At 42.4% G+C, this 288358-nt stretch overlaps 2 protein-coding genes across 5 annotated transcripts; one reads left to right on the top strand and one right to left on the bottom strand.

Annotated features, from left to right (window-relative positions):
- Window positions 1–7783: 7783 nt before the first annotated feature.
- Window positions 7784–57750, top strand: SMYD2 (SET and MYND domain containing 2). 2 transcript variants are annotated; one of them, XM_057551380.1, is made up of 12 exons: window positions 7786–8293; window positions 28178–28241; window positions 37347–37457; window positions 39868–39928; window positions 40618–40742; window positions 46098–46165; window positions 48743–48845; window positions 51126–51236; window positions 51912–52032; window positions 52967–53141; window positions 55225–55333; window positions 57316–57750. In XM_057551380.1, exons 1-12 carry the CDS (start codon window positions 8121–8123, stop codon window positions 57394–57396), a joined length of 1302 nt encoding a protein of 433 aa, XP_057407363.1. In that variant the 5' UTR covers window positions 7786–8120; the 3' UTR covers window positions 57397–57750. The 2 variants fall into 2 exon arrangements, with proteins under 2 accessions (XP_057407366.1, XP_057407363.1); XM_057551383.1 differs by lacking the exons at window positions 39868–39928; window positions 40618–40742 and having other exon boundaries at window positions 7784–8293.
- A 17536-nt stretch (window positions 57751–75286) lies between these two features.
- PTPN14 (protein tyrosine phosphatase non-receptor type 14) lies at window positions 75287–251086 on the bottom strand. 3 transcript variants are annotated; one of them, XM_057546071.1, is made up of 20 exons: window positions 250946–250996; window positions 250084–250172; window positions 177639–177966; window positions 163640–163809; window positions 125562–125659; window positions 123180–123247; window positions 116459–116529; window positions 115428–115515; window positions 111391–111479; window positions 108322–108409; window positions 107379–107461; window positions 105039–105096; window positions 101288–101366; window positions 97835–99312; window positions 93401–93544; window positions 92023–92241; window positions 88732–88860; window positions 86077–86311; window positions 82217–82380; window positions 75287–77502 (listed from the first exon to the last, which is right to left on the bottom strand). In XM_057546071.1, the coding sequence occupies exons 3-20, from the start codon at window positions 177810–177812 to the stop codon at window positions 77374–77376; spliced, it is 3564 nt and encodes a 1187-aa protein (XP_057402054.1). In that variant the 5' UTR covers window positions 177813–177966; window positions 250084–250172; window positions 250946–250996; the 3' UTR covers window positions 75287–77373. The 3 variants fall into 3 exon arrangements, with proteins under 3 accessions (XP_057402054.1, XP_028020671.1, XP_057402063.1); XM_028164870.2 differs by lacking the exon at window positions 250084–250172 and having other exon boundaries at window positions 250946–251086; XM_057546080.1 differs by lacking the exons at window positions 250084–250172; window positions 250946–250996 and adding an exon at window positions 190272–190288.
- Between the last annotated feature and the right edge of the window lie 37272 nt (window positions 251087–288358).

Below are 288358 nucleotides of genomic sequence, written 5' to 3'. Positions count from 1 at the left end.
TAGTGAGGTGGATGGACCTAGAGACTGTCATACAGAGTGAAGTAAGTCAGAAAGAGGAAAACAAATACCATATGCTAACACATATATATGGAATCTTAAAAAAAAATTGTCATGAAGAACCTAGGGGTAAGATGGGAATAAAGATGCAGACCTACTAGAGAATGGACATGAGGATACGGGGAGGGGGAAGGGTAAGCTGGGACAAAGTGAGAGAGTGGCATGGACACATATACACGACCAAACATAAAATAGATAGCTAGTTGGAAGCAGCCGCATAGCACAGGGAGATCAGTTTGGTGCTTTGTGACCACCTAGAGGGGTGGGATAGGGAGGGTGGGAGGGAGGGAGACTCAAGAGGGAAGAGATATGGGGACATATGTATATGTATAACTGATTCACTTTGTTATAAAGCAGAAACTAACACACCATTGTAAAGCAATTATACTCCAATAAAGATGTTAAAAAAAAAAAATATCACTTACAGCCTCCATCATTTAAAAAGAAAAGATATTCTAAACTTAAAAAGATCCTAATCTCAGATTTTTTTTTAAGTCGTTTAGGAAAAGTCACTTTAGCTTTATAAATATAAGCAGTACATTGTTCGTGTTTGTCTCATTTTACTATAGACTGGTGAAAGTTGAGCAGGCACTAGCACTGCTTTTTTTTTTTTTTTTTTTTTCCTTTTTTTTTAATTTTTTTTTTATAGCTACTTTATTTATTTATTTATTTATTTTTGGCTGTGTTGGGTCTTCGGTTCGTGCGAGGGCTTTCTCTAGTTGCGGCAAGTGGGGGCCACTCTTCATCGCGGTGTGGGGACCGCTCTTCATCGCGGTGCGCGGGCCTTTCACTATTACGGCCCCTCCCGTTGCGGGGCACAGGCTCCAGACGCGCAGGCTCAGTAGTTGTGGCTCACGGGCCCAGCTGCTCCGTGGCATGTGGGATCTTCCCAGACCAGGGCTCGAACCCGTGTCCCCTGCATTAGCAGGCAGATTCTCAACCACTGCGCCACCAGGGAAGCCCTAGCACTGCTTTTTGAGTCAGTTATCTAGTAAAGAGGTTCCTGTTTAAAAAAAAAAAAAAAAAAACCCAGGACAAACAAACACTATGTGCATTTAGTCAACTATTCAGAAAGTTGTTGAGAAACGATTCAGAGGATTTAAGAAAGTGAACTAAGTTTAGTATTATTTAGATTAGATAAGGACAATTTTTTTTCCACTTGAAGTTCATTTAAATAACAATACAGTAAAACTAAAATGAACTTAATCATCTTTCTTCCCATTTCCCAAACATGTCATTTATGTGTTGTATTTACAAGGTTTGTCATATTTGCATAACACCTCTACTATAGTTTATTAATTATTTTTCCTTTCAGCCTCTCTCCTAGGCAATAATACCTATGAAACCAGAGATCTGATGGGCAAGTGTACACATTTAACCGTTCTGCCATCTAAAGGATCTTGCATATTTGTCTCCACAAACACTCACCTAGTCTAACTTCCTCATTTCACTGAGGAGCAGCATGTTAAATAGTGTGCTTTTTACTTATGTGTTCATGATCTTACTTGAAGAGGATGGCAGAGCAGTTGATGGACTTGAAAAACGATAGCAACGCACAGAATCTCTTCATGGCCTGTCAGCTTAATTGTCTGTAAGATATGTGTATAATTTTAAAGATACTGCAAGTTGACCTAACTCTCCTATTATCAATTTCAATTTTTTTATGGTTCTTAAATGGCTCAGCACTCTCTACCTGGTATTATCCATTCATCCAACAAATATTTCTTGGGTGCCCAACTTGTATCTGGCACTGCCTGGGTAAAGCAGTGGGCAGAACAGACAACATTCCTTGCCCTCATGAGGCTTACACTGTAGTAGATTTTTGTTGCTTTCTAAGTATATGTCATGTTTCCTCTTCTAGATTCTAAGTCCCTAGAGAACAAGATCTGGGTCTAATTTAACTTTGACTCCTCCATAGCACCCAAGGGAGAGCTTTGCACTGTTATATCAGTAAATAATTGACTAGGGAAAGGATGCATAGCTCTTTGGTCTGTTTGACACTTTGACCCTGAGAACCACACTTATTAATCATTTTCCCTTTTTTCCACTTAATCTATTCTTTTTTCAGTTTTCAATTTTTCTGATTTCAATTTACAAAATGCTGAAGATGAGAAAAAACAGAGAGAAGGCTTGTGGTGGAGGAAAGCTAGCAAATGATGGAGCAAAAATGCACATTTCATCTGTTGCATTCAAAGTGCTATAATTCAGAAATGTGTCAGTGAAATAAATGCCTGAATGTTTAAATTTTCATAAAAAGTAGCCTTTAAAATATATTCAGATAAGAAAATGTTTTGACCTGTGTATACTTTCCAAAGTCATTCAAAAAATTATTGGGGTCTTAACTTTGCTGTATTTAAAAACACTGTTGCATACATTCATTTTGTATCAAGTAAAGTCACAAATCCTCTTTTTCCAGCTTAAGAAAATATATTGTATTTACCTTAAATTTTCATGATTTAATAAACATTTAACCTTACTAATTTTTAATGCTTAATAGGAAAGAAAACTAAACCAAAGATTTTTTTTTCAAAGTGTTGCCATAGCTCGCATTTGAGATGATGACAGTCATTTTTGCACGGATTCTTCTTCAAGAATTCAATTCACAGCTATCGACTTTTTCCTCCTGTATTTTTCTCCCCTCTTATAAAAGAAATAAACTATACTGATATATTCAAATTCTGTGTAAAGATTAAACCTATAAGAGGGGTAGACTCAGGCTTTAAGGCTTTAAATATCATATCTCATCTCTTTTTTTGGTGAAACTCTTCTGCCCTCACATAAATCGGTGGGGATTTTACACGTAGCGCAAAACCCTGAAAATCTGGCTCCAGGGGAGTTGCTCAAGGTCATGGGCCTTTGGTAACAAGTCAATTCTGTACCCAGCACCCCTCCTCCAGCCAGAGACACTGCTTCCCCCAAAATAAGGAAGTTGTTAACAGTTCTCAGTAAGACGGAAGTATGCAAAACCTCTAAACTTTGTTACAGTCAGTACTTTTTTTAAATGGGGAAAAAAAGGTAGCAAGAGATAAAGAAAAAAGTTTACTAGTCTAGATCAGGACCAACTATGTCAGTAATGGGCCTTTTCTTGGGTCTTTGCTGCCTTTTTTTTTTTTCTAATTTATTTTATTGAAGTATACTTGATTCTTAACCACTGCGCCACCAGGGAAGTCCCTTGTGAAGACTCTCGTGATTGCATTGAGGGCCCACCTGGATGATCCAAGACAATCACGCCACTCAAGATCCTCAATTTAACACATCTGCGAGACCCTATTAAACCATAGAAGGTAACATTTACAGGTTCCAGGGATTTGGGCCTAATATCTTTGGATGCCATTATTCAGCTACTACAGAACTGCTTGCATGTGTGTTGGGTCTTTTCACCTTTGTATAATAAGGGTCTCTCACAGTGTAAGCACATCATGTGTAGTCAATAAATGAAATACACACAGAGGTATAGTGGTATAGGCTAGGGGTCCACTATCAGTGGTCATTGGTATTCCTGCTTTGCTAAGGCTTTATTTCCCCAGGCCGGAGTTATTTCTTTTATGTGCTAATCTGTGGTTGGAAGGATATTTTACTCATGAATCAGATCAACTTATAGGTTAGAGAAATTAAGTGAAGGGGGCCTTCATGCTCTCATGGCTTCTTCTGAGCTATGGTGAGGCAAAGTAACCAAAAAACTCCATTCAAACTCCATTCCTTCCAAGCCGTGGGGTGGGAGGTAGTGGAAAATGTGGAGGGGCCCTGGCAGCTGAATGGCGACTTTCCCAGAATGTGAGAATGCGGCGTAGCTGTCTGACAAGCATGAGCTGCATTAAGAGTTCTGTCATCGGTCTACGGGGCTGGTGAGTTACCATTCCTTGGCAGTTTATTTTAAACACAGTATTCTTCATAAGCTAAGCTCCTAAATTCATGGCTATTACTTAACTGACCATTTCTCCATCTCGAGTCATTTGAGTTCAGTACAGGCATTTTTCTGAAATGAGGCTGTTTCTTTTCCAGTGTTCTTAAAATCAGAGCCCCCTTCACCATAAGAATAAGTCTGTTCCAGCCACCACTCACTTGGAAAGACAACTCGGGGGTTACACGATTGTTTTGCTCAGCTGTTGGAAATCTTTCTCAGTGAAAGAGGGAAAAAATGACTTGCAATAAAGTAAACAAGCAGATTACTTTGCACGTGTAATCCTTGAAACACTCAATTGTTTACTGCATTATAATTGTTTGTTTACTTCTATGTCGGTCTTTTCATCTTTGTGCTGGTTAGAGCTTCCAGAAATCAGAAAGTTAAAAAAACCAGAGTCCCCAAATTTATCCAAGATTTGCCCAGGGAGGTGTGTATTTGGAAATTTCTGAGGCTTGAGAAAATTCTTTCATTAACATACAACATCCATCTGTAATAAAACACAATTGTCAAAATCGATTTAGGTGAAGGCGACTGGCATAAAGCTCATCTAACGTAGTCTGGCATCTGCCAGAGGCTTTTTTCATCAGAGTGGACTCCCTGTAGGTTGTCCAACAGGACCTACTTACCTCCTAAAATCATCTAGAACAACACTCTCCCTCTAGCCCTGCTCTAGTCACCCTTTCATGGAGGTCATACTTCTTGCAATCAATGAAACTTCGGACATGTGTTTCTAAACCAAACTTGGATCTGCTCGTCCATGCACTATAAAGCCAATCTACTGATACTGGGTTGTGGTGGAGGAAAGTGCAGCATTTATTGCAGGGTGCCAAGCAAGGAGTCTGGGTAGCTAGTGCTCAAGAGGCCTGAACTCCCCAGTGGCTTTCAGGGAAAGGTTTTTAAAGGTGGGGGCATTGGGGTTGTGGGGATGCATGCTAGTGGACATTCTTCTGATTGGTTGGTGGTGAGGTAATCAGGAGTCAACATCATCAACTTCCTGGTTCCAACCAGTCTGGAGTCCACGTGCTTGTGGTGAGCATGAAGTTAATTAACTTCTTCTACCTGGTAGGGATTTCTGTATCTGCAAAGCAGCCCAGAGGATATGGCTCAGAATATTATCTATGTTCCTTGAGAAAGAACTAAAGATCCTTGACTTTGTTTAATGGCTAAACTATTATTATTTTGTCTTGCTTGACTGTTTTCCTTTCTTTCTGCATTTTCTCGCTTCTCTGATTAAATTTACTGGGGGAAGGCCTAGGAGGCTAAAGTTTTTCTACAGACAGGAGGCAGGCAGGGGACCCTGTGGGGGTGGGGTCTGTTCTGAGAAGGCCCCATAGGGTCCTGCTCGATTACACACGCTGTTCTCTCTGCTTACATTGCTTGTCCCTCCTCCTCTTCTCTTGATTAAGTTCTATTCATCCTTCAGATCTTAGTTCAGTCATTACTCTCTCTGAAAAGCATTCCTAGATTAGGTCATATCCTCTAAGCACTGCCCTAGCACTTGAGACTGTTGACAGTTTGTATTTGTTTATGTGATTGTCTGATTAATGTCTGCTTCCTCTGCCAGTCTGTACAAAGCTCCGTGAGGACAGGGAATAAGTCAGTTTTTTTTCATTGTTGTTGTTACCATTATATCGCCAGCCTTTATCACTGTTGCCGGAACACCGTGAGCATATCATAAATATTTAAATGTTGAACGAATGTGTCATGGAATCTCACACTAGCTCTGCCACTGGGTTATTAGGCAACTTATTTAACTTCACAGGGCCTCACTTTCCTCATTAGTAAGAAAATGCCTCTTACATTCCCCAAACTCTAGGATATTTATGGTTCCTGTTTTGAGCCTACAAGATTTACTAGGCTAGAAAGCCAGCACTGTTATCTGCCTGCCGTGGAGAAGCCATACGCCAAGCTAGAAATTAAAATTACCCTCGACACCTTTGCCTTTTCCCCTAATGCCACCGCCCTGATTCCAGCTTTCTTCCACTCTCATTTAAAATACTGCAACTGCTCTCTTTACTGGTGGTCCTGTGTTTGGTCCTCTCCTCTTCCAGTCTATCTGCAAAGCTGCCAGCAGAACTGTCTGTAACACTGGACTGATCGTGGCGCCCCTCTGCTTAAACACTTTCAGTGACTTCAACACCACCTGGGACAAAACTCACCCCTTGAGAAGATGCCCTTCCACTGCTCTTGCTTCACCTCCTGCCCTCTCCTTGAGAACTCATGCTCCACTCAGAACTCCTCAGGGGGCTGCAACTAGACACCTGTTTCCCATGCAATTCTCTCAGCCCAGAAAACTCTCTTCCTCTCCTGCACTTACAAAGTCCCATCTATCTTTTAGATTGAGCTCAAACGTTACTGGAATGTGGCCGCCGCCTTGACCAAACCCTCATTCTCCAGGCAGAGTTTGTCACTCCCTGCCTGTATTCCCACAGAACACTTTGTACAATCCACCATAATAACACTTAGAGAGCTGTCTTTGTTTGCAGAGGGGCATTTGGGTTAAGTGCATGGGCCTCAAATTCAGACTGCCTGGAGGTTGAAACCAAATTCTGCAACCTAGTTGTGTGGCCTTGGAAATTATTCTGAGTTTTAGTTTCCTAGTTTTGGAAATGGGAGATATATAACACCTAACTCATTGGGCAGCTGGAATTACAGATTAAATGGGATAATGTGTTTAAGGCACTTAGCACAATGCCTGGCCCATAGTGTTCAATAACTAAGGGTAATTGTCGTTGGATTGCGAACATGTCAAATGCAAAGAACCAGGCCTACATTTTGCCCATCTTTGTATCCCAGCGACTGGCCATAGTGGATGCTCAGTGAATGCTTCTTGAAGTGCCTAAATGGGAAAGTATCCATGATTTTTTTTTTTTTTCAGGTAGGCCAGAGGCTTATTCATTTTAGGAATTTTATTGACGTGTCAAAAATTCTACTAACCTTATGACATACTCCAAATCACATTTATCTTTCCCTTTGCTAAACCAGTCCTTAACTTACACATGCAACATAATGAGATCAAACTTGAGTTTTCAGTATTAGTGTTTTTTGCTAAATTCTCTCTTCATACATTGAGTCCTTACTGCATGCACATCAATTTCAGCCTTTACACACTCCTCGGTGAAACAGATTATATCCTTCTTTCTCATATCGCATGCAAGTGTATAGGACTTACGTGCTCAGCCCTGTTCTATGAGCTTTGCGTGTCTTAAATCCTCTATGAGACTTATAACCTAATTGACTTTTCTAAGATGACAGTGCGTGGTCAAACCGATTAGAATCACCGCAAATTCTAGCCGTGTGTTCTGGCCACAGCATGGCATCGCCCCAACAAGTCTAAGTTCCTTGACTGCAAGGTTATCTCCTTCCTTCTCCGCATCGCTGCCTGTATGCAGAGACTGAGTGAGCAAGCCTGACCAGTGCATTTCCTTTTCCGTCTACGTAAGTAACTTCCACCAGCGGGGCAGAGGCAGAGTAGGTTCACAATGAATACTTGAGAGACTCTCTGGAAGGTTTGAAGTCTCACAGGGTTTAAACACCTTTAACCTTGGGGAAGCACCCTTTAACCCTCAGCACATCAAACTTTGCTACTGCGGTTTCTCTTCGGTGTCCCCCGAGGACTCCTTCTAGGGTCCTTGACAAGGACAGAGGAACTGAACTTAAGGTTGAGAAACATCTTGGGCCGTCCCCTTCAATTAACCAAGCGCGGGTCACGCTACGGGATTCTCCGGGAGGCGTTGGATACCTGACCCCCGGGCGACCCCATCCCGCCCACCGGAAAGCCGGCAGCGTCCAGCGCTCTCCGTGGAGACGCCGCGGAGGCGCAGACGCCTCCCGCCCTCCTTCCAGGAGCCGCCTGGGATGCAGCTCCCCGCGGCTGCCACACCGGAAGCGGCCCCTGGCGTGTGCGGGGCGGCAGCCGAGGGTCCCGCACGCGGGGCGGGGCCGCCGGGCAGGTCCCCCGCCTCCCGGGGGCGCGCGAGGACCGGGCGGGGCCGCCGTCCCTTCCGGGGAGCGGTGGCCGCCGCCGCGTCCGCCGGGCAGCTTCCCACCCCGCCCCCCCGCGGCTCTGTGTGACGCTTCTCCAATAACAGCTCGCGGGGAGCCGTAGCTGGGGGCTCCGCCGGCGCCAGGGCCCCTCCGCGCCAGCCCGGCCGCCGGCATGAGGGCCGAGGGCGACGGCGGTCTGGAGCGCTTCTGCAGCCCCGGCAAGGGCCGGGGGCTGCGGGCCCTGCAGTCCTTCCAGGTGGGGGACTTGCTCTTCTCCTGCCCGGCCTACGCCTACGTGCTCACGGTCAACGAGCGGGGCAACCACTGCGAGTTTTGCTTCGCCAGGTAGGGCGGTGCGCGCGGGCGGCGGCGGCGGCGGCGGCGGCGGCGGGCGGGAGCCGGGGGTGCCGCACGGACGGGCGGGCGGACCGCGGCGGGAGGAAGTGCGTGCGGCCCGTGGGGTCCTAGCGCCGGCGGCTCGCGGGGGAGGGGGCGGGCTGCTCCCTTGAACCCCGGGCTGGCTGTGCCACGTGCGTTAGGAAGGACCAGCCAAGTTCCCGCCGCACGTCCTGCACGGCATGTTTTCCGACTCGCTCCCGCGGGATGCGCAAACTGGCGAGGGGCAGGGTCCTGCCCTCACACGTGGGCTTGGAGCCAGGCTTACTCCCAGCGCTGGCACGCACTGCCCACTCGGTGCGTTGCCAGCGGGGCCCCAGGTTCGCGCAGCCACAGCCTGTCACCTTTAACTTGTGCTTCCTGCGGTGTGTTCTGTGCCCCACAGTCTCTTCTGCCGCAGACTTGACGTGTTTCCTCCAAGGAACTTAATGACACTTAATATTTCATGTAAAGTACACGGCCCCTCTTCTTTCTTGTCACCCTTTGCACTTGGTATTTGGAGGGAAGCCAGAGGAGTACTGACCACACACCCGTGGTTCAGAGGGGCTGCACTGGTGGGACGTATCTAGCCCTGGTTTGGGATTGGGAAAACATGGCTGCTGGGGGGGGGGATGAGGCAAAACGTATGGCTAGAATTGGTATTTAATTTTAGCATATCATGTATGTGTGTGTATGTGTATATTTTCACATACACCAACACATAATTGTATCTTCAAGCCTTATGATAGTTTCAGACCTTGAAAGTCACGTTAGAAATCATGAATGCAACACTCTTTCCATTTCACAGGGGAGAAAACTAATGCCCAGAGAGGAAGTGTCACTGTGCATGTATAGTCACACCTATAGTTAAGACAAATGAAGTCTGGTGTCTTCAGTTCTGCCCATTTCCTACCTAGTTAAGTGCTCGATAAAATTACTGAGGCAGCAAGCATGGCATTGGAGTTACGTTTGTACAGGGCCTTCCAGGACCCTGCTTTACTTTCTTTGAACCTCAGTTTCTTCATCTTTGAAGTGGAGAGTCCCGGGCTAGCTTAAGCCCACCTGAGGTCCTGCGGGTACCTTTGGAATACAGGTCTCAAGTCCAACACACGCGGAAGTACTCAGTCTCCGAGACGTGCTCCTCTCATTCCACGGTAAGACAGAGCAAAAGAAGGGACAAAAGCTAAATACTATAGTAGTCTTGTCCAGACTCCCTGCCAGAGCTGTCTTCCGCTTGGGGGGACCTGGAAAGGAACTAGACACAGAATCATGCCGTGGGCAGCTTAAGGGCTGTATGTGATGTGGCTCTTTGAATTGGTGAGCCAAGAGCTAAAGGGTCGTGGCACCACTTTGCGACGTTTGAGTGAAGTGAGCATTGGGTTTTCCCAAAGTTAAAAAGGCTGCTGTGTCTGGTCCCTTGATCTTCTGAGCCTTGCTGTGGCTCAGAGTCTGAAGCAGTGTGGGTGTCTGGAGCGGCAGGAGCAAAGCAAGGTCACCCAGCCCAGAAGGGGCCTCCCTCCGTCAGGGATCCTGGTGATTCCTGGGGTCCATCGTGGGAGAGAAAGACGGCGGTACCAGGCACATAGTAGGTGCTCAGATGGTAGTTACCTGACCACTCCTCTAGTGAATTAAAGATCAAATCCAGCTGGGTTCTCAGTGGAGCAGCAGAGCTGAGAGATTCTTCTCTTTTGCTCTGAGCCTCCAAACTCTATCTACTACACACACACCCCCGACCTTAGAACAGGAAGGTAGAGTCAGGTGCAACTTGGCAAATCACCCTGCCGCATGGGACGGTGTTTGCCTTTGTTTTCCCTTTTTCTGAATGACATTCATCAGTGTCACTGTTGCCTTAGATCCCTCACCAGGGCTACCCCCTGCATTGGGGTGGGACTGCTGCACCTCCCCCCGCTTTTCTCTGGCTTAGGTGAACTTCTGTCAACATCCACAGCTCCTTTCCTCTCTCTCCCCAAGGACTCATTTGAAATCAACTAAAATAACACACAAGAAATGATGACATCATGATACCTGTGAAATTAGAAATATATTTGTACTTCACTCTGTGGTTTCCATTAAATGCGATTAGTTTGGAATTAGTGGCTAGATCATTCTCAGATTTAGCACCATTTCCTCTGTCAACTGTCTGTATAGACCGAGGACAAATTATTCTGTCCAGCTGTACTAGAGGAACGCATATATGTCCCCACGGTTCCCCCAGGGGGTAGGAGCAGAATTCTCACATACTGAAGCATACAGGGCAAAATCCACGACTTCCCCTTCCCTCCCATAAAAAGAAAACTGCACCTTATCGTTTCTTGTGCCAGAAGCTGAAGGTAAATAATGTTGCTTAAGACAAATGAGCCACTACAGATCTCCCCTATCATATTAATTGTATCAGGGTTTGACTTATTTTGAAGGAAAGTAAGTGATTTTTTTCAGGAATAAGTATGTTCTATAAGTTGAAAAATAATGGGAATTCTCTTAAGTCACAGTGGAGTGGGATTCTTACTGTCAGGGCAATGCAGACAAAAGTTTGTATCACATTTTCTCAGGGTGACACTTGGGAAGATGTGTATCTTGCCTCAGCTGCTAGAAGGCTCCTCATCAGACCTCTCAGAGGCGTTTTATGTACACACACACACACACACACACACACACACACACACACACACGTTGGCCTGGCCAACATTTTGTGGCACATTTTTTACATTATATTTCACTTGGTATTTGACATATTTTAACACTTGCTAGTATTTGTCTCAGGGAAAAATCTGTAACCCTGGGTTCCATCTGAACATTCATTGTGTTTGCAGTTCCTCAGGAGGGCAGATGTATCCCTCTTGATCTTTCATTCTCTTGGCTCATGGGTCATTTAAAGGCAGGAATATTGTCTTTTTTGTCTGTTTGTTCAGAGTATCGGGGCAAAGTAGGAAGGCCCATTTCACCTCCTTGGACTAGAGCTGTTCGAACCTGGTTTCAGGAAATTTATATTCTGTCTGGCTCAGTCAGAGCGGTTGACTTAAATATTAAAATGTTTGCGCGATCAAAATACTGTGATTGAGATGGCCTATTTCAGCAGTTATACAGGTGTAATGTCCCCCCGATTTTTTTTCTGTAGCAGCATTCATCTCTTCCCCACTGTTTTACCAAACTGAAGTCATCTTTAGTTGATCTTAATCAGTATTAAGAGATGTGAACCCTTGATCCTGTTCTTAAGGTTCTCTGAGAGAGCCCTGGGCCTGAAGCTGCTGTCAGAAGGGGGTGTCATCCCCAGGGCTGCTGTGGTGCTGCTTATTCCGAGAACATTCTCTGAGACTTGGAGAGTCTCTGAGGAGAGAAATGGCTTCAGATTGTTCTCAAATTATCTTGTTCTGTGAATGAAAAATTGGACACACGTGCTCCAATAAAGGATTCCCTCCATCTTTTTACATGTATTTTTAAGAAATGGGTAGGAAGATTAAAATACACAGACAACAGATTTCCTCTAAAAAGTTACATTAAAGAATATAAAGTTAAGCCATCTGTACAGTAGATAATGAGGTATCGGGTTGCCATTTTCAACATTTCAGTATTTCAAGTTTTTCGTTTATTTAGAGACTACAAAGGAGGGACTTTGGGGCCAGATTGACTGGGTTTGAATTCTGGCTTCATCCCTTCCCGATGGTTTGTCTTGAGGCAAATTATTTAAGCTCTCTGAACTCCCGGGTTCCTTTATCTATAGACTGTGCACATTAACACCCACCTACTGAGCTGGCCCTGAGACAGTGAAGTCAAGTGCCTAGCACGGCCCGGACACTTCGGGAGCTGTCAGAATTGGCCCCGTGTCTCGCTTGTATGGACGTGTTTGATAAGCTCTCTTGGCTAAATGTTAAATAGTGTGATAACATAGTCTCACTTCAGGGGCATTTTTTTGTGGTGGTGGCATTGGGGTGGGGAAAACTGGGAAGGAGATACTGTACCTTGTTGGCCAGTGGAGTCATCATTCAGATGGCATGTTGACCCAGAGTTAAAAAGTGGCAGTTCTCAACCTCGGGTCCCCCATCATAATAATGGGTGTCTGGGATCAATTTTCAGTATTTTTCGAAACCTGACAGAACTGATATGATTAGCCTACACAGATAAAGCTTTTTGAAGAAAATGAGCCTCGCGTAGCTCCAAAGTGCTTAGATACTTTAATACTCTTTTACCGTGGGATTAAACAAATGTTTGAAAAGAGAAATGGAGGAAAACAGAATTTTCCACCTAGCAAGGATACCATGGCTCCTCTCTGCTCTTTGCTTCCAGCATGATTCTTTCAGCTGTGGCAAGGAGCTGTCCTGCAAGACTTCAGATGTGCCGAGTGCCAGAACACGCACATTTTTCATACGCGGGAGCATAATTTCTGTTATAGCTTATCAGGGCTCAGTGACCAAGCTGCACATTTGGAAACGATTTGAGATGAAAGAGAACGGCAGCAGGATATCCTGAAGTGAAATTCAAACCCTGGTGAGTTAAAACCACCATCTAACACCTTTCCCTCCCAAAAGCAATTGCACAAAATCCTCTTACAAAAATTTGAAGATCCCATATAAAATGACGTTCCTTTAAATCGTGTTGCTCTTAGCAGCTCATAAAGCATTTCCAGATACATTCTTATTTTGATCCTCCCAAGGATGGTTTGTGTAGAGAAGACCTTATCCCATTTTATGTAGGAAGTAGCTGAGTGCTGGAAAGGTTGTTTCCTTGAATTTCACATTTTTGGGGTCAGATATTTATTGAGCGCGTCCTAGGGCCAGCGTCTGTGTCCTTCATGGAGGGAACCATGTCTTCCTATTCTGAGTGTTGTTTTCCTTCCCTGCCCCTTTTGACCTGAATCTACCGTGTGGTTCACACCTGGACACCAGGACTTAATTCACTTCGGATTTCTCCTCAAGTGAATGCAATTTTTAATCACCTCTTTTCTTTTGCTTCCCCTTCCCCCAAGAGATAATTCAACAGATTAATGCATTGTTTCTAAAGGTTCAACAAATAAATTGATCCAGCTGTCTTGTATCTTGCGCTGCTTTGGGTTCAGAGGTTTTTTATTCCAATGCTTTGGAATTTGCATAAGAGCTACATATATTCTTCTGTATTATCCACTATTGCCTGATAAAATGTAAAAAGAAATACAAGGCTTTGGTCCTTTTGTGGGTTTGGGACATTTTTCAATATGCTTGAGTTATTTAAGACGAGTTGAGCATCTTAGTCTTTTTTTTTTTTTTTTAAATATTTTATTTATTTATTTATTTATTTATTTGTGGCTGTGTTGGGTCTTCGTTTCTGTGCGAGGGCTCTCTCTAGTTGCGGCAAGCGGGGGCCACTCTTCATCGCGGCGCGCGCGTCCCTCACCGTCGCGGCCTCTCTTGTTGCGGAGCATAGGCTCCAGACGCGCAGGCTCAGCAATTGTGGCCCACGGGCCCAGTCGCTCCGCGGCATGTGGGATCCTCCCAGACCAGGGCTCGAACCCGCGTCCCCTGCATTGGCAGGCAGACTCTCAACCACTGCGCCACCAGGGAAGCCCAGCATCTTAGTCTTTATAGCTACGTATAAAGAGTTTGTTTCTGTGCCCTCTGGTAGGGCAGCATGAGAGTATAAACCCCCTGTCCTTTTTTTTCCTTAAACATACCCAGTCTTCAGAACTCTACTCTGTGCAAGGTTAAATGGGCACGGTTTGGAAACAGAATTCATGGTGCAGCCGTGCTAAGAGGCCCCAGGATGGTATTCCTGTAGGACAAGCATATAGCACACTATCTGTCAGAAGATTCTTTAAAAGATGCTCAGAAATGTCTTAAATTTCTTTGGGAAGATCCAGGGCTCAGGGCTGTAGTTTGGCAGCAGCTGGTCTTCAGGAGAACTCAGAACGGGTGAGAACCTGGGACAGTGAAGTCGTCTGTTATAGAACTTGAAATAGAAAAATGCAAAGAAAGTTTCTACTTGATTTTGGTGTTTGAGACGTACCTCTTTTGCCTGAGGTTATCATCCCCTTTCTTTTTCTTGCCAATATAAAGAAAATATGAAATAATTACAATTTTAAGCCACTTTATTTCTGCTTCCCAAGGAGGCAATCAATAATTACAAATATCCCGTATGTAATTGGAGTCATCAATAATAACTAAGGTCACTCCCACCATACACCCACCTTGTTTTCTGAACGTCAGATGTGGAGTAATCACATTTCTCAGTTCAAGGCATGCTTTCAACTGATCCGCATAAGGACAATTTGACTGAAACGAATTTCTCCTCTGTTATTGATTCTGCATTCCCATTTCCTGTTCTCTCACAGACAGCCCCTCTCTGGGTTTGCCTACTTGTCTTTGCACCTGTGAGTATATATGTCCTGATCACCTCCAGGGAGCTAGACAGACCTGGAACAGGCCACCCTGATTGTACTTGACCAGATGCAGACTTTGCGCCGTCCTTTGGTTAGCCTGGCAGCTAGGTGGTTTCTGGAGCGATCCTCTTGCCCTGGAGAGGGGCCAGCTCTGGCACTAGAGGTCTCTCTGTCCCCTCTCAAGGGATTCACAATATCAGACTCTGTACACCACCATCACTCTCCTGCTCACATCCCCAACCCTTGCATCTCTGGATTTCTAGCAAATCTGTGGTAGTTTAGGGGTGCAGCCCTCCAGCGGGGAATTGACTGAAGTAACTGCCTTTTCAGGGGCTGAACCCATGACCTTGGCCTCATTAGCACAGGCGCTCTAACCAGCCACAAAGCCACACACCTCACTTTGTGTAACTTCTGCTGACTCTGTTCCTACCACCCTCGGAGGCCTCCTTTTCAATTGCAAAGGCGTTCACACCAACACAATAGAACAGAAGGAAACCAGATCTCTTCTAGACTTCTCTGAAGGCCAGAAATATGCAATTTAGCAGGAAAATAATACCAAAACGTCTTGAGGGTTCAGGAAAAAACAACTTATCTTTCTAGTCCATGCACTTGCTGAGAATCCAGCTGTGTGTCTCAGATTTTTCTTCAATCAAAAATTTAAAAATACTATGGAACTCCCTGTGCCAATTTATTAACGTAAAATCTAGGGACAAAGTGGAAGGTTTCAGATGACTGAGTGGAAATATGGCATGTACATGATTAACATGGATTGGGTTTGCTTTTTAAAGAAGGAGAATCCATAAGTGCTTATCTTTGGCAAGTTTATAGTCCCTAGAAACCAAAATAAATGCTCGCTGTGCTCGCTGTGATAGCTGAGACACCGGCGTGTATCAGCAAGTGCACTATGACGAACTAGGCGTCTCAGAGCCCCAGGAATCTGCAGTCACCGTTGGGGAGAGGAAAAACAAGGGCGACTCGCTTACCAAGAAGCGAATTTCACACTGAGGCCTGAAGACATAGGCACGTATCCTGGGGGGAGAGGTGGAAAGAAACTGGCTGACCAACAAGATGCAGTTTTTCCTCTGAGTCAAGTAAAACCTCAAGGATTTTATATCCAGGCACTTGAAAGGAGTTATGTTGCCATCTGTGGCAGAATGAAAAGATCTTGGATAGGAGGAGCTTTTTCTCTTCAGTCTGTGAGGACCAGGAAACGCTCTTCAAGGGATGTGGGCCCTGGGCTCACACCTTGTTGATTTTCCTCACCACAGCAATGTTTGTATAGGAAGCACCCTTGTGCAATCCGAAAAATCTCTTATCTGTCAGTTGCACAAATCTGTAGCAGAGCGATGATTGCTGTTCACAGTGATAGCGTCACATGTTCTTAAAACCTCAACAGTAAGAGACATTTAATTATGAACAGATGGTAAACTCCCTGAGAGCAGGGATTCTGTTTTTAATGTATTCAGCAAATATTTATATTTACGGAGCCCTCGCTGAGTTCTGAATCCCTAGGAAACAACCGTGAAGAAAAGCAACACCCTCCCCTCCACAGAACTTATATTCCAGTAGGTTTTATTCATCTTTATAAACCCGTTGTCGACTAAAAAAAAGCACAACATGAGAGTTAAGTTTTATTTGGGGCAAAATGAGGACTGTAGCCCGGGAGACAGCCTCTCAGAGAGCTCTGAGGAACTGCTCTTGGGAGGTGGGGTGTGAGGAGGTCAGTGTATATGCGATTTTGGTGAAGGGGCGGACATGCAGTCAAGCACACATTTTGGCAGAAGGTTCCTGCCAGCCTCAGGAAGGTTGCTGCGAGTCACGGCGAGCACATGTCTCTGTTAATCGTTTCAGTGCTTTTCTGGATGTGAGACGGTGTCAGAAATTGGGCTCATAAATCTTCTGAACATTTCTGACTATCCGAAGGCCTGTTCTGCCGGTTCTTTCCAGAGCACAGAGTGCCTCGTTCCTGATCTCCAGCCTGAACTCCTTTCGGGGGTGTCGAAGGTCAACGACTGCAGTGGCTAGTGACTTCATCCTTTTAGAGGCAGATGGCAAGTGACAGTTTTTAGTTGACACTGTAGTGCATTGAACTTTGTCATTTTAGCAGATTTTTTGTTAAAGGCAGTAAGGTTTTGGGTTGAGTGTTTTATTTTTCTTTTATGGAACACTGATAATGTATGTCATCAAGAAAACTCTTAACACAGAAGTTTAACCACACATGCCGGTTCATGACTTATGCAAACTAAGGGAGGGCTTTGATCAGATAATAGTTTGGTCTAATAAAATTGTGGCATCCCTGCATTGTGTTAAAATAGCAGCACTTTGGGTAGACATTTTTCAGAAGTTGATGAAATTTAGTCTACTCATACACCTGAATAAATATTTCTAAATACTACTTAAAAAAAAAACCTTTAGGGTTTTTGACCTTAAAAACTTTCAGGCTCACAAAGTAGTAGAGATTCAGAAACAGTCTACTTATTTCACTCAATATTTAATTGATTTCGGCACGTGTTCGGGCCTTTCAAGACACCTAGCTGCTAAATATTTTCTAGGCACAGAGGGGGAGAGCAGCCCACTGCCACCTTCTCTTTCTGTGCGTCTTCAGAGAGCGGCCCTGGTAGAACTCCACTGTAGGGTCAACGCTGCCTGCTGGCATGCTCCCAGGGCTGGGCATCTGGGGTGATGTTTGGGTCCAGCTTGCTCTGCAGTGTTAGTTTCACTCCAGCAGCTCCAAACTGCTTATAATGGTACATAGACACACACACACACACACACACACTCAACGTGTCTTTGCACCCATAGCACCTTGTGCATACTTCCTTCATCACACTCACTCCTTGACCGCAGGAACCAGGTCTTACTCAACTTTGTTGCCTAGCATTTAGCCTGAGGCCTGGCACCCCATAACCTCAGTAAATATTTATTAAATGAATAGTCGCATTTCTGCAACTTATTTTACTAGCGGTTCTTTGGACAGGCCTCCTCACCTATCTATATATGTACATCACGTACCAATATATATACAGCTCTGCTTGTTCTTGGAAATGAATCCTTATAAATAACCGCAGAACCCTTCGTTGATCCCTGTTTTCTTCAGGACAAAATCTTGACTGCTCAGGTCCTCCGTATTCAGTGCTCTTCCCACGCTGTTTAGCGTTATCCCTTGCTACTTTTTCATTTAAACCCTAAACAAAGTCTGAGTGGTCTTTCCAGTACCCATAAAGGTGCTGTGTCATTCCTCACTCTTCCCAATGTCCACTTGAACCAGGAGTGCTCCTCTGTGCATTATTCCCCTACTTACCCTCTGCCTTCTTCCCTGGTAAGGCCTCCTACTCTAAGTCTGTTCATCCTGAACAGAGACCCAGCTCAAATCGCATCTCTTTTTTTTTCTCTTTCTGGCCACACCATGAGGCTTGCAGGGACGGGGGGGTCTTAGTTCTCTGACCAGGGATTGAACCTGGGCCACAGCAGTGAAAACGCCAAGTCGTAACCACTGGACCACAGGGAACTCCCCACATTGCATCTCTTTTTATGAAGCTTCCTCTTCAATACTTCAGCCCACAATCTCTTCGTTTTATTTAGTTAGTACTTTATATTTATTTGACAGGAGTTTACTATTTACTATTTAGAGTTTATTTATATCTGTTCAAATGATATATAAGTTTGAGTTATCAGAGTCCAGTCCAAAATTGGGGTAATTCACCTAAGTAAATTGACAATTCGATTTTTTATTGTTTGTGGGAAAATGAAGAGGATGGAAGTGTCACCTCTTAAAATTCTTCTGTAACCACTTAAGGTGCACTTTCTTGCAAGATTTAGAGCAGGTCACATGTTTCTTGGGCCAGGAGTTAATACGCATGTTTGGCTGCAGAGGGCCTGACCATATTCTGGAACTTAGGTTTATCATTAGGTTATAAAGGTATTTTTACATGGTCTATTTCTACTCTGTGGCCAGAATGTTGAAGTCAGAGGTATTGTTAGGAGCATTTTAAGCTTTTAAATAGTTACATTTGTATGACTTTGATTTTGTCCTTTTCCTTGACACTTAATCACCTAGGTGTTGTAGAACTTAGGGCAACAGCAGTCATAGGAGAATCCAGTATTGTGTTCGTTACAAAGTACTGTTGCTAACATCTGTCATTTATTGTACCATTGGAAGAAATGGTGGCTGTTACTTATTGTCAGTTCCTATATGAGAGAACTCATTCGTTGTTTCTTTCCTTTTTTTTTTCTTGTTTAAATTGCATATTTATTTTTTCAGCTTTAAAAAAAGCGTTAAAATATACATAAAACTTAAGCATTTTTAATGCTTTACCATCAGTGGTATTAAGTCAATTTGTGTAACCATCACCACTATCCATGTCCAGAATGTGTTTCCATCACCCCAGACAGAAATTTTCTATCCTCTAAACATAACTTCCCATCACCCCAACCTGAGGGGCCGCTCTGAGAAGGGTCGCTCTGGAGGGAAGCCCCTCCTCAGGGCCCTGCCTTTCCCCAGGACCCGGTGCCCCACTCGGCTGGCACCCGCCAGACGCAACACCAAAACGCAGCCCCCAGCAGAGCCTCCACCCTAGCATTTTCTCAGACGTAAAGCCGAGAACAAGTTAAGCAATTATGTGCTTCTTTAACCTCCTCTCTCAATACTGCACCTTCAGAATGAAAAAGTGAGGTGGACAGTTACCTGTGATGCAGTATCCTTGATGGGATCCTGACACAGAAGAAACACATGGGGGAAAAACTAAGAAACTCTGAACAAACTATGGACTCTAGTTAATAATGTATCAATATCATTTCCTCAATTGTAACAAATGTACAACTAATGTAAGATGTTAACAGTAAAGGAAATTGTGTGTGTGCGCGGATGTATGTGTGTATGTGGGGGGCTGTAATGAGGGCACTCCGTACTCTTAACTTTTCAGTAAATCTGAAACTGATTGCCACGTTGCAGGGCATGTGGGATCTTCGTTCCCCACCAGGGATGGAACCCATGCCTCCTGCAGTGGAAGCTCGGAGTCTTAATCACTGGACTGCCAGGGAAGTCCCTAAAACTGTGTTTTTGTTTTTGTTTTTGTTTTCTTAATATAGTCTATTAACAAAGAAAGTGAGGCAGGTCTGTTGTGATGATCTCGTGTGTCAGAGAGCCGCTCCTCTTGAGGGCCAGACATCCTAACGGGCGGTGGGTGGCTTAGGTTCTGGGGAAAAGGATCCCGACGTGGCCATGCCTAGACTGCCCAGGGGCAGGCCCCGCCCTGTACGGTGAAACTCACAACTCTGGGCCCGTAGTTCCAGCATCCTAAGTATGCTCCCAGAACACCACGGGCCTGTTAAGCTTTTCCAGACTCTGGGGCTGATGGTGGAAACAGAGGGGACACGAGTGACGGGTGGGTCTCATGGACGAGGGCCGAGTCCCTTCTGGAGGTGCGGCGCAGGCCCCCTTGAGGTGCAGGAGCCCCCTGCTGGAAGGCCTGCGGGTTGAGCAGATTGACGCCTGGGTCCAACCCCGGCTCCTTCACTCCAGGCTGTGCGGCCTCAGCAAAGTCTCCCCGTCTACGACACTGACCCCACACGGCTGTTGGAAAGATCTAGTAAGACAGCAAAAGTCAAGTGGTTCGCACCCAGAGGGTGCAGGCCCGCCGCATACCCACTCTCTAGGGCTGGTCCCTGAAGTCAGCCGAGGAGAGGGGCGCTGCTCTGCTCGGCACGTGATCCACGGCCAGCTCTCTGGGCAGATGAACGGGGTGCCCGCTTCCCCGGGCCGCTGCGTCCCGCCAGGCCTTCGCCCCGCTTCTTACTTGGCAGGGCATTCCATGCACCCTGCCTCACCTAGGCCTGAGGCAACCCTGTTCCCCCGGCAACACTATACCCATGTCACAGGCGAGGAAACTGAGGGCCAGATCACGTTTTAGGCGGGCTCTTTATTCAACACGTGTTCGAACTCAACTTGCCCACGGCCGTGTGCGGAGGCCGAGACAGGCGGCAGCCCGCGAGCTTCTGAGTTTAGGTCTCTCCGGCCCTTCGCACCTGTTCAAAGACGCGGCCGTCACCTCGGTCAAGTACCCGGGAGTTGGCTCGGTCACGTGCCCCGTGGCCCCTGTTTCTTTCCTTTTGACTTCCCAATCGGTAGGCATCAGAGAAGTCAAAGGCAAATTGCAAGGAAGTGTCATTCTCATCTCCCACAAAAGTTGCTATAAAGAGTTTCAGAGGAGAATGTTAAATTCAAAAGCGCAGACGTCTGTTCTTCTGGCAGGCTTCAACTGTTAGGGATTTTACAGGGCCTGCAAGATGAGGCTTGGTTGTAGGTATTGTCCAGTGGCTGAAAAGAGTAATATAATGTTCATTGTTCTGTAGGGTCAGTAGTTCTCTGCTCTGTCCATAAGCCTCATGAATTTTGTTCTTTCTAAGGCAAAGGTAAATTTCATCTCAACTAGAGCCTGCAGTAAAACAAATCCTAAATCAGCATCCTCACCGATTTTTCATTGCTGAGCCCGACTTTTCATGAACCAGTGATGTGGAGAGTCATGTCTACACTATTTCTTTAGCTTTATTGAGGAATAATTGACAAATATGATTGTATTTAAAGTGTACAGTGTGATGATCTGATATACATAGCGGTTGTAGAATGATTACTAAGATCAAGATAATCAACACATCCATCACCTCACCTAGGTAACTTCCTTTTGTGTGGCAAGAATGCTTAAGCTCAACTCTTAGCAACTTTCAAGCATACAATACTGTATTATTATTTTTTTAAATTGATTAATTAATTAATTAATTTTTTTATGGCTGTGTTGGGTCTTCGTTTCTGTGCGAGGGCTTTCTCTAGCTGCGGCAAGCGGGGGCCACTCTTCATCGCGGTGCGCGGGCCTCTCACTATCGTGGCCTCTCTTGTTGCGGAGCACAGGCTCCAGACGCGCAGGCTCAGTAGTTGTGGCTCACTGGCCTAGTTGCTGTATTATTAACTGTAGTGACTGTGCCGTACCGTAGATCCTCAGACCTTATTCTTCCTACAACTGAAACTATACCCTTTGACCTGCGTCACCCCATTTCCCCCAGGGTCATCGTTTTATAACAAGGTCAACCATTCAGTGCTGACCACCAAGCCCAGCTTTCTCCTTGTAAATCACAGCTCCTATTCCAATATTGGGGAAAACCTATTAGTTGCTGCCTTACTGCCCTAAATATTTCCCGCCTCCCCGGGCGGCCCTGGGCTCTAACTTTTAACAAGCCTCAGAACAAAGCCCGATGCCCAGGGGAAGGTTCAGCCCTGCTCTGGGAAGACGCTCCCACAGCAAGTGGTCCCATTTTCACTGTTACATTGTGGATTAAAGTGCTATGTGGAGCATCTTTCACTGTTACACAAAAACCAGTACCCTTAATATTATGCTTGTCCCCTGACCGGGGTTATAACAGGGTTCTGCCACAATTTCTCCAATTTTTATTTCTCTCAAATAGAAATTTGCTAGTGTAACCACTCTCTCTGGGTGGGAGGCTAACTTTGTTTCTGATTGTCTTATTTCAACCCGTGGAGAAGTTACATTGCGCCACTGGGGCTTTTTTCCTTTTCTCTTTTTCATTTGGTCGGGACTGCCTCTGTTCAACAGAGCCAACTTGTCATTTCTTCTGTCACCATTAGTTAAAAGTAATTGTTATTGCAAACCCACGCCATGCCAGTATCATTCTCTTTCATGGGGAAAACCCACGAAGCATTCATTTCAGTAGCAGAAAGGAGGGAGCTTGCAGGATCAAATCCTTTTGATCTCCACCAACAGCGCCTGTGGCAACACATTAACTAGCAGGAGTTGTTAATTACAACCCTAACTTGTTGATCTTCCTGGCTTCCGAATTTTAAAAGCAAGAAAATTAATCACTGCGTGTGTCTCCTCCAGTAGAAAATGACAGGAGCAGTGTCTTCTAAGTTCCGTCCCAGTCACTAAGAATCAGATAGTTGCATTTTCCTGTAACATTTCTTTCCTTCCTTTGTGGATAGAACCATTTCTTAAGTTCAAAGAGCCCTTCCATTCACAGCAGGGTAGATGTTTGCCTGTAAAACAAAGGCTTTAGAAGCATAAATCCTCTGACTATGAGTCTGAGTGACATTGTACTGAAGATATTTCAGGAGTTGACATCACTTAAAAAAAAAAAAACAAAAGAATGAAGGCTAATTAAAAGTCTAGTAGTTGCAGGCGTCACGGGTTATTTTCTCATTTAATTTGCATAACAAACCTATGAGGTAGAAACTGTATCTTTACAGTGGAGGAAACAGGTTCAGAAAGGATTAATAATTTGCCCAAGATCACACAGCACCTCAAGCACCAGAAAGAAAAAAGGACTTGAGATAGGGAAGAAGGAAAAGTAACTCATCATTTTCATCCAACATTGTGAAGCGGGAATCAGGAGGAGGCGGAAAGAAAGCTGAGCCTTTCTTTTTTAAAATTTGCACCTGGCTTCTAGACTATTTGCTTGTCATAGTTAGAAAATACGGTGTCTGCCACTTTATTCTGACCATCATCAAGGTAGCTAAACAACGTAATACATCCTGTGTGTGCCAGTCATTCTTAAGAAGAGTTACATTGTAAAGTCTGCACTGCAGAGAAGAATGCTTCAGCACTCTTCTTTGGCAAATTCAGCACTCAGAAACACTTAACCCAAATGGATGACCATAGGCCTAGGCCAGTGGGTCTGCATTCTGGAAGCACGTTAGATCCGGGTAGTTCTCTAAAACTCCCAACACACGTCAGTCTGATGAGAATTGCTAGACACAACCCCACCCAGAGACGGGCACATGCAGCCGAGGTTGAGAGCCACTCCAAGAGGTTATGAGTGATTCACCTGTAACTTTCCTTTAGTTCCCTTCCTTTTCAGTTATTTCACTTCATTCCTCCAAATGACCTTTATTAATCTTTTCTTTGAGGGCAGTTTTCTTTTCTTGGTTTTTGCAGTCTTTCTCCAAACCTCCTGGACAATTCAGATCAGGTTACATTGCAAATGAAAGATTTACAGCTATGTCTTCTGCAGGAACAAGAGTGTATTCTAAAAGCCTGTATATTCCTACAGTGAAAATGGATCTCCCATATGAAGTTTCCCTCTGGCTAAACTTTGCAGTCAGCAATAGTCACACTCTCACAGGAGCTCTCTCTTTCTCTCTCAAACACATACACAGTGCACGTGCCGGCTCAGCAAATTTTAGTTTGGGTTTCAACCATTAGACTTATGAAACGTGCGCATCTCTCCCTATGAAAAGCTATGGGAAAAACTGAAGCACGTATCAGGATAATTGAAACAGAGCTCCCATCCCTACCCCATTTCATCGCAAACTGCTATTACCAAATAGATCAGAGTAGACTCTTATGCTATTCACTCTCCGTAACTGGCTTAGCTTCTCTCCTTTTCTATTGTGAAGGCAGTTTGGCTCAGGAGAATCTTTGCTAAGAAAATTCACATGTATCCACGTAGATGACTCCATAAGCATATATACAGTAAAATCTGCCTCTGAGTCAGGCAAGACTTTTCTGTTGTTTGTGAGAGCTGCAGTGTTCTATCACCCAGTTCCCAGAGGACACAGGCCTGCTTGGACTGGCCCGGTGTCTGAGAAACACCTGGATTTAGCGCACTGAATGAGACAGAGGGACCTTCTTTGCACAGACTGAATACAAAATGAATCCTTATTTTATTCCAGTCTGCTTCAGGTGATATTGATTCCTCTGGAGTAGCTGATTGAGAGACCCCTCTGTGGGGATGCTTCCTCCCCAGATCTCATTTTCAGAAATGATCCTGGATTCTCCCCATTGCACAAGTGGATTCTCAGATATGCTTCTGAATTCAGTCTGGAGAATTATGTAGTTTTGGTTGAAGTATACAAAGGAAATCTGGCCTCAAATAAATATGTAATTGGAAGGGAAGGAGTATTTTAATAGCCTTTTCAGTTAATTGCGGATATTCTTTGATTCAACACTAGATAGAACTCAGTAAGTGATTTTGTCTTAAAGACTAGTTGTAATGTGCAATCTGAAGCCATCTGTGAATTTTATGTACTCTGATACGTAAAATCCCTTAGTCTGTCTTGTACTTTGAATGACTTTTTTACCCATGTGTAATTTTTAAAACATCATACACTGGTCATTTGGAAAACATTGGTTCACTAAATTATGTAGACCTTCTAAAACTTTATTTCATCGAACCATATCAAAAAATCATAATTATGAAAACCACCACCAGTCTCATCAGACAAGAGACTGTCAAGCCTAGGGCTGCAGATGTATGTTCCGAAATTTTAATTTTTGCTCAAAAGCCCAAATTTTATCATTGCAACAAATACTGCTAGTTATTTTCCTTGATGTGATGGGCTCACTTCATTCATTTCCATAATATAGCTGCCAGATACACAAGTCTGAATAACCAGTTTGTCTAAAGTTGTTCTTTCAGGTAAAAATGGTATTTCAAGAAAACAGTGGCTAGTTCAGCTTACGGCTCCAGGATTAGCCAAGAGCTCTTCCTTGAGACAGCCCTCATCCTTCAGTAGGAGCAGAAATGCTTCCTGCCTTCTTCCCATTTCATCTCAGGATGTCAAAAAAAACACATACCAAAGAGTTGAGGTTTAGTGACGTCAATATTTGTTACTGCTTCATTAGGGACATTCTTTTTTTTAAAAATTTATTCAAGTATAGTTGATTTACAGTGTTGTGTTAATTTCTGCTGTATAACAGTAATTCTGAGATGTATATATATATATATATATATATATATATATATATATATACACATTCTTTTTCATATTCTTTTCCGTTATGGTTTATCACAGGATATTGAATATAGTTCTCTGTACTATACAGTAGGACCTTGTTGTTTATCCATTCTATATATAATAATTTGCATCTATTCATCCCAAACTCCCAATCCATTTCTCTCCCACCCCTCCGCCCCTGTTGGCAACCACAAGTCTGTTTTCTATGTCTGTGAGTCTGTTTCATAAGTAAGTTCATTTGTGTCATATTTTCGATTTCATTAGGGACATTCTTAAGTGATACTGGCTTTCCCCCCCTTGCTATAGTGTGTGGAAGTGAGGAATACAATGACCACTCGGACAGTTTGGTGCCGCTGCTTTGACTTGAACTAAAGCATCGCAGGTTTCACCCTCTAGGCACCTTACACCTTCTAGAGCACAGATGTCAAGACAGAAAAGGCAGTAGTAGTATTCTGGAAATAGTTTTCACCTCACGGACTCCTTGAAAGGGTCTCCGGGCCCCCAGTAGTCTACAGACCGCATCTTGGGAACCACTGGGGTGGACAGTGGGAATTATGTAACCTCTCGCCAATCCTGACAAGTTAACTCTTTCTCCCTGATCTTCATTGTTTGTGGCCATGGACTTGGTGACTGGCTGGGCTGAACGAAAACCGGCCTTTGGGAGATTTATCATGTTGATGTAATCCCACTAGAGTTCTTCCCGAGCTCACTAGAGCCCAATTGCTTTTTTTCTCTCTGGGATGTTACCTTGAAACTGAAAATAAACCTTGGTTTCATGTTAGCTTTACTGCTGGCATCTGTGCAGGAAGATCTCTATATATAATCCTTGTTTTTTGGTATGGTGTAGAGCTAATAAAGACATTATTGTTATAATTCCCTAATCTTTTATATCAAGGGGTCTTAACTCGAGTTTCAGAGACTCTTCACTAGTCCATGTATAGACTTTAGGTGACTCGTGAGCCCTTGAAATGTCATAAAATTTTCTGTTGGTTTTTGGGGGTTGGGGAGAAGGTGGGTTGTTGGGGAGAGTTAATAGCTTCAGATTCTCAGAGAGGTTTTTTGTGACCTCCCCCCCTGCAAAACCAAACCTTAACTTATGGTTGTTTCAGGTGGACATTGTTACGGGTGGCACCTACCCATCCATTGTCCATTTCCAAACGCACTTCTTTTTGGAAAGAATTTTCAAACTTCCCTCCTTGGCTTTGCCCGTCTGTACTTGCCATCCCTTTGGCATTCCTTCACGGTCCATGTCACTTAGCACTTGCTCACGACTCATTTCACGGCTGTCTTCACGCGCATCATCTGTCCTTTTCCTCTTGGCATAAAATGCAGGAGAGCAGGGACTGTGCATCTCGTCCAGATGCATCTCCTCGGAGGGTATTTCAGGCCGGAGAATACACTCAGCCAAATCAGTGGGTTCCTTTTTGAACCACTGAGATGTGCAAACTTGGAACATTTATTTATACCTCAACCGCAAGATGCGTTTTTCTCCCACACATTCTTCAGTCTGCTTCTTGGAACCCAAGCGCTGTCATGAAAACTGCAAGGCAGTCTGTTTCGTTCCAACAGTAGCATTTTTGGAACACTTTCCCGATTCCGTGGGAGTAGTGTGGTGACTACCACTTGCTGACGAGACGCAGAGGAGGACTCTGCAGCGCGATTATATGTATATCATGAAATATCAGCTCTCCCGGGAAGCTGCAGAAGGGGTGGGGGTGAGGGGGCTTCGCTGCAGGGCAGGGGGCACCCCTGACGGTAGCAAGAGTGCTCTTCGCGACATCAGCATTTCTATAAGTCAGGAAGCTGGCTTCAGTGTGGTGGGTGAGAATCAGACAGCGGGCTTTACAGATAGTGCTCTGATTTTACCATGTGGTGGTTCCCCACCTCAAAAAAATTTCTAAGAGTTCTATCGTATGTGGTTTAACTTAGTGGCTTCACAGTTTTTGAAAAAACTGGGGCTTGTCTAACGCAGCAAACACACCAGCACCTAACAGTTGGGAAACAACAAATATCCCCGTCCTGTGTGGGAAGCAGGAAGATAAATAATATGGCAGTGAACAGGGAGGACTGACCTAATTATGATGAGGCAGAAGAATCGCTCAGTAGGATACCGACAAGGTGGATGTGTGTACCAATCAGATCTGGGACTATTTTATTCAGGAATATGTTCCCACTTGCTGGGTTGCACTGTGTTTAAACTTAGCTTCCCGGACAACATTTGAGTTACTGACATCCTCCATCCTATCTTCTGCATCACTTGCGTCTCTAAATACTAGAAGTTGCCACTCACAGTGCATTTTCCCCAGTGTGGGTGGACCCCAATCCTCCATCTGTACAGACTCAAACTTCCAAGATGGCTTTGTTTATTTCCGTCCCTGTCTAGCAGGTGAGAAAATCAGGACATAAGAGCCTTTGACTTGCCCCAAACTATTGAATGATAGTGCAGGTGATGGTAACAGCTGTGGTGTCCCAGGCCAGGCTCATGAGTCAAAGAGTGTGTCATTCGCCTCTTTGGAAAGTGCCTTTCATGCTGTCGGGGTCGGTAAATGTCGGTGCGTGTCCTCTTTGACTAACTCACTCCTACTCAAGGGCTGAATCTGGTCAAACTCTCCTTTGGGAAATTGCCACCTATCAGTGGGAGAGCAAGGTAAGGTGACTCTTGGCTCTGCTTTCGGACCAGATGGCTGTTGCTACTGCATGACAAAATGTGCAGCTTCACGTTTCCCTGCCTCTCGATACTACAGTGCCCTTTCTGTTTTTTAAGGAAAGAAGGATTGTCCAAATGTGGAAGATGCAAGCAGGCATTTTACTGCAATGTGGAGTGTCAGGTAGGTGTTGGGCCAGCTGGCAGGGAGGGCCTTGTTTCCTCGGAAGATCGGGACCCAACAGCCTTCTCGTCCTTGTCACGGCTTCCCAGAGCCCTCCTGCAGCCAGAGCTACAAAGCCTGCTTGTGGCATAGGAAGTGGCTGGGTCCCCCTGTGTGCTGGCCCGGGGCTGATGGGCAGCCAGTGATGGGCAGTAGCGTTTTGGGGCCACACAGAAGATCAAAAATAGGGGAGCCGTGTCGGATACAGGCATGTGTATCACTAGGGTCGACAGTCTGCCCCCCAAGACTACCAGCAACAGACGGAACATGCAAAGATGACCAATGAAAACTGTTAAAATGCTATCTTTATAATTGTTTAATCTTTACTATCACAGGTCTGTATTTGTATATGTCCCTCTAGCAGGCCACACGTTGCCCTTGGGCTGGTCTAACCCAGCCTGATTCCAGCTAGACTTAGGTGAGCCCCTGGCACAGCCTTCGTACAGCCAGAGGCGAGCTGCTCTGAACTTGGACCTGGAGACTTGGGGATGGTGCCTCGGCAGCAGTCAGGGCTGAGTGGGTTCAGGAGGCGGGTTGCATGTAGACCATGGGCCATCTGGCTTGATGGGTACGTCTCAAGGGAGTCTCGTAACACGGAACTGGAAAGCTCAAGGGGGAGTTTGGAGGAGCTCTTGGTAGATTCTTTGAGGCACGAGGAGTGGTGTTTTCCAGACTTTTCTACTTGATACTATATAGTTACACAAAATGTTCATAGATATTTTACAGAAAAAGTGTTCCATGTTCCAGCAATTTGAATTTGGGGAGAATATGATCTTCGACTTCAGTACACCCTCCCCAATCTGTTTTTTTAATGGAAACCTGCTGATACTCCTTGGGAAATGCTGATGCCGTTAAACAATGGCTCTATATGACAGGGAGGATTTTCAACATATCTGTACCTCTTTTTGTTGTTGTTCTTCCCATACTTGGTGTCATTCCCCTCTGTCCCCTCCCCCCTCCCTGGTCTGCCTTATTACCCACGATTTCATTTTTTTCTCTCTCTCTTCTCCCTATGCAGCTGGTCTCTGAAAGTCTCCAAAGGGCATTATTTGGCAGTGGGAGAGGTTGCTAAGCTCTGGTGTCTAGCATGTCAGTGTCATCTAACCGTAGCGCTCCTGTCACAGGGGCCCTGGCGAGAATGAAACACAGGCTGAGCCACTGGCTTGGGAAGGTCAGCCTTGGTTCTGAAGGCCACGTACATGGTCCCTCTCCCTGTGGGCTTCCAGAGACTGTCAGTCTGTGGGGCAGTGAGAATATAGATGGGTTTGTCGTTGAGTTTTTAGGGAGTGTGGCTCCTTTTGAAGAGGAGATATCATACTTTGCTCCTACAGATCATAGACAGGGAACTCTGTGGTTGGATTGCTGCGACATTGGAGAGATCAGTGAGCCCTGGAATGACATGATTTGGTTCCAGGCCTGATAAGTTAGCTGTTTCTATATTTAAGTTAAACACTCCTAGAAGAAATAACTCATGACGTTCTGGTTCTTTAAAGAAGCAAGCTAGTAACTCACAGACAGTTCAGACTATTGAAACACAGAAGAGTAGGAGGACATAGTCCCAGCTCTGCAAATGACTAGCTCTAGGAACTTCATAGGACATAGGCAATTCAAAGGACATCTCAGAGTCTCCGTTTCTTTAAATGTAAATGAGGACAGTGGCCCCTATCTTGATGAATTATAAGGACCAAATGATTTGACAGATATGAAAGTTCTATGTAAACTGTAATGCTGTGTACAGGCGTGAGGGCTTATAAATAGTAATATTACAGTAATTCAGGCTGGACTGAAGCTTAGCTCTATGCAGAGAATAAAGTATACAGCATATGTTAGATTTAAGGGGCTTGTTGTTTTCTTTTTTAACTTTTTATTTTATCTTGGAATATAGCCGGTTAACAATGTTGTGATAGTTTCATGTGCACAGCAGAGCGCCTCAGCCATATATATACATGTATCCAATCTTCCCCAAACTGTCCTCCCATCCAGGCTGCCACATAACATTGAGCAGAGTTCTCTGTGCTATACAGCAGGTCCTTGTTGGTTATCCGTCTTAAATATAGCAGTGTGTACATGTCGATCCCAAACACCCTGACTGTCCCTTCCCCCCACCCGAGGGGCTTGTTTTTTTTCACCTGAGAGAATGGATGGTTTCTAAGAACTTGAGATCCGTAATGGTGTACATTGTATGAGTAATGCTTGTTACAAAATGCTTGTTAACTTCCCTGAGGAACTGTAAACTCCGCATTAATATAAAATATGAGAGTCTGTGAGATGCTGAGCTACCTCTGGGTCTCCTGAGAGTGCCGCTGAGCTGTCTTCCATTAGGCCTCACCAGGTGGTATTATTTTGATGAGTCATCGTGGTCCAGGTTGGGGTCTTGAGGTGGCCATTGTGGTCCCCCTGCCTTTAGGACCTAGTCTCCCGGATTTGCACACTCACAGTAATAGGTGCCCTGCCTCGGGAGGTTCACAATGAACGAGTTCATCAACCCATGTTAACCAGAATACCTCTTTTTTCTTTTCTTCTTCTTTTTTTTTTTTTAAAGAAGGTTTTCTTTTCTTTTTTTAATTTTTTGGCCGTGCAGCGCAGCATGCGTGATCTTGGTTCCCACAGCAGGGATCGAACCCATGACCCCTGCAGTGGAAGTGAGGGGTCTTAACCACTGGACCGCTAGGGAAGCCCCCCAGAATGCCTCTTTATTACTTTACAGCAAGCAGCTTGAAGTCTGTACATTCTCCTCTTATAGACAAATTGTACAGGTTAAAGCATAATGTGATTGCTTGTATCAGGGAATCCCAGGATGGGGGATACAGTGCTGTGACTGTAAGTCATGTTGAAGGTCTGGGCCAAGACAGCTTGCTGTGTCCAGCCTCGTGATGTGTAGTCTTCCCTGCGTCTCGCCCAGTTTCTGTGCTAGGACACCCTCAGTCCTGGAGAGCACTTCTGCAATTCAGTTTTCCTATGCTCTGTGAAGTATCTCTCGTGACAGAAGTAGCCTCCTAGAGGACAAGTGATAACACAGCTCCCAGAGCCACTCGTTTTCTAGAGGTGAGGCTGGATTTGACCTGTAAGTCTCATTTTTGTTTCATCTCTCTCCTGTTGTGGAAGGAAGAGGCTAATAGTCATTAAGGTGTTCTATCCTACGGTACTGAAGAACTGAATAAGTGCAGGACACTGTATTACAATGAGATAGAATGGTCATAAAGTTTTAATCAAAGTAAGTGCCTAGAAATAAATGGCTGTATAAGGGCTTCATCCATAAAATCATTAGGGAGGAATCTGGGGCATTTGCTCCAGATAAAAATGTATTCAGGGTTCTGCCCAAGGGACTGCTTGGATAGGATCAAAGTGGAGACTCTGCTGCAAGTGGCACAGAACAAGAGCAGCAATGAAGAAGGTAAATGAGTGATTCTCCGCCTAAGAAAGCATGGCCCTCAGCTGCTAGTCATTTTCTTCAAAGGCAGACCCCACCCACCTGGAGTCACCAGGGGGTCGGTACCACACATCAGATGATGGGGTTGGAAAGGAGGTTATCAGTAGATAAGAAAACAGTGTCCACATTGATTGGGTGACCCACCCAAGGGGACACAACAGCAGCACCGAGACCAGACTGTGCAGACCGCCTGGGGAGGGCTTTCACTGCTTTCCAACACCGTGCTTGGGGGTGCTGAGGACGCTCCAGGAGAAGAGGCACTGTGGAAATGTGTCAAAGACTGAGAAGTGGCCTTTCATTGAGGTGAAAGGGAAGACCCCTTCCAGTGGTGTTGTCTTTCCAGAAACCTCTCCAAGAGTGTAAGGCACACATCCTTCCACAAACGCAGCATCTCAGGAGACCCTCAGCACTGTGTTTACTCTCCCCGGGCCCTCCTCTCTAATTGCAGGGCTTTAGGACTGTGCTTTGTTGTATACAGTTTGGCTCTGTCTTGTCCCATTTCCTTTCCTCTTCATTCACTTGGCTCAGTGTGATCCTGCCAGAGGAAAGATTTTAATTGACGATGCATGAAAGGGTAATGGGAGGAAATATAAAAGAAATAGGAATTCCTTTTTAGTTAGGCTTGGTTTGTAACCTGTGTGTTTTAATGAACTATATTTATTTTTATAAATACGCCTGGAAAGCTAAGTGTATTATTCACTCACTTAAGACGTTTTCATTAAATCGTACTATGACACGTTGAAGAGAACAGCTTTAGAAAGGTATTACATAGAGGAATTGCGGAGTAGAACTTTCTAGGGTATTATTTCTTAACATTAACAAATAGAAGAAAATGATTTGTGTTTTGTAAATAGAGGTGATAGGATTATGAGTGTGCTTTTGAAAGCAGGAAGGGGCATATCCCAATGGAGATTTTAAAAAGCATGTGTGAGGAGCTTGTGATCAAAGATTCGAGAACATTCTTGACTTTTATCATCGATTAGAAAGTAACTGAAGTGTAGAAAGTGTCCAAGAAATGCTCCCATGACCCTGTCGTTGTTTGGGTGATTAGTGAATGGGGCCAGAGTCATAGGTTTAGTCCTGGTTACATTCGCTTTGTCCTCTTAACCCAGACACAGGAACCGTCTTCAATAGAGCCACTCTTTTTTCTAAATGGTTAATATCACCAGTAGGAAAAAACGTGTAGGAATGAATGAGTGCATCCCAATCACTCTTTCATGGGACGAGAAAACAAAGCAGATGTCCTTGTGACGGGGGCTCAGCAGTGTCTGTCATCTTGGTTTGAGATGGTCTCTAAGCCCCTGATTCCCTCTTCATTCTTCCTCTCGCAGAGGATGGCAGTAGAGAGCAGCAAGCCTGACATTTTCTTAACTATTCCACATTTTAAGAAATCACCTCCGCATGCTGCTCCACATTTCAGGAAATCACCTATGTGTGTGTACAAGTAGACATGGTCTAGATTGAAAGCCCCATTAGAACAAGAGAAACACCAAATGCGAGAGTTAGAAAAGGGGATGTCCCAATAAAAATCCGGTCTCCTTATGCAGGGAGGCAATATATCGTTTGCTCAGCAGAAAACTGGATGACATAGCAATCACTCTTTTCTTCCAGTGTTGGAAGTGCCGATGTACCATGAAACAATTTTGCAACTCTCTTTATGCATCTTTAAGCATTTTTGTCCGTGCACAAAAAGGAAAGTCATGCAGAGCTGTTATTACATTGGCTGAAAATGAACTAGAAGTTTAAAAAGTGTACCAAAAAATTCCCTATCTTACTTTTACAGTAGATTTAAGTGTTCAAATGTATTGCACGAATAATCTGTGCTCAATATAGAAAAATCAGAAAGTAAAGACTGAAAGAAGAACAGAAAGAGTAGCTAGCCATACTTCATAATTTTATCCTTCCAGAGAAAATCACTAGTAACACTTTGGCATGTGTCTTTCTGAATCCTTCCTGTGCATTTATTTGTATATTACTTTCCTGGGAAATGGGATCCATTCGAGTTTACATAAAATTTTATAAAGGTTGCAATCAGGCAAGGAGTAACAGCTTGAATTTTGAAGAAAACTAGTAGAGAAAGTTTTGGAAAAACGGGCGAAAATATTTTTAAAAGCATAAAGGGTTGCAAAATCATTCTGTGTACAATGAAACGGCCAGTGCTAAAAAACAAAACAAAACACAAATAAAGCACTATTAATTGATAAGACTTATTCCTATCCATCAGGTTAGCTTAATTTTTTGTTTCAATTTTGTCCAATCTGATTGTTTATAATTTCTTACGGGCAAAATTGGGGCAGATTATATCAGGGTATGCTCAGAACCTATCTGACATTTCTACCAGATGTTCTTTTCTCCCCCCGCCGTTTTTTTTTTTTTTTTTTTTTTAAGAATTAAAACCACGTAGTACCATTGTGGCATGTCTCTGTCATTTCCACCTTCTGACAGAAAGTGAAAACTTCTTATTACCTGGTAAATTTCCCTTGATGAAACGTATATGATTCTGCACGTCCTTGAATTTACCCCGCTCTCTGATTTAACTGCTCTGTGTGGGGCTGTATCCCATTCTAGGCGCTCTTACTTTTACCTTGTGTTCCGACATAGTCATAAGCTTCTTGAAGTCAAAGACTGCATCTCCCACCTCTGCCTCTACGGTCAGTCGAGGGCTTACTGGATGAATGAAAGAACCGGTAAATGAACAGTTACCAGCATTTGCTGAGAGCGCAGTGTGTGCCAGGCGCTGGTCTGAATGCTTCTTGTGGGTTAGCTTATTTGCTGGATACCCACAATGACCCTTTGTGGTTGGTTGCATGAATGCCTAATTATCCCATTTGAAGGTCCTGTATTTGTTGGTAGTCTTCAAGCTTTTGTGTCTGATTATCACTGTTGGAAGGCATAAAATCATAGACTCAAGAATTCTGGACCTGCTAAATAACTTAGGGATCATGTTATTCACAGCCAAGGATATGGATGCAGAGGGATTAAGAGGCCTGCCTGGTATCACATAGCTGCTTCGCTGCAGAGCCGGGGTGAGAATGCAGGTCTCCCCGAGCCCCAAACCAGTGTCCTCTTACTTCACAACACTCTGCTCGCCCCCAGACCGTGCCCTGTAGTTCGGTTCCCTTCCCTTTGAGGACATTAACGTCAATAAATGTCTACATTGTATGTTACTTTTTATTCACATTAATTCTATTAATAATATGTAAGTCATATTAAGAAATGTTAGCATTAAACTTATTTCTCCCAGGAGCTCATTGTTAAACACCAAAAGACACCACCTACAATTCAGAAAACTAGCATCTTCAAGGCCCTGCAGAGACCTTGTATTAGCGTTCCTGGGGTCATAGTGGACACGTGTGTGTTCCTAGTTGTCAGTTAGCCATCTGTCCCCAGCTGGTGGTCCTCACTTCCCTCGGATATCCCAAGGCCAGGCTTGAAGCCCTCTTTGACTTTCCCTTTCTGCCTTGCATCTGGGGAGGGAGCTGGTTTGTCGGCTGGGAGCTAGACCCACCTGCCCCTACCACGTTGCCTCATCACCGTGCTCTCCTTTTAGGCTTTGGCTAAAAACAGATCCTCTTCTTCCTCGTGCATATCTTGTCATTTCTTTCTCCCCCTGTTCTTAGTTATATTTGGCATGGTGTTATTTAACACTGCAGAACATCTTGGCACAGAACTTGAGCCAAGGGTCTGTGCCACGGGCTGCCTTAAATCACTGTGACATCGTGTCTTTCCTTCTTGGCACGGGGGAGGGCAGAGAGACATCTTCATTCATTCAACAGCTTTATTGAGTGCCCAGTAAATACCAGGCACTGTTCTAGGTTCTGGGGTAACAGGCGTACACAAAACAGACTAATAAGGTCCTTTATTTTAGTGGGAGCAGGAGGGAGACATAGTAAACCAAACAACTAATCAATGTGTAATATGTCAGGTGGTGAGAAGTCCTAAGAAGAAACATAAAAGCAAGGAAAGGGAGAGTGTTGGGGAGAGTGCTGGTTTTGATAGGGTATTCATGGCAGGTACCTTGAAAAGGGGCATCCGAGCAGAGACGTGGAGGAGGGAGGGTGCGAGGTGGATGTCTAGGGGAAGAGGCGTCTAGCCAGGAAATACCGCAAGTGCCAAAGATCTCCTGGCAGGAGCAAGCATGGTCTGTTCAGGGAGCAGCAAGGAGACGTGGTGGCCAGCGTGGAGTGAGGTGAGGGAGCATGGTGGCGGTGATGAGCTCAGAGCAGTGGAAGCGGGGGGGCTCCTACCACGTGTAGCCTCACGGGTCATCTTTAAGTCTTGGCCTTTCGCTCTGAGGTGAGAAGTCATTAGAAGGTGCTGAGCTGAGAAATGGCAGGATCTGAGTTGTGTTTTGCAGAATCAATTACTCTGGCTGCTCTCTGGAGCAGAGTCGGGTGGGGGAAGAAGCAGGTGTCCAGGTAGAAGACGAGCAGACACGGGGCGAGGTGTAGGGTCTGCACACCCCGTAGAAAGTTTGGGGGGGGCGGTGAGGCAAGAAGTAATGAGAGGCTAGGTGTATTCTGCAGGCAGACAGGATGGATCTGCCAGGGAGATGAATGCGGAGTGGGAGGGAGAGAAGAGAGGCAGCCAGGAGGACTCCAGGGTTCTGGCCTGAGCACCTAAACCATCACACTTGCCATTTTCTGAGGCAGGAAAGGCGGAGGGGAGAGCACAACGGTATCCAGTTCCATTGCTGCAAAGAGTCTCTGCAGACTCCCACGGAGTCCTCTTCCACAGCCTCTCAGCCCCATCACGCCACCGCGGTGGGCTTTTATTGGAGCCCGTGTGGTCCAGGCAGTTCCCAGTCACCCCACACTAACCCTGTCGCTGGCGCCGGCATCATGCTTTATGCCCGGTGCTCAGTGCCTTCCTCCACGGCACCCGCGTCCTCCTACTTCCTCAGCCTTCCCGTCTCGAAGTGGGGCATCTCTACCCTTCCAGGAGTGAGCACACGCCCTTTACCCCCCAACCTGGGGCAGAAAGCTTCAAGACAAGTGATAGAAAGGAGTACAGTTTTCCTCTTCTATCAAATGACTCTTCAGGAAGTCTGTGTTCCTAAATATTCCCAAGAGTTGCCCTGGCCAGACTCTTAGAGGGCCCTTGACAAGGCCCTCATTTGTGTTTTGTTTCTATCACCTGTAAAAGGGCGCTGTGCCGTGTCTGTGTAGACACACACAGACTAGGTGCTGTGTATATGTCACTTCTCGGTTATTTGCCCTGAAGTGAGAACAGAGCCAGGACAGAGCCGTAGGGAGCAGAGCCAAACCAATGGCTAATGCCCAAGTCACTCACCCCTGTGACTTGACAGCGACCACAGATAGTGGAAAGGTGTGTGTGTTGTTTGGAATGATGAGGGGCACGAGATGCTTGATGAAACAACACAAAGCAGATTTTCTCTTGCCAACGACCTTGGCCAGGCCTGAGTCAAGGTTATACAGCCACAACTATCTTAAAGGATGTTTTCGTCTCTAGCTTTTGTGAGCATCGTCGTGTTTTCCAAAAGGAAACATATTTCACTTGACCTTAGTAGGACTTACTGCATCCTCTCTTCTCGAACTTTATTGCAGTATGTGTGTGTGTGTGTGTGTGTGTGTGTGTGTGTGTGTGTGTAATAATTGTTTTTTTAACTTTCCCAGAGAGAAGATTGGCCCATGCACAAGCTGGAATGTTCTCCCATGGTTGTTTTGGGGGAAAACTGGAATCCCTCAGAGACGGTAAGGCTGACTGCAAGGATTCTGGCCAAACAGGTGAGGAATTGGGATCATGTTCAAGTGTGTTTTATTTTTATTTTTCTTAAAGGTCAGAAAGATGAGTGAGTGGCCCATGGTGATCATCTCTCGTTAAGTGTCCTGGGACCCCATTTCCGGTCCCATCCATATGGATGGGGTTGGGAACAATGCTGCAGGTGTGAGCTGGTTGGTTTGACCTGTGCAGCTAGGATGTCACTTACCCAGGCCAGGAACGTAGCCACAGTTACTAAATTCTGAGCTTTTTATGAGACAGGTTTACATAGAAAAATACGGCCTTTCAGGGCCTGAAAACCTGACTGACAATAATTGGAGCGTCCTAGGGAACCAGACTGGCCTTCGAAGCTTTGCATTGTTCCCGTCTTTCCCCAGACACAGAGTGCACACTGCTCCCCCCTCCCTCCGCCTCTGTCCTGGGCTGGGTCCTGCTCCTCCCCGTCTTGTTATTCACCCTGCCTTGGCAGGCGAGGAATGGGGTAGAACAACCAGCATGGCATGTGCAAGGAGAGGAGAACGAGAAGGAGCGGAAAAGTAGGAATCGAGGCAAGGGGAGAGGGGATGGGGATGACGACAGCCATCAACAGTTTCCTCCAAAGAGGAAGCCGGGGCTGGCTGTCCTGACCCCTTGTTTGCTCAGGCCTTATTGATTGCATGATAATAAGACGCCTGATCTTGACAGGACCAAACTGAAAGGAGGGGCGGAAAATGCCATAGGACTTGTCCTTGTGACACGATGAAATAGGCCGCACGGAGCTTAGAAGGTGTATGTCCACGGAGCTGCTTGCTAGTGATAAGCTGCGGGCAGGGCCTCTGTACTGTAACTCTTTTAAAGCTGAAATTTCATCTGCCTCTTCTTTCTGTCTTCCCCCACCCCACCTCCCTCCGTTTAAAACTTTGTTTTTTCCTTCATCGAAACCAGATGTGATCATGAGCAGCTCATATCTGTCCCCAGACCAAGTTAGGCTCCTCGGCATCGTAAACAGAAGAAGAACATTTCTCACCTCTGAGGTCATGCTTCTGTTATGTTCAGCCTGGGTCAGGTGCTTGCAGACATGCCCCTTCGCCGGCTCAGCATAACCGCAGGCATCAGGGCTGGCCTGTAGAGTGCGACCGAAAAATCAGAATGCTTTTTTGCTGGAGGCGGTTAACTTTTGGGTCCTTACTAAGTGTCATCTTTAAATATATGCCAAGTACCTGGTCGGAAGGAAAGGGTAGGAGAAAATGGTGTGACTGGGTGAGGTGTCAGGGTAAGTAAGCCATCAGATTTGATCCATAAGCATCTTGGGAGGATTGGGTGACCAGTCTGCTGGTTCCCCCCCAGCCCCACCTCCCGATGTTATTGAAAATGTGGTGTTTAAGAATTCAGAAGGAGCAGGTGCCCTTTCTGAATGAAAAGTTTTCCCAGGCAAAATGACTTACTAATCTTATAGAAATGGATCCTGTGAATGGGAAGATTTCGGCTCTAAAAAAGAACTATTGAAATGTTTTGGCACCAGGAGAGTAGTCTGAAAGCTGTGATGAGTTTATACCAGTTTCATTCAACTTTTATTATAATTACTACTGTGACTAATAGTCTATTAAATGAAAAGTTACCTGGCCACCTTTTCATCCCTATAGGACTTGATGATTAAAAAACCAGACCATTTGTATTCTAGTCACTTGCAAAGGATTCGGGGAGACAGGCTACCCAACTACCAGGGGGAAGCGTAGCATGTTAACTAGGGAGGTGAGAGCGCCCGGCTGGACCACCTGTATACCCAAGTTGAATAGCCCGATTACAAAGACACGGCCTTGGGCCAGCTCTTGAGCTCCGCGTTTGAACTCTTGTCAACACCAAGTTTATTCATGTTCTCAAAGCCTGGCGGGTTTACTATTGTCAGCTCCTCTTGGGGTGTCTAGAACAAAGCCGGCAACACGTTTCAAGTGAATCTGGGCTCACGGATACAACCGAAAGTGTTCTTTTTAAAACATGGAATTTGAGATCATTTTAGCCTATGCTTAAAGAAAGTGTAAAATGGCTGGGGGGTTTGATTTTGTTCCTTTTTAGAAGGAGAAATAATAAATGGGATGGTTCATCTGTAGACTAGGTCCTTTTAAGTCAGGGACCTAAAAAGTTGTTTTCCAGCCACCGTTCTTTCCCATAACAAGCATTTTTGAGCCTACTGTGTGCATAGCATTATCAGGGTGTTAGGAACGTGGCAGATGCTTTTAAAAGCTTTTCAAAAGAGTCCTTTGGATTTGGATGTTAGGCAAACGCTCTCAGAGCCCAAATGGCAGACTCCTTGGCTAGCTCTCTTTACTTCATTCAGAACTATTGCCTTTTTCTTCATGTTGATGTACAAGTGAAAGCACTGTTTTTTGCACTAGGTGTTGAAATCTGTGTCTGTGTGATTTCTTCCCCAATTACTAGAAAATCCACCTAGAGAGAACACCTTCAGAGAAATTGTTAGCCGTGAAGGAGTTTGAATCACGTAAGTCTCCCTGTGACTGGCTGAGGAGTTGTCTTACCCACACATTATCTGTGAATTAGACAGGATTGAGGAAAGGAAGAGATAGCTGGATTCTTAGTGGTGGTGGGGATTTTACAATTACCAGTTTTTATTTTGACTTGTGTGCTGTTTTGAAAAATGAATATAACTTTTCTGAGTTGCTAGGACTGCTAGGAAATAATTAAGGGGAAGTAGGAACTTAAGGATGAATTATTACATCCCACGCTATCTCCTGCTGGCCCTCCTGGCATGCTGAGTATTTTTTGGATCTTTGCTGAATTGCAGTCCTGTAAACAGCTGACGTCCTTACTGAAAGGCGTTAAATCAGGGGCTGTCCACTTTCTCGATCATGACATAGACTCCAGGGCCAATTGGGGGGCCCTTGACTTGACCAAGCTAGTTATCAGTCATCGCCACTCATTCCTGACCTTGTTGCTAATGGTCAGTTGAAATTCCCTGTCCTGAGTGACTTCCAGTTGTCAGAGGAAGAGAAGAAAGAAATGGCATGCTTTTCTTGCCCTAGGGTTTATCAATTAGACCAAATGAGGAGGAGGAATATTTCCTGGGGGCTCCACGTATTTTTTTCTGCCGCTTCATGCCATTTACAGTACCAAAAGGATATAGCTAGAAATCCAGAGTTTTCTACCAGCTGAATAATGGTTTATCCACAGATCTGGATAAATTAGACAATGAGAAGAAGGATTTGATTCAGAGTGACATTGCTGCTCTCCATCACTTTTACTCCAAGCACCTCGAGTTCCCTGACAACCATAGCCTGGTAGTCCTCTTCGCACAGGTAAGAATGGGAGCATCAGGTGACACTTAGTCTAACCTTTCGCTGCCTGAGTCCCTCTCCCCAGCACGTGGTCGGTGAAGATGAACGAAAGTAGAATGATGGCATCTACTTGGCAACATGGTTCTTGACCTGTTGGGCCCTGTTTTGCATAACCTTGCTAGGTGGCCTTGAGCAGATCAGGGTCCTGTCTGTGCTGGCCCTCACTGATGGTGGCACATAGGAAATTCGCCCTACCTCTACCTCTTGCTGCAGGAAGGGTTTATGAAAACAGAGGCGTTGCCAGTGCCCCAGTACCACGGCATACTGGGAACTCTTTGGATAGAAAAGACCATTTGAGGTTCCTACATTAAATTTTACTCTTCTCTTAAACCTTCCCTTCTGACAGTAGTGGGCTGTTTTTGGTTGTTTGTTTTTGTTTTGTTTTGTTTTTATACTCCTACCAACACTGTATAGATAAATAGAGGCAAACACAGACGGCCCCAGGAAGGATAGTCACCACGGAGAGGAGCCCAAGTGGGTCTACGTACAGGAAGTCTTTCCTGATGGCTGCTAAGAAATCCTATTTAGAGGAGCCTAGGTTTACCAAAATCAGATATGATAAAAAAAAAAAAAAAAAAAATTAAAGAGGCTTCTAGACAAGAGCAACTTAAAGGCGCTAAGGAACTGGCAACCAGCCATTTGGAAAGGCCGAGGCTCCGTTGGGCACGGCTAGGACATGAGAAGACAGTGCGGCCGGCACCCTTTGGCTGGACACAGTCTGGCTGCATCAGTCTTCCTGTTACCGTGAGGGTGGCTCTTCTGGCATGACTTACCAGATCGGATTTCTCTCCCTAACGTACCCTTGCGTTTTCCCCTCCAAGCTGAACGTGTAGTTGAAGGTGACCTTCCCGGAAAGTGAGATACTGGGATACTGCTCTGTGGGCACAAGTAGTTAACATTCCCCTGCCAGAGCCTTCAGTGCCTCGATGGATAAAAGATCTTGGGTAGATAACTTACATATTTTCATCTCAGAACAGAGTAAGCGTCGCCTATATACCCCTTGACCCACTAATTCCATTTTTAGGGATCTAGCCTAAGGAAGTAGTCAGAGATTATGGACAGAAATTGACATGCAAATTGTTTATTGCGTGGTTCTTTTAAAACCAAAAAGAAAAAAGAAAAGTAAAAAAAAGAGAAAAAGAAAAGGAAGTACATATTATAAATGGTCAGCAGTAGGAGTCTGGTAAATAAATTTTGGCTTAGCCTTACGATGGAAGGTTATGTAACCTTTATAAATTACATTTCAAAGAATATCTGAAGATGTGAAAAGCGATGACGATATAACATTAAGTGTAAGAGCAGGGGTATGTGTAATATGAAAATTTACTTACGTAAAACAAAAAGTTGAAATGGAAGTTCACTGTTGGTTATCTCCTGAGATGTGGAAAATTTTTGCTTTTTTGTTGGATGATTTTTCTGGATTTTCTACAATGAGCATGGATAACTTAAGAAAATACTAAAAAGAAGAAAAGATGAAAAGCACCCATAGTTCTCCCACTTTAAAAATTGCACATATCAAGAAAGAAGTGAGTCATCACCACTTCATTCACCTACTTCAACCCCTCCGTGAGAAACACTGTGAACAGTTTGATGAGTTCCTTGATAGACTTTATGTTTATATGGATATATTTCTACTGTGTGACTGTCATAATCAGAAAAAAATGCTGTTCTCGGTAAAAGAAAAAATGGGTTCAAGTTATGAGTGTTAACAGACATAATGAAAAACCTTCCTGATTTCATTATATGATCCTGGGATTATTACAGCATATTTCCTCAAGCATCCTAAGACAGTGGATTTGGGTGACAGTACAAAGTTGAGGAATTGACTTCTCTTCCATTTTTTTTTTTTTAAATTAATTAATTAATTTATTTATTTTTGGCTGTGTTGGGTCTTCGCTTCTGTGTGAGGGCTTTCTCCAGTTGTGGCAAGCGGGGGCCACTCTTCATCGCGGTGCGCGGGCCTCTCACTATCGCGGCCTCTCTTGTTGCGGAGCACAGGCTCCAGACGCACAGGCTCAGCAGTTGTGGCTCACGGGCCCAGTCGCTCCGCGGCATGTGGGATCTTCCCGGACCAGGGCTCGAACCCGTGTCCCCTGCATTGGCAGGCGGACTCTCAACCACTGCGCCACCAGGGAAGCCCCTTCTCTTCCATTTTTTAAAAAGCTAGATACATGACTTCTTTTCTGGATTAGATGAGGCATGGTTCTGTGAGAAAGCAAGAGAGATGAAATAAATATAGGTACCTTTTCACTGCTAGCTGTGGAAAAAATAACTTTTTTCCAACACAGTAATGCATGCTGATGGGACTTCTCAATGTTGACATAGTAGATATGGGACCATAGTTACCAAAACTCAAGGCACTTGGTGTCACAAGCAGAAATATATTTGTGCTGAAAATGACTCAGAGTCCTTGAAGTTTGGACTGACTCAGAAAATCCAGGAGATAGATACAGATATATATATATACACACACATATATAACTATAGGTAATTAATTCCTTGAAAGACTTTATACTTACCAAATCATAATATCCACTCTGAGATTGTGTGTGTACACATAGGTGCACATATACGCACGCATACATATCTTTTTTCCATATATAAATTTGAAAAGGGACATTCAGTACCCTCAAAGACAACTCTGAAGCAAAACTGAAAAGTGCTGTTCCAGCCCCATGCCACCTTCTGGTCCTGCCTTCCAGCCCTCAGCTGCCTGTCTGCTGTTCCAGCCTCTGAGCCCTTTCCTCTCTCTGGTTCGTGGGAGGGTGTTGTGGGTTAACTCGTGGCCCAGCAGCAGCTGGCCGCAGAAGGTGACTGCACTCCTTCGGCAGCGCTGAGGTGCATTTTAATCACCGGGAACATATGCATGGTTGGGAAATGTATTTTTGGTGTGCAGCCTACATCTAGTCTAAATGCTGATTGTGAGAATAGCTTCAGTAAGGCACTTAGGCCTGATTTGACTTGGAAAAAAAGCACGATGGCCCATGCATCTCTCTTAACAGGCAAGTTCACTTTTCTTCCCTAGGGATATTTCAGAAGGGAGGGAAAGCTAGCAGGCAAATTGCTATGCAAGTTGGCTTAAACACCATTACCACCCACCTCCAGGAAAGGAACAGTGATGAGACTTTTGCTCACAGGAGCCGTTCTTTGCAATGAAGAAACACACTCTCTCCTCCACAGTGAGAGGAGGGCGGCAGAGGGAATAAAGCCGACCAGTGGTCGTGCAGCATTGAAGCCTGAAGGCATTTGGAGTCATAGACAGTCCAGCTGAGAACCTCGAAGAGGAAGAGATTACGAAGCAAAGGGGCAAGTCTCCTACCCTGACCCCCCAAAGCTAGTCAGGAGCTGTCGGTCCCTAGATCAGTTGTAAAATTGCTAAATTCTCTCATTTGTTCTTCCACTTTGCAGACGTTTGTTGTCATCCTGTGGGTACCAGCCACTGCTGAGGCATGTTAGTATCCAGTCTGAGACTGGGTATAGATTATTCAGTTCCTAGTATGGTGCAGGACGCATACTTCATGCTCCAGTAAATTTTGTTGAATAAATGAAGGTGCTGATTTCTTCTTAACATAATGTTGGTTGATGGTCACTGATTAATGATAGTTGGTTAATGTCCTGATGACAGAATAGGTTAGAGTACCTGAAGCTGGCACAAAAAATAGTATGCTAAGTCTTCTACATAAAAATACCCAACACCTCAGGATTTCAAAAACTGTATATTGTTCTACTAACCTACGGTCATCTCTTTTTACGTTGAAAATTGTAAATACTGATTGTAAATGTGTTGAATTGTAAAAACTGCAAGTCAAACCCATCAGAGCCTTTACTTCTCTATGTACCAAGATTTCCAAGCCTTTGACACTGGCCCTTCAATTTTAAGTAAAATTGCAACATTAAGAATTCAGAGATCAGACCAATTTTAGAAGAAGCATGGTACAGTGAAAACAAATACTTGTGTTTCTGACGGCTTTGCTATCAGAATGTCTAGTTTGAATTTTGACTCCTCTTCTGCCCCTTGGTACTTATATGGCCTTGAACAAGTCACTTAGTCATTGACTTCCCTGAACCTCAGTTTCCCCATCTGTAAAATGGGTTATGCCAGAGTAGTATTATGGATTTATGAGAGGGTGAATATGCAGCACCCAGCCCAGTGCCTAGCCCAGAGTAAGTGCTCGGTGAGTGCTAGTTTTACAAAGCCCATCCGTTGGCCTGAAATGCGCCAGTGTGGTGTGTCTGGTAGGAAGGAGCCTGACTGCAGCTCACGGGGTGAAATCATACAGCGTACGGGCTTCACAGACAACCTCATAGCAGTTGGGGAGAGCAGGGCTCTCAGCCTTTGCCACTGGCTTTGGGTGAGTCACTGCCCCTCTCTGACCTTATTTTCGTCATCTGAAAAGTAAAGCGACCGAGTCCCCTTCCAGCTGTGACGTTTTAGATCCAAATGAAAAACACCCACCGAATTAACTGTCTCCCAGGAGCCTGGGTGTTCCTGGAGAGCACAGATTTTGGCCCGTTCTTCCTTCTCTGCACAGTGCCCAGCATATAAGGGTTCCTCGGTGGATGTCTGTGGAAAGAGTGAGTTTATGAAACAGCCGGAAATTGGGGAAGTATAGTCCTTATTTTCAGCCTATGAGCTCTAAATTAGACTTCCAGGATGTTGAGAGCTGCCCTTGGTGATTTTCAATGTAATATTTCTTTTCAAAGATGAACAAGTGGCCAGTAGTTGATGTGGCTTGAGGCATGAAGGAACATTCTCAGTCCCAAGTAGCTTCAGGGCCTTGGTCCCCCTGCCTCTCAAGGGGATGGACAGCAGTTGGATTAGCTATGTAAAGGCTTCATATTTGCCGCCGCACCTTATGAGCTAGGTACCAGGTTAAGTGACTCCTTTTTTTAATGGTGGAAAACCGAGGGCAGAGGGACACGGTGATGGGCTTAAGATCCCACACCAGGTCTGTGGCATAATTAGGATTAGAGTGCAGATGTCCTGACTCCCATGCAGATCTGCAGACTTCAGTCCTTGGAGCCTTAGTGGTTTGTTGTGCTCTTGGGCTACCATGGGCAGGTGGGCAGGTGGGCTAGATTAAGGGTGCTTCAGCCCTGACAGTTCTGCTTATATTTGTTTACACATGAGACTGATCTGTAAGCTGTGTTTGAACATAAGATACCTTGGCCAAAAGAAAGGTTTTCAAATCACTAAACCAAACATCTTCCTAGTTAATTTGTTAAAGGTCAAAATTAAAGAAATGATTTCTATCCAGAGAGAAGCTTTAGCTCATTTTGTTTTTCTTTCTCTCTCCCCCTCCTTTCTCACTGCAGGTTAACTGTAACGGCTTCACAATTGAAGATGAAGAACTTTCTCATTTGGGATCAGCAATATTTCCTGAGTAGGCTGAGTGTGACTTCATTTCTTTTCTTTTTACTTATTTAGCACTAATTTGATTTTTTTTTTGATTTTTAAATAACCTCCCTAACTACATGTGGCAGACATGAAACTCCAAGTGAATTAAGTCCTCTTTTTAATTATGCCAGATTTCAAAATATTTCCCCTGCGTTTAAGGATCTGAAGGTAGTAGTTAAGACAACAGTTGCTTGTTAAGTCCTGCTAGGTAGAGGGTTGTTATTAAAGAATATTTTAGAGTGTGCATAGAAGGAACAGCCCAGGCCCTGCTGAGAAATTTGCTTTTTGCATATCTGTGGTTCTGGGAATCTTTGGGTTTCTTCCACTCAAAGGAAAACATTAATTGCCAAGAATTGGCTGTAGACTTACGTAGAGACTATGTAAGCTTCTTGCCCATCTGTCCTTTTTGAAAAATACCAGTATAGAAACAGCACATTTTGGAGGGAGAATATGCTAAAGTAGTGAACTAGGGAAAAATTTCAAAGAACTATAGGATTTTTCTTTATGTTAGGTATACTCAAGAAATTCAAGAAAGGCCAGCCAGTTGAGCAACGGAGATCATTATAGTTGTGATTGTAACGGACTGCCAAGCATGGCTTTGCCGTTATCTATTTGATGGACAGGATAGTCTCCAAATGCATCAGTCCCCTGACATCAAGCCCTGGCTTCACAGATGAAGCAAAGGAGCCCTTCCTGCATCCCCTGTCTTGAGTTCCTCCACATTGTAGATTAGTTTCATCTAAAGGGATGTTGCTTAATATAAACTACAGGAGCCTCTGCCTCTAGGTTGAAGCGATTGCAGGAAACCCTTAACACCCATGCTTTGGCCGTGGATGGAACGTGAGCCCTACATGTCTGTCTGTTGCTGCCCAGCTCTGTGCATCATACGGGTCTGAAAGAGAAGAATCTGTTCAGGTCCATGTCCCCTGATCAGCTGTCACAGGCTTTCTTGAACCAGAGAAACAAAATGTTTATTCCCATAGTAGTATTACTGTTTCTGTGGCCAAAATGGTGTCATCCGCAGTTTGAATTCTGATGGTGAGGGAAGAAGTGGTTTGGGGATAGGTTCTTTGGGACCTTTGCCCTTGGGAAAAGGAAGGAGAAAAAGAGAAAGGTGATTAGACCCTCTTTAGAAGGCTCATCTTGACATCTTCAGCCCTGAAATGAGCTCTGGAATGTCTGCTCTTGGTACGTGAAAGGTCGAAAGCAAGGCTAAGAGTGGTGGTGCTTGAGGTTTCACCCTGTCCAGCAGTTGCCAAGAGAACGGCGGTACCAAGAGCGTGGGTTGTGATAAATGTCCTGCCTTCGGGCAGCTCCCCCGCCTTCATGAGAAAGATCGCCAGGAGTCTGTCTTGAAATGAGTTACTTAATACTTTTGCAAAATGGTTCTAGAAACCTGCTCTTCCACTAAGAACAACCTCTGGTGCCTTTCTTTATCAGATTTCCTAGGGCCTGATTCCCTGTGCATGACTTGCCGGGAAGCAGGGTGGAGGTGACCCTCCCCACGGACAAGACAGGGAAGCCGCCGCATGGCCCTGCCCATGGCAGCAACCCCCTTCACCCAGACCTCTAGCAGCCGCGCCCCTGGTACACGACAATCCGGGGGCAGCTCCTCTGCATCAGGCTCTCCAACCCCCTTGCTTTTTTGTGATCATGGAGCAAACAGGAGAAGGGGTTTTGGTCATTGAGGGTCAGGCAAGTCACACCGGCCACCAGAGCCATGATGCACAGGGATGTGAGTGCCCATCTGAGCCCCAGTTTGGATCCAGGCGGTTTTAATTGGAGGGAAAAAAATCCCTTTGGCAGAAATCATATCAGCATTGTGATTTCCAAGGCAGCATTTTCAGAGATCAAGCACTTTTCCCCTGTAGTTGAGAAATTTCTGTTCTCAGAACTTTGACCTTGATATAATCAGAAAGCTCAAAGCCCTCGCATAGGCGACTCTCTCTGTCCTCGCCGTCCCTGTAAAGCAGACCGCAAGCAGCAGGAGCAGCAATGTCCCAATTTTCCAGATGAGGAAATTGAGGTGCAGAGACTCAGACGGGCTCCTCCAGGTCTCTCAGGGGATCACACACCCTCACTCAGGAAGCCAGCATCTCCCGCGGTGGCGATTTCTCAGCATCTGAAGACAGCATGTTAGAAATCATCCTCTGATATAAAAAGCTGCCTGGCAGTGACATCCCATTTGCCTTGTACGGTGTCCAGTGGAGAGGCAGTTCACTGTAGGTGTTGAGTTTTGAGTCCTGCATCTAACAGGAAGGAATTTGTTGTTGTTGCTGTTTTTATCGTTGTGGGGGGGGGTTTGTTTTGTTTTTGGCTTAGATATCACCATTTTGGATTGCAGATTTCACTTTTCAGTATCGTTCAAATTTAAGATGTTAGATATTGTCATAATTGCATGCACAACAACCTCTTAGACTCTGATGGCCACCTGTTAGATTTTTTTTTTTTTAATGTCCTACAAAGACCCAGTTTCTGTAACTTAGCAAGTAAGTGGCCAAGGAGTTACCTAACAGTCCGCCTGCCTTCCTGAGAACATTGGGTTTTCTCTTCTGATTGACAGTGTTGCACTGATGAATCATAGTTGTTGCCCCAATGTCATTGTGACCTACAAGGGGACCCTGGCAGAAGTCAGAGCTGTACAGGAAATCCACCCAGGAGAGGAGGTGAGTGCGTGGCCGAGGGCAGCCGTGGCGGTGGGTACCATCCTCAGTCCCTCCAGGGTTCAGGATCAGACCTGTGGCATGATCCAAACTTTCGGCTTCCATTTGGCGCTCGCCATGTCCATCTGTGGCCAAGAAAAAGAAACCAGGGAAGAATAAATTCGAGTAAGTTTCCTCACAAAGATTTATAGAAAAATGAGACTGCCAAAATGACCAAAATGCAATCTTAGAGTCTGTATATTCCCATTTCCAAATAATTGGGTTTGAGTTTGTTTCTGATTCATGAATTTTGGCCTGTTCCCCCCCCTGGCCCGCAAAGAGAAAAGCAACCCGGCAGTAGCTAACGAGTTACAACTCCAAATGACATCAACGGTTCACGTCGTATCAGTTCCACATCTGAACTTGGGAGGGTTCACTTTCTAGGAATGGAATGCTGATGGCCAGGTGTGCACACTGATGGGACAGAGAGGCAGTCTGTGGCCAAAGGGCCACCATTCGCTTCCCTCCCTAACTTAGGGATATGGAGCGAATCTGGTCAGCGATTCCCTTCTCCTTTCCTGTGCTGTGGGTCCATGACTACCATGTCAGGTGCCTTGAGAACTCTGGCCAGGCCTTGCCAGACGTATGCTATACTTTCTTAAAGTAAATCCTAATATCCCTAGTAAGACACATGAATTTTTAGGGAATTGTATCACCCACTTTAGGTACATTTCAGTTTAAATAATCTCTAATGCTATTTTTTAAGTTGCATGTCTGGATATTTAGAATTGTTTAAATATCATGATTAGTGTGTGAAATGATATGGGCCTCGGTTTCTCTGGATGTTGTTAACTAACCCACAGCTAAACTGGGAGCCCCACGCCCCAGGTACAGATCAGACTTTCCACCCTTTGTGGAATTCATCCTGAGGAAGGCATCTTGTTTTGAGTCAGGGTATCTTGGTTTCCGAATGTCTTGTGGAGGCTGCCCAGTGCCTCTTTTGTTAAAACAGCCGGTTGCAGTCAGTAGGAACCTAAGTCACCAGGATCCATGCTTGGGGCTGCCTGGAGCAGTTTGTCACCTGGACTGTCTGTGTCTGGGCCACGAGCGGCCTTTGTCGCCATCTTCTGGGCCCTTCTGTCTGTTGCACCGTGTGCCCATCAGTCATTTCAAAGAGATGAGGCAGGCTCTGGCCACTGGGGCAGGGCAAGGCTTGCTCCTGTCGTTTTGCCCTCCTGCTGCAACAAATCAGAAATGCAGTCTCCTCCTTTTGGGAAAGTCACTGTTTTGGGGGTTACCTGCCCTACAAAGGGGAAAAAGCCACTACCTGGGGTGTCAGATGAGCCACGGGGTTTCTGTTACTGCCTGTTGCACTGGGGAGAGCTCAGGGCACCTGCAAGCACCTAGCCTGTGTGGGTCCCCCACCCTCGCCTGCCTGCCAGCGCCCGAGGTTACTGGCACAGTGACGGCTTTGGGACATCCATCTGTTCAGTCAGACGTTTGCCTGATGGTGTGGGATGAGCCAGCGAGTGCCATCCCAGTGAGTAGATAATGGACAGTTAAACGCCGGCCTCCTCCATATGCTCCAAGTCTCAGTTATAGAGCCCGTTAGAAAAAAAGCAAGGACGGGAGAACTTGATGAGCCCAAAGGTATGACTTTTCCAAGTTCTCTGGCCCGACTGGGTAAGGCAGCAGCTTGCTGGTAGCCCAGGAGCTGCATCCTCCCTGTGCTGGCCTGTCCCGGCCTGCTGAGCCGAGCTTCCTGCTTCATTGCCGGCTGATGGCAGGATAAAGGGAAACATGCCGTGTGTGTGTTCATGTTCCCCCTGCACCCACCCAGCAGCGCATCTAGGCCGTCCCAGGTTGTGAGATCAAAGAGGCTAAACAAAGACCAGGAAGAGATAGTGCAGGGCCAATCCCAAGGATGAGTAAGCTCTTTGCCCATCGTGGCCTTTGTTTCTATACACAAGACAAGGGCATCTACTGCTGGGCCAGAGTCACAGCTTGCTCTCTGGGGAGGAAGGAAGCGGGATGCTTTCAACCTTCCAATTTACCATTTTAGGGATTCCTTGATTCTGTAGGAGATGGGTAGAGAAGCCCTTTCTCTCCACCACAAGGAGGTGAACAACACTAGCGGACGCTCAGTTTAAGGAATTCGGTGTGTTAAGGTAAAGACTGTATCCTGCGCTCTGGCCCTCCTGTCCCTGCACGGTCACCATCAGGAATGTTTGCAGAGCGACAGGCAGGATAAGGCGTGAGTTGGCCTGTAGCAATCTGCAGCATCAACTTTTTGGACCCCCTTAGGTTTTTACCAGCTACATTGACCTCCTGTACCCGACAGAAGACAGGAATGACCGGTTAAGAGATTCTTATTTCTTCACCTGTGAGTGCCAGGAATGCACCACCAAAGACAAGGTAAACTCCCCAACCCAGCACAAGTGCCGACTGTGCTCTCTCTCTCAGGGCCTCCATGCCAAGCGAGCGCCCCTGTCTGACTTGGGGCGTCTCCTCCTGTCGTATTTTTGAGGCTTTAAACCCGCCTTACTAGCATAGCCCCGGGGGAATCCAGTTAGACCAGATCTTTGTTCAAACCTGATTCTCACAGCTGATTAAAACATTTCCATCACATTGTTCAAGTAAGAGAAGGATTTGCCAAATTGCTATGTCTTGAAAAGAAATGGCTGCTCAAAAGAGAGGGAAGGGAAAAAGCACATGAGAAACATGTTCAAGCTTTCCTACCTATTCACCAGAATCTGAAGAATTTTCTCTGGCATTGTGCAAATTATTTTGTCAGTGCCACCCCTCCTTATTCTATTCTCTTGATTTCACTGATGTCTGAACACACATATCTGCCCACAGCAAACATATTCTCGGTGTCTTGCCTAGATAAGGAGGGTCTAGAAAATTAATTTTTTTGTAAAAAAGTAATGAGTATTGAACTTCTCTTAGATCCCCTGCCTGATTCCCTTTCATTCTTTTGTAACTTTAGAATGGGTAAGCCTCTACCTGTGCATGGGAAAACGTGCTATTTGAGAGGTCTCCCCATCAGTATGGTTTCCATGGGAAGTAACCTGTGGACATTTCCCTCAGGATAAGGCCAAGGTGGAAATCCGGAAGCTCAGTGACCCCCCAAAGGCAGAAGCCATCCGTGACATGGTCAGATACGCACGCAATGTCATTGAGGAGTTCCGGCGGGCCAAGCACTACAAATATATCCTTTACAACCATCCCTCCCTTACAGGGGGTGTTGGGGAGTTGGGCACGGGGAACAGGAGAAGAATGGGTTTCAGATTCTGAATATGGGAGGAAGGATGTGTCCTGGTAAATGTTTAAAGACTTACTCGCCATCCATCACTTGGAGTCAACTACATCAGCATTTCATGATGTTGACCGTATCTATTTCTCCTCGTTTGACTAGTTTGCTCAGGAGCGCATCCTTGTGGAAGACTTTTATTGTCTAAAACTGCAGAACAGTTCCTTGAAGACCCTCACTGACTGGGTATCTTCCTTTGGGCAAGGCACCTCACCAAGGGTTTTGCTGTGTAACAGATGGAAACAGGCTCATAGATAGCAAGTAACTTGCCCAAGGGACACCGTTCACCAGGGCAGAGCCAGGTTTTGCCCCAGGTCTGCTAGCCTAATCCATATTCTTAACCGCTACGGTATAGCATTTTCTTGGGTGTTGAAAAGGCATTAGATTCGTACTGAAGAAAGAAAGAAAACCAGTGACAGGAAATGGGAGAAAGGCACATTTTTTTCTGAGTGTAAAAAAGAACGTTCCCATGGTGGGGACTTTTTCCTTAAGAACTTTAGCAAAAGTTCTCAGCTTGGGTGAGGATTTAAATTTAACTAGAAAATTGAAAATTTCTTATTCTAATCAACATTGTTTACAGCTGAAAGGAGGCTCTGTTCCCTGTGGCTAAAATTCTTTGTGTTTAACAGCTGAGGTCTCCAGTTTTTCCTAGTTTTTTTCCTCCAGAAAAATATGACTCCTTTCACTTTTGCCCGGCTTTCTGTAATTTACTTTTTCGGAGGGTGAAGGTAGGGGTGGAGTGAACAAAATAGTTTTAACTCCTTGCCCCTGGGGCCTTGGGAAGCCTCCTAGCTGATCTGCCAGGCCTGTCCTTTCCTTGACTCCAGAGCACCCCCTAGTGAGCTGCTGGAGATCTGCGAGCTCAGCCAGGAGAAGATGAGCTGCGTGTTTGAGGACAGTAACGTGTACATGCTGCACATGATGTACCAGGCCATGGGCGTCTGCTTGTACATGCAGGACTGGGAGGGAGCCCTGCGGTACGGACGGAAAATCATCCAGCCCTACAGGTGATCGCAGTGGCTCTTCCCATCATCTTAGCACAGAATGGAAGTGGGTGATTCAGAATGGTCCCTTGGCTGTTCTGTCTTGACGCTGTCATGTTGGAGCATGCCAGGAGCAGCTTTCTCTCCTCCGTACACATCTGGAGGTGCAGGCGCAGGGTGCTTCCACTGGGCCCGGCCTGTGCCCTCCACCACCCAGAAGAGGCACCCGGGGAGGCAGGTTAAGGTGCCGCAGGGGGTGCCGGGGCAGGATCCCTCCCAGGACCCATCCAGGGTGCTCCGTCCACAGTAGTTAATTCAGACCGGTATTAAAAAGCCACCTGTTTGTTTCGTTTCCCTCCCATGCCTTGCAAGTTAAATGGCACTTAGTAATCCATTAGTGGTGGATCAGAAACCCTGCTTTTCTATCCATCAGAAATCCATCAGAAACCCTGCTTTTCTATCCCCTTCTTTTGCTTTTTTCAGGGTGCAGCATCAGTTTTGCAAATGGGGAAACTCTGGGACTGGTGTGTTGTCTGTGGTTATTTAATATCCTCCCCTAGATTTGAATAAAATAAGTGGGATTTTAACTTGTAGTAATAATGAATGTTAACCATGGGGAAGTTTCCATGTTGAGAGGGTTAGTAAACCTTAAAGTGGGTGACAGAAGGAGGCTCTGAGTAGCCACTTCAGGGCCTGGCTGGCCTAGATCAGATCACTGGGGCGTCTGTTAAACACATTGACATTATGCATTTACGGGGTCCTCTCCAGGACCAAGTGGATCAGAATCTCTGGGTATTGGACTTGAAATCTCTGTGTTCCAGAAGCACCCTGAGGGCTTTTGAGAAGCCCTCAGTACTTCTTCAAGTTCTAAGATTGGGGACTGTAAAGTTTACGTCCAGTCTGACTTTCCACTGCCCAGTCGGCCCTCCACTTACCGCACAGTGCCCTGATTAGCCAGCAGGGGGGGCCCATGCGGGAAAAAAGCCAGCTCCTAAAATCTGCTCCTGGAAACAGAATTTGATACTTTAGGGATAATCTCAAAGCCTATCCTTCTTCCTGAGGTGGGTGAGGAAGTCCTCTGGGTCATGTACACTTCCCTCTGTAGATCGGGCCATGTACACTTCCCTCTGTAGATCTGTAGGGAGAGAGACAGAGAATGAGAGTGAATGTTGGCCTTGTGGTTGCTCTCCCAGCAGGGCTTGCTGTGCTGGACCCTCTGTTAGCTTAGGGAGCTCTTCCGGGGGGCCCAGCCCTGGCCTTCTCTTGGTTGCTGGCTCTAGGGATCCCTCTGGGCAGCGAGCTGCCCGCTGCCTAGGAATACAGCTAGAATGTGTCTGTTTTGGATGGACTTTGAGGATAGAGCAGGTAGAACAGATCAGCCTGTAAATAAACACCTCAAACACACACACGTGTGTGTACACACACACACACACACACACACACACACACACGCACACACACCAGCTGCCTCCTGGTCTCTGTTCCTAGGGAGATGGCTCCTTCCTAGGCAGGCCCCATCAGTCAGCCTTCAGTTAAAACCAGAGAGAACACCTGCTGTCTACAAAGTCTTCTCCTGGGCAATAGAGAAGGAATATCTAGAAGAAGTAGGAGGTGTGTACCTGACTTCAGAGAGCTTATAATTTTGCCAAACCAACTGATATCATAGAGTGTGACAGAAAGCCGAGGTCTTGAGACATTGGTATGTTTGTATCTCTAAGTATACTATCTTTTTAATATGAGGGGATAGGTCTGTTGTCCTCATAAACAGGGAATTTTCCCAATGCTCTGCAAAGCGTGCACCTAAAAGACAAAAATCTGGGGCTGGAACCGAATGCTGTGTTTATACATGTTTCTCCATAGGATCTCCCCTGTAGATTTTATGTGGTTTTTCAGAAACACACGAACTGCATAAAATGAAGTGCATCCACGATGGGTGGACAGGGTGGAACCATCCATGCCCTCCACCCAGCACCTGCCGGGGCCTGGAGGAGCCTGCCTGCTGTGGAGAGTGTGGCCGTCTGCTGGGCGACCACAGCTCACCGCACCCGGCCTGTGGGCTCCCGGCAGCCGTTGACAAGGTGGCCTGTTGTCTCTTCTCTTCTCCCAGTAAGCACTATCCTCTGTACTCCCTCAACGTGGCCTCCATGTGGCTGAAGCTGGGAAGATTGTACATGGGCCTGGAGAACAAAGCTGCTGGCGAGAGAGCTCTGAAGAAGGTATGTGTGTGATGGGAGGTTAGGACGCCCAGTGCCTGATGGACTCCTCACACCTCCCTTCCTGCAGGACTCTGGTGACTGACCGGGTCGTCGAGAAAGACTAGCCCTTGGCCGCCCTCCGGCCATAGGAGTGGGAGGGGGTGGATTCGGCAGGCGGCAGGGTAGTAAGTAACTGAGCCTTTGGCAAGTTTGCATCCTGACCCTTCTGTCGGGAAAGGGGTGTCCACATTGTGGTTACAGGTTCACGGCTGTGGGGAAAGGGGTACTGCCCTTTGTCCCCTGGGAATCCATGGAAGTGCTATAAGTATGTGATCATGATACGAGGCTGGCATTATTAAAATGTCTTTTCTGGTCCACTATTACCGATAAAAAGAAAGAAAAAATAAAAAAGAGGCCATAGATAGGTCAGGAGACCGTAGTGAGGGAATTCTCCAAATTTCTGCCCTTTAGGATTTACAGATTCGTGTTGCCTGATTGTGGTGAAATCAAGGCAGTTGGGTCTGGAGAGGCCCTCAGCCTGAGGATTATCCATTTGCAGTTTCTAAAATAGGCTTAGTAATCATTGTCAGCGTTCATTGAGTATGGTTATGTGCCAGGACCTGCCAGTGGGCCAGGGGCCAGGGGCCAGGCCCTGCCGCTCACAGAAGCACAGCCACTATGCCAAGTATTGGTTCTCATTGCTGTTTATATAGGAATCAACAGTTAATAAAATACAATCTTTGGGACAATTATTATTTATGTAGAAGACAAAAGTTGTTAAAATATAACCTTTGGGACAGTCTGTTTATACCTGTTAAGAGAATCTTTCTGAAAGTTGGGGCCGTGGACTAGGCCTGGATGCCTAATTCTCCAGATTCCCCAAATCTTCCCAATGCAGTATACGGAAAGATGGAGTAAGGTCCGACATCCCAAATGGAAGGGCCAGGGCTGAGCCAGACTAGAAGTGGGAGTTAAGAATAAAATTTTCTGTTTATAAACTGTGGAATTTGTCTTCTAAGATGACATTTATTGCCTTGGTGAGGTTGGAAAAAAATTAACCAGTTAGGTCTCAACGGCAGAGTGTTGTTAAGTAACTAATTGCTGATCACTGAAGGATAGAGTAGATCTGAGGAAGGAACACGAGTCCTGACGTGAATGCAGAGGGCAAGGAGAGACATTTAAACCAGGCGATTCCTGAAGGCTTGCACTCCTGTTGGTTTGAGATCTAGGAAGAGAATGGTAGAATAGAAAGGAAGGCCCATCAGAGTCACAGGCCATCAAAAATTCCCTGTTTAGGGGATGTGGGAATAATTTAAGTTTTTCGATCTGTGAAGAATACAGTTGAATACAAAAGAGCAAAATAAATTATTATGGATTACATTAGGTATGTAATTCCTATATGCCAGGCACTATTCTAAACACTTGATGTGTATCAGCAACTCTGAGAGGTATGTATTATTCCTATTTTACAGATGAGGAAAGTGAGGCACAGAGTAGTTAAGTGAATTGCCCAAGGTCACACAGCTAGAAAGTAATGGAGCCACTGGAAACCCTTGCACTTAAAGAAACCTTATTAAATATGTGCTCCCTGGATTCCTCACATGAAACTTGTGCCTATTTTTAAGATTTTAAAGAATATGTATAAAGATGTAAGCATGCACTTTTTGAAAGGGAAAAACAGTTTAGTCACGTCTTACACATCAGTAATATGAACTAAAATCAAAAAGGTTTGTCCCTAAATCAGTTTCTCTATCATTTCTTCAGCTGCTGAAGAATGTTTTCCTCAGCAGTCGAGACTGGGTGACTAGTTGGATGTGAGAGAATCTTGTCCTTCTTTCTTTTAAAAAAAAAAAACCAGACTCTGGAGGCTAACACAGGCTCTGAAAGCCAGTTTGCATCCTGTGCCTTCAAGCAGAGAGGTCCAGCCTGAATTAAAGCTAACCCCGGGGGGAGGGGCAACGGGACTGGCTTCAGGCTCTCAGCCCCTGTCCTCTCTCTCCTAGGCCATTGCCATCATGGAAGTAGCTCATGGCAAAGACCATCCGTACATTTCCGAGATCAAACAGGAAATTGAAAGCCACTGAAACTACGCTGACACTTTAGTTTTTACTTAAATCCAAGTGCAGAAACCTTCGAGGATTTGACTGTTTCAAATCATACACGTCATGCCAGCATCTCTGTAAACTCATTGGAATGAAAACACGACTTGCACTTAACCTCACAAATGGCTTACTTGGATGTTGGTCTTCATCTTTAACCTTAATATCAAATTAATTTTTGAATGCTTTTTTTCCCTAAAAGATAACGGCATGGTTTCATATATTATAATATACTTTGGACAGATTGCATTTAAAAATGCAGTTATTTTTCCCTTCGTGCCTACTGTAATGTTCTAAACATACATGAATTACGAAAGAGAATTAAAAAAGGTAATAGTATATGAAGTTTGTGTTTTCCTCTGTCGGTCGTGGGGGAGGGGGGTGTCGAAGTGGTGATGGAGCCGGGTCTTGGCACGGATGTTGCACCTGTTCTGCATCAGGCAGGGAGCCCCGGCACGCCCACCCCCAGGAGTGGGCTCTGCGGCCTCCTTAGCCTGCAGCTGCTTTCCCTGTACAGTGCCCATGGAGGACGGCAAGACCCAGGACTGAGAAGGTGCAAGAGGGAAGAAAGGTATCAGTAGCTGGGAGCAGCTGAGTGATATGGGTGCCCCTCCCTGGCAGGAGAATGCATCAGTTTCAGTTTTTCTGTCCAGTGTCTGGTATCCCTTCAGTGCATAATGATTCTGTGCAGTACTCTCCTTGTTTGGAAATACTCCAGGGTAAGCCTGAGCAGGAAAAACATTTTTTCCTTACCGACTCCATGTTGTTCAGCAAACGCTGATCTCTCCCTGCACGGCAGGGAATCCACCTTCGCCACAGCCTGGACCACAGCAACCTGCGAATTTCTCAGCAGCTGCTTCAGAGAGGGGCACAGCCCTGAGCACCACAGCGCAGGGATGTTTCTTGGATGAAGTTTCTTCTGATCCAAAGAGAGGAACCTCCCCATTAGGTAATAATTAAAGCCTGATGGAGTTTACACTCAGCTTTCTTTCAGATTCATGATCTGCAGACAGCTTGGAAGCAGCTGTGAATCTGGTCTGTTATCCTTCCTTCCTCATCTACAGACACCCACACACATCTCTCACTCGCAGTTAACTGCACACGGTGGATTCAGCAGGTAGAATGCCTTCTCTTGTTCAGTGAAGTGCGTTAAGATGTTTACTGAACACCTACTATATGCAAAACATGCTCCAAGTGCATAGAGATGAAGAAGGCATAGTCCTGGCTCTGGGGAGCTTAGTGTTTTAAGAATGCAAATTTACTCTGTAGCTAGGCCTAAAATAAGCTTAGCCCAACATCTGTCTAGGTTTTATAAGATTTGTAAGGTAATAATACTTTCTCAATAAATTTAAATTATATGAAAAAGTGAGCTGTTCCTTCTTTCTCAGCAGTCCTACCACCCAGAGGTAACCACTGTGATAGTTTGCTTATGTGGCCCTAAGTGTTTTCCACACCCGTATAGCATATCTGTATAAATAGATTTAGAAAAACAAAGGCAGAATGGTACTGACGTATTTTGTAGTCTGCTTCTCTGACCTAACAATAGGGACCCTTTTCATTTCAGCATTACAGATTTGCTTCATTCTTTTTAGAGGCAGAACATTGCATGGAATGTGTATGTCATAATCTACTCAGCCGTTCTCTTATTTATGGGCATGTGGGTTTTCCACTTTGCTGCTATTATAAACGACACCACAGTGAACAGTCTTAGACGTATAACTTTGCTGACATGGGGTACCATTTTTGGAGACAGATTCCTAGAAGTGGAATTTCAGGATCAAATAATGGAAACTTTTTTTTTTTTTTAATACTTTAGAAACTGTAGTCCTTAATTTTCCAGTCTGTGTGTGTGTGAGGGAACAATGTGGGTTTACTATAGTGTTCAGAAATGTTGTTCTTTTTTTTTTTTTTTTTTTTTTTATTTTTAGCTGTGGTGGGTCTTCGTTTCTGTGCGAGGGCTTTCTCTACTTGCGGCAAGAGGGGGCCACACTTCATCGCGGTGCGCGGGCCTCTCACTATCGCGGCCTCTCTTGTTGCGGAGCACAGGCTCCAGATGCGCAGGCTCAGTAGTTGTAGCTCACAGGCCTAGTTGCTCCGCGGCACGTGGGATCTTCCCAGACCAGGGCTCGAACCCGTGTCCCCTGCATTGGCAGGCAGATCCTCAATCACTGCGCCACCAGGGAAGCCCCCGAAACTTTTTTTTTTATTTGAATAAGTATGGCCACATTTCCTTTTTAAAAAGCTGCATCAGGTACCAATAGAATATAATATTTATAGTATTTGTTTTCCTCTACCCTCATAACACTGTATTGTTTAAAATTTTTTTGCCAATATAATGTGTGAACTATTTTGTTTATATGCATTTATTAATGAAGTTGGGCACTTTTTCATATACTTAGGAATCATTGTGTTTCTTCTGTGAGTTGATATTCACAGCCATTGCCTATTTTGCTATTTATGCCGTTCATAATAATTTCTAAGATCTCAATGTATATTGGGATATTAGCTCTTTGTCATGTGTTGAAAATATTTTCCCCTGGCTGTCCATTAACTTTATTTTTCATGACACTTGTACTAAGGCAGATTTTTTTTCCATTTTTAAATGAAGAAAAGAAATACAACTTTGATCTGTCTGGAATCGTTTTATTTAATACATTGTTTAATGGTTAAGGGATCTAATAGTACTCTAAACTTTTTAATGTTCAAAATTGCTAGCCACTTATGCCAGCATTGTTATGGAATGATTTCTTTTCCCCTGCTGATTTGAAATGATACCATTATCATTTCCCTAAGACTTAGGTTTATTTCTGCAGTGTTTCATTCCATTGATCCGTCTACTATAGAAGTAAAGTACTTTTAATTATTGTTGCACTGCAGAACTTTTAGTATCTACTACAGCTAATCCTTTTGCGTTCTCTGGAGTTTTTCTGACCATTCTCCCATGTTTAACCCTACAAAGTACTTTAGAATCACTTGGCCAAGTCCTCTCATGGCCTTTCCCTACTCCCCCAGCAAAAGTACTCCTGGAATATTTATTAGAATTGCATTGAACTCATTGGTACTCAGAGAACTGACCTCTTCATGAGTCTTTCTATCCAAGAATGTTATGAGTTTATCGATTTGTCTACATTTTGCCTCTAAAGTAGTTTAGTTATATTTATACAGGTCCTGCACATTCTTCTTAATTCCTAGATTTTATGTTTTCTATAGCTATTAGGAAAGAGCTCTTTTCTTCTATATATTTCTTAACTGTTAAGTCTGACAAGTTTTCCCTATTTGTTGTTAAAGATAGTAAAAAGTAAAATCACATGAAATTGATGTGTTTGATCCTGTTTTTGTCATTTTATTGCATATTTGTGTTTTTCTTATATTTATCTTTTGCTCTTTTGAGTTTTCTTTTCTCTCTTTTTTAATTTGCTTCCTGCTGATAGAGTATTTGGAAATAAACAGGGCTGTCTACTCATGGTTAGTTTTATGTCTAAACTATAGGGTAAGACTACTTTTTCTGTTCATCAACCAAAGAAACTGAGTCCATTTACTCATTCCATGAATGACAAAACAAATTAGTGTGTGTACCTATTCTCTTGCCATTCTACTTGACTTCTCTCCATGTTCATTGGTATTTTGTCTAGTATCAACTTTTTTTTTCTATTAAAGTAGATGCTGTACAATATAAGTTATAGATATACAATACAGTGATTCACAGTTTTTAAAGGTTTTACTCAATTTATAGTTATTATATAATGTTGGCTATATTTCCCATTTTATAATATATGCTTGTAGCTTATTTTATACCTAATAGTTTGTACCTCTTAATCCCCTACCCCTATATTGCCCTCCCCATTCCCTCTCCACACTGGTAACCACTAGTTGGTTCTCTATATCTCTGAGTCTGCTTTTTGTTGTTGTTGTTGTTATATTCATTAGTTTGTTGTATTTTTTTTTAATTTTTTATTTATTATTTTTATTTTTGGCTGTGTTGGGTCTTCGTTTCTGTGTGAGGGCTTTCTCCAGTTGCGGCGAGTGGGGGCCACTCTTCATCGCGGTGCACGGGCCTCTCACTATCGCGGCCTCTCTTGTTGCGGAGCACAGGCTCCAGACGCTCAGGCTCAGTAGTTGTGGCTCATGGGCCCAGTTGCTCCGCGGCATGTGGGATCTTCCCAGACCAGGGCTCGAACCCGTGTCCCCTGCATTGGCAGGCAGATTCTCAACCACTGCGCCACCAGGGAAGCCCTGTTGTATTTTTTAAATTCCACATATAAGTGATTTCACACAGTATTTGTTTTTGTCTGACTTATTTCACCAAGCTTAATGCCCTCCAAGTCCATCCATGTTGCTGAAAATGGCAAAATTTTGTTCTTTTTTATGGCTGAGTAGTATTCCATTATATATATGTACCACATATTCTTTATCCATTCATCTGTTGGTGGACACTTAGGTTGCTTCCACATCTTGGCAATTGTAAATAATGCTGCTATGAACGTTGGGGTGCATGTATCTTTTCAAATTAGAGTTTTTGTTTTCTTCAAATATATACCCAGGAGTGGAATGTAGTTCTATTTTTAGTTTTTTAAGAAACCTCCATGCTGTTTTCCACAGTGGATGCAGCAATTTACATTCCTACCAACAGTGCACAAGGGTTCCTTTTTCTCCACATCCTCGCCAGCATTTGTTATTTGTGTTATTTTTGATAATAGCCATTCTGACAGGTGTGAGGCGATATCTCAGTGTAGTTTTGATTTGCATTTCCCTGATGATTAGCAATGTTGAGCATCTTTTCATGTGCCTGTTGGCCGTCTGCATTTCCTTTGGGAAAAAAGCCAGCTCTTCTGCCCATTTTTTAATAGGGTTGTTTTTTTGACATTGAATTGTATGAGCTGTTTATATATGTTGGATATTAATCCCTTATTGGTCATTAACATTTGCAAATGTTTTCTTCCATTCAGTAGGTTGTCATTTCGTTTTATCAGTGGTTGCCTTTACTGTATAAAAAGCTTCTAAGTTTAATTAGGTCCCATTTGTTTATTTTTGCTTTTATTTCCTTTAGGAGATGATCCAAAAAAATATTGCTGTGATTTATGTAAAAGAGTGTTCTGCCTATGTTTTCCTCTAGGATTTTTATAGTATCTGGCCTTACATTTAGGTCTTTAATCCATTTTGAGTTTATTTTTGTAAATGGTGTTAAAGAATGTCCTAGTTTCATCTCTTACATGTAGCTGTCCAGTTTTCCAAGCACCGCTTATTGAAGAGATTGTCTTTCTCCATTTCATATTCTTGCCTCTTAATCGACCAAAAGTGTGTGGGTTTATTTCTGGGCTTTCTATCATGTACCATTGATCTCTGTATGTTTTTGTGCCAGTACCATACTGTTTTGATTACTGTAGCTTTCTAGTATAGTCTAAAGTCAGGGAACATGATTCCTCCAGTTCTGTTCTTCTTAAGATTGTTTTGGCAATCTGGGGTCTTTTTTGTTTCTATACAAATTTTAAAATTATTTGTTCTAGTTCTGTGAAAAATGCCATTGGTAATTTGATAGGGATTGCATTGAATCTGTAGATTGCCTTGGGTAGTATGGTCATTTTAACAATATTGATTTTTCCAATCCAAGAACATGGTATATCTTTCCATCTGTTTCTGTTGTCTTCAATTTCATTCATCTGCATCTCATACTTTTCAGGGTACAGGTCTTTTGCCTCCTTAAGTAGGTTTATTCCTAGGTATTTTATTATTTTTGATGTGATGGTAAATGGGATTGTTTCCTTAATTCTGTTTTTGCTAGTTCATTGTTAGTGTATAGAAATGCAACAGATTTCTGTATATTAATTTTGTATCCTGCTACTTTCCCAAATTCATTGATGAGCTCTAGTAATTTTCTGGTGGTGTCTTTAGGAATTTCTATGTATAGTATCATGTCATCTGCAGACAGTGACAGTTTTACTTCTTCTTTTCCAATTTGGATTCCTTTTATTTGTTTTCCTTCTCTGCTGTGGCTAGGACTTCAAAACTATGTTGAATAGAAGTGGCAAGAGTGGGCACCTTTGTCTTGTTCTTGATGTTGGAGGAAATGCTTTCAGTTTTTCACCATTGAGTATGATATTAGCTATGGGTTTGTCATTTATAGCCTTTATTACGTTGAGGTAGGTTCCCTCTGTGCCCACTTTCTGGAGAGTTTTTATCATAAATGGATGTTGAATTTTATCAAAAGCTTTTTCTGCATCTATTGAGATGATCAGTGCTCGCTTCGGCAGCACATATACTAAAATATTGAGATGATCATATGGTTTTTATTCACTTTGTTAATGTGGTGTATCACAATGATTGACTTATGGATATTCAAAAATCCTTGCATCCCTGAGATATCAATAAATACCACTTGATCATGGTGTATGATCTTTTAAATGTACTGTTGGATTCAGTGTGCTAATATATTGTTGAGGATTTTTGCATCTATGTTCATCAGTGATATTGGCCTGTAATTTTCTTTTTTGTGATATCTTTGGTTTTGGTATCTGGGTGATGCTGGCCTCATAGAATGAGTTTGGAAGTGTTCCTTCCTCTGCAGTTTTTTGGAATAGTTTCAGAAGGATAGGTGTTAATTCTTCTCTAAATGTTTGGTATAATTCACCTGTGAAGTCATCTGGTCCTGGACTTCTGTTTGTTGGGAGTTTTAAAACTACTGATTCAATTTCATTACTGGTAATTGGTCTGTTCATATTTTCTATTTCTTCCTAGTTCAGTCTTGTGGTGTTGTACCTTTCTAAGAATTTGTCCATTTCTTCTAGGTTGTCCATCTTATTGCCATGTAGTTGCTCATAGTAGTCTCTTATGATCGTTTGTATTTCTGTGGTGTTGATTATAACTTCTCCTTTTTCATTTCTGATTTCATTGATTTGGGCCTTCTCTTTTTTCTTGATGAGTCTGGCTAAAGGTTTATCACTTTCATTTATCTTTTTAAAGACCCAGCTTTTTGTTTCATTGATTTTTTTCTATTTTTTTTACATCTGTATTTAATTTATTTCTGCTTTGATATTTATGATTTTTTTTTCTTTTACTAATTTTGGGTTTTGTTTGTTCTTCTATCTCTAGTTGCTTTAGGTATCAAGTTAGCTTGTTTGAGATTTTTCTTGTTTCCTGAGGTAAACTTGTATCACTATAAACTTCCCTTTTGCTTTTTGCTTTTGCTGTGTCCCATAGGTTTTGGATCATCGTGTTTTCATTCTCATTTGTCTCTAGGTATTTTTTGTTATCCTTTTTTATTTCTTCAGTGATCCAATAGTTCTTAAGTAGCATATTGTTCAGCCTCCATGTGTTTGTGTTTTTTCAATTTTTTTCTTGTAGTTGATTTCTAGTCTCATAGCATTGGGGTCAGAAAAGATGCTTGATATGATTTCAGTTTTCTTAAATATACCGAGGCTTGTTTTGTGGCCTAGCATGTGATCTGTCCTGGGGAGTGTTCCACGTGCACTTGAAAAGAATGTGTATTCTACTGCTTTTGAATGGAGTGCTCTATACACACCAGTTAATCCATTTGGTCTAATGTGTTATTTAAGGTCTGTGTTTCCTTGTTGATTTTCTGTCTGGATGATCTGTCCATTGATATAAGTGGGGTGTTAAAAATCCCTTACTATTATTGTGTTACTGTCGATTTCTCGTTTTATGTCCATTCATATTTGCCTTCTATATTTTAGGTGCTCCTATGTTGCGTGCATATATTGGGTTGGCCAAAATGTTCATTTGGGTTTCTCCCTAAGATGTTACAGAAAAACCCAATGGAACATTTTGGCCAACCCAATATAGTTACAATTGTTATATCTACTTCTTGGATTGATCCCTTGATCATTATGTAGTGTCCTTCTTTGTGTCTTTAACAGTCTTTATTTTAAAGTCTATTGTGTCTGATAGTAAGTTTGCTACTCAGGTTCTCTTTTGATTTCTTTTGCATGGAATACCTTTTTCTGTCCCCTCACTTTTAGTCTGTGTGTGTCTCTAGATTTGAAGTGAGTCTCTTGTAGGCAGTGTATACTAATATATGGATCTTGTTTTTGTATCCATTCAGCCACTCTGTGTCTTTTGGTTGGAGCATTTAGTCTGTTTACATTTAAGGTAATTATCAATATGTATGTTCTTATTGGCCATTTTGTTAATTGTTTTGAATTTGTTTTTGCAGGTCTTTTTTTTTTCTTCTTTTGTTCTCATGATTTGATGACTGTCTTTAGTGTTATGTTTGTATTCATTTTTGTGTGTATCTATTATAGAATTTTGGTTTGTGGTTACAATGAGGTTTTTAATCTAGCAGTCCATATATATATATATATATATATATATATATATATATATATATATATATATATACTCTCCTCCCCTCATGATTACTGTTTTTGATATCATATTTTTTATCTAATTGTGTATCCCTTAACTGCTTATTGTGGATCTAGGTGATTTTACTACTTTTGCCTTTTAACTTCCCTACTAGCTTTCTGTGTGGGTGATTTCCTACTTTTACTGTATGTTTGCCTTTACTGGTGAGCGTTTTCATTTCATAATTTTCTTGTTTGTAGTTGTGGCCTTTCCTTTTTAACCTAGAGAAGTTCCTTTAACATTTGTTGTAAAAGTGATTTGGTGGTGCTGAACTCTCTTAGCTTTTTCTTGTCTATAAAGCTTTTGATCTCTCCGTCAGATCTGAAGGAGAGCCTTGCTGCATAGAGTATTCTTGGTTGAAGGTTTTCCCCTTTCATCATTTAAAATATCTTGTGCCACTTCCTTCTGGCCTGCAGAGTTTCTGCTGAAAAATCAGCTGATAGCCTTCTGGAGATTCCCTTCTGTGTTATTTGTTATTTCCCTTGCTGCTTTTAATATTCTGTCTTTATCTTTAATTTTTGCCATTTTGATTATAGTGTGTCTTGGTGTGTGTGTTCCTCTCTGGGTTAATCCTGTATGGGACTCGCTGCACTTCCTGGACTTGGGTGACTGTTTCCTTTACCAGGTTAGGGAAGTTTCCAGCTGTTATCTCTTCAAATATTTTCTTGGGCCCTTTCTCTCTTCTTCTGGGACCCCCCTATAATGTGAACATTAGTGTGCTTGATGTTGTCCCAGAGGTCTCTTAAAATGTCATTTCTCTTCATTATTTTTTTTTCTGTTCAGCGGCAGTGATGTCCACTACTCTGTCTTCCAACTCACTGATTTGTTCCTCTGTATCATGTAGTCTACTGTTGATTTCTTCTAGTGTATTTTTCATTTCAGTTATTGTATTCTCCATCTCTGTTTGGTTATTCTTCATATTTTCTAATTCTTTGTTAAAAACTTGGAACTACTTGCTCTGTGCGTCCATTCTTCTCCTGAGTTCTTTGATCATCTTTATGATCATTACTCTGACCTCTTTCTCTGGTAGATTGCCTATCTCCACTTCACTTAGTTCTTCTTCTGGTGTTTTTGTCTTGTTCTTTTGTCTAGAACATGTTCCTGTCCCAACTCATTTTGTCTAAGTTGCTATGTGTATTTTTACATATGTGGTAGATTAGTTATGTTTCTCGACCTTGGAGAAGTGGTCCTCTGTAGCAGATGTCCTATGTGTCCCAGCAGCACACTCCCCTCTTGTCACCCAAGCTATATACTCTAGGGGTTCCCCCTAAGAGGGCTGTGTGGGTCCTTCTGTTGGGGCGGGCTGGCTATGTGGGTGGTCTGGTAGGCTTGGTTGGTCCCTAGCCCGGTTGGTTGCCAAGCCCTGCCTTGTGTGGATGCTGCTGGCTGCTGGTTAGCGGGGCTTGGTTGCGAGGCAGCTGGCTGCAGAACCTTAGGCAGCCCAGGCTAGTGCTGGTACACTGGTGGGCAGAGTCAGGGTCCAGAAGACTCCAGGGCTGTTGCTTGCCCACTGGTGGGTGAAGCCATGTCCTGGATTTAGTGCTGGACTACTGGCAGGCAGGGCTGGGTCCTGGAGTTTGGCTGCAGGGCCCAGGGATCCTAGAGCTGGTGTCAGATTGCTGTTTGGGGTGGGTGGGGCAGAGGTGGAGACCAGTTACTGACATAGTTAGGTATGGGGTCTGGGGTGTCCCAAAGCTTGTGTTGCCCTGCTAGTGGGCAGTGCCAGGGCCCAGCTGGTCCCAGGGTAGGGTCTGGCCTCTTTTGGGCAGGCTTGGTCTGCAGGCTGCAGGATTGTGGTTTTCTTATGTCTGGTGCCTGTCCACTACTGGATGGAGCTGGGTCCTTCCCCTCTGGTGGGCAGGGCCCTGTCTAAAGGCATGTCTAGAGGTAGCTGTGGCCTCAGGAAGCTTTTAGGCAGCCTCTCTACTGATGGATGGGGCTGTGTCCCTGCCCAGTTAGTTGTTTGGCCTGAGGCATCCCAGCACTGGCACCTACAGGCTGTTGGCTGAGGCCAGGTTTTGGCACTAATGAGCTGGATGTAGGATACCATGATGGTATGAGCCCCAGTGTCCACACAGCAGAATACACCTCGCTATGGCTGCCACCAGTGTCTATGTCCCAAGGGTGAGCCACAGCCACCCCTGCCTCTCCAGGAGACTCTCCAAGACCAGCAGGTAGGTTTGGCCCAGGGTCCTATCAAATTACTGCTTTTGCCCTGGGTCCCAATGTGCAAGAGATTTTGTGTGTGCCCTTTAAAAGTGAAGTCTGTTTCCCCCAGTCCTGTGGGCCTCCAGAAATTAAGCCCCACTGCCCTTCAAAGCCAAATGCTCTGGGGGGCTCATCTTCCCCATGCAGGGCCCCTGGGCTGGGGAGCCTGATGTGGGGCTCAGACCCCTCACTCCTGTGGGAGAACCTCTGCAGTATAATTATTCTCCAATTTGTGGGTCACCCCACCTGGGGCGGGTATCAGACTCGATTGTATCACGAGTCTGCCCCTCCTACCCTTCACATCGTGGTTCCTTATTTATGTCTTTAGTTGTAGAAGATCTTTTCTGGTATGTTCTGATCTTGTTCATCAATGGTTGTTCTGCAGATATTTGTGATTCTGGTGTGCTCGTGAGAGGACGGAAGCTCAGAGTCTTTCTACTCTGCCATCTTGCTGGGCTCTCCTATCATCTTTTTTTTCCAAACTTGATGTAGTTTTTCTTTTAAAAAACTATCATCGTTTTGTTGCCACAGTCAACTTATGTACAGCACAATCTATGTGTTTAGTGAAATCTGCTTGCCATCTCCTTTCACCCCAGTGTGGTTTACAGTATCCTCATTTTCATGATGTGAAACAAGCCGGGACCCCTGTAGGTGAATGACTCCTTGCACAGTGATTGATAGGGCTGAAAGTGGGCTCCTCTCTGAAGTGGTTATAGTGCCCCGCTGCTCATCAAAGGGACATAAAGTATCCACCCTCATCACCCGGGGTTCACCATGTGTGTCTGTGGCAGTTGTTGAGTGGCTGAAAATATGGGGCTGGGCAGCCACCTTTAAACCTAGAGATGAATTGTGCTGTTGATAAAGTTGAAAGACAAAAGCAACGATTTGGGTCTTCTATAGCAGCCTGCTGCTTGGCTTTTCTAGGCCAGCAGTTTGGGCTCTGAATAAATGACAGCTGCGGGGGGCGGGGGGGACTTGGCATTTAATAAGGGTTGTCACTGCAGCTGTGAGTAAGCTCCACTTCTAGGTTCTTCGCTCCATTTACCTAACAATCACCCCTTTCAGCGTTTTCCTAACAAACAATGATGACTTCTGGAAATTTCAAACTGATTCTTCAGTGTGATCCAGTTATACAGGAATGAAAAGTGGGTAGAAATAAATGGGCTTTAAAGAAGTGAAAAGGCAGATTTTCCCAGATACGTTTGCCTATGAAAATAATCCTAAGAGAGAAGATGTTTTCAATTAATGCAAACATACATAGGACAGAAAAGATTCAGCTGTTTTCTCTGGAAAAAAAAAAAAGTTTATTGCATTTGGAAGTCAATAGATATCTTTTACAAAAAAGGTTAGAATAAAGATCTCACATTTGTAAAGGCACATATGAAACATTTTACAGCAATAACAAGGGCAGTGAGAACATAAACAATACATAACTAGGACCAATAGCTAAAGACTTTATAAAAACAGATAGGAAACAGTGCAAAAATACTGTCAAAAGTCAGTTTCATACACCTCTCAACTGTGTATAAAACTGGCAAGCATAAGCTTATTTACTGATATAAAAAAGCACATAGAATAGCATGCATAATTTTATTTAAGGCTTTTAATATTATTAAATTGAGAGGGAGTCTATACCAAAGTAAAGTTGACATGTGACTATTAATCACTCCCCAACTTAGGGAACGTCCTATAAATGTCTCACTCCCTCTCTCCCCTTACAATTAGTTTGTAGTGAAGAGACTGGACCTCCATCTTGCAAGGTAGCAAGTGCCCACCACGGGGAGAAGAATGTGTTCTCAGGATCCCAAGCCCCTATCTGGAATGCATTTCTCACAGCAACAATATGATAGGTGGTTAGATGTCCAGGTCAGCCCATGCCAGCCAGATCTGGCGGACACCGCCCTGCTATTCAGCCGTGTTGGACATCAGAAGGCTTCTGTGGGCTGACCTAAGACCCTTAAGAACAAACTGCTTTCTACATTAGGGACTTGTCTGTACGTTCGAAATGAGACCTATTAAATGTCAGTTGGTTTGAATGATAAAACAGTTCACAACATTTTATAAAACACAGACCAAGGAAAGCATCAAAATACTGAATTAAGTCTCACAACAATAGTCCAGTGAAACAAAATAGATCAGCATGTTACTTGATGTAACACAAATTACCTAAGGTTATCTAATAGTCATCTGCATATGTAAACCTTTCTTTCCGCATTTACATATCCTCAAGCAAGTTAGCTGACTATTGAAGGAACAAAGGACATACACAGGAAAGCATCTCTGATGAAGAGCAACCTTACTTTTGAAAGGATAAGGTTAATAGATTTTTAAGATTTCAAACTGGCAAGAAAGTTCAGTCAAAGGAAGTTGCAATAACATTTTACGGTACTCCAAGTTGGGGGGAAAAATGGCTCTGAATGACAGCTCTCAGCTCTAAGCTGAAGGTATTTATTAGCTAACACTACATACAGTTCAGGGAGGTGGGAGGCCCCTGAGAAATGCTGAGAACGCCAAGCACCTCTGCTCTGAGAGCCAGCTGAGCTCAATGCAGAGCAGGGTTCCTGAGATGTTAGCAAACTAGTTCCACCCTAAGGCACAAAAAGACCCCAATCTAACGTTTTCAGCTTTTTCCCAAAACCTCTGTCAGATGAGGCAGCCTCTGTGTGTGTTTCCCTGAAGGAGGAGGTTAGGAAGAAAAAATAGGACACATTGCAGACTGGATGAATAGCGTGTCCTGCCCCTCCCTAGACAGCGGAGAACGGATTGCAAGGCAACGTATAAATGTCCCTGCGGGGCCCAGAGCTTCACCCATTTCACCAGATTGGCCAGGCTGCGTAGACGTGACGGTGACGGGAACAGAGTCAGCAGGAGGAGGCTAGAAACAAATTAATCTGACTACACGTGTCATGATGCCAAACGCAGCCTCTGTGGCTCCAAGTCAGTTCGCCTCAAAAGAAGCCTGAGGGAGGGGTGCAACCTTTGTCCTAAACGGGGCTGACCATCGATCCAGCTTGTCTTCCACTCCTAGTGCCGAGTGACAGTGCCCGTCGCCAAGGGGAGAAAGGGCGTAAAGACAGCTTCCTGGTTGCCGACAGCACCTAGCTATTTTCATTATGGTTCTTTCCCTTTGCCAGATTTCATTCCTTGAAACTACATAAATGCCAAATTTTATTTTTTGAAACTATATAGGCTTTTCTGGATTCAAATTAGATTTCCGAACTACATAATTTGGAGAGATTTAAGAGAGTGAGATTCCCTGTGACTAGATTCAGCTGCTCTGTAGGGGTTGCTGAAAGGGTAGGGAAAGGAAAGAAAAGGTGTGCTGTTGAGAGCCGATCCATAAAGCAAATGAAAAACAAGGAAAGGCCAGCGTAGCCCTAAGTGAATGGGGTGCTCTTGGAAGACGGTGACCCCACAAAGGAGTTCCACCTGTGCCCTCAAGTGAGACAACGAACTGCCGTTACTGCTGATATACTGACGTCTTCCTGGGTTTTGTGCCCTGATTAGAAACACGATGTGCTGGGAAAGGGGATCCGCTCTGCAGCCCCACCGGGCCGGAGGAGAGGCGCAATCAAGATGCACAGGAGCTGTGATGATAGCTAACTCCAGAGCCGTGTGGTTGAGCAAATCTTCTGCTAATAAGGTTGCAAGGAAAGGGAGGGCCACCAGCAAGCGAGGGGAGGTGGTCTTTCTGAGCAGCGAATCTAGGCAGGCATCAGAATCCAGAACATACGTCAAGCTCCACTGCAACAGTGAGGACACGGTTTAAAACTACGAGCAAGGGTGCGGACTTCCCTGGTGGTGCAGTGGTTGAGAATCCGCCTGCCAATGCAGGGGACACGGGTTCGAGCCCTGGTCCGGGAAGATCCCACATGCCGTGGAGCAACTAAGCCCATGTGCCACTACTACTGAGCCTGCGCTCTAGAGCCCGTGAGCCACAACTACTGAGACCACATGCCACAACTACTGAAGCCTGTGTGCCTAGAGTCCGTGCTCCGCAGCAAGAGAAGCCACTGCAATGAGAAACCTGTGCACGCAACGAACAGTAGCCCCAGCTCGCCGCAACTACAGAAAGCCCGCACGCAGCAACGAAGACCCAACGCAGCCAAAAATAAAATTAAAAAAAAAAAAACTATGTGTGAGGGTGAAACAGATCTCCCCACTGCAGCGCGGTCTTTCCCAGGAGCACCACCTCATCTCCATCCCTCTGGCCTTATAGAAAGGGAGGGAGTAGGAGAGACATCCCCAAGTTCAGAAAATTGTTTGTGAATCAAGAACTGTTCGATAGAAACTTCAAGGCTGGTCTGAAAAGCCTTCCTCTTTCTCTTCCCATTTATAGCTCTTCTCTGGGCAAGCTTATGGCATTTTTTGGAAAGAATGATCTTGATGGCCCAAAGCGTGGCAGAAGGAACAGTGACTTTCTAGATAGATGCGTTCTCATGTTCAGGCTGCCCATCAGCTTTTGCCCTCCTGTCTTAAAATGAAATGCTCTTGAATTTATTTTTAAAATGAGAGGGCTGATCTAAGTTCTAAACAGTAGGAACTGATGCACGTCCTCCTTTTTACTGCACCAAGCAACAATAAATTATGCAGTCCTGTGAAATCGATTGATGCCAGATATTCAATGCCAGGCTCATGGACATTTTAATAGAGAACCTTTTAGTTTGGCCTTGAGGAAGAAGACACAGCTATTTTAAGCTGGAAAAAAATAAGTAAGGTAGTAAGCTGGATAAAAACACTCATGCAAAAAAAAAAAAAAAAAACACTCATGCATCTGAGTTTCTAACGGAAATGCAAAAGCTGAGAGCAGGCAGGATAAAGGTTGAGTGTTGGGCAAGCAGGCCATCGAGTTCCTCAGGACCCCATGAAGAACAGCGATTTTCGGGGCAACACATATGAGTTGGCAGAATTTGATTGGATATACCTGCCCATTTCTCCCAGGCATGTTGCTGTTACTTTCAATAGATGATGCATCAGTAAGGTCTTTTGCCCCAAATGTCTTAGAAGCTGAGGCAAAGACAAGAACCATTGTGCTTGCTTGCTCAGCGTTCACGGGAAATGTCGTGTTCAATTATGTTGAACATAATTCAGCATCCTAGAGATTTCCACCCTATAGGGCCGAGTAGGATTATTTCAACCCTACAGGGCCAACTAATTTGTCACCCGTAAAGCTCTAGACCAATGGAAAATTTTTGCAGTCTCCATGAAAACCCCAAATTTCTCCATTTGGAATCAGTGCTAGCTGAGTTGTTACTTTGCTCACAAAAAGAAATCACTAAGTCAGAGCATGATGAGTGTCTGATAAAATCCATAGGCAATAAAATAAAATAAAACACAGTTGCAGAAGTATCTTTGGTAAAACAAGAGGAAACTGTTCCCACAAAGAGCCACCTTAAGAGCCCAACGGTAATTACTTGGTGCTTCTGGAAATTTCTTACTCTGGGATCCTGACAGTTACTCCCAACACGAAGGAGGAATGAAGGGTAGATTCACACTAATATGGCTCTGACTCAATCCCCAACCCTGGCACACCTCTTAGAAGGTCCCTGCATTTGCCCACCCCCTGACCTCAAGTGATTGACAGATCTACCCCCCAAAGAAAATCAATAACTATACCCACTTTCTCCATCCCACGCACCACTGGAAGTGGGGAAGAGAGATTCAAAAGCACATTCTGCTTTGTGACTCTGGACACCTCGGGCCCATATACTGTGTTCCATAACCACTGGGCTGAGGTCAGCTAATACAGACTGTACATCAAGAAAGGATGGCAGCTGAAAACCCCCTAGTCATGTGCCTGATGGCCAACCCTGCCTATGAGAATCCAAAGTGCACTAACATCTCTGCAAAGAGTGACTCCAAGTCCCAGGAGATGGCCCACTCAAGTGAGGCAAGGGTTGCCGTAGCAAGGCAGTGAGTTCACAAAAAGAGCCAAGCCGCCCATGCTTTCGTGTTCATTAGCACTTGAGAAATGACATATGGTGCGTTGGGATCCATACTAATCGGGGAGGAGAAACAAACTGTACGTGTTAGGTTGATCCATGTGAATTTTCTGTTATCGTAAGTAAAATATGGTCCAAATATTGGAAATTTCATATGGGTCAACCTGTATTAAGCTGGAAAAGATAAGAAAGGTAGGCAGTTGGATAAAAGTGCTGACTTACTGTACCCACTGGTGTTTATTACAGAACCACAAAAGCTGAGTGTAGGCAGGATAAAGGTTAAGTGAGTCCTGGGCAAGCCAGTGGGCAAGTCCCACAGGATGTCACCCAGCGGAGCCCACAAAGACCCTCTCTCCACGCCGATGGGGGAAGGGGCCAGAGATGGCCACAGGACTTGGAGGCAAACAATCACTGACTAATTACAGTCCAAAAATAGTTCCTCTTCTCAATCTAGGACCACAAAGGTTGTAGAAGTAAAATTCTCTCTATTTAGGGTTCTCGGAAGTTTATTACTCAGAGTATTCCACGTTTGACATCCCTGCCTAAAGCTGCCAAATCCTCCTTTACTTCCTATCCAGGGAAAGTGGTGTCTAAATGTAAATGAGACCAAAAGGTGGTGTCCCCTTAAAGCCCAAGGAATCCAGTAAAGCACAACAGGACACGGTTCGGCTTTGCAAGCAGGCTCAGCTCAGCTCAAGGATGAAGACGTCAAACTCAGCCCCCCTGGTTCAGGGACCACAGTAAACAAGGAGGAACACTGGGTCAATATATCCAAATGGGAGTGGATGAAAGAAACAAAACATTTCAACTGTAAAAACTTCAAAACCAGAGGCCTGAAAGTGTTGGATGGCTTTGTTGTAAGATGGTATCTTTTTTTTTTTCCCCTCCATTTTTGATTTTCTCCCTTCAAGTCGAAACTGCAGCAACAGACCCCGATAGCTCCAGCTTCAGACTTGATACATCGTCAGGAACTCACTCCAAAAGCTCTAACTAGATAACTAATTTAATACACTTTGCCTCAAGGTTTATTCCTTGGCTTGCTTCCCAGATATAAAGCATCTCTGGGCAATTATTATGCAGATGCCACTGAAAGGACTTTAAATGGTGGCTGCTAATTTAACAGGAGATAGGTTGGCATTTACTGGAGATGTGAAAAGGAAGGCAAAATGGGCTTAAGGGCCAAAAGCACTTGTTTTTAAAAACAAAATATGGGGAATCACTTTTAAATGTTTTCCTTTGAGTTTCAATACAAACTTTGGCTAAGAAATTGGATACTGAACCTACTTCTTTGCATTTTGTGCATTCATGAATATTCCCGGAGCACCAAGTGGCAACAGTGGATGAGTTGAAAGGAGGGCCGTGAGTGATAAGCTCAAAGAGTCAGCAGGTCTACACGCTGCCCACACGAGACATTTTAACACTGCCCACACTGGGGCCTGGGAGACGAAAGAGAAATACCGAAGTGGTTCCTCAAACAATAAACCAGTAACGGCAGACCAACCGTTAAAACATCCCTAACAGCAGAATATCCCAAGGATGGAAAGTCCCTAAGGAAAAGGAAACAATACCTCTTTGCTTGCTGATGATCCAATTTCTGAGCGTCTCCTAGTGAGGGTTACGAGCTCTGATCCACTGAAAATACACGTCATACTAGTGGTTTTCTTTTTCAGATCACACAGCAAAATTCCAGAATCTATGGCGCTCAGCTGAAGTTCCACTCCTTGACTGATTCTTTAGACCTTGGAAGAGAAGGTAGGAGGCCCTCCATCGCCAGATACTGAGTCCAAATACAGAGAACCACCACCATAACACCTGGCCAGATGTGAAACCAAGTTGATTCATACTCCAAAGTAGTTCATCAGGAATCTGCTTCCACACCCACCTGTTGTGGTGACCGGAAGCCACAAAGGCGCACTCTTTCTGGTCGATTGGATGCCATTCTTTCTTTGCATTTGCAGCTCAGGAGGAAAAAAAAAAAAGGTAGCAGTGGAAGAAGGCATCATGGAACACCCGCAAAAGTCAACTTTAAGAACAAAGCCACAATTAAAAGTTGCATCAAGAAAAACTAGACAGTAGAGGGAAGAATTCCCCAGAAGTCAGCAAGAGGGAAAATGTGCAGAACATTTATTTATTGTGTACTAACCTACAAAATTCAGAAGGACGGTGGCCAATGAAGGCACAGAAGGAGACGAACTAAGGACTGAGCTTCAAACTGAGGGCAGGGTTAATACCACAACTGACCAGAGTGGGCTGTATGGAGAAAAGGAAAGCAGCACACATCTCACCATCTTTCAGCACGTGGGCCAAGATTTCAGCAGGTGCAAGGTCCTGGGTGGGCTTAGTTCTGCTCCTGCAGGCCAAAGGCTGGAGGTGCTAGCAGCACAGCGGGGATAACACTTGGGGTGGCTCCTGGCAGGGGCCCTGCCACCTGAGTGCCAAAGAGCCCCCATGCATCAGCTTTCCCAACCGTTTCCTTTATAACCTTTCCATGGCACGCAGCACCTTGACCTTCAGATCCCCATGAGCACACACTTCATATTTAAATAAGAAACAATATCAAGGGCTTGCCTGTCTCCTCTCTCTTCCACACTGGTCTATTATCTTCTCTCAATCAGGCAAGAAGCCTAGCTGCACAGACAGCCTGGCCCAGGGCCTCGAAGGCCACCAGACTAGGGTCCACTGAGCCAACAGGGAGAAGCAGCAAATATCAAGGGTGCAGTCTCCAGCAGGGGAACAGGTTCCGGAGCCCAGAATAAGGAGTGGTTGAGAAAGATACAACACAGAGTCCTCATTCATCCCGGGCAATGGCAATCACTGCATTGGAAAGGGAGCATTTCCTCTAGCTGTTCCTGTCTTTAACTCAAGCCTGGGAGGAAAAAAAGAGACTACTGAGGGAGAGGCCAAAAAGGGGAAAGGGAAGGAACTGCCCGTCAAGCCACAGGAGCCCCCAAATACAAGAAAAGAGTGTTGTTCTTCTCCTTCAGGAAAGGGTCTTAGCCCTTATCTTTATATTTTAGGATGAACTCATTTTCTTGCCATCTTTGATTTGGACGTGAGCAATCAGGCTGACAAATTTCAGGGCTGGTTACAAATCTGGCTGCAACTTCACTAGAGATGTGTTCCCTTATGCCTCTGTCCCCCAAATAATCCACCAGGCAACCCTCCCTACTGACCTATTACAATGCAGATCGGTCAAAATGGGGTTCAGATGAAAAGTACTACATTATTGTGAAAACTGCATTACGATGATTCACAAAGGTTATTCCAAAGAGGGGAAAAAAAATAAATTATCTCATATAAAATAATACGTGATGTTTGTGAATGATCGTGGCTCCTGTCTTCAGGGAGCCCGTGGCCTGCCTGCTCCGGCCATCCGCGCCCTGCTGGGGGAGCAGATGTTGTCTGGAGGTGCTTCCCCATCTGTAAGATGGAGCTGGGTGCCTCTTCCGGGGGGTTAAATGAGTCTGGAGTTTTGGAGGAACTGGATGAGGACCTGGTAGACAAACTTGTACTGAGCGATGGTCTGGATCATGAACATCCTTTGCTCCCTGAGGAGCCTCAGCATCACGGGCACTTCCACCTTCTGCAAGAAAAGAGAAGAAGATCCTGAGATGGGGGGGGCTTCCCTTGCCTCCTTCCTCATTCCCTCACCCAGGAAGCACTCACTCGCTGCCCCTGTGCAGGTACAGGAGAAAGCCAAAGACAGCCCCCTCTGGGTTATCCCAAATCAAAGACCCTAACAGCAACTGGAGAAGCTGGTCGTCGTGTTCCACTGGTGTGATATTTTAACTACAGACCAGTCCACTAGAGAAAACAGAGAGGCTGGACTTAAACCCGATTGGTACTCTTAACCCTACTATGGCCCAATGGTAGGATTTAAGCCCTTTCTGGGTCTTCGTTTCTTCATCTGTAAAATAAGGATAATGATGCTTTCCTCCAATGGCAGTGTGGCCTTGGCCAAGTTAGTGACATTTCCTCAGCAATAACACGGGGTGATAAACAGTACCCTCCTCAGAGGATCAAATGAAGAAATGCATGTAAAGCATTTAACCCAGTGTCTGGCACCTAGTAGGCTCTTAATAAAGACTACTCACTGTCTCATTAATATTAATGAAATAAGAATACTCATGCCCATCCTGCTACCCCGAAGGATCGCAGGCATAACCAAGTGAGATAAATTACGTGGAAACCTTTAAAACATCAAAGCACGATCTCTGGACACCAGTCATGCATGTTTGGAGTCAAAGTCTTTAACTAACGATATCTTGAGTATTAAATGAGATTGCCAATGTGTAAATTCTTTGAAGATCTCCAATGGAAAGGAATTAATACAACGGATCATTGGTGCCATGGTGTCCCCTCACTCGTGTCACGTTCATCCTCCTGGACCAGCCAAGGCAGAAGCACCACGGAGTCAATGCGCCATCATGGCCTTGCTATACTTCCCCCTGCTCTGGGAGCCCTTAATCCAGGCAAACGACCACACCCACGAAGTCACCAAGGACTGAGCAAGCATCAGAAATAAAATAATAAAAACTCAGCTGTATGTCTTTTCTAACTTTACTTTCAAAAGTCATTTCAGCTATTTCCAAACTTTGTGTAGCTACAATACCATACATGCCATCCTGTTTAGTCGCTCTTCTCCAAAACCAGTTAAGTAATACCACAGATTTAAAAGGGACAAGTCCCTGGTAATAAGCAAAGAGAAAAAGGCATGTGAATCCTTAAACTATTCGTCAAAATACAGAGCCTGGACCATAAGCTTCTGATGGTAACTAGTGGGTCTGTGCCTAAACTCTACTCCAAAGTGACTGACATCATGATACACAACACAGAGCACCTAATAATGAACTGAACATAATGCATGATAAGCATTACTCTGTGTTGGGCACTGAATATAAGGATAGAATAAGGCTGCTCCTATCTCATACCCATCAAAGGCTTTGACAAGAGAGGCAGGGTCACGCAGAAGCTAAGAGCTCATCTCCCTGGGCCTCAGTTTCTCTTTGTTAGATGACGGTACTAACAGAACCTCTCTCGTAGGGTCATTGTGAAGGCTATGAGCTGTAAGGCTCTTGAAATAGTGTTGCCACATGGTGAACACTACATACACGTTAGCTGTGGTTATTATAATATTTTCATTCTCGTCATCATCACAACCACCACCACCTCCTCTCCCACCACCATCTCCTTTACCTCTACCATCTCCTCCACTTCCATCTCTGCCACCACCACTATCATCATGGTCATTACCATCTCAATAGCCTGTAAGACTCAGCCCCCTCAGGCTGACTCAAGGACAGTATACTAGCTGATATAGGGCAGTTTGGAGACAAGACAAAGTTCCCCCTGGTCCTCAATGAAAGAATCCTTCAGCTTGCCTTGAAGATGCACTTCCACAGGCCCTGCTGCCCACTGTCCCTAACCCAAGGAATCCGGAGGCAGCTGATGCTTGCTCCATCTTGCTTAGAAGACTTCGCCCCCACCCCCCTTCTCTATGACGGAGGGATAACCAATTCAGAAAAGCACCAAGATCAAGACATCTTGCTCTCTGGCTAGTGAGAACCTGACCTTTTGTAATTTAGCTAATCTGGGACAGGTGGCCAAGAAAGAGTATCACAAACCATGAAACTGGTGCGTTCTGAAAACAAATGTATGGGCATTAAAATGTTATAGCTAACATTCAGTGACCAAAAACAACAGGGCACAAAGAAGCTTCTCAGGGCAGCCCAGGAGAATCCCCTCGCAGCTCCCAGACTTCACGGTCAAGCATCTTTGCTCCAGGAAAAAGAAAAGGCATTTCACTGACAAAACTAAAACTCTATGGATTATAGACCAGAACATAAAGTATCCTAAATCCAGAAGCCATGGAAAGGAGATGGGAAAGTTTAGACAGGAGAAAAATGGGACAACCAATTTTATATTGATTTAGCAAAATCTTTTGTTTAAAAAACAAAGAAACATGGTTCCACGCCTCTTCTAAAATAAGGGTTTGAATTTTACTAGCCAGGTCTGAAGCAGAACGAGTAGAGACCTTTTTTCTCCCTCGCCGTCTACCAACAGCAATTATGGGAAATGGGACAGATAAGTCTGGCTACATGTGCTAGGGGAAGGGAAGTGAAAAATATGAGTCATCTTGCTATCTTTGAATATCAATGGGAACAAAAGTCCTTTTTGGACTGACCACATTCCAGTAAATGTTCTGGCATACAAGTGGGCATTGAGGAAATCTGCTATGTCTGGATACACCCTAGAGAATTTAATCACCCTGAGCCCTCACCGAGTCCACTCAAGGCCCTAGTGGCTGAACCCCTTACTCTGTACCACGCTGGCTCTGACATCTGTTGTGTTCCACTGGGCCAGTGACATCTGGTGATCGATAAGCCTTCATGTCATCGTATTACTGAGGTTCAGCCTTTGATGGGTCTCCAAAGAGCTCTCAGAACACAGCGATCCTTCATGTCAGACCAGACTGACAAAACAGCTTCTCAAGTTGAAAAGGAGGAAGGGGGAACAGAGGAAGAGCGCACGGGGAATGCAGCAAAGAAGGGGAATTTGGCAAAGAAAGTGACATGAGGAAAAGATCTCTAAGTGGGGAGGGGATGATGAGGCCCTTCTTCCTCCCCAGGAACCCACGGGTGCTGCCAGCGGAGCTCGGATATGCTTGAGCCACGTGTACCCAGATTCCACTGCATCTTAGTCCATCTTCCCAGCAGTGAGCGGATCTGGGACTTACTGCCGAGCTATTCACTCTACTAGAAACTCCTAGAGACTTCTAGTAGTGACAGAGAAGCAATCAAGAAATCTCATGTGAGACAAAACGATAAAAACTCATAGAAGATGACGAGATTTCTGTTATGTAGACTCAAGTGATTCCATGATGGGCATTTTGTTCCCCAATAGAATGTTTGTTTGTTTGTTTGAACAATAGGCCACATGTGATATAACTCCTCTTCTACTTTTTAGCAGCACAAACATTCATATGTACAGACTGAAAGTTTCCAAAATTAACTTTTTATAGGCAGGGAACTTAAAAATCCTTTGAACATATTTAAACTGGGCATTTATTGTTTTCTGAGAAGTTTGAATATAACAAGCTCCATGGGGCAATATTTAATCTGATCTTCAAACCATTGAGTAAATACATACATTGTTATATAAATTCCTTCACAGAACATGCATTATAACATTTCCTGATTTTAAAACTATCAAACCGCTTCAAAAGTTTCCTTTGATTCTCCAAGCTGTACAATTTGGAAATTGAACAAGAATCAAATGACACTTGGCATTTGGAGGCAGAGTGAAGACAGGAAACAATTCAGGGCCAGGAGGTGAAAGACCTCACTTCAAACCTTGGCACCACTGCTTAAGAGCCACCTGGCACTGGACAAGCCACTAGATTGTTTCTGGACCTCAGCATCCTCATCTGTAAAACCGGAACGGGACGTGTGCTGCTAGTGGTGATTAAAGAGCCTAAGAAAAAGAAAGTGAAAGCCATCTAAAACCCCTAAAGCCCCCTGTGAGAATAGAAGGCAGAAGAATTGTTCTTTAGCCTTTGATTGCTATTTGTCTCATCTCTACAAAATCAAAAGCCCCTCGGTGTAACTCCCTGACCTACAGCAAGAAGGGAATGCCACACACCGTGTGGGCACAAATTCAGCCGCAGCCCGCGTCTATGGGAGAAAAGCTGGGCCTCCAGCCTCAGCAAAGGCAGGCCACGTCTGTGCCCTCGGATTATCTACCCGGCTCTGCTACACACCACTGCCAGTCTAGACAAGAGCAAAGAGCCCCCTCAGTAAAACTCCCCACTAAAGAATGAAAAATGTTTTTAAAGTACACACATTTTCACGTAGGAGTTAGGCCAAAACACATCCCAGAAATGCAAGACGCATCTATACTATATGCGACCCAATAACCCGCTGTGGAAGATTACCCACAATAAAACCAGACCTTCTACGAAACACTGCAGACTTCTGGAAGTTGATGCCAGCGAAGATCAGATTTTCTAAATGTTGCCTTTCTCACAGTTTCAACTCTTTTACTATATTATCTGGGTCTCTACACAGAGCAGTGAAAGGCAAAAGATCAGGAAGGTTGTAAATGTCAGAGTCCAACTAGGAATCATGGGTCTGGAAAACTCTCGTCAGGAGAGAGGAAGTTAAACAGTGGAAATAGAAGGGCACAGGTGAAGGTTTGGCCATGGTGTAGCTTGGTCCACAAGGTGGAGGATTCAGAAGCCCAGAATGGGTGTAGCTTGGTCCCCAAGGTGGAGGATTCAGAAGCCCAGAATGACTTACTTCATTATGCTCCAGGCAGTAGATCATCAGCTCAGAAAGGATGACCACGCCGGTCCTTCCCACCCCAGCACTGCAGTGGACCACGATCGGGGGGTGCTGGTTCTTGGTGCTTTCCAGCATGCTGTTGGTATGGCGACGGACCGACTGGATCTCCTCCAAGTAGGCTGCAAGACAAAATGCAGATCTTGTCACTGATGTCCTGCATTGCTTTGCATACAAGTGAGGGGGAAAAAAAACTGACTGTGAATTTTTTTTTTTAAGCGACAATAATTTACAGTACTTACAAGACACTAATTATTTGGCTGGTACCCACGCTACAGTCCTGGATCCAGAAAGGACCAGCTGGGAGTCAATTAGTCCATGGGAGAATTTGTTCTTTAAATTAAATAGTTCTTTTTTAAAAATTAAATTCTGTCTTCCCCTCCGCAAATCCCAAAGTCCCCCAAGCAGATGATTCTCGACATTACTTACAGCAATTCCTACTATTAACAGACTGGGATCAGACACCAGCTAGGTCCCCTTGAAATGCCCGCCTGTCAGAGCCAATTTCTGGTGGGAAGAGCGTCCATCTGCCCTTTCTTCCTTCCCCTCACTGAATGAGTGAATGTCAGCTGAGGCTTGACTCCATTTTTAGATTATAAAATAGACTTTGGGGAGCCTGGTTTTCAGCTTGGATCCCACGTGGTTATGTGAGTAGCTCCAGATAACCCCCCTTTCCTGGAGGCAACATGTGGGTGGGGTGTGTGCCACGTGCCCCGTCAACATCTGCTTAGCCCCGCAGGGCTGTGCAGGAGACTGTTCGCTACTCCAGCTGGACACAAATGGAAAATTGCTCAACCCGAGCCTTAAAGACTATTTTTTTTAATGGTCATGAAAAAAAAGGAAAAGCATATAAATGTAATCCTCAAACAATCCAAGAACCGGAAAAAGTCAATTAGTAACTGAGATTTTATAGTAGCTAGTTCAGGGGAGAAGCAGATTTGAAGGTTCCTGATACTCAGAAAATCTCATCCCAGTGCAGCAGTGTAAAACCAAATGAGGAGAAAAACTCAAACTGCTGAAGAGAAAACAGCATTCAAACCATTCTCGTAATTTTTTAAAATTAATTAATTAATTTATTTATTTATTTATTTATGTTTGGCTGTGTTGGCTCTTCGTTGCTGTATGCGGGCTTTCTCTAGTTTCCGCGAGAGGGGGCTACTCTTTGTTGTGGTGCGCGGGCTCTAGGCGTGCGGGCTCAGTAGTTGCGGCTCGCGGGCTCTAGAGCACAAGCTCAGTAGTTGTGGCTCGTGGGCTTAGTTGCTCTGAGGCATGTGGGATCTTCCCGGACCAGGGCTCGAACCAAGGTCCCCTGCATTGGCAGGCGGATTCTTAACCACTGCACCACCAGGGAAGTCCCCATTCTCATAATTTAAAAGCACCTGTTTACACACAATGACTAAGAACTCCAATTTCCATTATAACCTCATTTAATTAGTAATCTGAAATAGTTTACCCAAATAAACGTTTACTACCACCACCACTAATAATGTAAAATGAGATAGAACAAAACAAAAGAGGGAAGGCAATCTGAGGTGACTAGATAAGGTAGCTGCTATTGGTACCAACATGAGCTAAATACTGAGCATGGAATTCCCTTCACAATTTTTTTTCCCAAAGGGGAAAAGATACTAGGCAATAACATTTTCTGACGGCAGGCAATGTTCACATACAAGAGACAAGGTTTTTCTTGTGCTAAATTTAAGGAGAGAAGTAAAAGGAATATTGATCAATAAAGCAGATGCCACCATCAAGGGGAATTTCATGAAACACAGAGAAATTAGATTTAAGCAGATTCTTTCTCTAGCAATCATATTAATAAAGTTCCTTAAGGTGTAACTCAGTGAAGACCTCTGGAAGACAGTTTGACCCAGTTCCTCTGCATCCAAGTAATCTCATTTAAACACAAACAAAAATCTCCTAAAATTCTTAAAAACCTAAAGAGCCAACATTTCTAAGACCCTGCTCAGCACACCTGTCCTGAGTTTCTTAGAAAGGTAAATTAATAAATACTGTTTAAAAATATTCTCTATATTTTTCAGTAATTTAGATTGGCTTTCCTTAAATTGGTTCTGATTTAAAAGATTTGATTATAATTTTAACCATCTTATAAATTCAACCTTTTATCAGATCTGTTAGCCAGTCATCAAACAGATCTACTTTTATTGTTTCCATTTTCTGAGTCTTGCTTCTAATAAAGCAATTAGCAAAACAGTACCAGAAAGGAATAAAAAGAACACTGTTATGAGGAAAGAAAGTTCTGCAAAGGTCACTGTGCTCATTAATATTTTGAGCTGCAGGTAACTGTTTGACCTCAGGCCAACCACCAACCTGCTCTAGATCTCGTTCTAGATCCTTTGATACCAATCATCTTTCTTACTCTCAGTGTCCGACTCCTTAAGAACCATCATCACTTTAATGAAAAATGAAATAGCTGCATTGATAAATAAGTGTGTATCAGAATCTTTCTGTTGGAACTTGTGACATGGTACTTTTAGGTACTTGAAAACCTATTCTCTCTTCTCTCCCCCACCCCTCCTACTCTAAATGAATATCAAAATAAAAATCAAGGTTTTGACATTCTCCAACCTCCCTTTGTTGTGGCCACAGGTCTTCTGCCAGCTGGTGAGTCAACAACATAGCAGGTGTAGTAAATGTGCAGGGCACCCTCAGGCCTCCTTCCTAGCTGGGTAAGGAAGGAGTGGGGTTTCCTGCAAGTGCAGGATGTTTAGGCAAGTCTGTGGAAGGGAAGGAGGCTGCTGCAGCCATCCCCAAAAGCATCAGATCTCACCTCTGAACTATGATCACCGGCCTGTCTTCGTCATGAGACCGCAAGAGCCTTTAAAACAAAGACTGCTTCATTTCTGCGTTCTAAGAGCCCGATTCAGTGCCTGGCACGTGGTGCACACACACCCAGTTTTTGGCCTTACAAATAAAGTACTGCGTACAATCTGGATGAATTAGTTTCTAAGATAACCATAGCTTGAAAAATACACATAAATTAATGAATCCAAAAATGATAGTTTCAAATACTACAAGTTGATTTCAATAATTCTTAGTATCTTTAATCGTAGGTATGATAAACTACTAATTGGGATTTACTGCTGTAGGAAATACAGGGCTTCCAAGATATAAATTTTCATGAGAAATTTTTAAAGTTGTTTTTTCTTTATTTTATTGCTTTGTGTGTGTGTGTGTGTGTGTGTGTGTGTGTGTGTTTTTGGTTGTGGTAAAATATACATAACATAAAATTTACCATTTTAATCATTTTAGTGTACATTACATTAAGTGTACAGTGGCATTAAGTATATTCACAGTGTTGTGCAAGCATCACCACTATCCACTTCTAGAAATTTTTCATGGTCCCAAACAGAAACTTTCTATCCATCAAACAGTATCTTCCTATTCCCCTTCCCCCTTGCCCCTGGTAACCTCTATTATACTTTCTATCTCTATGAAGTTGCCTATTTTGGATAACTCATGTAAGTGGAATCACACAACATTTGTCCTTTTGTGTCTGGCTTATTTTATTTAGCATAATGTTTTCAAGGTTCAGACACGTGACATGTATCAGAATACTAAAGGTCTAAATCAAGGTAGAACCAATTAGTTTACCATATTAGCTCATCTGCATAAATGGTAAAGAGAATATGATAAATGCCATGTATTAGTCTTCTCTGTTCTACACATACCACTGAAGTATTATATACTGAATGTTGTAATACTTTTGCCACTTAAGTAGACTCTCTTTCCATTTCTCCTCCAACTGATAAGACCATTATTACTGTTGGTAAAACCCCGACAGGGAAGAAAAGACTTACACAAAAATCCTTGGACATCCTCTGGGCAGCCGTGATCTGGCCAATCAGTATATTGCAAATGCCACACTGTCCTTTCCTGCCCGGACAAAAGGTGCTTGACCTTCAAGCCTGTGGTTGCATAGCAACCGGAATCTGTTCGGAACTTTGTGGTGACCTTGAACTTGCCATAGGTGGCTGAGCTGTGCTTGGAACCCAGTTTGGGCCAGTATCGGTGGCTCTTGGTTCGTCCGCCTTCCTGAATCAGACACAGAAGCAAAATTGGACATGAGTCAGGGGAAGCTCTTATCCTCTTAATCTTAAAATCTAAGGACAGCGGAAAACTTGAATGACTTCTAAGTCACTGACTCAGTAGCATCATGCAGTGTCTATCCCAGAGTAGATACCCATACATCTTAGCTAACACCAATAATAAGATTTACCATGCAGTTACAGCAATGGAAAAATTTAAAGATTCACAACTGGGCTGCAGTTGAATGTTAGAGAGAAGAGCCAGGGTGAAGACCAGAGGCAGGAACAAGCTATGTGTGTTCAAGAAACAGAAAGGTCTTCAGTGTGGATGGCAGAGAAGAGGTTAGAGGGCCTCCTGGTCCATGGTAGGGAGTTTGGATTTCACTCCACGGTCAGTGGGAAGCCATCCAAAGGTGATGAAGTGACCTTAAGCAGAGGAGTGACAGATCCCAGTAATCGTTCTAGGTCATGCTTCTCATGTCGGATGCTCGGCCCTGGGCTCTCTCTGTTACACCCCACCAGCCACTGACGCTGTCTTTATCATCTAGTGTCAATCTCACGTATTTTTCAGGCTGACCCATTTGTTTTAGTTCCATTGACAACTGAAGCAGAGGAAAACTGGCTTTACCCCTCTTCTCTCTCCCTTAATTTTATAATCTTTTCTGGGGGTATGCATTCTCAACCATTTACAAAATGGGGTCTATTTTAAAGTTTTGCACAGTTTTGATATCATAGGAGTGGGAGCAGGGGTGGATGAGATGGCAGCTTAGAACGGGACCCAGCGGAAGTGGGTGGAGCGAGAGGAGAAATGTCCAGCGTACGGAGCTGGGGGAATGAGTGGCAAGTGAAGGCTGGCCTGCTCTCAAAGCAATACATCTCTGGGTGACACAAGTAATCTTGCCCTGATTCTTTTGGTTGAATTGAGTCTTCTTAAATTTGAAGCACACCTGCCTCTTTTATTTAACCATCCTGTGAAAGCAGGTTTATCTGAGGCCTTTAATTTATATAACTGCTGAGTACCTACATCAATTACAGATTTCAAAAGACTGTAAGTCTCTGGCTGCCTCACAGACCACTGGATTTTGTTCCTAAGACTGGTCCCTTCTTGTCACTCAGGTTTCAGCTCAAATGCAACCTCCTCAGAGGGCCCTGGGCTGCAGTCTAGTCTAAAGTAGCCCCACGGCCACCCTCCATCCCATTACTGGTTTCATTTTTTTCCATGGCACTTAGCACTATCCGAGCTGACTCTGTTCACTTTTTACTGTAAATCCCACTGGGATGTAAGCTCCCTGGGGACAAGGATCATGTCTGTTGTGTCTACCCTGGGGTCAGCACAGATGGTAAGTACACACTGTTTTAAGTTGAATGAATCCCTTCCAAGTATGTAATTCGATAAAGTGATAAAACTAGAGATTTTCAGGAACATTTACTCTTTGTGGGAAGGTGGGACAGAAGGTCAGCCTAGAGAAGTACAACTGGCCTGAAAGAGCCCAAAGTCTTTCATCACTACCTTCTAATGGGCTGTTCTGGAAAGCATCTGCTCAGAAGAGTTAATGAAGGGAACATGACTTTTTTTTGTTTTCAGTTCTTTCTGTTCCCCATCCTTTTAAAGTTGTTAGGAAAGGGATATGCAATACCATACATATGGTAAAAAACAAACAAACAAACAAAAAACTCTTTTTCCTTAAATGACTTCAAAACATAAGTTAAAATTTAATGAAAGGAACAAAAGGAAGTGGTTAAAATAAAATTTAAAAAAAATCGAGACTGTGACAAGAGAAGAAACCCAAAATATCTTCCCCCAAAGACAGCTAGCTCCAAGCGAACTGCTAGACAGAATGGGGGTATATGCCAGTTTTTGGAACACCATGTAGACTTCTCTAGTTACAAGGGAAAAACTATGTTTGACTTGGCAAAGGAAGAAAAAGATTTTTTTTTTCTCTCCCCAAAGAAAGAGGCCTCCACAGGAACAACAGCTCTGGTCTCTTTTCAGCTGATAAGCAGGAGGGCATGTGAGCTGGCCACGCCCGGGCTTGGGAATATATGCCGATTTACCCAGAGCAGCCCCAAAGTTCTCAAACTCCAGTGGAAAGATCATTGCTTTGTTTGGCACACACAACTGAGCTGGCTGAACTGAAGTTTGGTTCTTTTTTGTTTGTTTGTTTGTTTAATTTTAGTTCATGGTGATCCAAGGAAAAGAGTTAAGAGCTGGATAAAAACGGGACATAACAATAAATTATCTTTGGAAAACAAAACAAACCTATATGGAAGTAAGGAGAGAAAAGAGATGCACGTCAGAGAGAAAAGGATTTGCAGAGAAATGGTGCTGCCGGAAGGAGGATGAGGCAGCAAAGTCATAGACACAAAGCCCATCTTCTGCCCACCCGCCCCGCCGGGACAGATGGCTGTACGGCCATTCCCCCTTACCTCCTCTGCGGTGACCATGGCGATCACATTCGCTCCCTGCTCCCACACCATCTGCCAGAAGTCATGGCATGTGTGTGGCAGAGGCCCCTGAGTGGCGATGTAGTGCCATTCTGCCCCACCAACCACCACCTGGAAACCAAGGCAAGCATTAGTGAATAAACCCCAAATCCAGGACAGAATTACATGCTGACCACGGGTCCTTTTGTAGCCACCTGAAAACCCTGAATAATATTTTTAGGCCAAATGTGTTAGTGCTATCATCAAAAGCCCTGACACCACGGATGGCTAGTGACACATGCTCACATGAAAATACTTTTTGCCACTCAAGCTTATTAAAATATACCTCATCAATTTTGGTCTACAACCCACAGTAACTATGCACAAACCAGTGCATATTAAAAACATATATATACATATATATACCCACATATACAATATTACATGAATATATGTATATAACCTAACGATTTGTTACAGAAATAATAGTTATGTTTCCAATGTGCAATGTACTGATAATTGCCATTCTTTTCTCCTTTTTCTAGTCTATTCCATTAAAAAACAAAAGAAAACAAAACAAAAAAACCCCAAAGTGCTCCCGACTACTAAACTGATTTCATATACCACTACCCTATTGTGGTCCACAGTCTGAGAAACAGTACTCCATGGCGTCCTTTTAAATAATAGAAAAGTCTACCATGGAATAACACGCCTTTGGGAGCAATGTCTTTCTACCACTGCCCTGGTATGAAGTGTGTCCTAAACCTCTGTTGTACCCGCTACTCTGTACCACATACAGTAGAGGTATCATGAATGTACTTAAGCCAACAGCACACGATATTTTATCATCACCTTCCCCTCGTACAATACCACAGCATCCAACTGAACTTTGGAGTCATGAGATGATTTTGGATAATAAAATCATTACCCCACACAGCTCAGGGTGATCTTGGGAGGATAATTCTGCAGCTGTAAATATTAGCAGCAGAGACGCATCAATAAAAAGTCATGCCTCAAGTGTGGAAGCTCATACTATCAGGGTGAAACGGTGGCCTTTGGAGGGATTCTTTCTGGGTTTGCCTCCATTCCTGTGCCTTGATACTGCCAAGTCAGGCTCCCTTACACGTTCACCAGTGGGGATCTCAAGATGGTGCTAGGGGCAATGCAGTGATCACTTTTTGAAACTTTTTCTCTCATTTATTTTATGAAGCTATATACTAACTTGATTCAAACAAAAACAATGTCAGTTATTGTCTCGTTACACAAGGCATGTTTAGGTCAAAGCTGGCAAGCAAAATCCATTTTCCGCGTACTGGTGGGAGATAACACTCATACATTTGCTGGCTGGCTGGCTAGGAGTTTGGCTTATCTGTGGAATTGTGAATTTAACATTAGCCTCTCTGGCACCCAACATATAGGAGCTATAAATACTTCCAGAGTATGCTGCTGCCTGGGGCCTTTCAGCATATTCCCAAGTATTGACAGGAGGGTATTAAAAACTGCATTAAAAACACAACCACCAAAGCTACTGAGGTAGATTTCACAGATGTGATTCCACGTCTGGAGCAAATAAATCTCTGTTCTGTGTTAACGGCTGCTTGGAACCCAGGGAGAAAACATTGGCAGGACATACAACTCTATTCCAAAAACACAAGGACAAGTTCTTGCAAGCTCTCTGGGTCTATTAAACACACCCATGTCTAACCCGGATCCACAAGATGAAATGTGGGCCTCAGAGAATATGGAGGAAGGGGTGGAAGAGATGTTGACGCCACCCACTGGTCACAGCGCATGCAGACTGACAGCTTTATCCAGAGAGCAGATGGAAAATGGGGGAGACGATCTGGCCAAAAGAAGAACATAGTATATTACAGCTCTGGAAGCTTTTCTCAGACAGTCTAGCAAGATGCAGCTGTGTGATCTGCATCTTTGCATGCATTATTTTGGTCATTGTTTCGTTATCTAAACTAAGCCCATGAAATTCACCACCGTCAGTTTCCTTCAGAGTTTCCTGGGGCTCAGCTTTTACTGTTTCATTGTTTTCAGAGTTCTCACTCTGAAAAATAAGAGTAGAATACACAATATGATCCATGAGAGTTACGCCATCCTATTTCTTTGGACAGGACTTTCTGACACTTAAAAAATATATGTGGTTATCTATGCTCGGTGAACAAAAACACTACACCCAACCATGGTACACTTCCCATATTCTGTATCAAAACCGTTAGAACTGATACATGGGCCAGACATCTGGCTGTATTTTAAAGGCTCAAAGGAACCTACCTATAATTTGGCTACAGTTGAAAAGTCCAATGAAGAAAGGAAATAATGCCAGATACAGGTTTTCTAAGGTTATTGATCACAGCAGACTACGAATCTGAACCTTGTATTGTTGAAAAGCATCCTGTAACAACTGTAACACTTATACTAATACAATTCACATTAGTACACAGATAATTCCCCTACTTCAGAGGTCAGAGCAAATGGTGACATTCTAAACAAATATGTTCTGTCATTAGGAGCCCTGAGGAAGGTAAGCTATTTAGGAAACACTTCACTGCATGCACACGTGTATCCATAACTCTAAATTCTAACTGAAGTAAAGCTAAGCTGACCAATTTTAAAGTCTATGAAATACTGAGATATGAAGATTTGGAGTACTTGAAATAGTAACAAAAATTTAATGACCCAAATGCATTGAATAATGTGGCACATTTTGCAAGGTTCATTATCAACCACACCGTTACGGCTTATGTTTAAATTAGCCCACTCTTCTAAATATCATGCAAATTCGGGACTTCAGCTCTGCGACTTCAGCTCTAAAGTGCCTAACCAGTAGTATTACAAGGGAGAAACAGTAAGTTTCTGTTGTCTTGAACATCATAACTCCAGTGACAGAAATATAATGCCTGTGATTTCCAAATTCTCCATCACCTGCAAATGACAAACTGAAAGGGCTAATCCTCAGCTTTACCTGTGAGTTTTCGGGAGAGTTACAACGCACAGAGAGAAGAAAAAGTTAAATCCTCTGTAATGAGCAAGCTTCAGAAATAGCTGACCTGAGGTTTTTTCCCTGAGGCCGCTGGGCTTCCTTCTCTCTGTGCAGTGATAGGCATGGCCTTCCAGTTGACTAAGTAAAGCACAGGAGTTCAAAAACACTCCCTTGCGGTTTGGGGACAAGCCAAGATGCACAGTGGCAGCCCGTATGTTTTCTCCTCCCTGCCCTTTTGCCGTTAACCCAGCAATCTTCAACCAGCCTTCCCAACACACCCCTCTCCACCCCCCACTTCTTACCTTGATGTGGGAGGCGTTGATGTAGCCTGTGTTATTTTCTTTGGTCGGTATGAGCTCTACGCGGTTCTCCTCATAGGGGACAACCTCGCGGATACGGCTGCGCTCAGCATTCTCTGGCAGAGCCGCTGTGCTGAAAACGCCATTTGCCTTTTTCTTTGGAATCTGCTCATATTCTGTGAACACCATTCCCTCTTCGAGCTTCTTCTTCAGGGTTCTGAACTGCAACAGAAATTGATCTCCAGCTCTCTGAATTATCTTAACCAAACACTCCAACCAAACCACCAGATTTCTTAAAATATTTACAGTGACGGTGTTAATAAGTAGTTTCAAGATGGACAAACTAATGTTTGATTATTTGGTCTCATTACTGACCATACTGCTAGTGTCTCTTTTCCAATAACCAATTTCCTTCTCACTCATACCTTAAACAGAACAAATCTGCCAGACCAGGCAAGAGCTGAAATTCAAAATTAGTATTTTTGTTATTATCACCTCTGTTTAAAGTTCTAGTGATAAGGAGATTGTTAATCTTAATTACCCAAACGTCCTTCCCTCCACTTACACAGCTGTTCTTAGCTAAATTTTAAGATGATACTGGTCCACAGTCCTCTAGTTGTGAGGATTAGACGCCCCATCTTTTATTTTTCCCACGGTCAAGCTACTAATAACAAAATATGGTATTAATTAGATTAAATGATCCCTCTAAAGACCCTTCTGGCTCTAAGAGCATGCTAATACTTCATACATGCTGGCAAAAACCTAAAACCCTAATCTTATTGTAATGCACTCTATTGCATTTACATGACCTGTTTCTTAACCTGACAGCAATTTCAGGAACTAAAAGAACGTGCTTCTTCACTTCTGAAACACTACCACGCAACTTCTGGTTACTTTTCAAAACCAAAGTTCCCACAATGCATTACCCTAACAATTATAAATCAGCCATATGTTATAGCCAAACAAGGGGCCAGCGTATTAAAGGATTCTATAAATGCGTGGGTAAAAGAATCACTCCCTAATAAAGGGTATTTGTTCACAAAAATCACAGAAATTGAGAGCTACAGCAACTGCTTAACTTCTTCATTTTGCAAAAAAAATAAAGACACAGGCCCAGAGAAATTGAATGACTTGACCAAGGTCACACAGCTAGGTAGGGGCTGGTGTCTTTAGGGGTCGTCATGGGACCAACCTGACAGAGAAACATGAGATGCTGAAAAGGATCAATTTAATACAGCACAGACCAGGTCTTGCTAAGCTTCAAATTGAAGAATGAATTCGTCAAACACGCCTTCATGCTGGCATGTCTGGGCGAGGAGAGAGTGTTGGAATCCTAAGACCACAGAGAATGAGTCACATGTTTGACAAGCCCAGCGCTTACCCTCTCGTCCATGGGAACTCGGGTGGCATCAACGCGACTTTCTTCCCGCCCCGAGCCCCGAGCAACCGAGAGTCCGTTCAAGGCTGCCAACATCAGTGGTCTCTTCTGTGCCTCCAGGCCTGCCATCTTCTGCTTCTCTAGATTCTTGCGGCAAGAAAAGGCATGTTCTCATTGTTTGTAATACCAGGAGAATGCTGGAATGTGTTTTAATCTCCCCAAATCTGTAACTCCCCAGCCAAGGAATGCAGACAATCACCATTAGCAGGGCAAATTCAAACACAGTCTTCCCATTATTCCCACTGTGCCGGAGGAAGCCGGCTCGTCCAGGCCTCCTGAGCTTTTATTTAAAATAGAGGAATGAACGAACAAACAAACAAACAAGAGCAAAGACTCCATACAAATACACCCTGCCACGGGGCTCACAAGAAAACAGCGTACACAGGCACTTCAGGAAGATAAGGGCTGAAGGAAGACAGGACAAGGAAAAGAGACACAGAGATTCATGAATAATCAAACTTAATCACAATGATGGACCTTTTATACAGATTAAACAGTAAAAACCTTATAAAAACTGTTGGTTGCATTCTTAAGAGGTTGGATACATGCATAAATAGACAAAAACCTTCCCAAGTTTCCATTCAGAGGGGCTAAGACTGAGGGTGTTAATCCTGTATTGACTCTCTCTGGTCCCCGGGATATCATCCCCAAAATGAGAGCTGCTGTGGTTTAGCAAAGTCACTAATACCACAGCCTGGGGCCACCGGAGATGACCTACCCAGCAGCACCCTTCATGCTTCATCCAGAAGACCCACAGGAATGCACACCATGGCTCCCAGCGACCATGGTGAAGAACCACTGGATGTGACTAAGCCATGGGAGAATATGGATCTAGGGGCCGAGCAGAGCATTTAGGGGAAGGTTTGGTTGTTAACACCTGGCCCTTGTTTGTGGCTTTTCAACTCCTCTCTATCCTCAGCTGCACAGACTCTCTGAAGCTGGATCAGTCGGGGCTCCTGTTACTTGGTCTATGGCTGTGCTTCCTCACGCCCTCTAAACTGATTGAGGTACCAACAAACCTCCATTTACTCATTTCAGGCAAGACAATGGGAGCATTTTCCACCAAATAATTTTGTCTTAGAAGACAAAAGAACAGAGAGACTTCATAAAGCATAGAAACAGACGAGTTTTACAGAGTTTATGATTTTGATCCACACGAAAGTGAAACCAATTTGCAGGTTCCTTTGGTTGCCACAGATGAAGGCCACAGTACAGATTATTCTAATTGTGGGTATAGGGGATGGCATTACACCCCTACATGCATCCCGTCAATGCCACCTACAGTCAGAATGGAGCCTTGGGAACTATATCCAATATCCTGGGATAAACCATAATGGGAAAGAATATGAAAAAGAATATATATGTATATAAATATATCCGAGTCACTTTGCTGTACAGCAGAAATTAAGCACAACATTGTAAATCAACTATACTTCAATAAAGTTAAAAAAAAAAGAATGGAGCCCTGGCCTTTATGAGTGATTCTGTCAATAAAATGGTTGGTCCAGTGACAGGGCTGACCCATCAGACAAACAAAAGGAGCATCTCAGAGGAAGATTAGCTGTGAGAAAGTGAGAAAGGTCCCAAAGGTATAATATTCTTAAGAACGGCCCTGGTTTCTCAACCCCAGACAGATTTTGAAATTTTTGGATTTAAATATGGTGGTGTGTGTGTGCGGTGGGGGAGGTGTTAGTTTACTTGCTTATTAGTTTACTTGCTTATTAGTTTGTTTTTGTGCGGGAGAATTATCCCCCCATTATCTCTTTTAGTTGAGAATGTTTTACTCCTCTGCAAAGTCTTAAGAGCGCAAAATTTTTTTTTGTAAGTGGTCCTGAGGTCCTCCCGACAGCCCTTCTGCTTCCTTCCCACCTGCACCATAAGGTAACCCCAACTGGGCCCAAAGCCAAAAGAAACCTATTTGTCTTTCTTGGGAAAGGATTACTACTTACCTAATGAAAACTGAAACCCCAGTGATAACCTGTTTCTCTTAGCTCCTCCTCACTTATCCTATCAGCTTATTACCACAGATCAAAAATAATTAATTCAAAGATCTGATTTGGCCTTTTCTATTCCCAGTACCTGATTTTGGATTAGGTGACTACAGACAGTGAAATGCCTTCCAGGCAGCAGGAGGAGCCAGGAGAAGCTATCAAGACAACAGGCCTGAACTATCCATCAAATGGACCCGCAGCTCCAGAATTGGAGGGAGAGAGTTGCCTGCAGGGCAAATTCTCACCATAGCTGTCTCCCTCCAGCTCCTATTTGGTTCCATTTTCTCATTTTCTTATCCTAGGGAGGCCCTGACAGCCTTCTCTTCTTAGCCATGCCTAACAAGCCAGGCAAAAGCTACCCATGGTGGGGGGCGGGGAATAGACAGCCATCTGAGATGCGGGGAGGTCATTGGGGTGAGTTTCTTCATAAAGACAATAGAGACCCATCCCAAGCATCAGTGCCAGTGGCGTGGTCACCATCTTGCCTGGCTCACTGAAGACCCTCCAAGTCCTACTCTGAGGTTGGGACACCAGCCAAGGGCGGCAGCCCTTGAGCTCACAAGTGTGTAGGATTTGGGAAAAAATCAGGGAAGGGGCTTCCCTGGCGGTCCAGTGGTTAAGACTCCGTGCTTCCAATGCATGGGACCAGGATCTTAGCTGCTGGTCGAGGAACTAAGATCCCACATGCTACGAGGCATAGCCAAGAAATAAATATTTTTTTAAATTAAAAAAAAGAAAGAAGAAGAAGGTACACATTTAAAAAAAAAAAAAAATCAGGGAAAATGACATAGGGCTGGGGTAATGATGTTCCTGAACTAGTTAAGGGGTAAAATTGGCTATTCGCTCTTACCCAATGGATGGGATGGGAAGACACGTGGAAACAGTGGAAAAGGCCCTTGCTCCTTTGTGATAATGCCTGAAGCACTATGTAGGGAACCAGCGCCATGAATTTGGCTACAGGCTTTTGTGTAATACAGGTAACAAGAGAAGAGAATGAATACGGCCTAAGTGAGGCTAGGGGATCGTGCAGGCAGCAGCTGAATGCTTAGACTGATGGGTTCTTGATACCGAGTTGTGTTAAAGGGGTGTGAGGCCAAGAAGTGCTGAAAATCCCTTTCTACCAGTGATTACTTTTCCCAAACTCAGAAAGCTCTCCCCCCAGGCACCCAGCCCCGCATCTCATTCCAGCATCTCATTCCATCCCCCGGAAAAAGCTCCCCCGCAAGGCACCTAGCCTCACATCTCAGCCCAACGGTCTTATTTCCCACAGGCACAGCACAACTTTCACAATTTCCCTCTAGGTGGAAAAAGTTACGCCTGTACCAAATTCTTAGCAATACTCCACGGATGGCCAAAACCGTGAGGCTAAGAATGTTCTTAAGGTTTGTCTAAAGTAGGAACGTTGCTATGGACTAGACTCCTAAACCGAGGGACTTGGCTTCCTTAAAACTTTGCCTCTTTACTCTTCTTTACGGGTTGATTCCCTCTGGAGAATTGGGAGACTCATAAATGAAGAAAGTCTAATGAACTCCATCAAAGCCCATTTTAAGTTACAACTGCTCTGGAGTTCCTAAAATAAGCCCTGGCTACCTTATAGTTCAGCTGTGGTACATGCAGAGGAGAAGTCAATCTAGGTTTGAATGGTTATAATGAGAGGATTTTTTAATTTTTTAAGGGAGTGAATACGTCCAGGACAAGTGTGGTGTGTGTATAAATATGCATGTGTGAATTCTCGATAGAATAAGAATGGTTAATGGAAGCTCAACGGTAAGCTTCTGGGTTTATTGTAATTTTCTTGGATTTGTGTAAAACATCTCTCGAAAGAAGATTTGAAAATAAAGCTGGATACATCATGGACGATATTGATGAACGATCCTGACATCTAGATCTACACGGAAAGCTGTGCTCTGAAGGGATGTTGCTCTTTTAATATCTAATTGGGGGGGAGAAAAAAAAGGCTTTCCCCTGGAAAAACCAAAGTACCAGGAGATGGAGGAAGGTGAGCTCCTGGCAGCACATGCAATGGGAAGCCTGACCCTGAATAAACAGCAAATGCTGGCCCAGACACCAATCTCGACACCACCAACCTGTAAGATCCTGACTCTATCACAGCACTTTGCACCAAGCACACCTATGAGAAGCCATGAATGAGAATGGAAGGTTTATGTGAAAAACAAAGTTTTGTGAAATGAAACACTACCTGTTTATATGCCAAGTGATCTTTAAATCCCTACCACATTCCCTGAATAAACCTTGCGCTTTCTTCAGTGCCCAGAGGATGTATGTCTAAATCATGGAAAAGGAGCAGAGGGGGCTGCGGGCGAGGGTGGAAATCAGCCCGTTTAACTGTCCCTCGAAAGATGCCCTGGGAGAGGAAGCCACTTACCCGGATCATCATCTCTCTTTCTATAATGCTGTCCTCCAGGGAGAACATTTCAGACACAGGTCTCTCCTTCACAGGCTCTTTCTTGACCCGCTCCTTCACACTTGTCAGGTCGGGCTCTGAGATGGATGGACCAAGAGAGGACCCGTTGATGGCCGTCTGGTCAGCCCGGGAGACACTGATGGCCTTGGCTGGCCCCTGCCTCAGGACCCTGGCCCTGGCGACGGCGGGAGGAAGGCACACCTGGTCTTGCCCCAGCGCCCCATTGCTCACACTCTTCCTGGGTCCGGGGTACTCGGGCGGGGGCTTGTTTGGAATCCGGGCTAAGGCGGCCTGTAGCTGGGCGCTGTACTCCATCTCCTCCCGGAGCGCGGGGATCTGGGGCACCGGTTCCGGAGCTTCCTCCTCCTCCTCCTCGCTCTCGCTGCTGTGGATCAGCATTGTGGCATCTGAGAAAGTCTTCTTGTGGTGATACTCGGGAAGCTGGGGCACCTCGTGGCTCCCCGGCACCTCCTCGGGCGGCCCCGGCTCTCGCAGGGTGTTGCGGCGGGCCATGGGGATGTTGAGCGACTTCAAGGTCATGGCTTCCATGCCCCGCACCATGCTGCTCATCACCTCCAGGCTGTGGCGCTTGTGCACCGCGCCGTGGTGCTTGGTGGCCGTGAGGGGCTCACTCACCTCCTGGAGAGACTGATGCACCACCGGGGAGCTGTCCTCCTGGAAGGTCTTCACGGACAGCTGCACTTTGCGAGTCACCAAGTCGGGGCTACTGCCGCTGACGTACTTGTGGCGGTGGCTGGCGAGGTCCGGCGTGCTGGTGGCGGGGCGGGGCCGTGGGTAGGGGGGTGGTGGCCGGAAGAGATAGTTTTTGAGCATGTGGGCCGTGTTGTACTTATAGGTGCCCTGGAGCTGCATGTTGGCCAACTCCGGGGTGCTCACCGTGTGTGAGATGGCGCTTGCCCCGGGCTTGCTTGGCACCGTGGTATTCTTTGGGTTGATCTGGTCCGATGGACTGACCAGTTTGTTACCGTAGCCCCCCTGGGGCCCGTAAGGGACAGTGTAGGGGTGCCTCTCCCGCATCTCGGGCTGGCTGTACACCAGATCCTCTGGCTGGTTGTAGGCGTGGGTGTTGATGATATTGAGGTTTCGCAGGGACTGGCTCTGGCTGTCCGTGTGCACGACCCCCCTCTTCATCTGCCGCATGACCGTCTCATAATCGGGGGTCGGCCGGTAGGACGGCACGATGATGGCGCTGTGCCGGTGGCTCGGGATGTAGTCAGCCCGCATGATGTCACTCCCAGGGATGCTGAGGTTGGAGGACACGGGAGAAGCCTGGATGAAGCTTTGGGAGCAACTGAGGGAGTTGACGCTGTGAATGCTACACACACTGCCGTTGGTGACGGTGCCGTTTATATAACTTAAGTCCAGGCTGTTGTGCGAGTTGCAATACAAGGCTTCTTCATTCCCATGGAAGATGCTGTCTGCAAGGAGACACACAGAGGCACATGAACGTCCACACCGTCCTGCTTCAATCAAGTTCATCCTCACACTTACAGAAGTCGTAAAAAGGGAAATCCCACGGTCTCCACCCACATATTCCATGGAAACACTGGTAATTTCTTGGGCAAGATGCCAACATATGGAAGGAACATTTTAAAGCACACTAAAGAGGAAAAGTGAATCTAAACCAAGAAAGCTATACACATACGGAAGCGTTATCACCTGGGTTAAGTTCTCGATTTGGCCATGAGCTTTTAAATCAGGCACCGACAATGGCCCTCACATTGGGAGACCTGTCCTCCTGTTCAGGGCTCAGCGACAGAACTGGATGTTTGGGCCAGGAAGTCAAGAACTTTAATAGGACAATAGATTGGAAGTTATTGAGTACCGGGAGCTGACCTTCCTGACTGCAATGGGAAAACTCCCTGTATCCGAGGGACTGCTGAGCGTCCGTCAAGGCACAAGGCAAATAACACAGTCAGGATGTCAGCACGCGTGGCTGCTTCTTTCTGATCAACAGCCAACGGAGGGCAAAATAAGAATCAGGAGGTTTTTCTAGCCACTGTCTAAAACCCTCCTCTAGAGTTGGTTTCATCACTGAGGTCAGGTTCACATTAAAATTCATAATACTTTAAAGAGGTACCTAAAGAGATAAAAAGCAGATTTCTAAAGTAAGGCCCATTCTGGGTGTCCAGTGTTCCTTTAACACACACATACACAGACACCCCTAGGCAGGCAACCTCTTGCCAACACACTTTTCTGTGGGCAAAGTATATTCATTTTTTACACTATAGATTCAAGCATGAGCAGAGTAGAAGAAAGCAAAGGCAGAAAAGATTAAAAAACAGAAAAGGTGACTGAAAACACTTGGCTGCCTGAAGAGGAGGGGCGGGAACATAGACCAGATGAGATGATATAGGCAAGAAAAACTAGGAGAACATGTTGCCTTTATCCACCTTAATGGGGTTTGGTGCCCTCCCATAGAAGCAGGGTAACTTTGCTAGTCTGCTTATAAAAGTAGTGTTTTATTAAATTACGTCATCTTGATTATCTTAGTCTCCATGCTCACATTTAGACAGTGCAGAGAGATTCAAAACAGCTAGCAAATGATAACCCAGAAACAAATTATCCATTTACCATACTGTCAACATCCAATGTTTAATCCCATTCCTTTTTTGAGATACAGTTAGTGTAATGATTACAAAGCCTGGCTCAAGAGTCAAGACACCAATTTTCGTATCCAAGCTCCCCAGTACCCTTTCTGTACCCCAGTTTCTGTATCTGTCAAATGGAAATAATAACTGTACGTATCTCCTAGGTTTATTTTGAGGATTAAATGAGACAATACAGTGCAAGTGCTCTAAACAAGTGCTTAAGGAGAGGAATTGCTCTATAAATGCTCATTCTTAGAATAATTATTATTGGAATGGGTTTTTTTTACACACTTTGCATGGGAGTGTTTAGGGAGAAAAAGAGGAATAAAGGAGTTTAACAAGTGCACTGAGAAAGGGGCCAGTGGGAGAGATGGGAAAGGAGAGTTACAATGAGGGGCTGAGATTTTGTGTGTATTTCTTTCAATTACTCTGGATGCCAGTGTTCTCTGTCACCTTGAAAACCTGCTTGACTGTTACAAGCTCTCTGACACTGACAAGGAGGGTGAAGAGTATTCTATGGGGCTTAGCTGTCACTCTCCTCTCTACCCCACTTACAAGAAGGAGGAGGAGAAAGGAACTTGCTCACTGCCTTCCCCCAAGTCCCTCTGCAGTCAATTCTGGGGAAATTTTCCTCTCAGGGGTAAATGATATTCTATGCCTTTCACAAATCCCAGCTGTTGCCTGCTGCCATTCAGACAAAGTTAAAATGAAAGTATCACGGTCACCCCAAAAAAAAAGTCTCAGTACCGATCACCAGTTCTCAACTTTGCGTCTTAAGAAGGGACAGCGGCAAGCCAGTTACCTTGAGAAGTGTGTGTTTCCGAGTAGTGTTCGCCACACTGGACATGCATGGGAGGCAAGATGTACGGTTGTTGCCGGGGCTGAAACAGAGAACACAGAGCAGGTGGGAGGCCTTGGCACAAACGGCCGTAACACTCACGAGCGCCAGCGCGAGCACACGATGGTCCCCATCGCTCACCCCGCCTGCAGGGAGGCACGCTGCAGACGCTCTGCCCTCCACACTCAACCCAACCCTTCTCTAAGCGTCTGCACCCCCATCTCATCACCAAGCTTAGGACTGGAGAAACAAGAAGGGGGGAATGGGGAGGCTGGTTCAAGGTGAGAAAGAGGCTGTAATCAGCATGAAGGCACCTATTTAGAACGTATTTTCTAACACACCTGGAAAGCTCCCAATGCCTTTTTTTTTTTTAAAGGGAAGGCCACAGTGCATGAAAAGTGCTTAGTTAATTAATTAATTTATTTATTTATTTTTGGCTGTGTTGGGTCTTTGTTTCTGTGCGAGGGCTTTCTCTAGTTGCGGCGAGCGGGGACCACTCTTCATCGTGGTGCGCGGGCCTCTCACTGTCACGGCCTCTCTTGTTGCGGAGCACAGGCTCCAGACGCACAGGCTCAGTAGTTGTGGCTCACGGGCGCAGTTGCTCCGCGGCATGTGGGATCTTCCCAGACCAGGGCTCAAACCCGTGTCCCCTGCATTGGCCGGCAGATTCTCAACCACTGCGCCACCAGGGAAGCCCTCCCAATGCCTTTTTTAAAGGAATAACTCAGAAGATGTATTTTATTATGTTCCACCTAAAACATAATGAGAGTAAGGGGGAAGCCTGTTTCCTTCTATTCAAAATTGGGTCCCTCCTGAAGTTCGTACCCATCAGCATAGTTGTACCTATGACCCTAGTTCACAGTGCCACATCGCCTCAAATAGGGACGGGGAGTGTTAAGATGGGCCCACTTGCAAATTTATATAAAATCTGAAATGTGATCCCTAACAATGAGCGTGCAGTTCCCAGGACCACTTATTGACCCTCCCATTGCAGAGGATCCAGTTCAACCATCTAGCCCTTCAGTGAGGACTCTTCGCCATAAGACTCTTAAAGATGGACATTTAGACTCAACCTGAATAACTCCATGCTGCAGAGGAAGGTAAAACTTTTAGAGAAAACACCAAAATGCTTACAGAGCTTCACTAACTGGGGAGCCGAAAAAGGATATATGATTAATGGCTAATACAGTCTAGAGCAAGTCATTTAACCTCAGTAGGTCTCAGCTTCCTGTCACTCAAATCAGTTTCCTCCCTCCAACATTATCCATTTTATTCATGTATTAGGGTTCCAGGTAAAAATGTGTTTGAAGGAAGAGTTTTGATACTAAAAAATAAAGTTTAAGCTTGTAACCCATCAAACAGGATGATCTCTTATATTTCTATTTGATTATTTTAAAATTAATCTTATAGATATTAGTTTAAATGTTACTGCTTTGGGACAGAAGCTGAGATCAAGTCAAAAAAAAAAAACCCCACAAAGCCAGCAGGGGTCACACTTTCTCAGTATTCCTCAACAGAAGAAGAATACTACGCAGAGTCCAAGGCTGGGCAAATAACTCATCTACTCTTTCCTTTGCTACAAATAATGTTTAAGCATCAAAAGGGCAAATAAAGAAGGTAATGAAGACAAGAAATCCAAAAATTAAAGAGAATCAGGGTAGAAGAAATAAAGAATTGAAATTAATCTAAGAAAGTAGTTCAGAGTATCAGCTCTTCTAAATATTCCCAAATCTCTCTTGGCTGGTTTTTGAGTAGCAATTTAAAAATATTTTTCCTCTTTTTGGTAATACCTAATTCAACTCAATTTTTCCATGATTGGACAGCCAGTTTTTAGGTTTCAAAAAACAAAACAGAACAAAACAGAACAGTAGGGAGGGATTCATACAAGGGAACAGAAATCTACAGCAAGGCAAAGTTGGCTCACCTCTGCCTTCTCTTGCTCTTATTTAAAAAAAAAAAAAAAGAAAAATCCTATAAGTAGGTGACTGTTTATGAACTGCCATAAGTGTGTAAGCAATACAAGTGAGAAATAGTAATAGCTAATCCTCCAAATGCCATTTCAGGATTATTTATTCTGTCTCTTTATATATTCCAATATACTATTCTGTTTCTCTCCAGATCTGCCAACACAAAAACAAATTAGATGCCATAATACAGGAGCCAGAAGGGCAAGAGAAAAACAACAATCAGGAGCCCTTGTTATCAGCCAGGAAGCCCAAAGGAGACAATGTTCTCTGGTTTTACTCTCACTCATCCCAAGGAACTCTTGCTGAAATGGTTTAATCCTAAGGGGCAGAGGAAAGGGAGAAGCCAGGAATCTGGCTTCCTGTAGATTATCTTCATCCAAACAGAACAGGAAAGCCTCTGTATCTTCTCTAGATAATTAGGATGAGATCAAATCACAAGATAGCCCTAAAACACTTTGCTTCCCCTGGTGTTTCATGGACACAAGTGAACATTTATCTCACTAGTAAAGACATGTGGACTCTAAGGAAGGGAAAAGGAAAATAATATCAACAAAGGAAAAGAATAAGGAAACCAGTGCCATGAACAAATCTATTGGTACTTCAGGGGAGAAGCCCAAAGCAGCCCTCTACATCTCCAAGGCAAAGACCTCTCGTGAGATGTTGCACATTAACACAGAGATTAATAATATTCACATGGGTTTGCAGGAATTATCAATAGTATGTGATATGATGACCAAACTCTAGAATTCTAAGAGTTCATGTCAATGCATTTTCCAGAAGAAAAAAAAAAAAATCCTCAAACAGTTCCTTTTAAAAGACAAGTTAAAGATGTGTTATAGGATATATATTGTGTATAAAGAAAAATTCAATTTTATTCTCCCATCAACTCAAAGGAACTGTTCAACCTACAAACATTTAAAGGTCACATGTTTATTTTGATTTTGTGTAAAATAAATCATAATCTAAAATAAAAGAATTATGACGTAAAACAAGTAGACAGTTTAAAGGAAACTAACTCTCCCACGTCTTGCTATGATATCATCCTTAAGTAATTCTCAAAATAAAACACAGTCTAAGACAGAACACATGCATTGAAATGAGTTGTGTTTCCTTATTCACATGATTAGTAGAGCAGTTTTTAAAGAAAGGCTAATGGTAGGTAGAAAAGTGGATCAACTCAAATTCTGTTGGCCTTAAAATTAGGAAATTAATTAATTTTAATTTTCTTCCCCGCTGAATACTCTACCTAAGACCATCAACTAGACTCCTTCCATTTTTGCTCATTTAAAGTAGACATTCTCTGACTAGTTTATTAAACTCTGTCTATGGCAGTGAATATAAAAGAATTTGTGGAGATTATAACTGAAGACACATTTATATGCAAAAATCAGAAATAGTGGATAAAGATAGATAGATAAAGATAGATAAAGCAAGTGGAAAAAAACACACAGTAGGTTGCGTGCTCAAGGAACATGGTTTCATCGGCCCAGACTAAAATTCATGGGGGTGAACCCTGAGTCACACTTAGAAAAGTGACGGACATGGGCGGGCACAAGAGGGACAAAATGGGTGTGCATCACACCTGCATAGCAGACTGATGCCCTTCTGTGTTCTCACCATATCTCGCCTGGTCAGGAGGTCATGACCTAGTCATGATGCCCTAGTCATCCCTCTCCTCAAGTTAACAACAAAAGGACACTCATACCCCGACAGTCAGAGGACTTGATAACTGAAGATTTCATACATACCAGGGAGGACCGGCTCCAGGTGGGCTGGCGTCTGATAGGGGGTGGAGAATTTGATTGTCTACATGAAAAGTTGAGAAAAATGAGGTTGGTTATTATTATTTACCATGTACAAGAAGACCAGATAGACAAGAGAGGGAGAAGAGGAGAAAGGAGAAAAGATGAGTTAAGAATTACAGCAAAACATAAACATTTTCTATTTCTGGGTGCTGAAGCTAAGAACAATTTCGATTTCTTTTTTGTTCTTTTTTTATTTTCAAAATGTTTGGAACATATGATACTTTTATAATATGTTTTACAAAGTAATATTAGAAGAACGAGGCTTATTTCTAAAGACAAATTATAAGGGAAATAAAAATGAACAACAGTCTTTTAGAGGTTAGAGAGTGGAGACCTCTGGAGAAGAATGCTGTTCAGATGATGTTGATTTCATAAAACTCCAGAGGGCTAATCCAAGCCTTCATGCAGCCCATGCCGAGGCTCTGAAACTATCAATATATACAGAATTTACTGTCTATGTGGGGTAGGGGGTATGCTTTTTAGAGAGTCCCAGTTTTTATCAGATAAGAGGTTAGGAACCTCCCATACATGGTTATGAAGAAGAAAGGAATGATTATTACAGAAGTAGAAAGGAAAACAGAATTTCCTTAATTTTCAGTCTAATATGTGATGCTCACTCATACATGTGATGGTCACTCATGTAAGAAGAAAAGGCCACCAAAGAAATACAAATACTCAGAACATTTTATGTTAAAGCCACTTGCTAAGAAATGATCAAACCAGAAGACTACAGTGAGGACTACACTTCTCAAAATAGTTTTGTTTTTAAATTCACCCTACAGAAGTCAACTACAGAATTCTTGTTAATGTCAAAGACACCCCAACAAATCAAAGGCAACAGCAGAGAACTGCAAAGATGTGACCTATAGGGAGTCTGTTCAAAAGAATGGTGTATGTGTCTATGCGCGCATGCGCGTGTATGCACGTGTGTACCCATAACAGATATGGTGGCTTAAATTGCTGCTCTCTAATTAGTGCTCTTCTGATTTACATTTGCAAACTTTGCTGGCAGACCTAATTCTATATAGTCATCTCTTGGTATCCAAGGAGGATTGGTTCCAGGACCCTCCTCGGATACCAAAATCCATGTATGCTCAAGTGCTTTATATCATCTGGCATAGCATTTGCATATAACCCATGCACATCCTCCCACATACTTCAAATCATCTCTAGATTACTTACAATACCTAACACAATGTAGAGAGCTGCCGGTTCATAGTGAATTCAAGTTTTGCTTTTTTGGAACTTTCTGGAATTTTTTTTAATATATTTTGATCCATGGCTGGTTGAATTCGCGGATATGAAACCCACAGATACAGAGGGCCGACTGTACTATCAAATATACTTTCAGACTCTGACAGTGACCAATGGCAACGACTGGTTTGAAAGAGCCTCCATCACGTAGAGAAAAAAGTCTGCCAGGACCTGATGATCCAGTTCTAAAGCAGCACCTTCTTCAGCAGGAACCGCTCTAGGACAGCATTTTCACACTCTTGCATGTGTCCACTGGGGACATGGGAAAGCAGTTCTTCTCCTGCATTTACATCCCAAAGTTCTTTGAAACACAATTAAGCACCTTGGGCTCCCCAACTGCTGATGTACTCTGCTGAGGAACGTCTTTTGAAGGCAACCAAAGGAAAGGCTATGATAGTGTAAGCCCGGCACGCTATATCCAAGGTCAGGTCACAGTTTAGTTCCCTCATCAGACTCCCTTTATCATCTTTACTTCCAAATTAAATTGAAAAACACACACATGGATTTGTGACATCTATTAGCGTCTTCCAAGTCTTCCTCTAATTACCCTGGCCTCTCATTTACAGGCGGGTGACATGACCCAGAGGCACATGCAGCGTTAGCCAACTGTGTGAGCAACACAGGGCTGAGGATGACAGCAGCTTCTTCTCTTTCAAGTTGGCTCGTCACTCTGCTACCTGCTTCTGAACACACTCTACATCTGACGCGAAGGGCCGCCCCGGCAAACTGGGAACCGCTCGGTTCCTCCAAACTCACGGCAGAGGTTGGAAAGGCACTGATGTCGGCCAATCCGTTCGGGAAGTCAAGCATTCACAGTCAATTTGCAAATCATTTTCTCCCTAGGCATAGAGACTACACAAGACAGTCTTCATCATTAAAGCCCCTTCCCTCCCGCCCGGCTTTAACTTGCCCCTTTAGCTTCTACAAGGAATGAGGAAAAAGAGTCAGTATAAAAAGCGATCTACACCATCCCTAAAGCACAAGAATTTAAGCTGATCCAGGGAGAGGGTGGACGAAATGTTTACTTACTCAGTGCAGATTTTGTTTTGTTTGTAAAACTTGTGCCGTGTAGCAAACAATCGAGATATATACTTGGCATTTTCGATATCATCCTTGGAGAAGAAGAAACAGGGGAAAAATAAACATCTGTTTGATCGTATCGGGCTGGCCAAAAAGTTCGTTCGGGTTTGGCCATACAAACCCGAAGGAACTTTTTGGCCAACCCAAATATATGCATTTCACTAGGATTCCCCTGAGCGGGGACACGTCCCTTCCTCCCTTCACGTCAAGCACAAAATAACCCCCTGAGTCAGAAACCAGTGTGCTGAAATTCAGTGGCGGTCATGTCTATGAAGCCCACCCAAGGATGGCAGACAATACTGTCCGCTAAAGAATCCTTGATGCCCAACGCACTGGGGTTAACACTGATGATCTGGCGTGTCTTTACATAATGCTAAACCAAGTGCTTTAAAAATCAGTAAATGAATCAAGGCAGAGCGTGGCACGAACGCCAAGCATCATTAAATGTGAGGCAGGGAGGTGCAGGGAGTGCCTTGGCTCTCAAATAGGCACTCAACAGAAAGGCAATCACCCAGTTTGCTTCAGATCAGGCTTGGACTATGATGGCAAAGAAAATCCAAACCAGCCAGTAAAAGAAACTACCATGCAATATCATCAGGGGTGACTAGTCAAGGGCATGCCAGGCAATGTGATCCACCGCAAATAAGGCTGGTGGAGGAACCCAAACCCTAGAGTCAAAACTCAGCTTGAAACCCTAGCATTGTGAGCATGAAGTCCCCACCACCTTCCAGAAATGAGCGATGACAGCACTGGGCAAGTATTGGAAAGTTATGGGTTCAACAGAATATTTATTCTCTCATGACATGGAGAGCGAGGAAAAGATATTACAAGTTGAGAAGACAAACAGCAAGCTGCCTGTGGGACCCTGCCTTCATCTGTCCGTCTTGCTTACCGTGTGAAAGAGGGCAGTCTCCTCTTTGCTGATGAGCTCCACCAGGATAGTTGACTTGTTGTGAGTGATATTTCCCATGTCATTCCACCTGCACAGAAGAAAGCCAACGGCATTTGCCCAAAGATGTTCTAGGCATTTATGACAGCATAGGAGTGTCATCTGCTACTACTGAGTCTCATTTTACAAATTATGATTTAACCATATTTTTAAAAGCTAAACGTCCCTCCTCTCAAAGCAGAAAAGGAGATAAAATGCAACACGCATCTATTTAAATAGCTAAAAATCCTATGTAAACGACGTCCAGATATTGCTGTTAATAAAGTACACTTTCCTTTACGACCTAGGAGGAAAATATGCCAGAGACTTCCACTGCCTTGGTTTTCACACTTCCAAATGGACAGAGCATTTCCCGTGATCCCCGTTTTCAATGCTGGAGGGGGATGTCATTTAAAAGTCATGTGTGGAATTCCCTGGCTGTCCAGTGGTTGGGACTCCGCAGTTTCACTGCCGAGGGCCTGGGTTCAATCCCTGGTCGGGGAACTAAGATGCCACAAGCTACGCAGCACGGGCAAAAAAAAAAAAAAAAAAAAAAAAATCACGTGTTTCCAGGAATCTAGGCTGAAGAATCCACAGAGGTTCTGTGTTGCGATGTACACTACAGATTTGATTATGCCACTTGGAAAAAATGCCTAGGGAGTGTTTAATGTGCCTACATTTTTGTGATCTAAACACACACACACATTTCCTTCCCTTTCCTCATGGAGATCTTATCTAAAATGAGATACACAGAAAGAACCACCAGACAAGGGAAGGTAAGCTCCTGCTTCCCATTCTACTTGGAGCCAGTTTCTAATCATCTCTTACACTACCTACCCTTCACTCTGTTCCCCGACCTATAATTCCCTGCCCACCACCTTTTCCCACCATCTTGCTTTTGCTCATTACACTTCTACCTCTGCCTGCATGATTCCTTTAAGACTCAGAAGAAGTCACCTTCTCCAGGAAGCCTTTCCTCACCCCCAAGCACCCACATTGCCAGGAAAGACCCTAGTGTTGTCCTCTATCAGTCACCACATTGTATCACAATTGTTCATGTCTGTGACCAGATCCCTAACTAAACCAAACTCAATCATAGGCCCTCATGCCCCAGGCAGAGATTCTGCTTTCTTCATCTCTGTATTCCAAGCACCAAGTACACCTGGCACACAGCATACAATAGATGTTTGCTGAAATAATGAAAAGTAATGATGGTGTCTCGCATCTGTATAGAGTACAGTTCTTTTATCAACTCTCTTAGGTAGACAAGGTGGCTATTTACGTTCCACTTTGGAGATGAGGCAATTCAGGCCAAAGGGGATGACTTAGCCTCACTCACTCTCCTCATCAGGGACAGATGAGTTCTATACCTTCCAGGTTTTCCTCTGATCAGCTTTCCATTACACCAGTACCACCTGTTTTTACATGTATCTACATGTGTTCTGCACAGCTGTCTGCTGACTTACAATTCCATTAGATCACATTTATGTGGACTCACAGCTATGTGCTCCTTAGTGAAGGTCTCAAGAGATAAGAGATACGTGGTCTCCTCTAGCTCCATTCCCTCAAATCCACTGCCAAAATTCTGGGTCCACTCCTCACTCCACCATATGACTTCACCTTAGTGGCACAATTAACATGACACTGTAGTAGAAGTAAATTCCCATCTTGGAAGGGTTTCAAGGCAAGGGCTAAAGGAAGCAGTTCCTAAGGAAACTGAACAAAACCTGTGAGGCACTTATGATCAGCAAACTTTCAAATTGCTATTTTCTATTTCATCTAGATAGCCAGAATCCAAGATGTGTCTGCTTCTCTTCTCCAGACTCAAGCACTGATTTAGCTACAGAGAACTGTGTGGGACAAAATGGCTGGATAGCTTTACATGGGCATAAAAGCGTATAGTTACAACTCTGCACGTATTTATATATTTTATTTAATTTGTTGTAGGTATATGAGTTGATTGAATACGTCCAAGAGTCAAAAAGTTTATTCTGTAGCTCCAAAGAGCTCTCTCCCCACTCCTGTTTCAATAATGTCTCTATTCAAAGAGCAAGAGAAAATAAATGGACAAAAATAATGGCAGGGTGGGGACCTAGGAAAATAAAAGCCAAATAGGAAGCTTTTAGTGGGAAAACTTTCTCAAAATGACCTGCAGCTAAGTGCTGATCCAGAGAATACACGGCTGGCCAAGAATTCACTTCCAGAAAGTGGACCGTGCTTTGCCTCTAAGATCTGTCTTTGATCATCTGCCCTGGACGTGCAGCTCTGCCTATCAGATGCACACACAGGAAAGCTGCCTTTCCGGTAAATAACAGGCCATACTGCCCTCATAAGTGAAAGCAAGCATGCAGTTTTTCGGCTTGTTGATACTACGATGGGATCTGTGGGCACCCATACAAAGCAAGCTCATTGACATGTAATGCAGGGGACACCCTGCCACTTCCCTATGCTGTTTCTACTCATGTTAAATGGAAAAGAAGGTTGAAGGGTCAAAATAATAAAAAGTACCCAAGTCCTTTCAGTTATGCTAACAAATTGATTGCTTTTTCAAAACACACTTTCACAAATAGACCTCTTTCGTTAACAGAAAAATTAGTTTGCACTTTTCTAGCACATGTGGTTAGGTAGAGGGTGCAGGGCAGTGGAAAGAAGCCAGTGTGGATTTAATGACTGGTCATGGGTAATCCAGACAAAGGTAATCCCATGGGGGCCTGACTCATGGAAGAGCCCATCTCCAACCAGATTCATAGAGTTTTGTTCCACTCTTTGGCTCAGTGGAGGTTCAACTACGCATTTCTTGGGGTCAGGCGGAAAGAAAGAACATCCCCCATCCCCAAACAAACCCCCGGGGAAAGTGAGATGCATTTCTCCATAACCAGTGAAATCCTGCAGAGGGGGCGGATCTTATCAGAGTTGAGAAAAGCTCAGCTCTGATCCTTGGTCTGCCCCGTAACTCATCTGTATAACTTTCATACTCCATGGGGTTTGCTAGAGCGCCTCGAGGGGAAAAAGGAGAAAGACAAATCAGACTACCTGTATATTACTGCTTGTCTTCCAATTCTGTTTCTCACGAAAATCCCCATAAAGAAAATGCCCAGGTGCACACTGTTTCCATGATTGTCCTGCATAAGATCAACAAAAGATCGTTGTGATGAAACAGATCCCCAGCGGTCTGGCAACCTACCCATGGGAACCACACCCCATTTCTCACCCATACGTGGAATGAATCATAGAACGGAATAGGGGCAGAAAAGCCACTAGGTCCAAAGGGACGTATCCCACTGCACATCCTAATAGACTACACAGATACCTTTTTTTCTTTTATCTCAGTTTGTCACAATACATTTCCTGTTTAAGAAAGAATTTTAGGATTTTCTCAGATTTGTTGGCAGTTAAGATTTTCTCTTTCATGAATATCTATTAGTATCTTTTCTAACCCTAGCTTTCGGTTTTTTAAATCAAAATTATACATGCACATAGTTTGATTATATCTGCATACTGCATATGTGCAATTATTTACGCACACAGTTTGAAGAACTGAATCCTCTTCAGATCTTATTTAAAAGCAGCCTTGGACCCACCATTTCCTCTCCCTTAAAGGCATCCACTTCCACCACTTAAAGCCCTAGAGTGTGTCTATTTGCATCCACCATGCTTGGCCTTCCAATTTAGAAGCTCATGTTCCTCAGTTCTGGGATATTTTCTCAAATTACTACCTTCTGTTTCCCCTTTTCACTCCTTTTAGAACTCCCACTGTTTAGATGTTGCACATCTGGGCTGGCCCTCCAATTTTATCTCCTGCCTTCCACATTCCATTACTTTGGGTTTTTTGGGGTGAGATTTCTCTTAATTTAATCTTCTAACCTATCTATTAAGTTTTCCATTTCTGATATCATATTTTCAATCTCTGAGGGTTCTTTTTTATTTGCCGAACGTTCCCTTTTAAGAGCACTCTATTCCTTCAAGGAGGTAACGTATTTGTATTTTTTATCCTTGAGACTCATAGGATGGTATTTTGGGCAGGGGGCCCTTCACCCTGCAGACTCGCTGCCTCTTTCACACTGCTTCATTCTCATTGGGTTGACGTCTGTTGTTCCTATTAGGGCATCGTGGGGGGTGGTGATGTTCGGCTGTCTATTCACGTTCCAGGGCGGGATGCTAAATGCTGGTTGGGACCTTTGTGAGCACAGGAAGGGCACGTGGACGACAGGCTTCACTGTCGGGCAACCTGCTGGGCCCTGTCTGGAGGAACTCAGAGGGCTTCGGTCTGGTCTCTTGGTCCAGTCAGGTGCCTCCAGCCTCCCGCCTGGAAGAGTGTAACCCAGCGGCCAGCGTTCTTGAGAGCAGAGTGGGAGCAAGGCTCAGCGTCCAGTGAGTAAACTGTCACCCAGCCTCCTGCTTTCTCTTGGGGGACATCCTCTTTGTGGAGTAAGTGGAGGGCCAAGCCCAACTAGACCTAAGATGGAAAAGATAAACCCCTACCTCCCTCAGAATACTTGATCCCACTTAAGACACAAAGATGACAGTGTCCCTTCTCAGGGACCTCTTCTCAACCCACCTCCCAAAGCTTCCATTCAAGTAGGCGTCTTCTAACAGAGAGAGAGAAAGGGAAAGACAGCTGCTGATGGCAAAAGCCGAGACAGAAAGAACTGGGGAGGAAAAAAGGGCCTCGGGGACTTCCCTGGTGGCGCAGTGGTTAAGAATCCACCTGCCAATGCAGCGGACATGGGTTCGAGCCCTGGTCTGGGAAGATCCCACATGCCGCGGAGCAACTAAGCCCGTGTACCTCAACTACTGAGCCTACGCTCTAGAGCCCGCGAGCCACAACTACTGAGACTGCGCTCTAGAACCCGTGAGCCACAATTACTAAATCCTGCGCGACTAGAGCCCGTGCTCCGCAACAAGAGAATCCCCCGCTCATCGCAACTAGAGAAAAGCCCACGCATAGCAACGAGGACCCAACACAGCAAAATAAATAAATAAATAAACAAACAAATAAATAAAATTTTAAAAAAGAGGGCCTCGGTAATTACGAGAAGTTCAAAGGTAAGCTGTATTACAGAAAAATCTGTGAGAGAAAAGAAGATAGGTGAAGTAGAGACGGGAAGAAACAGGAAAATTCTGCAGAAAGACTTTTCTGGGCACGTTGCCAGTAGGTGGGTGCAGAGGTCTGGTGGGAGTGGATGGGGACGTGGGAGGGGCAGGCCACCAGGGTGAGACAACAGAAAAAACACATAACGGATACCCGTTAGAACAACTTAGCCAAGGACTGACGCTCCAGACTCTGTATGACCCATTCCAGAAGCCCCGTCCCTCCACGCCCACGTGCTCCAACAACACAGGAGGATGGAGGCTGCGGCCACCCCTGTGTTTGTGGAGGGGGAAGGGCAGACCTGTCAGGAAATGGAAGGGACTCCCGCCCTGAACCTTGAAAATTTTTAAGAAACCACTCATGGAAAAACCCACACTAGACATAAATGTTCTTCCCTGGGACATATCCGTAACACACTTTTTAAACCTTCCTTGGTCAAGAAGGACCTGTACTAACCCAAAGGGACCCCATCCCCACATGCAGGTTGCCCTGCATACTTCCCTGGTGGCTCTTTCACTTAGAGCTGATCCCCTCACTGCCCACACGGCTACTGCGGCCCCACCCATCGTCCTTGGGTCGCCAGGAATCATGTGGTCTGTAGGTGGTCACCTGAGTCATGAACAGCTATGTGGTGGAGGAAGAAAAAAAAGCAGCAGCCCAGCTGAGTTACACCCACTGGCAGTGAGTCAGCCGTGCCTATCTGCCCACTCGGACTAAGCTCTGGTATCTCCCTTGTACTTTTCCCACTGAAGGACAGACTAGAAAACACATCAGAACCAAGCACGGTGGATTTCAACACTGTCTCCACTGCCTCTATTTCCCACAGTTCAGAATTACTAAAGACAACACAAGCAAATGACCACCATGACAAGACCTCCAACTTCCAGGGCCTGAGAAGTCAGTTTTCTAGAAGTGGAGAAAAGTTTACTGTGATTTTCCAAAATGGCATGACTATATATGGGCGGGTGAAATGGAAGTGGGACGCAGATGGTTTCATAAGGTATTATTGCGAGGAAAATGGATTACAACCCTATGAAGGGCAGCCATTAGAGAAGCAAAAGAAAATTAAACAAATCTAAAAAAGAGCCATTTAGCCTTTTTTTGGAAGCTGCGGCCACCCTGCTCGCTTCTACTTGATACACATGGGCAGTTCTCATTAAGGCAAATTGCAAGCGTGCAACAGAGGGGGAACAGAACACTTATACAACAGCCAGCGGAGCCAGTCTGGAGTGAAATGTTTTTGCTGAAACTGCAGGCGTCTCCCAAATTGCCGAGGTGTGCCAGGTGCTTTAGGTTTCTGATCAAACTCCATCTTTTGCAAAGTGGGTCAGCAGAGAGAGGAAAATGAGTTTGGATGATGGGCTCAGCTCTGTAAATGACCCTGCACCATGACCCCCCAACCACACCCACTTCAGGAGGTGGATTTGTTGCAAAGGATGGGATGTGCTGTAACCACTTCCTAGGCATAGTTTCCAGACAACACCAAAGGGGCTGGGAACCCACAACAGAGGCTCTGTAGAGCTGGAGAAATAAAGTATGACTGCATACAGGAAATGTTTCATCCTTCCTCACAAACAATTATCACCGCATCAGCCCAAAGAAGAGAAAAGAAAAGAAGCACGGGCAAGAAAACTGCTGGGGAGGGTCTGTATTAAGGCACGCATGATGTTTGCTCCTTGTCCCACTGGAAGGCTGGATGTGGCCTCGATAAATTCTTGGCACCAAATGGGCTGGTGTTTGGTACTCACTCAGAAGGTTGTCTTACAAATGAGATATTCTGCTGAAGACCATGGAAAGCTTCAAACCCTCTCCGTTACGAAAAAGGGTTTGCTTTTACCTAAAGTAAATTGGACTTGCCAGCTAATGCCACGTAGCAGTAAGAAAGCCAAGCCTTCTGGCTCTCTGCTCTCAGTCAACACTGGTTTTCCAAATGCCTGTGCTGTTCTGAGACGGCTGAAGCAAGGAGAGGGTATGCTACCTTCACAGGGAAGATTTCCTGTCCAAAGCCATCCAAACGTTCCACCTCATTGATGTACATAAGCTCAGCTTCTGCTGGCAGGATGCCACTAAAATCAAAAGAGCATCAAAGGAGGAAATGGTTAAGAGCAATAAAGTCAGTGGAAGATCCTACCCTCCTGGTGGCAAATTCCAGAACTGTGGTTTTAGTTCTGGGAAAAGCCATTGTCACCCAACCAACTGTGCAGGCATGGTGCATTACTAAGTAATGCATTAATATATTCCTCAGTAGCCTTTTACTCAACAGGGAATAATAAGAGGAAGGTAAAGTATATAATTAAGAGCCACAGCCCTATAAACACTAAATAATTATTCCAGACATCCTGGTGAATAATGCTGCCTGCTTTTAAAAAAAAAAAAATGTATTTTTCTCCCACCTGGGAAAAAAATCTCCATTGCTTAAAAAGAAAGAAGGAAAAAGGAAGAAAGGCAAAAGTTTATGAGGATGACATTTTGGGAGCCAAGTAACCAAGATAAGAGAAGAGTCTAGGACCACTGCACATGTCCCAGAGAGCTCCACGTGGCCCTGATCAAGCTCTCAGGGATGCCTTCAATCTCACTCTTTTCCCTCCTGACCTTGACTTTCCCACCCAAAGCAGCTCTTGAGGTCTGCACTCAGCACAAGCAGTCCCAGGCTTCCCAGGTCTGGCAACAGTTTTAGGAAGGTCACAGAGAGGAATTCCTCTGGCCAACAACTCCACATCTGTGTGGGCCAACTGGTGTGAAAGAAAAAAAGGAAAAAAGAAAAAAAAAAAAAAAAAGGAAAGGGAGGGAGGGAGGAAAAAACAAAAGGGAGAGAGAGAAAAAAAGAAAGGGGAGTGGTAGCACAGTTTTCAAATCTACATGCACTCTCAGAACAGAGCTGAATCACTTGCTACAAGAAACAGAACTGTGTTGACTCAAGCCGGGGCTTGCGGGGAGGGGCCGAACGTCTCCTGCCTCAGACAGGACAGGACAGTGGCCACGTGCTGGGTCAGGCAGCCCCCGCCTTACCTGTGGGCTTTGTGTTCTTGGGCCACCTTCTGTGTCAGCTCCTCCAGAACAGCTTCTTCCAGGGCCAAATCCTACCAAAATGGAAAGCAGTTCAGGTCACTTGCTATTTTGCTTGCAAACCTTAAAAACTCTCTTTTTTCTCGAACTTGTTCCGGATTAGCTTCACTTCCTCAGTCTCCCTTTACTCCTTTGAATTAAAGGTTGTCATTTTTAGGACAGAGGTTCATTTTTACTTTTGTAACAGGGCTCTCCACTATAACAGGCTATTTCAAGGCACATTTGGGGTTGCCATCTAAATTCTGGAGGATCTGGGAATAGCTCTTTTTTCATTTACCTTCTTCTTCCCTATCTGCCTGCCTCTTGGATTTTTATTAAAAATGCTTTGTAAGAAACAGAAACAGACTCACAGACTTAGAGAACCAACTTATGGTTACCAGGGGGTAGGGTGGGGGGGAAGGGATAGTTAGGGAGTTTGAGATTGACGTGTACACACTGCTATATTTAAAATGGATAACCAACAAGGACCTACTGTATAGCACAGGGAAACTCTGGTCAATATTATATAACAGCCTAAATGGGAAAAGAACTTGAAAAAGAATAAATACACGTACATGTATTGAATCACTTTGTGGTACACCTGAAACTAACACAACATTGGTAATCGACTATACTCCAATATAAAATTAAAAGTTTAAAAAAATGCTTTGTAAGCACTTACACGTTTTTAACAATGAGGATATACAGGCAAATGAGTTTCCAGGTCGCCATCCCTTCCAAAGCTGAGCCCAAGAAGGGACTGTGCCTGGCCTTTTTATCCACCAGCACAATCCCAGCAAACTAATTCAGAGCCACCTGAAGTCAGAGCTGGCTCATTCAGAGGCTAGTTGATGGGGCCTTGGGAGCAAAAGAGGCCATGACCACTCAACCACCTCAGCGGAGCTCCAGAAGGTAACAGGTGGGGAGCTGACCAGCTGGTGTCTCGATCAACTGAATCCCAGGCCCCTGGACCAGTGCTGTGCTGGCTGCCATGGGATTAGAGTCAACTGGATACATTGCTTCCCAACTCCCCTTCAATGACGGCGGGAGTATTTAAAGGGTTTGTTAAACATTTAGCAGGAAAGTGAGATGGAGTCTGGAGGAATACATCCAAGATGGGGAGACCAATCAGTTCCTGAGACATTGATGGGCATGGAGATTCTATAGCTCATCGCACCCCTTTCAGTGGCTCCAGCCCAGAGGCCTCTGCCCTTCCCAGGTGCAACTTCCACGCCCCCCAGGCTGGTGAGCACCAAGGAGGGCACAGATGTGCTCTGTCTTCCTCTGAGCTCCAGAGGCGGCGTTAGAAGGGGCTCCGAGCTGTGTGTCGCGGTGAGCCTTCCAAGGCTCATCAAAGACACTTGACGGGTGGACTGATGTTTTCACAGAAAACATCCAGAATGCCTCATTCCCTTGGTTCTAAACTATCATTTATATAAAGATTACGTCCAATTTAACAGCTTTTCATGAAACACTACCCCCAAAAAAGTACACCTCAAAACTGCAAGAAACATCCCATCTCAAATGATGCAACTGGAGAAAATCAATATTTCTTAAAGCTGGAACAGGCGAACATAACTATATATTGGAAATTCTATAGCTCTGCAGATGGTCCTGAGAAACCTTAGAGAAGACGGAGGGAATTGCTGGCAGCTCTCATTTTTCATGTGTTACTGATTAATTTGCTGTTTTCTGTTTAGCCATCCACTGAAACAACTCAAGTCCATGATAGGAAACAAGCTCGATGTTTTCAGTTTTATGCTGTGGAATCACAAAGATGCCACGTGGCTTAGGAAGCCAGCTATGTCTGTGCATCTAGGTACCGAGTATTAGGAATAACTCAATATTAATTTTGAAAAGCTAATAAAAGGCATGTGGCAATAGAATAAAATAAAGATAACTGAAGATCAAAAAGTGCTCCAATAAACTGCTGTCTCCTACTCTGAAAGAAGAAAAAGTCCGAAGGGACCCCTCTGCTATTGTACTCAACCCCACCGCCTCCATCTGTGTCTGGGGCCTCCCTGAGGTATGTGGTCCCACCACAGGGCCAGGCGAGAGTGGCTGCGCTCGGATGAAAGATGGCAGAGAGCAAGCCTGCACACAGCTGCACACCTGGGGAGCGCCCTGTGTACTTAACTTTGTTCTTTGCTCGGCTGCAGAAATGCCATTTGACAAATTCGGTTACTTTATAAGATCAAACACAGCCATTCATCCCATCTTTCCTCCCCCACCAAAGGAATGCATTCTTCCCTTTGAAAGCTCTAGTGGAACCAAGCAGAAAGTTTGCAACCTTCCATGGCTCCCCACTGCCTACTCAATTAGGTCAACACCTGGGCCTGGCATTCAGACCATTCTTCGGTGTGACTCAGCCGTCCCTTCAGACCTCTTCTCTCAAGGGTTCAAGACCTCAGGCCGACTCTTCCTAACACAAACTGCTTTCACGTCTCACTCCATCTTTCAGGTCTTGACACACCTACCACTCCCTGGACAGGGCTTCCATATCCTGTCGCGTGGGACAGAAGCCTTTCCCCCTCTGGACCTACCTCTTCCGCCCTGTGTGTCTCTCTTAGAGTTCTTACCATAGTCTACCTATTGTCTTTCTTACATAGTTATTTGGATACTCATCTTACCCTTTATCCTTGTCTCTCTCCCTCTACTAGATGACAGGCACCTAAGGTCAGCAAGCAGCAAGCCTCCACATTGCCTCCAGGGCCCATCTCAGGGCTTTGAATAATGCCAGCTTATAAACTCTCGACATACAGTAGACGATCAATAAACATTGATTGAGCTGAGCTGAGCTCAATATGCAACGTGTCAGTTTCATATTGTCAAGCGAGGGTTTTTTTGTTTTTGTTTTGTTTTAATTTTTATTGGTGTATAGTTGATTTACAATGTTGGGTTAGTTTCTGCTGTACAGCAAAGTGAATCAGTTATACAGATACACATATCGACTCTTTTTTAGACTCTTTCCCCATATAGGCCATTACAGGGTATTGAGTAGAGTTCAAGTTACGCGAAGCCGCTGAATGATAATCTATGCACTCTGCTTGTCCTCTGTCTGCTCACATTTCAAAGTGCATAGAGTATTGTTGCCTGGAAAGCACTCTTCAGCATCCTATGCTTGCCTAACAGAGACAGAAAAATAATGCTGATGATAATAATAATATGAGGACAACGATGATTATGATGACAACTAAATAAACACTTACTGAGAATTTACCATGTGCCCGATTAAGTCCTTCACGTGCATTCTCTCCTTTTAGCCTCACAGTCAGATTAGGCTTGTTATCCTCAGTTTTAGATGAGAAAATGGAGGCTTTGGTTAAATAACTTGCCCAAGTTTGTACAGCCAGTAAGTGGCACAGCCAGGATATGGGCACAGAACACTTGACCCCTATACTCTAAACCTCCTGACCACAGGCCACAGGGTATCGAGGATACAACAGGGGTCAGGGTCGTGGGGCGGAGGAGAGGATACATGACTGATGGCAGAAGCCTAGGAATATTCACGATTCAGATATGCATGCTGGTATCAGCTTCTGCCACGTCATCCTGAGGGCTGTCCAATAGGACTTTCTGGAATGATGGAAATGTTCTATAGCCAAGCTTTCCAGTACAGTAGCCATGAGCCACATGTGGCTATTGAACATTTTTTTAAATGTAGCTAATGCAACTGAGGAACTAAATTTTTAATTGTATTTAATGCTAATTAATTTCAGTTTGAATGTAAATAGCCACTGTCACTAGCAGCTACTATACCAAAGAGGGAAGTTTTAGATCCAAGGACAACAACATCAATATCTGTCTGGCATAGTGAGACTGAATGAGGTCTTTGCTGTTTTAATATCTGATTTGCTTAGAGCCCAGCGGAGGCATGGTCTTATTCTCAAAAAGGTATGATACACAAAATAACTCCTTTGCTGCTTTACAGCACTTTAACCTGTCAAAGCATTTTACCACCTACAAACTCATACATCTCATGCTCGTAATCACCTTTGAAAATTCTCCTGATCTCTGCCTAAAGGCTATGTGATAAAGACCTTTAATGAGAGAAAGGTAAAAACAAAAAAAAAATTGTGAAAAATTATCAACCCAATTCATTGTCTCCATTTGACACAAACATTCTCTAAAATTCTAAGGTATCACTTTCACTTTCCTCCCGCCGAGCACACCAGAAAACATCCTGACTTTTGAGTGAGCTTCTGAGATGTTACAGATATTGACACCAAGTCCTATGAAGAACTTCTCTGCTAAGTAATATGCTAATCTCTTTGAATGGAGGTTGATTTAATCGGTGGAATTAATAAGGCATTAAAAAACAGCAGGGCCAGCAGATAATACTGCTATTATCTTGGTGGGAAGAAGAATAAGGAGAGAGCTATTCATAAAAAGTTAGAGATTTTGCAGTATTTCCCTAACCTAGAAGAATAAGGTTAAGTTTTCGACCACTTTAGAGAAACGGTAACCCTTGTACACTGTTGGTGGGAATGTAAACTGGTGCAGCCACTGTGGAAAACAATAGAGAGGTTCCTCAAAAACTAAAAATAAAACTACTATATGACTCAGCAATTCCACTCCTGGGTATATATCTGGAAAAAAAAGAAAACACTAATTCTAAAAGATACATGCACCCCAATGTTCATAGCAGCAATATTTACAACTGACAAGCTATGGAAACAACTTAAGTGTCCATCAATAGATGAATGGATAAAGAAGATGCGGTGTGTGCATGTGTGTGTACGTGTATGGATACACACACAATGGAATACTACTTAGCCATAAAAAAGAATGAAATTTTGCCATCTGCAACAACATGGATGGACTTGGAGGGCATTATGCTAAGTGAAATAAGTCAGACAGAGAAAGACAAATACTGTATGATATCGCTTATATGTAGAATCTAAAAAAAATACAACAAACTAGTGAATATAACAAAAAGAAGCAGACTCACAGATATAGAGAACAAACTAGTGGTTACGAGTAGGGGAGGAAGGAATGGGAGGTACAGATTACTGGATATAAGAGAGGCTTAAGGATGTACTGTACAATATGGGGAATACAGCCAACATTTTGTAATAACTGTAAATGGAAAGTGACCTTTAAGAATTGTATAAAAATTTTAAAAAAATTTTTTTTAAGTTTTGGACCAATTAGATTCATCTCATCACTGACACAGGAAATAACTGCAACCTTACTTACCCTAGTCTCTCAAAACTTAAAACCTTTGTCGCCAGACCCTCTACTTTCTCCCATATGCCATAGTAGTTTAGATGCCAAGCTCTGCCCACTGTACTTCCAAAATATCTTTTGCATTGCTTTTTTGTTTTTATCTTCACTGCCAACACCTAATTCCTGTGTCTTGCCAAGAACACCACAACAGATTCTTATCTGACGTCCTTCCGCAAACGGTCTCATTACTCTAATCCAGTGGTCCTCAGAGTATGGGGTCCGCGAACCCCTGGACGGAGCCCACGTGTTCTAACTCCTCAGATGTTTCAGGCTTCTCTGCCACCGCTCCCCTCCGCACCCCTGAGCGGCCGTCAGACTGGCCAGTTGGCTCCCACCCAGTTACGCAGGCCGCCTCGCCTCTGCTCCTCCTCCCTCTGTCTACAGCATCCCTTGCTCCTTCCCTCTCTGCCTGCTGCAATGCTGCTCATTCTTTAAGGTGCAGCTCACACACCATTAGTCTTTCAACCTACCCTCAGCTCCCAAAACAGGACACCCCTCCCCACATAAAATCCCTATCATACTTTGTTACACTTGGATTTGCATTAGGATTTTGCAAACTTCCTATTGACTCAGCCACTTTGTCGTCGCCCTGAGAACAAGCACCGTTTCTTATATAACTTTATCCCTCAGGGGAAAAAGAAGTGGTAAATGCTCGTGATTTCTAAAATCAGAGCCGGAATGTTGGAGTGGGTATAGCCTTTCCCTAAAATGGTTTTTCAAATGTTTTAACTTTCCTCGTGAAAGCTCTTCTCAATTACTCCAAAGCTACCAAAAAACAAACAAAAATACTCCAGGGATAAAAACCTAGCCTCATGCCTAATTTAACCCAGGAATAAACATTTTACTCCATGGACGCATTCAACAGACTTATATGCATGCAAATTATGTGCCAGACAACAGTGGACGAGATAGATAGGGTCCCTGCTTGAGGACCATAGAGCTGACATTCCAGCTGACAATAAAAATGAAAGAAAGAATGAACACGTTCAGATACTGAAAGAGCTCTGAAGTACACGCATAAAAGGGCAGGAAGTGCCGGATGGTTGGAGTGTATAATACAGATGGTCAAGGATAAGGAAGGCTTCCCTGAGGAGGTGATATTTGAATCAAGACCTGAATGACAAGTCATAAGAAGACCTGGGGTCGAGCATTCCAGGCAGAGGAGCTGCAGTTCAAAGGCTCTGGGATGGGACCAAGCTGGGTGTGCTCAGAAAGGAAGACAGAACATAGTAGTGGAGGCTAGTGTGATGGGGCCGGGGGCAGGAAGTGTCTTGAGGAGGTAAGAAGAGGCATCTTTACCTTTCTCGGTGTCTTACAAAACTTGTCCCTACTTTATAAATGCAGGGACATTCTCCCTAGGGAATATGTGTGTAAATTCCTCTGAGATTTTCAAAGGAAAGAATTAAATATCCAAAGAAGGTAGAAAATTAATTAAGAAAAAGGAAATTACACTTACCATTGGAAATAGCACATATTCTCTGAGGAAATCCTGAGAATCAAACTGATTATAGTCTCCAAAATCAGCTGAAAAGAAAAGAAGGGGAAGGAGTCTTTATTATATGACATTAAAGATGGAATAAAATAGGGTAAACTTATCACCACATTTACTCTTGCCACTTTATCCTACTTCTGTACTATTATTAAATAAAAACAGTGCCAAGATGGGTTTGATGCTACTCCCACTTTTACATAGCAATAATGTAAATATCAGCACGTGAGCACTGCTACATAATTTTCTAGAAAGAATGGGGAAATTTGAAAGTGATTCCTAAGCTATTTTAAAAAGTTAAAACAAATCTATATTTATCTTTTTATTAAGTATTCACCAACACATATCTTAATAATATCTGCCAAGGGGACTTTTCAACTCAAGGTTAATTTAGAGAACTGAAGAGCCAAACCCATCTGCATCTCTTCATATATTTGAAGCTGGAAATTCCCACTGTAAATCACCCTTGGCAAGCATCCTTGCAAATTTTTACACCTTCTAAACAACTCCACATGTTATAAGATGCCCAAAATTCTGTTTTGTCCTGTTTTCATCTCACAGTTGTAAGTTTGAGCACATGTAAAATGAATACAGTGAGCCTCTATCATAAATCTATAAATATCTTGCTTCTAATCCTACTTGCTCTCAAAAAAAAAAAAAAAAAAAACTCAAAACAGCATGAAATTTTAATTTCATGTAAAATGTTTAGCATCAGGTAGAAATGGATTCAGGTATCTTTTAGGTAACAAGAGCTAGAGAGTGAGGGGATCCACACAGAAGGCCAGTGTAAAGACGTTACCAAGAAGGCAAAGATGTACCTACAAGCTCAGCACATAACTAATTACAAGGTGAGGTACTCAGGAACACCAAAGATCGTGAGCTCTGCCTAATTCCAAGGTCAGTTATCTGTTGTCATATTTCATCACAACTTTTATCTCTGTTGATGTGGCTTTCTAACTGCCCAATAAGAGTTCTCAGAAAAATTATTTTACAAATATTATAGCTAGAGGAGGTTTCATCAGACTGAACAGTGAGCTTCAAGGACCCAAGGAAAAGGGAACGCAGAGTAAGTTCACCAACTTCCTTCAGCCTGAAAGCTACCACTAGGGTCCTCCAATATCCAGGATGCCTGTAATGAGCCCAATGATTAAAGAGTGAGAGGGAAAAAAAGAGAGTAAGTGAAAAGGAAGCATTTTAAAGGAGAAAGACCCAATTTGAAGATGAGGGACCCATTGGATCTTCTCTCTCTTCTCCCCATTAAGGGTGTCTTCTCCACTGTTTCAATGATTTTTCAGTTATAACCACGGATGGTTTTGTTATATCGTTCTGGGCATTGCTCCTTCCCCTTCCAGCCTTTAGGTGAACAGATGAGATACAACATATTTTGCGTACTTCCAATCCACAGGGTAACAGGAGAAGTTAACTACTAGGAATTATACGTCCAACAAAAATCGCTAACCCGCTAATATCCCAAAAATGAAAGTTATCAAGGAAAGGCTGCCTCTTTAGACATTTCAAACCCAAAAGGTTTAACTTCAGTGCAGTTACAGCTGGGAAGTTCAGTTCTCAGCTTCTACAACAACAATCCACATAGCAAGGACTTGGTGGCTGGCAGGCTTGCATTTGGACGGTACCTGATTTTAAAGAAAATCATGACTACAAGGGAAACTTGTCTCTCTTTAAAAATTATACTTTTATCTTGTTTTCAACATGACTAAAGACAATGAAGCTACCACTCAATAAAGAGTAATGTATAAATATATGTAAAAAATTACATGGTGTGTTACGTAAATATGTGTAACAATTTAGAGGAGATAAAAACATAGGTGTCTGATCAATCTAAGTAGGACAAGTTGAAAGATAAATGTACTCTAACACACATTTGTTGTTCCACATTACAATCTTGCATTCTAAATTTCTCTCTTTAACTGTGTCAGAATAAATTACACTATAATGTTTTAAGCTCTCACACTTGAAACTGATGTGAAAGTCACCCAGTCATAGCGTCAAGCCACAAAATATGACCATGTTGGGCAGTGAAAAAATTCTAAGAAAATGTTCCACCAACCCTGCAATGTAGCTTTACTTAGAGGCGGGATGAAAGCTGTTGCTTCTTCAAATAAAACTAAAATTATACAAGCATGAGCAACTTGCAAACAGCTTTGAGAAATCCAACATCCTGCCTCCAAAAATTACTATTTCTGCATTTTTAATGTAAGATACCTTGAGATGAAAAGTGAGAGTTACTAAGGGATCATTTAAGTAAATTTAACTTTTCCCTCTGAGAGGCCAGCAACACCAGCATCCAACAGAAGACGGACTGTCACACACCGGTCCCCACTCTCTTACCTTGCACAGCTAGGCCCGCCAGCCGGATCACCTGTTCCAGTGTACATCGCAACCGCCCTTCAAGCACGTCTTTTTTGACTTGCAGGTAATACTGATATCTGTTCATGGAAACAGAAGAACAAATAACCTTAAAAACACATACTTGGAATACATTCCCACGACATCGATGCCTCTGGATGTGAAACCTTGTGTACACAGCAGGATACACAGGTGATGTCGATAAAGGTCAGGTCTATAAAAGATGGAAAGTGACCTCTGCCTGTGTTTATCTTTGTTTGATGTGGCAGGTGCCACGTCCCGTTCACTCTGAGTTCGAGAGTGTTCTCATCACATCATTTCACTGTGGGCCGGCAGGATGAACTACTGATAAGGACCAGCTCTTCACAACAAGAGACCGAGAACGAAAACGCTCTTCCACACCTCGACGACCACAACAGCACAGCTGCCAAAGCCATATTCAACAGTGTGTGCACTCCTGAAAAACTTCTGGAAACACACCATTTCTTAAACCCCAAGGCTTGGGGGCGTAGAAGACAAATAGGCCAAATCATTGAGAATTCTGCTAATGCACAGGATAAAGCTTTTCAGAGCCAGGCTCACCCCCCACGTCTGTGACTCACAAAAAATCTAATCAAATGTGATACGGAGCCTTCCAACCCAAAGTACGTCCTCCAAGCAGCAAAGTTCAGACGGACAGACTCTGCCCATACACAACACCAATCTCAGACTAGACCACTGTTCTAGAAACTAATACAGTGTTATTGTTTCCTCGCCAATAAAATCGCACTTAGAATTACCTAAGCACTTAGAAATCTCCTCACCCCAAACCTTTACATCCCAGGACTCCACTTCCTTTGACCATACTCTTAGAACACAGCTACCTCTAGAACAGTCACGCTTTTTAGGCATTAATTCTTGGCAAATGCTAACAACCTTTTTGCTCCTGGTAACCATAACTCTGTACTTCTTCAAAATTTTGGCATGTCAATCAAGGGAACACAGGAGTGACCCAAAGTCCAGCTCTCTTGGAGAGAGGCAATCAGCCCTGAGAGCTAATTATTGCTGCCTCTACCTTGATATCATGGACATCATAACATATCAATCCAACACCTATTTCAGCAGAAGAATCAGGCTCGACAAAATAGTCTCTACTTTTCTCCTCTTGGGTTTACGGGACAGGGTAAAGACAACCATGTCTGTCTCTGGTGGGAAAACCTACACTCAAATTAGAAGGACCAACACTCGGAGTTATCTAAAGTTTTTTTTTAGTCAAACTTAATGTCTAATAGAAAAACAACCTATTTTTCCTACTACCATTCTATCTTTCACCTAAAATATTCAAAATCATTTTACTGGGCCCAGTATCAAATCAATAATTTGACTTCTTGTCAATATCAGTTGACTAAATCGATTAATGTACATAACAAGTACCTTGACTGCTTTTCAGAGACAAGTCCCTGGTACCTGTAGAAAACCTTTGTGTCCGCTCACCGCTCTGAGCTCAGTGGACACTGCCCTGCCCTCACCTAGTCATTATATCCTTAGTTGGTTAGAGGTATCATGGATTCTAAATCCCAACAAATAGGAACAGAGGTTTCATATAAGAACTTGTGATTAAAAATCTTTTGTTGGTAATGAAGTGGCAGCTCTGCTGTTTCTGAATGTGCACAATTTGGAGCTAATACTAGATAGGATACTTTGAAAAATCTTGTGAAGTTGAAGGCACCACCTTTGTGTGTGTGTGTGTGTGTATTTTTTTTTCTTTGTTGAGGGAGTTTCTGGCAATAATATATGATAGAGGGAAAAGGGGAAGTCATGACCTGCCTCTTCATTCTTCATAGGAGAGAATCAGAGTAAATGAAAACATTTCGGAGCAATAATTGTAAACGAATTAAAAGAAACAGCATGAGAGTGAATCAAAGTATTGAAGACTAAAGAAACCTGAATTGCTGCAGTTAAAATATGCCATGTTACCTTCTGGCTTCCTTTTTTCCCCTGTTCACTAAGGTCAAGTCCCCAAGCTCTGGCATATTTTTCAAACGTTTCACATAAGGTGAGTTACCATCACAGAAGGGTGGTCCCATGCATTCCCATGATCCACGTGCCTGCTGTGTGCCTGCATGTCTCCCATTTCAAGGGGAAAGAGACAGCCAGCCTGCATATGGCAAGTGCCAAGGATCGCAGGTTCCATGGTTTCATTCAGCAAACCAAGAGCTCCAACAAAAATGCTTTACACTAGCACCTTTGCTTCAAGGAGTGTGCACCCTATCGAGTCCAAGCAAAGCTCAGGGCTTTTATAACCTTACTTAAATAACAGATTTTTGCCTAAAAACATAATCTAACAATGCACACTATTAGTTCATCCCCTAGGAGAAAGCTCAGTAAAATCTGAACTAAGAGGGAAACACAGGCTTCAGAAGCTTTCTTCTCACGCGAAGCTACAGCACATGTTTTCTGTTGCGTCCTCCATCTTCCTTCATGGTTTTTCCTCAGCACCCACTGCCATACTCTTTCCCTGTCCCCAGCCTGGTTCTCGGTTTTCCTCTGGCGCCTGTCTTGTGCCTCTGGGCCAGTTCTCCAGGAAACAGTAAAAGGTCCACTCATTCATGTGAGGAAACTTTTCCTTCAAGAGACTTTAGGAATTGCCTGGGAGCCATTCATGGAAGATCTTTTATGTTTATAACCTAGCCAGTTCTCAAAAAGGAGAACACCCTCTTGTAGAAACCCAGGCAAGCAAGGGGGTCCTTAGTCATCAAAGACCTTTTAAGTGCCAAGAGTTCACTGTGAAAGCAGATAGGTCTTTGAAGAAGAGACACTTAGAATCTGAAGACCATACTTTCAAAACTGGGGGAATAAGAAGAAAAGAGGGATGACGAAAAGTGTTAACATCATCCTATGGCCAGAGGAGCCCGCTGGGTCTTTCTTCAGAAAAATGAAAGGATATTTAATTTTTTTTGTTAATAAAAACAAATAAAACAACCAAAGAACTAAAAAACAAAATCTCACGATAGGAAAGAATGTTAGTGTTTATTAAAGAAAGGTACAATGGGATTCTAAAAACAACAGCAAGAACAAACGCACAAAACCCAAAAACCCAAACAAACCAGAAGACACAATTTCAAGGTGGGAAAGGATGGTAACGTTTGCCTACACGTCCGTCCTATTAAAACAGTGTTTGAAACTCTTCTACATGCATTCACTCCTTCGTATCTGGAGTTGTTTTGACTCATTTTCTGCTCTCCAAGCCCAGGAGACACATGGATATTAACGAATATTCATTAAGCACTTTCTGTACATCTAAGTCGGCTGGATGCCGAGGACATCCTGGAGAAGTCTAAGACAGTCTGCCCTGCAGGGATGCTCACCATCTCTCGGGCCACCGCTGTCACGTTTCTCTCTCCAGTGCACTATTTAAGGGTTTAATGTTTAAGAACCAACGAGAAAAGCATCTTAAAAGGTGTTATCCTAGCATTATCTGCCATAGCTAGGGCCTTTTACACGTCACCTTGGAGGCAAAAATGATCAGCTGAGACCTTGGGAAATATAATCCACAGCACCCAGCAAAACAATAGTTATAGTTTTCTTACCCTGCTGATCCCAACTTTCATCCACAATTATCACTTCTATAAAATGTATAAGCAGGTTCCCTCTATTATAGATCCATCCCACACTAGGCAACAGCGAATCCCAATCCACTAGCAAGGAACACCAGGATTGTTCCCAGTCATTTAGGTTAAATGTAGGCTTGTGCTGGGAAGCAAAACCAAGGAGCTGAAGAATGCAGTGCCCCTTCCTGCAAGCCATCCAGACTACGAGAGAATCTGAACAGCGTTAATGATACGGTGTGATTGCCATTTGAGATTGTGGATATTACTACATGAGATCACAGAAACAAGAATGGAATCTGAACCACTTTGCTAATTGACTGTTTGCTACATTTCTGCTCAAAAGGTACTTTTATAAGATATAATAATTCTATCCTATATGAAGACCAAATTAGAGAATATGAGCTGAAATTCTATTTCTAGAATGTTTGGTTTTTGCTTATTTTTGATTAGAGATTCAATTCTAACAGCAGTAAAATATAACACTGAATCCTATTTTGGAAACATGCAATTTCATGGAAGTATACGCCACTCCACCCTGTCATAGCTTTGGGTGGAGGGGAAAAGAAAAAAAAAACCAATCCTTGTGCCAGGAAAGTATTTGCCAACTTTCCAAAGGGATCCTCTTTGAAAACCCAAACCCACAAGGAAAGCTTTTAAATATTTTTTATATTCGAAGACCTGGAAATAGTCCATCTGACTGCTGAGGTCCAATGAATGGTTTTAGGTGAAGATTTTGCTCTCCCTCTAAGAATTGGTGAACATTAATTATGCTTATTGAATAAGGGTAACATTTCTATTTTCAGGGTTTTGTTTTGTTTTGAGTCTCCACAGATTAATTTGTGGGTTGAATGCAAGTTTCTCTGGGTGAAGCAGTAAAGGCTTCCTGATAATCGGTGCTATTAAACATCACACCTGGAAACCGACAGACACTATAAACCCACCCCTAGACATCTCATCTATCTGGAATACTTCTATCCAAACTCAAGAAAATATGTGACTTCTCCATGTCCTTTCCTCCCCCTAAGATTCTGAAAAGAAAGTTTAAAAAAATGCCACACTGAGTTAAATCAGTAAAGCATGCATTCAGTACTTCTGCCAGTGGTATCAAAGGACTCTTTCAAAATTACTCCCCATAACATTATCCTCAATGTTTACAGATGTACTGCTAAGATCTTTCCTCTCTTATTTTAATTTATATATGAGGACTTTATCTAAGCACTTATGCAAGTATATTTCACATGCAGGTCTGTTAATACTTCGCAGATTGAGAAATTCCACACGGCATTCTGTAAAGTATGGACTGTACTGCCACAGAACCACAAATAAGGCAAGAGAACCCAGAGGCCGAGTACGTGCAGCTTTTAAAATATTCCTCCCACCCCTCTCACACGTGAAGTATTCATTCCAAGTCCAGTTCAGCAGAAATGCCTCAAATAGGGAATAGCCATGAAAATCTGAAAACATTAAGATGTGATTTTGGTTATGCTTCTACCCAAGGGCTCAGCATAACTCAGCCTAAATCACAGGATTGTGGAGACAGGAGGATGGTAGGCCACTATCACTGTTCTGAATGCTGCCACTCTCCATGGGGCCTCCCCTCCCAGAGGGTCATATCCAAATTAACTCTGCGACTAGCTTTGGGATCAGTGAAATGGAGGAGGGAGTGACACATGCCAATCCCAAGCAGAAGCCTTCCAAGCCCGTGCCTGGTTCCCAGCTCCGCTTCCCTCTGCCCTGAGACCTGCAGTGTCCAGGTAGCACTGCTGCCTGGTTAGCCTGAGCCCCAGGGAAAGAAGGCAGTGGACACAGCACACATGTAAGGTAGCAAGAAATGAGCCTTTGGCTCTGAAAGCCACAGAGAGGTGGAGGTCATATACTACTGCAGCATGACTTAGCCTAAGCTACTTAATAAGGGAAGGATTTCAAAAACTCACGCCCGGCTCTTTTGCTTCTAGAGAAGAAAACTCTGTTGAGGAAGGAGAATGACTTGCCCAAGGTAGCACTGCTCCTTGAAGGCAGGACCACACAGACCAGAGCCTGGAGCTCCTTTTCTGCATGGCAACCTCAGAGGTGACGAGAGTGGGATGGGATTCCCAGCCATTGTAGGCAAGTCATCAATTTCACTGAAGTCTAAAATTAGAAATGAAAATACAAACACCACTTCTGGGTGATTTTCATGATCCCAATGCTTCTAAGGAAGGGCTTCAACAACCAAGCTGCCCTCCCCTCCCTCGTCTGTGCCACAGCATATGAGACAAGCATTGACATAGAAGCTTTTCTGTAAAAACATATTACATGACATGTTTCATACTTTGGCCCTTGGATTATTCAGATCTGTTTTTTCTCCCAGCAGCAGCCTCTGGGATATTTCACTTTCCTCCCTGAGGTAGAAGGAAGGGAAAGGAGACTGAGTTATGCATTCTAACAACTCACTGACAACTTCATAAGATGCATAGAGGGATAAAAGTAAAATCTAGAGATCGGGGTCTCCAATTAATAGGCTCCTACCTGGAAGGAGAGGCTGTGCGCAGAAGCAGGTGCAAACTGGGCCCTTAAATGTAAATGTTGCCAAATGCAACATTTTTTAAAAAGTAAACAGCAGTTCATCATCAGTATCACACACAGTCTTTACTGCCTTGCTCTGAGTAAAGATACTTCTATATTATGGATCATTAAAAGTTCCCCAGACTTCACTGTGTTAGTGAAGTTACCCGGACTTCACTCTACTAAAGTATTAATAACACTTGAAGCTGTCTGATCGGCGCATACCACCCATGCATCGATCTCTTTTACCCCCCACTGCCCAAGGATATCTGAGACAGAAAGAAAACGCTCTTTCGTAGTTAAAAACAGGTCAGTGGGGCTTCCCTGGTGGCGCAGTGGTTGAGAATCCGCCTGCCAATGCAGGGGACACGGATTCGATCCCTGGTCTGGGAGGATCCCACATGCCACGGAGCAACTAAGCCCGTGAGCCACAACTACTGAGCCTGCGCGTCTGGAGCCTGTGCTCCGCAACGAGAGAGGCCACGATAATGAGAGGCCCGCGCACCGCGATGAAGAGTGGCCCCTGCTTGCCGCAACTAGAGAAAGCCCTCGCACAGAAACAAAGACTCAACACAGTCATAAATAAATAAATAAATAAATAAACCCAAAGTTTAAAAAAAAAAAAAACACAGGTCAGTGGAAGCACTCTGTGCGCTCTAACTACGGACCTGCAGTGTCACTGCTGCTGTCAGACAGCTACATCTGCCTTTCCCTCCTCTGCAGTTCACGGTCAGTCAAACCCTCTTATCTCTTCCCATGTGCATGGTCAGCAGGGATGTGACAGTTTAGAGAGGGGGAGCACATGAGGACCATCCTTAAACTCCTCAGTCTGTGAAGCTTTTCCATAAAACTACTGGGGTGGGAGGACCAGAGAGAGAAACCAGATTGTTTTGTCATTGTTATTATTAAGAAAAGGGTAAGACTTAAAATGTCTTTTCCTCACTAGAAAACTCCCTTTACAATCAGCAATATCAAAAGAGTCTTGCTAGAACGTACTGGAAACCCAGTTCTCCCAGGACAGTGCAGTAGGTACCAAAACGTCTGCATTGCTTTCTGGTTGGCATTATATTGGGCAAATGAGAAATAAATGTACAAGCTTTCTACCATAAAAGACAAAACGTGGGAGGTGGGGGGATTCTGGGGACAAGCTGTCCTAGAATTCTGGGACACAGGATGGCAAAGAGGATAATTTTAACTCTTAGAGGGACAGAGGCACCAACGCGAGAGAAACAGCACATCCCAGCCATTTCCAAGAGTGTTCACAGCTGTAAATCCAGATAAGGTACAGGGTGGCCCACCCTGCTCTCCACCTGCCAGGACCAGAGAAACAGTACATACGCGGGCATGGAACCAGACAAACGGGAAGGCTTGCCTCCCTCGGCCCCTCTGTCCTCAAAGCCCTCGAGAAGACTTCAGTTTGTGATTATTCAGGTATAATCATGTGTTTGGTTCCTGAGCCATGCACTATCTAAAATCTTTTCTATTTAATGAATGTTCAAGTTGACAGTCAATTAAAACTCTGCATCATCAAGCAGCTGACAAAGTCAACGTTCCTGCAGCTATGCAAAATTGAAATAAACCAACAGGGAGGAAGAAAAGAAAGGAAAGGGCTAAAACCACAACTCGACAAAGAGAACCTTAAAAGGAAAAGTTTTTCTTTTTGCCTTTTTTACACCACAAGCCAACACACGTGCGTACGTGAAAATACAAACACGTGCACACACTCAAACACATACAGACAAGATTGTCCTGGCAGAACTTCAGTTCCGGAGGTTTTCAACATTCACTGATCAATATCCCATTTTGCCAGAGACACCTAACTTCTTACTGAGACTCCTTAAGTTTCAGTGAGTCAAAGGATTGCAATTCTTTCCTAAAAAGGATAATGTTTGTTTAAATGCACACAAACACACACAGGCCTTAATGCCAGTGAAAAAAAGGCCAATAATAGCCAGGTGTTGCAAAAGAGAAAAGCATGCCACAGCCTGATCCTTGCTTTCTGCTCCTGAACTCCTGCATTAATTACAACAAATTACAGGGCATCGAAGCACAGTTTATATGTATGATAACCTCCCTAATAATAGCCTATAATTTAATCAGGGGTTCTCTTTAAAATAGAAAATCTCATTCTCTACAATACATCCTAGAGAGAGAGCATGAATACCCTGACAGCACTTCTTTCTGTCCCATTCTACGCTATTGGGTACAGATTCCTCTCTAGCAACCACACCAGTGGAATCTTAAAGAGCCAAATAGGTTTCACTGCTGTGGACTGTGACGCCTTGAACTAGGAAGACAAGGCAACAGCACTAGAAATACGCAGGCTCAAAAGAAAACACTGTCCTCAAGTGTGTGATGTTAAAACAGAACGTGGGTCTGTTTTGCTCCAGCTTAAAAATCTCCAATGACTTGGCAGAGTTCAGCAGTTCCTCAAAAGTTAAATATGGAGTTATCATCCGACCCAGCAATTCCACTCCTAGGTATATACCCAAGAGAACTGAGACTATGTGTTCACAAGGAAACTTGTACACGAAGAGCAACATCATTCCTAATAACCAAAAAAGAGGAAACAGTCCAAGCGTCCATCAACTTATGAATGGATAAACAAAATGTGGTCTATCCATACAATGGAATATTATTTAGCCATAAAAAGGAACAAGGTATTGATACATTGCTACAACACGGATGAATTCTGAAAATATTATGCTAAGTGAAGTAACTCAAGACACAAAAGGCCACATATTGTATGATTCCATTCATATGAAATGTCCAAGAACAGGCAAATCCATGGAGACAGAAAGTAGATTAGTGGTTGCCAGAGGCTGGGAGACAAGGGGAGGGGGAAAGACTGCTAATGTTATGAAATTAGACAGCGGTAACGGTTGCACAACTTTGCATACATAGTAAAAACAACTGAATTGTATACTTTAACATGGTTAAAATAGTGAATACCATGTTATGTGAATTTTATCTCAACAAAACAAAATATCCAATAACCCTAATCAGGAAAAACTTCAAACTCCTGACACAGTACACCAGACTCTTCATGATCCACTCAGAACTACTTTCTTTTTAATTCCATGTCTCACCACACAGCATATACTTGAGTTGAAATAAGTTTACTGTGCTTCCCAATACCACCCCCTTCCTGTTTCCTCTGTCTGAATGCCCTTGCCCATCCTTCTCCATTTGGACAATCATCTATCTACTCATCCTTCAGAGCCCTGTTGCAATGTATGTCCTTTTGTAAAAGCTTCCCAAATCCTCTCAACCAGTTAGTGAACCCCTCTCCCAGCTCTGAAAGCACGCCACCCAGGTGGTACCCTGCACTGTTGTCAGCACCTCTCCCGCTCCACACAGACTGGGGACTGCGTCTTACCATTTAATGTCAGTACCTGGTGCCAACTAGACACTCGATAAATGTTTCTGAGTAGATGAAATACTGACAGAGAAACAAAGACGGAGGGAGGAAGCGAGACTAGTCACCTCATAGGAAGATTATTAGATGTTATTTCTATGGTATGAAAGAGGCACCTGAAAGTTTCAGGAATGTAACCCATCACGTATCTGTTTTTTGGCAAAGGGAAACAATATTCCTTCAAAGACCTAGAATAGTCAACACAACGTTAAAGGAGAAGAATCATGTTGGAGGAATGACACTACCCGACTTCAAGACTTACTATAAAGTTACAGTAATCAAGACAGTGCGGTATTGGCAAAAGACGAGACAAATAGATCAATGGGACAGGATAAAGGGCCCAGATACAGACCCACATAAATACAGTCAACTAATCTTTGACAAAGGAACAAAGGCAATACTATGGAACAAACATAGCTTCTTCATCAAATGGTGCTGGAACAACAGTGAATCTACATGCAAAAAAAATGAATCTAGACACAAACCTTAACGCCTTTCACAAAAATTAACTCAAAATGAATGACGGACCTAAATGCAAAATGCAAAACTATAAAAATCCTAGAAGATAACATAGCAGAAAATCTAGATGACCTCGGGCATGGCAATGGCTTTTTAGATACAACAACAAAGACACAAATTCATGAAAGAAATAATTAATAAACTGGACTTCATTAAATTTAAAAACCTCTGCTCTGTAAAAGACAATATCAAGAGAATTACAAGACAAACCACAGACTGGGAGAAAATATTTACAAAAGACACATCTGATAGAGGTCTGATCCAAAACATATAAAGAACTCTTAAAACTCAATAATAAGAAAACAAATAACCCAATTAAAAAACAAGCCAGGATTTCCCTGGTGGCGCAGTGGTTAAGAATCCACCTGCCAATGCAGGGGACACGGGTTCGAGCCCTGGTCCGGGAAGATCCCACATGACGTGGAGCAACTAAGCCCGTGCGCCACAACTACTGAGCCTGCACTCTAAAGCCCGCGTGCCACAAGTACTGAAGCCCACGCGCTTAGAGCCCGTGCTGTGCAACAAGAGAAGCCACCGCAACGAGAAGCCCGCACACTGCAACCAAGACCCAAAGCAGCCAAAAATAAATAAATAAATAATTCATTAAAAAAAAAAAAAACACAGGCCTAAGACCTTAACAGACACCTCATCAAAGAAGATATACAGATGGCAAATAAACACATGAAAAGATGCTCCACATCATAAGTCATCAGAGAAATGTAAATTAAAACAATGACATGCTACTGCATTACCTATCAGAATGGCCAAAATCCACAACACTGACAACACCAAATGCTGACAAGGATGTGGAGCAACAGGCACTCTTCAGTCATTGCTGGTGGGAATGCAAAATGGTACAGCCACCTTGGAAGACAGTTTGGTGGTTTCTTACAAAACTAAACATACCGTTACCATACAATCCAGCAATAGTGCTCCTTGGTATCTACCCAAAGGAGCTGAAAACTTATGTCCACACAAAAGCCTGCACACAGATGTTTATAGCAGCTTTATTCATAATTTCCAAAATTTGGAAGAAACCAAGATGTCCTTCAGTAGGTGAATGAATAAATAAACTGTGATACATCCAGATACTAGAATATTCTTCAGCACTAAAAACAAATGCGCTATCAAGTCATAAAAACACATGGAGGAAACTTAAATGCATATCACTAAGTGAAAGAAGGCAATCTGAAAAGGCTACATACTGTAACGATCCCAATTATATGACATTCTGGAAACGGCAAAACGATGGAGACAGTAAAATGTCAGTGGTTGCCGGGGGAGGATGAAGAGGCAAAGCACACAGATTCTTAGGGCCGTGAAAATACTCTATCTGATCATATAATGATACATACATGTCATTATACATTTGCCCAAACCCACAGAATGCACAACATCAGAAGTGAACCCTAAGGTAAACTATGGATTTGGGGTGAATACGATGTGTCAGTGTAGGTCTCCTGTGGAAAAATTCTGGTGAGTGATACTGATAATGTGGGAGCCTGTGTGTGTGCTGGGGGCTGAGGGTATATGGGAAGTCTCAGTACCTCTCCCTCAGTTTTGTTATAAACCTAAAACTACTAAAGAAAAAAAAAAAAGACTCTTAACAACAACAACAAAAATACTCCTTTAGCATGTGAACCATTTGCTTACTTGTAAATTACTTACATTGCTTTCTGAGCTACCACACAGCAAAGAAGGCGCCTGGGGATAAACTGCAGTCTATGACCAACAACAGCATGAAGCAAACACTCGTGATGGCAAAAGCAGCACAAATCAAGGAGGAACAAAGCTCATTCAAATTAGCACTCTACAGGTTCAAACGACTCCTCTACACTGCCGCTGTAAAATAGGAGTTGCAGCCCCCTTACACCAGAGATAAACGTCGTGGCTCATCAGCTCCAACTACTCACCTGCCTGCCCCCAAAATCAGGTGTTCATAACATTACCTACAACTCCAGTGTGGGAAAAGAACACTTAATTACACTTGGAAACTGGGTGAGTCAACTGCCCAAGGTCTGCCTTCCTGGTAAAGAGCCAGGTTCGTGGCTAAAAAGTTTGCATAATATTCTTAAAATTTTGGTGAGCTAGCAGATGGAAGAGAAGTACTGTTGTTAGCGATATGCCTGATCTGAAGAAGAAAATAAATAAAAATCAATGAAGAGGAGGCAAGAGGATCTTCTCTGTGGCTGTCAAGCCATGAAAAGACATGGAGGAACCTTAAATGCGTATCACTCAATGAGAGAAGCCAGTCTGAAAAGGGTACACACTGTATGATCCCAACTATATGACATTCTTAACAAGGCAAAACTATGGAGATGGTAAAAAGATCAGTGGTTGCAGGGGGGGAGGATAGATAAGTTAGAGATATAATCCCTAATTAAAGGTATCTCCTACATTCCCACAACTCAGCAACTGCCAAACCAAGCCGGTTCTTCTGTCGATGAGGTAATGTCCCAGAAATGAGGGGAAAATACTAAGGGCTTAATAAATGTTTGATGAATGAATGATGGAATGAAAGTAATTAATTAATTATAAATCCAGAGAGACTATGATAAAAATAGAAGTTCCCAGCCTATATTAAGTCACATGGCTAGACCCACAGGGTATCTGATTATTACTGGTGACCAGGAAACTCAGTATGGATAGAGGTGAATGGGAGACCACTGGGTACTAGGATGCTATCTTCTTCAAGCCAGTTTCCTGCTATCAGAGCAGGACAGCACGAAATGGAGGCCTTCTTCAGTTCTTATAAATGAAATGTGCTGGCCTACCCAACTCTCACACACCCACTGGACTCAGGAAACAACTGAAGATTCTATATTGGCCACAAGGCAAATGACAAGCCAAGCCAAGGGAACACCCTCCAGCTGTGGGAAACTCTAGTCTAAAATAAGTGTTGGAAGGGAATAATCTGTCATTGACTGTGGGGTGTTTTTCTGTGCACAGCGATGGGCTGAGAATCCTTCCTGCCTTTAGCTGTCTTCCGCCAGCCCTGTCCCTGGGCTCTGACACCTCAGTACTCTGTGTGATCAGCACCAAGTACGTCCTTCCTCCCAGCATCTCTGTCATCGAAATCATGATGAAATCCATTGTGCTAGCTCTTAGTTAGGGACCCAGTTTTGTCCCTAACTAAGACTAGCCAAATCTAATTCTACACTCTGGCTGCTGTTTTTACTTATTGACCAATTACATTTTAAATATTTTTTATCACTAGGCTTCAGGCTTTAGTGCTTCAACTCTGCAGGTGCCCACTTACCCCATGCTCTCTTAGTCGCTTAATGCACATTTCCTCATATTCACAGCTTAAAAATGCCTGAGACCTAACAGAGTGACCCATATTAAAAGTACATTTTAAAACACTGATAGAAAAAAAAAACCCATATAGGCTAGATGGGTTGTTCATCAGAAATAGCAAAACAGCTGCTATTTCTGCTCAGAGGTCAGAAATATAGGAGATACCTTAAAATCCTGATGGATGATCGAAATTTCCATTGTGTGGGCCTATTGTGACCAACCTCACCTCACTTTCTATTTGGCCAATGAGATTCATGTTCAACTTCTCCCCAATCACAGCACTTCAAAATCACAGACTTCATCTATTTCGAATGATGACAGGTTCATCATCTCTATCAAGCCATAAGCACTCTGAGGGCAGGAACATACCAGTCTTCGCTCAGTGATTCACAGACCCAGTAGATGATCCCGGACATGATAACTGCACAATAAAACACTATGATCATTTACTGACTCAGAGAAGCCCAGTGGGTAAAATAGAACGCTTTTTTAGAAGTCAGCCACCCAAATAGTTGGCACAGAATACTAGACTCAGCAGCAAAGCAAAACCCCCAAATCACCTATTCTCCAGGTAATGCATAATAAAGCCTTTCCCAGCCACCAAACTGGAGTCATTCATTCCATCCTCCGTGTTCCCACAGCATTTGGTAACTCTAACATGCCTAATCAAGGCAATGTGTTTAATTATGGGGATTTCTTTCTGCCACCTGGGCTACTGTATGAACTTATTTTGTACATCTTTGTCTTTCACCTCAACATCTAGCATAAAGTAGGTCTTCACTGTACCTCTACATTAGAACAAGACATCATGCCAGTCACACATGATGTGGCCTTACTTAAAAGCCAGTTAATTACAGACTAACTGAAAGAAACTTTACATTGTTCCTAGGGTTGTCTGAAAGAAATAATAAAAACATACCACATGTGCATCAAAACCTATAGAAGACTTGAATTCTCCACAACTGAAATTTTCATCAATTTCTCTAGATGTTAAGAAATCAGAAGATTCAAATAATCCGTAACAATAACAGTGCTTTCCATTTGTAGAGTTGTCTTCCAAGTGTTTTCACGTGTAATACGACACGTCACTCCATATTCACAGCCACATTTGAAGACAGTCACTACAATTACCCTTTTACCCGTGAGGAAGGGGAGGCTCACAGAGGCAAGGTGACTTGCCAAGACCTCTGATCTTACAGTCAAGTGCTCTTTCATGACAACATTGCGCCTGCGTAGTAAACTGGCACAGTCCGTAGTTTCTGTAAGTGTGGAGCATAAACCTCAAAGGAAAACTTGGAAGGAAGAAAAAAAAGTACAGAAGACTGTAAACACATTACAACATGAATCCACTGACCACTTACTGGATTTTTACTGCTGGAAATGAATACTACTTTTCTTTTGCAGAATCTTCAAAAGCAGCTAAGAAGATCAAATGTGGCAACAACTGCCAAAGATAAAATACCAAACCAGCAAACATCTCACTGCCCAAGAATCTAGCATCTTCCTATGCTGTGCTTTCTGCCAAAATTGTCCTTGATATTTTCAGGCACGAAAATGTCTCTCTACAATTCTTCCTTTCAAACCCCTTCTGGGGCTCTAGGATCAAAGGACTAGATACTCCATGTGTTGAATGCAATTTTACGATAATTTTAGATGTCCTTCCTTCCGTTAGAGTTTCAGTTTACTAACTGCCCCAGTCTCTACGCAACCCCCAATACTTAGTAAACTTTAAGGTAGGAACTTCTAAGTTCCTAGCAAAGAAGATGATGACCCAAAGTGACAATGAACTATACACAGGTGGAAAGAAGCCCTTTGTTTAGGTATGGGGGCAGGGAAGGGGGGCTGTCAAGCAGAGGACTGTAATTCCCACATCAAAGAAAATTCCTCATTCCTCATTTCTTCCATTTCATGCAGAAGGCTGCTAGAAACACATTTCTCTTTTTCACTCTGTTTAAGAATTGAAAATTTTCTCATTAGAAACCAGAGTAAAAACACATCAAATGTTTCTTTAGGAACCAAAAACCTAGGTACCCAAAACCAAGAAGGTGCCAGTTCTGGAGAGTCAGTAGCTGCACGGGGCCTGAGGCCATGTTCAAAAGACAGGATTCCTACAGAAAAGTACAAACTCCCCCTTAAACAAAAAGCTCAGCGGGCTTCTCCTAAAAAATTACGACTGCAGAAAATATATGGCCTGCTATATTTTGTTAATATGTTCATGAAATCACTGCAAAATCCATTGGTTAGTAACCATAGTAAAAACGGTCAAATTCCATTACTACAATGATTTCTGAACCTCTTATGACACTTTTATTCAAAAGTAAAGCCAAGGTAGACCCAATTTACTGGTAAAATATTAGAAATGTACACATAAATATATTCAATTATGTATTCATCCATTCAATAAAACTTAACGAGCACCTACTACATGCCAAGAGTGGTTCTCGGCACTTGGGATAGAGGAGTGGCTAAAAAGTCCCCATCCCTGCTCTCGTTCATGTAGGTTACATTCTGGTGGGGAACGACAAGCAATAACTAATTAATAAACAAGTTCGCTGAGATAAAATCAGGTAAGGGGTATAGAGAGTAACAAAGTGCAGGTGGTCAAGAAAGGTCTCTCTGATAAGATGAACTTTGAGCCGAGATCTGAAAGAAATGAGGAGCTAGCCACTGGGGGGGCGGGAGAGGGAGCGTGAAGGATGCTCTCCTTCCAAGCGGATAAACAGCAAATACAAAGGCTTGCAAGAAAACATGTGGTGATGTGTTCAAGAACGGCAAGGCGGCCAGTGTAGCAAAGAGTGAGCAAGAGGTCAAACGGCAGGGAAAGGCAGATGAAAGACAGGGAGTGGTACAGATCGTAAGGGGCTTCTAGCGCAAAAGGTCAGGATTTTGACTATTCTAAGATGGCAAATCAGTGGAAGGAGCTGTGCAAAGAAGCTACATAAACTGACATACGTTTAATAGGATGGTACTGGCTGCTGTATAGACCTCGGACTGTAAGGGGCAAGGGTGGAAGTAGGGACACCCGTCAGTAGAAATGACCGTGGACTGAGGTAGAGCAAGAGCCATGGACATGGCAGGAAGTAGCCAGATGCTGGACATATTCTGAAGGTTGGCAACGGGGTGTATGAGAAAGAGAGAATTCAAGGATGACTGCAACATTTTTGACCTAAGGAACTAAACGAAAATCTTTAGATAAAGGCCTCTCCTTTTTGGACAACTGGCAGACTACTTTTTAACAAATAGATTTGGGGGAAATGGATTTAACTGTTGGTTTAAAACAAAAATTATAACCAGATTATGTTTTACTATTACAAGTTCATCAAAATACTTCAAACATATGATTTAATCTTTTTTAAGTTTGGAGGGGGGTGTCTTTGATATAGTAATGGATTCACTCTTTTTTTCATCATTCTTTTTCTTCTTCTTCCTCTCCCTTGTCCCCCGCCCCCAAATCTTCTGCTTTGTATTTCTGTAAAAGCAGAATGAAGTTCTTAGATATTTCTACCTGTTTTCTATGATCTGAATTTTGAGTCCTGATCAACAACAGCAAGGAGGCCCATGTAGCAAACGTGGAGTGAGCAAAAGGACACGTGGTGGGAAATGGGAAATGAAATACTACTCTCATCCAGCATCTGCAAAACCCCTGCAAAGCCCAAATCATGGGCACTTCCCACTTGATCTCCACTGTAAAACCGCCATACTTTAAAAACAACATCCTCATCATCAAATTAAAGAATAATAACAGCAAAAAAAAATCTTCAGTATAACTCGATGAAAAAACATGCACTGAAAAGATTAGGGAGAAAGAAAAACCAAGTATAATACTGTGTAATTACTAGTTACTAGTCTATGCATTTTCTGTTACTTAAATTTTACCTTTATGAAAACTCATCTAGAGCCACGATCCACTTTACACTGGCAACTAAGTCCTGTACACGTCCCACATAGACCTAAGTCCCAAGCATTTCTCCACTTTCTCAAGTTAGTACATTCTGTATAATTTCCATCAATTCTTACATAAAGGAATGACTGGTTTATAGACAGACATTTCCTCATCAAAGTCATAACCATAGATTTAAGTCAAATCTAAAGAAGAATTTGATTAAAAACTTATTTAAAGAAGAACAAACATAGTGGACCCTTCCATAGTTTATTACATATATATTTATATAAATACCTTCTATATGCTTATCATCTCTATGGAGGGACCTGTAATAATTATTATGCGAAAAGAAACCATTTTGGGGGAACTGCACAACATTGTTTCACAATTTTTTTAGAGGATTTGGTATCTGATTTTAATCATGCAGCTAACTAGGTACCATATGCTCTTATAACTCCCTGAATTTTATAAAAGGGAAGGTGACATTCATAAACAGCTATAAATATTTCAAAAATGTGACCTTCGTGAGGGAAGGCAGGGACTTTGGCTATTTTGTTCACTGCTGTTTCTCCAGTTACTAGAAGATTCCTAGCACACAACAGATGCTCAGGATATACTTACTGAATGTAAACACACACACATGAATGACTGAATGAAAAACCTAAGTGACTGGTATATTGCCCAAAATGGTTGTCTAAGCTAACTCAAATATAAAGTATAAAAAATTGTGTTGTTATACTAGTTATTCCATGCTAAGGATAAATTTATGGTATTTAATAATAAAATATTTTGGGGAAGTACTAAAGGTGGATAATTTTTTTCAAAACATAGGGTTTTATGATGAGAAGAAAAAGTAAAAGTGGTCTCTTTATAACGAAAATACTGAGTACTCTAGACTTAGATAATATTTTTCCTCAATGACTACCAAATTAAAACTCTAAAGAAGAAACAGCATAACTTAGTTCCAGGATATAGAGAGAGATTTCATACCAGGAACCTGTGACCCAATAGTAACAGGAAAATCTTGAACTTCAAAAAATTCTTTTTTCCAAGAAATCAAAAAGCTGATTCAAAAAGCAGCAGCTTGGGTCAATTATTTCTATAAGATAGAAATTTTTAACCTCTCCTGTGGTATAGGAGATAGTATTTAACAGATTAAGAAAATAACAGGAGAGACTAACTGGTTTCCCCAAGGTCACACAGCAAGTTAACAGGGGCACCAAAAGCAATGCAGAACTGCTGACTCCTGGTCTTCTCTATTTCTGGCTGAAACCACATTGATTTAATAGGATTCAACAAGTGGCTATGTCTTTGTTGGCAGAAGGGAGAAATGAACTTCATCATCTCTATCTTAGGGATGTGGAAACTGGCTCTGAGAGGGTAGTCACCTTCACGATTTACAAGGAGTAAAGGGGTGAAGCCAAAATACAAATTCAGGGCTCTTTCTGCTACAATGTAGCTGCTTCCTACCACATTTTAGAACACCCTCGAGGAATTTACACTGCAATTTTCTTCTCCTCTCATATAATTTCCTAGGAATGTTCTCCCTTCAGACTCTCCACCTTCACCCATCAGTGAGCCCCTGCTACTTATGGGAGTTACCTTACCCTTTAGGTATGTGCGGGAGAAGACAGCCTACCACCTTGTCTTCCCTTCCAGCGGTCCCGATTCACCTATCAAAATCCAACATCTTCTTCAAAGTCCAATTCAACTGACACTTCCTGCAACAGTTACCTTTATTGTCAACTTGACTAGGCCACCATATCCAGATGTGTGGTCAAACACTATTCTACAGGTTTCTGTGAAGCTGATTTTTTGATAAGATTAACATTTAAGTCAGCAGACTTTGAGTAAAGCAGATTATCCTCCATAATGCAGTGGGGGGCCTCATCCAATCTGTTGAAAACCTTAAGAAAGAGACTGACTTTGCCCAGGGAAGGGGGGATTCTGCCAGCCGCCCACCTTTGGACACAAACTGCAACTCCTCCCTAGGTGTCCATTCTGCAGGCCTACTCTGATGATTTTGGATTTGCCAGCCCCCATAGTCCTGTGAGCCAATTCCTTAAAAGAAATCTCCCTCCATTGCTACAGATCCTGTTAGTTCTGTTTCTCTAGAGAACCCTAATACACATTCCCAAAGTTTCCTCTTCCCATTCCACCCATGAAAGGTACCGCCAGTTGGCATCACCGTATACGAGTGATACCTTCAGATATTTTTATGTGACCATCTAATCTTCCCTAATAGACTGAAAAACCCATAGAGAAGAGGAGTGCCATCTCGTGCCACTCTACATTTTAGAGCGTCTTACACTTAGGGACTAATAAATGTGCTGAATGAATGTCCAGAGATGAGTCTGGAAGGCAGAGGAGGCTTCCAAAGCAGGAAGGAAAAAGGAAGAGGGAGATACTTCCAGTACTGGCAAAGAACAGAAAGAACTGAGCAGCTCAGGTGTCAAGAAACATCGAACAGACCGGCCAAACAAGTATAAAAGGTGAACGGAAGGAAGTAGAAGGCAATAAGGTAGATACAGCCTTGCAATGCTTCAAATGCCGGTGTATGTTTGTCTTTATCTTTGAGGCAATGGTAAGCCCTCAAATCAAAAAGGTTTATTTTGATAAAAGGAAAATGATGAAAACAACCACCCTTAAGAAAAATGCTTAGGGGGCTTCCCTGGTGGCACAGTGGTTGAGAGTCTGCCTGCCAATGCAGAGGACACGGGTTCGAGCCCTGGTCTGGGAGGATCCCACATGCTGCGGAGCGGCTAGGCCCGTGAGCCACAACTACTGAGCCTGTGCGTCTGGAGCCTGTGCTCCGCAACAAGAGAGGCTGCGACAGTGAGAGGCCCGCGCACTGCGATGAAGAGTGGCCCCCGCTTGCCGCAACTAGAGAAAGCCCTCGCACAGAAACGAAGACCCAACACAGCCATAAATAAATAAATAAATAAATAAACCCAAAAGTTTAAAAAAAAAAAAGAAAAGAAAAAAGAAAAATGCTTAGAGTTGGTGTGTAAGTGGTATGTACCACAAGATGGGTGGGAAAGACACAAGTTAGGAGGCCAAATAATAATTATGATAATAGTGTCAGGTACTATAAAGCATACTTCTTCATTTACTAACCAGATTAATCTTCACGAGATCTGTTCGTGAAGAAACTAAATCATAGAAAGGATAAACAACTCACCCGAGGGCATACAGAAGGCAAGTAGCAGAGCTAGAATTCAACTCCAAGTCTGTCCAACTCAAAAGCCAGCGCTCCTCACCACTTCACTGTATCTCTCTCAGGCCAGAGGTGAGAAAACATAAAGCAGGGACAAAGTAAGCTGGCATGGATTTAAATGGAAAGTGGCATAGCATAGGGGTAAACATAGCTTCTGGAGCCCCACTGCGTAGGTTTGAATCACAGCTCTGTCACTTATTCATATCTGGGGGCAAGTTACTCAACCTCTCTGTGCCTTAGTTGCCTATTCTGTAAAATTAGAAAAATAGTAGTACTAACTCTAAGAGTTATTGTAAGGACTAAGTGACTTAATACATATAAAGATCTTAGAACTGTGCCCTGGCACACAGTAAACATTTAACAAATGTTAATAGTCATTATTGTTAATATTAAGAAAGATCAGTAATTGTAATGATCTGCAACTGAGCAAGTGCCAGAGTACGTGCTTTTATGTTTACTGATGTGCTCTAGTGGCCTCAAGCACAGCAGGCACACAATATATATTTATTTTATAAATAATGAACTCAATATAGGGAGCAAAGAGAAAGCAAGATCAAGTAGCTAAGATTTTTTCAGCCTTAAAATTTGCTTTTTATTTTCCTGGTAGTAATAAAAATTCTACAGAACTGCTAGATAAAACTACTATATGCATGTTCAGCAGAAATGAGTCCACTTGTTCAAAGCCATATGCAAGAATGTCCATAGGATATGTACTAGAATGTCTATAATACACATACTAGAAATGTAAACGGCAGCACAGTTCATAGTAGCTCCTAATAGGAAACAATCCAAATGTCCTCTCAGTAGAATGTGTAAATTGTAGCATATGCATATATTGGAATATTAGGCAGCAATGAAAAGGACTGAGATCTAACTATACATATATTGTTATATGGATGACTCTCACAAAATGGTGATTAAAGAAGTAAGACAACAAAGAGAACACACTGTATTATTCCACTTAAAAAGTTTAAAAAAAAAAAAGTAAAACTAATCTATATTTTTAGAAGTCAGGATAATGGTTACTCTGGGGGGATAGAGACTGAGAGGGAACATGAGGATGGATGTGAGGGGCTGATGATGTTCCGATTTTTTTTTTTTTTTTTTTTGGCTGCGTTGGGTCTTCGTTGCTGCACGCGGGCTTTCTCTAGTTGCGGCAAGCAGGGGCTACTCTTCGTTGCGGTGCACGGGCTTCTCGTTGCGGTGGCTTCTCTTGTTGCAGAGTACGGGCTCTAGGCACGCGGGCTTCAGTAGTTGTGATTCACGGGCTCAGTAGTTGTGGCTCACGGGCTTAGCTGCTCTGCGGCATGTGAGATCTTCCCAGACCAGGGCTCGAACCCGTGTCCCCTGCACTGGCAGGCGGATTCTTAACCACTGCGCCACCGGGGAAGTCCCGATGTTCCGATTTGTGATCTAAGGACTGGTTACATGGGCGTGTTCACTTTGCAAAGATTCACTGAACTGTACCCTTTGATTTCTGCATTTGCCTGTATGTGTCACCCTTTAACAAAATTTACCTTAAAAATGATTATTGGTAGAGAAAGAAGATGACAATGAGACTCCAAGTGGAAGTAACCACCAGAGCGTGGAGGAATGGTCAGGGCCTGGTATAACAAATGGCATAAGGAAAGAGAGCCCTGGATGACTCTAATTGCCAACTTATAACAGGGGAAGAATCACGGAGCTGCCTACAGAAAAATGAGGTATGTAGGGAAGGATTTAAGGTCAGGAGAGGTAGCAGGAGGGTAACAGTTCATCACTGTCTGCCTTTCTGGATCCTACAAGATTTGGTTGTGCAAGAATGTGCAAAGTGCCCCAGGTAGAGGTGATCAACAAATGGTACTGTCATCATGACCCCAGGGAGCCTGAAGTAAGACTATATCACGCAAGCAGAGGGGCTCCCATGAACGTAGGTTCCTTAAGAAAAAGGCTGTATTTTGCATATACTCCAGTGCCGTGCACACAGTAGATACTCAGTATATTCATGAATGTGTTCTAGACTGTCCTCTGTCAGCAGGAAATCAAGAATAAGATGTGGGTAAGTGGTGCAAAATTAAGACATCTGTCAGAAATTACCTCTAAAGTCTGAAGATGATCAAGCTCTATGGCAGATCATGGATAAAGAAAAATTTAGAAGGGCAGAGCTCTGGCAAAGCGAGGACCAGATAAGGGAATGGTACCAGGAGCCCAGGAGGGAGGGAATTTCAGGAGTGGACTCGCCATGTCTAGTGTTGACCGGGAGTAAAGAGAATAGGAGTGGAAAAGGCCCCCGGTTCTAAGGTGGGGTGTGCCTTGGTAACCTTCAAGGGGCCCATGTGAGCCAAATCAATGACGCACATAATTTCTCAAGGGCTCAAGAAGGAATGGATGAACAAAAAATAATGGAAGCAGTAAGTAAATAAACAGAATACACGCAGGAACACCAGGCATCTGAAGGTAAGAGAGATTTTAAATGGTAATTAGGAAGTAAAAAGCTGTGAAATGAATATTTTGGGATTAATTTTTGAAATAGAAAAAAAAAAAAAGACTGGTTGAAAATAGAAGGCAAGGAATCTATGAGAAGCAGATATTAAGGATATTTGAAAATTACCAGAAACTGGACCCAGACTGGGGAAAGCGCTGAGAATCAAGAAAAAAGGTTGAAGGGTCAACCTTCTTGCAGACAGCAAACACCCAGTCCGTGGACCCGGGTGAAGGGTGGGAGTAGAGAAGCAGCAGCTGGAACATATTAAACAAGGATGTGGGCACAGGACAGCACTCCGGAAGCGGACACCTGCCTGGGCTTCTTTGCTCTGGATCTGATCAGGCTGGTTTCCTTAAAGAAGAGTCACATTTGATGATTTGTACTGTCCTTTATCATGACAAAATTCTGTGTTTCTTAAATGAAAACCATAAAAGGAGAATCTGTACAATGGCCAAATAAGTCTCCTTCAAAATATTAGCAAACATTACTCTAGACAATTAAATATACATATATAGATGTATACACACACACACACACACACACACACACACACACACTATTTCATTCCTGATGATCAAAAGTTAGATTGATTCTCTCTCATTTATTTTAATGCTTTCTAATCCAATTATTTATATATTGGGTCAAGGGTAAAGAGAGGTAAAATGTTTTAGTCCTGGTGTGTGTGTGCATGTATATATGTTTTCAGTTATAATGCAAGTATCACAGAGCAATGAATAAGAATCTCTGTAATTCAACATACCCCTCCTGCAGATGTTCAAAGCTCTAAATGGATTTTCAATCATACTGTAGTTATAATTATACAATGTTAAAAATTAGCAAATAATCACATTAAATCAGAAAGGAAAAATGCCTCCTTTAGTGTATAATGGTTATATAATTCATGATACCCTTTTGAAAATGAACCAGATGTAAAGAATACAGCTTTCCTTTATCTGTATTTTCCAACTTCCTGTGGATAAAAACATTTCCAAGCCATATATTTTTTTAAAATAAGAGTGGAATATTCTTGGGAAAGATTGTCAGATTAGCTCTCAGAATAATACTTTCAGTACTCATAACAAAGGGGAGCGCTTCAAAAATCATGTGTGTGTGTGTGTGTGTGTGTATGCAACACAAAGCCTCTCAATGTATAGTAAGGAGGAGGTCACAGAAGATTTAGAAAATTAAGATAACTCCTATCTAGAACTGAGCATTTCTATCTTTAAATTTTTTATTATTTAAATATACTGTGCTTCTGGTTGGTAGCTGGAATCAAGGACTCCATGAACCAGTCTAGAAAATAATATCCTTTTTAAAAAAACTAATCATGAAAACTTTGATGTTTTTACAACTTTGGGATTTTATTTGGCTGGATGTTTTTATTATCGTTTCTCAATTCACCTATTGTTTCATCTTACATTTACCTAAATTCAGTAGAAACTGACAAATTAGAATGGCAAGAGAGGGGAATTCCCTGGTGGTCCAGTGGTAAGAATCTGCCTTCCAGTGCAGGGGACATGGGTTCGATCCCTGGTCGGGAAACTAAGATCTCACATGCCGTGGGGCAACTAAGCCCACGCGCCACAACTAGAGAGCCCGCGTGCCACAACTACAGAGAAGCCCATGTGCCACAACTAGAGAGGAGCCTGTGCACTGCAGTGAAAGATACCACATGCCACAACTAAGACCCAACACAGCCAAAAATAAATAAATAAATATTTTTAAAAAAAGAATGGCAAGAGAATTATTGAAATCCATATACAGTATTCTCAGTTTTGAAATATTCTTTTTTTTAATTAAAATTAAGTTTACAATTTCAAAGCGTGAGTAAACATTGGAAAAGGTCTCATACACAGTTTTAGGGTCCTAGAGTAGTATACACAATTTAGGCCAGTTGTTATTACCACTTTTATTAAGGATGCACATAATGCTAAATTCTTGTACAATAAATAACATTTAATGACTTATTTAGGGATCTATCATACATTACAGTATGTATGATCTATCACGCATTATCAAAGTTTAACTAAATGACTAAAATGTTAGACTCTGAAGTATGCGAAATAAAAACTGACCAAAATTGCTGAAGAACCTTGAGTTCTCCATTGTGTTCAGGCCAGGAACCCATGAAGATGCCCACAGTTAGTCTACAACTAAGACCACACCATTTGTCGTCCAAGTTCCTCAGCCTAAAACAAACACTGAGACTCTTTAATTCCTTCCCAATTCCTCCAATCCATCCTGAGAGTCTCTAACATCTATTTACTAACATAAAACACCAGCTACAGCAGAAAGAACATCAGGATAGAGTTTCCTTCCATTTAACCAAAAAAAGTGTAAGACTCACCTGTGGCACTAATTAAAAGATTTTGATTCAGGCAGTTAAGAGTGGGGTTCAAGAATATGCATTTTTTAAAGGTACTGATTTTTAAAAAAATTTTTTTTAAATATAGTTGATTTACAATGTTGTGTTAATTTCTCCTGTACAGCAAAGTGACTCAGTTATATATATATGAATATGCATTTTTAAAGAATGCCACAGGTGATTGTGAGCCATGCAGGCTAAGGACCACACTTAAAGATTCAACCAGCCCAATTTCTTACTTTTGTTTTGTTTTTTTTTTAAATAATCATCACTTACCAAGAGTCTATCATCCCCTTAAATAATCTTTATTTGGAATCTGTTTATCTTCTTCAAACTACACCCTCTTCAAGTTACAAGTACTGCAAGATTAGCATCAGGTCATCCTGGCCCGTCCTGCTGTAGCCAACCTGGCTTCGTGACCCTGAACAGCTGCTCTGACCATCTGTGAAGCTGCAGGCCAGGCCTGCCTTATCCTGTTTCCTCACACTCGCCTGTAACCTCAGCCCAGAAAGCGGGACCAGCCTGGGCCCTCTGGGCAAGATCTGCTCCCTTGTATGGGACTGGGGCAAGGGTGGGGAATCTACTTAGGATGATAACAATACAGTTTTTGCTTAAATTAGTTTTTGCAACTCTAACTTTAGGAAGTGCCAGAGGAAATAAGGGACAAATTTGAACTTAACTTCAATGACATCAAATCCTTTGTCTTTGGAGGGTAATTCTGATTTCTAGCACTCATGTGTCAGTACCAAATTTGTACTCAATAAGAGTTTCTACTAAAGCAGGGTTTATAGCGATTTGGGCTCTGCTAATCATCAATTAGGTACCTAGCCCCTTGGTAGCACGGTAATGTCACAACTTGGCTGGGCTGAACTACATTTCCCAGAATGCTCTTCCCTGTATGTTTCCTGTTACCATGGGCTCGGATTGATCCTCTACCAGGTGATTGACAACTATCCGCACAGCAATTTCTCCTTACCTTACACTATATCTTTGTTATTTAAAAAACAAACATTATTTGAATACCCACTATGTGCTGAAACCCACTATGTGCTTTCTGAATTAATCGTCACAGTAACTATGCTGGTATCATCTCTGATTGACAATAAACACAAAGGCTGAGTTTGGGGAGGTTTACAGAGCCTGACCAAGAAACAAATACCTGCAAACTAGGTCTTCTGACTACAAATCTGTGCTCCTACTACAGCAGTTTTGTTTTTGAACTGTATTTTATTCCCAGCTATTATTTTCCTTGAAGATTAAACCGAATATGAGTTCTTTGCTGATTCCATCAATCATTCAAAATATACACACAATGCAGTCTGGCAGATAGATAACTTGCATTCATATTTTTCCACCAGTATCCATCTTTTCACAATTGGTCATTTATTTCAAGGATCCAAATTACTGACCTTTTCGAGTTTTCCTTCGATCTATGGGTTTCTCTCTTTAGTAATCACTGTTCAGGTCTTCTGAAGACCTTCTTCAAAACATTTGTTGTCCTGGTCAAAAACATTTGTTTCTAACATTGCTTCATCTCTCTGATTGTCTGTTAAAGTATCATGCGTCTGGCTTGCATTTCAGTGAAACTTACGTAAAATTTGCTGGGCTTTGCCCTGAATAACGGTAACACCTTTTTATGCTGGCAGGAAACATTTTTACGCTGGCGACACATCTACTCACTCTGGCCAGCTGCAGCACAAGATTGACGGGCTAACCTTGAGAGCTGGGCTGCTGTAAACTGAAACACGTTGCAGCGTGCCCCTGCTATGACGACTCCTCCCCTCCTCTCACAAATTACACCAGAAAGAATAGTATCATCCTTTCACAGTCACACCTGGGAACTTGACACCAGCTGACACCTTTCTACTGTTTATTTCCAATGTCTCAATTTTCCACTCTTCTAAAGGGCTTAGTGTCATCTGAAAGCTTGGCACTTTCACTCTGTGCCCAGGGCAGCAGATCACTGATAAAAATGTGAAATAAATGTCAGACAGAGAAAGACAAATACTGTATGATGTCACTTATATGTGGAATCTAAAATCTACAACAAACTACTGAATATAACAAAAAAGAAGCAGACTCACAGATATAGAGAACAAACTAGTAGTTACCAGTGGCGGGGAGGAGGGGCAACATAGGGATGGGGGGGTGGGACGCACAAACTGTTGGGTGTAAGATAGGCTCAAGGATGTACTGTACAACACGGGGAATATAGTCAATATTTTGTAATAACTGTAAATCTAAAGTAACCTTTTAAAATTGTATTAATTCACTTTGCTGTACAGTATAAACTAACACAATATTGTAAAGCAACTATACTCCAATAAAAAATTAACTAATTAAATTGTATGAAAATTTTATAATAAATAAATAGAAATTCAAAAAAAAATGTTAAATAAAACCCATGTCAGTTCCAATCTCGACATAATGCTCACCCCATTCAAAGAAGTGCCTGTTTTCCCTTACCTTTTGTTTCTGCTGTCTAAACTACTTCCTTCCCTTGGACAAAACACATCTCTTCCAGTACCACAGGGAGTCTTAGCGATTGCAAGGCAAGGGAGGGGAGGACAGGCCAAGGCTTTTGGAAGTTTAAATAAATCCTCTCCCCGGGCTCTCCCATGTCTGCATTCTTGGTTCACCTAAAACCATTCCAGTATTGGCTGAAGAGCCCGATTTCTCTGTCTCTAAGCAGCGTGTGACTATGGGCAAAGCCCCTTTATCTCTCTAGTTCTCACTTCTTTCACCTGTACAATAAAATAACTGGCCTCTAGAATCTGCGGCGTTTCACGTTTGGATGTAAAACTATGATTCTGGTAAATCTGTCTTGATAGATGGAAAACTACTTTCTCAAATAGGCTATGTTTGCTTAAGATTTGGGTGATTCTTTTTTGGCCTACAGGATATTTGGTACCTTTGTGACGGATGGAATCTTTTATGAGTAATCAGAGATAAGGCAGATATTGAAACAATAATGGGTAAAAATCTGAAAGACTTAAGCCACATCTCCACTATATAAAGTACAGAACATGTCATCTAGCACCCTGGAGCTACCTGACATAGAAACAAACTTTTCAGACGAGGATGTAAGGAAAATGATACTCCCACATCCAGCTGGACCATCTTCAGTTTCTGGTAGGTGGCTAAAGTGTTACGACAGCTGGACTCTGAGTGGCATAAACCCAACTGGGCCAACGTGGAGGTATGGGTTGATCCCAGTACCGAGAAGCACTTCAAGTTATATAGAAAGCACAAGTATCAGCAGTCACAACCTAAATGCCTACAGGGTCAGCAGGTCACATGAAGGAGTCCATGTCGCTGACTATAACACCACAGGGAGTCAGGGAACTGGGCAAACTAGACAGCCTATACCTATCTGCAAGGCATCCAAATTCAATTCTTAATAAAATGGTCCAGGGCTTCCCTGGTGGTGCAGTGGTTGAGAATCCACCTGCCAATGCAGGGGACACGGGTTCGAGCCCTGGTCTGGGAAGATCCCACATGCCACGGAGCAACTGGGCCCGTGAGCCACAGTTACTGAGCCTGCGCGTCTGGAGCCTGTGCTCCGCAACAAGAGAGGCCGCGATAGTGAGAGGCCCAAGCACCGCGATGAAGAGTGGCCCCCGCTTGCCGCAACTGGAGAAAGCCCTCGCACAGAAACGAAGACCCAACACAGCCAAAAATTAATTAATTAATTAATTAATTAATTAATTAATTTAAAAAAAAAAAAAAAAGGTCCAGGTAAAACAAAACCCATCAATGGACCAGAATCAGCTCTCGTGCTGCCAGAGTATGATCTCTGACTTTACGGGTACTTCAGCCCTCTGGATTTCTTTGCTGACACTTCAGTAGGAACTAACGGCCCCACCTCCCATTTCTCTGGTAACGTTGGGGAGTAGAGGGACATGTGGACAAGAGTATTTCTCTGGCAAAGTGAAGTAAAAGATTCAACTACTTTGATGGACGAAATCTCCGCTTATTAGTAATAAAATTTCTATTAGGGAAAAAACCCCACAATCCTTTTTCAGAGAATAATAATAGAGCCCCCTTCATAGGGTTGTAGTGAGGACTGAAAAAGGCAATCACTTAAGATACTTAGTGCAGCACCTCGTACATAAATGCTAGCCACTCTCATGATTATTATTATTAAATTCTATCAGGTGATGGAATACAAACTACATTCTTCCACAGAACCTCATAGAATTATCATATTCTCAGGCTGGGTAGGTTTGGAAGGTTTGTACTGGGCCAGAAAACAGCTATACCATAAAGCACAAAAAAGGATTCTGTGCTTGCTAGAGGCTGCTGCTGCTGACACTGTAGGCCTCCTTAACGTGGGAATACAGCACATCTGCCACCTCCCTCCTCCTTCCCCACCCACTCTGCCCCGACTTCAGGTCCCTGCACTGAGATCCCAGAAAAAGTAGAGCAAAAGATTCTAAAACATCTACTACTTCCTGTGCCTCTCCCTGCAAGTTTTTTTTAAAACCCCAGTATTGAAATTAACACACCATTCCCAATCCCACCCATTATAATGATACCCCTACAAATCCTAGGAATACTTTCTAAGGAAGTGGATGTCTTTTAAAAATCCATAGAACATAGCTGGCATGCTCTGACATGACGAAACACCTCTTCCCATCGCTTCTGTTTATTTTTCCCCTCTCTCCACCCCTCAGCTGAAGGTAAACACTGCTGTGTGGGATCATCATGTTCTACCAGCTTTTGAAAAAAAAAAGAATATTCTAAAATTTTAAACCTTGCTCTCTTATAAATCTTTATTGTTTCATGAGTCAAATGTTGGATCTTTCTCAGTCTTCTGCAATGTAACTCTGATAAAGAACCATTTGAAATCAATGAATGAGTGAATAAACAAACAAATAAATGTACCTTTGAAAATCAAGGAATACACAAAGAACAAAAGTATTACCCTTGCTTAAGATATCAAGTTATTTTCCAAACAGCTCAAGAGAAGCACATGATTTTTGTTTGCTTTTGAGAATTTCAGAACAGATCATCAAATACTAGTAAATACACATTAACCGTACGACTGACAATGAGAATCTTAACACTTTAAAAGCAAAGGGGTTTTTTTTTTTTTGAGGTATACTATTGATACTTCACCTATTTGGCGGAAACTTTGCTTTACTAATGGTTAAAGCATAGAGAACCATATCTTGCCTTATAAAGGGTGAAAATCAAATGTCAGATGCATTAAAGAAACCTAACATTACACGAAGGCTCCTTTTGAAACACGAATGATGCCACGGACCTATTTCCATTTGAAATTCCGATTTTTCCATTTATTATAGAACACCTACAATAAATAATAATAATGTCAAGTGATATTATTAAAGAATACTGATTTATTTTACCATTTGTTTTCTCTCCCCTAAAGGGAAAGAATATCAAAGAAACACCCAGATTGTGTTTAAGTGTTAACTTCATTTTATTTGTGTATACCTCATTGTTCTACTGGCAGTGTGTTGCCTAAATAGCTATCTCCCTACATATTCTTGCAAACTAGATCTTTTTCCCGTGATGGGAAAGAGAAGGATAAAAAGTAATTCCATGCATTTGGAAGACTTGGTATGATGAGGCAGGCACTAAGGTGTGCTTTTGATTTAATTAAGAAAAGTATAAACTTTGTGGAGTCATCTTCTTCACAGCAAAACATGAGGAAATCCTAGTTGAGGACTGAGATAAGCTAACTGATCAGCTTCCCTAAAGGAAATTCCACTGATTTTACAACAGTTCCCCAAACTCTGCAGGTTTTTCCGGTAAGTCAAGTCCAGGAGCAGAAATGGTTACCAGGACCTCAATTTTATTTTCATATTTGCAGAGATAATGAAAATTTTATTTGTGTTCCCCTGTGGGTTTTTGTTTGTTTGTTTGTTTACCTTTTCTCTTTGACCACACCCATAACAGAAGACTCAGATCTACCCAGAGCTAAGAGCAAGTCACAAGGCAACAATAAAACAAGCAGAGATGAATGAACAGGGATGGAGGTAGGAGGCTGTCCTGGGCAAGACTGGCTACAAAATCTGCAGAGTCTAGTGAAAAATGAAAATGCAGCGTTCATTATTCAAAAATTATTAAGAATTTCAGGGACTTCCCTGGCGGTCCAGTGGTTAAGACTCCGTGCTTCCACTGCAGGGGCCATGGGTTCGATCTCTGGTCGGGGAAGTAAGATACCGCGTGCCCCGAGGCGTGGCCAAAAAATAAAAATTATTAAGAATTTCAGAAGAACAACAGCAGTGCACTAAGCCAAGTGCAGGGCTTTTCTGAGTGTGGGGCTCTGTGTAACTAACTGCACAGGTCACAGGTCCATGAAGCTGGTCCTGGTCCTGGAAGACACTTACCAGGCTCCCTGGGTAAGCTTTACAAACAAACTCCAATCTCCAATAAGTCAAATATGTGGAGATGAAATAAAAGCTGCTTGGAGATACAGTTGAGATCTGTTCATTTTGTACTCCCACTGACTAGCAAAGTGTCTAACACGGAACAGGTACTTAAAATAAAGGTTGAAATGAAAAATAATGCAAATGGCAACTAACATTTTCATCAACTCATCTCCTTTGGGAAAGCAATTCTCGCCTTCAAGATTGCTCTGCTTGTTGCAGACAGCCATTTCCTCTCTCATCTCATCATACATGACATTAGCCACACAGAATGATGTTTGAGATTAAATCCCAGTATAAACAGCATCTTAAAATATCTAAAATATCTGGCAGAAACAACTCCCTTCTCAATCATCAACAGAGAGAGAACAAGTTCTCATTCACTCGCTGGAGCTGGCCAGGAGGAGGATTTGCCATTCTCAGCAAATTATATTATCCACAGGGAATTCATGCTGAATTTTAAGTCTGATTTGAAGAGAGTTCCTATTTCCCAGCCCACGGGTAAACTTTAAATAGCCATTAAAATGACATTTCAAAATAATAAAAGAATTCACAGAACCGGAGGAACAAAATACATGGTGTTGTAAAAGGAAATGGAAACGTTACCATAATTAGAGCTTTTAAAAGAGACATTTTAAACACTGGTTGAACACTGACTTGTTTACAATAGCACTCAAGGCAGATGGCAAGAGACTAAAAGGGAAACCATAGGTATTTACTAGAAAGGTAAGGTGAAGAAAGCTTTTGTAAGGTCATTGGAACCACTTCTTGAAACCTAGTTTTAAAAACAAAAAAACAAAAAAACACCAGTTTGACCTTTATGGGGATGTAAGGCTTCACCTAATCTGGCTTTGCCATCAATATAATATGCCAGAGGCCCAAACTATGTAACTGGAAGAAAAGGGGGGTTACCACTGCCCCCCCCACCATAGTCTAACAATGTAATAACGTAACTCTCTTGTCACTCACCGTCACAACAAAAATGCACTCACCCTCTTTATGGTACCTAAACAGTGCAGCTTTCAATGTGGGCATTTATTTGCAGTTAGTGGAATGACACGTTGTCCAGTAAGTTCTTCCCAGACAGGAGCTACATTTAACATTGTAGAATGCCCCCTAGAAGCCCATACAGAGATTAAGTATTTTTCAAAATCCTTCTGGAAATAACTGCTAGGCAGTTTTACCGAGCAGACTAGAATATAGCCTCATAGTCTAGTACTTTAGAGAAGTTGAGATGTGTAAGGAGAACGGTGATCCCAAGAGTAGAGTGACCCACAGAGGCTGAGAAGTGCAGAAAACACAGAGGCAGCACCCACTAGATGGAGGGAGCTTGGAACAGGTCCCACAGACCTGAAGTTTCCACCAGAATGCCACAATGTGTCAAGACTGTCCTTGGCCGGTAGAGCAACTGTGCTGGCCATAGCAGTGGTTCCACTGCTTTGCATCAAAACGATGCTTACCTCTAGGAAGGCAGACGGCCACACCTCAACAGCAGGCTACAAATGTGTTCTGGAAAAGTAGGAAAGGTTATCTGCCCTCATTAGGACAATTAGAAGCCCCTTAGCACTATGCAAACAGACGATTCAACAGGGATAATGCAAAGACAAACATGTTCTGATAACAGAAAAATGTCCCAGAATTGAAAATTTTAGAAACCATGTATGCACTCAGCAACTTCAACCTTGAAGCCAATTCACTCTTCAAAAATTAATTCTTCTCTTCAAAGTGTTCTCTTTAGTGTTGAAAAAACTAAAGAGGGACTTCCTCACTGGAGGAAGACTTGGAAAAACCCCAGACCTAAACGAAAAGCAGTGATCTTGGCCAACAGCTTTCTGGTTTCCCCTGGCTATTATTAAGGATCCTTCTGTTTGACTAAGAATTTCTCCACCTCTCACAAACCATCTTTTTTCTTTCTGTGTCCAGAAAAAAATCTGAAAACCATGTGTTTATAATGAGCCTGTTGCTATGCACATCGTTAAAACACATTACAAAAATCTTTCCTTTGAGTCAGGAGGAGGACAGCATGGGGGAAGATGAACTCCTAGCCAGAGTCCCTTTGCTGAGCAGACAAGCTGGCGAAAAGGGAGATGAGAAACAAAGCAAAATGGAAAAAAATATGGTGGTCCCATCCCTTGAGTCATTTTAACCAAAGGAGGAAAACTAACATTTTTAAAGCCCCAAGGTAATGCATCTTACAGTTTGGAACAGGGCTAACAAACTCTCTTCCTAATCTCTTTAATTCCTATGGTTTCATGACTCATCCTCATCTGTCTATCAGTGTGTCCTTTTCACCAGCTTTTTCACACTTCTGTAAGACTATCAGGAGTTTTGTTTTGGTTTTTTTCCCCTTTTATGTGTACTTCTGTGTGTATTCTCCTTTTGATATCTTTGGTCTTCTATTCAGTTACCACCTAAACGTAGGTCCTGAACTGTCCATGTCATCCCCTACTCCCCATAGTATCTTGGCCTTTTTCCCTCACTTACGAAGAGACTTGTTCTGCAAAAGTCATATCCTGGAAACGAGATGAGACAAAGCATATCAAAATTAATGTCAAAAAACAAAGATTCTCGATTTTCTAACTTAAAAAACCTGGACTTGATAATCTTAAGTCAATCACCTTCTTAAACAGTTTGCAACCAACATCCTTCTCCAATTTTTGTTGTATTTTTCCAAATACTGTATTAACCTGCAAGTTTTCAAGGGTAGGACTGTGTGAAGATGAGAAATGAAATATACATCTTTTAAATATATCTTTCTTTCACCCCTGTGTGTCTTTATATGGGTTCACACACATGCACGCACACACGCGTGCGTGCACACGCACACACACACAGAGTATTAATTCCAAGCTCTTTGTCCTTAATCAGAAAAGAAATGGCTGGTCCCGACTAATGCTATAGAACCTGTTTTACTCTCAAATAGAAGTATCCAAACCATTGCAAACATGTGTTGGGTGAAAACAAGTGTGGCTGGCTCCAGACAAAGGCTTATTTTTTAAGCACAGATGGTTGAATGGTTGCCTCCTCCAAAGGGTTGCCCACAATGAAAGACAGATTTCTATTTCTAATCTAGGCAAACATCTTACTCAGCGGGGCATCACAAAGACTAACTGTTCTGTGTCAGATGCTGCGGATCCCAGGTGCTCTCAGAGAAGCCAAAGCCCACCTCCACGTGAGATGCCTGGTAACTCAGGTAACAGGGGCTGACTGGGGAGTGAGCCACTAACCAGCTCCTCATGAATGCTGCTGGGGCCTTCCGTCAAACATTCCTCTGGAATCCCGCACCCACCACTGCTTCTCCTTGGCTGCTCTGCCTGGAGGACAGTTTCAATATTCAGTTGAGACCCCAGATGCTTCTAAAACCTCCCAGGAGGGCTCAGATTCCCAAGGGCTCCTAATGACTACTGGTAGCACTCTTCACCTTGAATTCAGCTCTTCTATTCCTCTCTAATACCAAACCCAGAAATCTTGAGCACTTAAAACTGTTATTCTGTTCAAACCAGTCTCCTTTACCCTCTAGTCTATATGCCTAAAACCCAGGGTAAGTCTCAGTGAATCACACCTGGGTCATTGTTGGTGTCACTCAACCTTCCCAAGTATATGTATTCCTTTTTTCTTTCTTTTTTTTCCTGGCCACGCCGTGTGGCTTACAGAATTTTAGTTCCCCAACCAGGGATTGAACCCGGGTCCCCCACAGTGAGAGGGCTGAGTCCTAACCCCTGGACCACCAGGGAATTCCCTCCTTTTTTCTTTTCATTCTCCCTCTATCAATGTTCCTTTCTTTATTTACAACACTTTTCTCTATTATTTCTCCACCTCCCTTGCTCTGACCGCCCCCCCACCCCTGCCGGCACATTCCAGTTTTAGGGCCCCTTGGGACAACAAAAATTCCTGCAATGCTGGGCGGGGGAGGGGGAGGACCAAAAAAAACTCCTCATGCAAACCGGCTCCTAATTTTAAACATCCTTTCCCATAAAGAGAAGGTTATACCTGAAATCTACATAGGTTAGCTCCAATGTTTAAATCTAAAAAACATCCTTCAAAGTTTTGAATTATTTTCTGTTAGTTTTTCTGATCAAACAACAGTAACAGAGTTTGCTTCAAAATCCTATGTTGAAAAACACTTCTTTCCTTCCTTATCAAACTTCTTAAATGAACCAACCTAACTGAGCAAAAAGAAATTCAAAAGTTCCTACTCTATACCTCAGTTTTTGAGATTTAAACACTTTTTGTTTCAGCTTATAAATGCAAATATTGACAATCAAATAATGCAGCATTAAGTTTACTTATCTGGAAAATCTAAAACTGTCAAGAGCTTTAGAGGATAACTAACTTATTGATTCCCAAGTCTGAATGAACATCAGAACTACCTGAGGAATATTGTTTACTTTAAACAACACATCCTCGTGAACCCCAGTCTGAGACATTCCAGTTCAGACTTCTGGTGCAGCCCTAGAATCCATATTTATAATAAATGCTTCGGGTAATTATGATCTAGCAGGCCCTGGTCTGTTTGAGAACCACTGATGATTCCAACATTCTTCCCAATATGGCGGTCTCCTCTACAAGACACTACATGGGCTATCCACTCTGTGCTACAGCATTTTCAGAGACTGGGGCTCTTGCCCTTTTATAAGTCTGCTTACTCCACTTTTACATGGCTTTATTATTAGAAACTCTGTTCTTAAGTCGAGCCAGATAACCAAAGTCTTTCAGCTCCTTGAACTTCATTATTACCGGCCCTAATTTTGTGCTCTGGAGCTGACACAGAATTCCCTCCCCATGAGAGTCCAAAGGCAGCTACTGTACCCTTGCAAGTCTTCATTTTTCTAAGCTTAAACAATCTTTTTTTCTTTAACTTCATAAAGCACAATTTCTGAGTCCCTCACCATTTCAACTGCTCTTCCTAAACAGACCTTACAGAATAAATCTGTCTAGAGGAACACCACTTCATTTTCTTTTTCTTACGGGCTGTACTTTTCCCAATATGCATTAATTTATAGTCCATGTTTCATCCTTGGCACTCATTCTCTTGCATTTAATGGTCCAAGAGCCATGAATCAGCAAGTATTTATTATTACCCTAATGCTGTGTTCCTAACACTGTGTAAAGTACTCAAGGATTCAAAAGCTGGAGGAAATCATCTTGCTTTGATTTGACTAGAGGAGATTTGAGGAGATAATTTCTTGGACAGAAAGGACTTAAATAAATGAAATCACTTGAAAACAATGCACGATGGTACACAGTCAAGTGCTTCAAATGAATGACACCTGAAAGACTGACATAGGTTTCCTGAGTCAGACTGTCGGCTCTCTCATGGCCTGTGTTTATAGAAATACCACCTATTTAACAATGATTTGGGTTAAAAAAAGAAGAAGATGGACACTATCGCCTTAAAATGTAAATAAAAATTTCAACTGCATCCTTATTTCAGAAATTTAAAATCTAAGAAATGACACATGCAATAATCAAGTAGAATACTGTTCCTTCTACCTGGGATGCCACTGGCATTGCTTCCCAAGCACTCTGAATGCCATGATCCAAGTAAAAGGCTTAAAGTAGAGGGTTTATGCGATTCCCTTCATTACCGGAAATAACAGAATGATAAGGAGACACCCCCCCTACCTGCATATTTTAACAAACACCAACAAAAACGCACTTGTTTCATTTACAGAATCGCAGACTATCAGAACGTTTGGGACTCATTCAAATCCCTCACTTTACAGATGAGGGAAAAATATCACTTCAAAGATGGCACGTGGTTTCTCTCCCAGGTAAAGCGGCCAATGAGCAGGAGGGTGGGGCTAATCCCCAGATCGCTCTGCTGTTGGCTTCCTGCCTCCCTGCATTCAACCTACGAAACCAAAACCCTTACCGTCTCAGCGCTTTCCTCAACTCTACTCCCATCTTCAGTTACCTTCTCAAGCCTCAAATCCAGAGTCTGATGATGCATTTTGTTTGGGGACATTTTGAGGGAAGGAGTGGACCAAACGGTTTTAGGTGGTTGATTTTTTATGAAATCCTAGCATATTGATTTTACCCACAGTCTATGCTGCTAGACACAAAATTCTACCTGCTTCAGGATCACTGCTACCTCACTAGCAGTATAGGGAACCGCTGGGGTTAGCTACATGGATTCAAACAAAAATTCTAAAGCTGCAAAGCAACTGGTAAACAATTCCCAACTACTACGCCACCCTCTTCCCCACCACACACACACACACACACACACACACACACACACACACACACACACACACACACACACACACACACACACTAAATCAACCAGCTCATCTACTTCATCTGAAGCCTCACAGTTAATCCACATCCTATATGGAACGCGGAGGAAAAAATGTACCTACCTTGTGGCCTCTTGCTGAAGCCACGACACATTTGGCACATAAAACATGACTCCAAAGAAAAGCAGAGGCTCATTGGCAAATTTGTCCAGATGTTTCTTCAGAGGTTTCTCCAGCTCCACCCATCGTGCTTGCTGGCTCTTGCTGAGAAACCAAAGGCCAAAGTAGTGCGTCTAGATAAAAGGATAAAACAGCATCAGTTCACGCTTACAAGGGGCATCCTGAGACCACACAGGAAATAAGACTCCAACACTTTACCTCCCCTTTGGTGCCTCAGCCCGTACACAAGGATCCAGCTTTTACTTTTGAACTTTGGGACACATGAAAAGAAACCACAGGTACCCAGTACTGTAATCTACCCTGAGTCTCCAGATGCAGTATTCCTACCCATTGCTGCTGTTTGTACATGTGGGTACTGATGCACCTATGCTAGGTAAGCGGGGGTGATGCAGAGTGGGGACAGTGGGGACTTATTCTAGGATCTCAAGGCTGACTTCCCTGTGCTAGTGAAGCACCGGAGCAGAGGCAAACACAGCTCTCTCACCTGCTACAAAGTAACTTACTGTTCAACTCCAAAGATGAAACCTTCTGCCAACTTTAAGCTTCAGCAGTGTAGATATTTTCATACAGTACCGGATTGGAACAGAAAATTGATTCACTGTTTAAGCTTTAATGGAGTACTTTTAAAAAAACATCGGCCTCGACTACTTCATTATACATGAACTGCAGCGAATCTCTCCCCCGCATTAAGCAGGGAGAGAGGAAGGAGCCCCTCTTCACAGCTGCCACAGGAGCCCCTGGTGCCTGTCCCTGGCAGATGATGGGGGGATTTGAGAGATGAGAGTGAGATTTTCACCCTTAGACTTGAAGCCTCAGCCAGGTTAGTTTTGAACAACGTGCTAAATGATTAAAACAGGTACTTTTATGCATCCAACCCTCTCTTTACATTAATTCATGCTAGGATTTCAGGATTAGCACAACAGTCGCTAAAAAACAGATCGTTGCTCTTGAAGCATTCTTTTATATTTCAATTATAGCCTAGAATGGTTTACAGCACACCTGGAAAGCTGCCTTCAAAGGAATGAATTCATTACAATGTTTAATTTCCAAAGGCGTTTTTGTGCCGACCTTCCCACTCCAGCTGGCTGCCACCTCAACAATACTATAGATCAATCCCCATCACCACCCCACCAAAATCTGTAATCAAGTTTTGACTCTGACTTTACCAGAAAACCAGACACATCCTTCCCTACATAAAGCTGCAGATCCAAAATACTCTAAAGGATATTTTTAAATGGGTGTACTTTCAGATGGGACCATTTCCTCCATGATTTTCCAAAGGGCAAGTCCATACCAGAAGTCTATGCATTTCTTGAGCAACAAAATGCCAATGAACAGAGCCGAGGTTATATTTCTATCAACTTAGACCAACTTGCTTGAGTGAATTCTGACCCTCTTGTTCATTTCCCAGCTCCAGTGAGCCCCTTAGTTGTTCCAATGGGACTGATGACGTAGAGGAAATGAAATGTGGCTGAACAGAAAGAAAATAGGCTTTGAAGTCAGTTCATCTCCAAGCTTTTACACTCTCTGTCTTGATAACTTTATATAAGTGATGGAGCCTCCAAGGGTCTCAGAGCTTTCTCATCTGTGAAATGGGGATGGTGATTACAACCGTCACCCACAGGCTGTTAGGGGCGTAAATGAGACAATGCCTGTCCACGTGCGCGTGGCCCACATTAAGTAACTACTTCATAAATGGTGACTTCTGTTGCTGCTACTATTATCACCATGATCATCATCCTCGGTAAATGAAAGCAGGCAAGCCTCAAGAATCTTTGTCATCAGTGCTATTGGCATCTCTATCAAGCACAGAATCAGAAAACAGAAGTTAAAAGACGCAGACGTAGAGAATGGTCTTGAAGACACGGGGAAGGGAAGGGTGAGCTGGGACGAAGTAAGATAGTGGCATGGACATATATACACTACCAAATGTAAAACAGATAGCTAGTGGGAAGCAACCACATAGCACAGGGAGATCAGCTCGGTGCTTTGTGACCACCTCCAGGGGTGGGATAGGGAGGGTGGGAGGGAGACGCAAGAGGGAGGAGATATGGGGATATATGTATACATATAGCTGATTCACTTTGTTATACAGCAGAAACTAACAATACACCGTAAAGCAATTATACTCCAATAAAGATGTTAAAAAAAGAAAACAGAAGTTATCTAAAAATAAAGGAGAAAAAGCAAGCAAAAGCAGAAGATGGAAGGCCTATAAATGACATAAAAATCTAAAAGGTATAAGAAAAAAAGAAAATCACAAAGCAGTGCCTCCCCAAAGATTTTCTTTAGAGTCTCATTATAGGTGTTTATGGGACACGGAAACATCACTCTGATGCTTTCCTAGGAGATCTATCATGTGGGCTTAGGCTAACCTTAAAATGAGGCAATCTGGGTACTTAATAAACCGTCTGAAAAGGGTCCAAGGCAGTTCTGCATTATACTGAATCCCTTCATGGAGCACAGAGCCATATGAGGGTATTCTACCATACTGTGGATGGCTAGGAGTGAGTTTGCATATGATAAATGAGGTAATATATGTAAACAGTGACAGGCTATGTGATAATCATTTTAGTTGAAAAAGAGCCCTTTTATAAGCATAGGTAGAGAAAGGGAGGGCAAACTTTGCAATTGCTTAACAAGCCAACCATGACTTATTATCTTTCATTAAAAGGAGTCTTCACATTTGGAGGTATGATTTTATGGTCCATACTTCATTCAAATTGTAACATTCACTAAAATTAGTAACATTCAAACTATAAAGGGTCCACAATAACTGCATAAACATTCTACAAGTGATTTTGAAAAAAAAAAAAAAAGATTTAACTTTTACTTCTCCTATGCTTTGGAGGCCCGTATTTTAAATTTCCTTTTCTCATTCCCACCCAATCATTAAACCAGACCTGATCTCCCCACTTCAAAAAAAAAAAAAAGGGACTTCCCGCGTGGCGCAGTGGTTAAGAATCCACCTGCCAGTGCAGGGGACACAGGTTCGAGCCCTGGTCCGGGAAGATCCCACGTGCCATGGAGCAACTAAGCCTGTGAGCCACAACTACTGAGCCTCTGCTCTAGAGACCGTGAGCCATAGCTACTGAACCTGCATGCCACAACTACTGAGCCTGTGTGCCACAACTACTGAAGCCTGCACACCTAGAGCCCGTGCTCCGCAACTAGAGAAGCCACTGCAATGAGAAACCCACGCACCGCAATGAAGAGTAGCCCCCGCTCCCCGCCACTAGAGAAAGCCCGCGCACAGCAACAAAGACCCAACGCAGACAAAAATAAATAAATTTTTTTAAAAAACCCACCCTGAGAAAGAATATTCCATGGAGTACACATACACATCCATGCATGCACAAAGATACATTCATGCACACATGCACACACAGAAAAGGAAGATGATGAGGTACAAAAGAAATCATTGTATGATAATAGTCTTGAGCCATAATTAACAGTACAGAATTCCAAATAACAAGGTAAACCACTTCCAATGCCAAAACCTAATCCATGGCGTAAGATATTTTTGTTGCTGCAATACAGTCTTTTCCAGAGGACACAGGGTATTTCTGGGTGACTCACCATGCATTTATCCAATGAAACAATTATTTAACTATTCAAGGAATGGGGTTCCAATGCAGAGGCAGGTAATCTGGAGGACACAGTTTCTACCTACTATGGCCAGAACGACCTAGTTTTAGAAGCGCTGTATTGAGTTATTTAGGAGGAAGGAAAGTTCATTTATGAGATCCCCATCCGCACACTGTTTTGTGAAGCTCTGCCCCAAGTAACCTTCTCCATTCCCACCCCATCCCCCACCCCGTTCTTCCCCTAGCCACATCCCTGTTCTGGAGTATTCGATGGAGGAGAAAGACCCTGTCTCAAAGTTCTTACCCTGTTCTGTTCAAGTTCACAAGGCAACACATTTATTCAGCCATGTCTACACAATGCATCACAGGAAATGGAATCAGAACCTAACCACTCACTTAAACTAACATGTGCACCAATCAACTTCCTGTGTATCAGCCAAGGGGCCATTACTCCCATCAAGCCCAGCTGAGACCACACCAGGCCTGTTCATAAGCGACTTGCCAATTTCAACTCCAGCTGAATTCTGAAAGCTGAGCTTCACTGCTAAACACTGCCAGATGGTTGAAGGAAACGTGGTGGATTCCAAATAGAAACCACCTCCTCCATGACCAAAAGGATTCCACCGTATTGCCCAAGAAAATGACTGAGACACTTGTTTGGTTTATCTCCAAAGCACCAAACATAAGCCAGGTCCATCTAATCCTCAGGATACCTCTGTGTGAGCTCTAAATCCCATTTTATTTCTCTAGTTTTCTTTAGAAAACAGCTCTGGTGCCAGGAATTCTGCAATGAGTTCACTGCAATAAGAAAAAACAGGGCTTCCCTGGCGGTGCAGTGGTTAGGAATCTGCCTGCCAAGGCAGGGGACTCGGGTTCGAGCCCTGGTCCGGGAAGATCCCACATGCCGCAGAGCAACTAAGCCCGTGCGCCACAACTACTGAGCCTGCGCGCTAGAGCCCGCGAGCCACAGCTACTAAAAGCCCGCGTGCTTAGAGCCCGTGCTCCACAACAGGAGAAGCCACCTCTCACTGCAACCAGAGGAAGCCCGCGCACAGCAACAAAGACCCAACTCAGCCAAAAATAAATAAATAAATAAATTTACAAAAAAAAGAAAAGAAGACAGAAGAACCGGTTCCCAGGGAGAGGAACCACATCTCTGAATCAATTGCTAAAAATGCAAAAATGCATTACTAAAAAAATAATGTAAGAAGAGCCACATAAATTGTCATTTTCATATGAGTAGTTTCCTGGTTTATTTGGTTTGGAGTTTTGCATTTTAACAGGGGAGATAAATGTATGTGAGCCCTCAAAAATAGGCTAGTTTCTTCAGTGGCAGATTGGCATGTGAATCCTTCAGTGTCATAATAAGAGCCCTCTTTCGGTATCATGAAAAGATTGTAGTAAATAAGGCCTTTAAAAACAGTTTGGGATGTTTTTGATTTATTTCTTCATTTATTTGTAAATATGGTGTTATCCCCCATGGTAGCTATTAATAGGGAAAGATTATTTTTTGAGGGTTTTGTTTTTCTAGTGTTATGACAATGGCATGGCTTTAATGCCAACTATTTATAAGGGTTACAGACACAGTCTTGGCAATTACTAGGGATTAAATCCACGATCTTATCTCAAGCATTTTGAAGAGTTAATCATCCAGAAGCAAAAGTTTAAAATACTTTCCATTAGGTTGTAATAGGGTCCCTGTAGTAGCCAGTATATTTCAGTTGTAAATTAAGAAACAAAGAGGTTGAGACACCTCCACATAAAATATATAGGAATTACATACAAGCATTCAAACTTTCACTGAGGCATGGAAAATACTTCAAAAGATGACTAGACACAGACTCTGAAAACAGCACTTCACGCAATTACACTCCAAATGCTTTGGAAAATAAACCACCATACATCAGTTGGATAACTGCAAAAAACGACTTGCGTGCAATCAACCTCTACTCTGGATAGTCCGGGATTTCTATAACTGGTACGTCTATAATTAACAACTGCACCATCTTCATTTTCCTAGTCAATCTTTTCATAAAAGTACAGGAAAAGAAATTGCAGAGTAACACAGACCCAAGAGGCAAATCTCATAGCCAAGAAAAATCAAGTCTTCTGAGGCTGCACGACTCACTCGGAATATACAAAAAGATGAAGACCAGGGGATTACTTCACCTACAATCGCTATATCTAGAAAATAGACACTGGCACCAATTTACCTTACACAACTGACATTAAGCTAGTAAGATTTCACATCATAATCTTTACAAAGACAAAAAGCAATGCAAAATTCAGAAATTTCCCCAGCAGAGTACTCTTCAATCAGTTCTTAATCATGGTTGATTATTTTAGTCCTCTGCAAATACAAACATATATAGATATGCTTAAGCTGGCTATAAAATACAGCAAATTCCACTATTATCTGACAGGGCCAGGGAATGAGGTGTTCCAGTACTCCCATTATCACAGATAAATTTCCAATTCCCAAAAGATTAACATAAAATCAAGCCATAGAAATGTCCTTAATGTAGGTTAGCTTTACTTTGATGAAAGGAAATGCATGTTAAGATTCTGTATCTTTGTAAGCTCTAGCCATTATGAAAAGAGCAAAATGTGAGACATTTCTACCATAACTGATAGCTCTGGATAAATCAGCTTTCAGTAAAGATGAAAATATAAATTTGCAAAAGAAAAGGGGAATAACTTAGAGGATAATCACCAATGCTATGAAATGGTTATGGATTTTTTTTTAGGCTCCTTTAAAAACCAGGGCTCTTAGTTTAGCCTTAGAAGAGCCCCAAGAGTTATCAAATTTTTTCTTCCCCAAAGTGCTGGATTTCCTAATAAAACAACAGTTCTCTACCTTGAATAGAATATAGCCATGAAGAGTATTCTCACGTACCTGTGTTAAATTATTTATCCCTCCTCCATTTATTATTTTTTAATTAAAAGTAGAGTCACGATTATCCCTAAAGGAAATAATTCTAGCATATTTTTACATTTTGTTGGAATTCTTTATATTCCTTATTACTATGAACATGGCCTCCTTGCTTTTCTTAGAACAGCAGCGTTTAGTAGAAATATAAAGTGAGCCAGATATTTTTTTAAATGTGTACCTGAATTTTTAAAAATTATTATGCTGACACTACTTTGTTTTATTTATTTATTTATTTACTTACTTACTTACTTACTTATTTATTATTTTGACTGTGCCGGGTCTTTGTTGTGGCACGTGGGATCTTCGCTGCGGCATGCATGCAGACTTCTTAGTTGCAGCCTGCGGACTCAGTTGCGGCATGTAGGCTTCTTAGTTGCAGCCTGCAGACTCTTAGTTGCAGCATGCAAACTCTTAGTTGTGGCATACACACGGGATCTAGTTCCCTGACCAGAGACTGAACCTGGGCCCCCTGCATTGGGAACACGGAGTCTTACCCACTGGACCACCAGGGAAGTCCCTGAGCCACATATTTAATTTAAAATTTTCTGGTAGCTACATTTAAAAAGTACAAAGAAGTAAAATTAATTTTAATAAATTTTATTTAAAGAAGTAAAATTAACTTTAAAAAATTTTACTTAAAATGGTATAGGGACTTTCCTGGTGGCACAGTGGTTAAGAATCCACCTGCCAATGCAGGGGATATGGGTTCAAGCCCTGGTCTGGGAAGATCCCACATGCCGCGGAGCAACTCAGCCCATGTGCCACAACTACTGAGCCTGCACCCTAGAGCTCCCGAGCCACAACTACTGAGCCCACGCGCCACAACTACTGAAGCCCGCATGCCTAGAGCCCGTGCTCCGCAACAAGAGAAGCCACCGCAATGAGAAGCCTGTGCACTGCAACGAAGAATAGCCCCCGCTCTCCACAACCAGAGAAAGGCTGCGTGCAGCAACGAAGGCCCAATGCAGCCAAAAATAAATAAATTAAAAAATAAAATAAAATGGTATATTCAAAATATTATGCTTCCAACATGTAACTATTATAAAAATGACTGAGATATTTTAACTTTTTTTCATACTAGGTCTTCAAAATCCGCTGTGTATGTTATACTTACTGCACATCTCAGTTCAAGCTAGCCACACTTCAAGCGCTCAATAGCCACATGTAGCCAATGGCTATCCTACTGGGCAGTGCAATCTGAAATTAATAACTGTTCAAGGAACTGAAAGATTTTGGCTCAGTGGAAGATCATAGTTTCTAATGATCAAAGCCATCTAAAAATGGAATAAGCAGACTTACAAAAGGGTGAGAGCCCAGACTCTGGAGGGACTGTAGGGGGTCTAGACAGCCTGAGTGGTGTCTTTTTTTTTTTTTAACTTTTTATTTTATATTGGAGTATAGTTCATTAACAATGTTGTGTTGGTTTCCGGTGTACAGCAAAGTGATTCAGGTATACATATACATGTTATCTATCCTTTTTCAAATTCTTTTCCCATTTAGGTTGTTACATATTATTGAGCTGTGCTATGCAGTAGGTCCTTGTTGGTTACCCATTTTAAATATAGCAGTGTGTATATGTCAATCCCAAACTCCCTAACTATCCCTTCCCCCCGACCCTTCCCCCCACCCCATAACCATAAGTTCTGTTCTCTAAGTCTGTGAGTTTGTTTCTGTTTTGTAAACAAGTTCATTTGTATCATTTCTTTTTTTTTTTTTTTTTTTTAATTTTTGGCTGTGTTGGGGTCTTCGTTGCTGTGCGCGGGCTTTCTCTAGTTGCAGCAAGCAGAGGCCACTCTTCGTTGCAGTGCGCAGGCTTCTCATTGTGGTGGCTTCTCTTGTTGCGGAGCACGGGCTCTAGGTGAGCAAGTTCAGTAGTTGTGGCACATGGGCTTAGTTGCTTTGCGGCATGTGGGATCTTCCCAGAGCAGGGCTCAAACCCGTGTCCCCTGCATTGGCAGGCAGATTCTTAACTGCTGCACCACCAGGGAAGTCCCTGTATCATTTATTTTCAGAGTCCGCATATAGCATACTATATTTCTCTTTCTCTGTCTGACCTGAGTAGTGTTTTGCAGAGGAGACTGCCATATTAAGTGCTTCCTATGTGCCCAGCACTGAGATACGGTGGCAACTTTGCAAAAACGAACTCATTTAATCCTCCCAACAACTTATGGAGGCTGCTACTATTACCATCTTCATCCACAGATGAGAAAACAGAGGCACGAGGTGGTTAAGTAACTATTCAAGATCACACAGCAAATCAGTGGCAGAGCCAGGATTCAAACTCGGACAGTTTGGTCCGAACTCTCATTCCTAGCCACTAAACTCTGCTGTCTCTCCATGTATTTATTTTTCAAAGATAAGAGCTAGTCATAAGCCAACATTGTTTTAGCTATTTCTCTCTTAATCTAGGGCAATGATTTTTCAAGCCACGTTGGGGCATGTGTGGGAAGGGCACAGGAGATGGGCCTCCAGATACCCTATCCATCCCCTCAGCAGACAGAGCAGCTCCATTTTACATATTGAAGTTCCACCTAAGATTTCATTTGGGGAAGAGGAAATCCATTGATCCAAACATACTGTAACTATATTATCAGAATTCTAATTTTCTGAGCCTCCTGTATCTCCCGCGTCTCTTCCTTTAAATAGAGTTCCCAGCCAGAAACTCATACCTAATTTTTTTTCTGAACTTATTTAAAACAATTAAAAAATTTTTCTTCTTAAGGGGTTCACATTATTTCCTCTTGTCAGGTTATTGTTATGTCCACCTAATTAGCATCTCTGTTCTTCCTGTCCCCCAATCCCCATCGTTTTTCGGCTATTTGGTTCTTTTCTTAAAACACAAGGTGATCAGGTCATGCTTCACCTTGAAATCTTTTTATGGCTTTCCATCTCCAGGCAGTGTTTTATTCCCCAAACGATTCGAAGAGTATTTACTAGAAGGCTAAATTAATTGTGAAACACTGAGCTTAACACATTTATTTTTTTAACTGCAGAACTTATGAGACTGTTTCCCAAAGCATCTTACCACGGCCCCTTTTTCTGCCACTACACATCCCTGGGAATTAGAACGGTGGAGTCAGTCTACCTGAATTTGAGCCAGCCCAGTGCCTACACTGTGGTCTCCCCATCCATAAAATGGGGACAGCAAGAGTAGCCACCTGACAGACTTGTTAGGAGAATTAAATGAGTTGATCTATGAAAGGCGCTCAGCACAACATGTGGTACATTAAAAGGTGGTGATTATTTTAATTATTTTTGTGACACATTTTAGAAACAATGTTCTACTGGATCTAGTTAAAACTCCTTAGCCAAGTACATCAAACCCTTCAAAAGCAAACTCCACCTCCCTACCCACACTCCTATCCTCCCCTCCATGACCCCTACACACACACACACACACACACACACACACACACACACATACACAGATATGTGCAAACTGCACTCTGCCCTTCCCTGAAAATTCCGTGTTCTTTCCTGTTTCTGTACCTCGGCACAGGCTGTTCTCTTTGTTTTGTTTCTTGTTTTTCCTATTCTCCCAACTCCAGGGTTTCTGGGAGCAGGGACCCTGTCATATTCTGCTTCCCCAGGGGATGATTGTGTTTGCTGACTAAGCCAGGCCTGGGCACTCTGGATGCCATATGAAATGGCAGCACAGTTGTGCATTCAAAACCAAATTTGACCCTGAAAACGTTTAGCGTATCAGTTCAGGGATTTCTGAGCACGAGCCCCCGGTTCCCTTTGCTTGGCCCGGCAACAAACCTTTCTCTGCTCCAAACTCGGACGTTTCGGTTTGTTTGGCCTCACTGCGCATCGAGCACATGAACCTGCATTCAGTAACAGGAGGGTGAAGTCATACAGGACACGGTCAAATACTAGCAGAGAGTCAACTGAGACCTTTGGTGCCCCAGGGTGACTCAGGATGACATTTCATTTTGTTGGAAGAGGAATATGTGTTTAACACTGAAACATGTATACTTTTCAATTAATGTCTGAGTATAATATTTGTTTAAGAAATCAGTTTATTACATTAAAAAAAAGAGTTTACCGTATGGACACACGTCATTATACGTTTGTCAAAATCCACAAGATGTACACCACCAAGAGTGAACCCTAACCTACACTATGGACTTTGAGCATGTGATGTGTTAATGTGGGTTCATTGACTGTACAAATGGACCACTCTGGTGCGGGGTGTCGACAGTGGGGGAGCCTGGGGGGGGAGGGGACAGGAGGTATAAGGGACTCTCTGTGCTTTCCACTCAATTTTGCTATAAACCTAAAACGGCCTTAAAAAATACAATCTTTTTTTTTTTTTTTTGGCCGCACTGTGCAGCTTATGGGATCTTAGTTCCCCCACCAGGGATGGAGCCTGTGTCCTGCAATGGAAGCATGGAGTCCTAAGCACTGGACTGCCAGGGAATTCCCTACAATCTATTTTTAAGTTATCTAATAAAACATAAATTGTAATTAACGTAGATCAAAAATTAAATCAAAATTAATTTTCCTTTTCTAATATAAATCTACGGTCAAGTTTAGGGTACATGTAAACTACAGAACACGTCTAATGGCAAAGCCAAATATTCACCACACTCTACTTTCCAAAACTTCATAAAGACTAAACAATTCATTGTGTTTTAGATGAATTTTTTTTCTTTCTTCTCTAAAGCACCATCAGCCCTATTTGAAAAATGACCCACATACAAAGTCAAGTGAGTGTGGCAGACCCTGTGTTCACACCCTCCCCTCTGCTCTTGGGTCGAGCATGCATTCCTCCTTGAGGTGTGTCTGGGCAAATGAAGAACAAAGTATTACATTGCTCTATCTCATCCTTCAGTTCAAGAGGACTTTCTATAGGACTGTTTCACAAAAGGCCAATACCTTCCATGTGATCTGCCACAGAATGAAAGCATAAAACCAAAAAAGAAAGTGATTTGTTCTAACGTGGATGCAACTGTTTAGAGCATGTCAAAATAAAGCCAACATTAAACGCAAACCCCATCTTAGCGTGAGAAGATCAATCACCCTGCAACACACACTTGGCAGTAGAATCTGGACTTCACTGCTTTGTCCTTTGTGACGACCCAGTTGTGGGATAATCCAGGGTTGACCTCTGCCCTCTCACTGAGAGAAACAATACTCTGCTGAACGTTAATTATTATTATCATACACATCTCCAGACACCCCTCACTTTGCACCTTACACTCTGGCTTTACCTGGTGATTCACAGAGATGCCTCGTCAGCCCCCCAGAATGGTGCCTGATCCATGCACATCCATGGATCTTCAAAAATCCAGTTCCCCATGCCCAGAATGACCTGCCTTCTTTTTCACCTACTGAACTCCTGGGCATCCTTCAAGTCCCTGTTCAAAATGTGAGGGCTCTGTTCATATTTCACTGAGGCTTCCTCTCCCCTAGCTAGGGCTGCGGTGTTCAGTGCAGCAAGGCTGTGCACTGCAGAGCTCTAAGGAGAGCCACTGCCTTTCAGGCCAGCCCCTGCATTGCATTTAGTGTGGATCACATTCAGTCTTAGCTGGTTTTCACATGCTGGATTCCTCTACTAGTCTGTGCATATCTCGAAGGAAAAATTACAACTTATTTATCTTAGTTTCACCAAGTCCCAAAACAGTGTCTGGAACATTGCAGTTGTTCAGTATTTCCTTTAATGAAAAAATGTTTTTCAAAACTCTCAAATTGGAACAATTATACATTATTAGACACAGCCCTGTGCATTTGCCATACTATATCTCTCCTAATATTTACAACAGCCCTGTAAGGTAAGTGAGGTATCACTATTCCCATGTTATTGCTGAGAAAACTGATTTCCAGAGAAGTTCAATAACTTTTCCAAGGTTACCTCATAAGTGACAGAACCATAACTTGAACTCAAGTTCAAGACTCCAAAGCCTGCACTTACAACTACTTAACCACATACTATACTGCTTCTAATGCATGCAAAGAATACTTAGTTATTCTCATTTAAGTTACTGGGAATATTCAAAAGTAAAACCACTGCATATATTTTCAAATGATCTATAATGAAAATTTTTATGAGAATTTAGACCAGCCTCTTGGCCAACTGACGACAGCATTAAGGTTTCTCCTTTATGCCGATACACACACATATGTTCAAATATGTGCACCCTAATGTGCTATCAAGAAGCAAAAAAGAGCCAACTATCAACCAGCAAGGTCAGAACATTTCACATGTTTATTGTGTCAGCTACCGAGCTACATATACCTGTTGGGCAGGACAATCTCCTCCACAGGAAGATAAATGTCAAAGGGAAGGCCTGAACACTGAAACCAAAGTATAAACACGAAGACCAGTAGGAAACAGAAGTGCTCAGGTGAAACAGTCCCCCAGAGGATAAGAGACAGCCTGTGGGAGATGCCAAGCGGAGAGGAAGACCTTCCTTGACCCCGACTCCTTTGTGCAAATGCAAAGAGGGTGGATCCTGAGAGGTGAGCAAAGAGATCAAACATGATCGCTTTCAACAGGGACCGCTCCCCTCTTCTGCCTCACCCTGAGAACTGGGCAATGGTGTCACAGGGCCCAGGACAATCACAGAGCTCCTCCTTGCCCTCGGGAAGGCTTGACTCTCAGGGGTCTGCCGTCATTTCAGCACTGGCAACCTTTCAACCACACCCCCTTACCTACCAGCCCATATGCCACATGCGATATGCTCCCAAGACACAAATGCTTGAGGGGGTTTCTCTCAAAAGTCCCTTGTCCTAAATGTCTGTAAGACTGAAAAAAAAAAAAAAGCAGGGCTTGCTGGTTACAAAGGGCACATTGCTCTAAGAATCTCTTCTAAAGAGAGATAACGTGACTGTCTTAATGGTGAACCCTGGGTTTGCTTAAAGCCCAAAGAAAACAAGGTCATGAGGAATCTTAAAAGGAACAAAACCCCCATTTTACAAGCTCCCTCAAAAAAAGCCTCGCTGGTCATGCTCACTTTAAATGCTCTTTCTTTTTTTTCCTCTTTTCCCTCTTTGAAGAGGAAAATATGGAAACAAACAAACAAACAAAAAAGCAGCTGCATCCACCCCTTATGTGGTTTTCTCCTTGATATGCAGCCGGAATGCCAAAACCCCAGCTACCCACTTGACTGTTTTAAAGAGAGTAAATGGCTTTGGGGAGGAGAGTCTCATTACAACCTCCTCATGGGCTGAAAGCAAAGGGGAGCTGCCACCCCCAGCCCGTGCCCCGTGCAAACTCTAGGGGGTGTCCCTGCTTCTCACAACATCAGAGCAGGTCTCTGCATCCACTGAAAGGTGTTAAGATCTAGGCCGTGCTAAGAATAACAGGATGCTTCGAAACCAGGCTGAGGCTGAAAAGCCTGGCAGGTGCCAAGAGAAGGCGGCTGGTCCCTGGGGTTGAGCTCTGGTGCATCTCCACCCGCCACGCTTGCACGCTTACCTCCCGCAGCTCCAGCCTCTGGGCCACCGCCTCCAGGCACTCCTGCCCCGTGCTCTCCACAGACAGTGTGCACTCGATAACGTTGCTGTCCAACAGGCGGATGCGGGTGACAAAGCAGTTCTTGCTCAGGACGTTGTAGCGCCGGGTCCGGCGGAGCTTCAGGCCGAAAGGCATGGCTCTGTGGCCCTCGGATGCTGCCCTCCTGTCCTGACGCCCACGCCCCTGAGATGGCCTTAGCAGCTTTGTGACTGGGCGATGACACTAGCACCCGTGCTCCTCCAGGTGCGGAAAAAGGCGTCCATGCCCGGCGTGGCGCTCTGGAGGGTCGCTGCAAACAGAAAAGCAGCAGCAAGGTCATCAGCTGGAAGGGAAGCTCCAGGCGGCACATATTCCACACACACAAGCACATGCCCCTGATAGATGAATGTCCAGATTCAAGAGCCAGCAGACTCTGTTGCTCCCAAGCGCCTTGGTCTAACCCGTGCACTTGACCTTACTTTACAAGGGTGTTATGATAAGATCCACTTTATGGCTAGAGTAACTGACGTTCAGAGAGATTAAAAGAACTCATCTAAGAATGCACACGGCAAAGCCAGAATTCACACCACTGTCTATGCGACTTCGATTCACATGCTTTTTTTCATCGTACAAGCCTGTCTGCTCAAGAAAGCAGGAGTAGAATTTGAACTTTTTTTTTTAGCTTCTAAATATATTATCTCATTTCAGCCTCATTAACAACCCTCTGGGTGTCGATTGTACGATCCCTATTCTAGAGATGAAAAAAGTGGGGTTCAATGATTTAATCAACTCCCTGATCCTGAACTTAAAAATCTTATCTTATTCCTCACTCTTTGCAACACTGCCTCTTTACTTCCATTAACATTATTTCCGTTTATTTTAATATTTATACTTATTTTCTTATTTACTTTATCTTCTTATTTACTTTATTACTGGATGATAGAAAATGGAGTGAATATGCATTTATAATTATAAATTAGTAATTAATGACTAACTACTCAGCAACTTTCTTTTTTCAAAAAAAATTAATACATGAATTTTTTTAATGCACTTAAAAATCACAACTCTATCCTTTTTTCACCAGATATTTAGACAGATGTGGGGAACCACCCTACCATCATTTTGTTCCTTTACAGAATTCTTGATGCAAAAGCCCATCACCAAATTACAGATAATTTAACTTACTAATAACGAGATTTACTGACACCCGGACGTCCCACCAAATGGTAGCGATGACATTATTGCCATGGACAACACGAGAACAAAACAACAACAGTAGAAGCGGCTTTACCATTCCGCCCTGTGCCAGCAAGTCTCTCACTGGGAGGCTCGTTAAACTTATCTTCCAAAGAAGCCAGAAATGTCCACACAGCCTCTCTGTTCAACTTTCTGTTCTCCATGAAGCGCAAAGGACTATCTCTTGCTCATATGATTGTTCTGTTAATTTGATTCCCTAAGTCAGGCAGCCTTTATGCCCTTTATCCACAGAATTACCTCTGAGCCCCCTGACACTTGGATAGACAAACAGGAATAATTACTTGTAGGAATTCTTGCATTAATAAGTAAAATGGCTTCAATATTTAGAAATCACTCCTTGTCAGTACCCCAGGCCTCACAGAGGTTGTCAGGACACAACCCTACAACACAGTAAAGCACACTCCTGAGACTCTCTCAGCCAGTCTTTGATGCCTGCCCTCGGCACATTCCTTAGCGTGACAGGTTCGTGTTTTATGATGGCTTAAAATACATATGCTAGAGACTTGGGCTTGGTAAAATAGATTAACATTTCTAAATCACTTTATGTTGGCAGAGAATCATGTTTACCTGCAAGGTAGGCCAACCTGATGATCTCCTGGTATCTGCAGAAAAAAATATGGAGGGACCCACCCAGAAAAGAAAAAAAAAAAAAAAAAAAAAAAGAGTATCAGAATTGAAATACAGAGTCCTTAAGATTTTACTACTCCCACATTCCATCAACTTGCTAAAACACAGGGCAGAAGACACCAAGATTCAACTCCTATATTAGCCAGAGAGCCTCAAAGAGAGAAAAATATTTGCTCTGTGGGCACAAGTCACATTTCTCATCCTGGGCCGGGCACTTTACATTTGGGTGTGTCTCGCCTTGAACACCTAGGAAGGAATGTGGCTGGCTTGGTGCACTTTTATCCCAGGCACTACTAAACACAATCTCAGCTACACATTTGACAGGACACAATCCACAAAGCAGTTAGTGAGATTAAAAAGTAAACCGCACAACAATGTGTACAGATGATCAGTTTTTATAATAAATAAACAAATGGGAAAAAAATATAAGTTCACCAAAATGACTGTTATCTCAGGGCTACATGGTGATGGTATCAAACGGAACTCTTATTTTATATTTCATATATAGTCATCCCTCTGTATCCGCAGGGGATTGGTTCCAGGATCCCAGCAAATACCAAAATTCGAGGATGCTCAAGTCTCTTATATAAAATGGCATAGTGTTTGCAAAGAACCTATCTCGTATACTTTAATTCATCTCTAGGTTACTTATAATACCTAATACAATGTAAATGCTATGTAAATAGTTGGCCAGCTTGGCAAATTCAAGTTTTGCTTTTTGGTACTTTCTGGAATTTTGTTTTAAAAAATATTTTCAGTCCAAGGTTGGTTGAATCCGCAGATGCAGAACCTGTGGATACGAAGGGCCAACTGTATTTCTGAATTGTTCTAACATTTTACAACTGCCTTATTTTTGTAAATAAAGAATCTTTTAAAATATATTAGCTACAGGGGCTTCCCTGGTGGCGCAGTGGTTGAGAATCTGCCTGCCAATGCAGGGGACACGGGTTCGAGCCCTGGTCTGGGAAGATCCCACATGCCGCGGAGCAACTAGGCCCGTGAGCCACAATTACTGAGCCTGCGCGTCTGGAGCCTGTGCTCCGCAATAAGAGAGGCCGCAATAATGAAAGGCCCGCGCACCGCGATGAAGAGTGGCCCCCACTTGCCGCAACTAGAGAAAGCCCTTGCACAGAAACGAAGACCCAACACAGCCATAAATAAATAAATAAATAAATAAAAATTGTATAACTTTAAAAAATAAATAAATAAATAAAATAAAATAAAATATATTAGCTACAGAAAATGATATATATCAGGTGCAACATCTGACAATCTGGCAACACATCTCCTAGAAAATACCTATTTTCGGTTTAAAGAACTTTTAAAATCTTCAATTTGCAAGACACTTGCCAGGTAAAGTGTCAACAAAAAGGTTATAAAGAAAACTGGTCTGGTCCCTCTAAAACTCAGTGTCCTGAAACAAGAGCTGAACAGAAGGGATTGGAGGCAGGTTGGTCTAGAGTAAGAGAAATTCCAGAGTTATAAAAGCAAAATGCAATGTGTGAGCCTTAAGCAAACCCAGGTTGGAAAAAAAATAGTTATCAAACACATGAGACCATTAGGGAAATCTGAAATAGAGAGTAGAAATGAGAGGATACGAACATATGATGGTTAATTTTCTTCTGTTTTTAATAGTGGAATTGTGGTTACGTAGGAGAACGGCTTTAGGAGATGCCAGTGGATATATTTATGGGTAAAAAGACACTCACGTGACGAGAGGAGGGAGAACTGCAATTGAGCTGAGCGGTTCTCTCTAAGAGTCAAAGTTTAATCTCAGGGAACAGAACATTCACAAACCTTGGTGTGAGAACTGGATTCACCCAGAGGGGCCTGGAGTGAGTGCCCAGCTACTAATCCTCAGTCTACTCACCTGTAAAGAGAACCCCTACCCCAAGTTTGTGAGGAGTCAATGAGAAAATGTTTCCGGGGTGCGCTCAGTAAGTATGGGCATGTTCCCTTCCTATGCCCCTCACAGCGAGCTAGGTTTGCTCAAAGAATAGCAGAGCAGGTGTGAAAAGGACTTGAGTACCTTGCCACCTACTGTGGACAAAGTCTTTTAAAAAGAAAAAAGGCAAAACAAAGAATATAAAGTTTAACATGAAGCAATGACAATTCCACGGGGAAACTTGACCAAGTGTAAAATGAACCATGGACTCTTCTAGAAATGCTACCTTGTCATTCCCCCAACTGACATCTGGAGCAGAAAGGAACTGGTCATTCAACGAAATGTCCCATTACGAGCCCATTCTCAGTAGGTTAGAAGACTGTGGTCTTCTCCTTAATCCCTTATTTCAGTCAATAACATGTGTATAGTGTCTGGTGTCAGCAACTGGCTTTTTGGGTTTTTTGGGGTTTTTTTTGGTAGAAGATTGATTCTAAACTGCCTTTGCGGAACTTCCCTGGCGGTCCAGTGGCTAAGATTCCACGCTCCCAATGCAGGGGGCCTGGGTTCAGTCCCTGGTCAGGGAACTAAGAGCCCGCATGCCGCAACTAAAGATCCCACATGCCGCAACTAAGACCCAGTGCAGCCAAATAAATACATTAATTAAAAATAAATAAATAAATAAACTGCCTTTGGTCCTATAATCCACTAGGCTGTGTCTCTACAGCTGCTAGCGTATCCCAGTCTCTCTCACACTGAAGAATTGCCCATAGGTGTCTTGGTTCCCAATTAGAATCCTGAAGGGAAAGATCTGTGTCAGATTCTCTGTCAGATTCAGCTCTGTGGTCTCCTGTGACCCTAAAGTGGAGCTTTGTACATGGCAGAAAGCTAAATGAATATTTGTTGTTACAATGAAAGAAAGAATGAATCCTAAAAAATAGCTGAGATTTTGAAACCAAGGTAGGACAGGGACCTCCAGGTGACCCCAGTGAAACTTGAGGAATCTGAAGCCTCAGATAGGACTGCCTTGGGGGCGCTTAAGAGAGGCTTAAAACTGTGGAGAAATGGGATGAGAAGTTATTCAGCTCACTGGTGCTTTTTGGGGAAAAAATTTTACCCAGATTTTGAAAAGAACATTCCCACCACCCAAGTTTCCCTTCTCCAGCCCTTAATGTGTCTTGTCCTGGGGGTGGTCTCGAAGACTAGAGAGATGCCATATCCCCTGGAAGTTCTGTGCGAAAACTACAATGGAACTACCGATTGGATAGTATTCTAGTGTGCCCATGACGGCCGAAAGCAATTTGTTGGGATATTTGCTGGGTAAACACCACACTTAAAGGCCTTTTATGGAATAGGTAACAGTGAGAGAGAACATACAGAAAGCTTCAAAGTCACTTCTAAAACCCTCTCCTGACTAGCCCATCAGATTCCCCAAACCTCTAATATGTATATATCCATCTTTGACTATCAGCTGTGAATTTCCAGTACCTTGTACTCTTCTTTTTCCTAAACATATCAACGAAAACCCTGTAAGTTGAAAACACAAAGCAAAGACAGCTCTCTCATAATACAGAAAAAATTGTTTGGCTGATTTAATAAATCTTTAAATAAGCTGGGTTAAAAGTAGAGAGATCTTTCATAACGTCAACCAAATACAGCTTAACCTTCTTTATTGATTTACCTGTACAGTCTTTAGAAAAATGAAAGACAGAAATTAAAACCCAAATCTTCAAGATGGTCATCACACTTTCTCTTGATTTCCCATGCTATATTACATATACTTGCCTTTTTTTTTTTTTCTCCTAAATGTACGTGCTGAAATCACTAGCAGAAGCTAACTGCTGTTCAGCTGCATTCTTTATTTACCAACAGTCTCTGGAATTTCTCCAGTATTCCATATTATTACAACTCCCAAGCTCACCTCACAGAACTATGTAACCCTGGTCTGGGTGTGAGAAAGGAAAAATTGATGTAACTAGCTTATCCTGTGTATAAACCTGCATAAGGCACAGCTTGGTTTTGAAAAATACTATGTCATTTTCCTAAGGAGAGTTTTAAGAAAGGATAGGGTGAGAGGGGATGAAAATGTCTTCTCTGATTCCCCCTTTAGAGAATACCAGACAGGAAGTTCATTTTATCCAGTGAAAAATCAGACTATTAGTTTCTACTATAAATTTGATATATACCCATATATCAAATTATTTTTAGCCAAGTAAAAGTTTTGTGCAAGGTCTAAAACACAAATCTCTAACTTTTGGTTGCTAAATAACTACAACAACAAAAACAGAATGGTCACCTTTTAAAATCCCTTCATTTCTCTCCTACTAACTCACTCTCAAACGTTCAACGGTGAGATGGAGAAAAATGTGTCCCAAAACACATTTTCCAACATTCCCACGCACTAACCATGTGGTTGACCTTTCAAGCCTTTCTTAAGCTGTATTTAAGGTGAGAGATTCCTGCTATAGAACCCCATCACAGGGATACCTCGGTAGCTACACAGCAACATCTATGTAGAATATCACCAAAAATCAGGAAATGGAGCCAAAACAGCCTTTGAGCATTCATATATCACAAAGCCCTTAAGTCCAGCAACATACACTTTTGCTTGGGGAAACAAAAAACACCCTCATAGTTCATTCACTGTAACTTTACATACCTTGCTTCTTAGCCCTTAGCAGATTTTAGAAAAGGAAAAGCACCTTGACAGGGCACAAAAGTGGCAATGAGAGAGATGACAGGTAAACTGTAAAAATAAGCCCTCCACAGAATGGAAAGCTGTATGGAAAACACCCTGTAGTAAATGGGAACGATTAAATAACATCCAGCGGACTCCGGTTAAGACGGCAGAAAATGAATATATTTTTAAACAGTCCCATTCATGGTGGTTAAGAATAACAAGAAAAAAAATGGTTCTTGAGAGGTAAAGCTTCCATTACCTGGAATCACTTTTTTCCCTAAGCAAGTGGTTCCCTATCTTTTATTCCCGCTCTAACACTCAGAAGCAAACCAGTTTCAAGAACTGGTTCCAAGAACTGCCATTTTTAACTGGGGGAGAGGGAAGGGAGGGGGAGAGAGGAGGGGAGGGAGGAGAAAAGGGAGAGAGGAGGGGAATGGAGGGAGGGGAGGAGGGCTGAAGAAGGCAACTCTGGGAAAACAAGGAGTTGAAAAAGCCCCCCAGGTAAATGTTTCAAAAAATCATTTCCCCACCCCCTGCTTTCTGAGGTTTCTAGAGAGACATGATCTTCCCACAGGAAGGACCTTAAAATGTGAAATTTTCCATTTTTCACATTACTGAAACCTTTAAGGCATTGAAAGTACATCTTGAATATAAAATAAAATAATACGTCGTCAGGATTTGCTTAAAAGGAACGGGGTGGGGGAACTGTGCACGCAGTGGTGGAGGGGGTTTGGTTACAGATGAAGCAGTACGGGCCGTGAGTTGACAGCTGTTGAGGGTGGGAGCCAGGTATGTCAGGGCTCATACCACTCTCTACAGTTTTGTGTGTGCTTGAAATTTCCCGTATTAAAAAGCTGGCAGGTTTTTTTTGTTGTTTGGTTGGGGGTTTTTTGTTTGTTTTTTTAATAAAGAAGTATTTCTTAAATGGTACTTTGTAAAGTAACCTGGTATAACAGATAACAGTGCCCACTTTGCAGAGGTGTTTTACTGAAAAAAGGGGTCAGATTTTTCCCTCTACCCTAAGCCCCTCTTGCCCTTCCAAAATAAAACTTGTATTTAACTAGATCAAATTGACAGTAGGAGTTTTTCATTTCATTTTTAGAAGATGACAGGAAAAGTTCTTTTTGTAGGTAAAGTGACAAGTTGGATAAAATACAGAGAACAATCAATCAGACCTAAGAGAAGGGATTCTTCTCTGTCCAACTTGCATAATCAACTGTATCAAAATACCTGACTCGGGCTTACTCCTCAAATGAGCTTTCTCTGTTTATTCATGCCAGGAATGCTTTGTCCTAAGAGACTCCACCCTTCTTTGGGAGACCGTTGAATCTGCAACTCTCAATTCCAGTTCTTTCTTCTGTCAGTGTCTACACCCAAGGTGATGTGTGTCCTGGAATGTCAGAGCTAATCACAGCCAGGAACCAGAATAGGAGACTCCTGCATGTGTCAGAACCCCATGAAGGCAACGAGGGGCACCTCCAAGTTTAAAGGAGATATATGATGCCGGGGTACCCTGCTGAGCTTTATCTCCAAAAGCCCTATGAGATGGCTGTTCGTAATACCCCATTTCACAGACTAGGGCATCGAGGCTGGAGAGGTTAAGAACTTGCCCACGAACTTGCTAGGTACTAATGACACTATCTGAGCCACCACATTCTTATTCAATGAACCATTCTAATAATATCCGGAAAGTGGGTTGGAAACCATGACCTGGTGATATAAAAATAACAATGACAAAAGCAAGCCACCACATTCTATAAGGAAGACTGCGACATGCCATCTGCAGTCTGTCTCTGCTCACCCACAGTGGACTTGACTCAGCTACGGTGTCGATGGATCCTAAGGCGGGTGACCCATTTTCCGCCCTAGGATGCCATATCCAGAGGGCACGGCGGAAGAATCAGGGTCCCGTTCAGGTCACACCACCGCCACCCCCAATGCCTCTTACCTAGACGGCTTTCCTGCTACAGTCCTGGTCTGTGGTCTGTGCCGCCCACTGTGGGTAATCCTAGCAGGTCACACACAACCTCTTCAAAAACCAATTTCAGAAACAATCGCAAGAGCAGCCCGGAGAGGTTTTCCAGCCGGGTCAAAGGACTCACTTGTCAAAACAAAAGAAACTGGCTGAAGGTAAACACACCTTCAACTTGCTTCACCCTCCTCTGGGATTTGCGCCCTGAAGGCACAAAGCCCACGAAGAGAGGGGCTCTTCGTGAGAGGCTGCTACAAGTGACGTCCCTCGGCCAAGTTTCCACACCTCCCTTTCCTCCGCTTCCTTCCTGCCCTGAGTTCCCTCGACTTCCCTCACAAGTCCAGGGCTTTCGGATGGGAGGACTCATCTGTGTCACTTCCTCTCCAAACATGAGCAGCGGCCAAAGCATCTCTGCCAGTTCTCTCCCCCTGGCTCTGCGCATCCAGTGCCCGGCTTCCCTGGGTGCATTGCCTTGTTCCTGGGTTTCCCCAGCCCCACCAGTGAGCCTCTCCCCGATGTGGAGTAATTTCCACGCACAAGCCATTTATAAGCTCTATCACCATGGCTCAGCTGCCTCACTTTCTGCATTCATAACATGGGGGTGATAAGAGTCCCCCTGCAACACACAGAGCTGTTGGAGGACTTATAGGAGTTACTACTATATAGGGTGCTGGTCCAGCACCTGGCATGTGGTCGGCACTATGTATGTTTACTCTCACTGCCCTTATTATTGTTGCTATTTCACTAAATATTGCAGAAGCCCAAGGAAACCCAAAGTACCTGCTAAGTCCCAGAAAAGAAAAAAATCTGCTTTCCAGCAAGCCAATAGTTATAGAATGTTTAAAGTTAAGGCTATTCATCGTAAGGAGACAGACCATGAATGAAAAGCAACTACAGGTCCCGCTGATTGGGAACCGTGACAGGGTGCCTAGTGGGTTTCAGATATGTGACCACTCCAGTGAGTCAAGAATACAACCAAGTGGGTTCTAAAGTGTTATAATGCAATCACTTCTCCAGAGCCAAGATGCTGAATCGGGGTGGGGAGGGGGGAGAAAGAATGAAAACAGGTATGAACTAGTGTCAGCTGTTCAAGAGTTGCATAATCCCAACTGATGTAACCAAATGTTAATTACTAATGGGAGAAAACAAAGCTTCTAAATAGATGGTCATGCGACACGTACATCCCTTCACGTAAGAGGACTACGTACACACATGCACGGCAAACCCATCCTAACTGTCCTCTCTTCTCTTTGTCCCCTACCTGGTAGGTAGACACATACACACGCCTTAAGTGGGTACTTGGTAAAACTTATGTTGTACTAAGCAGCTCTCAGTAACAGTACAAAGAAAAGGCACTTGTCTACCTCTAGCAGAGTAACTTCACTGTTGTAAAAACAATTTGTTCTCATCCTACGATTCCTGTTACCATCAGTGACCTCAAACCTGAAGATCTGCTCAGCTGCCTGCATCTCGCGGAGCAAGTCTGGACCTCAGGAGACAAGACGCTGTCCGTCTTGTCTCTCCCCTTGCATGGAGGACGTCTGTGCCCTGTGGGATGTGAGCCTGGTAAGGACCAGGAGGGCAAATGTCAAGTGCTTCAGTTCTCAAGTGGGACGTTTAGCTCTTAAAAACTGAAAAGCTTACACATGTACACTTTCTAACAAATTCATGTCTAATAAATGCAGCAAAGACTAAACAGAGTAAACCTCATTCACAAGGCCCCCCTTTGCTCTCTTGATTTATACTTATGTTTCAAAATGTTAAGGATTTTAAATTTCCCTAGAAGTAAACACCATTTACTGAAATCTTTGTACATAAGCCAAAAAAAAAAAAAAAAGAAAAAAGAAATTCCTGGGAAAATAAATGCATATCTGTTCTTCAACTAGATTGTAAGAGGGCAGGAACCAACAATGCTTTACACAACTTTTGTAACCCCAAATCCTTCTGCACTATAATTAACACATACTCTGACTCAGTAATGCCACTTTGGGGAAACTAATTGGAAGTAAAAGCAATGAATCTTAAGGATTACATATAAGGATGCTGCAGTAAACATCATCTAGTAGAGGGTGGGGACTAAGAACAACCCATAGTAGAGTTACATCCAAATAAATTCTGCAATTGCCACATCATTTGGGGTATTATACAGTTATTAAAAAATTAGTAACATCTGAACCTATGAACTCAGAGCAACAGCCATGAAAAATTCTGTAACTATTGGCTTGTTGGAAAAGTTGCAGAGTAATACGTAAGGGAAAAACAAAGCAAAGCCAGTCATCTTGCACATGTTTATGCTTATATAAGCTTGGAGAAAGGCGTAGAACATTTCCATCCATCCTCAGAAGGATGAAAGGGGTAGCAGAACATCTACTTTGTCTTTACAGTCTTTGGAGTATTAATATCTTATAAGACCAAAAAAAGGTATTTTAAACCACTTAGCCTCTGCCTCTCCAAATTCTATATGAAGGCAATTTGGAAGAAGTCCTCCTTCAGGAGTAGTATTATATCAGCTATCATGTATCATTTCAGCTATAGTATTATCTGAGTGATTACTATGGGCCAAAATTGGGCTAAAGACTTTTGCAGGCCTCATATCATTTAATCCTCAAAATCCCTATTTACAGATAAGAAAACTGAGACTACATAACCTGTAGACTACATAACCAGTCCCAAAACTATCAGGTGGCAGAGACCCCCTCCAAAGCCCAGTCTTTCATCATTAGATTATACTGTAAGATGCACATTTGCTATATATGTCCTCTGCATAAATATCGATATTTAGAACACTGTCTCATTAACCACATGGCTTTCAGCACCATATATAATCATCCCTTGACTAAAAGCAAAAGGAAAAAAAAAAAATTGCTTGGGATCAAGCATTCCTTCTCAAAATTAGAACTGATTAAAACCACTTAAATCTTGGAACTTGCACGAGTTTTCATTCTTTTGAATTATTAGAGTTCAAAATGTCATTCTTTTTCTACTTTAAAACGTTTAATAATCTTTAATACTTTCTGATTATAAATTCACTACAAGAAAATTGGAAATCATATAAAACTAAAAGGAAAAAATAAAAGTCACCCATAATGTCACCATCCAGAAATCAATTTAAAACTTTTGTATATTTTATCCCATTCTTTTAATTAAGTGTATTTTAAATTTGTTTACATAGTTGGGATTGTACAACACTGAGATTTTTCTTTTTTCTGATTCCTACTTATTATTTTCCCATATTACTAAAAATTTTTCAAAAACAAGTTTAAACTGTTACATAATATTCTATGGGATAGATCAACATTTATGTAATCATTCTCCATTGCTGAAATGTTAGGTTGGTTCTGATTTTTTGTCATTGTTCAAAAAGATTTGCCTAGACCTCTGATCCTTTCTTTAGGTTAGATTCTTAAGAAGGAGTGTTATCGAGTCAGAAGCTATATGTTTTTAGAAGTCTCATTGCGTACTCCTAAATCGAATCCCAAAGGACTGTAAAATGCACAAGCCATGACAAATTGCTAAGACTTCCAATTCTTTACCTGTAAAATGACTGAAATACTGTGTTTTCTTAAATACTTTCCTTAAAAACTGCAGAAGGTAAACAGAAAGGAATCAAACGTGGAGTCAAAAGAACCAAGATCAGGTTAAAGCTTTTTTCTCTTACAGAGTTGTCTTCAGCACGACTCCCCAAAAGGCAGAAAAGCTTCAGTAAAGGAAACTATTAACCCACAAGGGATACATCAAAGCCCCAATGCCCCCATGTGACAGGAGGTCTGGGCAACAGAACGCCTCCCAATATCCAACCTGCAATAAATGGGATCCCTTCTCTCCGGAGCTACAGTGCTGTGTCACATACCACGACTTCAGAAGCAGCAGTTCTAAGGATAGCTTTTGAGAAATAGAACATGTTGCCCTCCATCAAGTGGTAACTATGGAAATTACTTGGCCTGAACATCAAATGACTGTACGTCCTTATATTTATATATCATTTCCTCAAAAACTATTATTCACTCAGCACAGACTACTGATTGTGGGAAATCCCAAAGAACAAGTAAAGACACCCTCTCTGCCTACCGAGTCGTAGGAAATGCCAGGTAAGGATAAAACCAAGAGCAGCAGATACACTGCACAGCTGGGAGGAGATTAGCCCAGACAGAGCAAGGGCAAGACGGAAAGAAGGAGTAGACGAACATGCACACCAACCTTCTGGAGACTTCTAGGCTTCAGGATAACCTACAAAAGGTAGAAAGGGAAATGACAAAGGTTCGTGGCTCAAGAAGACCTTCAAGTATGCAGAGGATTTTGGCTAAACGTTCTGTCCAAGCTCATTTTATTTCACATAAACGCAATAGTTAAGACAGAAGAAATGGAAGGTCCAAACACATTCAGCACAGGACAAGAATAAAAATTAGAATACTCTATGGATCTTACTATCACGTACGAGATTTTGAAACTGTTCCATTTACCCACACCCTGGAACCATAGTCATTCGTTCTCAAGAGCAGTTAAGTCAGAATGATAAATGGTAATACAGCAGCTAAAACAGGCAAGAAGTGAAGAATGAAGATTCCATTCTACTGCCTGCTCCTGGACACCCTGAAGAGAGAGTGAACTGACTTGGAAAAATGTGATGACACTTAGTCACTTCTATACAAGGTTAGAACTTTTAGATGGTGGCTAAACACATCAAAGAAAAATTACCCAGGGTGACCATATTTCAGTAACACATTCCAGTAATAATCTTCACTGTGTTGAAATTTCTCCTTTGTAAAATATACTTAAATCTCTAATTCTAATTTTATCCATTTCCTCTTAAAGTCTTTCACCTTGAAAAGGGCAACTGGGAACCATCATCTGTACATCACACCTTCAAACATTTAATACTTAGTATGACATGCACTGCCTCAGATTCTCCAACTTAAATCATCTTTCCTTTCTTCCCTTCTCTGTTTAGGTTCATCGCCCTTTAATTATCTCTGTAGTTCCCTATTAACTCTAAATTCTTATTTTCTTCTAGTTGCAGAAGTGAAATAAGACAAGTTATCTTTACAACCTATCTCATTTTCAACAGAAAACCCAGTGCACACAAGCGGGGTTTTCCCATATCTTCACTTGAAGGAAAATATCTCTCACTAGAGGAAGAAACCAAAAAACAAACCAACCAACCAACCTAGTCCCGTTCTCATTTGTATCACATAAAGAAGAATAGGACAAATGAAAAAGAAAGTATAAAACAGGTCTGGAATATGTAGGTTTAATTCCTTGCTCTGTCTGGTTACTTTAATCCAGTCAATAATTAGAAATTTAGAGCTAGAAGCTAGGAGATCGCTGAGTTTAATTGAAAAATCACTTCCCAACTGAAAAATCACTTCAAACCGAGGAGGAGAACAAGACTCAAATGCTAAAAGCTCCATGTTTGATGAAAGTAGGGGATTTCAGAAACCCCCGCAACAAAAAATGCAAATCCAGAAGGAAAAAACCTAGGAGAGCAGGTTAAATTGGTCCTCTGTTAGCCTACCTCTGGGAGGCACAAGGTAACAGGTGTTTTGTTGTGCTTTGCGAGTGTGTAGGTTGTGAGTAAGGAAGATCTGGAAGTAGGGGAATTGTTTGAATGTCTTTCTAAGGAAGTGTTACTCCTCCCAGTCCAGCTGGAACAGGAAGTCGGAGGGCTCCAAGAGGGAGGTCTCCAGGAGGGAAGAAGGAAGGGAGAGGGGTGTGAAATTATCCGACAAGATTGGATCATGTGGAAAGTTGTGTAAGAGGAGTTTCATAAAGCCATCAGAGGTGTGTGGGAGGACTTAGATGTTTGAAGAAAACCAAGCAAAGGAAAAGGTGAAGCATTTACCAACTCAAGGAAAAACAAAAATGCGTTCAAAAAAAGAAAATGCAATCTCAACACCACACTTGGCTTAGCTGCAAACATTACTTACATATTTATACTGAATAGAAAGCACTGGACTGAGTCTAGCCAGAGTATTCATGCTGCTAATCATTCTGGAAGGATGGTGGCAAGGAAGACTCAGTATAAGTGAGCTCAAGTCCCTACCTCTCACTGCCACCACCACCAGCATCCTAGCTAACATTATTGAACACTTACTGTGTTTTTTATTTTTTATACTACTGAGCACTTATTAGTTGGCCTCCTGTCTCTCCCGGGAGTCAGGAGGCTGCCACAACACAAAAGGCACCATGAAGTCTCCCAGACTGAGAAAAGAGGGGTGTTTCTCTAGGATGGAAAGGTCCCCTTGAACGCCCTGAAGTCAGCCTTTGGAATTCCTTCAGCGAGAAGAGGAGCATTCCGCTGAGTTTCAGGAAGTCTGTGGTAACTGCCAGGAACAGGGCCCCATTGGAAGAGACTAGATGAATTAAGAAGGGCCCATGAACACTGAGCTGGAAGAAGTGGACCTGAAGAGAAATCTGAAATACAGCTGACCGAGACCTCCCACTCCCAATGTCCACCACTCAAATACTAGAGGCTAATCTAAATGCAGATACAGATGGCTTTTTTTTTTTTTGAAATTCACGGTCTTTTATTTATTTATTTATTTATGACTGTGTTGGGTCTTCGTTTCTGTGCGAGGGCTTTCTCTAGTTGTGGCAAGTGGGGACCACTCTTCATCGCGGTGCGCGGGCCTCTCACTGTCGCGGCCTCTCTTGTTGGGGAGCACAGGCTCCAGACGCGCAGGCTCAGTAACTGTGGCTCACGGGCCCAGTTGCTCCGTGGCATGTGGGATCTTCCCAGACCAGGGCTCGAACCCATGTCCCCTGCATTGGCAGGCAGATTCTCAACCACTGTGCCACCAGGGAAGCCCCACCGATGGCTTTTGTACTGAGTCTAAATCCATGAAGACGGATGACCGTGAGGGCTAAAGACATCCCGGCTTTATATGTAAGTGGTGATTCCTAGAGCACAGACATGTACAGATGTTGGCACCTTTATGGGTCCAATGAGTGAAGGTCAGTGAGTTCTGGTCACTAAGCATTCAGGGCCAAAAGCCAAACTCCTAATTTTACCAGACATTATAGTTACCATTTATGGAGCATTTCCTCCACACTAAACTCTGTGCATATATTATTTCTAGTACTCACATCACCAACCTTGTACTAGGCATCATACCATCTTATACAGATAAGTAAACTGAAGCTTACAAAGTTTAAGTAACTTACCTAAGACAACACACTAGCTAGCAGTGGAATTCACACAGTCTCCATTTGGCCCTGTGGTTTCCATATTCCATAATATCTTACAGTATGGGCCTCTATTATGACTCTTCTAGAGTCTGGAGGAATACAGGGAAATCAATCTCTACCAGTGGAAATATATATAACTCAGAGCTCATGACCTACTGACAGTGTTGAATACAATTAGTTACCACATTAGCGAAATGCACTCTTTGAATTCCTAGGGTTAGGACAAGAGGAACAAAGTTGCTAGATGACCCAGGGTCAGGAGAAAAAGAAAGAACCGAGATTAGAGGGAGTGAAGGGCTAGAAGCCAGGTCTTTACTCCATGTGGGCCTGGCGTTTGCTCTAGACACATGCCTGGCATTTACCAGTATTGTTCCTCCTCTGTTTCAAAAACAAAAACAAACTCCCTGGATCCTGACATTCCTCCCACTAATGAACAGAGGCTAATCTTGATACCGTAGGACTGACTGAAAAAATAAACCAAAATGTGGGAAAGTTCTTAGACGTTTACATGACAAACTGGCATATCCCAAGTTTTAGCTTTGGCACTTCTCAGGAAATCTGGAAAAGCTGACCCACTGTCACCCAGAGGCACCAACCTTCTACTTATTCATGTTAATTTGTGCACTTTGGTCAAACTCTCCAAAGCGTCTTTTCACTCTACCAACAGAATAATAAATACCAGATAAATATGTGAGGTGAGGATGTGTCAGTTAACTAGATGGGGGACGTCCTTTCACAATATATATGTACATCAAATCACCACGATAGTCACTTTAAATATCTTACAGTTTTATATGTCAGTTATACCCCAATAAAGCTGATATTTTTTTAAAGTTTTTAACAATACCAGAAAAAAACTATATGCTTTTATATTCTCATGGGTAAATGCAGAAGTGAACACAAATTGCACTGCACCCACTCCTCTCAAGCTAATGCCAATATTAAAACAAATTCAACCAACAAGGACCTGCTGTATAGCACGGGGAGCTATACTTGATATTTTGTAATAACCCATAAGGGAAACGAATCTGAAAAAGGGGGCTTCCCTGGTGGCGCAGTGGTTAAGAATCCACCTGCCAATGCAGGGGACACGGGTTCGAGCCCTGGTCCGGGAAGATGCCACATGCCGCGGAGCAACTAAGCCCGTGCGCCACAACTACTGAGCCTGCGCTCTAGAGCCCGCGAGCCACAACTACTGAGCCCACGTGCTGCAACTACTGAAGCCCGTGCGCCTAGAGCCCGTGCTCTGCAACAAGAGAAGCCACCGCAACGAGAAGCCCGCGCACCGCAACGAAGAGTAGCCCCCGCTCGCCACAACCAGAGAAAGCCCGCGTGCAGCAACAATGACCCAACGTGGCCAAAATAAATAAATAAATAAATTTATTTTAAAAAAAAAACTGAAAAAGAATATATATATATATACACACACATATACACAAACACACACACACACATATGTATAACTGAATCACTTTACTGTTCACCTGAAACTAACACAGCATTGTAAATCAACTATACTTCAGTAAAAAATAAAATATACTGAAAATGATATCTATGTAGACACATTTATTAAATAATTTGAGTTGCCAGAAAAAAGAGAAAATATCTATAAAAACATATAGGAGAAAAAAAAGGTACCTAATTAAAGAAAACTAAGAGCACAAAAGTAGAACCAGACATTTTTGCAGTACAAATATTGAAAAAGCTAGAAAGTTTTTTTTGAAAATGTTTAGACCTAGTGTATCATTTTCACTGCAATCTTTTACCTATAAACATAAAGGGGAGTTTTTAAAATTAATTTTTATTGTACTATAGTTGGCTTACAGTGTTGTGTTACTTTCTGCTATAAACTTTAAAAAAGAAATAAATTAATAAAATGAAATAAACAAATTCAAGTAAATTATGCCTTATTTGCCCAGGCATATCCTAAAGTCACCGATTCGTGGGTAGTTCACATATGACTAGAGAAAGGAAAGGAAATTGAAGGAAGGACCAAGCAGGAAAGTTACTGAGAGGTCTCAAAAAATAGACTAGAATTAAGGAAGGTGAATCAAGGACTGTGAAATCCAATTATGAAAGCAACAGGGAAAAACCTTAAATCAACCTACCCTTTGCAAATAACATGGGAAAAAGGTAGGAAAGCATTGTGTTGCGACGTAACATGCTAAACAGTGACTTAAAGAGAAGCCGGCTTCGGGGGAAGGCCTCTCTCTGACGTGCCTGGGAAGAAGAGGCAGAGGATGCTGTGGGTATGATCTTCAGGCCACATAATCAGCTGCATCTGAGGGGGGGCAAGATTAAAGCACTGCAGGATGGCTTTCCCACTCTGCCATGACACCCCCTCCAATAGTCCAGGCAGAGTAACGAGGGCAAACGGATACAAAGCAGAGCTGGGACCAAAAGTCCACACCCTAAGCACTGAACCCATTCAGCCCAAAGACCTCACCTTTACGAGAGGATGGTACTGGTGACACGGGGGAGAAAGTGAAGGCTCTGTGTACACCATTCAGCATTTAAGCCAACCTTTGAAACAGAAGAACATTTCTATCCAAACATGAATCTTGTACTGACCACAGGCCATCTTCCCACTTACGAGCCAAGAGAAGTAAATAAGAGTCAAATTTGTTGTCTCTATTAAATTAAGGTTATATTTTAGGACAATGGCCTAACCCACATTTTTAAAAGAAATTCATTATTGCAAATATTTATCAAGGACCTACAATGTGCCAGGCACCATGCTAGACAGTACAGATAAAACTATTTAAAACAGATACGGCTGTGCTGTCCTCAGGAAGCCCACCTACCATAAAACACCTTAATCTCTAAAACAACTGTCTGTACAGGCACTCAAAAGATTGAAATCACTAAAGCATCCAAGCAGGGCAGTATCATAGCTGAGCACGTAAAAATCACCAAATAATGCACTGGCGTTAAGTCTCATCTTTTTTCTCAAGGATATCTGCCCTTCTTTAAACGTCAAATACCAGAACACTAAGGAATACCATTAACTTTCACTTATCCAGCTCATTTCCACTGAGCCACCCTGCAGACACTGCAGATACCAAGATGAGTACAGTCTGGTTCTTGCCCGCAGGAAGCTCATAATCTAGTGAGGATGGATTGTTAAGAATCAGAGAGGGCAAAGGGCATTCTCTGGAAAGAGGTTTGAGAGCTTTGTTCAAGAAGATTTTTGCAAAACTGACACAGAGTAATATTATTGCCTTTTTCTCCTTACAAATTTCCCCACTGCAAGCTCTGACATCAGAGCAGGCTCTTGACCTCTCTGCTATGGTGGAATGTACTTCATCAAAACAAGCTTGTTGCCACTTCTCAAATTACGAAATTCACCCTCCCCTCCCACTATGGCATTCAAAGACATCTGAATTTTCCCTGGTCTATGGTGTGGCTAAAGGCTGCTCCCAAAGACTAAATAAGGTGATATGAAGAAGGCCCTTTAAGATATCTGGTCTGTGCCTTCCTGAATACTGAGGAGGAGGAAGAGGATGGTGATAATAATGATAGTGATTAATAATTGCAGCTTCAATGGACTGAGCATTGACTATGTATCGAGCATTGTGCTAAGTAGTCTCAGCTCATTGTCATCTAATGCTCATGAGAGCCCTACGGGATAGGTCTATTATTTAATCCCCAGTTTACAGATGAGAAAACTGAGGATTGAAGAGGTAGAGACTTTGCTCAAGGACACAAAGCGAGAAAGTGGCAGAGCCAAGCCCAAGATGTTTACCCAGGGTACCACGCCCTCCCTTAGCTGCCCTTTCCCCACATGCACCAACCACCTGCAAGGGGCAGGAACCCAGCATGCCTTTTCTAATCCCCAAGTTTTTAAGTGCTATTGCCTCTGAGAGGTCCTACTTTCCAGTACTCACCCAGTTGACTCCTTTTTGTCTTTCAGAACTCATTTGGTGTCACCTTTCTAGGAAACTTTCTAGACTGCCCCTCTCTAAGGTTTGATGTCTCTTCTCTGGATTTCCCCAGCCCGTGGGCATGGGCCCTCTCTCTCAGAGAACGTGCCATTCAGTCCTGAGCTGCTCAAGGTCATGGGTCATTTCATACTCAATTTTGGAGCTCCAGAGCCTTGTGGAGCGCTTATGCAAAGCAGGCATCAAATCAACTGTGCTGGTTGGTTGAACAAATGATTGAGGAGAGAGAACTGAAGCTAAGGGTTTATTCCAGAACATTCTTTGGAGCCAGAGATACCCAAGTTCAAGTCCTAACTTGATTTCTTACCAACTTGACCAACTTAACTTTTCTTCTGTTTTTTTTCTTTTCCCCCACCTTAACTTTTATAAGCTTCAATCTCCTTTATAAAACAAAGGCTAAGAGTAGCATATAGCTCAAAAGGCTGTTCTGAGGATTAAGATTTAGAAGCATAGCTCAGTAAGTGGCATATAGTATGTGCTCAGTAAATGTCAGCTATTAGTAGTAGTAAAGTACAGGTCAAAAACCAACTCTCCAGTAGTAAAGGACTTCGCCCTTGGTACCTAGTTCCTCTCTTCCCTCCAATCTCAAGGCTCTGAGCAGATACAGAGTTACTCCCCCTATAACATGGTTACAGGGTGGGAGAGATCACTTCCACAAGCAAGCCGGATCCCTTCCAGAGCTAAACATTTAAAAATTACTTAGGTTTTTCAATAAAGCTTTGAGGGGAAAAAATGTTTCACACATAACCTTGAATTTAGCCTTTTCTCCCAAGACAAGCATTTCCCTAGGAACTGATGACCTAGCTCAGAATAAAGCAGTTGCTACACTAACAATTACCTTTGACAGAGTACTATTAGTAATTGTATCATGCTGATCACTAGTTCAAGTTTAAAAGCTTAGTCATCTCATACCATATTGGTCAAAACATCCTTGGCTATAAATTAGACCACAGAGCATTTCCCATTGTGCACATATAAGTGACAATACCATGAAAGATGTCAGAATTCATAGTTATATTTATGCGACTTCAAGAAATGTAATTTGCTTAATATGGTCTAACCCCATATGCAGTGCCATAGGAAAAATTTGCTTTTCAAATTACATTTTCTTTAATAGGTTTTAAAACTCCATAGACTTCATTACAATAATTATGTAGGACTAGGAATGGCCTGGAAAAATTCTAAGATCAAGCCTCATTATATATGTTCTCTTGACACTGTAATGTTATATTAGTTCATGGATAAAACTGCGATGTAAGAGCTCTACAGTGGCTGCAGACGGCCAATGCTGCTGAAGTATTCCAACTTTTATTTACCGGCCTTGATAAAGCACCACTGCATCCCCTCCTAGGCTTACAATGAAAACTTCAGAACACGGAAAGTTGGTTTTGGAAAGAGACCAGATGAGGTGTGGTACTCATCTACGTAGTAGCCAGAGCAAACTTGCACCTTTTTCCTTCCATGCTTCATTGCTCTTATACACACCGCCCCCCTCCAACAGAAGGCTTATTTACTACAGTAGATCTTAGTCTAAAAAACCAGAACATTAAGGAAGAAATTTGCCTTTTATACACAATTTTAATCTACTCAGAGGCACAGTGAGATCAGTGAAGATGCTAAAAGTTGATATGCTGGCCCATGTGTTAGACCTATTTTATGTACAAGAGCAACACATACAAGGTCACATATATATATCATGAAAAGCTGCTCAAATCTGAAATATCGGCAGAATGATTATATTGGGAGCGGCTTTTACAGAACATATTCTTATAGGCATGTGTCAAAGAAAGTAAGAACAACTTCTAAAGTAGTGGCACTCAACTTGCGTGAAGATAACCAAATAAAATTGCTGGGACACTCCACCAGTGTCCTCTCTCCCATCTTCAGTGCCTTCCTTTTCCTCTCTTTTCTTCTTCTCTCTTCCTATATTACATCAGTGGTCTTGGCAGCCTACTGCATGGTCTGGCACCCCCAAGGTTACAGAGGTTGGGGATTCCTGCCATATAAACTTATGCTTTAATGTTTTCTGGTCAAAATAGGAGCCAGCCCTGGATATACTTCTCTTTACCTGCTGAGTTAACCAACAAACAGTATGTTCCGTTGGGTTCCATCATCTAACTTTAAGAAGGTAGAGCTGCTCTTTTTTCTAAAGGAGTGGAAAGAGAAGACGCTAGGAAACTGGTTATATAGAGGAAGCTCTTACCTGAACAGCAGCGAGGCAGAGAGAAGGAAAGCTGACAAAATACTTGTGTAAAGGAAGAATGGCCTCTCCTGACATTTCTAAGGCCAAGAGCCACTACACTACACTACTGGATAAAAGAGAGGCAGTGAGGGCAGGTGATTCTGTTCCTTGACAAGATTCAAGGCAAGGAAGGAATGAAGTATAATTAGCAACGAGGACCACGTGTCATCTTCACCACAAGTAAACTTAAGGGAAAGAGATGCCTGCAAGACCTGGAATTCCTCTTGTCCGACTCATGAAACTAAACAGGTCTTGAAGATGACTTAACCCGCTTTAGATCAACCAGCAAGAGTCTGAGAGCTGGGACCAGCAGTGGTGGTGAGCTGTTCTCTCTCTCCTTAGCCTCATCCCGTAAAAGAATGGACACATCCAGTTACTCATCAAGGTGAAAAAGATCTAAAGACTCAAGAGCTTGGGCTTTGAAGTAAGAAAGTCCTGAACTTGAACACTAAGTTTGAATTTTAACTAACTGTAAAATCTTGGGCAAACCATTTTAACTTCTCTGGACCTCGGTTTCCTCATCTGTAAGATGAAAGTAACAGTAACTACACTTCACAGGGTTACTGGAAGGATTAAATGAGACTATACACGTAAAGCAGTTCGAGTATTTGGACCACAAATAAACCCTAATGAGGGCTATTACAACTGGAGGAAAGGTGGTTAAAAAATTAGCACTCAAGAAATAAAAAGATTTGAAAGGTGACTCTGAGAACTAAAATTTATTTGATAATGTCTGAAAAATAATTAAATAACGTTAAGGTGAGAAATAAGAATTAAACAGTCAAAAAGTCTGCAATAACTCAAAGGAGTCCGAATAAGAAAGATTTGCCATCAACCTGAAGTAGATTTGCCATCAATCTACTCCAGGAGAAAACATATTTAAACAAGTTATCAGATTAAGGTAGGGCAGGAAGAAAGCTTCACGACATAGTTAGCGAATGCTATTCTAATATATTTTTCACACCCACAGACAAACAACACTTCGTGTTTCTTTTCTAAACATAAAAATAAAACTCTCCTGGCATTCATGGTCCTGAGCTTAGAATGTACTCAGTAATTTTCCATGTCACTTTTGTGCTCACAGATTTAGAAATGCACTTCAGTTCCTAACAAAAATATTTATGCTCTGAAGTATTTATTGCTTCTGCTTAACTATATCCCAGTGTACAGATGAGAAAGGTATTCGAGAGGAAATGTGGAATAGTGCGCAAAATGTTCTAGAGCAGAAGGTCAAGCAACGGAACATACTTTACTTTATAAGTGTAACAGGATAGGGCTGGAAACAGAGTGAGGCTTAGCCCAGCCCCGCCTGGGGAGCTCAGCCCAGGTCCTCAAGGCACAGAATTCTAGCTCCAGAGCACACAGACCAAATGCAGGACCAACACCAAGTACTGGAAACCCACCCAGACCCCAGCCAGGGGAAAACGGGTTCCTATTACCTGCCCCGTTCCCCCAACTTCAAACAGGTTAGCAAAATCAGAGGTTTTCTGTTTCTTTTTTTAAGCAACACCTTTATTTTCAAATAAAACATTACAGATGAAAGCAGAACTGACTTGCTGACACCCATATATCCTCTATGACGCTCCCCCCCTCTGACACCTAGCCCCAAGTCCTGGGACCCCTAAAGTGACCAGAAAACACAACTTGAAAAGACAAACTAAATGGGAGCTAGAGAAAGATTGGAAGACCCTCAAGAAGAATTTATCTGGAACATGTAAATTTCCATCATTCAGTTTTAACTTGGTTTTTTACTATACATAATTGCTTTGGTAAATCATAAAAATTCTGCACAAGGATATACCAATTTTCATGGTTAAACAACAGGGAAAAAAGAATACTAGAATTCAATCAATCTAGCTCAATCTAAATGTTTAAAAAAAAAGTTATAAAACTGCCAGAAGAAAATACATTACAAATGTGAAGGTATGGGTCTTTCCTAAATAAGATCCTGACCTCAGAAACCATATCAGATTTTATTACATAATCTAAAACTCCTGCATGGCTAAAGACAACATAAAGCAGGTTAGAAGACAACCACTTGGGAGAAAATACTTGTACCATATACAACAGACAAAAAGTCAATATCAAAGAAATCCTATTAATCTATAAGAAACTAGAAAAATGGACACTTTATAACTGAAAGACACAGGGCTAAAGAGCATATGAAGACATTCAAACTCACTAATTATCAGGGAAATGTAAATTAAACACACATAAGGGGCCATTTTTTTTAACTCTCAAGTTGAAAAAAAATTAGAGATTGATCATTTCCAGTGCCGATGAGGATACGGTGCTTCTTATGGGAACAGACACAGGTAAGACCTTTTTAAGGGAAACCTGTAAAAACTTAAAAAGTGTGCATGACCTTTAACCCAGTAATTCTACTTCTAAGCATCTATCCTACAAGATTCTACGTGTATTTATGTAAAAGGCCATTTGCCTTAGCATTATTTATAATAGGGAAAACTTGATACAACTGAAATTTTGTATGGAACATGGTGCAAACATTTCAAAGAACTAGGATGTGTACATACTCACAGGACAGGGAGCTACTACCACACATCTCTGTGTGACAAAAGCCCAATGTAGTTTCTAATTTGTTTTTTAAAATTTTCTTTACATTTCATGTTGTCTATGCACACGCATAAGAAAAGGTCTGGGAGGACATACCCCAAACTGTCAGCTGTTGGCAGGGTGAATAAAGGAGAATATAAAACTATATCAGGGACTTCCCTGGTGGCACAGTGGTTAAGAATCCGCCTGCCAATGCAGGGGACACAGGTTCGAGCCCTGGTCTGGGAAGATCCCACATGCCGCGGAGCAACTAAGTCCATGCGCCACAACTACTGAGCAGGCACTCTAGAGCCCACGAGCCACAACTACTGAGCCTGTGTGCCACAACTACTGAAGCCCGCGCACCTAGAGCCCATGATCCGCAACAAGAGAAGCCACTGCAATGAGAAGCCCGTGCACCGCAACGAAGAATAGCCCCCGCTCGCAGCAACTAGAGAAAGCCCATGTGCAGCAACGAAGATCCAACACAGCCATAAATAAATAAATAAATAGATAGATAAATAAATACAAACTACTATCAGCATGTTGTTCCCAATTTAATAAAACACACACACACACGTACACATATCCATGCATACATGCAACACAGAAAAGGACAAAAGAGGTGATGTAGTGATTATTCATGGGTGGTAGGATGCTGGGTGATTTATTTTCTGCTTTAAAAAATTTTCTATATTTCTTACATTTTCTACAATGATCATTATTACTTTTATATTTAGAAAAATATCGTGTTATGCTTAAAATGTTATAATGAAGTGCTTGTGGGAGCTTTAAAAAACTTGAAAAAATAGTATTTATTTCCTCTCCCAAGTATAATATAATAACTATTGAATATAACAGTATTTAGAGTTCTGTCCCAAGAACTAGACCCAGGGCAAAGTTCTCCTTGCTCTTTCCATTTTAACTTTGATTCTCTAGACATGGCTCACAACCATGATACAGATTAATTTTAATAAAAGCATATAATTAACTACAGGCTCTAAACATTGTTCCAGGTCACTAAGACCTAGAATAATTATAGAAGGTATCATGGAAGAAGGCAACATTGGGCTGAATCTTAAAGAATTCAGAGAAAAAGCGGACATGAACCCAAAAGTCCCTCCAATTACCTCACTATTCATCTCTTCTCAATCTGATGGCTCTCAATGTTTGAAAACTGTCACTTAAACACCTAGCTTCCCAAAAGAGACTCATATATGACTCCATAATAATGAAATATATACTGAAACATATCTAAATATGCACACATATATTTAACAGTGTATATTTTTAATGTCTCAAATTCCTACCCCAAAAAGAAAGACTTCAAGGCCAACAGTCTACAAGGTATCCCAGTAACACTGCTGGTGGTGTAACTTTCATGGCAAGCAATTTGGCAATATCTACTAAAATTACAAATGCACAAACCCTTTGACCCAGCAATTCTACTTCTAGAAATTTATTCTAAGAGTCATATGTGTGTGAAAAGATTCTTTGTAATTGCAAAATCTGGAAACAACCTAAAAACCCCATCACAGAGGACATGTGAAATAATGGTGTGTACATAAAATGGAAAAATTAATGAGGAGGCCCTATATAAGCTGAAATGAATGGCTTCTAGGGTAAGAGACAACACTGATGTAGAACAGGAGTGATGCACTAGGTTTGTGGAAACAGTGGGGGGAGGGATATATACGTTTGTATGCATACAAAATATCTCTGGAAGACTACATTAAAAACTACTAACAATTGGCCTCTAAGAGGGGAACCTGAGGCTGGGGATCAAGGGTACCTTTAAAATTCTGCATTATGTTCATCTTTCACCCATTCAAACAAAAATAGATATAATTTAAATTTTAAATTTAATACATTTTATCTCTGCCCTCAAAAGAAAACTTCAAAGCCAACACTTTACACAGTAAAACTGTCCATTTATGTGAACTCAGAAAGTCTGCCAAAGTTCACGTCATTGTAATTTTTTAAATGGTTAATATGTCAAACTCTCTGTAAAGTTGTTATATGACTTCTAACTTAAGTATAAAATTTCAAAAAATGCCTATGAGACAACTCCAAAAAAGAAAATAATACTCAGCTTTGTTTGATGTCTGATACAGAAAACACTCTTCATATTACAGGAAACTCAACTTCAAAAGCCAATACATTTCCTACAGGAACTCTTGCTCCTGGGGACACATCTGTACCAGCCCCTTGAGGAGGGAAAGGGCAAACGGTCCTACCTGCGAGTGTCTGCCAGCAACTCTGTGTGACATTTTCTCACTGTAGGCAACGAATCACAATTCCTGTTGATGGCATTTTGGCTTATAAAGTATAACTTAATTCTAAGACAACTGTGAGGATGTGTCCAAGAATAAAAGTTCTCCGCAGAATATTCTCCCAATTAAGTACCACATACTCACACGTGTCCATGCTGCTGGTATATTTGTGGCAATCATGAAAGATATCTGAAAAACTATCTTTTAGTAGTCTGGGACAAAAGGCGTAGTCACGTCCCAGTTTCCCAATTAGAAGGGGCCATAGATCTCCCTCACTCCCTTGCCAGGCAAATCTGCAGTCTCCTATTCAACATCCCCAAGGCAACTGAAATTTTGTTCAAACACCCCAACTTTCCACGTTCTTCCATAGAACTCAGGTTCACCTCTCCTGAGCGCTCTCTACTTGAGGCGTCTCAGAATCAGAGCCGCCCTGGCAGCAATACCATCCTCCTCCATCTCAGTAAATGACAACTCTTTTTTGGTTCCTAATACAAGTGGCACGAAGACAAGTGGCTTCCTGATTACGTTGCTTACTGAATAAATCTCTCTTGGGAAGTCCAACATCCTAAGGTGTCAGGACCACCGAGGGGCAGACAGAAATGAAAGCTCAGCAATCAATTCACCACTGGTCTCACCAGATTTCCACGTCTATAAGGAACCTTGGCTACCACAGAAGCGGAGTAGATGAGGGGATAATTTGTTAGAGCCTATCTAAGGTCTTCATAAGAAAGTCTGAAAGAAACACGAAGCCATCAAGGCCTGCCCTGGCCTGGAACAACAACATCTGTAGGGCATGTCACGGTGCCTCGGGTCCCTGCATTATGAATATGAGGGAAGCACAGAGCCATTCTAAGGGGCGAATGCAAGCATTAGAGGAAAGATTAAAAGATACCTGGTATTTGGTAATTATTCATTACTGTGAGGAACTATGTCAAACACTAACAACAAGAGTAGTTGAAGAAAACTAACTACAGTAAAGATTAGAAAGTATTTTAATTGACAGGCTGTGCAGTTTTAAGTCAACACCAAAGTTTGAGGAATATTGGGGCAAACAGTTGAGATTCATCTGGCAGAACTGGGAAAAAATGTTAAATTTTCTTTTCATATTTTAATTATATTATGGTGTGACTATAATAATATTATAGTCTCATAAACCATAAGAGAGCTGGTTAAACAGAGAAAACTTAATCGATGAAAACGTACTAAGAATTCTATGAACAAGTAGCTATAAACTCTTTAAGAAGGGACCCTATTCATGTTTATCCCTGTTGAATTTCTACCTAACACTGTGCCTGGAACATATTAGGAGCTTAACAAACACTTGTTAAGGAAATGAATTGAGATCACCAGGTGTAGAATAGAGAAAAATTAACTTAAAGCCATTTTCCATGCCATGTACTCAATTCTAAGAGAAATTGTTGTGAAATGTTTTTATTGTGTTGGTTAAGAGTCTGGGCTTTAGAGACAGAGATCCGAGTTTAACCCAGTTCTGTTTCTTACTAGCCAGGTAAATGATGTACGCTTTACATGCCTGTTTTCCCAGGGGCAAGATAAGCCTCTTCTTGCTACAATACAACTCAGAGAGTGGCAAGGATTAAATAAGAAAAAATATATGCACTGAAAAATATTTGTTATATTAATTAAATATTTTTATCATTTAAAAGCTAAGGAAAATGATAGGCATTTTCATCTAAACTTTGGGAGAAATATAGCATCTGAAGGTCAAGGAATTAGAAGAAATTATAAAAGAAAATTATCAAGAAATTATCAAAAACAAAGGCAGGGTTATTTGATTATGTGAAAGTGTTCCATAATGACACACAGCACAATAATGTTAAAAATAATATCACAGAAAATATATATGTGGAAAACATAAATGAAAGTGTTATCATTCTTTTTTTTTTTTTAGTTTATCTATTTTATTTATTTATTTTTGGTTGTGTTGGGTCTTCGTTGCTGCACGCAGGCTTTCTCTAGTTGCGGAGAGCAGGGGTTACTCTTCATTGCGGTGCGTGGGCTTCTCATTGCGGTGTCTTCTCTTGTTGCAGAGCACGGGCTCTAGGCACGCGGGCTCAGTAGTTGTGGCTCGCAGGCTCTAGAGCTCAGGCTCAGTAGTTGTGGCACACGGGCTTAGTTGCTCTGCAGCATGTGGGATCTTCCCAGACCAGGGCTCAAACTCGTGTCCCCTGAATTGGCAGGCAGATTCTTAACCACTGCGTAACCAGGGAAGCCCCAAAGTGTTATCATTCTTATATCAATTATTTACATAGGATGTAACCAGATTTCCCTCAAAGTTTTTTAACAAGACAGTAGAAATATTAAATGAGAAGTTGTTGAAATTTGTAATTTAAAAAACCTACTAACTACTACATATAAAATAGATAAACAGCAAAGTCCTACTGTATAGCACAGGGAACTATTATCAATATCTTATAATAACCTATAATGAAAAATATGAAAAAGAATATATATATATATGTATAACTGAATCACTTTGCTGTATACCAGCAACTAACACAAAATTGTAAATCAACTATACTTCAATAAAAAAATTTAAAACCTACTAATATATCTTATAGGTAATATATATTATAGCCTAACCCTACAAAAGTAAAGTATCGCAAAAGAAAATTCCAACCAAAAACAACAAAATCCAATTAACAGAGGGATTCTGAGTTTTAAATTCAAACTGTGAAAAATAATCATATTAGTTTATATTTAGCAAAATCTAGCATTAAAGAAAAATATAAATACAGTTTTGCTAAAAATAAACAATAGTATTAACAATAAACAATAGTATTAACAATAAGAGAGCAAGCACTATTTAGTGTTACTATTTAGTATTTACTATGACACTATTCTAAGTACTTCGTAAGAACTAACTTCAAAATACTCTCCAACGATACATAAGAGGTAATCTGACCTAAACTTATATAGAGTATTGGGTTGGCATGGGAAAAGACGTTAGAAGACATTCTGGGCATGGCTTCTTTGACATAGCTCAGTAATCAGAGGACTAAACCTTATTTAAACACAGCCATAAATTTATCGTCAGCTTCCCCTCTTCCATTCTTATCTCCAATATGCAGGTGTATAGTTGCAAGACAAGATAAACTTTAAAAACAGAGTTTAAGGAGCAGAAAAATAAAATCCAGCATTGCATTTTCACTTCAAACCTTGGTTCAGGATTGTTACATTTCCACCGACTCCCCAGGGGCTCGTTCTTTCCTCTCAAAGCAAAGTACAGCGCCTTAATACATGGTCTTGTGCTCCTACTATTGTAATGTCCGTCTATGAACAACCAGTTGGGGCAATCAGCAAAAATCATATGATATATTTAGCTGCAGGAAGAGCAGAGACTAACATAAGCAATAATTACGAGTCATTTCATTTTATCTGCATATAAAATATTTCTATCTGTTCAGGAGCAAACATACCTGACGTCATGTACTCCAATAAGGTTTGCCTTATGTCTTTTTACTTGTTTATCTTAGCTTACAGTTGAGTCTCTGAGCTTTCCCAGTAAGGACAAGCCTAGGGCAACAGCTGGTTTCTGGGACTCTACGCATTTTGAACACAGTGCTTTCTCGTTCCTGGGAAGTGTGAGAAATAGTCAGGAAGCTCAGGTACCTTCCCCCAAATGCAGAACTAGGAAATGGTGATTAGAATGCTACCAGTGATGTCACCACTTCCCAATTCCTCCTCACTAGTTCTGGAAATGAGGGAGAGTCAACTTAAGACTAAAGTCTTCCCACTTACATTACAGAACGTAAAGCACTGCCACTGCCTCTGCCTGAGCCCCACCTCTGAGATGACCTTCACACTTCACTGGAGGAGTGAGAAAATACATGAGGACTGTGACCCCAGTCAATCACCATTTAGCCAGACAAGGACCCTTTCCCTCACTGCTGCATCCAAGCACCTCGCCCAGCCCTGGCAGTGGGGAGCTGCCCCAAACCTATCATGACTGAGAACCAGCTCCTCATCGGGAGCTCCTGATGCATTCGTCTTCCCTAATCCTGAGAGCAACATTCTGGAAGTCTGTGTTCTTCCCGCCGAACCAAAACTGCCTCCTGCCCTCTATCACCTTCCCATAGCTGTCACATCCAACTTAAAGCAACCAAATGACAGGCACCAGAGAAACAGGCTTTCAGAAACAGGAAGTCCACAGACTGATGCCCCAGCCCTCCACTAGATCACATAGTTCCAAGGTACCACTCTGCTCAGCCATGGCTGAGTTCCACTGAGGCTGGGACCAACAGGTAAACAAGATTTATTACACCCCAGGATAATGGGCTAGGTCCAGAATTCTAGGGGCTCTTTCTGCATGAGGTAAGGTACAGATTGAACTCTGAAGGACAGTAGAATCGGCTCCATTTAGGAAAAAAAATACCTACCTTAGAGTAAGGAAAAGGGTTTGGTGTTATGCACATAGTGGGTAAAGGAAGATGGGGAATTCAGGTTGACTCAAGTCCGTGTTTAACTCGATAGGAGGTGACACCGTCCCCCAGGGTGGGAACAGAGGAAAAGGAAGAGGTTTGAGGAGAAAGCCAATGAATTCTGTGTGTGACATTCTGAGTTTAAGATACTTGCAGTCAATCGCATGGAAAATCCAATGGGCAGCTGGAATGTGGCTGCTCAGGAGAGAGAGGGGTCTGAGCTACAGACGAGCTCGAAAACAGTGTCAGAAGAGCAGAAGGTCACAAGCGAGAACACACCTGCATTCAACAGGTGAGCAGTGGAGGAGAACCCTCAAAAGACAGTGAAAGGGAACACCCAGGGGAGGAAGAATATCAGGGGGACCCAAGAAGGTAGTGCTTCAAGGCGGTGGCCATGGTCAATGTCAAATTCCAAAGGAAGGTCAAATCAGACGAGAACTGAGAAATATGCACTAGCCTTTAGTAGATGACTGGCCCCTCTGCCAGCCATATGCGTGGAGCCAACGTCTGAATGAGAGATGCAGCCATCTCTCAGAACTTTCTCGAAAACCTTAGCTACAAAGGAAAGAGTGCCCAGTCTCTCTCTCTTTTTTTAAGTTAAGAGTTTGTATAAGCAAAATATATTCCAACCTGGACCGAACTGTCAGTTCAGAACAGATTTACAATGAACTCTCTAGGGGGAAATCCAAGCCAGACAGACACTGGCCGTGTCAGCCACGCATCCTTGGCTCAGACAACAGACAGATTACTCTGCAGAAGGGAAATTAAGACCAAGATTACTAAGAAAGGAAACCAGGGCCCTGATAACGAGGGTGGAACCATTAACACCATTAAGGACCAACTTCTCAGAACTGGCAAAAACTAATTTTCAGCAGAGTTTTTTTTTTTTTATTTTTAAAGATAAAGGCTCTTTCTAATGTTTATAGAATGTTCTTAAGTAGGCAAGAGCACCAAAAGCTTCAGTTGGCCATAAGACACGGTAAATCTGAAACTGCCTCTTTGTGGTGGAGGCATTCTGCTGGGTGACCACCGCTAACTCACCAGGAATAAGGGGGCTGACTCCTTGCAACCCACCCAGCCCAAAACAGCCCCCTGTGAGGGGAGAGAGACCTCTAACTTTTCCTTGCTCCCTTTGTTTGCTTTTATTTTTTATCTTTTTCAGTCCAGATGACTGGTCACCATAAATAAGAAAGTCTCACTGTCACGTGCAGCACAGCAGACAAAAAGACACATCTGCTCACAACAGCACTCATGTTTTACACCGAGGAAAGGACCACTTTAGATGGATCTCTAGCTACACAGCTGTGACCGAGTTAAACAAAAATTCAGAAGCAATCATTCTACTAGTCCCGAAAAAAACACCAAACTATTCATAGATAGCACCTGTTTTCTTTTTTTTTTTTTTTTTTTTTTTTTTTTATCAAGATGACTGCCCATTCTTTATTTTGCGAAATTACATTAGGAAGAAAAAAAAAAAGAAGAATGAAGTAAAAGCAAGGTGGGAGCGATTGTATTAACCATTCATTCAGTCATTCATTTATTTATCTTTAAGTCTATAAAGGTGTTTCCCGCTAAAGGCAGACAGTGAATATTTTATTTGAATCTTGCAGTTTCCATCAGACCTTTTAACCCTTCATTCTCCAGCTCAGCCCGAGTGCCCCGCGCCAGGCGATCCTCGGCACGAAGGCTGGGACTGTATTAAGTCTCCCTCTTGGAGCTGTTTGTTGACCACATTCACGTTCAGAGCCCTGGAGCTAAAAGCACTTTACACCATAAAATAAAAGCACTGTCTTTTTTTTTCTTTCCAGTTTTTTTTTTTTTCCACACACACACACTGTATTTTATTTTTACAAGAGATAAATAGACTGACACCAAGCATTGTACATGGATGACCACAACAAAAGCAACAATGATTGCAATTACCAAACATGAAACACACTCATACTATGTCATAATATTGACATTCAGTCCAGTAATCCTCCACTGTAACAGCTCTTTACTTTGCAGTGAAAATTGATTTGTATATTCTTTGCCTCTGAGTCCTTGTGGGATTTTTTTTTTTTTTAATTCAGACAGAAAGTCACAAAAATTATACTCATCCTCATCAGTTCACTCAGTCCCATGTAATTAATTTTTTTTTCATCTTGATCTTTTGTTAGCACTTTTATGAGTTCATCAGTTTTTCATTAGAGTTCTGAAAATGCTTATTCATTCAGTTCAGCAGTACAGTCAGTTACCAGAAACCTGTACTTGTCAGAGTCTTTTCCATGAATTTCTTGAAGATGAAACCCTTTTATAGGAACATATTTGCAAAATCATCAGAGTACACCCAGAACTGTCTGTAAATGACAGAAGACTTAAAAATGACCATGGTTAAAGATTTGATGAAAGTTCATAATAATGCAGTTGACAAGAAAACTAGTTATTTCTGAGATATACATTTTAAAGTAGTAACTAGGATTATTACTTATAACCTTATACCAGAACATATAAGATTTTTAGAAGTTTCCTGTAATGTCTGAAACATTTATATTAACATATTTCCATACATATTTCCATACAAATACAAATATAAGATTTTTAGAAATTTCATGTAATGTCTGAAACATTTATATTAACATATTTCCATACATATTTCCATACAAATACAAATATAAGATTTTTAGAAATTTCATGTAATGTGTGAAACATTTATATTAACATATTTCCATACAAATAACCTAATGAAAGTTTAGTATTAGTTGTTTTGTTTGTTTTTTTATACTGCAGGTTCTTATTAGGCATCAGTTTTATACACATCAGTGTATACATGTCAATCCCAATCACCCAATTCAGCACACCACCATCCCCACCTCACCGCAGTTTTCCCCCCTTGGTGTCCATATGTCCATTCTCTACATCTGTGTCTCAACTTCTGCCCTGCAAACTGGCTCATCTGTACCATTTTTCTAGGTTCCACATACATGCATTAATATACGATATTTGTTTTTCTCTTTCTGACTTACTTCACTCTGTATGACAGTCTCTAGATCCATCCACGTCTCAACAAATGACTCAATTTCGTTCCTTTTTATGGCTGAGTAATATTCCATTGTATATATGTACCACCACTTCTTTATCCATTCGTCTGTCGATGGGCATTTAAGTTGCTTCCATGACCTGGCTATTGTAAATAGTGCTGCAATGAACATTCGGGTGCATGTGTCCTTTTGAATTACGGTTTTCTCTGGGTATATGCCCAGTAGTGGGATTGCTGGGTCATATGGTAATTCTATTTTTAGTTTTTTAAGGAACCTCCATATTGTTCTCCATAGTGGCTGTATCAATTTACATTCCCACCAACAGTGCAAGAGGGTTCCCTTTTCTCCACACCCTCTCCAGCATTTGTTGTTTGTAGATTTTCTGATGATGCCCATTCTAACAGGAGTGAGGTGATACCTCATTGTAGTTTTGATTTGCATTTCTCTAATAATGAGTGATGTTGAGCATCTTTTCATGTGCTTCGTGGCCGTCTGTATGTCTTCTTTGGAGAAATGTCTATTTAGGTCTTCTGCCCATTTTTGGATTGGGGTGTTTGTTTCTTTGATATTGAGCTGAATGAGCTGTTTATATATTTTGGAGATTAATCCTTTGTCAGTTGATTCATTTGCAAATATTTTCTCCCATTCTGAGGGTTGTCTTTTTGTCTTGTTTATGGTTTCCTTTGCTGTGCAAAAGCTTTGAAGTTTCATTAGGTCCCACTTGTTTATTTTTGTTTTTATTTCCATTACTCTAGGAGGTGGATCAAAAAAGATCTTGCTGTGATTTATGTCAAAGAGTGTTCTTCCTATGTTTTCCTCTAAGAGTTTTATAGTGTCCAGTCTTACTTATATTTAGGTCTCTAATCCATTTTGAGTTTATTTTTGTGTATGGTGTTAGGGAGTATTCTAATTTCATTCTTTTACATGTAGCTGTCCAGTTTTCCCAGCACCACTTATTGAAGAGACTGTCTTTTCTCCATTGTATATCTTTGCCTCCTTTGTCATAGATTAGTTGACCATAGGTGCGTGGGTTAATCTCTGGGCTTTCTATCTTGTTCCATTGATCTATGTTTCTGTTTTTGTGCCAGTACCATATTGTCTTGATTACTGTAGCTTTGTAGTATAGTCTGAAGTCAGGAAGTCTGATTCCTCCAGCTCCATTTTTTTGCCTCAAGACTGCTTTGGCTATTCGGGGTCTTTTGTGTCTCCATACAAATTTTAAGATGACTTGTTCTAGCTCCGTAAAAAATGCCATTGGTAATTTGATAGGGATTGCATTGAATCTGTAGATTGCTTTGGGTAGTATAGTCATTTTCACAATGTTGATTCTTCCAATCCAAGAACATGGTATATCTCTCCATCTATTTGTATCATCTTTAATTTCTTTCATCAGTGTCTTATAGTTTTCTGCATACAGGTCTTTTGTCTCCCTAGGTAGGTTTATTCCTAGGTATTTTATTCTTTTTGTTGCAATGGTAAATGGGAGTGTTTCCATAATTTCTCTTTCAGATTTTTCATCATTAGTGTATAGGAATGCAAGAGATTTCTGTGCATTAATTTTGTAACCTGCAACTTTACCATATTCATTAATTAGCTCTAGCAGTTTTCTGGTGGCAGTTTTAGGATTCTCTATGTATAGTATCATGTCATCCGCAAACAGTGACAGTTTTACTTCTTCTTTTCCAATTTGTATTCCTTTTATTTCTTTTTCTTCTCTGATTGCCGTGGCTAGGACTTCCAGAACTATGTTGAATAATAGTGGTGAGAGTGGACATCCTTGTCTCGTTCCTGATCTTAGAGGAAATGCTTTCAGTTTTTCACCATTGAGAATGATGTTTGCTGTGGGTTTGTCATATATGGCCTTTATTATGTTGAGGTAGGTTCCCTCTATGCCCACTTTCTGGAGAGTTTTTATCAGAAATGGGTGTTGAATTTTGTCAAAAGCTTTTTCTGCATCTATTGAGATGATCATATGGTTTTTATTCTTCAATTTGTTAATATGGTGTATCACATTGATTGATTTGCGTATATTGAAGAATCCTTGCATCCCTGGGATAAATCCCACTTGATTGTGGTGTATGATCCTTTTAATGTGTTGTTGGATTCTGTTTGCTAGTATTTTGTTGAGGATTTTTGCATCTATATTCATCAGTGATATTGGTCTGTAATTTTCTTTTTTTGTAGTGTCTTTGTCTGGTTTTGGTATCAGGGTGATGGTGGCCTCATAGAATGAGTTTGGGAGTGTTCCTTCTTCTGCAATTTTTTGGAAGAGTTTGAGAAGGATGGGTGTTAGCTCTTCTCTAAATGTTTGATAGAATTCACCTGTGAAGCCATCTGGTCCTGGACTTTTGTTTGTTGGAAGATTTTTAATCACAGTTTCAATTTCATTACTTGTGATTGGTCTGTTGATATTTTCTGTTTCTTCCTGATTCAGTCTTGGAAGGTTATACCTTTCTAAGAATTTGTCCATTTCTTCCAGGTTGTCCATTTTATTGGCATAAAGTTGCTTGTAGTAGTCTCTTAGGATGTTTTGTATTTCTGCGGTGTCTGTTGTAACTTCTCCTTTTTCGTTTCTGATTTTATTGATTTGAGTCCTCTCCCTCTTTTTCTTGATGAGTCTGGCTAATGGCTTATCAATTTTGTTTATCTTCTCAAAGAACCAACTTTTAGTTTTATTGATCTTTGCTATTGTTTTCTTTGTTTCTATTTCATTTATTTCTGCTCTGATCTTTATGATTTCTTTCCTTCTGCTAACTTTGGGTTTTGTTTGTTCTTCTTTCTCTAGTTTCTTTAGGTGTAAGGTTAGATTGTTTACTTGAGATTTTTCTTGTTTCTTTAGGTAGGCTTGTATAGCTATAAACTTCCCTCTTAGAACCGCTTTTGCTGCATCCCATAGGTTTTGGGTCGTCGTGTTTTCATTGTCATTTGTCTCTAGGTATTTTTTGATTTCCTGTTTGATTTCTTCAGTGATCTCTTGGTTATTTAGTAACGTATTGTTTAGCCTCCATGTGTTTGTCTTTTTTACGTTTTTTTCCCTGTAATTCATTTCTAATCTCATAGCGTTGTGGTCAGAAAAGATGCTTGATATGATTTCAATTTTCTTAAATTTACTGAGGCTTGATTTGTGACCCAAGATGTGATCTATCCTGGAGAATGTTCCGTGCGCACTTGAGAAGAACGTGTAATCTGCCGTTTTTGGATGGAATGTCCTATATATATCAATTAAATCTATCTGGTCTATTGTGTCATTTAAAGCTTCTGTTTCCTTATTTATTTTCATTTTGGATGATCTGTCCATTGGTGTAAGTGAGGTGTTAAAGTCCCCCACTATTATTGTGTTACTGTCGATTTCCTCTTTTATAGCTGTTAGCAGTTGCCTTATGTATTGAGGTGCTCCTATGTTGGGTGCATATATATTTATAATTGTTATATCTTCTTCTTGGATTGATCCCTGGATCATTATGTAGTGTCCTTCCTTGTCTCTTGTAACATTCTTTATTTTAAAGTCTATTTTATCTGATATGAGTATAGCTACTCCAGCTTTCTTTTGATTTCCATTTGCATGGAATATCTTTTTCCATCCCCTCACTTTCAGTCTGTATGTGTCCCTAGGTCTGAAGTGGGTCTCTTGTAGACAGCATATATATGGGTCTTGTTTTTGTATCCATTCAGCCAGTCTATGTCTTTTGGTTGGGGCATTTAATCCATTCACATTTAAGGTAATTATCGATATGTATGTTCCTATGACCATTTTCTTAATTGTTTTGGGTTTGTTTTTGTAGGTCCTTTTCTTCTCTTGTGTTTCCCACTTAGAGAAGTTCCTTTAGCATTTGTTGTAGAGCTGGTTTGGTGGTGCTGAATTCTCTTAGCTTTTGCTTGTCTGTAAAGCTTTTGATTTCTCCATCGAATCTGAATGAGATCCTTGCCGGGTAGAGTAATCTTGGTTGTAGGTTCTTCCCTTTCATCACTTTAAGTATATCATGCCACTCCCTTCTGGCTTGCAGAGTTTCTGCTGAGAAATCAGCTGTTAACCTTATGGGAGTTCCCTTGTATGTTATTTGTCGTTTTTCCCTTGCTGCTTTCAGTAATTTTTCTTTGTCTTTAATTTTTGCCACTTTGATTACTATGTGTCTCGGCGTGTTTCTCCTTGGGTTTATTCTGTATGGGACTCTCTGCGCTTCCTGGACTTGGGTGGCTATTTCCTTTCCCATGTTAGGGAAGTTTTCGACTATAATCTCTTCAAATATTTTCTCTGGTCCTTTCTCTCTCTCTTCTCCTTCTGGGACCCCTATAATGCGAATGTTGTTGCGTTTAATGTTGTCCCAGAGGTCTCTTAGGCTGTCTTCATTTCTTTTCATTCTTTTTTCTTTAGTCTGTTCTGCAGCAGTGAATTCCACCATTCTGTCTTCCAGGTCACTTATCCGTTCTTCTGCCTCAGTTATTCTGCTATTGATTCCTTCTAGTGTAGTTTTCATTTCAGTTATTGTATTGGTCATCTCTGTTTGTTTGTTCTTTAATTCTTCTAGGTCTTTGTTAATCATTTCTTGCATCTTCTCAATCTTTGCCTCCATTCTTATTCCGAGGTCCTGGATCATCTTCACTATCATTATTCTGAATTCTTTTTCTGGAAGGTTGCCTATCTCCACTTCATTTAGTTGTTTTTCTGGGGTTTTTTCTTGTTCCTTCATCTGGTACATAGCCCTCTGCCTTTTCATCTTCTCTGTCTTTCTGTAACTGTGGTTTTTGGACCACAGGCTGCAGGATTGTAGTTTTTCTTGCTTCTGCTGTCTGCCCTCTGGTGGTTGAGGCTATCTAAGAGGCTTGATGGGAGGCTCTGGTGGTGGGTAGAGCTGACTGTTGCTGTGGCGGTCAGAGCTCAGTAAAACCTTAATCCACTTGACTGTTGATGGGTGGGGCTGGGTTCCCTCCCTGTTGCTGTGGCGGTCAGAGCTCAGTAAAACCTTAATCCACTTGACTGTTGATGGGTGGGGCTGGGTTCCCTCCCTGTTGGTTGTTTTGCCTGAGGCAACCCAACACTGGAGCCTACCTGTGCTCTTTGGTGGGGTTAATGGCAGACTCTGGGAGGGCTCACGCCAAGGAGAACTTCCCAGGACCTCTGCTGCCAGTGTCCTTATCCCCACGGTGAAACAGAGCCACCACTTGCCTCGGCAGGAGACCCCCCAACACCAGCAGGTACGTCTGGTTCAGTCTCCCCCAGGGTCACTGCTCCTTCCCCTGGGTCCCGATGCACACATTACTTTGTGTGTGCCCTCCAAGAGTGGGGTCTCTGTTTCCCCCAGTCCTGTCACAGTCCTGCAATCAATTCCCACTAGACTTCAAAGTCTGATTCTCTAGGAATTCCTCCTCCCGTTGCCGGACCCCCAGGTTGGGAAGCCTGACGTGGGGCTCAGAACCTTCACTCCAGTGGGTGGACTTCTGTGGTATAAGTGTTCGCCAGTCTGTGAGTCACCCACCCAGCAGTTATGGGATTTGATTTTACTCTGATTGCGCCCCTCCTACCGTCTCACTGTGGCTTCTCCTATGTCCTTGGACATGGGGTATCCTCCTTGGTGAAGTCCAGGGTCTTCCTGTCAATGATTGTCCAGCAGCCAGTTGTGATTCTGGAGCTCTCGCAAGAGGGAGTGAGTGCACGTCCTTCTACTCCGCCATGTTGGTTCCCTGTTTTCTAATGACTCATAAAACTCCTGCGCTTTGTAAATTTTATTTGCGAAAGAAAGAAAAAACCCTTCACAGTCCCACATATTTAAGAGAACAAACTATGGAAGGTAGATGGTCTGAGTCAAAGGTAATGAATGGTTAACCATTATTCATTCTGAGCAGTAGGTCTCATCAAAGATTAGGTGCTATGTCTGGCATGTTGCAGGAGTTAACCATTAACTTACTGCCTAACAAAAGCCCCGACAATCCTTCCCAGCCCTCATGCCTGCAAACCAGACAGTGAAAAGGCAGGAATGCCTCCTGTTTCTGAGGCTGCAGATATGGTTAATCCCACAGCAATGCTCTGTCAATAAAGAACATCTCAGAAGTCAAGACCTCAACATATGTACCTTTTTTCAATTAATCTTGAGTCAGGAGAGGTTCACTCTGGAATATTAAATTCTAGAATGAACATCTCAAGAGGTGTACATAACACCTTTTAACCCTGAAACTACAAATTAGCTGTCACAGAGCTAAATTTACTCTTTGCTGGGATTTGGGGGTTTTAGACTTTACCATTATTCTCACCACATTGATTCTACCAACTTTCTTTTGTTCTGTTCAGTACCAACTAGCAATACAGTAGGAGGAAAGATCATTCATTTACATTTCTTATATGGCTACTTTAGTTTATCAATCCTTTCTAAATACACTAAGCTCTGCCACTATGAGATGGTTCGGTATTCTGGGGGAAATAAAAAAAAGCTCACAATCACTTCAACTCTTCCTTCTTCACCTCCGTTGCCCCCTACAACCTCACCTCAAAAAGCTTAATCAGATTCTACGCAATAGTGCTCTCGGGGTCAAAAATGACCCCTCTACATTGGGCAAATGGCTAGAGACCCTCTCAATTTGTTTGCACTTTTTCTGGGTAGTTCTAAACCTAGGCCAGTACACCGTAGGTACTCTGAGAATGAATGATATGTTTTCTAAGCAGTTAAAGCCAGGGCCAGGGTTCCTAGCATTAGCTTCTGATGCTTTAATGGCTCCTGGAGTTAGGTTGATTGAATAAACTTTTGCAACTCTGTGCGGAAGAGAACACACAATCACCTTGAGAAAATTCCCCACGCTACACCAAGGCAGGCAAGCTCACAGATTTAAAGCTACTAAAGAGTAAAATACAAAACAATGACCAATAAGCACATGAAAAGATGCTCAACATCACTAGTAACTGGAGAAATGAAAACCAAAACCACAGTGAGATACCGCCTCATACCCATTAGGACAGCATTATCAAAAAAACAGAAAATAACAAGTGTTGGCAAGGATGTGGAGAAATTGGTACTTTTGTACCCTGTTGATTGGAATGTAAAATGGTACAGCTGCTAAAGAAAACAGTATGGAGGTTCCCCCCAAAATTAAAAATAGAACTACCATATGATTCAGCAATCCCACTTCTGGGTATATAACCGAAAGAACTGAAAGCAGGATCTCAAAGAAATATTTGCACACCCATGTTCATAGTAGCACTATTCACAAAGCCAAGAGATGTAAGTAACCCAAGTGTTCATCGACAGATGAATGGATAAACAAAATATGGTGTACACATTACAATGAAATATGATTCAGCCTTAAAAAGGAAGGAAATTCTGATAAGGTTACAACCTGATGAACCTGGAAGACATTATGCTAAGTGAAATAAGCCAGTCACAAAAAGACAAATACTGTATGATTCCACTTATATGAGGTATCTAAAACAGTCAAATTCATAGAGACAGAATGGTGCTTACCAGAGGTTGGGGGGAGGAAAAGTTGTTGTTTAGTGAGTATAGAGTTTCCATTTTGCACGATGAAATAGTTCTGGAGATCTCCTGCACAACAATGTGAGTATACTTGACTCTACTTAGCTGGCAACTGGAAACTGGTTAAAATGGTAAATTTTGTTTTCTACCACAAATCTTGAAAAAGAATTTAAAAAACAAACCAAAAAACCCTAAAAAAAAAAAAAGGAACGCTGGTTCAAACACCAAACTAAAGGGATTTTAACCCTTGAAGTACATCTGATCTATATATTTAACTAAAAAATGATCCAGTCTGGAATAGGAAGCAGCAGAAACACCTAAAGGTAGTTGGGGAAAGCAGTAGCACAGAGGTTAAAAACTGGCAGCCTGAGAAGGTCATGCAGTCCACCAACACTCATTCACTCATCTGTTCAACAGGCACTTACTGAGCACCTACTATATGCCAGGCACTGTTCTAGATGCTGTGAATATGGCATCAATACCAAACAGACTAAAGATCCTGCTTACATTCTGTTGTTTTGTTTGACCCAGATACTTTTATTTTAAAATTTGAATTTGTTGCCCCTATTTAAAAACCAAGACATCTCACTCCAAAATGCAGATTTCCATTAGGTCTTGAAAAAAAAAAAAAAAATCTGATAGCAATGGCTTGCATTTCAGCCTGGCAACAAGGAGCTGGGACTGCAGTGACTACCACATTGCCAGGGGAATACTCTGTCGTTTGCTGTGGTCCCCACCACCCCCTTTGTGACTACAGGCGTGCTTCCTTCATTTATTCTTCCAGCCGAGCCCTAGAGGCACTGAATCTATAATCTGCACTGTATTTTGCACCCGGGGTTCCAAGTCAGACTTCACAGAGTTAGAATTCCACATCTGCCACTACTAGCTAAGTGACTTGAGCTAAACTCTCTGCCTCAATTTCCTCATCTGTAAAATGAAGTGATAATAATGATACTTACTTCACAGGGTTGTCACAGAAATTAAAAGAGACAATGTATGCAAAGGGTTTAGCACAGTGCTTGGCACAGAGTAAGTCCTCACTAAATACTTGCTGTTTTTATTTTTGTGTGTGGTTTTTTGTTGTTACTCTCATCATCATTACCATTCTTATTAGGGCAAGAAAAACAATTGGAGGGAATCCCAGGACCCATCCAGTTGTGAAAGACCCCCTCCCGGTACCACCCACACTCCCAACAATTTTTCTTTTTTCTCCTTTTCTTTTTTTTAAATCCAGGATAATTTTGAGAGTTGACTTAGGAAACCCAGGTGGTCTTTTACCATCCGGCCACTTCCAGGCTACAGATTCCAGAGCAGCAAGCATATTCAACATATAGCCCCGAGGAGCAAAATTAATAGTCCGAAGGTGTCCTTAAACAGGATAAAACACCACATTTTAAAAGTCAATAAACTCAGTGCCTGAAATAGACTCTCAAGCTCTCTGCAAAGATATCACAAAGTGACCATGATTTTAGGATGTGCTGCATACATGAGTATTGTTGGTGCATAAGAACCACTCTGGGCCACTCATGCACCCTCTCCCCCATAGCTGGATCATGTGGGGAAAGATTTTTCAAAATTGCAAAATGAGCTTAGGGCAGTGTGGATAGGGAAGTATGAACCAGCTATTTTCCAAGTGAAAACCACCTTAGGAATTTGTTATGCAGATTCCAAGGCACTCATACTAGAGAGTGTGATTCACCGTGTCCGGGGGCCCTTGCAGGAACCCAGTTGTTTGTTTGTTTTTTTTCTTTTTGGCCGTGCCCCGAGGCTTACATGATCTCAGTTCCCTGACCAGGGATTGAACCCGGGCCATGGCAGTGAAAGCTTGGAATCCTAACCACTAGGCCACCAGGGAACTCCCAGCAGGAACCTAGTTTTAACGAGTTCCCAGGTGGGCAGAGTTGGGACTTCGATGAAATACCAAAGGGTGCCAACTCCTCCACCACCGGATCCAGCTTTCACCCCCCCATCACCCAGCTCACCAACTGCTGTACTGCACACAAGACCACACATTAAAAACTCTAGGGCTTCCCTGGTGGCGCAGTGGTTGACAATCTGCCTGCCAATGCAGGGGACACAGGTTCGAGCCCTGGTCTGAGAAGATCCCACATGCCGCGGAGCAGCTGGGCCCGTGAGCCACAACTACTGAGCCTGCGTGTCTGAAGCCTGTGCTCCGCAACAAGAGAGGCCGCGATGGTGAGAGGCCCACGCACCGTGATGAAGAGTGGCCCCCACTTGCCACAACTGGAGAAAGCCCTCGCACAGAAACGAAGACCCAACACAGCCAAAAATAAATAAATAAATAAATTTATAAAAAAAAAAACTCTAAAAGAGACATGCTGTATGCCCTCAGCATCTCATGTAACAGCACCCCAAGCTCAGCATGAGGGCCAGAACAGGCACTAGAGGCATTCCTGTAAGTCACATACTAAGCAGAAACCCTCTTCACCCTGTTCAGTCTCCTGGCAGTGTCTCTCCTCCAGTCAACCATAAACAAGTGTCCCTCTCTCTCCACCATCCACAGCAATGACCGAGTGGAGTTAACAGCAAGAAAAGAAATTCTTCCCAATACATCTCCAACCTTATCAAAATGGCAACATGCCCAGGGAATGGCATCTCTTCAATGCCTTCTGAACAACCAACTCCTCAAAATTCCGCAGAAAGATCCCTCCATAAGCAGAAAAAGCCTTATCTCGGGGATTCAAAGACAATGAAAAACTTACACACTATTTGAGTTCTTAGAAACTGTGTTCAGCATACTCTTTCAATTTTTAATTCCATAAAAGGGATTTTTCCTCTTTACTTCCCTCTCTCAGGAAATGACTTGCTATATCACTGCCCTTGGAAAAGTAGCCTTTGGCAAAATACAACTTTTCTGGCCAAACGGCAATTGGGCTGATACTCTCACTTAGGCCTTGTCCTATATCTGATAAAGAGGGTAGTAGCCAACTTTTCAAAGAAACTCCTAATGTCTGGGTATAATTCTCCTGAACCCCTCCTGTCAAACCACAGAAGCAGGAAGTACACCTCCACCTCACCCCAGAGAAGCTGGGCTCACCCCAACCCCAGGTTCTCAAGAAAAATCTCCCCTGTATTGGCACATGCATAGCTGACAAAACCAGTCACAGAATAAGAACACGTCGTTTGCCTCTCCGGTTTCCCCACCACCTACTTCTACCAGGTGACGCCGCAGAACTGACGCGGTAGAATTAATTTCTGTATGATGTTTTCTGCTTTGTTTTTGGTTTTTACCCTTACAGTGTAAGAGGCTGAGGTCTGTATACAAATTGAAAAGTAATTTAGAGCACTCTAGACTATTCTTTACAAGGATGACAGTGACCAATGAAATACACTGTTGTCCCCACCAGAACAAGTTTAAAACAGTCATCACTATACAATGCATGCCAGGCAGATATTACACTTGCCAGAAACCCAGCATTCCTGTAAAACAGATGGTTTATTAAGGTATGTCGACTTTCCTGCTGGGCATCATTCTTGCCAGATTATCACCAGAGCAAAGCAAACACAAAATGTGCTTTGGTAAAGTGTGTTTGAAGTTACCTACTACTAAAAGCTTACCAGGGCAATCCACATTGCTTCCAGGACTGTAAATATTTATTTTCTCTGGAGACAGAATCAAATGGAAATAGAAAGGCAGTTTATGTTTGAAAACACAGGATTAACTTGGAAACAAGAAAAAAAATCAGTGACACAGGCAGGTCCTAAGTGTCCCATCCAGGAAAATTCTTATCTTTCCAAAGAGAAAAGTCATATACAGATTCTTGTGTTACCATCATAACCCAGCTTGAAAGCAGTTCCCATTCCCCACCCCACTCCACCCACCCTTGGAACAAAACATACTCAACTCTTGGCTTCCTGAATATGCCCTGCATCTAAGGCATCCACACTTCACCACTGTCTCAGCTCTTGTTATCTCTCTCTTCCTGGAGACATTCTTTCTTGTCTTCCCAATAAATATGTACTCATCCTTCCAGACCCAGCTCTTTCTTCTGCTAAGATTGTCTCATGTCACCCAGGCAAATGCAACCAGTCCCACCTCTAAGCTTCACAGTATTTTATTCACGCCATTTATAGAGCAATCGCCAACCCTGCGTTATCTTCTTCCTGTTGCCTCTGTTTCTGTGAAAACATGGTAGGTGCACTGTAGAAGTTTCCCCAAAAAGCAAACTTCATGTGTGCATTAAGAAATGCATGGTATTTTTCCCTTCCTGAAATCATTATTGTACCAGAATTTAAGAAATCTAAGTGGAAAAAGGAGGCCCCTTCCTCAAGTATATCTCAAATGAACACCAACCATCAAGATTAAAACTAGTTAAAGACAAAGTCAGTCCATACACTGAATCTGAAGACACTTGAGATGCTGCTTCTAGGTCAACTCACCAAACTTCCTGAGGATAACACAGTGAAAAGAGCTCAAGAAAGAAATGTCACTTAACCACCCACATCCAAAAATCTTATCACAGCACTAACCAGGAGCCATAAATGAAAAGATGCAAGAACACACCAGCACGGTGAAACACATCTTTCTTCTGAGATGAAATGGAAAAGGGAAGGGAAAAAAAAAAAAAAAAAAAAACTGGAGGCAGGGAGAGAAGGGAAAAAAAGAGACTTAAAACATGTAAGGTTTATAATAAAATCCTCTAAAGAAGGAATCATGCTTTGTTATCTTCTTTAACCCCCCAACTACCACTGCTATTCACCTAGCACAAGGTAAAGAGCAAATGTTTGTCAAAAGATTGACCTGGGTGCTGTAACTGAAAATCCAGCCATGATGGACTTCTTTTCCCAAGGATGAAATTATTGTTTTAGGGGGGAAATGGAGAAGCACCACAACATGTAAAAATGTCACAGAGATTTCCACCCAATGAAAATATGACTCCAGCATACCCAAGCAGGAATCTCTATTCACCAGGACTAATAAAAGACGTCCCAGGCAGATTCAAGACAATCTTCTTTAGAATTTGATAAATTATTTGCCAGGACAACAATATTTTATTTCACTTCTTTGTTCATTTAAAGTCATGAAGTGGAGTAAATGTTGTATTACATTAACTGTTCCAAATATAAGTTCGTTTGTCTAGAACACTATTCTTCTCTGCTATCCATTATTATACATGATGAATTCTAAGTCCCTTCTTTAGAGGGCTTTATTATAAGCTTTACGTATATTTTAAGTTTCTTTTCTTTCCTTCTCTTCTCTCCCTGCCTCCAGTTCTTTTTTCCTTTCTTTCACAAAGAATGAAAAGCAGTAGCTAATGATCAAGTAATTTATTCACACAGAGAGGATGAAGCTTCAAAACTGAATTCCCATGGTTTTTCTTGAGCCAAGGACTCAAGAGAAATCATCTAAACCAACCAAAATCCCATTGGACACATGGGTCAGCTGGGTCCAAGTGGGAGAAAATAAGGAAGGGATCACAGTTGTCTGTCATCTGCTCTACCTCTAAAGACCACAGCTATGTATTCTATTTTTTTTTAACATCTTTATTGGAGTATAATTGCTTTACAATGATGTGTTAGTTTCTGCTTTATAACAAAGTGAATCAGCTATACATGTACATATATCCTCATATCTCCTCCCTCTTGCGTCTCCCTCCCACCCTCCCTATCCCACTCCTCTAGGTGGTCACAAAGCACCAAGCTGATCTCCCTGTGCTACATGCACTCTATTTTAATTTAAACTATACTGAAACAAAATAGAGGAAAAATTAAAAAGCTAAACTACATTCAAACAACAAAATAAAATAAATGGTAACCTGATGAAAATGTCCTAAGAATGCCTGCCCTATGTTCTGTTCTATATTCCAGAAATGTTTGTTGTAAACTATTCCGCCTTTAATTATAAAAAAAAAAAACAACAAAGAAACAAAAAAAACACCTCCCTCCAGAAGCAAGTGGGAAGCATGTTCGTAGAGCAGCATCAACTGCACTCCTGTATCCAGTTTTCACCATTCTGGTACAATTGTCTGATTCTGAGCCTGTTCTCCACCCCCACCCCAACTGGGAGCACCTCATTCATTTTCACTGTCCCTGTACCATACCCGCAATACAGTCAGTTCTCAATAATAATAAACGGTCCATAATTACGGAAGTAACTGCCTAATATTCCGGTCCATAATAAACGGAAGTAACTGCCTAATATTCATTAATATTTTCCAAAGTCAGTTTGAAAAAAGAAATGTCCAAATAATAACAAAATCTTATTCCCAATACTAAAGCACTCTTATTTGTCTAATAGGCTAACACTAAATTATTCTTATTTACTCATTCAATCTATCCTGCCTAGATTTCTGCTGGGTGAGAGAAATTAGACAAGTGCTTGTCTAAAGCGTTTTTTTAGTAACATATAAAATGAAAGTTCTTTCACATTAATCTGGATTTTTAATATTCACAGAGAGTTTAACCCTCCTACCCCATGAAATCTTTGAGGTATAAAAAAAGCAGAGCTGTCAGGTATGCATTACAGCCCTGCCCATCATTTGGTGGCTCTGTCACGATAAGATGCAATGATAAGAGGAACAGGATCGTGCACGAAAGACAAGAGGAAATGTGTATTGACCCCAGAGCCTACTATGTGAAAATGTTAGGGGACTGCTTATCTAGAGGCACTGCCACTTCCCTAATTTTATTCTCTACAGGTTACATCTAAACAAAAATTTTAAAATAAGGTAACAATAAAAATGACAAAACTTAGAAGGTATTCGAATGCTCTTGCTTTAAACCAGACTATAATAAGCAATGAAATCAAGTCATCAACTCCAGCACCACAGAAAACACAGAATACCCTGGGAACAAGGGAAGACAGGTTTGGGACAGAGAAGGTTAAAAAAAAATTGCAAATTTTTAGCAAAACCGAATTCAAGTACTTCAGGATGTCTGGAACCTTAAAAGCAACATGTCAAGTAGTTCAGCAGCAGATGGGAATAGAATGGATATAATTACATTCTTCATCAAATCCACCCATGACCACTGCACCAGAGATTCTGATGGCCGTCATTCCACAGTGGAAACAGAAGGGCAGGCTAAATGCAATCTAAAGCCCCCTTCCAGTCTCCACTTTTACTGTTCTCCATGCCTCATATACTTTCCTCCATCACTTTGACTTGTTGAGTTTATTGGGATCAGTCTTGTGATTAAGAGCCTTGTAAATAAATACAAAACATTTCACCAGTTCACTCAAATGTTTTACTGCCTGACCTCCTGAGTGGAGGTTACACATGGAGCCGATGAAAAGAATGTCATAAGCATTCTTTTCTCTACCCACCTGGACTAAATGGTCATTTACCCCAGGCTAGTATCTCCTTAAAGGGGCTAAAATGCCTTCTTTGCTTTATGTAACACAAGGGGAAAATAAAACAGATTCACAATGGCTGCCAGGTCCACATACCATTTCACAGAAGGAATTTTAGGGAAAGAGAGTCATTTGTTTTTCTAAGTAGAGAATAAAATTTATCTTTGCAAGTGGCAGTCTTAAAAAAAAAGCAGCGAAATGCAATTTTTAAGAAAAAAAGTCTCGTTGAAAAGGCATGAATCAGTGCAAGGTCCGTGGCACACATGGCATGTTAATAGTGTAAATAAAAAGACCTCTCGTATAAACGCATACACATGTATGCGGTTTCCATAAAGTATTTGATAATCCCTTAGTTAGTGGCAACAAGGACTTTATAGCCACCCACTCCAGCCAAGGTACAGAAAAGAACTTTCTGAAAAAAACAACAAATCCAATTAAAAGAGCAGATCCCTGCCAAGTGAGGAAAATACATTATGAGTACTAAACTGATGATAGTATAAATAAATAGAAACAAGAGCAAAAAGAGTTTAATAAGAAATGTATTACAAGAGGCAAAATAAGCAGTAGGGAAAAATACGGGCAACAATTGATCCCCCAATTGTTTGACAAAGGCACCTAAAACCATGTTTCATGAGATTTTCGTTTTGTTTTGTTTATATTTAATTTGCAAGAAAACATAAATCAGAAACTTCTTAGATCATTTTTTTCACAAGTGTGCAAGATTTCGTATCAGTATTGTAGCAACTGAAAGATTCAAAAGTAGCTGTAATTTAATATGGGATGGCCAATGGTGGGGAGGTGATACAATCACTGCTAAGACAAGCTTTAGATTAAACAAGCATCTTCTTTTCAAAAAGGATAACTTGCAAAGTGACTGACCAACAGTTAGCTACTTCAACAAACACCAGTAATTTCCTATGTTCAGAAAAGGAACAAGCAGGATACAAACATCCATCCGGACCAGTAGAATGAAACCAAGAATGCATATGCAATGCATGCTTTATATCAGATTCTGAAACAAACTCACTTTCCTAAGTACATTTGGCTTAAACCAGCATAAAAAAAAAAAAAAAAATTGCTAACATTCCTTGAGTCTAAACCAAATGGTGTGAAATGGGGAAGGCTGCCTAGAAGTGCAGTTAGCAAACGCCAGGCTATTTTCAATAAAGGACATAGAAAGCACAAATGAAGAGCACCAGAAGGGAAAAAAATAGCAAGAAAGCTGTAAAAACGTTACCTGTAAACAAAAGATAACCAGTTGTGAAAATAAATGCCATGGTGTTTTTAACGATTTAACATGCAACTTCATGTTTAATACTTAATAATTGTGAGTGATATCAATTACATTTAAAATGCTGGCAAGATAAGACAGAGGAAAAAGAAGCAGCCACTAGACCTATTAAGAAGCAGGGAGGACTTCCCTGGTGGCGCAGTGGTTAAGAATCTGCCTGCCAATGCAGGGGGCACGGGTTCGAGCCCTGGTCCGGGAAGATCTCACATGCCGCGGAGCAACTAAGCCCGTGCGCCACAACTACTGCGCCTGCGCTCTACAGCCCGCGTGCCACAACTACTGAAGCCTGCACGCCACAACAACTGAAGCCTGTGCGCCACAACTACTGAAGCCTGCGCGCCACAACTACTGAAGCCTGCGCGCCACAACTACTGAAGCCTGTGTGCATCTAGAGCCTGTGCTCCGCAACAAGAGAACCCACCGCGATGAGAAGCCCACACACCGCAACGAAGAGTAGCCCCTGCTGGCTGCAACTAGAGAAAGGCCCACGCAGCAACAAAGACCCAACACAGCCAAGAATTAATTAATTAATTAATTAATTAATCTTTAAAAATGAAAAAAAAAAGAAGCAGGGAAATACCAATATAAGATTTTTTTTTTAATTGCAGTGGTGATCAGGAGCTGATTAAGTACCAAAATAATGAAAATTATTCTGACTTGACTCAGTCATACTTATGAGGCATCTAAGCATATAGGAGACTAATACACTATTAATCCTTGAGTGATCCTGACATTTTCACAGCACAGGATCTGCAGGGACAGGCATGACCCATCTTTACAGAGGCAGTGACCTTGGACCTTGTATCCAAAGGTCAACATAGTCTCTCATAGGAGCACATCTGCTACCCCTCTCCTCTCCTATCTTCCCATTTTCCCTACACGTCCCTTATTGGTAGTCTTTCCTAACCAAGAATGAACCCAGAGTAATTACTTTAACTGGCTTCATGGATTTGACAACTGGGGGACCTGAGGGCAGTTTCAATGAAGGTGCCCAGAAGAAAGGGACCCCAGGGGTCCAGCAGCATTCCCCAGACAGCTGGCCCCAGGAGCACCGGCCACCACTACAAAGTCTGGAACCCTTCCTCCTGCTGGGGCTGACCAGAAGCCTCCTGGCTCTGGTTACTGAGCAAAGACCCAGGAATCTCTTTTTTGCACTGAAATAGTATTTAAAAGAGGAGTTTCATTCTATAGTGTGCGACATAAGAGGAAATGGGCTTTTCTCCAGGTAGCTGAGAACTTTAAGCACCAATTAACATCTTTCTATAGGATAATCAGTTCCTGGCTCCCGGCTAATTGATTTACAAACAAACTTTTGAATCAATCCTTGATAAAGTGGGCTCAGAAGCTGAAACAAGATGCATGTTTCAAAGCAGTAAAAGCAAAAGAATGACAATTTGTATCAATAAACTGTGTGTGTGTGTGTGTGTGTGTGTGTGTGTGTGTGTGTGTATAGAATGAAAAAAATAAAGACTTTGGTTAAATTAAAATGTAATTAGAGTGGAGAGTAAGCAACATAAGGTATGCTTTTAAAAATATGAAAGGACTCAGAATAGAATCTTTATGTAATAAAGATCGAATATATACTGTGAAATCTATTTTTTCAGACTACCCCTATCCTGCAACTCCTACACATCAGCTTTGGCTCTCTGTTTGGAAACCACTGATCCACCCCCCCCCCAATCTTCTCTTGTCTCTCTTGTCTATCACCTACTGCTTTCTAGAAGAGATTTCCAGCCTAGAACTTGAAACACCCTGAGTGTCTTAAAGTATTTCAAAATACGTGATGAAATTCTGAAAACAAATCAATGTAATAAGTGTATGCTATAAAGAAATCTGCCCTGGAGGGCATCAGGAAACCTAAAACCCTGGGAGATGATGTTGCAATTCCCAAAAGGATATAAATCACAGCTCAGGAGATGCCAAAGAGGCACATATGTATTAATAACATACAGCAAGGCACACTCTAAAGACCTACACAGTAACAATAACCAGCACTAAATCTCTGCGATCTGGAATCCTTTTCCACAATACAAAGATACTTCTGCTAAATTCCACTCATTCTCTTACCCCAGTGATTTCCAAGCTTTGACAGGGCAACACTTAACACTATCTAAAATGACCTCAACGACCAGGGCGAAACTCCGAAAATACATCCAAACAAAATTAGTATTAATTTAAATGAATGCAATAATAAGTACATATACAACATACAGGATAGCCCCCTGGGAAGGATCAGAGGTAAATGCCACAGGTTCATTCAAATAAAATTAACTATCACTGCAAAAAATGTTTAATACTTACATATGCTAGTTGAATCTTTTCCTGGACAAAAATAAACCAGGCAATTAGTAGTTTCTTCTGAGGAGAGTAACAGCTCCGAGGTTTCCTTCTTTGCTCTGACCACAACTCAACCACAGAGTTGAAACAAAAACTTTTCCAGAACTATTGAATTTTTGAAGGAGTGTAAAAGCTAGGAACCTGAGAAATCATACTCTACTAGGCCAACTAACTCATGAGGAAGACAAGGAAACTGAGTCATGAGTGGCTAAGTAACTTGCCTAAAACCAAAATAGCTAATTAGCAGAAGTAAGACTCAGGTTTCTGAAATGCCACAGGAGTGCACTTTCCACTAGACCACATGGGTGATGATGGGGGATGGCTGGAGAGTTCGCCAAAATTCAAAATGGACTTGGCCCATTACACATCTGCCCAGAGTGGTTTCGTCTTACATGGCCTAAGGGACTCTCATGTAACAAGCTAGAGTCACTTTATAATGGTGCTGACTTTTTAATGGGTAGTAGCTTTTTTAGATATATGTGTAATCAAAGTGATTAAAATCAAGCTGTAGATAAAGTGTACACATACTAACAGTAACTCAAATACCATGCAAAGAAGTCACTATTTGGTTTTCTAGGTCAAATAGTAATCTATGGAAAAATATCATTTTAATGTATTCAATCACCAGTAAAATATGCACTATAAGGAAACTACCTTTAGAATCTGTTCAGTAACAACTCATGGTAGGTACCCAGACACCAGAAAGATACATATTATTTGAGAGACAGAGCTAACCTTAGTAGAAAAGCAATTCTTCAAGCACAGCTCCCAGGAACAAAATACAGCAATGAAAGATACCCAAGATCTTAACCCAGCAATGACTGGCCCAGACACAGCAGAGAAGAAGGGGCATTTTGATTGGCAGGACATTTGAAAATCTAGGGGGTTTTGTCTGGTTTTTTGTTTTTATTTTAAGCCTGGGATGTGTGGAAGAAATGATAAATGAAAGAAGGGAGCCGGAGGGCAGAACAGAAAATCAGAAGAAAAGAAAGTAATGAAGTGGTAAAGAGAGCAGGTGATAAAAGCTGGGAGAGGCAAAATGGTGTCTATTATCCAAGAGGGCAGCAGGAAAGCCCCCTGCCTTCAAGGGGGGGTAAAGCCCTAGTCAAGACATAAGACTCAGACCAGATGTTCCAGAATATCTGAGATTTCTGTCTGGGGGCCAACAGAGGCTTCTGTCTACATATCAGGTCTGGTCTTTTGCTTTGCCTGTTAAGGAACTTGATTTTGAGTTCAACCAGAAGTGACCAATGCCAACTGAGAAATTATACTGAGAAGCCAAATTGTCAAAGGGACTCTGCTCACTCTCAACCCAAAAGGACTAATGTCTGGGCAAATCAGTTTAGTACTCAAAAATTCTAAATAAGGAGAAATAGATCACTCTACCTATTGTTACAAAACAAGCATAGCCTGTTACATGCATTGATACTTCTGCTGCCTGTTCAGGGTGTCCCTTAAACATTAATTACATTTTTAATTCTTTTTTAGCATTCCCTTTCATCAACCAAAAACTCCTATCAGCATAACAATATTTCCTTCTAGCAGGTACATCCAAGATTCTGAATAGTCAAGTAGTTTAAAAATGGACTGGATTTCATAGTAGCACAGAAATGCATGCTGAGATACACCGAACCAACCACAATCAACCAAATAGAAAAATCTAAAAGGTAGTTGGGGAACATAGTTAAGCAGGGCCTGAAGTCTTTGGGACAAAAGCTGTCTGGTGGTTTTTATATTTTTTTTCTCTTCATTGCTTCCCCCACCCTGCCCGCAGAAAAATCTGTAAAAACATTTAAAAAGTCAACATACACATAAAGATGAATGGTTACAGGACTGCAAATGCTAACAGTGATAAGCACTTCTTTCTAAAGCTCAATTAATCAAAATTTATTGAGCGCCTCAGATTTTCCAATGATGGAATAAAAGACCTTCACATCAAAAAAAAAAAAAAGAAAAAAAAGACCTTCACATCAAGTCAACAATATCCTAATAATATGTATTTAATATTAATCTTTATAACAAAACAATGACTAAACATGAGCCTTATAAATTATAAAATCTGGCAGCATGTAAATTGGCCCATCCCTGGAGGAGTGGTTTTGCCAACAAAGAATATAAAAATGTATACGTTATTTTCTGTGATGCATTAATTGTTCTCCTGGGAATTCAACCCAAAGGAATAATCTGAAAGAAGAAAGACACTACATGTACAAAGATGTTAATGGGACTTTATTTATAATAACAAAAACCCTGGAAATAACCCAAATAATCAATAAATGGAAATTGCTGTGGAATGGAAATTCAATGAATTAAATACACACCCATACAGACATTAAGATGGTACAGAAACAGAGGAAAGTATGCCAAAAAAGTGGGGAACAAAGCCAAATAAAAAGTATTCTCTCAATATATTATTCTATTTGAATATTATTCTATATATAGGACATGAGTAAAATTATATAGTTAACAGAAAGTTTAGAAAGAATATAAAAACACAGTGGCCATGTTTGAGTGGTAGGATAATTGGTGTAAAGATTCTTGAGACATTTTAAGAACTGAAGTGTGGTTGTTTTAAAAAATGGGCTTCGGTGTGATACCCACAAGCACAGGAGTCAAGGACAGGAGGTCCTAATCCCATGTCATGGATACCTGATCACAAGCAAAGTATGGGCTTGTGAGACCAAGGTCCTCAAAGCAGCAAAGAGAAGATGACGGGTCACTCACAAGGTAGCTACCCCACTCCCCAAATGCACTTGTATTTGACAACTGAGCACACCAGTGTAACAGAGTATATTGCCTATGCTTTTCTTGGGGATCTGCAGCAAAAGACAGGAGGGAAATCAACATGGTTTTTGCCACTGCCCTCCTTATGAACAACCTCAAGCAACTCATGGATATCAACAAACATGTACTAATTACTATATGACAAACAATGGGTTATAAGAACCCCAAATCTGTGTTATATCTAAAAAGCATTGAACATTCAATGCTGGTGAAAGACAGAGTCAGCTGCATTCAGGTATGTTAAAATTGTCTAGTAGTCACAGGTCTTCTTAGGCAAATAACTACAATGTTGTGCCTGACAATCATCCATCAGGTTAAGTACACTCGGGCTGTAGAACAAAATACCACAGACTGGGTAGTTTATAAACAACAGAAATTTATTGCTTACAGTTCTGGTGGCTGGAAGTCTGAGATTAGGGTGTCATCATGGTCGGGTGAGGGCTCTCTTCCAAGTTTCAGACTTCTCATTGTATCCTTACATGGCAGAAGAGGCTAGGGAACTCTGTAGGAGTCTCTTTTATAAGGGCACTAATCCCATTCCTGAGGGCTCCACCCTCATGACCTAAGCATGTCCCAAAGTGCACACCTCCTAACAGCATCACCTCTGGGGGTTAGGATTTCAACATATGAATCTTGGGGGGACACATTCAGACTATAGCACTATAAAAGTGCATTCTACTTTTAGGCCAACACATAGGCAAGAAGGGAAGGAAAATGGAAGAGAGAGGAAAAAGTACCGAGGAGTGGACAGGGTAACATTAACTAATTTGGGGCAACGCTGTACAGGGTCCCATAGGTGGGACTATCAACCCCAGACCTAAAAGCTATATTCACATATATTTGACACCTTTAGCCTCAGCTCTCTCAAAATACAGAAATCAGTAAAGAGGAACACACTGCAAAGATAAGCACTTCTTTTGTCTTTAAAACTATTAGCAGCTTGGGACTTCCCTGGTGGCGCAGTGGTTAAGAATCTGCCTGCCAATGCAGGGGACAGGGGTTTGAGCCCTGGTCCGGGAAGATCCCACGTGCTGCGGAGCAAATAAGCCCGTGCACCACAACTACTGAGCCTGCGCCCTAGAGCCTGTGAGCCACAACTACTGAGCCCCCGTGCCACAACTACTGAAGCCCGCATGCCTAGAGCCCGTGCTCCGCAACAAGAGAAGCCACCGCAGTGAGAAGGCTGCGCGCTGCAACGAAGAGTAGCCCCCGCTCGCCGCAACTAGAGAAAGCCCGTGCGCAGCAACGAAGACCCAACGCAGCCAAAAATAAATAAATAAATAAATTTATATTTTAAAAAAACTATTAGCAGCTTAAGAAAACATTTACAATGAGCATGACAACCTCTGAGAAAAGTTCAGAAGTAACTTTCTGCTTGTAAATTCAACCTAGATATGTAACCATTCAATATAAAACAAGCATCCTATTTTACTGCACTGATTTTTAAAAGCTTCTGTTCTGTAATTACTGGGTTTCTTCTATATTAACATAAAGCATCCTCATTCTCACTTACTTTGAGCCTCAGAATCCCAATTTTCCCAAAAGATTTAATTACAAAATCAAAACTTCATAAAGCAACGGGTCCTCACCTCATCTTCCAAAGAAATTCGCAATGAATTCCAAGAAGACTTACACCAAATGAACTTAAACTGAAATAGGAAACCATCTCAGGAACAAAAACCCAAAGACTTTCATGGCAAATCTATTCAAATTCATTATATCTTCAACACTAATCTGAGTCCTACTATTCACAATATTAATACTCTAAATACTCACACTTTTAACATTCTGCAGTCAGCACCTACTACTGTTCAAATAAACTCTGGTTCACACACTGATGTCTGGTTCACGCGTCAACTTGTTTCCCACTGAGTTGTAGTATTTCTTACAAGCTTTACCAGGCTGCCTCTAAAATGGATTTCTCAGTTCTGAGGATTTTTGACTTTCCTCCACTAAATGAGGTGGCAGGCATTTGCACTCCAATGGTAGTTGCAAAATCCAACCTATCATTCCCAAATTCCAGCACACCACTTCCCATCCTCACACACACACACACACACACACACACACACACACACACACACTACACACACGCCTGCTTATTCTGCCTATGGACTCTGGATTGAGTGGCCTGAGGATTTCTCTTACCTGCCCTGCAAGTCTTATTGCCTTTGCTGTGAGGTCTCAGATCCTTACACGAGGAAATATAACCAAGGACATTGATGGGCATGTCTAGATACTACTATTTCTAAGCAGAAACCAAAGACAAGTGTAGCAGCAGGTAACATGACACTTGTAAAGTAAGCCAAGTGAGAGGATACAGTTGGTAATAAAAAGTTTTAGTTTACACTTTGAGGGGGGAAAACTGTAGGAAAGACTGGTTCTTAAGTTTCAATTGGTATTTTCTGCTATATAAACCATAAGGCCGTAGAGGAATCTGAACACCGTGGAATTAAAGCCGTCCAATGTTAGGCAACAGAACTATAAACAAATCTCCTCTCCTAAGACTTTGAAATATGCAGCAAAATTCAGCAATTTGAGTAGGTTCAGCCTTTTACCTAGTTCCACAGTAATAATTACTATGATTTGCTTTGGATAAAAGTTATAACACCTCAAATCAAGTGTATGTTTTCTTTTTACTTTTTTTTACTGTTTTGATGTAAGGATAAAGATGTGTTTAAGAAACAGTGTATTGAGAAAAACATGGGACCAAGAAAAAAAAGATGACAAAAATGCGTATTTCTTTATAACGATTTTTAGAAACCAGGAAAGGAAATTATAAGTGGCCCTAGTTTTATTTAATAGAAAAAATAACTACAATTTGTTCTAAAAGTTTTTGTTTTAAAATACCATCTTTAATAATTACAAAAATTAAGCTATAAGCAATGATGAAAATTGTATACATAAATGTTGATTATGGCACTATAAACTGATAGCCTTTGTAGAGAGCAATCTGGCCATATGTAACAAGATCTACAAGCAATTCATGCCCTCTTACCCAGATGGCCTACTTTGGAAACTGTATCCCAAGAAAATACTCTGCAAATAAATGTAATTTGTTCAACAATGTTGACTGCAATGCTATTTATAATTGTTAAAGTTGGAAACAATCCAAATACCAAACCATAAGGGAAGAGTTAAGTCAATGATGGTATAAAAGATGAGATTATTGATCCCAACTCTTTGCTCCCCTCCTCCCCTCCTGTAATATATCCCATCCATGTCCCTGTGACTTGCCTGAGAATCCTGCGAGGCGAGTATAGGTACCCAATTCATTGGTTTTTGGCTTGGCTACGTGATATACTTTGGCCAATGGGATGTGAGCAGACACCATATTTGTCACCTCCATGCAGCAGCCTTTTTTTTTTTTTTTTTTGGCCACGCTGTGCAGCATGTGGGATCTTAGTTCCCTGACAGGGATCAAACCCGTGCCCCGTGCAGTGGAAGCGCGGAGTCTGGACCGCCAGGGAAGTCCCCACACAGCAGCTTTAAATGAGATTGCATGCTTCTCACTATATTCCTGCCTCAGCCATGAGAACAGCATGCCCCAGATAGGGGCTGTCCTTTAGCCTGGGTTCCTGAATGAGAAGACATGTGTGTTGAGTGGCACCAAGCCTGGTCAAGCCACCAAGAGCTGCAGCACACTGCAGCACCCATGTCACACAGACAAGGAATAAATGTTTGTTGTCATAAGCCACTGAGATGCTGGAACCTTTTCTGTGACCATATCAAAAGCTAATACAACAGTCATCAAAATATGGCAAGTTATAGAATAGCTGATATAGGAAGACATATATTTGAAAAAAGCTTGTGAAAAAGGAGAAGATAAAACTAACAGGCATTTGCCAAAGACATCTATATAAAATAAAGCAAGCCAACAAGCACCAGAAATTAACTAACTTAGAATGATGTAACAGTTTATAATTTTTTTTTTTTTTTTGGCTGCGCCACGCGGCTTGCAGGATCTCAGTTCCCTGACCAGGGATTGAACTCGTGCCCCCTGCAGTGGAAGCACGGAATCCTAACCACTGGACCACCAGGGAATTCCCTATAATTATTTTTATAAATGAAGTATGTATTTATAAATCTTTAATTCCCTTTTAAATGCTACCTTTATACCAATATATTTTCAGTAATTCTATACAGATCATATTTATAACAGAAGAAATTCTATCCAACACACTTTTTTCTGCATTAAATGATGTAAAGATTAGTGCACACTTATGCTAAAAATTAGTGCAAAAGGTTATTCAGTTTTTGAAGGTATGAATTCAGGGTTCATCAAATTCTTTTGTCAGACTACAAGGAAGGGAAGTGCAAAAAATAAAAAAAAAAAAAAACAGACAAAACAAGAGTTACTTGCCGGAAGAATCCAATACATTCCCTAGTCATCAAACACTGTGCAACGGCAAGGTCTGAAAAGACATCACCTATCTGAAAATAAAGTTGTGCTACCTTTGAATTTATCTTTATTACCTGTTAGAAATTCCATTACATTTGTGTGACTCAAGAATCATAAGTGTTCATTATAACAAGCACTCAATTCACAGAAATTTATCCTAAAATAAATTCAATAACTATTTAAAAAAACTGTTAATGTGAAGATTCTCACAATCATCTTCTATGGAATAGCAAGTAATATAAATGTATGTATTTTCAACAACAAAAAAATAAAGGAATTCACAGTATGTCAATTATATGTAGATATATAAAATATTAATTATTAAGACAATAAGAAATACAAAAAGCATGCGTATACGTGAGGGAGTATATAAAACTATAAAAATATGTCTACATATGAGCAAAGACTAGAAAAACATGAAAAAAATTTTAAATAGATTTATAAAATAAACTTTTACCAATTTTTTTTAATTGAGGAGAGAGGAAAAATCTAATGCTTATATTTACAAAATCTGTACTTGCTATGAAATATTCAACACATCAATGTCTCTCAGTTAAAAGCAAGGTGAAGTACGCTTAAAGTTTCTAAAATCAATTCTGATAAATATCTTTCTAATTAAGGCAAGCTTGGATTAGTAAAGAGAGTGTATTAAGCGTAATTTCATCATTTCTTTATAACTTGAGGTCATCGATTATTGTACTATATTCCTTAAATCAAAGATGATATTTCTGACAGTGCTGGGGAGAAGAGTGGGCGTCCTTCCTAGGCACTGAATGAACAAAAGAACTACTGCTGATTGGTTCTAGGTAATGTTTTCTCTTTTGCCTTTGAAAGGCAGTGATGCAGAGTGGTTACAAGTACACGTTCTGGATTCATGCCCAGATTTGACACTGAGCTCCATCATTTATGTACTCGTATTTGCATGCCAAAGGTGTTACACAGTAAACTAGTATTTACTAATGTACCATCTTGTGCCTCAGCCTTTTTAAGCCCTAGGTTTCTCATCTATAAAATAAGCCAACAAGAGCACTTACTTCACAGAGTTGTTATAAGGATCAAAAAGATAATCCATTTAAAGTGCTTGACCAAGTACTTGCAAATGGTAAGTAGTAAATAAATGCCAGCTAATAGTAGTTTCTCTCTGCTGGTCATCTAAGGCGTCATCAAGCTTGCTTCTTACCATCACCAAGAACGATTTCTAACTTCCATCTCTCTCCACTGTTCCCTCAGTCCTCAGGCATCTCTCGGGGGATAGGGCTCCCAGGAGTAGTTAGATAACCATCTGTAACAGTCCTGTCCTAAAGAAATATAATGTGGACCACAAATGCAAGCCACATCGGTAATTTAAAAATCTCCAGCAGTCACATTTAAAGAGCAAAACAGAACACATGAAATTAATTTTAATAATAGGTTGTATTCAATTCAATATATCTGAAATATTTTGACATGTAATCAATTTTAAAAATTACGAGATATTCAACATTCTTTTTTTGTACTAATTCTGCAACATCTGGTGTGTACCTGATACAGCACATCTCAACTCAAACTAGTCACATTTCAAATGCCAAATGGTCACATGTGCCTGGTGGCTACCTGATGAGTTGCTTAGTCTTTTAAAGATTAGGACAGCAGAAAAACATCCCCACCTTCGAAAACATCAAAATGCGTTTATTAAACAAACTGATGAATGGATGAAAGGAAAGAAGGAAAGAAAGAAGGAAGGGAGGAAGAACAGATGTCCCCAACCTGCAGAGACTTCTGGGCCTAAGGTTGTGGTTAAGAACCTGAACTATGGGGCCAGAGAGAATGAGTTCAAATCCACTTCTTCTACTTCATAGCTGTGAGACATTAGCAAATAACCTCTTTAACTCTCATATTTCTCAAGGATAAACTATAGATAAAAATAACCTCTCTTTCATAAGATTGTTATGAGTTGAAAGGCTGTAGAGGAAAAGAGTTTTCCATACCGAAAGCTCTGCTTTGTAAAAGGTCAGAAATGAGAGTGGGAAAAATTGATGAAGGAAGTACTGAGCTAATAATTAGCTAGAGATAATAAAGAGGTCATGGAAGAGAAAAACTGGTCATGTGATAGTCATAGAGTCTTTGTTAAATGCCCAGTTGCACAAAACAACTGCCACAGTGGCAGCTATTAATAAAATAATTGCACTGACATTTCTAAAGCTCTCAATGGTTTATACCTCCTTAGCCTGATTGCTTTCTTTTGGCAGTATGATAAGTAAGGGGGTGGGAGGAGGGTGGTGCTGATCACCAGAATTTGGAGAATCAAGATTTTTCTGTAGTGTATATATTAATCACAGCTTCTGGTCTCAATCAGATGGATTACTGAAGATATATGGATCTTTCTTTGAAGGATGTAGTGCCTCAAATCCAATCTGAACATTACTCTTCCCTGTATTATAAATACATAAAATTTGACTAAATGTTTACTGTTCCTAAAACTTTCCCTGAAGGTTGGTTTTGTGAATAAATTCCTTATATTTTATTTTAAACTTGCTCTTGTTCTGTGCTTGTCCCCCCAAAAATTCAATTAATAAAAAGTATAAAGTTAGTCTGGTCTGTTAATGAAGACTTTAAATGCTTACTCGTATTAATAATCCAAGCCGCTCTACTCTCTAATTTAGATGTTGAGTTTCTTAAAGACAACAAACAAGTCTTCTCTATTCCAGGGACCTTCTCAACTGAGCTTTTTCTAGAAAGTATTTCATATAATATTCATGTGCCTTGAGATTACATGTGTTTCATAAAATCGATTTTTTTTGAAAGGTCCTAACTAAAATAAATTCAGCTTCAACACATTTTTGTTTATTGCAAGACTTCTTGGAGTCTTTAATAACACGTTCATGTACACAGATTTCAAACCGCTATGCTCAGCCATTATTACCATTCTAGCAGTCTACAACTGAGAAAAATTAATAATGAATTGAGAGAATCAAACAACAGGAAGATAGTCTAATTATCCCATGGAAATAGACATCTTTACAGACCTTCGCACTGAGTTTCTGGCCCGATGGGCTGTGCTCTGTGCATTTCTCCCTTTCATCATCCCTGATACATATACAGTAATTAACCTATCAGAATCCTCCAGATGAAGGCAATTTATTATAAAGGAAGGGAGTGAGGGAGGGAGAAAAAAGGGAGGAGAAAGGACTGGAGTAGGGAGAAAGAGAGGAGGAAGGAAATTTATCTGAATAATGTAGTAAAGTGTAAACACCACTTCATATTCACAGGCCAAGCTTAAATGCCTAAACACGTGCATTAGGATGAAGCGACATGAAACACACACTTGTACCAAACCTAGCCCTTGGAAAATAAGCCTCATTTTGAAAACAACCAAACAGCTGCTCGGCAGAAACACAGCACAAATCATCCTTCCCAGCCTTTATTTTTAGATGCCTCTGAAGAAAAACAATAATTTTCTAAAGAATATAATTAAAACCGGTAGGTGTCACTTCATTATTTTGGAGTTTTAATTCATTTCACATCAGTCACACTTTTTTCCCCCTCATAAATCACATAATTATATAATATTCCATAACAAATTCCTTGCCTTTGAATAAAAGAATTTATATGATCTTTTAAAAATGTACAGATTTTAAAACAGAACAATCCACTCAAAATGACAGTATAACCCACAGGTTCAGACACAGGGGGTCTAAAAGTCAGCCCCATTTTTCAAATGATAATTTGGAGACTTATGTATGTCTAAAAAAAAATGTGTACCTTCGTCATGTAAAGCACAGTTTACAAAATGTCTAATGAAAAAGAATATGCTTAATAGATCACAGGATTTCATTGGCAGAAACGAATGCTAATTGCCTGCTGGAGTCTTTAATGAAACCTAATTGCTGGCTTGAGCTGTCACCACTGACCCTGGTAACAGACCAGTACACCCTTCAAAAACCTAATACAGCATAATCCTCCTTCATTACAGTTATTATAGCTCTGCAGTGGGACACGTCTGCCACAAAAATAAACTTTGCTGCCTCTCCTCTACAAGGATGTGTTGCTTCTCCATCCCAGAGCAAGTAGCGTTGATGGCATAAGTCACCCTTACAACAAGTGGTACCACCTCAGAGCCCAGATCTACTTCAAAACCTAGACTCACACATCCCTTGGACACTGCTACAGAGACCATCATCATACTCCATGGTCACGGGAGGAAAGAACTAAAAAATAAGAACAAACCAAAACAATTACACCATCACCCATCACCATAAGGTAAATGGGAAAAGCAGAAGAAATAATTTCTAAAACTAATCATGGGTTTGAGTTAGGACATCCATGTGTAAAGCAATTCAATCTACAGCCTACAATTCCGATATTGAGCCCACAAGATATTCCCCCTTCAATTTGATTTGAAGTTTTTTTTTGTTTTTTTTTTTTTTTAAGGAGGATGCCCTGTTCAGCCAGGGGTGGCTGGGCCTTTACTGCCTCTGCAGGGTAAAGCCCTGCTCTCCCCCAGCCAGAGCAGAGAGAGGTTTTGTTTTGTTTTTTTTTTATATATATATATTTATTTATTTATTTATTTTTGGCTGTGTTGGGTCTCCGTTTCTGTGCGAGGGCTTTCTCTAGTTGCGGCAAGCGGGGGCCACTCTTCATCGCGGTGCGCGGGCCTCTCACTGTCGCAGCCTCTGCTGTTGCGGAGCACAGGCTCCAGACGCGCAGGCTCAGTAGTTGTGGCTCACGGGCTTAGTTGCTCCGCGGCATGTGGGATCTTCCCAGACCAGGGCTCGAACCCGTGTCCCCTGCATTGGCAGGCAGATTCTCAACCACTGCGCCACCAGGGAAGCCCTGATTTGAAGTTTTTTCAGACACGCTCTTTTTAAAAAATGACTTCAATTAAAAACATTAATCTTACATCTATGACTCAACAATTTCAAGCATTTATTGAACTTCTACTCTGCAGCAGGTGCCAAGAACCCAAAGATAAATAAATCACAAAACATGTCCCCGAAGAGCTCACAGCTTTGGGGAGACAGATGCACAAACAGCTATAATCCAATGTGATGCTTATCAGTAAAGAATGGGGAGACGGCCAAGGGAAGACAGATCAGGGGACAATGAACTCTCCCAGATGATAAAAAGGGAATGTCAGACAAAACATCTAAGAAGATGTAAAACTCGTACTAGACATTAAGGAACAGAGGAAATTATGATGTGACCAGATGGGAAAAGGAATTCAAGGGAAGAGGTAACAGCATGAGTCAAATCCACAATGTTTCAACCGTGAGAAATGTTGCCAGCCCAGGCTAGAAGTTAGGTTAGATGGGAAAAAGAGCTATGCATGCAGAGCCCTGAATGCTCTGCTACAAAGTCTGCATTTGACTGTGGGCAGTTTCATGTAGTATTAAAATTAAATAGTTTAGACATACAGGAGAATATAGTAAACATACATGTTCCCGCCACACAGCTTAGGAAATAAAACAATACCACATCTCTCCTCACCTCTGCCACCACCCCATCCCCTGTATTTGGTGTTTATTATCTTTCTGGCATTTCTTTACCAAGTTGACCCTTGAACAACATGGTGTGAACTACACGGGTCCACTTATACTTGGATTTTTTTTTTATAGTAAGTAACTACAGAACTACTCGACCCGTGGTCTGTTGAATCCGTGGATGTGGAACCACGGATACTGGGAGGGGAGGGAGCACAGCTATAAGTTACATAAGAATTTTCAACTGTGTGGAGGGTTGGCGTCCCTAACCCACATGTTGTTCAAGGGTCAACTGTACTTTTACGACAGACATATGTGTCTCTAAACAATATAAAGTGGCAAGAAAGATTTCAAGCACGAGACTGAAAATATCAGACGTGTTTAAAACAAGACTCTGCAGTGTAGGGGGTGGACGGGTCTCTGCAGTGGCAGCGGCAGGACAGGTGACAGATGTCGAGATGACTGTCTTTGCCAAAGGACTGTCACGACGGAGAGAGGAAGGGGCAACCTCAGCCTCGGAGTGCATTCCTGGAGCAAGCAGGAGGCAGACCCGAAGGAACAGTTACGGGTGACCAGCCGCAGAAGAGAAGCAACAGGCTGGGACAGTCTGTGCTGGGGATGAGGAGGGACGTGGAGAGGAGTGAGGCAGGTAGCAGCTACCGGGCAGCTGGCAGGCTAATGAGAGGGATGAGGCAGGTTAACCAGGACACAAGGCACAAAGAGGTAAATGCCAAGACAAAGCGGCAGAGGGGCATGGCCAGGGGGTGAGATCAGGAAGGCTGCCCAGAGCAGCAGTACTTAAGGCGGACCTTGAGGATGCTTTTGACAGGTTAGGACGGCTTAGCATCGCGATCCCTGCACAAGGAAAGAGCCTAACCGTAGGTGAAAAGTTATTGGGCCTGTTCAGGAAACAGATGTAGCTTGGCAGAACCCTGGGGAATAGTGGGACATAAATCTGCAGAAATCAGAGGACCATTTGGGGATTACTTGTGGAGAACCTTAAAGATCAATCTGAAGTGTATGTAGTGTAGACATGTAATTCATAACAAACTCACTTTCATGACCATGAAATTTGCCTTAGTCCCTTTTACTTGAGAACTGAAATAATGACCAGCGCCAATCTCGTGATTTGGGTGATAACGTCAGTGACATCATTGCTGCTTGTTACATGGTTCTGTACGCAGAACAGGCCGTCTTGGTTAAGGATAGGTTGGTATCCACTGTGACACGGTGTCATGAAGGGTCTCTTTCCTTTTCTTTTTAAAAACTAGTAACCCAGAGGTTGAATAATGAGTGATTTGCCTTTTCCTCTTTAACATAAGGTACAAAAGAAAATAATGCATAGAAAGGAAATTAAGCATATTCTAGTCAATAGTACATCTAAACTTGTGAAAACAATTTTGTTTTATGCCTTAACCCCCAAGTGTTCCAACTTATTAATCTTTTTGTGATATTTATACCCCCTTGATCTGCAAGGTTTCCTAGGTTTGAAAAATGAGGAAGAAGATTACCATGTTTTTGAAAGTATACAAGTAAAACAAAACAGCAATAAGAACCAGAGTATCAGTGACTTGATAAAATAGCTCAGGGATGTGATTCATCTCCTCAGATGAACAAATAAGATGTGTATCATAAATAGCACTGATATCTGTTTAACTTAAAATCACTTACAGTCATTAACATGATATAATCTTCCCAGAGCACCACACCTCCTATTAAAGAATAAATAATAAAATCCACACCAAACTTGGCTCTAAACCTTCAGGTCAGTATTTCAGAAATGCATTCATTCAGTGATTCTTTAAACACTTAAAAAAAAAAAGTCAACTCCCTTTCATTCTCTGCAAAACAGCAATAATAGTACCTACTTCACAGGGCTGTTGAAAGACATAATAAAATCATCGAAAGTGCTGAGAACACTGGGATAGAGTCAGCACCAGTAAAGGTAAGCCGTGGCTATTTCTAGCCAACCTCCATACAGGGTAGAGATTCTGAGCCAAATAAAACGTAAATCCTGCCAGGAGAAGCTTATAACTCAGTAGGGGAAACAGGGAGGTAAACATATATAAAATATGGTGAGACAGAACTTACCAATAGAGCTAAGTGCAAGGCGCTCTGGAGCTATAAAGAAAGGAATGCCTAACTGGTCATGGGAAGGCGTGTTAGGGAAGGAGAAGCTTTAGCTGAAGGCACAGGGACTAAGCAGGTGGCAAAGGGGAAGAGGTCGCTCAGGGTCGGAATGTAAGGAACAAAGGAGAGGGGATTACACATCACCAAATCTTAGGGCCCTAGAACAGAGAGAGAGAGAGAGAGAGAGAGAGAGAGAGAGAGAGAGAGAGAGGAAGAACAGCAGATGGGAATGGGAAGGTACTCAGAATAAAGAAGCTTTATCATACAGGTAATAAGAAGCAAAATAAGAATTTAAATACCATAAAAGACTTGTGTTTTAAAAAATTCTTTGAAAGAGTAGATGAAGAATATATGAAAGACAGCCTTTGAAGCTTTTGAACAATCCGAAGAGGCAGTGGGGATGGAGTGAAAGGAACAAATTAAGGATATTTTAGAGACACAGACTCAAAGGATCTAGGGACTGACTGGGTTTGTTACTGGGGTTTGAGGGTCGGGGTTGGGGGGTGCTAACAAAGAGTGACATGTTGAAGAGAACTCCAATTGCCTGGCATCAGCAGCTAACTCAGTTGATGTCACTAAGACAGGACATACAGAAGCAGCAGATTTTGTGGCAAGAAACTAATGAGTTCAATCTGAGACAGGTAGAATTGGGCATGTATATCGGATAACCAGATGGAGAGAAGTACCAGGTAAACCAAACTGTTTGGAACCAAGCGGAGGGGTCTGGATGGGAGAAGATAGCCAAGAAAATCCATTAAAATGTAAGCATCTAATTCATGCTTGCCATGGGTCTGGCTAGGGATAAGTGGCCACTAAGTGACTCCCAGCCTCTCCAGAGCTCTAAAGCAACCAGAAACAGAATCATTCAAACCAATACAGTGAAAAACTTAAGTGACTACAACCCCAAGGCTGACTGGGATGGATGGACCAAAATGAGATTCCTTGGCTCAGCGATTCTCAAAATGCAGGTGATCAAAGGACCAGGAGTATTAACACCACCTGGGAGTTCCTTAGGAATGCAAATTCTCAGGCTCCCCCCCCCCCAAGGCCTTACAGAATCAGAAGCTGGGGTGGTGTGGGGAATAGCAGTGATCTGTGGTTAAGGAGCCCTCCAGGTGATTCTGAGACTCAATAGACTTTGAGATCTACAGCCTTAGCTAATGCCCCAATTACTAGAGGGGAATGCAGTGTGAAAGAAAGAACTCGCAGGAGACAGATTTCCAAAGATGTGAGGAAACTATATGTTAGAAAAGGACACACTCTGCACGAAGACAAGCATCAGGAACTTTTGCTAATTTTCAACAGCGAAGCAAAGGAGAGCAAGTCAGTGGTCCTCACCGTAAAGCTTTCTAATTTAGGAATATTATTCAGTACTAAAATCTCAAACATTACAATCATGAAAAGGATGCTCTGCTTCTCAGAGAATGCCACACCACCAGCGAACCCTTTCTCATTTTCTCACCAGACACCTCCCTGTTAACCAACATCAAGCATTTATGGGATGGTCGCCTAGGGTTACAGGATCTCTGGATATGCAACAGGCCTCTGGGTCAAGCTAACTGACCAGATTCAGGATGAAACCCTTGAGCTGGGCCTAATGGAGTCCCCTAAGGAACTAAGCTAAATCACCCACATATCAAATCTTACACACAAGATTGATCTAAGCATGGCCACAGTATGCTTTTTCCAGTAGCAAGGACCATAAAGCAAGTCCAACAAAAGCCTGACTGGAGAGTAAAACAAAACCAAGCTGAGGCATATGGAACCAACAGGAAAAAGGGAAAGGAAATTAAAACAATGTTAATACGCCATTTATAATCCAACTTAGACACATAACCACCCTTATCCCACAGAAAGGTACTTAGTCACTATTACCTTTTACCCTCAGCTACTCTAAATCCTCATTCACAAGCATTGCATCATATCCTTTCATTCAAAATTATAAATAATTCAGAGATTATTTATTTTCATAATCGGTGTGCATGCAATACATGGCAAAGGCAATGGCTGGTCCTAGCAATGTGATTTCCTCTCCCCTTGCACTGCAAAAATCCCAGCCTGATCTGCATTTTCTTAAACTTTCTCCCTCGACCACTCAAAGGGGTCCTCTCTGACCTGGGACCAGTCTGCAATCCCGTATGCAGGATCTAGCCAATTCTTGACTATAATAATCCATTCTGCTTCTAGAACAGCTACTACACACCTGCGTTACTGATGTTTTAGGCGTTGTTCCTTTCTTCTAACTTTCTCTCCTGCTGGGAGGTTGATACGAAGATCAATGAGTTAATGTTTGCCAAATACTTTAGGCTTCTCGGATGAAAGGCAACGTTAAAGATCAAGCGACCTGAAGCTGGCAGGACACGAGAGGCATTGCAGTTGCCTCCTTATACTTGGGCTTCAAAGAAGGAAAGCAAGGCTGCAAAGACACTCATTTGTGTCGATCACCTAGCTTTTGCACTCTTGCTAAAGGCAGGCGGATTTATTCTAACATCATTTAATTAACTGGATTTCAACATTAGAAACACAGGGATCCTTGTATTAGCACTGGACCCTTGTTACAGTAAGTAGTATACAGGGAAAAGGATCCTTTTCTCTGCCCTTGTCTATGTGGCTTTCCCTTCCAACTATCCTCCTACTGCCTGGTCCTGCAACGCTCAACCTCCTCATATATGAGAGGCCAGCAGCTGCCAGCCAACACGTGTGCTTTGAGCCAATAGACCAAAAAAAAAAGGGTCAAAGACAAAGCTTTATGTGTATGTTGGCACACATGTGAATTCAGGCTGCTGGGGAGAAAATGACACACACAAAGAGCACATTCATGGCCACGTATAACTCCTGGAACATATAAATAGCCATCCTTGACCCAACACCTACTCTGTGAGGGAGGCACCGTGAGCAGAGGGACATACAGCATTACACAGAATTCCCCACAAATATCCTGGCAAGTTAAATACTACTGGCCCCATCTAAGAGATGAAGAAATGGAGACTTGGAAGGGCTGCGAAGTTCGGCCAACATCACACAGCTAAACGATGGCAGAGCTGGAATACAAACCTAGCTATATCTTGAACTCCCAACCCTGGATCCCTGGTACCAGCATACCGATAGCCCGGAAAAGCTGCAAAATTTGCTACACACACCCCCTTGGACCATTTAATAAGTCCTCCCCGGGGCTCAGACAGGGGAAGAGAGAATAAAATCAATAAGAGGAGACCACAGAGTCTTATTTTAGACATTAATTTTAACCTCTTCTCTACCAAAACTTGTTTGTTTTCCCTCGTTCTTTTTCAGTCAGCACAAGCAGCAATAACTGAATTGACTAAGGAGTTCATCTCATCTCTTTCCCCTGCCTTATCTCTAACAAAGTGCACAGTACTGTTCCGAGGCTTAGAATCAGTTCCAAAAAATGCACAGCATTTGGTGACTAAGTAAAGAAGTTCAAATGCAGGGTCACAGGTGACAAAGGATAAGTATATGGAATCCAGGTGGGGGACAATGTGCAATCAAAGGGTTTATGTTTGCTTCCCCGGAGCCAAAAATGGAAACCCTTTAATAAGGAGGGAAGGCACTGGGAAACAAAAAAAATTTTCATAGTTCTCGACTTCTGGCTCTTCCATTCAGGACAAGTAAGAATTCTCCCCGAAACTCTGATTTTCCTCTGAATTCTTTAGGTTCCTCCACGTGAAAATAGTCAAACTGCTCTTTCCATTACAGCTGTCCATTCCACATGGTCCGCACAAACCTAAATAACTAAAGCATTAAAATTAACTATGTGTTTAAGCCGATGATGGAGGCTGGGCAGCGACCTGGGATTAGCAAGAAAAAGCTTCGCTTGAGCCATTTCTCTCAAGCAGGTCCTATACCTTCAGGAAAACCCTCGTCAAGGGGCTGTTCTTGAGATAAGGTATGGTGTTTGTGGGGAGCTTAGGTAAACACCCGACACTGTAGGAAGTCAATGTGCTCTTCTCACTCGGATGTACTGGCCTGAGGTCACCAAAAGCTGGACTTCTGCCACCTCAGCCAGGACACAGTCACTATGAATAATACTACAACGCCACTTCAGCCCCGAGAAGAGGCACCCTTGAGAGGCAAACCATGTACAGGAGGCTCCCGTACTATAAAACATTTTCTAGGCAGGATCTGCTGAATCCTGGATGATTAGGCTACAACAGTCTCCTAGAAGACATTCAGTTTTTCATAAAGTTTCAGAGGAAGGGAAAGTCATCCTTCCAACTGCGCTGGGGCAGTAATGACTTGGAAAAGTGGAGAATACTACAACAAACACAGTGACACATACATGAACCCACTCTGCACAGCATGGCCAGCCATTCGGATTAGGCAAAAGAGCACCGTACTATTCAGCTCCCACTCATTAACCTATCATTCTAAGGCACAAGCTTTTAAGGCCATCAGCAAAAGATAAGGCAACTTTAATACAGGGCTCTGTAAGCTACAGTATTATCACCTGTTGCTGTCAGGTGGCTCTTTAACAGGGAATCAATACCATTCTAATGAAACCAGGCCTGGGCCAATTAGTGCCAGTGAAAATTTAGATGGTCCCACAACCACTGCTTGTTGTAGAAACAGCATCAGGCATGAAGGCGTGTCCAAAAAGAGAGATGTGTGCTCCTCTGGAAGCTACTTGGTTCCCGTACATGCTTCCACTTTAATTTCTAATTTAATTTAAATTTCTAATTTAAATTGTTTAGCTTGATATTAAAAAAAAAATGCTACCCCGGCTACACTGAACCAACCTGGACATAAATCCCCCTCCAGCCCCCAGCTAGCTACTAGGTATGACCTTTCTGTACTCGTCTTTTGGATGACTCTTAGTTAGCACAAGCTCTTTCCTCTACGCGAAATGCACTTTCCTAATCGGCCCTCCAGGTGAGCAACGGCTCAATCCTCTCAGCTCAGCGCACACCTCGCCCCCTCACCTCCGGACCAAGGCTTCCCAGGCCCTCTCATTACACTCTACTTCCAGATCAGCCTGCGGGTTTCCTCTGGGAGGCTGCAGTTAGATCTTGTTTTAGCATCTTTGTCTCCCCTGTTCCTAGCCAGAGGGGAAACTGCAATACTAGATTCCTTGAATGAATGGGTGAACTGACCCATTTGAAGAAATTCACACACTGGTGGAAATCCTGTAACCCATCAGCAGCCAGCAGTCTAGAGATTCCTCACCTTCACAAAGAGCCTGCAACAGCAGTCCCTGGACAGACTGAAGACGAAACCCCACAATCTCCTTAAGTTGTAGCTGAGGGTGACGGCAACTAGAGGAAGAGGAGAGGAAAGGGGGACAGGGGCGGCATTACCTCACTGCTCCCTCCAAAAGGTGGAAAATCCCTTACAAGCATTCAAACCCCAGACGTAGCGGTCATGCCAGGAGAGAGGGGAGACGGTGTATTAACAACACCCTCAGAACTTGTTAATACTCAGAACTTCGAGAGTTTGAGGTGGAGACCTGTTCTGAAATTATGCGGCCACAGGTTTTCCCGATGAGCCGGCCCGACCACCCAAGTAGGGGCCCAGAAGCCCTGGGGTTTGGTGGCTAGGCTGGGGCCTAGTGGGAGGGCATGCAAACTCCTCTCCCTCTGAAGATCCTGTCTCCTTAGGGGGCAGAGGAGGGTCGCGGAGACAGTCCCTCTCCAGTCCGCGAGGCAGCAACGTCTTTGGCTTTCATCCTCCGGCCCGCACCGTCTGGGTATCTCCAGCTGCCCTCACTAGGCCCTCTCTGGTTCCCAAAAAGGAGAAGGGAATGGGGAAGAGGGGGCGAGAGTATGGATTTCACCACCAACTCTCCAGACAGCGCTCACCTTCCACCTTAACTCCCCAGACAAGCTGTGCGCCGCAGCGGGCGGCTCCCACCGCCACTTAAAACTCCTGCGGCCCGGCCACCTCGCGCCCCCGCTGCCCTGCCAGGCGTCCCGGGCCGCCGATCCCAAGTCGGCGTTGCCAGCGTTTGCCCAAGTCATCGGCAAGGCGCCCGAAGCGCCCAGGAGGCCCCCAACCCCGGGCCCGACTCCCCGCCCCAGACGCCGCTTACCTGCTTACATGGCCCTGTCGGTGCCCCGGAGTCCCGCGCGGAAAGGCTGTCCTCCGCGGCGGCGGCAGCGGCGAAGCCCCAATTCCCCCAAGGAATTGATTCCAGTGGCTGGCGGTGGAGGGGCGGAGGGAAGGAGCCGGAGGAGGCGAAAGAGGAGGGAGGTTTCCGCCGCGATCCCGGCGCGAGAGTTGGCGCGGGGGCGCTCGGAGAAGGGGAAAAGGAGAACCACCCCGGCTCGGGTCTGTCCCGCCAGAGGGAGGCTGGGACCGGGAGGATGGGCGAGGTGGGAGGGGAAGGACCGCCAGGGGCCACTGAGTGGCGACCGCTCCCCGAGGACCAGCGGCGGAGCGAGGAGGAGCGCAGCAACCTGCCCCCGGACTGCGCCCGCCGCGCCCGCCGCGCCCGCCGCGCCCGCCCGGGGGAGAAAAAGTTGGGACGAACTTTCAGGGGCCGGGAGAGCCAGAGCGGCAGGAAATGCGAGCGGCCGAGAGAGGAGGGAGGAAGGGGCCGTGCAAGTGGGAGGGGACGGAGCAGGCGCCAGCGGCCGCGGCTCCCCCACCCCCGGGCCGGGCTCGGCGGCGCGGGGGGGAGCGCTGGGCGCGCGCCGGGGGCGGGGAGGAATGCGGCTGGGCGGGCGCGCGCGGGGGCGCGGGGGGTGGCGCGGAAAGGGGAGCCCCAGCTCCCGAGCCCCAGGCGCGCGTCCTTGGGGACGTCACAGCGCTGGAATCCGAGGAATGCCGGGCTGCAGGAGCTCCTTCTGCAGGCCCGGGGGAAGTCGCGCACTTTTAATGTGGTGGCTTTGGAGAAGGTTTTCAAAGGTGAGGGCCGAGCGGGGAGGACGGGGTGAAACTCCCCGGAGTAAGAGACGTGGGAGTGGGGAAGGCAAAGCGACCACAGCGACCCCGCCTAGCGCCGCTCCCGGCGGGGGCGGAAGCTGGGAGCCGGAAAAATCCCACCTAGATCTCCGCAACCTGCAGAGGCGGGGCAGCGGCGGGAACATGCCCACCCCGACCAGGAGCAAGGACAGTCCATCTTATTTGGGGGAACCCTCCAAGCAGGATGTCCCCATGCGGCCACCGCACAGGGAAAACAGACCAGGAGAAAAGGAAAGTGGCTTCCCCAAGTAGGCAATCTTAAAGTTCTCTGTCCAGGACACCTGGAGCCTCTGGGTACCGGACCTGGCGTCTTAACAGCCCCCAACCCCACCGCCGCCTCCCTGAATCGCAAAAGCAGCTAGTGCACGCAGGGAGTTAGACTATGTCGTTTTCCCGGTTCTTTCCGTGCCACAGAATCGCCCCACCCAGCCTGGGTAGGCACTGGGAGGGAACTTCCTTAGCATTTTCGGAGGTGGAGTTAAAGAGACGCAGCTGGTAAGAGGGAACAGGCACCGAGCCAGGCCGGGGAACCCGGGTTTTCGGACCTGCCCTGCAGTGAGTGTCCCAGTTCCTGAAAGCCTTGACCTCTGTAGCTGTAAGATTAAAGGATTTGCCTGTTTATCTGTGGTCCTTTGCATTGCCAGAATGATGTCTTAGGCGTCTGTTGTCACACTCAAGCCCAGTCCTTTCAACCTTTCTTAGGGTCCTTGAAGTCATTGCCACTGAGGATGTTGTCTCAAATTCCTTCAGTGTCCCACAACTGAGAAAAATTCCTGGACTCTTGGGGAAGAGCCTCTGGCACCCATCATGTACAAATTTGTGGTCACAAAACTCTGACTTCTCTGAGCATTTGCTAATCTTCAAAATTATAAAGAAGCGGAGAATTTAAAGGGATGGAAGGAAAAGGCTGAAGGGAATTAAGATCAGTTTCTCCAACTTTCAAGAAATAGCTGGATAGCTTCAATTTGGGCTTGCTGGATTTCCAAAGAAAATTACGGAGTGCCTTACTGTTCACCAGGAAGCGTGGAAAGCACTTTATGTGCTCTTGTATATTATCCCCATTTCTGAGATGAGGAAAGTGAAGTGTGAAGAAATTACCTGTCTCACCAAGGGTCACAGAGCAAGTAAACTATGTTAATGGACCCTAGTCTGTCTGGCCCCAAAATGCAAACTTATAAACCCTTCAAAATTTAACCAAAACAGGGTTAGGATTAAAGATAAGGAAAGACCTGCAGGCTCTCAAGGTAGGAGAGATGAGAGGGCTCTTGAGGTCTTCCAGGAAAGGAAGTGGCATTTGTATATTTTTGCTTTAAAGTCACTGTGACACCAAACTCTTGAGCACAGCAAGCTGAGACAGTTGTGGTGTAGACGAAAAAGAACTCGTATGCAGACGCAGTTTTGGTTCTTCCTCTGACTAGCCGTGTGACCCTGAGCAAGCCACTTCACCTCTAGGCCTAAGTTTAATTTTTAAGGGGAGTGTGACGTGGAGGTCAGAGCCTGGTTGAAGGAGTTCACCTCTGAGGTCTTTCCCAGTCTGAACTGGGATGAATGTATACTCTTCCAGGCAGATGGCATGCCTATGGAAGAAGCTAATTGATAAAGCCAGGATGTCTTGGGGAAAGCACTGCCTTCACACTGCCTTCAGAATCAAACTGAATGTTGAGAATGTTGCTGAGTGTTCAATGGCAACAAAAAACAAAAAAATAGAAAACCATCAGATAAGATTAAGTACTACTCCTGTGGATTCATTGTTATTTTAAATAATTTTACTTCTAAAATAAAAAAATAACCCATTATTAATTTAAAAGCCCATAAAGTGCATCTGACCAGCCACATTTCTCTTTCTTTGGAATAGATCACAGAAAGGCAATACAAGTAAGACTGTTTTTTAAATAGGAAATCCCACTTCAAATTTTAAAAGACTTTCATTCTCTAGGTAAATATATAAAAGCTAGTCACAAGCTTCCTTCATAAAAGAAAAAAGCAACCCATTTCCTGTCTGCATTACACTTGAGTCTTCTCAATATGCATCAGAGTAAACAGGAGATTGATTTATGGGATAGGCCCCAAACACATCACTACACATTTATTTAAAGCTCTGTAATTTTAGGAACTTGTCAGTATTAAATATCCCCCCAAATCTTTCAACTGTTTCTAAGCCCAATTTAAACTACAAATACAGGCCAAATCTCATGGGCTGCCATGATTCCTCCCAACTCCAATGTGTTCCTCACATTAATTTATTAATTTTATACCTTCAAAACCATTGAAAAGCAAAACAAAATAAGTTCCCCAATCAAAGAAAACTGGAAAGTCAGCAGGCTCTCTCATGAAAACTCTGACAATCTCCAGGGGCCTTCTACAAAATGTAAAGACATATATAAGTAGAGAGAGAGAGAGATTGTTTGTTTTTTGGTCTCGCCGTGTGGCATGCGGGATCTCAACCAAGGATCCAACCCGTGCACCCTGCATTGGGAGCGTGGAGTCTTAACCACTGGACCACTGGGGAAGTCTGAGATTGTTTGTTTTTATCCTAAGTCTAATTTCAGTTCCTAAGAGGGTATTTGGCAGTGTACAGTAATGGAAGGAAAGAGAAATCGGAAGCTTTTTCAAAATACACATCCTCTCTGTAACCCCTGCTCCCCATGGCTTATTTATCTTATCCCCTTGGTCTAGGGTAAGAGACTTCAGTTGGTATATATATGTTTCTATATATAATATTTTTAGGCAGTATTTTATTGAGATATAATTCACAATCAATAAAAATGTACATACAACTTTACTTTTTCATATGGATACATCCATGTGACCACCACCCAAATCAGGATATAGAAAATGTCCATCACCAGGACTTCCTTGGTGGTCCAGTGGTTGAGAATCCGCCTTCCAATGCAGGGGACGAGGGTTGGATCCCTGGTCAGGGAACTAGGATCCCACATGCCACAGGACAGCTGGGCCCATGGGCCACAACTACTGAGCCCACGTGCCACAGCTAGAGAGCCTGAGCACCACAACTGCTGAGCCCGCACTCTGGAGCCGGCATGCCATGGCTGGAGAGAAGCCTGCTCGCTGCAACGAGGGATCCTGAATGCCACAACAAAGATCCTGCATGCTGCAGCTAAGACCCAACACAGGCAAATAATTAATTAATTAATTAATTTAAAAAAAGAAAATCTCCATCACCACAAAAATTTCCCTTATGTGACTGTTCAGTCAGTAACACCTCTCTAGGCTAACTTCTACTACCATAGCATAGTTTTGCTGGTTCTCAAACTTCATATAAACAGAATTATATAATGTGTGTGTATGTATATGTGTGTCCACGTCACAATTTGCTTATCCATTCTTCTGTTGATATATTGGGCAAGTATATTTTGAAAACATTTCCCAAGTAATTCTGTTATGCCTGACGCCTCCAATTCAGAACCATTGACTTACAACCAAAGTAATCATAAAATAAGCCTAGATTCTTAACACCTACAAAAAATATTAAGTAGCAGAGAAAGAAAAACAAGAACATTTTAGAACAACCAAGTTTAAGAGTGTTTTAATGGTAGTACACATTCAGAGCTTCTTGTCAATAAAATTTACTGGAAATTGACTGGAATATGGACTTTGTGTTATCTAATGACTTTTTTTTAAATTTTATTTATTTATTCATTTATTTATGGTTGTGTTGGGTCTTCGTTTCTGTGCGAGGGCTTTCTCTAGTTGTGGCAAGTGGGGGCCACTCTTCATCGCGGTGCGCGGGCCTCTCTCTATCACGGCCTCTCCCGTTGCGGAGCACAGGCTCCAGACGCGCAGGCTCAGGCTCAGTAATCGTGGCTCACGGGCCCAGCCGCTCCGCGGCATGTGGGATCTTCCCAGACCAGGGCTCGAACCCATGTTCCCTGCATTGGCAGGCAGATTCTCAACCGCTGCGCCACCAAGAAAGCCCTATCTAGTGACTTTTTTAAGAGCTACGTGATTATGCAGAGCTGTTGCTTACATCCACACACACAGCGTACAATACTATGTAAGTTCAAATAGTCTTTAGTGTGAATGGCATTCCCTGGAGTTGTGTACCATGGTGGCTGTGATATTAGGAGTTCTCGTTTTAGAGATAACTTCATGGAGTCTGCTTTGGAAGAATCATTTCTGACACAGAAGACTGAGTCCTTCTCTCCTGGTTGCATCTTTGAGGACTTTCAGTTTGGGGAAGAAAAGTGACTTTTTTTTTTTTTTTTTGGCCTCACCACGCAGCTTGTGGGATCTTAGTTCCCAGACCAGGGATCGAACCCATGCCCTCGGCAGCGAAAGTGCAGTGTTCTAACCATTGAACCACCAGGGAATTCCCAAAAAACTGACTTTCTAAAGCTCAGATTTCCCCACGTTGACTAAAGGCAGGAAGTCACACTCTTCTCAAATATTGGTAACATAACAGGAGACTTTTGTGGAGGCATGGATAAGATGAAAGTGCAAAATATCTGTTTGGGTTTGTTCTCCAGCCTCTTTTGGAGGCCCACCATACTTGCACCCTTTTATGTCCCATACTGTCTCCATTTCCTCATCTTTCCTCATGTCTCAACCCTGCCATTCCTGATATACTGTCATCTCTGGCCACCAAGCCTTCTGGTCACCACATTACCTCTCCACCTCATTTCTCTTTCCTTTATCCATCTCTCAGGAAAATGCTCCCTGCTTTCCAAAGGGACTATCCTCTGACCTGAGTCAAAGAAATGAGGGACCCCAGATCCATGGCTGTCAACCTAGGCCACAAATGAATTATTGCCTTGTTACTTCCTTCTGGAAGGAATTCCAAAGATGTTTAGGTTTTGTTTTTTCGAGCTGGGAGGAGAAAGATAAATCTGTCCTCTGGGACACTGTGCCAGCTCCCCTGGCAACTGCGGTTGACCACGTGGGCGATGGTATCAGTTAGAGTCATGTACGCCAAGCAGACTCACTCTAGGCAGGTCACTAGTTTTTCCAAGGAAAATGTACAAGAGGCAGCCAATTGTTTATTAAAAATTCCATACGACAGCAATATGTGTTAATCAAGTATACTCTAGAAAGGATAATTCACACACATTATCACTACTTCCAGCAAGATTTAAAAGAAATAAAACCTAGGCACTATTAAGTATCTTGCCCATTTCAATGTATTCGTTATTCTCTACTAATTTCACCTTGCATCACAAACACACTTTGAATCACATCTTAAAGGTACAAGCTTCCTGGTCATACTCACCGGTCTCCGCTTGCTGACTTTCCCTGCTGCCCTCGGCCCCAACCTTGTCTTCCAGCTTTCCCAGGCTTGATGGGAACACACAGCTTACTTCCCATGCTGTCATGCGCACACACACGTCCGGTCATCACCATATCCTCTGTGGGGCATGCTGCCAATGGAGTGTACCCACCCCTTACTGCTGAAAACCATCCACCATCCATCCAGTGAAGAAGGCTTTCACTACCTCCAGAATCTCTTCTGGAGGGCTTCTTCATTTCGATTTAAATCACTTTAAACTTTGTAATGGAATAGAGTCATTAAAAAAAGGAAGGAAGGGAGGAAGGAAGGAAAGCAAGGAAGGAAGGAAGGAAGGGAGGGAGGGAGGAGGGAGGAAAGAAAGAAAGAAAAGAAAGAGAGAAGAAAGAAAGAGAAAGAAAGAAAGAAGATAGAGAAAGAAAGAAAGAAAGAGGAAGGAAGGAAGGAGGGAGGGAGGGAGGAGGAGGGAGGGAGGAAGGAAGGAGGGAAGGCTCTTCATAGTCATTTACATGTGATTGATAAACTCAAAAGCATACTCTAATGTTGGCTGCAACGGATCTGGTACTTAGGGCCAATTGTCTTAGTACAAGTTCCTTATTGTTCAAGCAAAAAAGGAAGATATTGGCCGGATACTGGAACATGTCATGGAATAACAAGAAAGAAAGAAGGGTGGGACCAGAGAACCTTGAGGGTACTCTGCTTTCCTTCCTTTGGCTGGGGGGATACTATCTTACACTTTTGCCTGTACCCAGGCTTGATAGCTATGTGACCCTGGACAAAGTACTAAAGCTCTCACACCTGAATTTCCTCACCTGTAAAAAGGGGAATGATGAACATATCTATCTCATGGGGTTGTAGTAATAAGTAGTAGTAAGATTGTGGTAAGTGAGTCAATAGGTAGGAAACCCTTAGAAGAGTACCTGGTACACATTGAGCTCTCAATATGTTACCTATTAATAGTATCATCAACGTCATTCTGTCTCTGCAGACTGGATTTCTTGCCTTCAGCAGGAAAATCCAAATTTGAATCTCAAATCCAAATTCCCAAGAGAAAGAAGATGGCTTCAGTTGTGAGTCTAGGGTCTTGAAGAAGAAACAGGCTATTGTGGCTGGGCTCAGCCTTTTGGGTGGGAAGGACAGTTCTCAGAAAGGAGGAGTGGCCAGGGAGGCATCTGAAAGCACAATAACAAAGGAAGGGAGACATTTTTTACCAAAGTCAAGTCTCGAAAACCTCTGTTCGCTCTCTATAATTGTCTGCACCATCTACGCAAAGGGCCAAACTTGGCTTCTCATGTGTAGGGAAGAAAGTGACCCCCTAGGGAAGCGAGTGACACAGGGCGGAAAGGAAGGGAACCAATGTTCATTGAGCACTTGCTATGCTCTAGGAACAAGGCTAGGTCCTGTATATACACAGTCTGAAGTAATCCTTGTGACAGTGTTTGCATGTTTTGGACTGAATTGTGTCCCTCCAAAATTCGTATGTTGAAGTCCTGATGCCCCAATATGGCTATCTTTGGTGATAAGGACTTTACGGAGATAATTAGGGTTAAATGAGGTCATAAGGGTGGGACCCTCATCCAATCAGACTGGTGTCCTTATAAGTAGAGGAAGAGATTCCGGAGCTCTTTCTCTCCACATGTGCACAGAGGAAAGGCCATGTGAGGACACAGTGAGAAGGAGGCCATCTGCAAGCCAAGGAGAGAGGTCTCTCCAGAAACCAAGCCCAACAGGACCTTAATTTGGACTTCCATGCTCCAGAACTGTGAGAAAATTGATTTCTGTTGTTTAAGTCACACAGTCTGTAGTATTTTGTTATGGCAGCCCTAGCAGACTAATACATTGAGGTTAACGTTTTTGTTGTTTAACAGAGAAATAAAATGAGACCTCAAGACGTTAAGTACCAGTATTTAGACGAGTACTTAAGAACCTAAGTACATGGCAGAACCAAGATTCAAATATGGACCTCTCTAATTCCAAAGTTCATGTTCTTTCTAAACCATCCTGTTGCTACAAAGTTTATTGAGTACCATTATATGTCAGGAATAGGGTTAGGTGGTGGCCAAGCTTGTATGGTAAAAATAGGGGCAATAAAACCATCAAAAGTATAGTGTCAAAATTCCCCATTACAGGGCTTCCCTGCTGGCACAGTGGTTGAGAATCTGCCTGCCAATGCAGGGGACACGGGTTCAAGCCCTGGTTTGGGAAGATCCCACATACCGTGGAGCAACTAGGCCCATGAGCCACAATTACTGAGCCTGTGCGTCTGGAGCCTGTGCTCCGCAACAAGAGAGGCCACGATGGTGAGAGGCCTGTGCACCGCGATGAAGAGTGGCCCCCACTTGCCGCAACTAGAGAAAGCCCTCACACAGAAACGAAGACCCAACACAACCAAAAATAAATAAATAAATAAGCCTACACCTTTAAAAAAAAAACAAAAAAACAAAAAATACACGCAGTATGTATATTTAAAAAAAAAAATTCCCCATTACAGTAGTTGATCAGAGGACAGCTATACTTGGCTGATGTTAAATTTTACTAATAAGAAGACACATATCCAGGGTACGTATTTTCAATTATCTTAAATCCTTCTTTTCCCATAGTTTTCTGAGTGCACCTAGTATAAAAGGGGAAGGGAAGCTGCTGCCATATGATCAGGGAGCAAATCCTTTCAAAGAACTCGAATTCTCACTACTATTTATTTCATTAGCTCTCAAGATTCCCATGAGTTAATGTCCTCACTCTTCAGCTGCATGAAGTCCAAGAAGTGGCAATTTGGGTCCATGGTCCTTCTAGCACACAGGAGGTCGCCTTCGACTGGCATGAGGTCACAGTTTCTGGAGTTCATGACATCAAACTCAAAAGGTCAGAAATACCCTACTTTCTAAGAACAGTTACTTATGAATCTCTCATGAATCCATGAACTGAGCTAAACTGTTCTTCATCCTGATTATATCCCTACCTGGGCCACCTCTTAGGAAAGTACACAGCTGTAGCATTTACCATGGCTGGCCAAGGAGCCATCAACACCTCCAAGGAGCTGCATGAGGGCAGGTCAATAAAAGTCGTAATTATCCCTGTCTAATCGTCCCCAAAATACCTGGCTGTTGCCATTTTGTGTCATGATAGTGGGAATAGGTGCCAGGTTGCTAAAAATAACTGGAATAGGGAAATTCTGTGTGGAATCTTTTTTTTTTTTTTAATATAAATTTATTTATTTATTTATTTTTGGCTGTGTTGGGTCTTCGTTTCTGTGCGAGGACTTTCTCCAGTTGCGGCGAGCAGGGGCCACTGTTCATCGTGGTGCACGGGCCTCTCACTGTCGCGGCCTCTCTGTTGCGGAGCACAGGCTCCAGACGCGCAGGCTCAGTAGTTGTGGCTCACGTGCTTAGTTGCTCCGTGGCATGTGGGATCTTCCCAGACCAGGGCTCGAACCCATGTCCCCTGCATTGGCAGGCAGATTCTTAACCACTGCACCACCAGGGAAGCCCTATGTGGAATCTTAAAATCATTGTTCAAAGGGGAATTCCTTGGCAGTCCAGGGGTTAAGACTCTGTGCTTCCACTGCAGGGGGCGCAGGTTGGATCCCTGGTCGGAGCACAAAGATCCTGCATGCTGCACGGAGCTGCGGCACGGGAGGGGGGCAGTTCATAGGAGATAAAGAAAGTGATGGCCAGACACACTATTATAAAAAATCAAGTCAGGACAGTTCTGAGTAAAAAGTCAATAGATTCCCCCTCTTCATTATGTACATTTTTCAGTCTTTTCCCACCAACCTTAGAAGAAAAATATTTGGAGCCAGGGGATTTAACTTTACCTTCTTAAAATGATGGTGTTCAGAATAAAGGGGCCAGTCCAGATACAGCCCTCTTCCTGACATTGTCTGTGTTTGCTAATATTTGTAGCTGCCCTAAACCTCTGAAAATATATCCAGCCTGACAAAGCTGGATTCCAACTTTATGGGCCACTGACTCTTCTTCTAGTGTCCTAAATGCCACATTTAAATAAAGCCCCAGGGACTTCCCTGGTGGCATAGTGGTTAAGAATCTGCCTGCCAGTGCAAGGGACGGGGATTCGAGCCCTGGTCTGGGAAGATCCCACACGCCGCGGAGCAACAAAGCCCGTGTGCCACAATTACTGAGCCTGCGCTCTAGAGCCCACGAGCCACAACTCCTGAGCCGGCATGCCACAACTACTGAAGCCCGCGCGCCTAGAGCCCGTGCTCCACAACAAGAGAAGCCACTGCAATGAGAAGCCCGCGCACCGCAAAGAAGAGTAGCTCCCGCTCACAGAAACTAGAGAAAGCCCGCACACAGCAACAAAGAGTTAACGCAGCCAAAAATAAATAGATTGATTAATTAATTAAAAAAAATAAAGTCCCAGTAAGTGGTAATTCATTAGTTTGTTTTTCCCTCACCTCTTTGGTTCTGAGCTTTTTTTTTTTTTAATTTTATTTATTTATTTATTTATTTATTTATTTATTTATGGCTGTGTTGGGTCTTCGTTTCTGTGCGAGGGCTTTCTCTAGTTGTGGCAAGTGGGGACCCCTCTTCATCGCGGTGCGCGGGCCTCTCACTATCGCGGCCTCTCTTGTTGCGGAGCACAGGCTCCAGACGCGCAGGCTCAGTAATTGTGGCTCACGGGCCCAGTTGCTCCGCGGCATGTGGGATCTTCCCAGACCAGGGCTCGAACCCGTGTCCCCTGCATTGGCAGGCAGATTCTCAACCACTGCGCCACCAGGGAAGCCCGTGAGCTTATTTTTTAATGTAATTTAAACACCTAGGTGAAATTGTCAATAAATAATAATGCAAACTGTACTACCAGATTTACAGAAGTAAAAACTAGATGGACTTCCAGATGGATTACAAATTCAGAGAGGACTGGAAAATAAAGCAAGAAAAGAGTGCATTTGTTTCTAACATCAGCTGCTATACCCAGAACACCCCTCTGAGAGCTATGGGCCATGAAAGGAATCTTCTGCTGTGATTAGCAACAAGGAACAACCTTCTTTGGGGGAGGGAAGGATCAGGTCATGTTTGGGATGGCTTTCTAAAGAACATGGACGCTCCAGCCTGCAGGGGTGAGATAGGGTTACCCCCCAGTATGGGCAGGGCTATGTAAGTGAATCCAATAGCACTAAATCAAAACCTCCCCTAAGACCTGGCTGCTTCCTGGCTGCCTCTTCTAGAATGAGGAGTGACCCAGAGTGTGACTGGCACTGTGACTTCAAACATTTCTGAGTAATTCCCACGGACCTAGACAAGGGCAATTAGAGAACTGGTTTGGAATGACCACTGAGATCGAGAGATACTTCTGGTGGCCAGCAGGAGAATGGCAAATTGCCTAGGAAGCTCAATTTTGAGGTATCTTCTGCTACAACTAGGAGGCAGAGGTACCTTCTGACATCCTAAATCCTAGACACTAGAGCTTACTAATGTAGGAGGGTGCATCCTGGGCTTCCCTCCACGATGGGCACCTTTGATGTCATGGAATACACAAAGACAAAAATTGTTAATGGTGAAAGAGAAACTGAATTTTTAGTGATAGAGGAAGACCCAAATGATCTGGCCACTGTCTGGCTACCTTTCTGATCTAATTTCCAACGACTCTTCACTGTCTCCCGCTGCCCCCAGGATGCATTCTGCTATTCCTTGAACATACATTCCAACTACTCTCATACCTCAGGACCTTTGCATGTGCTGTTTCCTTTGCCAAGAACTCCACTCCTCTAGATGTTTCCTGGAAGTTTCCTCACTTCATTCCTTGGATAGATCTTTCCCAGCCATCCTATCAAAATAGAACCTCTTCACACTCCATTCTCTATTCCTTTACCCTGCTCTAGTTTCCTTGGTAGCACATTCACTACCTGACATTATATTATCTATTTGTGTTTATTTGTTTATTGCCCCTCTCCGCCCCTCCAGAAGCTCCATCGCAAGTAGGGATTTTTGTCTGTGCTGGTCACCACTGTATTCCACTGCCTAGTGCATAGAAGATCCCCAACAAATATTTTTTGAATGTTTGAATAAATAAAAATTTTATTATTTTTATGTGATTATATGCAGTTATTTTCCTGTGCTCAAAATTCTACAGGTACTATTTTATTTAATCTTAACAACAACCCTATGAAGTAAGGATTACACTCTCCCATTTATAGATGAAGAAATTGAGGATTAGAGAGATGAAATAACTTGTCTGTTTTTGTTGTTATTTCTAGGTGGTTTCTGTGTTTGGGAGGTTTTGACGTTGGTTTGCTTTTAAGGACCTCAGTCACAAGGAGACATCCAGACTTATCCCCATTCGGAACACACTCCGTTCCTCAGTTTATACACTGCCTCTCTTTTGCTTATTTTATAATTTCTCCCTTTATGCCCTATTCCTAACTTGGTTCTCCTCCTCCAGATTTGCATCTGATATAGTATATCTGAGGCAGTTAATTATAGTTAAGGGTCTATACTGCAGCTAGTTTGCCTGGGCTGACCTCCTGGCTTTGCCACTTATTAGCTATGACATTGGGAAATTTTGGAACTTTTGATCTCCCTCCATTTCTTTTTTTTCCTTCTGGGGTCCCTAATACACACACTTTGACACTTACCTGATTCTCCACGTTTCTTTTCTATTTTCCATTCTTTATCCTTATCCTTTCCTTGCCTCCTGGGGAAACTACTCAACCTAACCTTCCGGCTCATATTTACTAGGTACCTTCATTATTTAAGCAATCCATTGAATTATTTATTCAATAATTACAGGATATTTTTGAAAAACTAACTTTTTTTCAGTTTTATTGAGGTATAATTGACAAATAAAATTGTAAGATACTTAAAAGTATACAACGTGATGACTTGATATATGTAAACATTGTGAAAGGACTTTCCCCGTTAAGTTAACACATCTATCATCTCAATATTTACTTTTGGTCAGGGTGAGAACATGTAAATTCTACCCCTCTCAGCAAATTTCAGTTATACAATACAGTGTTATCAACTCTAGTCACCAGTTACACATTAGATCCTCAGACATTATTCATCTTTTAAGTGAAAGTTTGTACCCTTTTACTAACCTCTCCCTATTTCCCCCACCCTCGAGCCCCTGGCTACCATGATTCTACTTTCTGCTTCTATGAGTTTGACTTTTTTTTTTTTTAGATTCCACATGTAAGTGATACCATCAGTACTGTCTTTCTCTGTCAGGATTCATTCTAATTCTTCTACTTTTCTAGTAAGAACTGCTTATTCTCACTTCATGTTGCCAGTATCTTCTCTCACCTCTTCAAGCATACTTATTATTCTGGTTTTAAATTCTTTTCCTGTTTTCCATGAGTTCTGTTTTCTCTGGTATAGGTTGTTCAGTTTGTTGTTCCTCAAACTCACAGTTCTCAGTATTTGCCCTCTGAGCTCATCCTTGTTCCTTTGGGGCCATTAGCTGCCTTGATTAGCAAAATGCATCTGTGGAGGGGGCAGATGTCTATAAGAACTTGTGCTGCTCTAGATGAATTGGTGCGTATGTTTGTTATGTGCATTCGTGGGAGAGGCACGGTACTGTGCTCAATTGGTCTCCAAAGAACTTCTGAATAATCTTTTCTTGGAGGCAGTCACTCTGTATTATAAGTGGGTGCCCACAGGAGGATAAGAGCCAGGAGATGTATGTGTGGAGGGGGCCTCTTCAGGGACTGGTCAGACCAGATACACTCATTGCCATCTGCTCATAGCCATACCCCATCCAAGCTCTGCCTTGTAGTTACCCCACTGCTTCTGAACTGTGTGCTGAAATCCTGCCTCTACAGCACCCAAAGGAGGGGCACATCTACCTAGGGCAGCACAAGGATGAGGAAAAGACAGAACTGAAACATTTTCCCCCAAACTGTGTCCCTACTTGTGACCCCAGGCCCTACCCACCTCTGGCCAGTTTCCCTGCCAGGAGATCAAGTCAACTTCTATGCACCCCAAGAATTTCTTTCTATGGCTAATTGCTGAGCGCAGCTCCAAAGTTCATCATCTCCTGTGGCATCTCTCCAGGGGAGAACACTCAATTTGGGTTGCTTTGCTATCTTGCCCTGAACCAGAAGCCCTGTAGGTTTCCCAAGATCACCAAGCTGTAAGTGATGGAGCTGGGATTCAAACCTTGATCTTTTTGACTCCAACACTTGTGATTTTAACCCCTATACTATGTTCAGGGTTTCCTGAAAGGTAATTGGGTCAAATTATCCATCCAACTAAAAAATTATTTCATTCCAAATCTTTCCCACTAAACAGAACCTGGGCTCCTTAGAGAAATGGCAAACTCCAAGTCTGAAGAAAGAAATGTACAAGAAAGGTATCAAAAGAACACTAGGGTTGTAACCAAAGGACTCAGAAACCACCTTGAAGAGACTCTCAGTGGCTACAGATGGACCAATTTTAGCATCAATAAGGATGATAAAAGCAATTAGTTATACGTTTTCAACTGCATTGAAATCCATAAGTTCATAATGGTACAAAGGAAAAAAACTAATTAGTCATCATTGGAACCAAGTCATTTTTTTGAAAAATGATAAATGAAGGCATAGAAATAAATCGTTCATCTTGCCTTTCCTAAGAAATTACACCACTGGTAACCAAGCAGTAGATGAGGAGGGATTTTACATTATGGAAATATCCTAGATAACAAGTAAAAGGGATGATAAAATTAGAATATCACCATTTTGCAACCTCTGATAAAGTCATGGATCCAGGCAAGACCTTCAATGGTTGCTAACATCACAAAAAAAGAGATAATCAGACATCAGACTGTCACTATTTTGTTTTGAGAAAGACAACCTGTACCTGATCAGGCCTCTAGATAGATTCAGCTACCAATTTACAAAAAAAAATACAAGTCAGAGGAATATGTTCAAACAGACCTCAGAGATCAGCATACGAACAATCGGCAAAATGCATGCCGTGGGAAAGTCTAGAAGGAAACATTTTTTTAAAAACAAATACATTTCAATGGCGGGGGGAAAAAATAGGGGTAATCTATAGATTAAAAGAGACTTAAAAGACATATCAACTCTCACAACATGTGGCCTTATCTGTATCCAGAATCAAATAAACAAAATCTAAAACAAAAAAGCTATGCCATTTATGAGGACTTTTGAACACTGATTAGATATTAAGGAATTACTATGAAATACTTTAGATGTGATAACTGGTATTGCTTTTATGTTAAAAATAGAGTCCTCTTCTTTTAAATATATATATTTTTTATAGTTGAAATGTTTTATCTGGGTTTTGCTTCCACATAGGGCAAGAGCCAGGAAATGGATGGGAGTACAGATAAAGCAAGGATGGCAAGGAGTTTATGACAGCTGAAGCTGGCTGATGGATACATGGGAGTTCATTATACTAATTGGTTAATTTTGTATAAGTGTGAGATAATAAAGTTAAAAGCCTAATAATAATAAAAAGTTTAAAAGGAAAAATATATTTTAAGAACAATATGTCCTCATTTCAAATAATATTGAAGTACATAATGAAAAGATGGGTTGCCTGTTTTCACTTCCCATTTTCATATTAACATTCCCTGGAGGTAATCACTTTAATTCTATACTGATACAGACAAAGGCTTTATGCTTTATTTTATAGATATATATGTTAAGTGCAAGAAAAAGCTGAAGTGAGGCATTAGCTACTACAAAATGCTGTCAGCCATCCTACATTTTGGGTGGGACATACACAAGACTATTTTAAAGTCTGGAATTATATATACCAAACAATATAGAGGAGAAAACTACATTTTCATTTCTAGTAAATTTGAGATTTGAAGGTATCAGAATAAATTCAAAGGTACCTCCCTTTGGAGAAAACACAATACAAAAATTCCAAACTTAGGAAAAAAATTTGTTTTAGATTGGATAAGAAGGAATCTTCACTTAAAACAAGTAAACAGGGCTTCCCTGGTGGTGCAGTTGTTGAGAATCTGCCTGCCAATGCAGGGGACACGGGTTCGAGCCCTGGTCTGGGAAGATCCCACATGCCGCGGAGCAACTGGGCCCGTGAGCCACAACTGCTGAGCCTGCGCGTCTGGAGCCTGTGCTCCCAACAAGAGAGGCCATGATAGTGAGAGGCCTGCGCACCGCGATGAAGAGTGGCCCCCGCTCACCACAACTAGAGAAAGCCCTCGCACAGAAACGAAGACCCAACACAGCCAAAAATAAATAAATAAATAAGTAAATTAAAAAACAAACAAACAAAAAAACAAGTAAACATAAGTATAGCTTAGGGCTTCTTTAGATTGTGAACTCCACTACTGATTTTGATTTTTAAATTTTATTAAATGTATACATAACTTCTCAAATGCACACACATGCACACACCCCATGATCCATGATCTGGATTTGAAGTCAGGAGAACTGAGTCTATAGGTAACCTGTGTGTAGGACACCAAAATAACTGGTCAATCCTGTCAATTCAGTTTTTAAAACTGTCTGTTTCAGCTAGAAATATTCTATTAAAATAGCTGATAAATTAATCACAGTAGACCTGTCCAGGAAAGAGGAGAAAAGAAAGGTTAGCAAGCATAAGAATATAAATAGAGACCAAGTATCATAACTACATGGACCTTATTTAAAAACAAAGAGAGAAACACTTAGCGTGTGCATTGGTCTTATTATCTCTTTTCTGACAAGAAGCAGAAAGATGGACTTGTAGGACCCTTCTGCATGCCAGGTACCACCTACTCCCATCCATCTGCCAAGCCAGCTCCATATGTTCTCTAAAACCAGTGTAATCTCTTTGTGAGACTTTTTTTTCCAATTAAGGAGAGCATCTTTTCTACCCAATTTTTCTGCAAACTCCTTATAAACACTTACATGATTGTATTTGTGTAAAATTTAATCTATTTATTATAGATGGTATATAGATTAATATTGACTAATGGTAATTACTCTTTTCTGTGTACATAGTTCATATTAACATTAATTCAAAAGTGTTTAATAAGCCCTTACTGTTTGCTAAGTGTTCATAATACACAGTTGAATAAGACATGTTTTGGGGGGAATTTTTTAAACAGTCTTCTATATTTAGACTAAAGCAGGTCTTTGTTGTCATCTTTTGATAACTTCCTATACTTAATACAGAATTATGAATGAATACAAGCTTTTTGATAAAGAAGAAAGGAGTTTTTTTTTTAAGGAATAGAACTTGAGAAAAGTGTTCAACAGCTACTTTCCTTGAAAGAACATTATTACCACATTTTTCTGTATTCTTTAATTTTAAAAGGAATCATTCAAATTAAATGATCCTTGACATGAAACTTCAAAAAATGTTATGACATCATCAAATCATGAAAACAGCATGAAGATTTAGGAAAATAGTCCTTAGTAGGAGCACAAAAACACCCTTTTTGGCTAAACTAGTACTTAGCTGTAAGAACTGTAAATGAAGGATATAAAAGGAGTCTGACTTCAAAATTCCTAATGTTTGAAAATCATACAACGGAAGAAAACAATGTTAAAATAAGGAACGAAAAATTTTAGTCTAAATAATAGCTGTTCTGCAAAGTGAGTTACATCTTTATGTGTGTTTTATATCTTACTGAATACACGTTTTTATTGGTTTGCAACCAGCAAAGCCATTGGTACCCATTTTAGTGTAGAAAGCAAGTACTCTAGAAGAAACATTTGAGAAAACTCCCTGTATTTGTGGAGGAGTAGTCATTTCTTAACCAAATTCTGTAACCAAGAAAGTAAATATTAATACATGGTCATATAAAACTATCAATTTCCTCAAAAATGCACAGAAATAAGTGAGTTATAAAAAGTTGGCAGGACAGGGATGTGATTCATGTATGAGATCTTCCACTAGAGCTATTGATGGCCATGCCTGGGCCACTGGAGCACAGGGCGCTGGCCTCACTCGATGACCCCTGCTGAGCTCACCGACGTCTTCGCAAGAGTTTGCAAGGGGAGAAAGTGACATTTTCACTCCTACTAAAATTGAGATCTCATCAGAGTAGTTCAGCAGTGCCTCACTTTGGAGAAAACCTAATATAAAAATTCCAAACTTATGAAATAAATATTTTGGGGGATTGTTTCTCATTCAAGGTAAATAGCCAAGGCTCTAACCATAGGCTCATTTATATTATGTGCACCAGTGTTGATTATACGTCAGAATTCAATATTTACACAAATTAACACACACACACACACACACACACACACACACACGATGTAGTATTTGGACTTGAGGTCAGACATAAGATTATTACAAGTTGTAACAACTGGCCATGTGACTCTACAATTCACTTATAGGCCCTTGTTTCCCAAGCTATACAGTAAGGAAAACTGGCCTAAAACCTCCTTTAACTCTAAAATTGTATGATTCTCTGATTTCTCTAAGATAAATCTTCTACTACATCGGTGGCATAAGTTCATAGTTCCCTTATATGCCTCTTCCCCAAACTTCTTATTTTGAAAAGTGGTGGTTTTGGCTAATGCTCTAGGAACTACACAAGTAGTGGACTTCCTGTGGTTCCTATGGCTACTGTACATCTGGGTTTTTCTGGACATGTCAATAAAAAATAAGTTTTTAATTCCCAAATACCAGTACAGAATTCTCCATAAGTACTGAGATTTTCTACAGGTAAAATAAAATAACGGTTGTCTTTTCTAAAAATCTCTGGAAAAGTAAGTTAATATGTAAAATTTTCTCAGTTTGCTGTGTTTCTCCAAATAGTCTCTTAAATTTCCAGGGGCTGCCCCCACTTGTCTATTAGTGGAGGAGAGCAGTAAAAAAGGTAGCAAATTAATGTATATGGAGAAATAGAAGACTACTGATTTTTAGTTCACAAATTTATTTATGCCTATAAACTTATGGCTTCAATTTTCTATTCCTACATAAACTATCATCATTTATTAACTCAACAACTATATCTTGAACTCTTACTATGTGCCAGGCTTTGTGCTGGTCACTAGATACAAGTAGATAGAACCAAACAGGCTTTGGCCTCATGAAAGTTACAGCTAGTGCAGGTATAAACGTTAAATAAATTGTTATACCAAATATATTCGTAATTACAAATTGTGCTAAATGTAATGAAGGGGGAAGAAAACAATATTCAGAGAGAGAGAGAATGACTCTCCTAACTTAGAATTTGGGATACCTGAATCTTCAAAACAATTTATCTTTTATGTAAGGTGTCTCCTATAGATCAGATGTGATCTCTGAGGCCAGGCTGAGTGTATTAGTCAGGGGTCTCCAGAGAAGCAAAACCAATAGAAGCTATATATATTATATATATGGAGAGAGAGAGAGAGAGATTTATCCTAGGATTGATTCACATGATTATGGAGGCCAGGAAGTCTCATCCTCTGCCATTTGCAAGCTGGAGAACCATGAAAGCTGGGGGTGTAGTTCAGTCCAAGTCCAAGGGCCCAGTAATAGGGGAGCCAATGGCGGAAGTCCAGGTCAGATCTGAAGGCCTGAGAACCAGGAATGCAGACATCCAAAGGCAGAGAAAATGGATGTCCCAGCTCAGGCAGAAGGAGCAAATCCCCCCTCCTCTGCCTTTTTGTTCTATTCATGCTCTCAGTGGTTTGGAAAATGCCCCCCCTCCCCACCCCCCATTGGTGAGAGTGGAGTAACTTCTTTACTCAGTTTATTCATTTAAATGCTAATCTCTTCCAGAAACACCCTCACAGACACAGTCAGAAATAATGTTTTACCAGCTATCCGGGCATCCCTTAGCCCAGTCAAGTCAACATATAAAATTAACCTTCAAATACTATGAAGAAAAAGTGAAAAACAATATTAAGGGAGAGAGTAACCTAGAACTTGGGATACTTGAATCTTCAAAACAATTCATCTTTTTAAAAAAACTTTTATTTCATTTATTTTATTTTTTTTGGCCACGTTGCACAGCTTGAGGGATCTTAGTTCCTGACCAGGGATCGAACCCCAGACGCACAGCAGTGAAAGCGCTGAGTCCTAACCACTGGACCATCAGGGAATTCCCTAAAACAATTCATCTTATATAAAAAGCAGATGTTATCTCTAAGGTCAGGTTGGAGGATGCAGAACATCCTTCCTTTCTTTACCCCTCTCTCTTCTCTTCCTTCTTCATCCCCAGGTTCCCAGAAACCAACTTCTTTCCTTCCTTCTCCTTCAGAAACAAACAAACAAAAAATTAGGCCCCCATGTACATTCAATTATGAAAACCAATACCTAGGAGATCCAGTAATCACCTGGGCTTAGCCATGATAGTGGTCACCATGATAAATGGTGAATGGTAAATGAGAATGCGTTGTAAATAAGCAAGCACACCAGACATCAGAACTCACAGAGCAAGGCCATAGTATCAAGCCCTATGTTCATTTTTCTGTCCTAGTTGTGCTTGGCTTCTTGGCAGTATTTCACTGAGTTGACTACTACCTCTTTCCTGAAACACAACACCTCTGGGCACACTCTTACTCTCCCCACCCGCACCCCCTTCGAAACTCTCTAGCCACTCTTTCTCTACCCTGTCTCATCTCCTTCTCTCCTTGATTAATCATGTTTATTCATGTGACTTCAAATGCCATTTGTAATAGACGCCTCCCGAATTTATATCTAATGCTGAAATCTTTCTTCTGAACTCCAGTATCAAAACTAAACTCTTAATTCACATTCTTTAATCCTGTTCCTCTAGCAGTCTACCCCATTGGATATAGTAATATCACCATCCACCCAATTGTATGAGGCAGAAACATAGGAGCATCTGTGATGCCCTCACCTCCTACCTTCTTCATTCATTCCATCATATAACCTTGAATCAGCCCACATTTTCCCATCTCCTCTCCCAGCTTACCGGGCCAGGCTATCACCATTACCCACCTGGACCACTATAGTAACCTTCTATGTGTTTGTTGGTCTCCATTCTCTTCTCCACAGGCAGCCATCTTTCTCCAGGTTAAAAACCTTCAATGACCTCCTACAATAGTTTGAAAAATAAGTTCAAGTATTTTACTAAGAGTCTTGTATGATCTGACCTCTGCAAACCTCTCCAACCTTATCTTGGGCCATCTCTCTTTTGCTCACTGTGGCTAAAACATCCTGATTTCTTTTTCACACCCTTATTTATCCCAAGCTATTTCCTAACTCGGGGCCTTTGGGTATGCTCTTCCCTCTGAAAGGAACATAATTAAACTCTACTTTTCATATAGTTGGTTCCTTACTCATTGAGGGTCAGTTTACTATCACCTCCTGAGTTCTTTCCTGGTGACTCTCTGTATCAAGGTCCTCCAGAGAAACAGAACCAGTGAGAAAGATAGATAGATGGACAGACAGACAGATAGGTGGAGCTAGGTAAATAGACAGATGTCTTATGGGGGGTGGGGCATGGGGGTGGCAAATCTGAAATCTGTAGGTCAGCCCAGCAGGCTGGAAACTCCCAAGCAGGAGCTGGTACTGCAGTCATGGGGCAGAATTTCTTATCTTCCTCAGGGAAATCTCAGTTTTGCTCTTAAGGCCTTTCAACTGATTGGATGAGGCCCAGCCTCATTATGTAGGATTATCTCCTTTATTTAAAGTCAACTGAAAAAATAAAAAATGAAGTCAACTTAATTGTAGATGTTAACCCCATCTGCAGAATACCTCTACAGCAACATCTAGATTAGTACTTGATTGGAAAACTGGATACTATAGCCTAGCCACGTTGACACATAAAGCTAACCAGCACACCCTGCTAGAAGCATTGGACTCTTTTTCATCTTTATTTTTATGTGGTTGGCATACACATTTTATTTCCTCACACCAGGTACCTTGATCAGAGCCTAGAATTTTTTCCTCATTACTGTTCAAGGCTGGACTAAGGCACTCTGGATGTGCAATAGAATTTCTGGGCTAGGGAATCTCTTCCACAAATTTCCCTTCATCCATATTTTTCCAGTCTAAAATTTTGCGGGTTAGAGATAATTGGTGTCATACACTGTCAAAATGTAAACTCTACAAGTGGTAGTTATAATTATCCTGTTATTGGAAATTCTAAGCCGGTCTTGGTAAAGAAAAGGAAAGGGGAAAGTTAAGTTTGTCTACAGCACAGTTTTGAGTAGGACTCACTCTGACTCTCATAGGAAACAACCTTCTCTGACCCTTTTTCCCTCTAGCCCCTGTTGTTTACACCTGCTTGAATTTCCTCCTCTCTCTTTACAATGGCTTCCTATGACTCTGAACATTCTTTTTTGTACTTAAACCTGATTATTCTAGAATACTTAATGTTTGATATTCCCCAGATTATCATCCAGATGTGTTATCTAGTATTTGTAAATCCTGAAATTTTCCTTGCAAGTAGGGTTTTTTTTTTCTTATAATGATTTATAACAGTGTATATACAATACATATTCTTATACAATAATAGGATGAGTACACGTTGTAAAATGACAGAGGAAAATATTAGGGAGAGGCAGCGCCTCAATCACTTTCCAGTATAGGCAATAATTAATAATCATGTCCTATTGAAAACAATGCAAAATTCCCCCCTTCCCAAAGAATGGGAGAGAGAGTAAAAACACAGAAGTTCACTAACTGTAGTCAAATGACTTTAGCCATAATTATGCTAAGGTTCCCAAACTTGGCAAAATCTAGGGTATTGACAAATTGGAAACAGATCAGGACCAGAAATAATTTTCATATTAAAAATCTCATCAATATTAAAGTGATACTCACCTGTAATCTTTGCACAATTAAGTGATGAAAAGGAGGCTGGCTGGGTTGTGAATCATATAGGCCACTTACTTTGCCTTTTTCTCCTGATAATGATCTTCCACCCAACTGACAGCACCTTGCGGGAGGGGGAAGGCAGGAGTGGGGACAGGATATTATCTTCAACTTAGTCTACCTTGTAGAAGTACCAGTAGAAGGGAACAGAGGTTGAAATTAACGAGGTGGAAATGAGATGCTGAATTATCAGTGCATTTCAATGATCTCTGCTCACCCTTGCAGGTTGACTGCACTCAATTTCCTTTAGGTTTCCCTAGGTAGGGAAGTCTAAACTCATGAGAAAGAATTATTTCTCTCTCATGGAATCTCTATTCCCTGTATCCACCTTTATTACTTTTAAGGGAGATTTAAAAACTTGGGGAGACCTAAGTAGAAGAATATTTCTACTTTTTGTTTCATCTAAAAAGTCTTTTTATTTTATTTTTATTTTTAATTTTTGGCTGCGTTGGGTCTTCATTGCTGCATGCGGGCTTCTCATTGTGGTGGCTTCTTTTGTTGTGGAGCACTGGTTCTAGGCGCACAGGCTTCAGTAGTTGTGACTCGCGGGCTCTAGAGCGTAGGCTCAGTAGTTGTGGCGCACAGGCTTAGTTGCTCCGCGGCATGTGGGATCTTCCCGGACCAGGGCTCGAACCCGTGTCCCCTGCATTGGCAGGCGGATTCTTAACCACTGCGCCACCAGGGAAGTCCCTAAAAAGTCTTTAAGGGACTTCCCTGGCGGTCCAATGGCTAGGACACTGTGCTTCCACTGCAGGGGGCACGGGTTCGATCCCTGATGAGGAAAAAAGGTCCAGCATGCTGTGCGGCATGGCCAAAAAAAAAAAAAGTCTTTAAGACATTTTTGTAAATAGAGAGAGGGTTTTCTGTAGTATCTTTGGACCATATCTCTGAAAAGTCCCTCTAGGTTACTTCTCTGCATATGTTCCCAGAGTAGAGTAGAGGAATGTAAGTAGCATAATATACCCTCCACGTACTCACTTTTTCTTCAGTTCCTCTCCTCTTTGCTGGAGAAATAGCTTCCATTCTTTCAGAATGCTTTTAAATTCTAATGTCAGAGAACTTTTGCAAAAACCAAATATGGACTTCGGTTGATTGCAGTGGATTAAGCTGAAATAATGTCATGCCTGGATGCAACAGCAGTGAAAAGTCAGTCATGTTCCACCTCCGTGGATATAGTAAACAATGATAAAAGTCAGGCAGGGAGATCATAAAGTTATTTCTTTTTTTAAGAAAAGAAAGAAAAGTGCAGCCAGGAAAGAAAGAGAAGGGCTTTTGTCCCTAGTTGACTAGCTAGCTCAAAGAATCTACCAGAAATAGTGAAAACTGCAGCAGCTTCATGATGGCTTAGAGGAACGAGAGCACCCTTGGGTCAAAGTTCTTTATAGGTAAGGCTGTTTTGAGATGGACCTGAAAGGAGGTGAAAGATTGGGTTAAAGAGGTGGGGAGAGAGAATTCCAAGCAGAGTTTGAAAGGGGGCACAAAGGTCGGAATGAGCACAGTGGTAGCGGTTGGGGGGTGTTGAGGAAGGTTGTTTGTTTTACCCAAGGGAGGGGCTGCCTCAGAGGAATAGGACACCAGCCTCTTCTTCTCTGAAGGATGGTCGGGGACACGCCTGAGCATGACTGCCTAGTGGCCTGCACTGCTTCTGTCTGGCAGAAAGCCTTCATTAAGAGCTTTTGAACTGCCTAGGAAATTAGTCCCCAATTCAGCTGAGTTAAAAATTCAGCTCTCCTCCACCCCACCACCAACCCTTCAAGATCCTGTCCTTTGGCCATAAGACCTTTAAAATTGCTGCAATAATGGGGCAGAGAAGAAAAGGTTAACAGTTTTCCCTAAGCAATTAATTTGGACATGCTATTTGAATAATGAGTGTTCTAGTATACTCTTTATGTTTCACTAAAAATTCAAAGCAAACTCATAACTATTCCATACAAGGACAAGTTCTGGAATTCTCTCTCCCTCTGTATCTCTCTCTCCTTTTCTCTTTGTTACACACACACACACACACTCACTGCCAGAGTTACAATCTCTCTCCCTCACTCAGAGTTTCCATAGGTTCTGACCTGGGGCCCGTTTACTAGCACTGCACTTGTTGGTGAAGGCAGTAGAGGAAATCTTGACGTTTGACTTTCAGCTCATAGTAAACATTGGACTGTGTATACGTGTTGCATAGGAAAGCACAGAATTATACCATTTGAAAAAAAAATCTGCCATTTCCCCCAGAAGAAAAAAAAATCATGTTGCCCCAAGAATCTTGTATTGTTCTTCTCTTCTTTTTTTTCCCCTCTTAATTCCTGAAACCTACCAAGAAGATCCCAGAGAATGATTACAGTTTTCCAAGTTTGGTTCTTAGTTATTCTGAAACACTCCTCTTTGGGATCTACATGGGTGTGTGGATCTTTATTAGATATGGCCTTTGCCCAAATGCCTAACTCAGTCTGTTCTCCTCCTGTTATCTTCAGGTGAAATCCAAGTCTCCAGGAGGAACTTAAAAACAACAACAACAAAAAAAACACCTGGTCTGGCACCCAGAACCCTAAGGGCTGAAAGCCAGAGCAGATTCTCCTATAAGAATCAAACCATTCACCGTCTGGCCTTCAGGTTGGGTCTGCCAGCCAAGAGGGAACAGGAAGCTTGTCTCTGAGTCCAGGACTATGGAATGCAAACCCCCAAGCAGTTATTTGCTGTGGTTTTAAGCTTTGTCCTGGAAGGTAAGAACAATGTGAACTCTCTTCTAAGTAGCATTCTAGTCAATAAATACCAAACTAGCACCTAAAGTCTTTGAACCAACTCCAGTATGCACCCTTTACACACTATTTTAACACCATATTAGTTTTTAAAGCCAATCTAATATGGGTACTAGTGTACAGAGGGCCCAGATCGCCTGGCTCATTAGGTTGCTATTTAAGACTGAGGGAGATCAAATACCCTCCCTAAAAATCCTTAGTAGGCATTTCAATGCTTTATGTAAACCTCAGCCAGCTACTGGACATTTCTCATGGGTCACACTTGATTTATAGTTTACAGTTTTGTCTAGGGGTAGGGGGCAGTCTGAGAGAAAGGGTCTGAGTTTATTGCAGCTATTACACATGTGCATTTAGACCAAACACTTGCTGGCAATCCAATGTAATAGCTCATTTCCAAATCCTTTCTTGGAAAAAGAATTCAGATTACATAATCATGAAAAACAAACCTGTTGCCACTCAGCATGAACTAACATGTTACAGTATTTTATGGCTGAGGGTTATTAAGCCAGCACCCAGTTTCATGCACCAAGGAGAACACTGGGAAAATGAAAATCTGCCAGTTTTGTTAAAGTTATGTCACTTAGTGGTAATGACATAGGCAGTTCACCTTTCTTGTTAGATCACATTACCTTGGGACTTTGGGTTGATTAAGTAGGTGCTCCTTTACTGCTGATTAGGGCCGTTTGATTGTTAGCAACCTAGAAGCCTATTAGAGCAATTCGTTAGATCAGCTCTTCTCAGTAGGAAGACCACCTTGGGTGTCCCTAGGCATCCTCAAGTTTCCCATCACATAAATTCTCCCCTGTGTAGCCTTCCCTGACGCTGCACCCCAGGGTAACAGAACTAATGAGCTCTGATCTGGTGTAGCTGTTCACAAGGATACATTGCCTATTAAATTCAACCAAAGAATTCTGGTGTTCTGAGTTTTTAAATGTTTCAGTTCAGATGGGCTTGGAGATAAAAGACTCTAAACTAGATTTTAATCTATGCTTCCTAGTTTAAGAGCCATATACAGGCTCTGTCCTAACACTCCTGCTTGTGGTTCCCAAAGGAAATCTATTAATATCAGCTGTGGGGCTGGGTTGGTGGCCAGGCATTAAAACGGGTTACCTTCTCATTTCAGACAAGTAACTGAATAAAAAGGCTTTTCTGCCTCAAGCAAAAATTTGACCTAAATTTCTATTTTCAACAAAGAAGTGAAAAAAGAAAACAATCTGACTCGTCAAATGAGGCAACCACCAACTCATGGTATAAACTTTCTTATGATTAATATAACTTATAAATTTACTATGAGGTGTAAAAATCACCTTAGTTCCTCCAGCAGAAATCACAGGTGATTAGACGACACAGCCTATCCAGAACAGTAAGTACCAACAGTACCTTTTGAGTACTTACCATGTGGTCCAGTGCTAAGAGCTTCACACAGATTATCTCACTTAATCCTCATAACAACACTATTAGGTGGATAATTTGCCCAACGTCTCACAGCTGGTAGGTGGTGCCCTGGGTGGTGATCTTCAGTTTGATACCTACAGCCCTGCACTGGGCTGCCTCCTGGTTACCAGGCGGGATAGGAATCTAGAAGGCAAGGAAAACACTCTTCAGTTGCTGTGGTCAACAGGTCACCTTTATATGTTCTGAACACATATTCTGTCATCTTTGACTTTTCATGAAATAATACCTTTTCTCTTGGTAATTAAGAGTCACATGCAAATCTAAAAAGCGTTGGTTACCTGTTTTTAAATAATCAGGTATTCCTATTTTCTGGTTCTAGGATCCCAGAAGTAAAATCTCCTCAAAAGGAAAATATAAGGGGTACTTTTATACCTTTTATCTCTCAGGTATCTGGCTAGCTGATACCAGCCAAGAGAGGATAGCTAGGTTCCTTCGGTTGTTCTTCCTCCTTTAATTTCCAAGAGGCAAGGGAGACAGGAATAAAGGGTTGTCCTCAATGCATTCGTGGTTTGTGTGCACTTCAATTCATCCACTGAGCTCTTGGGCAGGGCAAAAAGGAAAATGGTTATTCCCCAACTTTTTCTCTCCCCTCCCCTCCTGAGGACTTTCTTTCACCACATAACTGGGTGAGTACATTTGGATGAGTTTCCACCTTTCAGGGGCGCTTTGATCTATCATTCACAAGTTCTACATAAATTCATTGAAACTTACTATGTGCCCACCATTGAACTAGGCATTAGGATTCAATGCTCAGCTTTTTTGGTGGATATGTGAGGAAATGGATTCCTATAAAGTCAGGCAGTCCCCAGATGCTGTTCAAATATTGCATCTGCTCTCATAGGTGGGAGTAGTTTTAAGGTTGAGGGTGTGAAGAAGCAGAAGTCAGGGCTCCCCTGGGGAGAAAGGAGAAGGAAGTGAATCATCATACAATATTTGTCTTGGGTTTTTCTGGTTTGAGAAGTGAGGACTGGAATATAAGGAAGCCATAAAACTTGATGTCTACTTATTTTGGGATATAGCAAAGGTAAAGAGTACCTTTTCTGAAATCATGGCTCAGGCCCAGTATTCATGATTTCCTTTCTTCACATGCGATCCCGGCCTCACCTAAACACACTGGAGTCTGAATTCACTTAATAGATGTAGGGAGACCATCAATTTTGGCTTGTCTGAGACTGTCACGGTTTTAGCATTGAAAGTCCCACGTCCCAGGAAACCGTTCTTCACTCCTGGGCATTTGTCACGTTGGTCATTCAACCGCTCCTTGAAATTTAACAAGCTAAGCCTACCACCTCAATATGTAGGATTATGTTTTGCTTAGAATCAAATGAGACAGTTTTAAAATGTTACATTCTCTGGTATTTTTTTCAATGTCCTATACCCTAAAATAACAATAAAAGAAACTCCATCCAAATCCATTTAAAAATATTCTAGAACCAATATAGGGCATGAATGATTTAACTGCTTCTTAAATTTGGGCTTAAAATAGAGTGAGTATACAGTTTAGCTGACAAATATTTTTGAGAATAAAAGGAGTGACTAAAATTTTTTAGCATATTCATTTATTGACCAATAAATTGGTTTTTTATAGTGTTGGATCTATAAAATAGTTTCATTAAAAACCATTTTCAAAAAAAATTCTCTCTTAAAAACATATATAGGGGCTTCCCTGGTGGTGCAGTGGTTGAGAATCCGCCTGCCAATGCAAGGGACATGGGTTCGAGCCCTGGTCTGGGAAGATCCCACATGCCGCGGAGCAACTAAGCCCGTGCACCACAACTACTGAGCCTGTACTCTAGAGCCCATGAGCCACAACTACTGAGCCCGTGTGCTGCAACTACTGAGCCCGTGTGCTGCAACTACTGAAGCCCCTGCGCCTAGAGCCCATGCTCCGCAACAAGAGAAGCCACCGCGACGAGAAGCCCACGCACTGCAACGAAGAGTATCCCCCACCCCCGCTCGCTGCAACTAGAGAAAGCCCGCGTGCAGCAACGAAGACCCAACACAGCCAAAAATAAATAAATAAAATGAATAAATTTTTAAGAAGAAAAAAGTATATAACAGGGACTTCTCTGGCAGTCCAGTGGTTAAAACTCCATGCTTCCGCTGCAGGGGACACGGGTTCGATCCCTGATCAGTTACTAAGATCCTGCAGGCCACGCGGCGCGTGGAAAAAACGAAACAAAACATATATACCATGTATATTAAAGCAAACTTTTGGAAACATTTATATTGTTTATCTGAATATTAAAAATAATATGAGCAGAATAGTTGTTGTTGGTTTATACTTATATACTTTCTTCATTTTCTTAGCTGTATCATTTGCTAATACTCTGTTACTGACATATTTCTGAATATATTGTTTTCAATATGATCTTTTTTTTTTTTTCATTAAATTGCCACAATCTTTTCCAATTGACTCTTCTCTGGAGCCCACAATATTTTCAACTGAGAAATTATTCTTCAGGTGGTGAGACTCATGGTAAGCTCAGAATAAATTCTGCTAAACGGAGGGATTCTCAATTCTATTTTTTTAAATTTTGAAATGCATAAATTTTTCAGCCAAGGTTTTTTTCACAGGTGCCTTATGTTTGCCTCCAGACAAAACTTGTCAGTAACTTGTCTCTATTTATACTTCTTTAAAATATTCTATGTAATTTAGATGCTTCAAAATTGTTAGCTTTTGCAGTTTCATTCGCTCTGAGACAGAGTATACATTTATGAAATGAAAACAGGGGCTCCATCAAAAGATTATTCCACAAGTCTATTTCAAGGCACAATGGTAGAATTTCAAAGATAAAACTTGTAAGTTGATTATGCTCTCATTGTTTAATTTGTTCAATATTTTCCTTGCTTTTATAAGAAAAATTTCAATATCTCCTGCTTTCCAAATTTTGTTTTTAAGAACTGCAATTCTCTAAAAGCTTCAAAGAACATTTCTGCTCTATTTCTTATTTAGCAAGAAATTTATTGATAAGAGATAGACTGTATGTAGAACTTGTACTCATATGATCCTCACAAAACAAATAACTTTATCTTTAAAATTAAACTTCTTGGGATTTCCCTGGTGGCGCAGTGGTTAAGACTCCATGCCCCCAATGCTGGGGGGCCGGGTTCCATCCCTGGCCAGGGAAATAGATCCCACATGCATGTCTCAACTAAGAGTGCACATGCCACAACTAAGGAGGTGGCGAGTCACAACTAAGGAGCCCACCTACTGCAACTAAGACCTGGTGCAACCCAATAAATAAATAAATAAATATTTAAAATTAAACTTTTTAACGGAATTTACAATAGTATTCACCATAAGATCTGAAGAACTTTTTTTTACTTTGATTCCATGAATTTCATGAACAAATGAACAATTATTGGAATTAATTTTTTAATTTGAAATAATTGGTGACACAAAAAATGAGCCATTTAACTGTCTGCAGAATTCTTCTATTAGTTAAACCAAACACATTAATACCTATTTCTTCATCATTCATACTTATCCAAGATAATCTTAAAATAACGTCTAAGATTTAAAGCAAATTCTGGGGTCTTTTTAATTTTTTTGGCTGCGTTGGGTCTCCGTTGCTGTGCGCGGGTTTTCTCTAGTTGCGGCGAGCAGGGGCTACTCTTCGTTGTGGTGCGAGGGCTTCTCATTGCAGTGGCTTCTCTTGTCGCGGAGCACAGCCTCTAGGCACGCGGGCTTCAGTAGTTGTCGCGCGCGGGCTCAGTAGTTGTGGCTCACCGGCTCTAGAGCGCAGGCTCAGTAGGTGTGGCGCACGGGCTTAGTTGCTCTGCGGCAGGTGGGATCTTCCCGGACCAGGGGTCGAACCCGTGTCCCCTGCATTGGCAGGCCGATTCTTAACCACTGCCCCACCAGGGAAGTCCCTGGGGTCTTTGTAGCATATTTATGCCTTCTAGTTTTAGTTACTACAGGTCCCATGGTAGATGGTAAATGTTGGCAAACATTTTATGTATGTTGTACATTTATCATCAACTTTACTGAAAAATAAAAATTCTGTACTTAATTTTCACTAAACGTGTTCTTGTTTTGTTTAGCTTTGTTTCTTGAGCTCATTGCTGCCTAGAGGGTTCATTGTAAAATCTTTAAAAATTGTTACAGCAATAAAGTAAATACAGGTTTCCCCTGCTTTACAAAAGTAGAGTGTTCCTACGAAATCTTTCGTAGGAAGATAAACCCAGCTAAAGCACAGACGCTCACAGACACAGTTCAAAGCTATGGCGGCTTCATGCTGAGATGCTGAGTGTGGTCCCTGTGGAAGGAGCTTGGTGGTGCCTCACTCAACGCCCCAGCTATGCGCTGCCTCTCTATGGGCTTCTGCAAAACAAACACAAAATGCTATTTTTGCTTCTTGCCCTTTTTTTGTGAAAGCGAAAATCCTCTTCAGATTTGTTTCAGTTAGCGAAGAAAGGTACTAGAAGTGGCGTACACCGAACTTGCGAAAAGCGGAGGATAGCTATAAAGTGTTGTAGATTTACAACAATCTGGCTAGGATAAGCCAAAACCATTTCAGCAGGATGGCTCACACTTCTCTGTACAAGCTCCACTGCAGGCATGCTTCACTCCCACTTCCCACGTTTATTTCTCATGCACCGAATTTCTGATTTCCCACGTTTCCAAGTGATACCACCCACTGGGAGACTGGCAGCCTGCTTGGCTTCCTCATCTCGCAGGCCTCCCTCTGGACTAAGGCACAACGACTCATCCACCAGATGGCCACCAGGGGCAGAAGCAAACACTTCTCCCACATCACCGGGGACCAGACGTTAGTTGTCCCAAGCCACCTGTCCTTACGCAACCACACTTTATCAGCCAGCATCCTGTATGCTATCCTTAAAGTGGTGGAGTTAGTTACCAGTGTCAAGATGGGTTTTGAAAAAGTGAGGGGGGGGTTATCACTCATGGTTCAGATATAACCCCTTGTTAAATGCTGGACTCTGCTTACTGCACATGCAGCTCACATGCTACTAAATAAGGCCATGGTAGAATATGGAAGTACAAAGTGATCTACCAAACCCAGCCTGGCTTATTGTAATACAATTATTTTTAATAATGTTTTCTTAAAAACAACAACAACGACAATTCTGGGACACATGTTAAACCAGAGGGAGACCAGGACAATTGAAGTAAATCAGAAAGTATATTCATCTTATCTATTGACCACAGGGGTGCTTCATAAAATGGATTTCTGTACTCCACTCCAAACCTGTTAAATCAGAACAAGGTATAGCCTCAAAATTTGCATTAAAAAAAGCTCTCCATGATATTCTTGTTTGTTTGTTTTTAAATTTATTTACTTATTTAATCTTTTATTTATTTTATTTTATTTTTTAATTGAAGTATAGTTGATTTACAACACTGTGTTAGTTTCAGGTGTACAGCGAAGTGATTCAGTTATACATACATATTATCTATTTTTTTTCAGATTCTTTTATAGGAATATTGAGTATAGTTCCCTCCATGATATTCTTAGGGACACTAAAGTTTTACTCCTGGTTTAGGGAATTCCTTCACCTTTTATTCCAAGGTGTCAAGCCCCCTTGTCAGAGAGGGCTGGAGAATCAAGCACTTTACGCCATGGCTAATCTAACACCTGGATCAAAGCTATTATTGAAAATGAGCTAGAGACAAATTGAACTTAAATTCAGTCACGTGATAAAAATATTATGTCCTTGAGCAAACTTGTGTTGCAAGTTGAAAGATTTATTTTTGGCTATATCATCTCCTTTTTGGGAACTTTGACCTATAGCAGTCACTTTCTTTTTTTGAGGTTCCGGTTTACAGCTAAGGAATAGAAAATATAATGAACATTGATTTTAATACTTTGGAAGAAATAAGCACTAGGTGAGCCTTTTTCCCCATAACAAATGCTACTAAAATTTTTAAAACATATAAATTATTTCATTTCATTCATAAAAATTACTATTGTAAGGGTTGTAAGAATGTGTTTTGAGTTTCTGTAAGGTGGCTGATACCAGAATGATGATGTTTTATCTGTTTACACTATTTTCTCAATTTGCATTTGGCGGGGTTGGGGTGTTGAGTCAGTAACTAGTTGTGTGAATTTTTAGAAATATCTTGATCTCACTGACTTCAACTACAAAATGATTTTACTCTGGTGGATGGTCAATGCTCATTCTAGTTTCCTGAATTCGTCTTTTACACTTTTTTGAACGTTTGGAATTTCTTATCAGGTGCCTGTGTTATTGTTTTATTATTTTGTTAATAAGAAAGATTTTATAAGCAGGATTATGAGCTATTATTTTTTCCTTTTATTTTCCTCTCCTTTAAACAAGCAAGTGTTATTTTAAAAAGAGAGTAAACAAGAACATTAGATACACTAAGGGAAGGTGGAGTGGGAGGTAGGATAATGTAGTAAACCAGGATGTATGAGACAGCAGTAATGGTTAAAGACTTTCTAAGGCATAGTATAGGGGATCACCTAGTGGTGTGAACAGAAAAAGCTTTTCAAAAGCTTAAGATCCTTTTCCTTGTGCTTCAGCACATGTTACTGAGCAAGTGTCCATATGATTTGCAATCAATTTATTTAAAACATATGAAGATTTTGAACACTTATTTTTTGTGATCAACTTTATTTAAATCATGCTAATATGTTGAATATTTAAATATTTACCCCGAAGCCTCTCTTTCCTAGAGGGATCAAAAATCCCCTAATATTAAGCTTTGAAAATTAATTCTTGTCCCAAAGAATGTGTTAATTCATGGTTCCATCGTCAAACAAAGTTTAGATATGCAGAAACCAAGCATGAAAGCATGCCCCTTACCTATCAGAAACCCCTGGTCTAAAACCATCAACCCCAGGCAAATGCATTATGATTGCACTTCTAATTTCACAGATGAGGTAGCTGAGGTACTGTCTACATAACAGAAGCTTTAAAACATTTGGGACCACGATGGAGTTTTCACTTGTTGAAAATAATAAATCATATACGTGCATGGCAACTTCTGTTTCGGTTGAGTTCTGCCAAAAGCAGAGACGATGATAAAGATTTGAATGGAAGTAGTTTATTTGGGTGATGATTCCAGGAAGGGAAGCAGGGAGAGTGAGACAGGGGAAGCGGAGAAGCCAAGAGAAGGGTGACAAATTGCAGTTGTGTTACTGTAGATGCCAGTGGCTTGATTCTCCCAGCATCTACCAGGATTGCCCACGGGGAAGATGGAACCCTTGGATGTTTATCTGCTGCCTCCTGACCCCATTCATTGAGGATTGCTCCTGGATACAATGACTGTCCCCATGTTTCCAAGCTGTGCTGTGACCTGGCTGAGCAGCCTCCCTCAGCTTCAGAGAAAGCCCTGGAGCAGAGAAGTGGAGCGACCTATGGCTTGTTGAGGTAGAAAGAGTCTGAGCCCACAGAGAACTGTCTACCACAACTGTGGCTGAAATCAGAGCTGGGCCAAGGGGATGTCATAAAGTACTTGCTATAGACCATGCCTTACACTAGTCAGATCCCTTTGTCCCCCTATTAAATTCGCTTTGTCATTGTGCCTTCAAAGCAGTGGCCACAATTTCTAGAAAGGACTTTGTGCAGGAGAAACAGTGGAAGAAGCTAATAGTGCCTGCTGGTCCCAAGGCCATGACTGAGATTCATCAACTTTCTCCTCTACCACTTATTCTAGATTACCTCATCCTTGGCCAGCGTTGGCTGGTCTAATTTATTTGGCTGGTAGGGGATCCTAGAACTTCATCTGAGTGGTCAGGCCTTAGATTGCCTTGCCCTTGTCAGACTGCAGTGGCTGCAATTGCTTGTTCACTATTATTATCAAATACACAAATACATAAGGGTACCCCAGTGAATCCCCTGAGTTCCAGACATATTCTTCCCTGTCCCCTTAACATAGTAACAATTCTAGCTTCTCATGATAATCAAGGTTGAGTAACCTCACCAGTATTGTGACTCCTTTCTTTGCCTGCTGTTCCACCCACATAAGGAAAACAAAGAGACCAGTTGTAGCTTCAGATTTTGTGGAACCCTTTTGTGTCACTGGGAGTAGTGTTTCCCACTCCCCACTTTACCCAATAGAGCCCACACTAGAATGGGAAATGCAAATGGATTATTATGAGTGATAATGAGAAGGACTAATCCTTGTTCCACTTCCTGGCATCTGGATCTGGATATTCGAGCTATGAGGGACACAGCTTGATATATTGGTTCAGTACAGATAGTGCGTTATGGAGGATAGTTCCCCAGTTCTATAGGATGTTGCCTTAGTTGAGCCGTTAATAGGCTATTCCAATATGGTATTTTTTTTTTAAAGAAGATTTTTTTTTGGTGTGGACAATTTTAAAGTCTTTATTGAATTTGTTACAATATTGCTTCTGTTTTTATGTTTTGCTTTTTTGGCCACGAGGTGTGTGGGATCTTAGCTCCCCGACCAGGGATCGAACCTGTATCCCCTGCATTGGAAGGCGATATCTTAACCACTGGACCGCCAGGGAAGTCCCTCCAATATGGTATTTGTATTAGTTTCCTGAAGCTGATATAACAAAGTACCAACAACTGGGTGGCTTAGAACAACAGAAATTTATTGTTTCACGTTTCCAGATTCTAGAAGTTTGAGATGCTGTTGGCAGGATTGGTTCCTTCTGATGACTGTGAGGGAGACTCTGTTCCATGCCTCTCTCCTAGCTTCTGGTCATTTAGCAGCCATCTTTGGTGTCCCTTGGCTTGTGGCAGCGTAACTCTATTCTTTACAGGGTGTTCTCTCTGTGTCTCTGTCTCTATGTCCAAATATCTCCTTTTGATAAGGACATAGTCATATTGGATTAGGGCCCATCCTAATGACCTCAACTAACTTAACTGATTATATTTGAAACGACCCTGTTTCCGATTAAAGTCACATTCTGATGTACTGGGAGTTAAGACTTCAACATATGAATTTATGGGGGACACAATTCAACTCAAACAGCATTAGACCAGTTACTTCCAGAAAAAAAGTAGGATATGGTAGAACCAGCAAATCCCATGGTCATGTACACATTTCTCAATAAAATAGGTCTCTTGGCGCAAGGCAATCTTATGCAGGATTCTATGACTGTTATCAGGTATTCTATAGGCCCTTCATAGAGTATTTCTGGCAGAGGCACTGCAGAAAAAGAAGATAAACCCATATCAGGAGTAGGTATCAATTCCTTCAGACAGGAAGGGCTCCGATACAATTGACTTGCCATCAAGAAGCTGGTTGGTTGTTTTTACTTGGGATACTGAGGACACAGTGTCAGTCTGATGATGACAGGTTGATTATGCAGCAGAAATAGTGGCTAGACCAGCTTTTTTTGAGAGGGAACCCATGCTGTTGGGCCCATCTATAGCCACATCCTTGACACAATGGCTATTCTGATGATGGGACCATTGTGCACTCGGGCGACTGAGGGCATCCATCGGGCAATCCACCAGACCAATCATCCTGTCCATCTGGTTGTGTCTCCTCTGTGGTGGTTGCTCTCTAGAGGGCATTGACATAAGACCCAAAGACTCAAACTCTTTGTTCTCTTTTCTGTAAGGTCTACCCAAAACCCTCTTCTCTAGAACTCTATGTCTCTAATAATTTAATCCTGCTCCTTCCAGGCCCCTGACCTGTCAGCCAAATCATTTGCCCAGAGGTATATCCTGAACTTGGGCTACTTTTCTTCCATGCGAAGCAGACAATCAACTGTTCTGCTCACAGCTCTGCGCACTGGAATCCCCCCTTGTGGTGCTGTAGGGAGCAGCAATTTATTTTCAGGACACCCCAACATATTAAGCCAACCCATCTGTGAATGAGGATCAGGCATTTTCTCCTCTGTTGGCTTGTTTGGGGAACCCACAATGAGACCATAGATGTGCATTGAGACAAAGCATAGGTGAAACAGAACAGGTGACTTGTGGCCACTTATTTATGTAAGTTATTTGTGGCTTGGGCTCCATCATAGAATGGCTTGCTGCTGCACCCACTAGAACCCCTGACTTAGTGGATCTGACAATACTCAGCTAGTGATGGACATACCTGATATTCCAAGGTCAGGTGCTCAGTCTTTTATAAAGCCAGTAGAACATCAGGAGCCTTTTTTCAAATGGTGAGTCATTCTCTACTGGAGGAAACATGGCTTTGCTCCAGGATGTTAGGGAGTCTGTGCAATGAATTTCTCCTTGAGGCTTGCCAGAGGCTTGGCCTTATTGGCCACAGTTATCTCTAGTATTATTAGGCTTGCAGATGATATGGCCAAATGCAGGGCCCTGCCTTGATTTTGCACTGTAGTGGCTCTCAGCTTTCTGCTGGGCCAATGCTTGAATATTTCTGGTAATGTAAATCAAGTGAAACCCAAGTGTGTTGGCCATTTATCTGTCACCTAGGAATACAATCTCAATCAAAATTCCAG

Source organism: Balaenoptera acutorostrata, chromosome 1 (assembly GCF_949987535.1).
Source record: "Balaenoptera acutorostrata chromosome 1, mBalAcu1.1, whole genome shotgun sequence".
NCBI lineage: Eukaryota > Metazoa > Chordata > Mammalia > Artiodactyla > Balaenopteridae > Balaenoptera > Balaenoptera acutorostrata.
Note: the sequence above shows the minus strand (reverse complement) of the source record. Positions and strands in the feature narration are given on the sequence as shown.

Coding starts and splice junctions, on each gene's coding strand:
- PTPN14 (XM_028164870.2), bottom strand. CDS start 177,812: ATGCCTTTCGGCCTGAAGCTCCGCCGGACCCGGCGCTACAACGTCCTG. Junction 107,462..108,321: donor AGACTGCCCTCTTTCACACG/GTAAGCAAGACG, acceptor TTCTTCTCCAAG/GATGATATCGAAAATGCCAA. Junction 99,313..101,287: donor GGAAACACACACTTCTCAAG/GTAACTGGCTTG, acceptor GTCTCCTTGCAG/ACAGCATCTTCCATGGGAAT.
- SMYD2 (XM_057551380.1), top strand. CDS start 8,121: ATGAGGGCCGAGGGCGACGGCGGTCTGGAGCGCTTCTGCAGCCCCGGC. Junction 46,166..48,742: donor GGATCAGCAATATTTCCTGA/GTAGGCTGAGTG, acceptor TCTGATTGACAG/TGTTGCACTGATGAATCATA. Junction 53,142..55,224: donor AAAATCATCCAGCCCTACAG/GTGATCGCAGTG, acceptor CTCTTCTCCCAG/TAAGCACTATCCTCTGTACT.